General features: G+C 42.0%; 5 protein-coding genes and 1 pseudogene across 14 annotated transcripts in view; 1 reads left to right on the forward strand and 5 right to left on the reverse strand.

Annotated features, from left to right (window-relative positions):
* LOC110520323 (breast cancer anti-estrogen resistance protein 1) overlaps window positions 1–798 on the reverse strand; it is a 128,109-nt gene extending 127,311 nt beyond the window's left edge. Inside the window, exon 1 of the mRNA XM_036974957.1 lies at window positions 284–798. Coding sequence (XP_036830852.1) covers window positions 284–295 — 12 coding nt within the window. The 5' untranslated portion in view covers window positions 296–798. The remainder of the gene's footprint in view (window positions 1–283) is intronic.
* Window positions 799–6,986: 6,188 nt separating this feature from the next.
* On the reverse strand, window positions 6,987–55,683 carry cfdp1 (craniofacial development protein 1). Of its 3 annotated transcripts, XM_036974976.1 has the most exons (9): window positions 55,256–55,683; window positions 54,909–55,041; window positions 53,340–53,559; window positions 53,031–53,161; window positions 49,644–49,769; window positions 34,150–34,269; window positions 12,277–12,435; window positions 8,050–8,163; window positions 6,987–7,970 (listed from the first exon to the last, which is right to left on the reverse strand). In XM_036974976.1, exons 1-8 carry the CDS (start codon window positions 55,323–55,325, stop codon window positions 8,070–8,072), a joined length of 1,053 nt encoding a protein of 350 aa, XP_036830871.1. In that variant the 5' UTR covers window positions 55,326–55,683; the 3' UTR covers window positions 6,987–7,970; window positions 8,050–8,069. The 3 variants fall into 3 exon arrangements, with proteins under 3 accessions (XP_036830871.1, XP_036830861.1, XP_021453274.1); XM_036974966.1 differs by having other exon boundaries at window positions 6,987–8,163; XM_021597599.2 differs by lacking the exon at window positions 34,150–34,269 and having other exon boundaries at window positions 6,987–8,163.
* A 161-nt stretch (window positions 55,684–55,844) lies between these two features.
* Window positions 55,845–59,429, forward strand: LOC110520354 (transmembrane protein 170A). Its single transcript, XM_021597619.2, has 3 exons — window positions 55,845–56,137; window positions 56,807–56,977; window positions 57,116–59,429. Exons 1-3 carry the CDS (start codon window positions 55,996–55,998, stop codon window positions 57,244–57,246), a joined length of 444 nt encoding a protein of 147 aa, XP_021453294.1. The 5' UTR covers window positions 55,845–55,995; the 3' UTR covers window positions 57,247–59,429.
* A 1,630-nt stretch (window positions 59,430–61,059) lies between these two features.
* LOC110532142 lies at window positions 61,060–112,472 on the reverse strand (annotated as a pseudogene).
* An 8,541-nt stretch (window positions 112,473–121,013) lies between these two features.
* On the reverse strand, window positions 121,014–128,155 carry ctcf (CCCTC-binding factor (zinc finger protein)). Of its 5 annotated transcripts, XM_021597685.2 has the most exons (12): window positions 127,545–127,926; window positions 126,543–126,633; window positions 125,823–126,326; window positions 125,313–125,673; window positions 125,027–125,197; window positions 124,685–124,939; window positions 124,438–124,587; window positions 124,116–124,276; window positions 123,668–123,850; window positions 123,424–123,559; window positions 123,036–123,278; window positions 121,014–122,939 (listed from the first exon to the last, which is right to left on the reverse strand). In XM_021597685.2, exons 2-12 carry the CDS (start codon window positions 126,564–126,566, stop codon window positions 122,722–122,724), a joined length of 2,406 nt encoding a protein of 801 aa, XP_021453360.2. In that variant the 5' UTR covers window positions 126,567–126,633; window positions 127,545–127,926; the 3' UTR covers window positions 121,014–122,721. The 5 variants fall into 5 exon arrangements, with proteins under 5 accessions (XP_021453360.2, XP_036830918.1, XP_021453377.2 ...); XM_036975023.1 differs by lacking the exons at window positions 126,543–126,633; window positions 127,545–127,926 and adding an exon at window positions 127,954–128,155; XM_021597702.2 differs by lacking the exons at window positions 126,543–126,633; window positions 127,545–127,926 and adding an exon at window positions 127,959–128,152.
* A 368-nt stretch (window positions 128,156–128,523) lies between these two features.
* ripor1 (RHO family interacting cell polarization regulator 1) lies at window positions 128,524–242,967 on the reverse strand. 4 transcript variants are annotated; one of them, XM_021597646.2, is made up of 23 exons: window positions 242,825–242,967; window positions 154,670–154,793; window positions 152,745–152,894; window positions 152,569–152,647; window positions 152,435–152,458; window positions 152,189–152,242; window positions 143,088–143,237; window positions 142,764–142,827; window positions 142,564–142,607; window positions 141,924–142,049; window positions 140,381–140,529; window positions 140,101–140,230; window positions 139,094–139,252; window positions 137,492–138,451; window positions 136,725–136,864; window positions 136,186–136,354; window positions 135,776–135,911; window positions 135,433–135,594; window positions 134,958–135,116; window positions 134,451–134,647; window positions 134,218–134,301; window positions 134,004–134,094; window positions 128,524–129,996 (listed from the first exon to the last, which is right to left on the reverse strand). In XM_021597646.2, exons 2-23 carry the CDS (start codon window positions 154,765–154,767, stop codon window positions 129,896–129,898), a joined length of 3,426 nt encoding a protein of 1,141 aa, XP_021453321.2. In that variant the 5' UTR covers window positions 154,768–154,793; window positions 242,825–242,967; the 3' UTR covers window positions 128,524–129,895. The 4 variants fall into 4 exon arrangements, with proteins under 4 accessions (XP_021453321.2, XP_021453313.2, XP_021453305.2 ...); XM_021597638.2 differs by lacking the exon at window positions 242,825–242,967 and adding an exon at window positions 205,480–205,935; XM_021597630.2 differs by lacking the exon at window positions 242,825–242,967 and adding an exon at window positions 167,771–167,959.
* Between the last annotated feature and the right edge of the window lie 826 nt (window positions 242,968–243,793).

Consider the following 243,793-nt stretch of genomic DNA (forward strand, 5'->3'; position numbering starts at 1 on the left):
GCCAGACCAGCAAGCAGTGTGTGTTAGGCCTTGCACGCCTAGTGTGTACATTTTTACAAATGATAAAAAAGTGAAAATAAATATGTTCTATCATTATAACAGTGGAAGTGCAATGATAACACAAAGTAACTGCCTTAGCAGCAAAAGAAAATGACACTTGGCAATGGAATATTGTATTGCTGACATCTCTTTGTATGCAACGAAAGTTCATGCCAGATGTAACATCATTACATGGTTGTCTTGCAATAGAGGATTTAAATAGTAACCTTTAAATAACACTTACCGGAACAGACATCTTGTGATGTGTTGTTAGAGTAGGCAATGCCTCTATTTGACTACAAAATTTTTTTATAGGTTATTTAATTAAGAAGCTGTTGGCTACTTTTTCAACAACAGCAAAAAAGCTATTTTCTTCAGGACGCCTTCGATGTCAGCCTTTATTCCATGTTTTTCCTTTAAAATGCATCTACATCAGTGTCAGTTCTCCGTTCCGGTTGAGTTGGGAATAAATGTCAGGGATATGGTGGGATTTTCCGAGCTAGGAGCAGCCCACCAAATGCGGCGCAGCCCAGCTCATTTACGTCCAGAGCTCCCGTCTCCAACACACCGTAAACACTCTCCTCTTGTTCTTCTATGTCACACGTTTGTTAATTTTCCCAATAATCCAATGTAAAATATATTTTTTTAAATCGCAACTTTGCGTTCAGTGTCAAACAGAATGAAAAAAAGATTGTCTCCAGTCTTTCGCCTGCTGCGTGTATCACTGCTGCGTGTATCACTGCTGCTGCACGAAAGACCGCTGCGCTCTATACGGTTCTAATGGAACAGTCAAGTTTTGTTTAAAGGGATGGTCTCCCGTTTTCCACCATCAAAAAGAAGAGGCAGCAATAAGATTAAGGTTTTTGTCGTGATAAGGCCTGCCCTGCCTTATCATGTTAAACTCATGCTCTCCTAAATAAATCTATTGAAATATATGCAGAATAATTTCTGAGCTCCCCAAGGTTGCCACTTAAAGGGAATGTCTACATTGTCGTCGGCTATCGTGGGTGAATTGTCCAATAGGCCAAGATACACTTATGGTCATGTATCCACATCTGAAGGTTAGGATGTTGTCAAAAGTATTGCACCAATTAATGAGAAGTTTAATAAATGGAAAATATACCTATACAATAAAGTGGCCTAGGTTGAAGTGTAGGTGTCTTTTGAAGTGATTTTGGGACACATTTTGCACAAATCACCTTATGCACTACTCTATGCTCAGCCTCTCTCCAAATGCATAAATTACCACCATGGACCATAAAAAGCACTTTCATGGTAGGAGATACGTTGTGCTAAGAAACAATGACAGTGTACAGGCAACACCTCAGAGAAGGTTTTAGTAAAAATGCATTGTTTGACTTTTTATGAAGATGTATGACCCCTTTAATTATCTGGACTAAATAACAGTCAGTTTGATGCATTGGGAGACATAACATTATAAGCCTTGTTATAAGACATAATGGCTCAAATATGCTTATAACAACTTATAAAGAAGTGTTACCAAAGCCTCTGGCTGGTGTTACCAAAGCCTCTACCAGAGCTTTTAGAGTTTGGATAGCAGGGAGGGGAAGGCATCCGGACCATTTGCTCCTGCTGTTATTTGAGATTCTTGTGTCAGTGATTATAATTATCCTCCCAAAGGTGTTGGCTTTTTAAAATCAACTTCTCGGTTTGAAACGATGGTATTTGGTGACAGACACATGCCTAGAGGTGAAGACGGGAAATGTGTGTCAGATATATCAGGCATTCCTAGCGGCAACCTAAGGCTCAGCCAACCACCTATAAGTGGAAAACCACTGGGGGCCTCTTTTAGGGGTTAAATTGGGATTTTATAGGAGTTTAAGCCAGGGTCAGAGTGTGGGTAAAAATGTGCGTTTCAAGTTAATGTAAGGTTTGAAATTAGGGTTAAAGGTTACAGTTGGTTTTGTCACACTATAATAAGACTTCCTTCCCTTGACAAAAGCACAGCAACTGTATATAATCTAAATCGTTGTTTCCCAGCCAACTCTCTCTTCCATACTCCTTTAACCTGTTCTTTCTCCATCCTCTTTGCCTTTCTTCCAATCTATTTTCACATCACGGTCAAGCACAGGTTGTGCAGATGAGAAAAGTTCACCTACCACCTACATACAAGGGAGGTGAGAGGTGAACAGTGGTCAAGTTAAACTGAGCATAAGAAACGGTGACACAGTGAGTGAGTTTAAAAGGCATTTGCAGGGTAACAGCATGGTGGAAGTGAGCAGTCCGTGTAGGAAAGAGACAAGCTGGGAGAATTACTTGGGGCTCCCAAAGTCGCTTAACCCTCCAAGAGAAGTAACAGAAAAGAAATAAGGGCAGAAGGTGTATTTGACTAAAAATGAGGATGACTTGCTCTCTACAGCTCTGGAGAGTGCACTGGTATCTCTCTTGGAGTGTGTGTGGGTGGGTGCGGGAGCAATTGAATAAAGATGAGGATGACTGCTCATCTGCTTAGTCTGTCAGAAAGAGAAAGGAGAGAGAGAGAGGAGCAAGGGAGACAGAGGTGTGTGTAACAGCAGTGTAGAATAAATCATGCAGGCCACTGCAGGCCTAGTTTCGGCTGTGGTGGGTGCTGGTGTTGGTGTAGGAGCCTGTACAGAAATGTCAAATCAAATTTTATTAATCACATGCTTCGTAAACAGGTGTAGACTAACAGTGAAATGCTTACTTACGGGCCTTCCCTACAATGCAGAGAGAGAAAATAGAGAAATAATAGAAAGGTAATAATACTGTAAATACACAATGAGTAACAATAACTTGGCTATATACACAAAATCAAATAAAATCTAATTTTATTTGTCACATACACATGGTTAGCAGATGTTAATGCGAGTGTAGCGAAATGCTTGTGCTTCTAGTTCCGACAATGCAGTAATAACCAACGTGTAATCTAGCTAACAATTCCAAAACTACTACCTTCTACACACAAGTGTAAAGGGATAAAGAATATGTACATAAAGATATATGAATGAGTGATGGTACAGAGCGGCATAGGCAAGATGCAGTAGATGGTATCGAGTACAGTATATACATATGAGATGAGTATGTAAACAAAGTGGCATAGTTTAAAGTGGCTAGTGATACATGTATTACATAAAGATGCAGTAGATGATATAGGGTACAGTATATACGTATACATATGAGATAAATAATGTAGGGTATGTAAACATTATATTAAGTAGCATTGTTTAAAGTGGGTAGTGATATATTTTACATCAATTCCCGTTATTAAAGTGGCTGGAGTTGAGTCAGTGTGTTGGCAGCAGCCACTCAATGTTAGTGGTGGCTGTTTAACAGTCTGATGGCCTTGAGATAGAAGCTGTTTTTCAGTCTCTCGGTCCCAGCTTTGATGCACCTGTACTGACCTCGCCTTCTGGATGATAGCGGGGTGAACAGGCAGTGGCTCGGGTGGTTGTTGTCCTTGATGATCTTTATGGCCTTCCTGTGACATCGGGTGGTGTAGGTGTCCTGGAGGGCAGGTAGTTTGCCCCCGGTGATGCGTTGTGCAGACCTCACTACCATCTGGAGAGCCTTACGGTTGTGGGCGGAGCAGTTGCCGTACCAGGCGGTGATACAGCCCGACAGGACGCTCTCGATTGTGCATCTGTAGAAGTTTGTGAGTGCTTTTGGTGACAAGCCAAATTTCTTCAGCCTCCTGAGGTTGAAGAGGCGCTGCTGCGCCTTCTTCACGATGCTGTCTGTGTGGGTGGACCAATTCAGTTTGTCTGTGATGTGTACGCCGAGGAATCTTAAAACTTGCTACCCTCTCCACTACTGTTCTGTCGATGTGGATAGGGGGGTGTTCCCTCTGCTGTTTCCTGAAGTCCACGATCATCTCCTTAGTTTTGTTGATGTTGAGTGTGAGGTTATTTTCCTGACACCACACTCCGAGGGACCTCACCTCCTCCCTGTAGGCCGCCTCGTCGTTGTTGGTAATCAAGCCTACCACTGTTGTGTCGTCCGCAAACTTGATGATTGAGTTGGAGGCGTGCATGGCCATGCAGTCGTGGGTGAACAGGGAGTACAGGAGAGGGCTCAGAACGCACCCTTGTGGGGCCCCAGTGTTGAGGATCAGCGGGGTGGAGATGTTGTTACCTACCCTCATCACCTGGGGGCGGCCCGTCAGGAAGTCCAGTACCCAGTTGCACAGGGCGGGGTCGAGACCCAGGGTCTCAAGCTTGATGACGAGTTTGGAGGGTACTATGGTGTTAAATGCTGAGCTGTAGTCGATGAACAGCATTCTCACATAGGTATTCCTCTTGTCCAGATGGGTTAGGGCAGTGTGCAGTGTGGTTGAGATTGCATCGTCTGTGGACCTATTTGGGCGGTAAGCAAATTGGAGTGGGTCTAGGGTGTCAGGTAGGGTGGAGGTGATATGGTCCTTGACTAGTTTCTCAAAGCACTTCATGATGACGGAAGTGAGTGCTACGGGGCGGTAGTCGTTTAGCTCAGTTATCTTAGCTTTCTTGGGAACAGGAACAATGGTGGCCCTCTTGAAGCATGTGGGAACAGCAAACTGGGATAAGGATTGATTGAATATGTCCGTAAACACACCAGCCAGCTCGTCTGCGCATGCTCTGAGGGCGCGGCTGGGGATGCCGTCTGGGCCTGCAGCCTTGCTAGGGTTAACACGTTTAAATGTTTTACTCACCTCGGCTGCAGTGAAGGAGAGTCCGCATGTTTTGGTTGCGGGCCGTGTCAGTGGCACTGTATTGTCCTCAAAGCGGGCAAAAAAGTTATTTTTTGTGTCTGAGCCGTTGAATTGCGATTCTACTTTGTCTCTATACTGACGCTTAGCTTGTTTGATTGCCTTGCGGAGGGAATAGTTACACTGTTTGTATTCGGTCTTGTTTCCGGTCACCGTGCCCTGATTAAAAGCAGTGGTTCTGGCTTTCAGTTTCACACGAATGCTGCCATCAATCCACGGTTTCTGGTTTGGGAATGTTTTATTCGTTGCTATGGGAACGACATCTTCAACGCACGTTCTAATGAACAAGGTACCAGTTCCGAGTCAATGTGCGGAGGAATAAGGTAATTGAGGAAGATAATGTACGTACATATAACTAGGACTAAAGTGACTAGGCAACAGGATAGATAATAAACAGAGGCAGCAGCGTATGTGATGAGTCAAAAAAGTTCAATGCATATAGTCCGGGTAGCCATTTGGTTAACTATACTGAACAGAAATATAAAACAGAACATGTAACTGTTGGCCCATGTTTCATGAGCTGAACTAAAAAATCCCCAAAATCGTATTTCTCTCAGATTTGGTGTACACATTTGTTTACATACCTTTTAGTGAGCATTTCTCATTTTCCAAGATAATCCAGCCATTTGACAGGTGTGGCATATCCCAGGACCTCACATTCGGCTTCTTCACCTGCGGGATCGTCTGAGACCAGCCACCCAGACAGCTGATGAAACTGAGGAGTATTTCTGTCTGTAATTAAGCACTTTTATGGGGGGGAAATAATTCTGATTGCCTGGGACTTGCTCCCAAGTGGGTGGGCCTATGCCCTCCCAGACCCACCCATAGCTGCACCCCTGCCCAGTCATGTGAACTCCATAGATTAGGTCGTAATTTATTTATTTCAATTGACTGGTTTCCTTATATAAACTGTACCTCAGTAAAGTTGTTGGGTTTATATTTAACTAACTATTTAGCAGTCTTATGGCTTGTGGGTAGAAGCTGCTCAGGGTACTCTTGGTTCCAGACTTGCAACAAAATCAAATCAAATCTTATTGGTCACATACACGTGTTTAGCAGATGTTATTGCTGGTGTATCGAAATGCTTGGCATCGGTACCACTTGCCGTACAGTAGCAGAGAGAACAGTCTATGATTTGGGTGGCTGTAGTCTTTTACAATTTGTGGGGCCTCCCTCTGGGCCGTACGCACTACCCTCTGTAGCGCCTTGCGGTTGGAGGCCATGCCATACCAAGTTGCCATAACAAGTCAAGATGCTCTCAATGGTACAGCAGTATAACTTTTTGAGGATCTCAGGGCCCATGACAAATCTTTTCAGCCTCCTGAGGGGGAAGAGGCCCTATTCATGAATGTGTTTGTGGACCATGATCGATCCTTAGGGATGTGGACAGCGAGGAACTTGAAGCTCTCAACCTACCCCGTCAATGTGAAATGTGCCAGTGATGAAGCAGAAATGTAATGCAGGAAGCACATACGCACTGGGGAGTCTGCTGCCTGCCTCCTACATCGGCCTACATAGCCTATAGGACAGAATAACCTGCATCCAATATGCAACCGTTTGTGTACTGTACGTGAGTGTGTTTCTGCATGTCTCTGCAGGCTTTTCATGTGTACTCTCCCTGCTATAGTACAGTACACAGGATCTCTTTATCTAAACCGGCTTATATAAAATATAGAGTTAGCTTTCGTCTGGTTACATGAAGCAAAATCAGAACAAACAAACAAATGTACTGAGTGAGTGAGTACCCATGGGGATGCAGGGTGGATCCCTATAACTATAGTAATGTAAACAAGTCAATTCCCCTCTTATGAAGGATGCACAGGCTTCTCCTCCTTTCCCCTCCAAACACTCAGGCAGGAAACACAGAAGCAGTGAGTGGAGGGGGCCTGGATACAGAGGAAATGAGGTTGAGAGAAACTGTGTGAGTGGTGGAGTCCTCTGACCTCCTTATTTAAGGCATAGCAGAGTGGGTAAGATGGGAGGGAAGGGGGATGGGGTTAGGGGTGTAGGACCTAGGGGGGTGAGGGAGAGGGCAACAGTTGCATTAGGTGAAGAGGGGGCAGGGAGGAACAGGTTATGGTGTAATTGTAGTGTTTCTGGAGACAGTTGTCTAGAGAAGGGAAAAGCCTTGGAATGGGGAAGAGGAAGGCTGGAATATAAGGCCTTGGGGAGGTCAGGGGTACAAATGAGCAAAACAATACCATCTGTACTAAAACAACAATTTCAAACCAAATAGCGTGCTTTATTCAATGTTATACAGTTGACACAGTACAGTACCAGGATAACAACATAACACAAGTCCAAATTCTGACATAATAATACGAGACGTTATTATTCAGACACACTTGAAGCCCATTCATTTAACAACCTGTAACTAAAAATAAAGTCCCTGAATTAGCCTGTCTGTGTGAGTGTCTGTTACTGAACAACCATAAAATTACCTTGTAATAGGAGCTGTGTCATTACGTTGGGAGAACAGTAGCTGAGGAAACGCTCAGTGATCCTCTCCCCTCTTAGCTCAGGTTTAAGAAGCAGCTAAGCTGACATGTTCATGAAACATAGATCTTTCATCTTGCATCATGTCAGAAACTGTGATAGTTATTGGTATAACTAAGGTACATCAGAGTGAGACACATCTTTCTCCTCAGATTAGCTGGAACTTATCCAGAGAAGTGCAGTCCGCACAACAGGGAGGTGAAATGCAACTTTAACTCTTCCAATGAACAGCATACCAACCCGAATCACTGCAGGAGATGTGGAGCGATGGCACAAATATCTGAGCAGTGTGTGGATTCCTCATCTCTTTCCCTCTCGAGTCAATGCCAATAACGACTGATACAGAGTTCAGGGTGTGGAATCATGACTGTGCTGCTCATTCTCCTCTTCTCACTCCTGGAATGCTTTCCTTTCTTTTCTTCATCCTGGTGATGATGTTGACAAATGTTCAGTACAGGAACACCCACACAGCCATGTGCTGAGGTAAGCAGGTTAACACTGCCAACACACCTCTCATAGAGGTAGGAAGACACAGTCAGGGGTCTGAGTCTAGGTGATTCGGGTCACACGCAGGTCCAGGAACAGATGGAGGTGTAATGAGAGTGCTGTGTGTAGATTGGGAGTGTGAAATCTGACGCAGGTCCAAAAACAGCAGGTAGCAGGTACTGTCGGGCCATTCCAAACACATGGGCAGTCCAGAGGCCAAGTACTGGGAAGAGAAAACACGAGAGGGAACTGGGCAGGCATGTTCAGAGTGGTGCGCGCATGTGTCACAATTGTTAGCGTACCTCTCCTCTATTATTCCTTGTCATCGCTTCATGATGTTGCCGAGACGTACTTTCTTTTCCTGCTCAAACTGCCGGTGGTCAACTCTCTGCAGGAAATTCTTTCTCTCCACATACCTAAAGCCCAACAAACACAGAAAATAGAATTACTAACACACATAAACATCCAGCAGGAGATATTACAAAGCAGGCACGCAAACACACTGCTCCTATAAACAGCCGTTCTGGGACAAGCATGTTACGCAAGGTCCTGGCTCATTGTTATAGTGAACACCTGATAGCATGTTAGCACTAAGTGCGCACACAAAAGTAAATTAGTTGATTAACAACTCTCTGGCTTATGACAAGCATCTTTGTCACACAAATGCAAATTTAGTTATCAATACCTCAACTATTCAAGTGTCAACTACAACAGTGTGATGAAGATGAGTGTAATGAAGGTGGTAAGACAGAGGGGCTGTAGGTTTCCCCAATGGCTGTTTAACTCTTCTTACCCAGCAGGAGCTAGGAAAGTAGCTCTTCCCATATTTTTTTCCTTTTCCTTCTCTCTCTAAGCACTGCCTCTGCCTAGCACACTAGGATCCATATCTCTACACACAAGGGACAGTTTGAATGAAATACACCACTGTACCCACAGTTATCCTCTAAACCCAAACCCGTTCCCAGAGATAGGAAGAAGCCAGCTCACACCCACCACTGGTTGTTCACTGGCCCTAGATCAGAGAGAGGGAGGCCTCATCACTGGCCCCCCAGTCTGTGTGTGACCCCCGTGGGAGAGCCGGCCCAGGGCGTATCCCGACTATGGGGCTGTCTGGAGCTCCAAGAACAGTTCTGCGGCCTCCAGCGTGGCCCAGTGGACCGCCTACTGCAGTCTCTTGCTCAGGCCCCTGGCCTCCGAACCCTATAGACTGACTCCCTCCACACAACCACATCCCTCCCAAAGAGATGGAAAAACACGGGAGAAATTGAGGTACTCGGAGAAAGCAGCAATTTAGCTGTCGGACGGGTTGTATTTCTGAACCTTCTAAACTACGGTCTTTACTTCATCTCACCACTGTCTAGAGAGGCTGAATATAGAGTGAGACGGTCTCCTCTCTCATATCTTATACTGTAACACAGACACAGTGGTGGGTAGTGTGACATCTCTGCCTGCATGGTTATGAGCCTCCTCTACTCTCAGCAGGCAGTGACGGAGTTAATCATCCCAATGTTACTAGGGCTGCTCTTAGCAACGGGCAATGATGTCATGCTAGATTAGCATCCCCAGGGGAGTATGAACCCCCCAAGTGCCTAGCTCTAGTGTAGACAAAAACATGGGATTGGAGAAATTAGAGAGCCAGCCATGGAGACAGTTGCAGGCTGGGTAATTATAATGACTGTGTAATTATGATACCCCCAAGACATGCTAATCTCCCCTGCTATTGGTAATGGTGAGAGGTTAGCATGTCTTGGAAGTATGATCTTTGACCCTCTGTAACTTTCTCACCATAATTATTAACAATTCATTCATAATTATCCGTAACCATGGTAGCATCCATATTAAATGAATGTAGAAGTGTTTAGGAACATATAATATTCTTATTTATAATATAAAGTGAAAAGACCATCATTTTTATTGGGCATAAAATAATCTGAAACAATCGAAATGAGCTGCAAATGCATCCATCAAGTTTGTAGTGTGACAAACTTAATGTAATCTTTGCGTGCTAAGAATATAGGACAAAATACTAAACTTTTGACTACTTTATTTATAAAAATCTTTAATCATTTTGACCCCTAGCTTTTCAAAAAAGTATTACTTGTTAAAATAAATCTCTTTCTCTGACCAATTGTATTAGTATAAAATAATATACACTGAGTGTACAAAACATTAGGAACACCTTCCTAATATTGAGTTGCACCTCCTTTTGCCCTCAGAACAGCTTCAATTTGTCAGTTATGGACTCTAAAAAGGTGTCAAAAGCGTTCTACAGGGATGATGGCCCATGCTGACGCCAATGCTTCCCACAGTTGTGTCAAGTTAGCTGGATGTCCTTTGGATGGTGGACCATTCTTGATACACACGGGAAACTAATGTGAGTGAAAAACACAGCAGCGCTGAAGTTCTTGACACACTCAAACCAGTGTGCCTGGCAGCTACTACCATACCCCGTTCAAAGGCACTTAAATGTTTTGTATCGCCCTCTTTGTATTCACCTTCTGAATGGCACACATACACAATCCATGTCTCAATTGTCTCAAGGCTTAAAAATCCTTCTATAACCTGTCTCCTCCCCTTCATCTACACTGATTGAAGTGGATTTAACAGGAGACATCAATAAGGGATCATAGCTTTCACCTGGTCAGTCTATGTCATGTTCCGAATGTTTTCTACACTCAGTGTAATTTAACTTTTTTTTTTTGCAAACAATATAGCTCTGTATTTGAATTATTTTATACAATCTTTATCAACGATGTCAATCATTTCAGACCCCACTGTATATCACCTGACACCTCACAGTCACCACTCAGCAAAATATGGAGACCCTGTTGATGATGTCATGACTTCCCCGTTGGCCTATCTGACAGAATTAGGTCATCTGATTCTGCGCCCATTTTTTCCACCCAATCTACATATGACCACTTTGTTATAATTTGGTATCTTTCATTTCTCCGTCATATGTTCTGCACAAAGCAGGTCACCTTCCTATGGGGGAACACTTGGCCTAAATGTGTCATACGCCTCAAGGTGACTTCAGTTTACAGTGGTAGATGAGACAGATATATAGCGTGCTGATTAGTTGTTGTCTACACACATGACTTTTGAGTGCAACACTCCAGAGTTCCCCTCAGGTCTCACTGTCAGTGATGTCGGGCACTGATGTTGGGCCATTAAGCCTGGATCGTAGTCAGCGTTCCAATTCATTCCAAAGGTGTTCGATGGAGTTAAGGTCAGGGCTCTGTGCAGGCCAGTCACGTTCTTCCACACCGATCTCGACAAACCATTTCTGTATGGACCTCACTTTGTGCACGGGGGCATTGTCATGCTGAAAGAGGAAAGGGCCTTCCCCAAACTGTTGCCACAAAGTTGGAAGCACAGAATAGTCTAGAATGCTGCATGCTGTAGCGTTAAGATTTCCCTTCACTGGAACTAAGGGGCCTAGCACGAACCATGAAAAACACCCCCAGACCATTATTCATTCCATAACCACCTCTTCCACATACTTTTGGTCATGTTTTTATTTGTATTTTTTTTAATTTAACTAGGCAAGTCAGTTAAGAACAAATTCTTCTTTACAATGACGGCCTACCCAGGCCAAACCCGGACGACGCTGGGCCAATTGTGTGCCGCCCTATGGGACTCCTGAATAACGGCCGGATGTTATATAGCCTGGATGGAGTGTATCCGTTCATATCCAAGATGGGCAGTGAATATGTATCACTTTAGTGTACAGTAGGTGTCTGCCAATAGTCCTGTGGTTGGCTGCCCTGAAACACTCACATGTACAGCAAACACTCCAAACACTCACTGCATACTAAAGGAACATAGGGCAAACGCTTCTGTGTATGTGAGTGGTTTCAATAATGTGTCCAAAAAAAGATTTACAACCTGCTCTAGACTGTGTTTTGCCATCTCTGCTCATTAGCTTTCCTGTGACGCAGGAGGAGAAGGAACCAGCAGCCAGGCTGCACAGCTCATCAGTCAGACAAAGATGAGGATGGAGATAAGAGGGGGAGAGAAAGATGGAGGGGGGACTGTTAAATGACTCATCTGTTCAATAGTAACCTTTAGGAAAGAATAATGCTACTGCAGGGCCTCTGACAGCAGAGGGAAAATCCTGCCTGTGCTGGGAGATGGACGCCAGTGGAAGCCATGGGTGTCAGGTGCTGCTGGTATTCTGAGCAGGCATGCAGACAGACTGCTTCATAGCTACAGGTCAGGCAGGGGATAAGGCTGGACTGCTGCAGAGCTCAGTCAGGAACAACCTGCCTATCATCACAAAGGACTTATATCATATCAGAGATGATTTTTCTGTCTATCCAGAGTCCAACCTGCTGGTGACTACTGTAGATAGATAGAGGCTACTGGTATCAAAGATAGACGTGTGCTGTTGCTCAGAATTAGTAGTAGGCTGGTGGGTAGAGAAAGAATACTTTTTAACTGATCTATCAGTTTCCCTGCCTCTCTATGGTGGAGTGGTGTTGCAGAACACTATATGGCTTCGCTGGTAGTATTAGAGAGAGACTCACCCTTCTTTGCCTCGGTTGTGGATGGCCAGCTCGTCCCCGATGCCCTCCTCATCCTTGAAGGCGTCCCAGTCCATCTTGGACTTCTCCAACGTGCTCATCTTCTGTTTCTTCCCCCCGAGGCGGTTCAGGATGCTGCCCATCCCTGCAGGCCTCTTCACACTGAGGAGGACACATATGGACATTACACACTGACAGAGAATACAGACACAGGGCTGATGAAGCTGGCAATTTTCGCAAGCCTCCTCTTCAGAAAATGGGAGAGAAAAGGGATATTTGGAAGTTTCAAGGGAGAGAAATAAATGAAATCGCCACAAGCTCTAATGCTCACAATGAAGATAATGGAATAATGGGGCATGGGAGTGAATGAGCAGAGAGAGATGAGAAAAAAAGGAATTGGGGCAGTAGGTAGGAAATAGGGATAGATTTCAGATTATAAAACCTAACAAAATAAAATTGCAGTTATTCTTCTAGCAGAGCATTTCAGCCCATCAGCTTGTTTCTTTGTGCAGCTGTTTGAACAAAGACATCAGTTCATTTTGAATCAGAAGAAAGTCATCCTGACACTGAGGTTTCGCTTGGCTGCAGTAATGAAATGTTAAACGATGTGTGCTTAGAAATAGCTGAAGACATTAGACTGGCTCTCCTCTCTCTCCACCATATGGGAGCCTAGCGGGAGGAAGAGGGCCATCAGACCTTGGAGGGGGGGACTAGAGGGTGTCAAGGTTCCAAGAATTAGCACTTTCACACTCAGGTGAGTCATAGTGCAGGTCCCTTCAAGAGGAACAGACTCTAAATGTTTTACTATTGCTTTCCTCTCTGTGTGTGCGTCTGTGTGTGTGCGTCTGTGTGTGTGCGTCTGTGTGTGTGCGTCTGTGTGTGTGCGCGTGTCAGTAAAGACAGGGTGTGTTTAACAAGGGCTTCTCCTTTCTCAAGGTTTTTGTGGATCACCAGGAAAGGGAAGTGACACTGAAACGAAGGTCAAGAAAAGATGACATGTAAGCATACACCCTTGCACACACACACACACACACACACACACACACACACACACACACACGAACAGCCTCCCGCTCTGAACATGTTGATAACAACCCTGTTAATATAGAGTTCCAGCTCATTGGAAGTGTGTTGCAACAAGCTGCTCGTAATGTAATCGGCAGTAACAGGCTGCTATAAAATGACAAGGCAACGTGAGGATAAACACACTGGAAAACACATACTAATCAATCCAGCTGGAGGTAGGGCCAACGACAAGCCTGAATCACTAACACACACTCCAATATTGTCAGTCATACAGTGTTACTATAGTATATTGCTATTTAAAGGGTGGTGGTGAATTTACAGGTACAGAGATAAGGAGGAATGAGAGGAGAAAGAGACATTTCTCTAATCCACACACAGGCAGATACTTTTCTCTCTTTCCATAAAAAGGGTAAGGATTATTTGAAGAGAAGCAAGGCTAAAGTCTGCCTGACAGAATGCATTTGCCATCTGTGTCGGCGCTGTCAGCATCGTTCAGAGAGAGGAGGACGGCGTGCACCAGAAACGCGAGGGGGAATTGGACTTTTCTTCTACAATGTTTTGTTTGTCTGTCTTGCTGTGATTCCCTTCAGGAACAGATCCATTTCCTCCAGAATAGCAGAACACCACACATACACGTCTTATCCTACCAACACGCAACACACCCAAACTCCCCTCCAGAATACACACTCCCTTAGTAATGTACTCACACACACATATTGCCACACACAGACACACACCTGCTGACTGAACATGTCACATAAGCCCATGATTACAGACATCTTTCTGCCAGCTGTGTCCACTGAGCACTGTTCCCACAGCAGCCTAACATTGGCCAGACTAAACATCCAAACAGCCTAGTAGCCTACACATGCATGCAGCCATGCACATGTACGTAGACACACATAAGTGCATGCATGCACATGCGCTCACACACATACAGATGTAGGATCTTCATTTGACCTATATTGTCACAGCAAAACAATCCTGCAGCAACAGGATTAATCTGCAATGTTGCTTGGTAGGTAGTTAGGCTATTAGCTGGCCAATAGTAAGCTATATGAAAAGTGCAATACTGTTGATTTAACTGTGTGTTAGTGTGGGTTTTCCTGCAGCGCAGGAAAATTCGCAGCAACAAAAGGGTGATGAAATGAAGATCCTACATTTGTACTTGGCACACATGGACGGAAGCACGCACACCTACACATGCACACACCGTTCTATACGTACAAAAACAATAACATCCATTTAGAATACAGTGTACGTTGAGGAAAATGACATGGAGCTAAACAAAACAAACAGCTAAATGAATTAAGGTCACAGATCTAATATTGTTTTTCTTTTTTTTGCTCCAATTCAATCCTGGCTCAGCACCCAAGACAGGCACTGCCAGCGTCCCAATAACTGCACTGCATCATTGGCCTCTGCTAAACACTGGGCTGCTGCTGCCCAGTCATGTGCAAGCAGCCAGCCTCAATGCAGCAAATTGAGCCTCAGCCTCTACAGCAGACTGCTAAAGCACATAGAGGTCAGATACACTACACAACTCCAGTGTTGAGATTTCAACATCTGTGTGATTGTGTCAAGGTTTGTGAGCCTCATTTGGGATGGAGAGAGTTATGAAGAAGGATGGAGAGTGAAGGGAAGGAGGGAGAAAGGCAGAGGGATACAGAGCAGTGAAGCAGTTCCTTAGTGAAGAGGCAGGGTAAACCGTGCAGCAATAGGTATACCTGCTCACAAACACACACGACTGTAATCCAGGCTCCAAACTGCTGTGACAGGGGATAAATAGACAATCAGAGCTCAACTGATAGTCATTCCAGCCTGTCCCCGTCCCTATGTGGTGGGCTGGGGAGGGTCTGGGCAGTGTGCCAGGCTGCAGCACTTAGCTCTCTCTATGAGCCTGGAGAGAATGTTAAACGCATGGACAAGGTTACAGCACAGCCCTCCAGCAGAGAGATAACCCATTGCCCAGGCTGCACGACCTGTTCTAGGAACATACACAAATGGATACATGGACACACACACACACACACACACACAAACACAGACAGTACACACACACATGCACACAATACACATGCACACGCACACACACAAACACAGTACACACACAAACACAGACAGTACACACACACATGCACACAATACACATGCACACACACACACACAAACACAGTACACACACAAACACAGACAGTACACACACACACATAGTACAGACACACACACAATAGACATGCACACACACACACACACACAGACAGTACCCACACACACACATATAGTACAGACACACACGCACACACACACAATACACATGCACACAGCACACACACAAACACAGTACACACACAAACACAGACAGTACACACACATAGTACAGACACACACACAATACACACACACACACACACACACACACACAGCTCTGCAACCTTAGTGGAGGAAGGAGGAGAAGAGAAAAAAGGTGAAGTGAGGAGCGGGGTGCTAAGAGCCCCTGCAAACAGACAGGACTGTCATGGCCATCTCATTGAAGACCTCTCTGTCAGGAAACAGCTGTCATAAAGGCTCCTAACAACAAACCCGCTCTCTATTCTTCTACTGTTGCCTCAAAAGGAAATACATTCCTCCCCTCGGCCTCCCCACCACATTCCATTGTGCTGCACAAGGAATGTGTCCCCTTCTCAGGGAGGGCTGCTAGAGTGGGACTGACCCCAAGCTTTACCCATAATAACAAACAAATGGACCACTAAGATGGATTCTTGATGTACTGTCAACAATGGGTGCTGATATTTAGTTAGTCGAACGGCTGCTATGCTCTGTTACACTACAGACCAGGGAAAATCCTTTTCTCTGTGGACCTCAACCTTCCCTTCTCTGTCCCCTGTTCGTGTCCCGTCTCTGTTCCGTCTGTCTTGTATGCACTGTGAGGTCTGTCTGAGCAACGGGACAGGGAGATGCTTGGCTGACCAAGATAGATCAGGGTATAAACATGGAGGAATTTCACTTTAAATTATACTCCATTTGGTTGGACTTTGTGTGCACATGCGTTGGCTACATGGAGAAGCATGGCTAGAGTCCAACCAAACGGAACATAACATTGCGGATAAAGTTCGGAATGACACAATTTCATGTGTACAACATCCAAAACCTGTATGACTATACTGAGAGCCTTCACAAAGGACGTACAGAGCCTTCACAAAGGACGTACAGAGCCTTCACAAAGTATTCACACCCCTTGACTTTTTTCACATTTTGATGCGTTACAGCTTGAATTAAAACATGTATTACATTGAGATGTGTTTGTGTGAGTGTGTCACTGGCCTACACACAATATCGCATGATGTCAAAGTGGAATTATGTTAATTTTTTACAAATTAATTACAAATTCAGATCTGAAATGTCTTGAGTCAATAAGTATTCAACTCCTTTGTTTAACAAGTCACATGATAAGTTGCATGGACTCACTCTGTGTGCAATAATAGTGTTTAACATGATTTTTGAATGACTACCTCATCTCTGTACCCCACACACACAATTATCTGTAAAGTCCCTCAGTCGAGCAGTGAATTTCAAACACGGATTCAACCACAAAGACCAGGGAGGTTTTCTAATGGCTCGCAAAAAAGACAACTTATTGGTAGATGGGTCAAATAAAATAAAAAGCAGACATTGAATATCCCGTTGGGTATGGTGAAGTTATTAAACCCATGTTGGCTGATGTATCAATATAACCAGTCTCTACAAAGATAAAGGTGTCCTTCCTAACTCAATTGTCAAAGAGGAAGAAAACTGCTCAGGGTTTTCACCATGGGGTTAATAGTGACTTTAAAACAGTTCCAGAGTTTAATGGTTGTGGTAGGAGAAAACTGCTCAGGGTTTTCACCATGGGGCTAATAGTGACTTTAAAACAGTTCCAGTTTAATGGTTGTGGTAGGAGAAAACTGCTCAGGGTTTTCACCATGGGGTTAATAGTGACTTTAAAACAGTTCCAGAGTTTAATGGTTGTGGTAGGAGAAAACTGCTCAGAGTTATCACCATGGGGTTAATAGTGACTTTAAAACAGTTCCAGTTTAATGGTTGTGGTAGGAGAAAACTGCTCAGAGTTTTCACCATGGGGTTAATAGTGACTTTAAAACAGTTCCAGTTTAATGGTTGTGGTAGGAGAAAACTGCTCAGAGTTTTCACCATGGGGCTAATAGTGACTTTAAAACAGTTCCAGAGTTTAATGGTTGTGGTAGGAGAAAACTGCTCAGAGTTATCACCATGGGGCTAATAGTGACTTTAAAACAGTTCCAGTTTAATGGTTGTGGTAGGAGAAAACTGCTCAGAGTTTTCACCATGGGGTTAATAGTGACTTTAAAACAGTTCCAGTTTAATGGTTGTGGTAGGAGAAAACTGCTCAGAGTTATCACCATGGGGCTAATAGTGACTTTAAAACAGTTCCAGTTTAATGGTTGTGGTAGGAGAAAACTGCTCAGAGTTTTCACCATGGGGCTAATAGTGACTTTAAAACAGTTCCAGTTTAATGGTTGTGGTAGGAGAAAACTGCTCAGGGTTTTCACCATGGGGTTAATAGTGACTTTAAAACAGTTCCAGTTTAATGGTTGTGGTAGGAGAAAACTGCTCAGAGTTATCACCATGGGGCTAATAGTGACTTTAAAACAGTTCCAGTTTAATGGTTGTGGTAGGAGAAAACTGCTCAGGGTTTTCACAATGGGGCTAATAGTGACTTTAAAACAGTTCCAGTTTAATGGTTGTGGTAGGAGAAAACTGCTCAGGGTTTTCACCATGGGGCTAATAGTGACTTTAAAACAGTTCCAGTTTAATGGTTGTGGTAGGAGTAAACTGCTCAGGGTTTTCACCATGGGGCTAATAGTGACTTTAAAACAGTTCTAGAGTTTAATGGTTGTGGTAGGAGAAAACTGCTCAGGGTTTTCACCATGGGGCTAATAGTGACTTTAAAACAGTTCCAGTTTAATGGTTGTGGTAGGAGAAAACTGCTCAGGGTTTTCACCATGGGGTTAATAGTGACTTTGAAACAGTTCCAGTTTAATGGTTGTGTTAGGAGAAAACTGCTCAGGGTTTTCACCATGGGGCTAATAGTGACTTTAAAACAGTTCCAGTTTAATGGTTGTGGTAGGAGAAAACTGCTCAGGGTTTTCACCATGGGGCTAATAGTGACTTTAAAACAGTTCCAGAGTTTAATGGTTGTGGTAGGAGAAAACTGCTCAGGGTTTTCACCTTGGGGCTAATAGTGACTTTAAAACAGTCCCAGTTTAATGGTTGTGGTAGGAGAAAACTGAGGATGGAGCAACAAAATGTACACATGACCAAAAGTATGTGAACACCTGCTAGTCAAACATCTTATTTGAAAATCATGGGCATTAATATGGAGTCGGTCCCCCCTTTGCTGCTATAACAGCCTCCGCATTTATGGGAAGGCTTTCCACTAGATGTTAGAACATTACTGCAGGAACTTGCTTCTATTCAGCCACAATAGCATTAGTGAGGTCGGGCACTGATGTTGGGCAATTAGGCCCGCAGTCGGCGTTTCAATTCATCCCAAGGTGTCCGATGGGGTTAAGGTCAGGGCTCTGTGCAGGCCAGTCAAGTTCTTCCACACTGAACACGGCAAGTCATTTCCATCTGGACCTTGCTTTGTGCAAGGGGGCATTGCCATGATAAAACAGGAAAGTGCCTTCCCCAAACTGTTACCACAAAGCACAGAACCATCTAGAATGTAATTGTATGCTGTAGCATTAAGATTTTCCTTCACTGGAACTAAGGGGCCTAGCTGGAACCATGAAAAGCAGCCCCAGACCATTATTCCTCCTCCACCAACTTTACAGTTGGCACTATGCATTGGGGCAGGTAACATTCTCCTGGCATCCGTCAAACCCAGATTAGTCCGAGGGACTGCCAGATGGTGAAGCGTGATTCATCACTCCAGAGAACGTGTTTCCACTGCTCCAGAGCCCAATGGTGGCAAGCTTTAACCTACTCTAGCCGACGCTTGGCATTGCGCATGGTGATCTTAGGCTTGTGTGCGGCTGCTCTGCCATGGAAACCCGTTTCATGAAGCTCCTGATGAACAGTTCTTGTGCTGAAGTTGCTTCCAGAGGCAGTTTGGAACTCGGTAGTGAGTATTGCAACCGAGGACAGATGATTTTAACGCACTACGAGCTTCAGCAATCTCTTGTTGCTCCTCGACGTTTCTACTTCACAATAACAGCACTTACAGTTGACAGGGGCAGCTCTAGCAGGGCAGAAATTTGACAAACTGACTGGAAAGGGGGCATCCTATGACGATGTTGCGTTGAAAGTCACTGAGCTCTTCAGAAAGGCCATTCTACTGCCCATGTTTGTCTACGGAGATTGCATGACTGTGTGCTCGATGTTATATACCAGTCAGCAATGGGTGTGGCTGAAATAGCCTAATCCACTAATTTGAAGTGATATCCACATACTTTTGTATATATAGTGTAGTTACTCCACAATCCTAACCTAAATGACAGAGTGAAAAGAAGGAAGCCTGTACAGAATAAAACTATGACAAAAGATGCACCCTGTTTGCATTAAGGCACTAAAGTAAAACTGCCCAAAATGTGGCACATAATTCAACTTAATGTCCTGAATACAAAGCGTTATGTTTGGGGCAAATCCAGAGGAGCAAGTCAGAGGAAAGAGCAGTTCCATTATGCATCACAATGGTCCAACATAATCCAATCATAATAAATGTATAACAAGAGCAAACCATTAGCTAGTGTCCAGTGATAGGCTATGCATTATGTGATTATGAGTGTGTTTGGGCACCAGAGAGTGACAATAGAGTATGTTTAATCATATTTGCTAAAGGCTTTATTCAAACGCAGGCTTGACAGTTTGAATAGAGACCTTTAAAAGGAGGCCAATTGGCTCACCCATCCTGACTAAAACAAGTAAACAAGCCCATACAATCCAACTATCGAGCAAACAACAGCAGTAGCAGTACCTCGAGCCCCACTCGGTCTTCCAACTGGCCTACAGTACAGTCCCTCTCTGTGGCGCAAGACTCGGGTGACTGAAGTGATGCCAAGATGGACTACGCCGCGTGAGTGTGCATTCTGACATGCCCATCTGAACTTTCCTCAGAAGATTCCCTCTCTTCCTCCATCTTTCCCTCTCTCTCGCTCTCCACACCTCCTTTGCTCTCCTCATTGCTCTGTGATCACGCTTGCATTATTTACCATAAAGTACTGTGAAAGTACTATACAGCCACACTCTTTTATCCATTTTGTTGGTCTCTTGTATTTATACAGAACAAAAACATAAACACAACATGTAAACATGTTTCATGAACTGAAATAAAAGATCCCAGAAATGTTCCATACGCACAAAAATTACTCTAAATTGCTGTGTACAAATTTGCTTACATCCATGTTAGTGAGCATTTCTCCTTTGCCAAGATAATCCATTCACCTGAATCACAGGTGGCTTGTTTCAGCTCGTTGTACCTAGTTATTGATACCATGACTTGATACCATGATACCATGACATGACCATACCATGTTTTGACTCATGTCACGTCTATGCTAATAAGGTAACAATTCACTAGCTAGCTAACCAACAACTGTAACAACAAGTGCTAATTGTGCAAAATTCCTTATGTTTTCAATAAACATTTGGAGAATAAATATATTTTACATGTTGTTAAAATCTTTTGATTCCAAGCCAAACCCCCGTTTGTTTTGCCCCAAAGATGTGAACGCATTGGTTTTGCTGCTAAACAAGCGACTTCAATTACACATTTAATAAAATCAATAAAAAATAAACGTACCTAGATTCCTACATAGAGAACTGATACTGTATACTGATTGTTGGGATGGGATTGGCGTGGGTTGTGGGGGTCTGGGGGCATAAAGTTTGGTGCAAATCAGATGATGGGTACTATATTTAATGAATATGATCTGAATCCTTTAAATACAATTTGGGTGCAATCAATTAGCTTAATTCGCAGAGATACAATTACATTTCAACAAAATAATCTTTCAGGAATGCCAATATTACCTGTTTCTAACTAGAGACGCAATTTCAGAACTATCAGATGGTGGGTGTCATGGCTTGTTGAAATGACATGGAACGACTCTCTGGCACCCCTTCGGTCCCCTAACAGGAGCAGCCATAGCGTACCTGCAGCAGTAGCTCTCTGCTTTCTGCTCTGCTCTGCCTGGCTGTGTTGTGTTGTGTTCTAAGTGAATACATAAGCAGCATGTTGGTTAATATTTGCTCTCCCCTGATGGGTTTCTCCACAGGTGCCTCGCTCCACACTTACACACACTCACCAGCCCTCTAGCTCGCTGCCACACAGGCTATTTATACATGACAGTATGCATCTCTCTCTCACACTCACAATATGTGAGTGCTTCCTCTTCAGATTTTTCTTTCCATTTTCATCCTCTATGCTCATGCGTCTCTCTCTCCCTCCTCCCTATGAGTCCCACTCAATATATCCCCTCTCAGTTTCTCTATCCCTCTTTCTCTTAAAATCCAGATGGTTTAAACAAACACGGGTAGAGTGCAAACTAGCCCAGAATTCTCCAGAAGACTAAAAACTATGTGATTCAGAAATACATCTCAGGCCAATTTAGTCTGAGGAACTGACATAAAAGCAGAGACACAAAGAACACCAGAGGTTAGGCTGGGCTGCAGCTAAAAAGAGAAATTAACTTCCGAGTGGTGGGCCTCCGTGTGCTGCTGCGTCTCCTCTTTCACCAGGCACTAACACAGACTAGTCCTGACAGAGTAACAGAGTTTAAACTCCTCACTCATAATCCCTATGATGGGTAAAACACACGTGTTCCTCTGCTGTGGTTACCAGGGAGACTGTCAAACACACCGACTCAACAGGAAAGAGGGAGGTCAGGGGAAATGTGGCTCAGGCTGTGGGTGTCTCAGGTGTGTGTGTAGACATTGTCTGCCACACATTGGAAATACACATTTGGGATTACAGGATTGCACATTGGTTTATGGATGCTCTGCGATACTACAGACACACTCATATTGACACAATTACTGACACGGCAACATCACAGCAACACATCTCCTGTAAACTACATGGAGAATGCTTGTCATATTTCTTATTCATACAACACTAAAACACTGGCTGCTTCTAACCCAGTGGTCAGCAACCATTTCTGAGTCAACATCACTTTGAGTCAAAAAGCAAGCAGAGAACGACCGCTCAGATATTTTTTAAACGTGACTTAAAAAACATAAGCCAATGAAATATTAACCAATTAAAAACAGTTCTGAAGAAATAAGGATTGTGCAGTAAGCTATAGGGCCAAAACATTATTGTTAGACACATTCTCATTCAAGGGTTTTTCTTTATTTTTTACTATTTTCCACATTGTAGGATAAGAGTGAATACATCAAAACTATGAAATAACACATATGGAATCATGTAGTAACAAAACAAGTGTTAAACAAATCAAAATATATCTCATATTGGAGATACTTCAAATAGTCACCCTTTGCTTTGATGACAGCTTGCACACTCTTTTGACCGGTAACATACAGTTGAAATCAGAAGTTTACATACACCGTAGCCAAATACATTTAAACTCTGTTTTACACAATTCCTGACATTTAATCCTAGTAACAATTCCCTGTCTTAGGTCAGTTAGGATCAACACTTTGTTTTAAGTATGTGAAATGTCAGAATAATAGTAGAGAGAATTATTTATTTCGGCTTTTATTTCTTTCATCACATTCCCAGTGGGTCAGAAGTTTACATACACTCAATTAGTGTTTGGTAGCATTGTCTTTAAATGGTTTAACTTGGGTCAAATATTTTGGGTAGCCTTTCACAAGCTTCCCACAATACGTTGGGTGAATTTTGGCCCATTCCTCCTGACAGAGCTGGTGTAACTGAGTCAGGTTTGTAGGCCTCCTTGCTCGCACACACTTTTTCAGTTCTGCCCACACATTTTCTATAGGATTGAGATCAGGGCTTTGTGATGGCCACTCTAATACCTTGAATTTGTTGTCCTTAAGCCATTTTGCCACAACTTTGGAAGTATGCTTGGGGTCATTGTCCATTTGGAAGACCCATTTGCGACCAAGCTTTAACTTCCTGACTGATGTCTTGCTTCAATACATCCACATAATTTCCTCCCTCATGATGACATCTATTTTGTGAAGTGCACCAGTCCCTCCTGCAGCAAAGCACCCCCACAACATGATGCTGCCACCCCCGTGCTTCACGGTTGTGATGGTGTTCTCCGGCTTGCAAGCCTCCCCATTTTTCCTCCAAACGTAACTAGGGTCATTATGGCCAAACAGTTCTATTTTTGTTTCATCAGACCAGAGGACATTTCTCCAAAAAGTACGATCTTTGTCCCCATGTGCAGTTGCAAACCGTAGTCTGGCTTTTTTAATGGGAGTTTTGGAGCAGTGGCTTCTTCCTTGCTGAGCGGCTTTTCAGTTTATGTCAATATAGGACTCGTTTTACTGTGGGTATAGACACTTTGCACTTTTTCACAAGGTCCTTTGCTGTTGTTCTGGGATTGATTTGCACTTTTTGCACCAAAGTACGTTCATCTCTAGGAGACAGAACGCGTCTCCTTCCTGAGCGGTATGACGGCTGCGTGGTCCCATGGTGATTTTACTTGCGTGCTATTGTTTGTACAGAGGAACATGGTACCTTCTGGCGTTTGGAAATTGCTCCCAAGGATGAACCAAACTTCTGGAGGTCTACATTTTTTCTCTGATGTCTTGGTCTATTCTTTTGATTTTCCCATGAGGTCAAGCAAAGAGGCACTGAGCTTGAAGGTAAGTGTCGAAATGCATCCACAGGTACACCTCCAATTGACTCAAATTATGTCAATTAACCTATCAGAAGATTCTAAAGCCATGACATCATTTTATGGAATTTTCCAAGCCGTTTAAAGGCCCAGTCAACTTAGTGTATGTAAACTTCTGACCCACAGGAATTGTGATACAGTGAATTATAAGTGAAATAATCTGTCTGTAAACAATTGTTGGAAAAATGACTTGTGTCATGCACAAAGTAGATAAATTCATTAAAAAATAAATTCATAAAAAATCCTACAATATGATTTTCTGGATTTTTTTCCCTCATTTTGTCTGTCATAGTTGAAGTGTACCTATTATGAAAATTACAGGCCTCTCTCATCTTTTTAAGTGGGAGAACTTACACAATTGGTGGCTGACTAAATACTTTTTTGCCCCACTGTAGCTGTACCATGACACTTGCATTGCTGCCGGAAAATGGCGCAGGAGGAGATGGCCGCCGTTTTACGGTCACCTAACCAATTGTGCGATTATGTGTTTTTTTTTGCGATATTTGTAAATTATTATAATAAATTATTTTGTACATAATGTTTCTGCAACCGTATCTTACGGAAGAAAAGAGCTTCTGGATATCAGGACAGCGATCACTCACCTCGGATTAGACAAAGATTTCTCCAACAACAACAACAACAACAAGCAGGACTCACACGATATTCTCCAAACACCCCACAAGTCAGACATACCAATTATTCGCAAAAGGAAGCGACGCAGAGGATGAAGAGCCGGATGCCTCATCCGGACCCGCAGAAGACAACGAGGAAAGCTGCCGTTACCGTCAATATTACTCGTCAACGTGCAATCATTTGACAATAAACTGGGACATCAAAAACTGTAATATCCTATGCTTCACGGAATCATGGCTGAATGACGACATGGATATTCAGCTAGCGGGATACACTCTGCACCGGCAGGATAGAACAGCACACTCCGGTAAGACAAGGGGGGGGAGTTCTCAGCTATACTTTTCGTGGCTGTTTATTTACCACCACAGACAGATGCTGGCACTAAGACCACACTCAGTCAGCTGTATAAGGAAATAAGCAAACAGGAAACCACTCACCCAGAGGCGGCACTCCTAGTGGCCAGAGACTTTAATGCAGGGAAACTTAAATCAGTTCTACCAAATCTCTATCAACATGTTAAATGTGCAACCAGAGGGAAAAAAATTCTAGATCACCTGTACTCCACACACAGAGACGCGTACAAAGCTCTCCCTCGCCCTCCATTTGGTAAATCCGACCACAAATCTATCCTCCTGATTCCTGCTTACAAGCAAAATTTAAAGCAGGAAGCACCAGTGACTCGGTCTATAAAAAATGGTCAGATGAAGAAGATGCTAAAGTACAAGACTGCTTTGCTATCACAGACTGGAACATGTTCCGGGATTCTTCCGATGACATTGAGGAGTACACCACATCAGTCACTGGCTTTATCAATAAGTGCATTGAGGACGTCGTCCCCACAGTGACTGTACGTATGTATATACCCCAACCAGAAGCCATGGATTACAGGAGCTTCAAATTCCTTGGTGTCCACATCAACAACAAACTAGATTGGTCCAAACACACCAAGATAGTCGTGAAGAGGGCACGACAAAGCCTATTCCCCCTCAGGAAACAAAAAATATTTGGCAGGGGTCCTGAGATCCTCAAAAGGTTCTACAGCTGTAACATCGAGAGCATCCTGACCGGTTGCATCACTGCCTGGTATGGCAATTGCTCGGCCTCCGACCGCAAGGCACACAGAGGTTAGTGCGTACGGCCCAGTACATCACTGGGGCAAAGCTGCCTGCCATCCAGGACCTCTACACCAGGTGGTGTCAGAGGAAGGCCCTACAAATTATCAAAGACCCCAACCAGCCACCCCAGTCATAGACTGATCTCTCTACTACCATATGGCAAGCAGTACCGGAGTGCCAAGTCTAGGACAAAAAAGGCTTCTCAACAGTTTTTACCCCCAAGCCATAAGACTCCTGAAAAGGTAACCAAATGGTTACCCGGACTATTTGCATTGTGTGCCCCCACCAACCCGTCTTTTAGGCTGATGCTATTCTCTGTTTATCTTATATGCATAGTCACTTTAACTATACATTCATGTACATACTACCTAAATTGGCCCGACCAACCAGTGCTCCCGCACATTGGCTAACCGGGCTATCTGCTTTGTGTCCCACCACCTGCCAACCCCTCTTTTTACGCTTCTGCTACTCTCTGTTCATCATATATGCATAGTCACTTTAACGATACCTACATGTACATACTACCTCAATAAGCCTGACTAACAGGTGTCTGTATATAGCCTTGCTACTCTTTTTTCAAATGTATTTTTACTGTTGTTTTATTTCTTTCCTTACCCACACACACACACACACACACACACACACACACACACACACACACACACCTTTTTCCCCCGCACCATTGGTTAGAGCCTGTAAGTAAGCATTTCACTGTAAGGTGATACCTGTTGTATTCGGCGCACATGACAAATAAACTTTGATTTGAAGTAACCCTCCAATTGTTCTCCACTATTCCACCCACCCAATACATTATCACTGCATATTGGCTATACTTGAATTGCCCTGCCAATGTTCTTCTCATAGCATTTTTAAAATGATATTTAAAACAATGTAAGCATATGATCACACTGGTAATAGATCATTTGTTGTATTACTTGTGAGGCACAGCTGAGTGAGCATAATAAAACCTTGTTTTTTTACTGCATCTGATGGTCAGTCTGAGGGGAGGGAGGGAGCAACAGTGAGGCTACCGCTCACCCGACTCACTGTCCCCTCTGCTCTGCCTCCCTCTGCTGAGAAAAGGGGACACAGTTTTTCAGCTGATGGCGTAACTCACTGCATTATTTCTGCCTCATGCACCAATTCATGTTGTTACTGCTATGTTCAGAGAAAGTGAAATATTCCTTGATATTATTAAAAAAGACACAATCCACTAATGATAACTACGCAAGCCTATAGGAACACTTTGCTACACTCATTCATTGCAGCTGCAGTGCTTGTTGTAGCGTGAGTGGAAGTAGGGAGAATGTTCAACACTTTTATAAGCCATAATATGCACAAAGAAACACAAGGGTTTATAGTTGTTTTTTTTTACCTAAATGTTTGGTGATTGACGATCAACTGGTTGGTGACTACTGCCCTAACCAATACAAAACATTAAAAAAATCACACAAAGGAGCACAAAAAGGATGCCTCTTCAGCACAAACTTAACCACCATCTGAAAGAATTTCCACACATGCACACACCCTACAGGCAGGCAGATGTGATGCCTCAGGTCATGTGAACCAACCTGTGACATTTTTAACACCCTCACATTTCTCCACACCTTAAAATGGCTGCTAAAAAGCTGTGTGTGTGTGTGTTTGTGTGTGTGTGCATCAATCACTGTGTGTGCACACTGGTTGCTATTGTGCACACAGAGACTGTCAACTCTCTCCGGTCACAGCTCCCCACACAAATCACTGTCACAATGTATTCACTTTCCAGTGTCCCAGTTACAGCCTGTCCTCAGCCCTGCCAGATACAGTTAGACCTGTGTGATCTCGCTCTCCTTAGCCAATGTGAGTAAGATATTTTAACAGGTTAAAATTCACAAGGCCGCAGGACCAGATGGATTACCAGGACGCACAATCAGAGCATGCGCTGATCAGCTGGCAACTATCTTCATGAGACATTTTCAAACTCTCCTTAATCCGGTCTGTAATACCTACATGTTTCAAGCATACCACCACAGTCCCTGTGCCCAAGAACGCCAAGGTAACCTGTCTAAATGACTATCACCCAATGGCACTCAAATCTGTAGTTATGAAATGGTTTGAAAGGATAGTCATGGCTCATATCATCCAAGACACTGTGGACCCACTCCAATTCGCATAGCACCCCAACAGATCCACAGACGACGCAATCTTTAATGCACTCCACATTGCCATCTCCCATCTGGATAAGAGGAACACCTACAGTTGAAGTCGGAAGTTTACAAACACTAGGTTGGAGTCATTAAAACTCATTTTTCAACCACTCCACAAATGTATTGTTAACAAACTATAGTTTTGGCAAGTCGGTTAGGACATCTACTTTGTGCATGACACAAGTAATTTGTCCAACAATTGTTTACAGACAGATTATTTCACTTATAATTCACTGTATTACAATTCCAGTGGGTCAGATGTTTACATACATTAAGTTGACTGTACCTTTAATCAGCTTGGAAAATTCCAGAACATGATGTCATGCCTTTAGAAGCTTCTGATAGGCTAATTGAATCATTTGAGTCAATTGGAGGTGCACCTGTAGATGCATTTCAAGGCCTACCTTCAAACTCAGTGCCTCTTTGCTTGACATCATGAGAAAATCAAAAGAAATCAGCCAAGACCTCAGAGAAAGAAATTGTAGACCTCCACAAGTCTGGTTCATCCTTGGGAGCAATTTCCAAACGCCTGAAGGTACCACGGTCATCTGTACAAACAATAGTACGCAAGTATAAATACCATGGGACCACACAGCCATCATACCGCTCAGGAAGGAGATGCGTTCGTACTTTGGTGCGAAAAGTGCAAATCAATCACAGAACAACAGCAAAGAACCCTGTGAAGATGCTGGAGGCAACAAGTACAAAAGTATCTATATCTAATGCTTGCATCAGTTACCTGATGTGGAATAGAGCTCTGTGTAGTCATGACTCTATGTAGTACTGTGCGTCTCCCATAGTCTTTTGTGGACATGGGGACTGTGAAGAGACCTCTGGTGGCATGACTAGAGCCTGTAGGACCCGCCTTGTTGAAAGTGCTGAGAAGGTAGAGCAGCGCAATATTATGGACAGACTACTCCCCATCTTAGCTACTGATATATCAATATGTTTTGACCATGACCGTTTACAATCCAGGATTACGCCAAGCAGTTTAGTCACCTCTGTACCTATTTGTTTAGCGTTGCAGTAATTTCGGTCACTGTAGTAGCTGACGTGCATAGTGTTGAGTCTTCCGCATACATAGACACACTGGCTTTACTCAGTCAGCTGCCCTGGGGAATTCCTGATTCTACCTGCATTATGTTGGAGAAGCTTCCATTTGGTATACTGATATTTTATTAGGATCCCCATTAGCTGTTGTAAAAACAGTAGCTACTCTTCCTGGGGTCCACACAAAACACGAAACATGACATAATACAGAACATTAATAGACAACAGCTCAAGGACAGAATGACATAAATATTTTTTTTTCTCCAAAAGGCACACGTAGCCTACATATCAATAAAAACACACATATCTAGCTCAAATAGAGGAGAGGCGGCTGTGCCGTGAGGCTGTTTTTTGAAACCAGGTTTGCTGTTCAATTGAGCAATATGAGATGGAACGGAGTTTGGCTCTATATAATGACTATATAATACCGTATGCTTTATTGAATTTGTTCTGGATTTGGGGACTGTGAAAGGACCCCTGGTGGCATGTCTGGTGTGGTAAGTGTGTGTGTCAGAGCTGTGTGTAAGTTGACTATGCAAACAATTTGGGATTGTAAAGACATTCATGTTTCTTATAAAAATAAGAAGTGATGCAGTCAGTCTCTCAACTCAACTCTTAACCAAGAGAGACTGGCATGCTTAGTACTTAAATCAGCCCTCGGATTACAATGAATAGCAAGACATGCTGCTCTGTTCTGGGCCAGCTGGAGCTTAACTAGGTCTTTCCTTGCAGTACTCGACCATACGACTGGACAATAACCAAGATAAGACCAAACTTGAGCCTGCGGGACTTGCTTCTTGGAATGTGGTGTCAAAAAAGCAGATAATCTCTTTATTACAGACAGACCTCTCCACATCTTTACAACCATTGCATCTATATGTTTTGACCATGACAGTTTACAATTTAAGGTCATGACAAGTAATTTAGTCTCCTCAACTTGTTTAAGAGCCATACCATTCATTACCAGATTCAGCTGAGGTCAAATACAATGCTCTTCATTTTAGAAATGTTCAGGACCAGTTTATTACTGGCCACCAATTCCAAAACAGGCTGCAACTCTTTGTTAAGGGTTTCAGTGACTTCAATAGCTGTGGTTAATGATGCGTATATGGTTGAATCATCAGCATACATGGACACATATGCTTTGTTTATTGCCAATGGCAGGTCATTGGTAAAAATAGAAAAGAGTAGAGGGCCTAGAGAGCTGTCCTGCGGTACACCACACTTTACATGTTTGACATTAGAGAAGCTTCCATTAAAGAAAACCTATTGAGTTCTATTAGATACAGTGCCTTGCAAAAGTATTCATCCCCCTCTGTGTTTTTCCTATTTTGTTGCATTACAACCTGTAATTTAAATGTACTTTTATTTGGATTTCATATAATGGACATACACAAAATATTCCAAATTGGTGAAGTAAAATGAAAAAGATTACTTGTTAAAAAAAAAAAAAATAATAATGAAAAGTGGTGCGTGCATGTGTATTCACCCCCTTTGCTATGAAGCCCCTAAATAAGATCTGGTGCAACCAATTACGTTCAGAAGTCACATAATTAATTAAATAAAGCACACCTGTGTGCAATCTAAGTGTCACATGATCTCAGTATATATACACCTGTTCTGAAAGGCCCCAGAGTCTGCAACACCACTAAGCAAGGGGCACCACCAAGCAAGCAGCACTTTGAAGACCAAGGAATTCTCCAAACCAGTCAGGGACAAAGTTGTGGAGAAGTACAGATCAGGGTTGAGTTATAAAAAAAATATCCGAAACGTTGAACATCCCACAGAGCACCATTAAATACATTATTAAAACATTTAAAGAATATGGCACCACAACAAACCTGCCAAGAGAGGGCCGCCCACCACAGTGAAGCATGGAGGTGGCATTATCATACTGTGGGGATGTTTTTTGTAATCGGCAGGGACTGGGAAACTCGTCAGAATTGAAGGAATGATGAATGGGAAATTCTTGTCTTCCAGAGATTTGAGACTGTGACAGAGGTTGACCTTCCAGTAGGACAATGAACCAAAGCATACTGCTAAAGCAATACTCCAGTGGTTTAAGGGGAAGCATTTACATGTCTTGGAAGGGCCTAGTCAAAGCACAGACCTAAATCCAATTGAGAATCTGTGGTATGACTTAAAGATTACTGTACACCAGCGGAACCCATCAGCGGAGCCAGAGCAGTTTTGCCTTGAAGAATAGGCAAAAATCCCAGTGGTAGATGTGCCAAGCTTATAGAGACATACCCCAAGAACCTGTAGCCATATTACTTCAACAGTGTTTAACATGAGATCCTCTCTAATCTTTACAGGAATATGGTTCTGAATATAAACAGCAACACCACCACTGGCATTTCTGTATCTTCTGTAAATGTTATAACCTTGTATTGCTGTCTCATCAAAGGTATTGTTTAACTGAGTTTCAGAGATATTATCATGTTATTTATGTTAGTGCAGGGGGGGCTGCACACAGTGGACTTCCTACTAGGGCACATGGCCTCAGGGCTAACAGCATAAATCTGGTTCATGATTGCTACATGCTGTAGGATCAGCAGAGGCATTCAGGGCAGTTAGAGGGACATACATTAAGTTACTTAAATTGCGTCTACCAATGCCCCATGGTATAATGTACATTTGCTAAAGCATTATGATAACTCAGCGACACAATGGTAGGGATTAGCTGAGCTGGGCTTGAGGCATTGATAAGTCATTGTCTCAACGCAGCCTTATAATATATGTGAAAGGATCCAGGAACCCAAATGATTTGGGTGGATACCAACCCCCTTATAAAATGTGTTTTGTTTCCAAAAGGTATCAAAATTGTCAACAAAAGTTACACCCATTAAGCAGCAATAATCACATAGCCAGTTGTGAAGAGAAAGAATCCTGCTAAAGCCTTCAATGCCACGATTCAGAGAGGGCCCAGGGCCAGATATGATAGGTATTTTATTAGTGTCTAGCAGAGAGTCAATCAGCTCTTTGAAATCCAGTTTCAACTGTTCAGAGCTGCCCTTCATAATGTCATTAAAACCGACATTGACTACGATTACAATCAATGTCCATGTGCTGGCATAGTACATTCGGTAGCAGCGTAGTAATGTCATTTACTTTACATTTACTCGAGCTCTGAGATAGGACATTGTTTGTGCACCATGTAGCTGCCCAAAATCACGGCTGGCGAGAAGGATGAGGAAATCCACCCACTCCCACGCTTCACAGGATGGTGCCTACAACAGTTGGAGAAGCCCCGCTCAATCCAGAGCAGGGATGGAAGGTTACCGACGTCGACTTCCAAAACGTAGGGGAAGAAGTAGGAGTAGTTACAGCGGCCGCAGACACAGGTACCCCCAGCGACAAAGGTGCCGGAAGATCAGGCTCCAGGGCGGTAAAACTATTCGTTGTTTGTATCAGCGCCGGCTTTGCGGGAGGCCGCTGTCTTCGGCTTTCACGGCTCGTGACATGCGACCATCGTTGATTGCCATTCTCCTCTTGCTGTGCTCCTTCCACTCCGCTATCAGATGGTGGAGGAGAGGCAGGAGATTGCTCCCCTGGCGAAGGAACTCCGGGCAACACCGGTTACTCGGATAACGACAGGACGGAGATGCATCCAACAAGCGCAAACGCCGTCCAGCCACAGGCGTAGAAAAGGTAAACATTCCACTCTGTGTTTTCTCCCGTTTCTTACGTAGGCTGGCGACCTGCATGATCAAGATACCTCAAGCCTATAATCCTAGGCAAGCAAACAATTACTGCATTGGAACTCTGAGTGATCCAGTATGACACAAAACAAAGCATAGTAGATACAGCTTTTTATGTATTTATTTAACCTTTATTTAACCAGGAAGGGCTCATTGAGATTAAAATCTCTTTTTCAAGAGCGCCCTGGCCAAGATAGGCAGCACCAAGTCATTACAAAAATTACAGACAGACAACATGAAAAACTACAAGTAATCTAATAAAAACCATTGAACTCACAAGAGTATAACAAAATCAAAAACAGCATATTAAAAACATTGACAGGTCAGGGAATCAGCCTAAAAATCCTTAATCAGTGATGTAAAAACACCAATCGGGACAAGTTCTTCCAGTTTAAAAGTATTTTGTAAGATGTTCCAAGACGATGGCGCAGAGTACATTAAAGCCCTTTTACCAAATTCAGTTCGGACATTTGGAACAGTTAGCAGGATAAAGTCCAGCGACCGAAGAGAGTACCCACCACATTTCTGAACAATAAAAATGCTCAAATAAAAAGGTAGTAAACCCAAAATGGCTTTGTAAATAAAAGTATACCAGTGACTGAGCCTACGAGTGACTAGAGAAGGCCAATTTCTTGTCCCGGAATCCTGCTTAACTGACAGGTTAAAGTCTGCTTGAAAGAGCTGCTAACCTAGCAGCTTCTACAGAGCTGGAACCGTTCATTTACTTCTCCAGACAAAGAGGGTTCCATAGGAACACTTATCTGGGACTAATTTCATTAGCTTGATGGCTAGCGTTAGCAGCTTAGCTAGGTTAGCAGCTCTTTCAAGCAGACTTTAACCTGTCAGTTAAGCAGGATTCCGGGTAAATGAGTTACATGTTGACCAAACCGGCTCCGCTCGTGCGTCCACATGTTGATTTTGTCTATTTCTACCAGACATGTTCATGACACGCAGACTAACATACCAAAACCAACTACTGTATATTATTTTGGGACAGGTCAAAACAACACAAATATTCCTGGACATTTAGTTAGCTTGCTGTTGCTAGCTAATTTGTCCTGGGTATTTTTTGTGCTGGATCTTTGTAGATGGGAGAGGCAGGACTTGCAGCACTTCAAGCGTCTAAAATTTAACCAAGTTCTATTTTTGCGCCTGGCTACAAAGACAGTTATTGATATGCGCGAGCAGTTAGGATAAAATTATTGATTCACATGTGTACATTCATTTTGCAACATGCACGCAATGCGGTCGGTTTAGTCAGCATGTTAGTGTTCCTGTTTAAACCCAGTGTAACTGATAGGAGTGAGTTACTCACTGGGAACCATTTTGTGCCTCGCAGAGGCGCTTCAACTTTAAGAATGTTCTCACAGTATCCCCGGGGAGAGTAGATAGCTCCTCCAGATGTCTGTGGCCATGAGGAGAGCATGCTGGACCCCTAAAACACACATGCACAAAGACTCCCTGTTAGGGGTTCACCCAGCTGCTCCTCACCCTCTCCAGCAGACCCAGGCCAGGAGGAAGTCCTTGAAAGGATAATACACTTCCTGCCCATTTAAAGGCCATTGGCAGACCTCGTCTCACAGCTCAAGACTAATAGAAAAACCATGCAATTTCCCCAAATCTGACTTAATATGGATAACCTCTTGACCTTTTACGGTGGAAATTTGTGCAGAGAGGTGAAAAAGAGAGGTGATGACAAGGTAAATCACAATTAGGGATGAAGAGGGGGACTCGTTGAGTCCCACGGTCACCCTGGGGTGATTTAGTGCTTCCAACCCCTACTAAACATTGTGTTTGAGCTACAGACTTCTGGGTTATTGTATTTGTCTATTTCTTCTGTATACATGGATACCAACCATTAGCTTGTGAGATTAATAGGGGGTGAGCTAGAGTGGTGTTAGTGAGACAAGGGCGGATCCCGAAATGAGATCTCACAAAAACGTCTGTTAACGATTTGAGCTACAAACTGTTATGACCCCACTATGAAAAGCTGAGACTCTCACGAACACACAAATGAAGCACACAAGCCACACAAGAGTCAATAGAAGGTAATGGGTTCTTCTACTTTGAAGATGATAGGAAATCCCAGGACATAGTATAATACTGTAATAAGCTCACATAGTTGCTGTCACAATCTCCAAATCTCCCACTGAGCAAAACATTTTATAAGGTGGTGTAACCATGAGGTTAAAGGCTATACAATGGACATGTAATGAGAGACTGGAGTGAAGGTTTTAAAGGGATTTTGTTGACCGATTCATGTCCATCTGTGGAATCTTTAGGTGAAGAACATGCAAGAGCATCTCAGTTTGTTTCCCTTCACAAATATCTACCAAGAAGCATAACAGAATACTCCCTATGCTGTCAGTTTTTGATGTTTTTAGGTCATCATGGTACACTCTTAGAAGCCTCTTGGCTCTAGACTACAAAACACCCTGTGCTGTCATATTGGTGTGTCAGATAACAGGGGGGGGGGGGGGGGGGGGTGAAACTGTGTGTTTAGTGAAACTGTGTGTTTAGTGAAACTGTGTGTTTAGTGTTCCCCAACACAGAATCAATATTACCTCACTGGTCACCCGACTGGGCAGAGTGTACACACACCAAACAGAGGGCTGCTTCTCTATGGGTGCCTACGTCAAGCTCCTCAACAGTTACTAGGACACCACAGAACTCTACCTAAACCTAAACATAGAGACCTCAAAATAAGATATGGCACTCAGCTTTATAGATGGTGGTGCTTGTACAGAAGGGCTCTATAAAGAGTTCTCATTAGTATGTGTGGATGCTCTTTGTTCTGCAGCTTAAAGACGGTAGTAGGCCTTTTAGCACACTCTCATTACAAACATAGCAATGTGTACCACTCATACATAACCTATGGTGGAGAGATGCATCTGATAGCCCTGCTGAAGCATTACACCATGACTGGTCCTTCACTTGGGTGTTCATGTTCCTAAATCCACTCATCTTTCCCACCTCTCTCCCTCTTCACTGACAACTCCTCAGACTCATCATCCATAATCTCTGCTCTATTATTACTCCTTCACTCCCTCAGTCACACGCCTCCTCTCTCCCTGGTCACTACTGCTGCTGCCTCTGACCCCACTTACCCCCCTGACCCCTCACCCCTGGAGGCTTCTCTCAGAGCTCTAAGGGAGGTGGGAAACATAAGCGAGCTACAGAGTACCAGAGGATGGTCAGCAGCATGCAATCCAATGAGAAGGGGGAGACCGACTGTTCAGAAAAGCTGTGAATCCCTTTGTGCCAAAATTGACTACAAAGTGTAAATAGGATCATTTTGGTGGTAAAGTCAGTCCTCTCTAAAATGGAGTTTGGAACATCTGTACATCACACTGGGTAAAAGAAAGTTGGGTTTTGATTTGATGATGTCCATTTGCCCACTAACATGGAGTGAACAGCTGTAATGATTGCTCTCTATCCAACAGCATAGTGAGACAGACCTTCCCAGCAGCTCCGACTGTTTACATAAGGCAATACGTTGCACGTTTAACTTGAGAAATGCTGCACTAAACACCTTAGTTAGATGTCAAATAGTGCAACTAGAACATCCTCGTCCAAAATATAAAAATTCATCAGATTTCTTGAGTTATCTTAGATTTCTTCTGGGGATTTTGAGGAAGTGAAATAGGCTTCCGCGTCTACAGTGTCTCATGGGGGACACAAATCATTAATCAAATGTGGAATCGATCAGGAAACACACCACGAAGACTAAAATCGTATTTTTCTAACGAACAACAGAAAAACACACGTGCTAATCGGCATGTTCAGTGGCTCTTTAAAAGGGCAATTACGCCACTTATCAACCTCATACTCATAATCTCCAGCACCAAACCAGTGTCTACATATGTGAAAACAGAGCATTTCTATAATCTGTGGTTAAAATGATATGAAACGTCCTAAAAGAATTATCCCCCTTGACATTACAGGGTAGGATTAAAAATACATTTTCAAAATCTGGAACGAGTTTCTAGCCAAAGGGAGGGTATTTGATGATGTCATCATTGTTTTTACTTTTTATAATAAATGTGCTTTTTTTTCAAATATGTTGACAGTATTATGCTGGAAATAACGAACAGGAGGCTGAAAAGTGGTGGAGTTGGCCTTTCAGATCAAACAGAGACGAGCAAAGAGTGTAAAAAAAAAAGAATTAAGAATTCATAAGAATGTTCTGATCTGGGAGCAAAGAGTTCCAGTCAGGTTCAAACTCACACACACAGGGAAAAACATGTGAGCGCACACACAAAATTGAGAAGTGTGTATAGACAGACATGTCCATCTGCCCTGGGTGTAGAGTCAGGCCAGACGTAAGTGTATGATAGCTTTCCTCACCATCTCTGTAATAACAATGAGCAGGTTTATTTTTAGGCCCCTGAGATTTCCCTCTACAATTAGAAAAGCAGGCCTCTAAGTTGAGAATATATTGCAGACATAATTGCTATCGCTCACACAAATGTGTGCGTGCGCACCTTCACTCGCACTAATACAATCGCACAGCGAACATAGGTGATACACACAAATATACAGGAAAAGATCAACAAAGGCAACTGCCCTGTTTTCCCAGCTCTGCTGGCCTCTTAACTTACACACCATAACACAGGCTTATTCATAGACAGCTACAGTCAGCAGGTATGATTTTAATTAGCGATCTTTTTTCATTCTCTTTCCTCCAGTCTTATTTTTTAGTACTTATATTTTATTATGTGAAGCACTTTGTTACTTGTATCGGAAAGCGCTATATACATAAAGTTATTATTACTACTGTGGCCCATAGAGAACAATGGTTCATTATTAATGTCATTGTTAACACACTCTCTCTCTGTGTTAATGACATTGAAATCATACATTGAAAGCATCTTTATAAAAGTATGTCTTCAGCAGGGATTAAAAAGAGGCACTGAATTTGCAAGCCTGGAAGACTATTCCAAAGCCTAGGGGCCCGGTCAATGTTCGTTTTCAGCCTAGACTTTGGAATCGTCAACAGTGTCCTGACAGGGATCTCAGGCTTCGTCCTGGTATATAGGGAGACAAAATATCAGAGATATTGGATGGGGCTAAACTTAGCCTTAAACGTGATTAATACCATTTTAAAATGTTTTCTAAAAGTGACTAAAATATGTGTGATATGGTAGAAATGTCTGGTGCCTGTTAAAATCAGAGCTGCGGCATTTTGAACTAACTGTAGACAATGGGAGTGATTTTTTTACTGAGACATATACAAAAAGTTACAGTCATCTAGACGTGAGGAAATGAAAGCATCTATATAGTTTATATACCGCTGTGTATAGTGTGTGCAGAGCTGTCATCAAGGCAAAGGATGGCTATTTGAAGAATCTTTTTTGGTTACTACAGGATTCCATGTGTGTTATTTCATAGTTTTGATATTGTCACTATTATTCTACAATGTAGAAAATAGTAAAAAATAAAAAATAAAAATGAGTAGGAGTTCTAAAACTTTTGGTAGTGTAATGAGTGGATTCGGCTATTTCAGCATCACCCGTTCTTGACAGGTGTATAAAATTGAGCACACAGCCATGCAATCTCCACAAACACACGTTGGCAGTAGAATGGCTTTACTGAAGAGCTTAATGACTTTCAACGTGGCACCGTCATAGGATGCCACCTTTCCAACTAGTCAGTTCGTCAAATTTCTGCCCAGCTAGAGCTGCCCCGGTCAACTCTAAGTGCTGTTATTGTGAAGTGGAAACATCAAGGATCAATAATGGCTCAGCTGCGAAGTGGTAGGCCACACAAACTCACAGAACGGGTCCGCCTAGTGCTGAAGCGCATAGCACAGAAAAATAGTCTGTCCAAGGTTGCAACACTCACTACTGAGTTCCAAACGTCCTCTGGAAGCAACGTCAGCACAAGAACTGTTCGTCTGGAGCTTCATTAAATGGGTTTCCATGGCCGAGGAGCCACACATAAGCCTTAAGATCACCATGAGCAATGCCAAGCATCAGCTAGAGTGGTGTAAAACTCACCACCATTGGACTCTGGAGCAGTGAAAATGCATTATCTGTAGTGATGAATCACGTTTCACCATCTGGCAGTCTGACAGACGAATCTGGGTTTGGTGGATGCCAGAAGAACTCAAACTACCCCAATGCATAGTGCTAACTGTAAAGTGTGATGGTATGGGGCTGTTTTTCATGGTTCGGGCTAGACTCTTTAGTTCCAATGAAGGGAAATCTTAACGCTACAGCATACAATGACATTCAAAGTTGTGCTTCCTACTTTGTGGTGATAGTTTGAGGAAGGCCCTTTCCTGCTTCAGCATGACAATACCCCCATGCACAAAGCGAAGTCCTTATATAAATAGGTTGTTGACATCAGTGTGGAAAAACTGGACTGTCCTGCACAGAGCCCTGACTTCAACCCCATCAAACACCTTTGGGATGAATTGGAACGCTGACTGAGAGCCAGGCTTAATCTCCCAACATCAGTGCCTGACCTCACTAATGCTCTTGTGGCTGAAGAGAAGCAAGTCTGCGGTGGAAAGCCTTCCTAGAAGAGTGGAGGCTTTTATAGCAGCAAAGGGGAGACCAACTCCATATGAATGCCCATGATTCAATTCAGGAAAACTTTCTTTACATGCAGCTCAAAGTTTAGGTCAGGGTCAAAGAAGACACCAAGGTTTCTGGAAGAACTTTTTTGTCAGACATCCAACATTTGATGTCGGCAAAACACTTGTGAAGGGTAGCTACGCTAGCTTGGTCACTGGGTCTGATTGGTAAATAAAGCTGTGCGTCATCAGCATAGCAGTGAAACTGAATGTTATGATTGCAGATGATGTCAAGCACGTACAGAGAAAAAAGGATGGGGCCCAGAATTGACCCGAGGGACACCATAGTGAATAGGTGCTGGGGACTCTACTGAGCCACCCATACTCACTGAGAAACGTCTGCCACATAAATATGACCGGAATCAGTTGAGGGCAACACCAGAGATTCCCACCCACCTCTCCAGCCGATGAACTAGGATGTTATGATCAATACAAGGTTTTCGTTTGCCGGTAATAGCTGGCTTTTGTCTGTATTTGTTTTTGAAAAGCAGATAACTCAAATCCCATTTTGCAATAATGTTGTTGTTTTTTTGCCTATTGATGGAAATACCAGTTGAAGTAAATGCATTTGATTGGTCATGGTTATCATTCTACTCTATAGGATAATTCACATCATTTAGTGGAATTAAATTGGCGTGTGTGTAAAGTACATTCATTAAGCATCTTATTTATCACAGTCAGAGCTCTGGATAGTGGCCCGAGTTGGATGACCATTCAAAACAATTTTTCCCAGTCAGAGCTAGTTTTTTGTTGAACACACTGAAGTCAGAGATTTCCAAGCTCCCAGTTGTTTTGAACGCGGCATCAAACGGAAGGCAGGCTTCATCAGCGCGTCGCACACCACTTTGTAACATGTACTTAATTGTCTGAAACCTGAATGTTTTAATACATATTATGATGCATGTCTCTTTCCAAATTTATAACTGATATTTTCATCTGGGTCACATGAAACCGCTTGCATGTGCAGTGCCCTTTTGACAACTGTGTTTACCGCTAATTACATTATGGATGGAACATGTGCGTGTAGCTAACTGCCTGGTGCGTATTGCTGCGCTTCTAATGTGAGGAAATAATAGTTATCAACATTTTGAGCTAAACATTCTGTTGTATCAGACACATTGCTTTTTAACCTTTTTTTATGTAGCCTAGGCTACATGAATTTAGGATCTATCGTCCCACAACTGTTCCAGAGTCTGTTTGGAATAGGCTGTTTTTTCTTGACAGGTTGATCAATAGAATAGGTAGCCTAAACCTTTCTACTATAGTAGATTGGCTGAGGAAAAGTACATGTGGACAGTTACTCTAACATGTTCAAAGTGCACGTCAGAATCCGGTAAGAAGGACCAGACATCATTGCATCCTCGACTTGCATGTTCTGTTAATATGAATTGAAAAAGAAAATGAGAGCTGCACACTCTAGGAGCTCAGATGCAATAATTTAATTACTAACGTTTATGACAAACACTGCGGGTCACTAGTTTGTATAGTTTCAAAGGACACACAGGTGTCTGTAACCATGGTCAGGTGTGGCTTGATTTCATTGATTCATTTACAGATATAAATACAACATATAAAAAAGCATCGATGGATAACATACGATCATTTTGGCTACACAGGCCAAACAATTACAATGAATAGCAAAAATCACAATAATCACAGGAATGGCTTCAGATCAAAGTCTACGTTGAGACTGAAGGGAGCAATGGTCTTTAAATTATAGATCCAGGCAGCCTCTCAGTTTGACAATAAATTGTCAAGGTCACCCCCTAGGGACGGTGACGTGTTCAATACCGACATAACGAAGGGACGGAATATAGTGGTTTGTTTCCAAAAAGTGGGCCGCAACTGGGTACGTCGAGTTTTTGCACCCAATGGTGCTACGAAATCCCTACTTTTAATTTGCGCTTCTTTATACCCACATAATTTTTTACCACAAGGACAAGTTATTAAATAACTGCCTTAGTGGAGCCAGGGGCGGAGCCAGAGGGGTGTCCAGGGTGGCACTGGACACCCCTGACATCTGATTGGCCACCCCGGGTGCCATCCCAAAATTTCATTCCCTACTGGCAGTTTGACGCTGATTGACAGCTCATTTCACCTCTTGTTGAAAGAAGCATTATTTTGACGTTCGGTGGCGCATTTTTCAAATCAATGACGAGAGAATATTAACGTTGGTTGTGAGATACAGAAGAATAAGAAGAACAAACAGAATGAGAGAATATTTCCACAGCTCCACGGGGTCTTTTCGAGATTGGCGAAAGCATCATATTTGAAGTAAGTTTTAAGGTTTAGCATCGGGTTTAGGTTTCCTGAACAACTTTTACAACAGTAGAGTCGCTGTGTAAGTTAATGTTAGACCTTTGGCTCCATTAACAGACAGTTAATCAGATAAGAGAGACCGGTCCCAATTTAGCCTAACATTATGTTTACATCTGTGTTATTAATACACGCATATAAAGTGCAGTGTCGTAAGTTACAGTATACGAATGCTTAACTAATGTGGGGTAACTAGTAGGCTACAGCTGTCAGTGTTCAGCAAGTTACAATCCATTAACTCAAGTTAGATTTTCGTACTTGAACACAAATCGAACAATTGTTATTATCAATCTGTTAACGTTACTCAAAAGATTACCACAATTTGCAGATAGCCTGTTTGCTATCGTAAAGGTGTAAGACATTATAGCTAGCTAAGTTACTTACTGCCGAGTAGGGCTAGCCATGATCTAACTAGTAACTTAGGCTGGTAGTTGATTTTAAGTTATAGTTATGATAATGGGGATTTATAATTAAGATTGAACTAAAATGTGGGTAATTGGATGCTTAGATGTAACCATAGACTGACCCTATGCAAAAATATGACAATTAAACATGAAAAGAAAGGGAGAGATATCAGACTTCTGTTCCAAAAGGACCCAATGGCAGGCCAGGCCTATACTTTAAACTACACATTTTAGTTAGCAGTTGTTAACCACACTATCTGCCATGTTGAAGTCTAGTGAAGTAACCCTTTTGGACCTCACTATCTGCCATGTTGAATTCTAGTGAAGTAACCCTTTTGGACCTCACTATCTGCCATGTTGAATTCTAGTGAAGTAACCCTTTTGGACCTCACTATCTGCCATGTTGAATTCTAGTGAAGTAACCCTTTTGGACCTCACTATCTGCCATGTTTAATTCTAGTGAAGTAACCCTTTTGTACCTAACTATCTGCCATGTTGAATTCCATTGAAGTAACCCTTTTGGACCTCACTATCTGCCACATTGAATAACTTCAGGTTAAGTGAATTATCACTTCTACCTCTAATCAGCAATCATAGGATTCATTCATGCTCCTTAGATGCCAGGTTAGGGTTACACACTCATTTTCTGTCATGGTCCATGGACCCCCTGAAGTAGCCTTGGCCACCCCACGTATAAAACTCTTGTTCCGCCACTGAGTGGAGCACGTCGCCTAAACAGGTGTGCGTTTCTTTCGCCTCCAGGTGAACCTGTTAATATAAATGACCATATTCTAAATGTGATTTCTGTCATGCTGAGCTCCGTGGGTGGAGACCCTAATCAGGTTACGTATCCAATGCATGAATTAAAATGTTGCCGGTCAAATGTCCGGCTCCACATTTTCCTAATGGAAACCTTGGACCAACAGTATCAAACGCGGGATTAAGATCCAAAATAACTAGAATAGAGAAGTCACCAGCATCAGCAGCCAACAAGGTCTTTACTCACTTTCAATAAAGCAGGTTCCATACTGTGCAGTGAGCCCTACTGGAATTCTTCAAATAAGTTCATACTCAAACAAGCCACTAATTACTTGAAAACGACTTTTTCTAAAAATCTAGGATAAAAAAAGCAAGTTTAGCGATAGGTCTACAATTACACAGTGAGGAGGGGTCTATAGACTGGTCTTTTTAAGGAGAGGTTGAACCAGAGCAGTAATAAAATAGGCTGGAAAGGAGCCAGAGGTCAGGGAGCGATTTACAATAGACAGAATGTTGGGGCCAGCAGTAGGCATTATAACCTCTTATAGTCTAGTAGGGATCACGTCCAAGGGGCAGGAGGAGGTCTTCATGTAAGCTACAGTATCATGGAGGGACTCACAGGATATTTGCTGAAAGGAGCTAAAGGAAGCAGTAGACAGCCTCAGAGTAGTTGCCTCAAGTGCCTCCTGACCAGAAAGGCTGGTATGGTGTCGACTACTGTCAATCTGGAAACTAATATTTTCTATAAAGAATCAGAAAAACTGTTTGCAGAGACAAAGGGATGTGAGCATGTCATTCTTAGTTTCTACTGGTGCCACTGAGTCTAAAGCAGCCTGACATATGTCACTGAAACTGTTCAGCAAATCATGTGATGACAAAGAACATGATCAGTAGTAGGGGATTTAAAAGCTTCAGTACATTTATTAACAGTTGTGGAGTTAATGATGCCAGAGAGTGGGGACAGACGTTTTTAAGAGGAGGAGAAAGAATTTTAAAAACAATACTGAGATGGTCAGACACACACACATCAATATTTTCCAAGTTATCAAACCATAGGACAGACAGCACGAGATCAAGAGGATGGCTTTTGTTGTGCGTAGGTCCCTGTGGCGTAGAGCACAAAGCTGATTTGATTTGATTTAAAGGGTTCTAATAGGTTAAGAAACGCCCCAGATAGCTCATGGGACTTGGGAAACACACATGAATGTTTAGAATAATAACTCTGTCATAATTAGGCACAACCAAAGAGAGCAGGTAAAGGAATTCTGCAATGAACAAACTATTACGTTTAGGAGGGTGGTACACTAAAATATACAAGGAGGCCTGTTTCTTGTTCAAGTAAAAGATAAGACTCTCAAATGAGGACATTTTTCCACATGACACCGGGCTACATATATACTTGTCTATGAATGATGGCTACTCCCCCACCACGGCCAGGATTTCTGTCGATAAGAAGAGGCTGGAGGGATAGATTCATTTAGATCAGGTATTCCCAAACTGGGATACGCGCAATGCCGTCGGAGGTACGCCAAATAAACATTTGATTAACTTTTTATTTTTTGTTATTACATAAAATATATTTTTAAATATTCACATTTTCAAACAGTACATTTATATTTTCCCAACGGGGCTATAGATGTGGGTAAGGTTTTTTTCTCACCTGAGTAGCCTCGTTTCACTGCCAAAAATAAAATTAAACCATCTAGTGTTCAGTGAAATAACAACACAATGTCAAATACAGGTAGTCTAATCAAATAATTAACATCCAATCACATTAACCATTACTCTCTCACGGGAAACCTTCACTCTTGTGCAGACATTTAGAAATGAAACATGACAATTTGAAAAATAAGCCACAGGATTTTTTTGAGCGAGAATAAAGTTGACTTTCGAGTAGTAAGACATGTATAAAAGCAACACATACCATTAATAAGAAGGGGCTAGAAGCGTCTTGTATGGTGAGCTACCGAGTGGCTAGGACAGGCAAGCCCCATACTATTGTGGAGGACTTAATTCTTCCTGCTGCCGCAAATATGGCTGGGACAATGTTGGGGGAAAAGGCCAAAAAAACTATACAGACAATGTCTCCACCAAACAAAACCGTTTCACGACGCATCAGTGACATGGCAGGAGATGTTTTGAAACAATTACTGCTTTGCATTCAAGCCAGTGAATTCTATGCATTACAGCTGGATGAGTTTAAAGTGTTCTTTACTGACCAGAATTTTCCCTTGTCTGACCGCTTGCATGATGACGAGTTTCTCCCATGACTGGCCTATCTACGTGATGTTTTTTCTCGCCTGAATGATCTGAATCTAGGATTACAGGGACTCTCTGCAACTATATTCAATGTGCGGGACAAAATTGAAGCTATGATTAAGAAGTTGGAGATCTTCTCTGTCTGCATTAACAAGGACAACACACAGGTCTTTCAATCATTGTTTGATTTGGTGAACTCAAACTTACGGACAATGTCAAATGTGATATAGCGAAGCGCCTGAGTGAGTTGAGTGCGCAATTACTCTCCCGAAACAGATGACACAAACAACTGGATTCGTTATCCCTTTCAACCACGTACCTATGTGAGAGTGGATTCTCGGCCCTCACTAGCATGAAAACTAAATACAGGCACAGACTGTGTGTTGAAAATGATTGAAGACTGAGACTCTCTCCAATACAACACAACATTTGCAGAGTTATGTGCATCCTTTCAAGCACACCCTTCTCATTAACCTGTGGTGAGTTATTCACTATTTTTGGTTTTAAGGTTTTATATGTAAAATATGTTAAATAAAGAGCAAAATCATTGATTATTATATTATTATTTGTGCCTTGGTCCTATAAGAGCTCTTTGTCACTTCCCACGAGGCGGGTTGTGACAAAAACTCACACTCGTTCTTATGTTTAATAAATGTATTGTATAGTGTGTGTGTGACAGGCTTACAATGATGGCAAAAAAACATTTGAGAGTTCGCTGACCCTGGTGCTAGAGGAGGTACGCAGCTGGAGGTTGAATGTTTGAAGGGGTACGGGACTATAACAAGTTTGGGAACCACTGATTTAGAGAACTGAAGTCCTTGGTTTAAGCCAAGTTTCAGTAAGTATGAAAATATCAATGTAAAATCAAATAACAAAATCATTGCATATGAATGACGTATTTAGAGATGGATTGCTGCCGGATTGACAGAGGTATTCAGGGGATAGAGGAACATAAACGAGGTTACTTACAGTAACTGTACTACGGGGGATAATACGCTGTCCATGTCCTCTGTGTCACGTTGGTAAAAAATAATTATTCGGGACACAGGAGCAGGAATGCGTAATAGTTTTTTTTACTGTACCCAAATTACGGCGTGCCGTGTAAAGGCACGGGGATGAAGACCAAACAAAAGAGCGAGGAGTACCTTGAATATTTAACACACGTGCACAATGATTAACACACGGGACGAGACCAGGAATCATCTGCGCAATTCACAATGGCACGAAAGCCAAAACACACAGCACAGGTACTCACACGCACATTGTAACAATAATGGACAGCACCATGGTATACAAATACTAATTAGTGGGAAGAGGGGACAGGTGTGCGTGATGAAAGTTCTGGAGGAATCGGTGACACTCTGGTGCTAATTATGACAGGGAGGACAGGAGAACTAACAGACCCAGGCCGTCAGTCTCTAAAACAGTTCACTACGTTGCTGGAAATAATCCTGGAACCCGTGCGGTTAGGGTGAATCCAGTCTCTTTTAAAAGAGTGCTGGCTGCTCCCAAAGCAAGTCAAAATTGTCAAAGAAAGTAGCCCAGAAGCTGAACTGGTACACTCACCCGTTCCCTCATTGAGAACACAACAATAATACATCTGGTGAATGAATCAAGATGAGCTGACATATAGTAGGGAAAGAGAGGGCTGTGTTGAGACAGATGATGTGCTGCTCTCTGGTCCATTCTAAACTCCCAGCCCAGACTCCCAGACTGACAATCACAGAACCTCTATCTGACCCTGCCAGCAGGAAATAAACTCTCCCATGATAAGCCCTATCTTCTTCACAAGCAGACCAGACTATATGTGTGTGTATATACAAGACTACAGTAGGTGCAGTAGAAGATATTCTTACTGTTGTGATACAGTAGCGATGATGATGTGTGCGCACTCGCGCACAAATGTGTGTGTGTGTGTTGTTTGTATGCCCTAATGTGTTCAGACTCAATGTTACCCGGCGTTGAGTGGTGAGGTAACACCACGGAGACAGAGAGCAATCAATCAACCAATCATTAGAATTCCCAACAAGCGGCTCTAAATCTCTGTGGCATGCTAATCGATAGCACTTAGCCTGCACCCCCAGTATTATGCAATGCCACTGTAGTCCACTGCTCTGGCAGACTATCGCCCTGCAACACACACACACACACACACACACACACACACACACACAAGGACTACCCACAGAGCATGACAGCAGGTCAATCAAATCTATCAACACAATTGCTCTCAATTAGATCAGGGATTGATGAAAAGTTGGCTGGTGTTTTTAGGTGTGAGTGCACAACTATGACGCCTTATGCAACAACAGAGGGCTTTTATATGGCCCAATACTGTAACCTTGATATTGGCTCCCTGGAAGAGATCTATAAAAGGAGGAATGATAGCAAATTGAGAGTGAGAAAGAGTGTGTGAGAAAAAGACAGATGGAGGGAGATGGGGAGTGACTGGGAAAGCAGACGAGTAATTTTCTGTTTGCTGTAAGGGCAGTCAGCAGGGCCAAATTGGGGTGCAGTGGCTACTAGCTAGGTGCAGTAGGAGCTCAGACAGACAGATAGACAGAGCTGAACAGTATGGCACAGATGTACATGTTCCTTTAAGAGAGGCTGCACTCAATGGAGATCACATGTCTGGGGCCTGTCCTGCTGACTCAGGCCTTCCACTCCACTGCTAACCTCAAATCACACAGGAGGGAGGGGGAGAGAGAGAGACAGAGACAGAGAGGAAGGCTTAACTCAACTTAACAGGACTCAGGAGGCAGAGACAGAGAGTGGGGGTGGAGAGGGAGGGAGAGAGGGAGAGTGAGAGAGAGTGCAAGAGAGGATGGGGTGCAGACAGGAAGGTAGAGGGAGAGCCGAAGATGGAGTAAATAATGAAGGGACAAAAGGCGGGAAAATGCAACAACACAGTCCGTACAGCCAACACTTCTCTGCCTCTCGTTTCAGGCGGGAAACTAGTGGTTGTAACATGGGATAGAGAGAGCCCCATGTGACCTCCGTAACAACATAGCACCCGCCACCCTTATGTAACAAATGTTATCTCAACATCCTGAGAGTGTTACGAGCTGATAAAAAACAACAACAAAGTTGGTCCTGTCCCTGCAGCAGGCTGTGATATGATGTGGTTCAAAGGCGAGGTAATTAACTTAATGGGTCTGGTCTACAGGGATGATGAGGGAGGGCTTCTGACTGACTGATGGCTCCTTCCTGTTGTCGTACTATAGGTAAGCCCTCCCTCTCCCCTCATCTACAACAGGAAATGGCTCTGGACACACTGTACATTCTGTAAGGGAAAGATCACTACCTGTCTGGACACAAGCCACCGCCTCAGAGGAAAGACGTGTAAGGCAATTAAACACCATGGAAACGGAGGGAAGTAATGCCATGCAGGGGAGCGGGATAGAGGAGAGCAGCTGGAGCTGTCATAGCAAGACAATGATACAGACAATTACAGTACACTGAGTGTACAAAACATTAGGAACACCTTCCTAATATTGAGTTGCACCCCGCCCCGTTTGCCAAACACAACAGCCTGTTTGGTCAGGGCATGGACTCTACAAGGTGTCGAAAGCGTTCCACAGGAATGCTGGCCCATGTTGACTCCAATGCTTCCTACAGTTGTGTCGGTTGGATGTCCTTTAGGTGGTGGACCATTCTTGATACACACAGGAAACTGTTGAGCGTGAAAACCCCAGCAGTGTTGCAATTCACACTCAAACCGGTGCACCTGGCACCTACTACCATACCCTGTTCAAAGGCACAAATCGTTTGTCTTCCCCATTCACCCTCAATGGCACACATACACAATCCATGTCTCAATTGTCTCAAAGCTTCAAAATCCTTCTTTAACCTGTCTCCTCCCCTTCATTTACACTGATTGAAGTGGAGTTAACAAGTGACATCAATAAGGGATCATAGTTTTCACCTGGATTCCCCTGGTCAGTCTATGTCATGGAAACAGCAGGTGTTCCTAATGTTTTGTACACTCAGTGTATATGCACAAACACAACACACACTGATATTAGAGAAGTGTGAAAGGCGAGTTGTAATCCCACTCCCTGGCTTCTCAGTAGCAGACAGAGTGGATGACAGGATCAAAGGCTTGCTGTAGGAGCTGTCAGAAATCAATGGAGAGAAACCTGGGAGGATTACTCTCATGTCCTACACACAAGCCTTTTACAGCCTATTCAAACATGTCTGTGAAAACACAATTGGAACCACTGCATGCACACACACACACATGCACATATAAATTAGTCATAGGAAGTTGAGTGATGGGAAAATGGAAATCTGACTGGGTTCACTACCTATTTAAAAAGGAACGCTGGTGAAAGTAGATGAAGCAGTATTTCACATTATACTGTAATTTAAGCAGTGGCAGTACTTCTGTTCATATACATCTAAGTGATATTTAACTTCTATACTAGTCAGATACTTAGAGAAGGACGGGTGATGTAAGGTAGTGACTGTGGAGGCGGGTGGGGGGTGTACCTGGGTCCAGGGGCGAGGGAGGAGGGCTCTGGTCTGCTGGGTATAGTCCACACATCTGGTGTCTCCTCCTTGGACTTCAGAAAGCACTTGGCCTCCTTGGAGTCAGCATCTACCTCTTTGGTTACTCTGAAGACAGTAACAGGCAGACACTTAAACACAGGACTGTATTAGTGGCCTCAGTCTAATGAGCATAAGTAGAGATCAAATTACATAACACTGTACATTTCTCAAGAAAAGGACACACACACACACACACACACACAACAAGCTGATAAACACACAACAAGCCTTGGATTGCTAAGGCAGAAACAAATTGCCAACCTCTCTCTAATGCCACTTAATATAGTGTTTCAATACCCTACATTACTCATCTCATATGTATACAGTGCCTTGCGAAAGTATTCGGCCCCCTTGAACTTTGCGACCTTTTGCCACATTTCAGGCTTCAAACATAAAGATATAAAACTGTATTTTTTTGTGAAGAATCAACAACAAGTGGGACACAGTCATGAAGTGGAACGACATTTATTGGATATTTCAAACCTTTTTAACAAATCAAAAACTGAAAAATTGGGCGTGCAAATTTATTCAGCCCCTTTACTTTCAGTGCAGCAAACTCTCTCCAGAAGTTCAGTGAGGATCTCTGAATGATCCAATGTTGACCTAAATGACTAATGATGATAAATACAATCCACCTGTGTGTAATCAAGTCTCCGTATAAATGCACCTGCACTGTGATAGTCTCAGAGGTCCGTTAAAAGCGCAGAGAGCATCATGAAGAACAAGGAACACACCAGGCAGGTCCAAGATACTGTTGTGAAGAAGGTTAAAGCCGGATTTGGATACAAAAAGATTTCCCAAGCTTTAAACATCCCAAGGAGCACTGTGCAAGCGATAATATGGAAATGGAAGGAGTATCAGACCACTGCAAATCTACCAAGACCTGGCCGTCCCTCTAAACTTTCAGCTCATACAAGGAGAAGACTGATCAGAGATGCAGCCAAGATGCGGCCCATGATCACTCTGGATGAACTGCAGAGATCTACAGCTGAGGTGGAAGACTCTGTCCATTGGACAACAATCAGTCGTATATTGCACAAATCTGGCCTTTATGGAAGAGTGGCAAGAAGAAAGCCATTTCTTAAAGATATCCATAAAAAGTGTCATTTAAAGTTTGCCACAAGCCACCTGGGAGACACACCAAACATGTGGAAGAAGGTGCTCTGGTCAGATGAAACCAAAATTTAACTTTTTGGCAACAATGCAAAACGTTATGTTTGGCGTAAAAGCAACACAGCTCATCACCCTCAACACACCATCCCCACTGTCAAACATGGTGGTGGCAGCATCATGGTTTGGTTTGGTTTGCTTTTCTTCAGCAGGGACAGGGAAGATGGTTAAAATTGATGGGAAGATGGATGGAGCCAAATACAGGACCATTCTGGAAGAAAACCTGATGGAGTCTGCAAAAGACCTGAGACTGGGACGGAGATTTTTCTTCCAACAAGACAATGATCCAAAACATAAAGCAAAATCTACAATGGAATGGTTCAAAAATAAACATATCCAGGTGTTAGAATGGCCAAGTCAAAGTCCAGACCTGAATCCAATCGAGAATCTGTGGAAAGAACTGAAAACTGCTGTTCACAAATGCTCTCCATCCAACCTCACTGAGCTCGAGCTGTTTTGCAAGGAGGAATGGGAAAAAATGTCAGTCTCTCGATGTGCAAAACTGATAGAGACATACCCCAAGCGACTTACAGCTGTAATCGCAGCAAAAGGTGGCGCTACAAAGTATTAACTTAAGGGGGCTGAATAATTTTGCACGCCCAATTTTTCAGTTTTTGATTTGTTAAAAAAGTTTGAAATATCCAATAAATGTCGTTCCACTTCATGATTGTGTCCCACTTGTTGTTGATTCTTCACAAACAAATACAGTTTTATATCTTTATGTTTGAAGCCTGAAATGTGGCAAAAGGTCGCAAAGTTCAAGGGGGCCGAATACTTTCGCAAGGCACTGTATACTGTACTCATTTAAACTGCTGCATCTACTGCATCTTGCCATCTTTATGTAATACATGTATCACTAGACACTTTAAACTATGCCACTTTATGTTTATATACCCTACATTACTCATCTCATATGTATATACTGTACTCTATACCATCTACTGCATCTTGCCTATGCCGTTCTGTACCATCACTCATTCATATATCTTTATGTACATATTCTTCATTCCTTTACACTTGCGTGTATAAGGTAGTAGTTGTGGAATTGTTAGGTTAGATTACTCGTTGGTTATTACTGCATTGTCGGAACTAGAAGCACAAGCATTTCGCTACACTCGCATTAACATCTGCTAACCATGTGTATGTGAAAAATACAATTTGATTTGATTTAATTCTCTCACATACACACACACACACATAAAAACATAACCCCAGTAAAAAAATATATTTATTTTTTTAAACCAAAACCCGACATGGCTGATGTTTCATTAACCCTTTAGGTTGGTCACTGTTTACAAGCCAATAAAACCAACAAATATGTTTTATGCTTTTGGTTGAGTCCCTCCCTGGTAGTAGGTTTGGCCGGGGTAGGCCGTCATGTGAATACGAATTTGTTATTCACTGACTTGCCTAGTTAAAAAAAAATTAAATAGAAAATTGTACAAGAAACCCCTCCCACACATGTGCACTTACACACACATGAATCAACACTTTGTAATAATGAGAGGACAATCCTTTCCTTCCATCTCCTGCCAAGTGGACATTTTTTATGCATTTTTTATGTCTCTGCCTCTCGCTCTTCTGTTTCTTCTCCCTTTCCTCCTTAAACCCTGCAATCATTTCTAGTTCTGCCTTTACACAACCAGGCTCTACTGGATCATAGTCTTCTAAATTCCTCAAAAGAAACACTGCACCCCATCAGATATAATAGACAGTCCTCTCTTCTTCAATAGGACATAATGACAGGGATAGGAAGAGACCAGTCCAACATTAAGGTCAACCAGTACATCCTCTGGGAATACATTCTTTAAGAAGATTGCATCCATTAGGGTGATAATGATAATCATATGTTGCAATGATTTCAGGCTTTCATAGAAAATAAGCAACGTCCTTTAATGTGTTTCATATTACATATATAATACTACTGGTGAGACCCTGACTAATCTAAAACCACTTTCCCAGGACAATTATTTGGCCTGTAAACTGACATGTGTTGTTGTAACTCAGAAATGTAATTGCGCCAGTATGCTGTGGAATGCAGACACTTTCTCAGGATCATTATGTGAAGGGTTCAAATGTAAGGTTGCACTGTCACCTGGTGGTCAAAGAATGTACTGCTACCGGTATGTGCGCAGTGCACCAGTGGTCTAAACTTACCGGACCTCTTCCCCAGCAAAGTCAAAGACCTTAGTGATGGTGACTTTAGAGGGCTCTTTAGAGTTATGCTCTAAATGATGACGTTCTGATGGGGCCTCAGTGGACTTCTTCGGTCTGTCTGTGGGTGCAGCCTGGTGAAGATTGAAAAACAAAAACAAATGTTAGACATCATAGTGTTCCAAAGAGTAAAAACTTGACTCCAATGCAAACAACATACACAACCAGCAAGCTGTAACAGGAACCCAGGTTCCAACTATCATATGCCTGGATGTCTCTATGGGCAAGATGTCTGTAGATTTGGTACAATACCTGCTGTTTAGTGGTAGACTGTGGTGATGGAATAGATGGCTTGGATTTGGGACCAACATCACTCAGAAAACTGGCCCACAAATCATCTGCTTTCTTCTTCTTTTTTTCTTCGTCCACCTCCTTCTTGGGCCTGGAATCAGAAAACTCTCCTTCTTCCTGCTCCTCCACACTGCCATCCTGCTCTGTCTCCTCTAACTTCAGTCCTCCTTTCTTTCTTTTCCTATGAGGATCGCCAAAGAGTGGTAGGAAAATAACGTAAAAAGATGGCCATCAACCGATTTCAGCAGACTAGCTTGGAAATTACAATAAAAACTGAGCAAAACAAAGCAATCGATGCACAACTTCACCCTCAACACTGGGGCCCCACAAGGGTGTGTGCTCAGCCCCTCCTGTACCCCCTGTTCACCGACGACTGCGTGGCCATGCATGCCTCCAACTCAATCATCAAGTTTGCAGACGACACAACAGTAGTGGGCTTGATTACCAACAACGACGAGACAGCCTATAGGGAGGAGGTGAGGGCACTCGTGTGGTGTCAGGAAAACAACCTCTCACTCAACGTCAATAAAACAAAGGAGATGATCGTGGACTTCAGGAAACAGCAGAGGGAGCACCCCCCTATCCACATTGAAGGGACAGCAGTGGAGAAGGTGGAAAGTTTTAAGTTCCTCGGCATACATATATCACGGACAAACTGAATTGGTCCACCCACACAGACAGCATGGTGAAGAAGGCGCAACAGCGCCTCTTCAACCTCAGGAGGCTGAAGAAATTTGGCTTGTCACCCAAAACCCTGACAAAGTTTTAGAGATGCACAATCGAGAGCATCCTGTCAGGCTGTATCACCGCCTGGTACGGCAACTGCACCGCCCTCAACTGCAAGGCTCTCCAGAGGGTGGTGTGGTCTGCACAACACATCACCAGGGGCAAACTACCTGCCCTCCATGACACCTACACCACCCGATGTCACAGGCCAAAAAGATCATCAAGGACATCAACCACCCGAGCCACTGCCTGTTCACACCGCTACAATCCAGAAGGCGAGGTCAGTACAGGTGCATCAAAGCTGGGACCGAGAGACTGAAAAACAGCTTCTATCTCAAGGCCATCAGACTGCTAAACAGCAATCACTAACTCAGAGAGGCTGCTGCCTACATTAAAACCCAATCACTGGCCACTTTAATAAATGGATCACTAGTCACTTTATACAATGCTCTCTAAATAATGCAACTTTAATAATGTTTACATATCTTACATTACTCATATTACATGTATATACTGTATTTTATACCATATATTGCCACTTGCCTATGCCACTCAGCCATCGCTCATCCATATACTTACATGTACATATTCTCATTCACCCCTTTAGATTTGTGTGTATTAGGTAGTTGTTGGGGAATTGTTAGATTACTTGTTAGATATTACTGCACTGTCGGAACTAGAAGCACAAGCATTTCGCTACACTCACATTAACATCTGCTAACCATGTGTATGTGACAAATACAATTTGATTTGACACCATTGGTCTAAAAATGGAGCCAAATACAAACGTGTTGAATCACTCACCTCATGCCAATGTCTTGGCCTTTCTTCTTTTTCTTCTTGGTGACATTATCAGACTGTTGTCCATGCTGGTCATCCCCTTCCAGACCATCTTCTTTCACACATTCATTCATGTCATCTTCACTGAGGTTGTCATCTGTCAACCACACAACAATCATGGTAAGACTTGAACTGAATGACAAACACAGTAGCTAGTTATCATCAAGCTACATACATGAAGAATGACACATACAGTGGAATTATTGCATAACTACTGTATAAGCTTATGATTCTCTGTCATGCGTGTAACGTTAATAAAATATCTGCTCAACTTGCATTGCATTTCTATCTGTTTGTGGAAGTAACTTTACCAGATGGGACATAGTCTTGATCTTCATTTGAAGAATAGCCATCGGAATCATAATCTGAGTAATTCATCATTTCCCCTCCAGAAAGAGCCTACACTTTCTGTCAATAGTAAACACAGCAGTAAAGGTATGATGGATAACTGGCTAGCTAGCAAATTACAAAGCACCGGATATCTGACGAACCCTGTCTGTAGCTATCACGCGGTTACTAAATAACCGTTAAAGTTAACAAATGTTTCTAGCTGTATAGTTTATTATAGCTACAATTACAATAACAAACAAATACACAAGTATTCACAAATATGAAAACGTGTGGCTTTGTTGACAAGCTACAGAAAGGAGCGCGGATCTATATTGATCATTGTGTAATTCTATGGTAGCTTGCTTATCTGACTTCCTGATTTACTACGGCACGTCCACAGGATCAATCGATCGTTAGGAAAGACGCGTTATCGCTTCTTTATTGTTGGAAAATGAATACCGTATTCATAATCGATTGCATTATTATATATTTATATGTTAATACGGTTTGGAAATTGTATTCAACAATTTATAAAAATTGTGAAATCCTTTTTGTGACCCCGCCTCTGATGAGTCTGGTACCGGCATGACGTCAAATCAAGTTGTGTTGACATCAAGCTAACGGCTATATACAGGAGATCAACCAACCCTTGACGACTTGCTAGCTAGATCCAACATTAATGTTCTGATGGTGTTATTCGGATATTCGTGGTCTCGCACACATGCTCGTTGTGTTCTGTGCATTAGACATGCAGAACGGATATAACGAGATTGGGTTTGTGCAGCAAATTCTTAGCTTGAATTTGGTCCCTAGGAAAAATGGAACCAATCGAGGCAACGACACATCGCTTAGCGACTTCTCAGGTGAGATTCATTCCACAGCTCCTCTGTTCTACGTTAGCCAGTTGAACAACATTATTATAAACTTTGTAACGTACATTTTTCGTTAACTATTATCCAGGTAACCGATTTAACGTAGCTAGTAATACTACTTAGTGAGCTACCACAGTCAAATAGACGTAAATCGTAACGTTTGGGTCTTACGTTAGTCCATTATTATTGAGCTACTTTAGCTAGCTAGATAGCTACTAGCTAGATAAGTTAACATGGCTTCTACTGTAGCTAGCTATTGTGAATGCTAAACAAGTAGCTAGCTAGCTAGCTAACTTTAGCTGGCTAGCTAATCAAGTGCTAGCTAGCCAGCTGGCAATAACAACAAATATTATTGTACAAAACGGACAGCTTTTAAATTACCCATAACGTTAGGTAATCCACTAGAGTATTCTAATGGATTACCTAACGTTATGTATATATTACCTAACGTTATATATATTATTGTGAGAGAGATTTTATATATATATGTGTAATCGTTAGCAGCTTGGATTATTTTGCAGGGTGATTAAGGGGTCAGATTAACATAATGGGCACTAGGTAAGGTAGTATTTATTTCAGAAGACATGTCAGGCCACAGGCATGTGTAAAGTCTGTAAACATTGCAAGGCTATATGTTACTGCTTACTTCCTTTGTCTCAGAGATGTGGTATGGAGTCTTCTTGTGGGCTGCTGTCTCTTCACTGGTGTTCCACCTACCTGCTGCTCTCCTGGCCCTCGCCACCCTGCGACAACACAAAATAGCCCGCTTCATGCCCATTGCCATCATACTGATGAGTATCGTGGGCCCTGTGTGTGGTGGTGTCCTTACCAGTGAGTTACTCACCTCATGTTCTGATAAGCCATCAACATATTATACATTATTGTACGCGTAGACATAAACTACTCATTGAGTCAGTGTAAAAATTATTTTCTACTTTTCAAAAACCAAAAATGTCTTTGTGCATGTAGGTGCCGCCATTGCTGGGGTGTACAAAGCAGCAGGGAAGAGGATGATCTCCTTGGAGGCCTTGGTGTTTGGAGTGGGCCAGTCCTTCTGTGTCCTCATTATCTCCTTCTTAAGAATCCTAGCTACACTCTAGCACTGGGACACAGGAACTCAAGGAGGGAGAGGGGGGGGGGCATGCAATCAGCAGGACGGCATATGCAAGACAGCTGTTCCTTCAGAGGCCTTATTTTCTATATCTGTTATCGGATGACTTTGTTTGATACATGATTAGTTGCCAAAGTGGTATATTTCAGGGCTGGCCAGGGGCTCTGTTTTTCTATGTGTGTTATTTTTCATTCAGATTGTTGTGTGTTGCACTATACTCAGAACAAGCCTTCTCATTCTGCGTGTTATAGATGTATCATACACATAGCTGAGAATGAAACATTCCAGCATGCAGGAAATTTGTGCTCTACAATTTGGATGAGTACACTCCATTTACTGTCTCAATAGTTCCACAAGCTGATAAAGACTACAAGTCTGATGTGCATGCCATCAGACAAACACTAAAGGAGAGCATTCTCTGCTCTGTTCCACCACAGACCAATCAGCTTAAATACAATGTCTTGACTGAGGTGTGATGTATTCACAATGAGGCACAGTGCTCGATGATATTGAAATATAAATATCTAAGTCAGAAATAGCTACAACTTAAGCTTTTATTTCCACGTATATAGTTCTCTTTCTTTCTCTCTCCATATTCCAACTTGGGGTGTGTCTAATTATAATTAAAATATATATATATATTTAAGTCCATTCCAGCTTCTTCTGTAAGCAGAGGCAATAGAGAGAAGTGGAGACAATGAAGAGAAGGAAAGTTGTAAGTTCCCAATCTCTTTGTATATTGCTGAGCAAATCATAGGGAATAGTGTTGACTAATCTCATATTTATTTTATTTTCCTTAAATATAATTTTTTTCAATATTGTTAGGGTATTTTTAGATATTTGATCCGTGGGTTATATCAGTGTATATACAAAATACTTTTTCTGAGTGAAATCTTTACACAAAACAGTTGCAGACTGTTCTAAGTTCTCTGGTGGCGTCAGTGTTCTTATATAATTTAATATCTCTTGAGAACCTTTTCAGCATTGCTCTTTTTTTGTTCATGTTCTATTGGCCTTAATGATGTTAAAGGTGTACAGTATGTAGGAATAGTGTAATATATTGTTACTTTGGCATTGATAATGCTAAACTAATAAGAGGCAACCTCACTCTAAACCATGAATGTGAATCAGATTTCCTTAAAATTCCTTGTGGAATTTCTTAAATCTTTTTACCAAAGAGAACCTAAAACATATGTACACCTGATTTTAGTTTGAACTGATAGCCCCCTTGTCCCAAAATCTTGCTTTAATTAAGGGCTCTATTCAATCTGTATCGCTGAAGCATTACAGATTTCGGGGTGTAAAGGTCATTTCCGATTGAGCCGACATATGCAGTGTTTACTGTGAATGCAGTCTCTGCTAATGCTGAAACACTGCCTTTAAATGTGATTTGCGCTGTAACGCTGAACTTCCGTAATGCGGATTGAATAGAGCCCTAAAGGTTTCGGTATTGTGTCCAGACTTATAAATCATGAGCCGTGTGTAAGAACAAGGTAAAAGTCCAACTCCGCGAGAGAAAAGTCCCAATCCACCATAGAAAAGCACAGCTTTGCAGATGTCTCTATTCTAAGCCAAGAGTAGCAGACTAGTGAAATCAAGCATTACAGTCCAACAAAAAGCTTTTTGTGTTTTGTTATTCAGCATGGCTACATGCATATTGTTCAAAACTATCAGCGGTGTAGTGGTCATTAGTGCAGTAACAAAACCACATCCTTTTCAAAACACTAGTGTGGTGGACTGGTTAGAGGAACACATGAGGATGGTTGGCCATCACACTATTTGGTAGTGGTTCATTATTGTAATGTAGACAGATTTGTGGTGATTAAAGTTTCTTAGCTGCAGGCTAGAGCTGTTCTGTCTGGCAGTGATATCATGAGGGGTGACATGTTGAAAGCCATGCTCTGCTTGTCTGGGCCTTGAACACCTCAATTCCACAGAATGTTTATTTTTCTAAAGTTCTTTAACTTTCCTTATTGTAGCATGACTGCACACTACTGTTTGTTATATAGCTAGTTGGTTTGTCTTGCTTTAAATAAATGAATGCTCTTTATTTCCCATGTGATTTTAATCCATGGATTGATTTTGGTTTTACAAGACAAGGTTGATTTTATTACATTAAATTAAAGTGCCAATTGTTAATATTTTCATGTAATAAAATATTTCACGTTATAATTATGAGTGGTGTATTGATTTCAACTCATTTTGACTACTGCATTACACCTTGGTAGTGTGTATAGACCTCCCCACAGATGGATTATTAATCTCCTGCTCCATCTCTCTGCCTCTCCATACACACACACAGATGGATTATTTATCTCCTGCTCCATCTCTCTGCCTCTCCATACACACACACAGATGGATTATTTATCTCCTGCTCCATCTCTCTGCCTCTCCATACACACACACAGATGGATTATTTATCTCCTGCTCCATCTCTCTGCCTCTCCATACACACACACAGATGGATTATTTATCTCCTGCTCCATCTCTCTGCCTCTCCATACACACAAAGATGGATTATTTATCTCCTGCTCCATCTCTCTGCCTCTCCATACACACACACAGATGGATTATTTATCTCCTGCTCCATCTCTCTGCCTCTCCATACACACACAGATGGATTATTTATCTCCTGCTCCATCTCTCTGCCTCTCCATACACACACACAGATGGATTATTTATCTCCTGCTCCATCTCTCTGCCTCTCCATACACACACACAGATGGATTATTTATCTCCTGCTCCATCTCTCTGCCTCTCCATACACACACACAGATGGATTATTTATCTCCTGCTCCATCTCTCTGCCTCTCCATACATACACACACAGATGGATTATTTATCTCCTGCTCCATCTCTCTGCCTCTCCATACACACACACAGATGGCACTCCTGTGCTTTTACTACCTCCACCAGCCAAGTCCCAGTAGCAGCACGGCTCGGTGGCGGTCGGACGGAATAATGTGGTGTTACCAGGGAGAAACTACACACAGATCACTCATGGTGAGGGGGCCACTCTGTCTAGGCTGTACTCCATGTATTCCTGGCAGGCAACATGAGACAGCCTGGTGCTTTTTCATCATCATGAAGCATCACAGAAGTGAGCTAATATCGGTCTTCCTGGCTATTACATGTTTTCCATACACTGCACAGGCAAAACACTGCTGCTTATTTGAATAATGATTAAATCAAGGTTTTGTCAATAGTTTTTGTGTAGTATTTTGTAGCTTCATACATCAAGTGAGGGTTGTTAATATAAAAAAGTAATCTTGCTCTAGTTCCCCCTACCAACAGTCATGTTGCTCTAGTTCCCCCTACCAAGTCGTGTTGCTCTAGTTCCCCCTTACTAACAGTCATGTTGCTCTAGTTCCCCCTACCAACTGTCATGTTGCTCTAGTTCCCCTTACCAACAGTCATGTTGCTCTAGTTCCCCCTACCAAGTCATGTTGCTCTAGTTCCCCCTACCAACAGTCGTGTTGCTCTAGTTCCCCCTACCAACAGTCGTGTTGCTCTAGTTCCCCCTACCAAGTCGTGTTGCTCTAGTTCCCCCTTACTAACAGTCATGTTGCTCTAGTTCCCCCTACCAACTGTCATGTTGCTCTAGTTCCCCTTACCAACAGTCATGTTGCTCTAGTTCCCCCTACCAAGTCGTGTTGCTCTAGTTCCCCCTACCAACAGTCATGTTGCTCTAGTTCCCCCTACCAACAATCGTGTTGCTCTAGTTCCCCCTACCAACAGTCATGTTGCTCTAGTTCCCCCTATCAACAGTCATGCATACCAGCAGTGATGACAGTGCTCTTGATGACACTTCAGAATCAACTTTTTAATAATTATTAACAAGTATAGGTATGGATTTACGCTCTTTAAAACATTTGTTCATAATTTGTTTATTTTTTTACATAATCTGGCGTGCAAGGCAAAGGTAGACATGATAGAAAATAGACTCTTGCCAGGTCAGTCCATGTGTTTCTCCATTAAGGGGGGTTCAGTTCTTTGGTCTGATGTTTCTGCCTGCGCTGTGTGCTGCTGTGAGACCGTCTCACCCCTCTTCTCTGCTGTGCTCTTTCCCTCTACCTGACTGGCCCCCACTGGTCTTGGCCCTGGCTTGTCCTCTGTTACCGGCCGGCTGTCCGTCCCCTCACCCTCTCCAGTCCTCTTTTTCCCTGCTTCACCTGCTGTTTGGATGATTAGACAAGGCAGAGATGAGATTTTTAATCACAAAGACAACACAGAACAAGATGGAACCTGCCTTTTTACAGGCAGAAAGATAAACCTAACAAAGTTTGAAAGAAAAGAAAAGCAATTGTTTCTTGATTAGATTAGTATTATTCAAGCAATCATTTCTGTTTAATCCAAAAGAAGGTACTTCTAGACTTTAATATCTGGCACTTTATAGCATGCTGTGATGTAGATATTGACTGAGGGCTGCATGAGGGTTGTGGGCATAATGATGAAGCATGGCTTTAATAAATCTTTCACATTAATTATACCATAGGGGACCTGATATCCAGTCCTCTTCCAGCCCTGTAATTGAAGCTGATATGAGATGTAATAGGATGGTAATGTCTCTAAAGTGCATGTGGTGCTGAAGGCCTGGTGGGTGAGTTATTATTATTTTTACAGACAAATAGAGGTGGACAAAGCAGAGGGAGGAGGAGCAAGATGGCATTTGACCATTAAGCCAAGGCTCATAGGCCCCAAACTAAATATTTGTACATTTGGCACAGTGCATCAAGAAGTGCATCCATTTTACAACCATACACTCATCTTCAAAATATCTTGACTCAATCTACCTTTCAAACCATATGTTCAGTCAGCAACTGTTCTTATTTTTCTTATTTCCCCCGCCGAGGCCTGCACCTTACACCCTGCACCCCTGCCCCCATACTCACCCTCCTCTCCCTCTAGCTGGATCTCACTACAGGTAGGGAGCTCCCCCAGGTTGGTACGTTTCTGGACTGGTGACCTCTGCAACCATGGCAACGCTGCCTTCAGCTCTGATGGGAGGGAGGAAGAGTAAAGATGAACAACCTGCCTCAAATACATAATGTAACAGGGCATCAATGAACACATTTAGGCTTTTCGATGTATTTGTACACAGTGACGCATATATGTTTTTAGTGAAGTGCTACCATAGGGGAAGGTGGAAAGGATGATAGACTATTTATGTATTTGGATCCCCATGAGCTTTTTCTGTAGCAGCAGCTACTCTTCCTGGGTTACACAACAAACACAGAACATGACAACTAAAAAAAACACTGATAGACAAGGACAGTCACACAAATTTGAAAAACAACGACATACAAACAAAACAACAAAATATTATCCAAACAATATAGCTAAGAAATTATGTGTGTTTGTTTGTGTGTGTCCCCTCACACTCCCTGCTGTTCCATGAGATTCCATTAAATCATTTTTATAAGGTCATTTTGCTGTTTGCTTGAGTAATTTGGGATGGAAGGGAGTTCCATGCCATCATGGCTCTGTATAATACTGTGCCTTGCCGTGAATTATTTTTGGACTTGGGACTGTGAAGAGACTCCTGACTTTGTCAATATGACTTGACCATGATAATTGACCACCCAGTGTTATACCCAGGAGTCCCACCCTTTATGCACAACTCCTGTTGACGTTTTATAGAATGCTTTAAACAAAATGTATTTAGATGTATTTAACACCAGTTTATTATTTATCACCCATTCTGATACTGACTGCAACTCCTCATTTAGAATTTCAGTGAGCTCACTGACTTACGTTCCTGTAGTGTGGAATCATCCGCATACATAGTCATTATAGCTTTGTGTAAGACCAGTGGCAAATCATTTGTAAAAATAAAATAAAAATAGAGAAGAGTAACGGCCAAAGGCAACTGCCCAGAGGGACACCACACTGCACATATCTCATGTTTGAGAAGCTTCCATTGAAGAACAAACATGTGATGGCATGTGATGTAAAGCCATAGCAAGTGGGTTTCTTCAATAACAACTGATGATCAATAACATCAAAGGCTGCACTGAAATATAACAATACAGCTCCAACTATCATCTTATTATCCTGGGTAACATCATTTCTAGAGCCATATACAGTACAGTATATACACACAGTATAGTCTTTGTATATGGCTTTGATCATCTGCAGTAACCAGTGTTATACAGCAGGAGGTGTTCTCTCCCTCTCTGCTGACGAGCTCACCTTCGGGGTCCAGCTGAGCAGCATGTCCCTGGAGGAGCGAGTCCTCGTAGACGGACACAGCTCTCCGCTGGGGAGAGAGCTTCATGCGGGACTGGGGTTTAGGAAGGCTCTCTAGGGGATGACCAAGACACACAGGAGTTAGATACACAATTACACACACAGTGACACCAACACACAACTCGCGGTGGATTTAGGCTTGACACTTAAGTCACAGTGACATGTCCAAAAAGACCAGAGCAGGCATACCCAACACATGTTTGGATGCCATCCTCTGCTATAATGTGGACCCAAATAACATCAGGGTGCTACATATTGGTGGTGGACTGTGCAATACACTGTACATTAATGTCATTCAGTCATTCAGCTAGTGCACTCTTGAGTCAAAACCAATACAGTCCGACTTCTGGCAAATGGACTCCCAGGAGTGATATCAGCTCACTTTGATTATGTAAAATAATCTTTCTAATACAGACAAGTGCATTAGGTGCTGCCATGCACAAAATATGTTACAGTATATGAAAACAAAGAGAGATACCAAAGTAATTATTATGCTCTGAGCAGTCACTGTGATTGCATTATTTCATAGTAAGCTTATAATGAAAGACAAAGCATCAGAGAGAGTGGGAGAGACAAAGCATCAGAGAGAGTGGGAGAGACAAAGCATCAGAGAGAGTGGGAGAGACAAAGCATCAGAGAGAGTGGGAGAGAAAGCATCAGAGAGAGTGGGAGAGATAAAGCATCAGAGAGAGTGGGAGAAACAAAGCATCAGAGAGAGTGGGAGAGACAAAGCATCAGAGAGAGTGGGAGAGACAAAGCATCAGTGAAAGTGGGAGAGACAAAGCATCAGAGAGAGTGGGAGAGACAAAGCATCAGAGAGAGTGGGAGAGATAAAGCATCAGAGAGAGTGGGAGAGATAAAGCATCAGAGAGAGTGGGAGAGACAAAGCATCAGAGAGAGTGGGAGAGACAAAGCATCAGAGAGAGTGGGAGAGACAAAGCATCAGAGAGAGTGGGAGAGAAAGCATCAGAGAGAGTGGGAGAGATAAAGCATCAGAGAGAGTGGGAGAAACAAAGCATCAGAGAGAGTGGGAGAGACAAAGCATCAGTGAAAGTGGGAGAGAGAAAGCATCAGAGAGAGTGGGAGAGACAAAGCATCAGAGAGAGTGGGAGAGACAAAGCATCAGAGAGAGTGGGAGAGACAAAGCATCAGAGAGAGTGGGAGAGAAAGCATCAGAGAGAGTGGGAGAGATAAAGCATCAGAGAGAGTGGGAGAGACAAAGCATCAGAGAGAGTGGGAGAGACAAAGCATCAGAGAGAGTGGGAGAGATAAAGCATCAGAGAGAGTGGGAGAGACAAAGGGAACAGATACAGAACATAAAACTAGCCTGGTATTTTTCTGCACAGACAGAAAAAACATTATAGTTAGTCAAGCATTTTTTCACAAATGAAAAACTGTGGTCAGACCTGGAAAGAAGAGAGGCGAGTGATACTGTATGTACAGTGCATTTGGAAAGTATTCAGACCCCCTCTTTTTTCTACATTTTGTTATGCTATGCATTATTCTAAAATCATTAATCTACACATAATACCCCATAATAGCAAAGTGAAAACTTATTTAGTTCATCTCTGGAGCTCTGTCAGAGTGACCATCAGGTTCTGTGGAGATAGGATAACCTTCCAGAAAGACAACCATCTCTGCAGCACTTCACCAATCAGGCCTTTATGGTAGTGTGGACAGACGGAAGCCCCTTCTCAATAAAAGGCACATGACAGCCTGCTTGGAGTTTGCCAAAAGGCACGCACCTGAAGGACTCTCAGACCATGACAAACAAGATTCTCTGGTCTGATGAAACCAAGATTGAACTCTTTGGCCTGAATGCCAAGTGTCACATCTGGAGGAAACCTGGCACCATCCCTATGGTGAAGCATGGTGGTGGCAGCATAATTCTGTGGGGATGTTTTCAGCAGCAAGGACTGGGAGACTAATCAGGATCGAGGGAAAGATGAAGGGAGCAAAGTACAAAGAGATCCTTGATGAAAACCTGCTCCAGAGTGCTCAGGACTGGGGCAAAGGTTTACTTTCCAACAGGACAACAACCCTAAACACACAGCCAAGACAACGCAGGAGTGACTTCAGGACAAGTCTCTGAATGTGCTTGAGTGGCCCAGCGAGACCCCGGACTTGAACCTGATCGAACATCTCTGGAGAGACCTGAAAATAACTGTAGAGCAACACTTCCCATCCACCCTGACAGAGCTTGAGAGGATATGCAGAGAAGAATGGGAGAAACTCCCCAAATACAGGTGTGCCAAGCTTGTACCCAAGAAGACTGAAGGCTGTAATCGCTGCCAAAGGTTTTTTCAACAACATACTGAGTAAATGGTCTGAAGACTTACGAAAATGTGATATCTGTTTTTTTATTTAGAATAAATGTGCAAAAATGTATAACCTGTTTTTGCTTTGTCATTATGGGCTATTGTGTGTAGATTTATGAGGGGGGAAACGATTTAGACAATTTTAGAATGAGGCTTCAACATAACAAAATGTGGAAAAAGTAAAGGGGTCTGAATACTTTCCAAATGCACTGTATGTATACCTTCTGTGACTGATTGTGCTCTCTCGGTACGCTCCCTGCTCTCCAGAGAGCTGGGGCCCCTGTGTGGCGATGGGGCAGGGGGAGTCTCCTTGCGGGAGGAAGGACTGGGCGGCTCACTCTGCTGGGGCTGGGTCTGGCTCTGGGAGGGCTCTGGTTCTGCTGGCTGGGTCTGGGTCTCCGTGGCTGTGTTGGGCTTCTGGGGGAACCCCGGGGATGTCCTAGCGGCAGCAGGGTGCTGCTGGGGGGCTGGGAGAGGGGGTTTGGCTGCCACTGTGGGTTTAGGAGGGAGGGGGCCGATGGGACGTTCTGGGAGGAGGGGCTTGTCTGTTCTGAGAGCCTCCACGCCTGCTCTGATTGGCCGCCTGGTGTCTGAGGGGAGAAGGGAGGTTGCACTGAAGTCATTACTTCAACATTATATTTACATAAAGGCTTGGAGCAGGGGTGGGAAAACTTTTTGGCTCAAGGGCCACATCGGGATTTTGGAATTCAACGGAGGGACGCATTTTTTGGGGGGCCTCCCAAGTGACGCAGCGGTCTAAGGCTTGAGTGATTGAGGCGTCACTACAGACCCGGGCTCGATCCCAGGCTGTGTCACAGCTGGCCGTGACTGGGAGACTTATGAGGCGGCACACAATTGCCCAGCGTCGTCCGGGTTAGGAAGGGGTTTGGCAGGCCGAGATTTACTTGACCCATCGCGCTCTAGCGACTCCTGTGGAAGGCCGGGTGCATGCACTTTGACACGGTCGCCAGGTGCACGTTGTTTCCTCCGACACATTGGTGCGGCTGGCTTCCGGATTAAGTGGGCATTATGTCAAGAAGCAGTGCGGCTTGGCTGGGTTGTGTTTCTCGACCTTCGCCTGAGTCCGTACGGGAGTTGTAGCGATGGGACAAGACTGTAACTACCAATAGGATACCATGAAATTGGGGAGAAAAAAGGAATAAAAGAAAATACAAATAAAAAATGTATTTGTATTTTATTTATGTTTTGTCTCACGGGCCGGATTGAAGGCCTCGGCCTAGGATACGGCCCAACGGCCGTACTTTGCCCCCCCCTGGCTTGGAGTAAAGATGGATATATTACATGGACATCCATTCACCAGCTTTAAGTGTCAGAATTACCTGACGCTGATGTGGACATAGTGCGAGGCTTCATGGACGTGGGTGGTGGTTCAGGTTTTTTGTCAAGAATTGCACCTGAGAAAGAGTAGAGGATTATAGCAAAATGGGAGGTTCACCTACACATATTATGAGCCCCTCCATACTTGAAACAGTCTGACACACAAAATAAACAAGAAATCCACACAAAAAACAGCTAAGGGAGCTTTCACTGTTATCTTTAGAGCACAAGCCATTGGCTGATAGTGCTGAGTTCCCCTCTGAGTGAATATGTGAACTGAACCCTGACCTCCAGCACTGAGTGACAAAGGGCAGTAATGACTCCCAGGCTAGCCGGTCTGCGTTGCTTGGACTTCCCATGAACGTCTCTGGCCTCCTCTAACCTCAGGGTCAACGCCAGTCACCACCCAGCTAGCACATAACGTTCTGAGAACCCTATGTTTCTTAGAGCTTGGTGAGAGCGTGGTTGTGCTATGGTTATTTTGCATACAACCTTCCCACAACATTCTGGAAATGGTGCAGGATAGTTGCTTGGCTTTGGAACATTCTCAGCACAGATAAGGAACTTGACAAAATAACGTTATTTTCTTGGTATTTAATTGGTTTAACAGAACGTTTCCTAAAAGTATCAAACATTTTTGGTAATGTTCTAGGAATGTTCTCCAACTGGTTTGACATTGGGAATGTTTTCAAATAGTTCAGAGAACATTTAGAAACAACCCACTGGGCACAAACGGGTTGAATCAATGTTGATTCCATGTCATTTCAATTAAATATGTTGAACCAACGTGGAATAGATGTTGAATTGATGTCTGAGCCCATTGTGAACGTTCTTCTTTGGGAATTTCAGTACTTCAGCATAACGTTTCCTCATGGTGCTATTTAAAGTCATGTTCTTCGAACATTAAGAAAACTTTCCAGAAAAACCACAAGAAAACATTAGTAACGTTCAAAGAACGTTATAAGCATGTTATTGAAAAACATATACATTCCGTTCTCAGCGTCAACAAAACTCTCTCTATCCTTTATCTTGTTAAGTGTGTTCAGGTGTATTGGCTGTGCCCACTAATTGGCCACACTTGACCTTAATGAGTGCTTGTTTCCTTTGAAATTGAGTCTGTTTGAATAGACTAAACTGAACGAGTTAAAACATGGCACACAAGCTCCATCCTGGTGGTGCTGTGGACTAATTCCATGGATAGAAAACAGAAGATCATAGGTTAATCTCACTGATGTTGTGTCACAATAAAAAAATAAATGTTAATGTCTAAGCAAATTAATTTCCATGTCTCCTATCTGTGCATGGAGTTCTAAACAGTTAACCTAAGCTAGCAGTGTTATTAAAAGTCTTATTGAAAACAAACGTTTTTAAAGTTATTCAAAAACCTCAAAATAACCGTTAATAAAACCTCACAGGAAAACTTTCAGGGAACCATAGTAAAACATTCTGAGAACCTCCCTGCAATCTAAAAATATACATTCCCAGAACAAGTGAAATGTTCAGTTCCGTTCTCAGAACGTTTAAAAAAACATTCTGTTTTACCAGTCAGGAAATATATGGCTTCGTTACGAGAACCAATAGGAAACCAAAAACATACCTTCCCACAACTTCCAAGGAACCAAATGTGCTAGCTGAACACTTTATTTATTTATACATGCAAGATTGATTTCTCTGATGGCCTTTACCTCACTGGGCTTCATACTGGCCTTTACCAGAAATAAGCACAGTTTCTACATTTCTATCAAATTGATCTAGATTCCTTCTTCTTTTCAAGGGGTACACAAGAGGCCAACAACAGCAGTTTACATTTGACAAGCATCTACCGTCAAATCGCATCCCTCGTGCCTCAGCAACACTTTCACTTGACAGTCTACAATTCTACAGTTCTAAGAGGAGATATCTACATGTAACACAACCACCCGACTCTAAGTTGACAAAGACTGCACATCTACAGCAAACCTGAGATGCTGTCAAGCTCCCGTCGGCAGCAGGGGATTTGTACATACAGTGTGATGAGTCACACAAGGAGTCCCAGACACACAGCTGAGGAGGTGTGCGGAGTGGCTTACCTTCGGAGTTGGTTTTCCTCAGCTCCTCTTCTTTGTTCTAAAGGAAGATATAAGAGAATGTTATTCATGCGTTATCCTCCCATGTGCTCCTACCTGGACTAATAAGGCACGCTGCAGTGGATAAGCTGCAATATCACAGTCTCAGGATTAGGTACTATACTGAGATATTCACTGCCATGGCACATTACATGAATGTCACAAAGGTGCTGTAATCCTAAGTGAATCCCAGCTGGGCGCTCGGAACATAAATAGAGGAAATAGGGAGGAAGAGAACAGAAAGGGTGGTCCACAATCATCAATATCACACACAAACACACACCTGGCTGTTTTTTGTGTCTGCAGGAGGTGTCTTGGCCACCCCCATGCGGTGGAGCATGACGTGGAGGCGCTGTTCAAAGCTGGATGTGCATTCAGATGCGTGTTTCTGAAAGTGGATGACCAAAAGCATTTTTAGAAATGATGTGCATTTTCTTTAGAACTCACTCCATGTGTTTTCTGATCACTAGTGCAGAGTGGTACCTACCTTTCCGTGTGCGGCAGCGCCATCCTCCAGGCCTGTCAGCAGGATGAGGGACTGGGACTTGCCCTCCCTGAGCGAGCGCCGTGTGGCCTTCAGCCTCCTCTCTCCATCTGGGGTCTTGCTCTTTTCCAGGGTCCGGCTCTTCTCCCTCTCTGCCAGGAACCCGCCGACAGGGCTGATGATGGGGCTTGGGGTCAGAGCGCTGGGGGACACAGATGACACCTCCTCCTGGACGGGGGCACTGGTGGGCAGGGTTGTGGGGATGCTGGGGACATCAGAGGGTGCGGTGGGGGCCATGGTGTTGTCCTCTGCTGCTCTTACTGTTTTGGTGGCATCAGAATCATTAACACCGGTCGCCTTAGCACCACTCTCTTCTTCTAACTTCCCCTTCTCTCTCTCCCGCTCTTTCTCTCTCTCCCTCTCTTTTGCCTCCCTGAGCGGTCTGATTAGATCTGCGATGGAGGTCTTTTTGACCTTGCCCTCCGGCCCACCCTCACCCTTTGCCCCCCGGCCAGCACGGACTTTCTTGAAGGCGAAGAAGTCCCCAAACTTCTTCTTGATGTTTTTGGAGGGGGCAGTGGAAGGGGTGGTGGTTGTGGTAGTAGTATTGGAGGTTGTTATGATGGAGGAGGAGGAAGAGGAGGTGATAGAGGTGGTAGAGGAGGGTGGGGCCAGGACAGACGTGCTGGGAGGGGCAGGGGTGGTGGAGGTCGACGATGTGGGTTGTGCTTTGTAAGGGACCTCCTCCCTCTGCGCTTTTCTGCAAGTGAGGTGAGGCACAAAACAGCAACAACACTACTGAGTCTCCATTCAGTGGTGGTGCTTGTTCAGTGTTCATACTCTATCTAGTGCTGGGATCAGTGGGATGCTGTGTATTTGGGATACAGTGTTTTTAACCACAGTAGACAAACATTAGTCTAATACATTCTGTTATCTTTCTGTTGCTACAGTATGTATGCATGGTGTGTGTAGCGATGTTTGTCTACACGGGCGTGTGTGAACATGCATGTGCAGAGGGTGTAGGTGTAGAAAGCTAGTATGAGTGGGTTTGTTTAGTGTGGGTGCATGCAGTATATCTATTCTGTACGTGTCAGTATGGAGGTATACGGATACTTACAGCGGGTCATCAGGGATGATCTTCTTAGTGAAGAACTCCTCTACTCCCTCATCCACCCTGCCCATGGTCTCATTGGCTTCATTCTCTTCACGCTCAGCTGCTTGCTCCTGCACACACACACACACATGTACAAAAACACAAACAAAAGATAATTGCGACTCAGTATATGCAAAAGTGAAGGCACTGTGGTTCATCTGCCACTGTCAAATCCCCCTGTAGTATTGCCAAAAAATAAATGTTTGCTTATTGGCCAAGCCAGCATCGCATAACCAATAAGATAAGTGGCTTGGAGAATGCTTATGGTAAAACCATTGTATGGCTGATCAGTGTAGGCTGAGTACACTCTCACACTCACCGTACACATAGGGATTAATATGTTTGACAACAGATATGCAATAGATAAAAATATATGTTTATGAACAAACACAGACAAATACACCCACACAATCACACACACAATAGATCATCCTCTCTATTCTATAGAACACTGTGTGGCTGTGGCAGAAGCAGTGTGTGCAGGCACATCTGTGCTTCAGGTACCTGGAGAGAACACAACCCCTCAGCCCTGATCCCCTCCATGTGACTGGACCTCTTAGACACACCCTTTCCCCACCATGTGACTGGACCTCTTAGACACACCCTTTCTCCACCATGTGACTGGACTTCTTAGACACACACTTTCCCCACCTTGTGACTGGACCTCTTAGACACACCCTTTCCCCACCATGTGACTGGACCTCTTAGACACACCCTTTCCCCACCATGTGACTGGACCTCTTAGACACACCCTTTCCCCACCATGTGACTGGACCTCTTAGACACACCCTTTCCCCACTACCACTTTCTCCTCTCGCTCTGTTCCAGTCTGAAGAGTAGCTGTTTAGTTTGGATCAAAATATGATCATTTAAAATTCTGAATTATTCACTGTTATTTAGCAGGCTGGGAAGAGCAGTTCACACTAACTCTTTTCCTGGCTGTCTGTCACTTACTCAGATACAAACAAGCAGTCCACAACATTTTGACCGGTAGTATTGGCTGACAATTTTCAGCAGTGGGAAGAGACAGAGTGAAGGCAAGGACTGTTTTCTCAGTGTCTCTTGCGCGCACGCATGCACATACAAACACACACACACACACACACACACACACACACACACACACACACACACACACACACACACACACACACACACACACACACACACACACACACACACACACACACACGGTAGGCTAGTGTTTGAGACGTTGTTCTGTATTTAACCAGTCTATGAGGGTAGCTGCTGCTGAACAGACTGTGAGAGAGGAGTCTAAGGCGCGGTGGTTACAGTGAGCAGGAGAACCTACACCCTGCAGAACAGAGCTATAGCAACAATATACAAATGGAGCTCCATGCTGCATGACAAACGGATTATAAATCATTTAGCACTTCTCAGCCAATCAGAGAGCACCGATCCCCATCACTCCACTCCATCTTCAGGAAGAGAAAAAGACGTGCCATAAGACACAAAGATGGTGTTTCCACTGATGACTAACAACACACACTAACCCTATCATACATATACCCTGTCTATACATCTAGTACAGCAACACTTTCTTACTGATAGACTGGTAGGTAGAAGGGGGGTGTCTATTGGTTTCTCCCTAATGAAGAAGGGGGCAGGACTTTACTGTCTTTGCAGTGCATTGTCTATTGTGGTAAATAGGACATCAATAGGTGGACTTTTCGCAACTACAGTTCATGTCTATGTAGGTATAGGGCTCTGGTCATCCAATAATGTCTCGCACTAATTCTATAATTAAGCAATAAGGTCAGAGGCGGTGTGGTATATGGCCAATATACCACGGTTAAGGGCTGTTCTTACGCACGACGCAGCCCTTAGCCGGGGTATATTGGCCATATATCACAAATCCCTGAGGTGCCTTATTGCTATTATAAACTGGTTACCAATGTAATTAGAGCAGTAAAAATACATGTTTTGTCATACCTGTGGTATGTGGTCTGATATACCATGGCTGTCAGCCAATCAGCATTCAGGGCTCAAAACACCCAGTTAATAATAGTTAATTAACCGTATAAAAAGCAGAAAATGGAAGACAAATCTCTGACATATGGTCTGACATGTCCTGTCTGATAATATGAGGTCTTGGATTTCAAAGAATCATCTCCCACACATTCCCAGGGAATCATTCAGTAGGAGTTCCCACCATTTGCAGAATTCAACTGCCAGGCTCTGTCCAATTTCTCATATACCACTAGACTCGCTGTGTTTTGGCTTTAACATAGCACTGAGTGATGGCAAGCGAATGGTTTATGACCAAACCCCAATGACTCTTTATTTATATAGCTTCCAGTTTATTTCCAGTTTGTCAGCACCTCTACACTAAATCATTTTATCTGGGTGTGCTCCAGCTCCAGCTTTTTATTAAACCTCAGATGACGACATCAGTTAGTAGCCTCTGCAACATGGAGGCAAGATGTTTTAGGGGGAGGTAGCTATGCCGTTATAAAAAATCAAATGCAGATGACCTTACATTTCTCTACAGATGTAATAAAATCAAATGCTATGGACCCAGCAGAATGTGCAGTGCCACCACCACCAATCACAGTGAGTGTTACAGCAGTGTGACAGTAGACCCTGTAGACCCTTCCTTCTCCACCGTCAACACAGCCAGCAGCCCTCCAACAACCGCCCCATATTTCACCAGGCCAACTACCTACATTATCACACATTAGAAACATTCACATAGCATAAACCTGCTTGCGATACACATGCACAAATAATAATAAAAGCAAACACAAAAAAGAAAGAATTCTGCCTCATAACACACTTCTTCCATTCCATAGATGGGTAAAGCAGTTCTTTCTGCCTCTCATCCTGCCGAAGCTATCTCTGTGGAGTTGTCCTCTCCAGAAAATCTCTGATCAGAGCTGGTCGCCCGTCCTGCCTGAATGTACACTGACCCCAGAGACCCAGATAAAAACACAGGGTTTAACACACTAACAATTACTATACAGGAGCACAGGTAACCATGGACAACAGCAATGGATATGCTGTTTCAATTGCGTTACAGACACACAGGTAACCAGGGACAAGAGCACAGGAAATATAGAAATACACAATTGGGGGCACCTTGAATACAGTCTATATAACAATGTGATGGCACTGTGTGCCAGTAAATACAACACAGTGGATACAGACACCTGGTTAATGTGGTATTAACCCAATTGTACAGTGTTACCTGCAATAGCAAGAATGAATCACGCTACAACACCAGTGTAGCACCACTAATGACAATGGCAGGAGGCAAACAGACAGACACATATAATGTTACAAAGAACACCTTATATCAGCCATTTATATTGAACTAGTTCTGCTTATAAGATGGCTGCAGCATTGTTTTTCACACATAACAGAGAGATAGCTGTCTGATCAGTTGGCAGAACAGACAGTGTCAGGGGAAAACACATACACACCCACACACAGACACACACACACACACACACACACACACACACACACACACACACACACACACACACACACACAGACCACTAGACTGCCACCAATCAGCACGGAGCACCCGCTGCTCCTTGTGGGACATTTTAATCAAACACGACAATGAATACATACATGCAAACACAGACACATGACCAGTTCCCATTGACAATCCTTAACAATATTCCACCGTAAAAGAGTGATTGTCCTAAAGGCATTGACGGGAGAGTGATCGTGGAGGGGGGGAGGGGCGGAGAGCCGGTGAGCCCACCTTGATGTAAAAACATGAATGATAAAAATGATACGGCAGTCACACAGAGCAGAACAGAGCCGTCCAGAATCAGCATGGAAAGACATTGCCCTGTTCTGACAGCTCCCACCCCAACTACTGAGAACCACAGGGACCATCGTTAATGCAGGGGAAAATATGGAAAAAACACACAGAAATGGCTCCTCAACACATCAACAGCTAAAGCAGCAGCACTGACAAGACGGTGAAATAGAACCAGATCGACAGAGAGAGGGAAAGAGGCTGGAGATGGAGATGAGAGAGAATGTCTAGCGCTGCAAGCCACTGACACTGCCTCTGCTGCTGTGGCTGCAATAATCTGAGAACCACCATCAGAACACTGCTTCCTTCCCCTATTCCCTCTCCCTCGCTTTCTCTCGCTCTACCTCCAACATTCTCTCGCTCTACCTCCAACATTCTCTCTGCTCTACCTCCAACATTCGCTCTGCTCTGCTCTGCTTTTTTTTCTCCCCTCATCTCTCTATTTCTCTCCATCCCTTCTCATCTATTCCTCTCTCAGAAAGCAGCTCTGTTGCTACAATTATCCTCTCCCTGCATCCCCCCTCTCTTCCTCTCTCTGTGCATCCCTCCCTTTCTTCCCTCCATCCCCATCCTCCTAGGGCTGTGATCGTCGTGTTGCCTCTTACCTGGGGCTTGCTGGGCGGCTTGCTGTTCCGGCGGTTGGGTCTGGGCCTGGAGCGGGTGTAGTGCCTCAGTGTGTGGCCTTCGATGGGCAGGTCCATAGGGGGCTGAGGAGGTGCAGGCTCAGGGCGCCGGGGATCACTGTCGCTAAGAGCCGCGGCAGCAGCAAGAGCAGCGGCAGCATCCGCCTCCCTCCCTGTGTGGGAGGGGCCTTCAGGTTTCAGCTGGCCTGCCACTGTGACTGACAATAACGTTGTCGACGACAGCGCCCACCCACCCACTCCCTCCTACCCCTGAGACCTCCCCTCCTACTTCCTGCTGATAATAAATGCTCTCTCTCGCCTGCTGCTCCGTGTCTACATCCAGGAGACCTGCAGAGAGAGACAGAGAGAGGGAATGGTACCAACCTACACAGGCCCCGGGTGTGTGATAGAATGCATGGAAAAACAGGACAACTAACTATAATGTGGTGTTATCACACTAAGAAGGGATGTGAGATAGAATGGGAGAGAGAGAAGGATGGTGGGTGAGAGAGCGTTGATGAAGAAAGGGAGAGGAAAAGAGGACAAAGAAAAAAAGCAGAGAGCAAAGCGACAGAAAATATGGATGGAAGAGGAATCAGATGGATGCCTTTAACACTGAATCTAAACAATGGAAGCGAGAGGGAGGGAGCAAGAAAGAGACGGAGAGAGAGGGAGCAAGAGAGAGCAAAATAAAAATACAAGGAGAGAGATGGTAGTGAAAGAGAGCGCAGGTAGCGTCAAAACAGGGAGAGAGAGCCAAAGGAGGGGGAGGGGTTGTGTAATGATTGTACACAACCCCTCCATCCCCGTCCCCCCAGTGAGACTCAGTGGTCTGAAAGTAACCCGGCCATGCTCCAGTTAGCCACAGCCCTTTTTATTGGACAGGCAGAGCACCGCACTGCTGATTATCTTTTGTTGAGGGTAGAGTAGTAACCCCCTCCCACACACACACACCCCCCTCCCCTTCAATGGGGTCCTTTAACCTTCAGCACCATGACACAGCACTGTCACAAGGAGGGGAACTCCTAAGACACACTGAGGGACAGCACCTCACTGCATCCCAGACTGTATCAATGACACACAAACACAAAAACATATGCACAGTAAAACATACAAACACAAAAACATACAAACACAAAAACATATGCACAGTAAAACATACAAACACAAAAACATACAAACACAAAAACATATGCACAGTAAAACATACAAACACAAAAACATACAAACACAAAAACATATGCACAGTAAAACATACAAACACAAAAACATACAAACACAAAAACATATGCACAGTAAAACATACAAACACAAAAACATATGCACAGTAAAACATATGCACAGTAAAACATACAAACACAAAAACATACAAACACAAAAACATACAAACACAAAAACATACAAACACAAAAACATATGCACAATAAAACATGCAAACACAAAAACATACAAACACAAAAACATATGCACAGTAAAACATACAAACACAAAAACATATGCACAGTAAAACATACAAACACAAAAACATATGCACAGTAAAACATATGCACAGAAAAACATATGCACAGTAAAACATATGCACAGTAAAACATATGCACAGTAAAACATACAAACACAAAAACATATGCACAGTAAAACATATGCACAGTAAAACATATGCACAGTAAAACATATGCACAGTAAAACATATGCACAGTAAAACATATGCACAGTAAAACATATGCACAGTAAAACATATGCACAGTAAAACATACAAACACAAGAACATACGAACACAAAAACATAAAAACACAAAAACATATGCACAGTAAAACATATGCACAGTAAAACATATGCACAGTAAAACATACAAACACAAAAACATACAAACACAAAAACATACAAACACAAAAACATATGCACAGTAAAACATACAAACACAAAAACATACAAACACAAAAACATACAAACACAAAAACATATGCACAGTAAAACATATGCACAGTAAAACATACAAACACAAAAACATACAAACACAAAAACATACAAACACAAAAACATATGCACAGTAAAACATACAAACACAAAAACATACAAACACAAAAACATACAAACACAAAAACATATGCACAGTAAAACATACAAACACAAAAACATATGCACAGTAAAACATACAAACACAAAAACATACAAACACAAAAACATATGCACAGTAAAACATACAAACACAAAAACATACAAACACAAAAACATATGCACAGTAAAACATACAAACACAAAAACATACAAACACAAAAACATATGCACAGTAAAACATACAAACACAAAAACATATGCACAGTAAAACATATGCACAGTAAAACATACAAACACAAAAACATACAAACACAAAAACATACAAACACAAAAACATACAAACACAAAAACATATGCACAGTAAAACATATGCACAGTAAAACATATGCACAGTAAAACATATGCACAGTAAAACATATGCACAGTAAAACATATGCACAGTAAAACATACAAACACAAGAACATACAAACACAAAAACATAAAAACACAAAAACATATGCACAGTAAAACATATGCACAGTAAAACATATGCACAGTAAAACATACAAACACAAAAACATACAAACACAAAAACATACAAACACAAAAACATATGCACAGTAAAACATACAAACACAAAAACATACAAACACAAAAACATACAAACACAAAAACATACAAACACAAAAACATATGCACAGTAAAACATATGCACAGTAAAACATATGCACAGTAAAACATACAAACACAAAAACATACAAACACAAAAACATATGCACAGTAAAACAAACAAACACAAAAACATACAAACACAAAAACATACAAACACAAAAACATATGCACAGTAAAACATACAAACACAAAAACATATGCACAGTAAAACATACAAACACAAAAACATACAAACACAAAAACATATGCACAGTAAAACATACAAACACAAAAACATACAAACACAAAAACATATGCACAGTAAAACATACAAACACAAAAACATACGAACACAAAAACATACAAACACAAAAACATATGCACAGTAAAACATATGCACAGTAAAACATACAAACACAAAAACATATGCACAGTAAAACATATGCACAGTAAAACATATGCACAGTAAAACATATGCACAGTAAAACATACAAACACAAAAACATATGCACAGTAAAACATATGCACAGTAAAACATACAAACACAAAAACATATGCACAGTAAAACATATGCACAGTAAAACATATGCACAGTAAAACATATGCACAGTAAAACATATGCACAGTAAAACATATGCACAGTAAAACATATGCACAGTAAAACATATGCACAGTAAAACATACAAACACAAGAACATACGAACACAAAAACATAAAAACACAAAAACATATGCACAGTAAAACATATGCACAGTAAAACATATGCACAGTAAAACATACAAACACAAAAACATACAAACACAAAAACATACAAACACAAAAACATATGCACAGTAAAACATACAAACACAAAAACATACAAACACAAAAACATACAAACACAAAAACATATGCACAGTAAAACATATGCACAGTAAAACATACAAACACAAAAACATACAAACACAAAAACATACAAACACAAAAACATATGCACAGTAAAACATACAAACACAAAAACATACAAACACAAAAACATACAAACACAAAAACATATGCACAGTAAAACATACAAACACAAAAACATATGCACAGTAAAACATACAAACACAAAAACATACAAACACAAAAACATATGCACAGTAAAACATACAAACACAAAAACATACAAACACAAAAACATATGCACAGTAAAACATACAAACACAAAAACATACAAACACAAAAACATATGCACAGTAAAACATACAAACACAAAAACATATGCACAGTAAAACATATGCACAGTAAAACATACAAACACAAAAACATACAAACACAAAAACATACAAACACAAAAACATACAAACACAAAAACATATGCACAGTAAAACATATGCACAGTAAAACATATGCACAGTAAAACATATGCACAGTAAAACATATGCACAGTAAAACATATGCACAGTAAAACATACAAACACAAGAACATACAAACACAAAAACATAAAAACACAAAAACATATGCACAGTAAAACATATGCACAGTAAAACATATGCACAGTAAAACATACAAACACAAAAACATACAAACACAAAAACATACAAACACAAAAACATATGCACAGTAAAACATACAAACACAAAAACATACAAACACAAAAACATACAAACACAAAAACATACAAACACAAAAACATATGCACAGTAAAACATATGCACAGTAAAACATATGCACAGTAAAACATACAAACACAAAAACATACAAACACAAAAACATACAAACACAAAAACATATGCACAGTAAAACATACAAACACAAAAACATATGCACAGTAAAACATACAAACACAAAAACATACAAACACAAAAACATATGCACAGTAAAACATACAAACACAAAAACATACGAACACAAAAACATACAAACACAAAAACATATGCACAGTAAAACATATGCACAGTAAAACATACAAACACAAAAACATATGCACAGTAAAACATATGCACAGTAAAACATATGCACAGTAAAACATACAAACACAAAAACATATGCACAGTAAAACATATGCACAGTAAAACATATGCACAGTAAAACATATGCACAGTAAAACATACAAACACAAAAACATATGCACAGTAAAACATATGCACAGTAAAACATATGCACAGTAAAACATATGCACAGTAAAACATATGCACAGTAAAACATACAAACACAAAAACAAACAAACACAAAAACATACAAACACAAAAACACACAAACACAAAAACATATGCACAGTAAAACATACAAACACAAAAACATACAAACACAAAAACATACAAACACAAAAACATATGCACAGTAAAACATACAAACACAAAAACATATGCACAGTAAAACATACAAACACAAAAACATACAAACACAAAAACATATGCACAGTAAAACATACAAACACAAAAACATACAAACACAAAAACATATGCACAGTAAAACATACAAACACAAAAACATACGAACACAAAAACATACAAACACAAAAACATATGCACAGTAAAACATATGCACAGTAAAACATACAAACACAAAAACATATGCACAGTAAAACATATGCACAGTAAAACATATGCACAGTAAAACATATGCACAGTAAAACATACAAACACAAAAACATATGCACAGTAAAACATATGCACAGTAAAACATACAAACACAAAAACATATGCACAGTAAAACATATGCACAGTAAAACATATGCACAGTAAAACATATGCACAGTAAAACATATGCACAGTAAAACATATGCACAGTAAAACATACAAACACAAGAACATACGAACACAAAAACATAAAAACACAAAAACATATGCACAGTAAAACATATGCACAGTAAAACATATGCACAGTAAAACATACAAACACAAAAACATACAAACACAAAAACATACAAACACAAAAACATATGCACAGTAAAACATACAAACACAAAAACATACAAACACAAAAACATACAAACACAAAAACATATGCACAGTAAAACATATGCACAGTAAAACATACAAACACAAAAACATACAAACACAAAAACATACAAACACAAAAACATATGCACAGTAAAACATACAAACACAAAAATATACAAACACAAAAACATACAAACACAAAAACATATGCACAGTAAAACATACAAACACAAAAACATATGCACAGTAAAACATACAAACACAAAAACATACAAACACAAAAACATATGCACAGTAAAACATACAAACACAAAAACATACAAACACAAAAACATATGCACAGTAAAACATACAAACACAAAAACATACAAACACAAAAACATATGCACAGTAAAACATACAAACACAAAAACATATGCACAGTAAAACATATGCACAGTAAAACATACAAACACAAAAACATACAAACACAAAAACATACAAACACAAAAACATACAAACACAAAAACATATGCACAGTAAAACATATGCACAGTAAAACATATGCACAGTAAAACATATGCACAGTAAAACATATGCACAGTAAAACATATGCACAGTAAAACATACAAACACAAGAACATACAAACACAAAAACATAAAAACACAAAAACATATGCACAGTAAAACATATGCACAGTAAAACATATGCACAGTAAAACATACAAACACAAAAACATACAAACACAAAAACATACAAACACAAAAACATATGCACAGTAAAACATACAAACACAAAAACATACAAACACAAAAACATACAAACACAAAAACATACAAACACAAAAACATATGCACAGTAAAACATATGCACAGTAAAACATATGCACAGTAAAACATACAAACACAAAAACATACAAACACAAAAACATATGCACAGTAAAACAAACAAACACAAAAACATACAAACACAAAAACATACAAACACAAAAACATATGCACAGTAAAACATACAAACACAAAAACATATGCACAGTAAAACATACAAACACAAAAACATACAAACACAAAAACATATGCACAGTAAAACATACAAACACAAAAACATACGAACACAAAAACATACAAACACAAAAACATATGCACAGTAAAACATATGCACAGTAAAACATACAAACACAAAAACATATGCACAGTAAAACATATGCACAGTAAAACATATGCACAGTAAAACATACAAACACAAAAACATATGCACAGTAAAACATATGCACAGTAAAACATATGCACAGTAAAACATATGCACAGTAAAACATACAAACACAAAAACATATGCACAGTAAAACATATGCACAGTAAAACATATGCACAGTAAAACATATGCACAGTAAAACATATGCACAGTAAAACATACAAACACAAAAACAAACAAACACAAAAACATACAAACACAAAAACACACAAACACAAAAACATATGCACAGTAAAACATACAAACACAAAAACATATGCACAGTAAAACATATGCACAGTAAAACATATGCACAGTAAAACATACAAACACAAAAACATACAAACACAAAAACATATGCACAGTAAAACATATGCACAGTAAAACATACAAACACAAAAACATACAAACACAAAAACATATGCACAGTAAAACATACAAACACAAAAACATACAAACACAAAAACATATGCACAGTAAAACATACAAACACAAAAACATACAAACACAAAAACATACAAACACAAAAACATATGCACAGTAAAACATACAAACACAAAAACATACAAACACAAAAACATATGCACAGTAAAACATACAAACACAAAAACATACAAACACAAAAACATACAAACACAAAAACATATGCACAGTAAAACATACAAACACAAAAACATATGCACAGTAAAACATACAAACACAAAAACATACAAACACAAAAACATATGCACAGTAAAACATACAAACACAAAAACATACAAACACAAAAACATATGCACAGTAAAACATACAAACACAAAAACATACAAACACAAAAACATATGCACAGTAAAACATACAAACACAAAAACATATGCACAGTAAAACATATGCACAGTAAAACATACAAACACAAAAACATACAAACACAAAAACATACAAACACAAAAACATACAAACACAAAAACATATGCACAGTAAAACATGCAAACACAAAAACATACAAACACAAAAACATATGCACAGTAAAACATACAAACACAAAAACATACGAACACAAAAACATACAAACACAAAAACATATGCACAGTAAAACATATGCACAGTAAAACATACAAACACAAAAACATATGCACAGTAAAACATATGCACAGTAAAACATATGCACAGTAAAACATACAAACACAAAAACATATGCACAGTAAAACATATGCACAGTAAAACATATGCACAGTAAAACATATGCACAGTAAAACATACAAACACAAAAACATATGCACAGTAAAACATATGCACAGTAAAACATATGCACAGTAAAACATATGCACAGTAAAACATATGCACAGTAAAACATACAAACACAAAAACATACAAACACAAAAACATACAAACACAAAAACACACAAACACAAAAACATATGCACAGTAAAACATACAAACACAAAAACATATGCACAGTAAAACATACAAACACAAAAACATATGCACAGTAAAACATATGCACAGTAAAACATATGCACAGTAAAACATACAAACACAAAAACATACAAACACAAAAACATATGCACAGTAAAACATATGCACAGTAAAACATACAAACACAAAAACATACAAACACAAAAACATATGCACAGTAAAACATACAAACACAAAAACATACAAACACAAAAACATATGCACAGTAAAACATATGCACAGTAAAACATACAAACACAAAAACATACAAACACAAAAGCATATGCACAGTAAAACATACAAACACAAAAACATACAAACACAAAAACATACGAACACAAAAACATACAAACACAAAAACATATGCACAGTAAAACATATGCACAGTAAAACATATGCACAGTAAAACATACAAACACAAAAACATACAAACACAAAAACATATGCACAGTAAAACATATGCACAGTAAAACATACAAACACAAAAACATACAAACACAAAAACATATGCACAGTAAAACATACAAACACAAAAACATACAAACACAAAAACATATGCACAGTAAAACATACAAACACAAAAACATATGCACAGTAAAACATACAAACACAAAAACATACAAACACAAAAACATACAAACACAAAAACATATGCACAGTAAAACATACAAACACAAAAACATACAAACACAAAAACATATGCACAGTAAAACATACAAACACAAAAACATATGCACAGTAAAACATATGCACAGTAAAACATACAAACACAAAAACATACAAACACAAAAACATACAAACACAAAAACATACAAACACAAAAACATATGCACAGTAAAACATGCAAACACAAAAACATACAAACACAAAAACATATGCACAGTAAAACATACAAACACAAAAACATACGAACACAAAAACATACAAACACAAAAACATATGCACAGTAAAACATATGCACAGTAAAACATACAAACACAAAAACATATGCACAGTAAAACATATGCACAGTAAAACATATGCACAGTAAAACATACAAACACAAAAACATATGCACAGTAAAACATATGCACAGTAAAACATATGCACAGTAAAACATATGCACAGTAAAACATACAAACACAAAAACATATGCACAGTAAAACATATGCACAGTAAAACATATGCACAGTAAAACATATGCACAGTAAAACATATGCACAGTAAAACATACAAACACAAAAACATACAAACACAAAAACATACAAACACAAAAACACACAAACACAAAAACATATGCACAGTAAAACATACAAACACAAAAACATATGCACAGTAAAACATACAAACACAAAAACATATGCACAGTAAAACATATGCACAGTAAAACATATGCACAGTAAAACATACAAACACAAAAACATACAAACACAAAAACATATGCACAGTAAAACATATGCACAGTAAAACATACAAACACAAAAACATACAAACACAAAAACATATGCACAGTAAAACATACAAACACAAAAACATACAAACACAAAAACATATGCACAGTAAAACATATGCACAGTAAAACATACAAACACAAAAACATACAAACACAAAAACATATGCACAGTAAAACATACAAACACAAAAACATACAAACACAAAAATATACGAACACAAAAACATACAAACACAAAAACATATGCACAGTAAAACATATGCACAGTAAAACATATGCACAGTAAAACATACAAACACAAAAACATACAAACACAAAAACATATGCACAGTAAAACATATGCACAGTAAAACATACAAACACAAAAACATACAAACACAAAAACATATGCACAGTAAAACATACAAACACAAAAACATACAAACACAAAAACATATGCACAGTAAAACATACAAACACAAAAACATAAGCACAGTAAAACATACAAACACAAAAACATACAAACACAAAAACATACAAACACAAAAACATATGCACAGTAAAACATACAAACACAAAAACATATGCACAGTAAAACATATGCACAGTAAAACATATGCACAGTAAAACATACAAACACAAAAACATACAAACACAAAAACATACAAACACAAAAACATATGCACAGTAAAACATACAAACACAAAAACATATGCACAGTAAAACATACAAACACAAAAACATATGCACAGTAAAACATACAAACACAAGAACATATGCACAGTAAAACATACAAAAACAAAAACATACAAACAAAAAAACATATGCACAGTAAAACATACAAACACAAAAACATACAAACACAAAAACATATGCACAGTAAAACATACAAACACAAAAACATACAAACACAAAAACATATGCACAGTAAAACATACAAACACAAAAACATACAAACACAAAAACATATGCACAGTAAACATACAAACACAAAAACATATGCACAGTAAAACATACAAACACAAAAACATACAAACACAAAAACATACAAACACAAAAACATATGCACAGTAAAACATACAAACACAAAAACATATGCACAGTAAAACATACAAACACAAAAACATACAAACACAAAAACATACAAACACAAAAACATATGCACAGTAAAACATACAAACACAAAAACATATGCACAGTAAAACATACAAACACAAAAACATACAAACACAAAAACATATGCACAGTAAAACATACAAACACAAAAACATATGCACAGTAAAACATATGCACAGTAAAACATATGCACAGTAAAACATACAAACACAAAAACATATGCACAGTAAAACATATGCACAGTAAAACATATGCACAGTAAAACATATGCACAGTAAAACATACAAACACAAAAACATATGCACAGTAAAACATATGCACAGAAAACATATGCACAGTAAAACATATGCACAGTAAAACATACAAACACAAAAACATATGCACAGTAAAACATATGCACAGTAAAACATACAAACACAAAAACATATGCACAGTAAAACATACAAACACAAAAACATATGCACAGTAAAACATACAAACACAAAAACAAACAAACACAAAAACATATGCACAGTAAAACATACAAACACAAAAACATACAAACACAAAAACATATGCACAGTAAAACATATGCACAGTAAAACATACAAACACAAAAACATACAAACACAAAAACATATGCACAGTAAAACATATGCACAGTAAAACATATGCACAGTAAAACATATGCACAGTAAAACATATGCACAGTAAAACATATGCACAGTAAAACATACAAACACAAAAACATATGCACAGTAAAACATATGCACAGTAAAACATACAAACACAAAAACATGTGCACAGTAAAACATATGCACAGTAAAACATATGCACAGTAAAACATATGCACAGTAAAACATACAAACACAAAAACATATGCACAGTAAAACATACAAACACAAAAACATACAAACACAAAAACATACAAACACAAAAACATATGCACAGTAAAACATATGCACAGTAAAACATACAAACACAAAAACATACAAACACAAAAACATATGCACAGTAAAACATACAAACACAAAAACATACAAACACAAAAACATATGCACAGTAAAACATACAAACACAAAAACATATGCACAGTAAAACATACAAACACAAAAACATACAAACACAAAAACATACAAACACAAAAACATATGCACAGTAAAACATACAAACACAAAAACATATGCACAGTAAAACATATGCACAGTAAAACATATGCACAGTAAAACATACAAACACAAAAACATACAAACACAAAAACATACAAACACAAAAACATATGCACAGTAAAACATACAAACACAAAAACATATGCACAGTAAAAAATACAAACACAAAAACATATGCACAGTAAAACATACAAACACAAGAACATATGCACAGTAAAACATACAAAAACAAAAACATACAAACACAAAAACATATGCACAGTAAAACATACAAACACAAAAACATACAAACACAAAAACATATGCACAGTAAAACATACAAACACAAAAACATACAAACACAAAAACATATGCACAGTAAAACATACAAACACAAAAACATACAAACACAAAAACATATGCACAGTAAAACATACAAACACAAAAACATATGCACAGTAAAACATACAAACACAAAAACATACAAACACAAAAACATACAAACACAAAAACATATGCACAGTAAAACATACAAACACAAAAACATATGCACAGTAAAACATACAAACACAAAAACATACAAACACAAAAACATACAAACACAAAAACATATGCACAGTAAAACATACAAACACAAAAACATATGCACAGTAAAACATACAAACACAAAAACATACAAACACAAAAACATATGCACAGTAAAACATACAAACACAAAAACATATGCACAGTAAAACATATGCACAGTAAAACATACAAACACAAAAACATATGCACAGTAAAACATATGCACAGTAAAACATATGCACAGTAAAACATATGCACAGTAAAACATACAAACACAAAAACATATGCACAGTAAAACATACAAACACAAAAACATACAAACACAAAAACATACAAACACAAAAACATATGCACAGTAAAACATATGCACAGTAAAACATACAAACACAAAAACATACAAACACAAAAACATATGCACAGTAAAACATACAAACACAAAAACATACAAACACAAAAACATATGCACAGTAAAACATACAAACACAAAAACATATGCACAGTAAAACATACAAACACAAAAACATACAAACACAAAAACATACAAACACAAAAAAAAAGCACAGTAAAACATACAAACACAAAAACATATGCACAGTAAAACATATGCACAGTAAAACATATGCACAGTAAAACATACAAACACAAAAACATACAAACACAAAAACATACAAACACAAAAACATATGCACAGTAAAACATACAAACACAAAAACATATGCACAGTAAAAAATACAAACACAAAAACATATGCACAGTAAAACATACAAACACAAGAACATATGCACAGTAAAACATACAAAAACAAAAACATACAAACACAAAAACATATGCACAGTAAAACATACAAACACAAAAACATACAAACACAAAAACATATGCACAGTAAAACATACAAACACAAAAACATACAAACACAAAAACATATGCACAGTAAAACATACAAACACAAAAACATACAAACACAAAAACATATGCACAGTAAAACATACAAACACAAAAACATATGCACAGTAAAACATACAAACACAAAAACATACAAACACAAAAACATACAAACACAAAAACATATGCACAGTAAAACATACAAACACAAAAACATATGCACAGTAAAACATACAAACACAAAAACATACAAACACAAAAACATACAAACACAAAAACATATGCACAGTAAAACATACAAACACAAAAACATATGCACAGTAAAACATACAAACACAAAAACATACAAACACAAAAACATATGCACAGTAAAACATACAAACACAAAAACATATGCACAGTAAAACATGTGCACAGTAAAACATATGCACAGTAAAACATACAAACACAAAAACACATGCACAGTAAAACATATGCACAGTAAAACATATGCACAGTAAAACATATGCACAGTAAAACATACAAACACAAAAACATATGCACAGTAAAACATATGCACAGTAAAACATATGCACAGTAAAACATATGCACAGTAAAACATACAAACACAAAAACATATGCACAGTAAAACATATGCACAGTAAAACATACAAACACAAAAACATATGCACAGTAAAACATACAAACACAAAAACATATGCACAGTAAAACATACAAACACAAAAACAAACAAACACAAAAACATATGCACAGTAAAACATACAAACACAAAAACATACAAACACAAAAACATATGCACAGTAAGACATATGCACAGTAAAACATACAAACACAAAAACATACAAACACAAAAACATATGCACAGTAAAACATACAAACACAAAAACATACAAACACAAAAACATATGCACAGTAAAACATACAAACACAAAAACATATGCACAGTAAAACATATGCACAGTAAAACATACAAACACAAAAACATACAAACACAAAAACATACAAACACAAAAACATACAAACACAAAAACATATGCACAGTAAAACATGCAAACACAAAAACATACAAACACAAAAACATATGCACAGTAAAACATACAAACACAAAAACATACGAACACAAAAACATACAAACACAAAAACATATGCACAGTAAAACATATGCACAGTAAAACATACAAACACAAAAACATATGCACAGTAAAACATATGCACAGTAAAACATATGCACAGTAAAACATACAAACACAAAAACATATGCACAGTAAAACATATGCACAGTAAAACATATGCACAGTAAAACATATGCACAGTAAAACATACAAACACAAAAACATATGCACAGTAAAACATATGCACAGTAAAACATATGCACAGTAAAACATATGCACAGTAAAACATATGCACAGTAAAACATACAAACACAAAAACATACAAACACAAAAACATACAAACACAAAAACACACAAACACAAAAACATATGCACAGTAAAACATACAAACACAAAAACATATGCACAGTAAAACATACAAACACAAAAACATATGCACAGTAAAACATATGCACAGTAAAACATATGCACAGTAAAACATACAAACACAAAAACATACAAACACAAAAACATATGCACAGTAAAACATATGCACAGTAAAACATACAAACACAAAAACATACAAACACAAAAACATATGCACAGTAAAACATACAAACACAAAAACATACAAACACAAAAACATATGCACAGTAAAACATACAAACACAAAAACATACAAACACAAAAACATACGAACACAAAAACATACAAACACAAAAACATATGCACAGTAAAACATATGCACAGTAAAACATATGCACAGTAAAACATACAAACACAAAAACATACAAACACAAAAACATATGCACAGTAAAACATATGCACAGTAAAACATACAAACACAAAAACATACAAACACAAAAACATATGCACAGTAAAACATACAAACACAAAAACATACAAACACAAAAACATATGCACAGTAAAACATACAAACACAAAAACATATGCACAGTAAAACATACAAACACAAAAACATACAAACACAAAAACATACAAACACAAAAACATATGCACAGTAAAACATACAAACACAAAAACATATGCACAGTAAAACATATGCACAGTAAAACATATGCACAGTAAAACATACAAACACAAAAACATACAAACACAAAAACATACAAACACAAAAACATATGCACAGTAAAACATACAAACACAAAAACATATGCACAGTAAAACATACAAACACAAAAACATATGCACAGTAAAACATACAAACACAAGAACATATGCACAGTAAAACATACAAAAACAAAAACATACAAACAAAAAAACATATGCACAGTAAAACATACAAACACAAAAACATACAAACACAAAAACATATGCACAGTAAAACATACAAACACAAAAACATACAAACACAAAAACATATGCACAGTAAAACATACAAACACAAAAACATACAAACACAAAAACATATGCACAGTAAACATACAAACACAAAAACATATGCACAGTAAAACATACAAACACAAAAACATACAAACACAAAAACATACAAACACAAAAACATATGCACAGTAAAACATACAAACACAAAAACATATGCACAGTAAAACATACAAACACAAAAACATACAAACACAAAAACATACAAACACAAAAACATATGCACAGTAAAACATACAAACACAAAAACATATGCACAGTAAAACATACAAACACAAAAACATACAAACACAAAAACATATGCACAGTAAAACATACAAACACAAAAACATATGCACAGTAAAACATATGCACAGTAAAACATATGCACAGTAAAACATACAAACACAAAAACATATGCACAGTAAAACATATGCACAGTAAAACATATGCACAGTAAAACATATGCACAGTAAAACATACAAACACAAAAACATATGCACAGTAAAACATATGCACAGTAAAACATATGCACAGTAAAACATATGCACAGTAAAACATACAAACACAAAAACATATGCACAGTAAAACATATGCACAGTAAAACATACAAACACAAAAACATATGCACAGTAAAACATACAAACACAAAAACATATGCACAGTAAAACATACAAACACAAAAACAAACAAACACAAAAACATATGCACAGTAAAACATACAAACACAAAAACATACAAACACAAAAACATATGCACAGTAAAACATATGCACAGTAAAACATACAAACACAAAAACATACAAACACAAAAACATATGCACAGTAAAACATACAAACACAAAAACATACAAACACAAAAACATATGCACAGTAAAACATATGCACAGTAAAACATATGCACAGTAAAACATATGCACAGTAAAACATATGCACAGTAAAACATATGCACAGTAAAACATACAAACACAAAAACATATGCACAGTAAAACATATGCACAGTAAAACATACAAACACAAAAACATATGCACAGTAAAACATATGCACAGTAAAACATATGCACAGTAAAACATACAAACACAAAAACATATGCACAGTAAAACATACAAACACAAAAACATACAAACACAAAAACATACAAACACAAAAACATATGCACAGTAAAACATATGCACAGTAAAACATATGCACAGTAAAACATACAAACACAAAAACATACAAACACAAAAACATACAAACACAAAAACATATGCACAGTAAAACATACAAACACAAAAACATACAAACACAAAAACATATGCACAGTAAAACATACAAACACAAAAACATATGCACAGTAAAACATACAAACACAAAAACATACAAACACAAAAACATACAAACACAAAAACATATGCACAGTAAAACATACAAACACAAAAACATATGCACAGTAAAACATATGCACAGTAAAACATATGCACAGTAAAACATACAAACACAAAAACATACAAACACAAAAACATACAAACACAAAAACATATGCACAGTAAAACATACAAACACAAAAACATATGCACAGTAAAAAATACAAACACAAAAACATATGCACAGTAAAACATACAAACACAAGAACATATGCACAGTAAAACATACAAAAACAAAAACATACAAACACAAAAACATATGCACAGTAAAACATACAAACACAAAAACATACAAACACAAAAACATATGCACAGTAAAACATACAAACACAAAAACATACAAACACAAAAACATATGCACAGTAAAACATACAAACACAAAAACATACAAACACAAAAACATATGCACAGTAAAACATACAAACACAAAAACATATGCACAGTAAAACATACAAACACAAAAACATACAAACACAAAAACATACAAACACAAAAACATATGCACAGTAAAACATACAAACACAAAAACATATGCACAGTAAAACATACAAACACAAAAACATACAAACACAAAAACATACAAACACAAAAACATATGCACAGTAAAACATACAAACACAAAAACATATGCACAGTAAAACATACAAACACAAAAACATACAAACACAAAAACATATGCACAGTAAAACATACAAACACAAAAACATATGCACAGTAAAACATGTGCACAGTAAAACATATGCACAGTAAAACATACAAACACAAAAACATATGCACAGTAAAACATATGCACAGTAAAACATATGCACAGTAAAACATATGCACAGTAAAACATACAAACACAAAAACATATGCACAGTAAAACATATGCACAGTAAAACATATGCACAGTAAAACATATGCACAGTAAAACATACAAACACAAAAACATATGCACAGTAAAACATATGCACAGTAAAACATACAAACACAAAAACATATGCACAGTAAAACATACAAACACAAAAACATATGCACAGTAAAACATACAAACACAAAAACAAACAAACACAAAAACATATGCACAGTAAAACATACAAACACAAAAACATACAAACACAAAAACATATGCACAGTAAGACATATGCACAGTAAAACATACAAACACAAAAACATACAAACACAAAAACATATGCACAGTAAAACATACAAACACAAAAACATACAAACACAAAAACATATGCACAGTAAAACATATGCACAGTAAAACATATGCACAGTAAAACATATGCACAGTAAAACATATGCACAGTAAAACATATGCACAGTAAAACATATGCACAGTAAAACATACAAACACAAAAACATATGCACAGTAAAACATATGCACAGTAAAACATATGCACAGTAAAACATATGCACAGTAAAACATACAAACACAAAAACATATGCACAGTAAAACATAAGTGCCTTTTTTGAACATGTTTTTCAGCAGACAAGGGGTTAAAAATTTTAGCGTAATTTTTTTCATGTAGCACACTGACACAAATTTGGACTGATTCTAAATCGGATTTAAAATGCACTTATGAGGACATTGCACTAGGGGGATTTGAGCAGAACAATCCAGAACCATATGGCTCTAGACAATATCTCCCTCTTTGTTGTGACTGCTCCATTATTTTCATATTACTGCCCTTCTGACCCTCTTTTGTTAGAGCTCACTCCTAACTGGATAGTGCAATGGTTCAGACACGACCTCTGACCTTTCAACTGTGAACTCTGGGTGAAACCTTTTTCTAAGCTAATCACAGTGGCAGAAGATTGTAGCTACTGACATCACAGGTCGAGGCAATTTTTATGGAGCAGACTGCAGCCAATCATCAAACCTACATTGTTGATCTTCCTAGTTTCATCCCAGACTCCCAGCTTTCCAACTAAATAGTCTGTTACAATAAATCTTAATTACACTTATGACAAGCCTGGTTCTTACTTTTCACTGAGGTTGCTTGACGGATAGCTGTTCCTCCAAATGACATGAGCATACTGTGGAGGAGAATAAGAGAATAGGAGAAACAAGAACTAATGCAGGTCATGTAGGTACTGTGTAGACTGGTAGAATGGTTCGGCATGTACAGTATAGTATGGTGGGATATGTGTGTTTTATATTAGTCAGAACTTTTACATCATCCAGTGGGCAGTCATGGTCTACTACTTTTAGCTGAGGGAGCTGGGCACAGATTCACAAAACCTATTTAAAACGTAAAAAAATAAAATAATTAACGGCCATTTCTTCTGGTCTGCTCCCTCATATGACGGTTCTGAGGTGGGGGAGGGTGGTGATCAGTCATACTACACAAACACACACAACTCACACAAAAAACAAACTCTCACCAATTGCCGCTGAGCCACAAACAAGTTCTGCAGAACCTCATCAATGATACTTTCCACCAAGGAGACACTAACTGACAGTTTGAGTTCACTGAAAGAGGAGTGAAAGCAGAAATAAATAAGGGAGGGGAGAAGTCAAATCAAATCAAATCAAATCAAATTTTATTTGTCACATACACGTGGTTAGCAGATGTTAATGCGAGTGTAGCGAAATGCTTGTGCTTCAAGTTCCGACAATGCAGTAATAACCAACAAGTAATCTAACTAACAATTCCAAAACTACTGTCTTGTACACAGTGTAAGGGGATAAAGAATATGTACATAAGGATATATGAATGAGTGATGGTACAGAGCAGCATAGGCAAGATACAGTAGATGGTATTGAGTACAGTATATACATATGAGATGAGTATGTAAACAAAGTGGCATAGTTAAAGTGGCTAGTGATACATGTATTACATAAGGATACAGTCGATGATATAGAGTACAGTATATACGTATGCATATGAGATGAATAATGTAGGGTAAGTAACATTATATAAGGTAGCATTGTTTAAAGTGGCTAGTGATATATTTACATCATTTCCCATCAATTCCCATTATTAAAGTGGCTGGAGTTGAGTCAGTGTCAGTGTGTTGGCAGCAGCCACTCAATGTTAGTGGTGGCTGTTTAACAGTCTGATGGCCTTGAGATGGAAGCTGTTTTTCAGTCTCTCGGTCCCAGCTTTGATGCACCTGTACTGACCTCGCCTTCTGGATGATAGCGGGGTGAACAGGCAGTGGCTCGGGTGGTTGATGTCCTTGATGATCTTTATGGCCTTCCTGTGACATCGGGTGGTGTAGGTGTCCTGGAGGGCAGGTAGTTTGCCCCCGGTGATGCGTTGTGCAGACCTCACTACCCTCTGGAGAGCCTTACGGTTGAGGGCGGAGCAGTTGCCGTACCAGGTGGTGATACAGCCCGCCAGGATGCTCTTGATTGTGCATCTGTAGAAGTTTGTGAGTGCTTTTGGTGACAAGCCGAATTTCTTCAGCCTCCTGAGGTTGAAGAGGCGCTGCTGCGCCTTCTTCACAATGCTGTCTGTGTCTGTGTCTGGACCAATTCAGTTTGTCTGTGATGTGTATGCCGAGGAACTTAAAACTTGCTGCCCTCTCCACTACTGTTCCATTGATGTGGATAGGGGGGTGTTCCCTCTGCTGTTTCCATTTGCAACTACAGTAAGCTTTATGAGATATGTGTGAGGCCCCTAGGTGGGGAAAATTAACAGTATTGAGTATGACATGATTGTGACACAAAACAACAAAGATCGTGTATGATGTAACCGTTTGTGTTCTACATAAGCTGTGTTTTTGTGTCAGGGTGGATGTGTGTATATTCAGCTGTTTACCTGAGCTCTCCTGTGTGCTGTATGAGGGTGTCCCGGATGAAGAGGTCTGTCTGTCTGGACATCTTAGCCACATAGTCAGCCAGCTTGACCTGTGTGTGACCCTGGGACAGAGAGTCTGGGCTGCCTGTAGCAAGGCCTGGGCCAGCTTCTGGAACACACAGGGCATATAGATAAAATGGCGCCCGAAGAGGATGGCTGACGTTTTACATGCCCATAATCAATTTAGCTATTTCATTCGTTTTTTTACTTATTTGTACATAATGTCGCTGCTACCGTCTCTTATGACCAAAAATAACTTCTGGACATCAGAACTGGGATTACTCACCACGAACTGGAAGAAGGTTTTTCCTTTAACGAGTCCGACGAGATAGATATACTGCTCTTCCGGGAACAGGACGCAGATCAGGCTGCCTTTTGAGAATCCGTAGGTGAGCGAGTAAACTCCCATTGCCATCAATTCTACTTGCTAACATGCAATCATTGGAAAATAAAATGGATGACCTACGATCACTATTATCCTACCAACGGGACGTTAAGAACTGAAATATCCTACGTCTGGTAAGATGAGGGGTGGGGGTGTGTGTCTTTTTGTCAATAACAGCTGATGCGTGATGTCTAATATTAAAGAAGTCACGAGGTATTGCTCGCCTGAGGAAGAGTACCTTATGATAAGCTGTAGACTACACTATCTACCAAGAGAGTTCTCATCTATATTATTCGTAGCTGTCTATTTACCACCACAGACCGATGCAGGCACTAAGAGCGCACTCAACCAACTTTATAAGGCAATAAGCAAGGAAGAAAATGCTCATCCAGAAGCAGTGCTTCTATTGTCCGGGGACATGCAGGCAAACTTAAATCAGTTTTACCAAATTTTTACCAACATGTGCAACCAGAGGAATAACAACTCTAGATGACTGTTACGTTCCCCAGTTTCTGTGTTATGAGTTTGTGGATATGTATGTGTGTATTTCAGGAAATGGCTTCCTGGATTCCCCCAAGCAGCTGATTGGTCGGCCCCATTGTAGATTGGAGCTCTGATCCCGCCCTCTCGTTAGGGGATACAGCTGTCGGCAATTACTGTGACAGCTTTAAAAGTCAGTGTTCCTTTGTTAGAAGAGAGGGCTTCTTGGATGTCCTGTGTTTGTTGTTGCTCAGAGACAGTTTTGTTGAAAGTATTTTGTAGCTGCTACTTCTGAGGTATGTGTGTGCCAATGGGACTCAGTGTTTTTAATTAGTGAAATTGATCACTTTAAGTTTGTATTATTCTGTGTCGTTTGTTCCCAGGGGGAAGGGGAAGGCACCTTGTGACTGCTTAGGCAAGAGGCCTGCGGGCATACATATACCCGTAGTATGTACTCCGTCTATGCACACTAGGTAAGACCTGGGCGGACCAACCCCTGTATTTTGGTTAGCGCGCCAGGTGGCATTAAGGTTAGGTAAGTAGTGGGTAGGCAGGTAAGGTAGGAGAGGGTACTCTAACTTTTACTTTCTTTGCTTTGGTTCTGTCCAGCCCCTTTTCCCCACATTACTGGGAATTTATTTCCTTAACATGGTAAGAGTTCATATTCTCTGACTCTGTCATCCTTACCCGTACCTACAATCACATCTCTTTCACTCTATGGGGAGTTGAGTGCAGCAGGGTGTTGCGTTCCCTCCTCCAAGAGGCATACGTAACAACTACCTTTACTCCACACACAGAGATGCATGCAAAGTTCTCCTCCGCCCTCCATTTGGAATATCCGACCATAAATCGATCCTCCTGATTCCTGCTGACAAGCAACAACTAAAGCAGGAAGCACGAGTGACTCACTCAATGTGGAAGTGGTAAGATGACGCGGATGCTACACTACAGGACTGTTTGCCAACACAGACCGGAATATGTTCCGGGATTCATCCAATGACATTGAGTACAACACCTCAGTCATTGGCTTCATCAATAAGTGATTCGACGAGGTCGTCCCCACAGTGACCGTACGTACATATCCCAACCAGAAGCCATGGATTACAGGCAACATCCGCATTGAGCTAAAGGCTAGAGCTGGCGCTTTCAAGGAGCGGGACACTTATCCGGACGCCTATAAGAAATCCCGCTATGCCCACAGACGAACCATCAAACATGCAAAGTGTCAATACAGGATTAAGATTGAATCCTACTACACCAGCTCTGATGCTCGTCAGATGTGGCAGGGCTTGAAAACTATTACGGACCACAAAGGGAAACCCAGACGTGAGCTGCCAAGTGACGCGAGCCTACCAGACAAGCTAAATGCCTTTTATGCTCGCTTCGAGGCAAGCAACACTGAAGCATACAGGAGAGCACCAGCTGTTCTGGATGACTGTGTTATATGACTGTGACGATGTGAGCAAGACTTTTTAAACAGGTCAACATTCACAAAGCCGCAGGGCCAGATGGATTACCAGGACGTGTACTAAAAGCATGCGCGGACCAACTGGCAAGTGTCTTCACTGACATTTTCAACCTCTCCCTGACTGAGTCTGTAATACCTACATATTTCAAGCAGACCCCCATAGTCCCTGTGCCCAAGGAAGTGAAGGCAATGGTCATGGCTCACATCAACAGCATCCTCCCGGATTCCTAGACCCACTCCAATTCGCATACTGCCCCAACAAATCCACAGATGACGCAATCTCAATCGCACTCCATACTACCCTTTCCAACCTGGACAAAAGGAACACCTATGTGTGAATGCTGTTCATTGACTACAGCTCAGCATTCAACACCATACTGCCCTCAAAGCTCATCACTAAGCTAAGGACCCTGAGACTAAACACCTCCCTCTGCAAATGGATCTTGGACTTCCTGACGGGCCGCCCCCAGGTGGTAAGGGTAGGCAACAGACGTCTGCCATGCTGATCCTCAACACTGGAGCCCCTCAGGGGTGTGTAATTAGTCCCCTCCTGTACTCCCTGTTCACCTACAACTGCATGGCCAAACACAACTCCAACACCATCATTAAGTTTGCTGACGACACAACAGTGGTAGGCCTGATCACCGACAACGATGAGCCTATAGGGAGGAGGTCAGAGAACTGGCATCTGCATCTGACCATAAGGCACTACAGAGGGTAGTGCGTATGGCCCAGTACATCACTGGGGTCAAGCTTCCTTCAACCCAAGTCATAGACTGTTTTCTCTGCTACCGCACGGCAAGCGGTACCGGAGCGCCAAGTCTAGGACCAAAAGGCTCCTTAACAGCTTCTACCTCCAAGCCATAAGACTGCTGAACAATTGATCAAATGGCCACTGGACTATTACATTGACCCCCCCCCCCCCCCCCATTTGTTTTGTATATTGCTGCTACTCGCTGTTAATTATCTATGCATAATCACTTCACCCCTGCCTGCATGTACAAATTACCTCGACTAACCTGCACCCCCCCACGTTGACTCCCCCTGTATATAGCCTCATTATCGTTATGTTATTGTGTTACTTTTTATCATTTTTATTTTAGTTTATTTGGTAAATATTTTCTGAACTCTTCTTGAACTGCACTGTTGGTTAAGGGCTTGTAAGTAAGCATTTCACGGTAAGGTCTACATTTGTTATATTCGGCGCATGTGACAACGTTTTATTTGATTTGACACTAGTCACCTGGGAGACTCACCTGGATGACCTCTCATGAGTCTTTTCCTATCATGTGTTGCAGCAATAGTTTTAGGCATGTCTCTTCTAATTGGCTGAATGGTGATAGTCATCTGTGTGATTGGTGACTGATGCATATTGATGCTACTCATAAACACTGTACACAAACAATAACAGACTTAGAAATAGCAGTAATTGTTTTGGCAGTCATTCAGTAAATGCTGCAGCATTACACCTCTAGAGGGTGTCCTGAACAGCTCATGAAGTGAAGGCAATAGCTAGAGGATGATGCTAAAAAAATGAGAGGCTACAAGAACAAAACTCTTGATGCTGCAATGATGAAAATATCTCAAAAACCAAGAGAGGAATTACTAAAAACTAATTACTAAAAACTCAACCAAAGAAGAAAAACAACGCAACAGTCTTTTGCATCAAGTACACCAAGTGTTCAGAGAAAATTAAAGCAATCCTGAAAAGCACTGGCATATTTTGCAAATAAACAACAACAAAAAATTGCACACCTCTTCAAGAAACCCCCACTGGTGGTCTACAAACGTGGTTTCACTATTGGAGATAGCTTGGCGAGATCTGACATGCCCCCTGAGCTCACTCAGACACTCTTGACACCCATTCCAAATGGGAACTACAAATGTGGCTCATGCGCAGAGTGCAACAGCATTATAAAAACATTCTTCTTCAGACACCTGCATACAGGTTGAAAAATCCCAGTTAGGGGTATCATCTCATGCAAGACCAAGAGAGTAATCAATCTCATCACCTGTTCATGTGAGAAAGTATACGTAGGACAAACAATAAGATAATTAAAACAACGCATAGCTGAACACCACGGCTCAATCACATGTAAGAACATTGATTATCCATTAGCAGCTCACTTTGTTGAAGCTAACCATCCTATCGCCTCCCTAAAATAAATAGGCATTGAGCATGTTGCTCTATCAAGGAGAGGTAACATGGAGATCCTACTACTACAAAGGGAGGCTTACTGGATATCCTGTCTAAAAACATTGTCCCCTTGTGGTCTGAATATTGACTTTGATCTCAGGTCCTTCTTATGAACAATTTTCTCTTTAATGAACCAGTCTTATAAATGTATATATTCTTTCTACAGTTTATCAGCATACACCTAATATGTTCCCCCTGTTGATGACGCTTATTATGCATTATGGTTGAACCAAAAAATTACATGTAACAAAATGTTTTAATGAAATAGGAAACAATTAAATATATATGTGAAATTGAATTAAACAATGTATGCTGGTGCTAATATTATGTACAATATTTAATTATTATCCATATGATAATAGCCTAATATATTCTATATGCTATAACCTATTCATGACTTTACCTGAAGAAGGCACCTTGAAGAAGTCACACGGAAACGTTGGTGTTTTACCCAATAAATTACTGGGAGTTTATATATGGAGTGTGCAACTCTAAGTCGAGTTTATTCACCGTTAGTCTGCACCTCTGCATAAAATAATTATGTGTGTGCGCCAGATCATGTTTTTAATAGGTAGAGGGCGAACACCAATCTATTATGTTTCACCATCCTCAAATGAGTTCCTCATTAGGCCTATGTTACACAGATATACATTGTCAATCTAGCCAACAATCACAAATCTGTTATATGAGACTCAAGGATCAAGGAAACCTTACCGTGATGGAGGTCTTAGCATTACAAAGCACTTCCTCTGCAGCCAATATGTCTGACTGCACTTTCTGTACTGTACATTGCAGGGGTTTAAATGTAGGACACTCTCCCGTAACCTCTGTCAGAGACCCTGAACCAGCTGGGACAGGATGAGTCAGACAGAGACGCAGGAGGACTTTTACTGTCCCTGTCATAAGAATAATTACACTTCTCATACACAAACAGCTTGAACCTAACACTACTTTCAGTCTCTAAGGAAATATAAAAACAATTCAATCATACTTAGAGGGTAAAATGCAATAAAAACAGTAAAGATATGAACAGCAATTTATAATATATCACCTGTCAAAGGCAAATGTACCAGAAAGTAAGGAATATGGGAAAGGAAAAGATCCTCATACATACAGATTATACACATACATGAAGTCGGACGTTTACATACACCTTAGCCAAATACATTTAAACTCAGTTTTTCACAATTCCTGACATTTAATCCTAGTAAAAAAATCCCTGTCTTAGGTCAGTTAGGATCACCACTTTATTTCAGCTTTTATTTATTTTATCAAGTGTACACTCACTTAGTATTTGGTAGCATTGCCTTTAAATTGTTTAACTTGGGTTAAACGTTTCAGGTAGCCTTCCACAAGCTTCCCACAATAAGTTGGGTGAATTTTGTCCCATTCTTCCTGACAGAGCTGGTGTAACTGAGTCAGGTTTGTAGGCCTCCTTGCTCGCACATGCTTTTTCAGTTCTGCCCACAAAGCACCCCCACAACATGATGCTGCCACCCCCGTGCTTCACGGTTGGGATGGTGTTCTTTGGCTTGCAAGCCTCCCCATTTTTCCTCCAAATGTAACAATTGTCATTATGGCCAAACAGTTCTATTTTTGTTTCATCAGACCGGTGGACATTTCTCCAAAAAGTACGATCTTTGTCCCCATTTGCAGTTGCATAGTCTGGCTTTTATATGGCGGTTTTGGAGCAGTGGCTCCTTCCTTGCTGAAAGGCCTTTCAGGTTATGTCGATATAGGACTTGTTTTACTGTGCTAAGTCTAGGTCCAAGAGGTCTCTAAACAGCTTCTACCCCCAAACCATAAGACTCCTGAACATCTAGTCACATGGCTGCCCAGACTATTTGCCCCCCCCCCCCCCCCCCTCTTTACACCACTGCTACTCACTCTATGCATAGTCACTTTAATAACTATACCTACATGTACTGTACATACTACCTCAGCTAACCGATGCCCCCGCACATTGACTCTGTATCGGTAACCCCCTGCATATAGTCTCACTGTTGTTATTTCACTGCTGCTCTTTAATTACTTGTTACTTTTATCTCTTATTCTTATCTGCATTGTTGGTTAGGAGCTCGTAAGTAAGCATTTCGGCGCATGTGACTAATAAAATTTGATTTGATCTGAGCCAGAGCTCCATCCAATAAGAGCCCAGAGCCTAGGCCTGAAAGAACTTCAGTTGGTTTACATGAACTTCACCCTGACATCTCCATCTCAGATATAAGAGGGCTCTTTGATATTCTGAGAGAAAATGTCTGCCTGTTTTAATGAGCCTTGTATACTGTAAGAGTTTAAGCTGCTCAGTGTGTAATTACTGAGGCAGGCCGCGTCTCGCTGGAGAAGGATTCTGGGTAATTAAAAGTATTGCTTTCACTCAGGGCGACGTCCCTGAGGACTGTGCCTCCACAGAGCCTCCAACTATTACAGAGAATGGGACACCACTGGAGAAAAGGCCGGGGCAGTGGTAGAGCCAGGGTCAAAATATAAGAGGAGCAGGGATATCTACTGAGGAGAGGGTAAAGGAGACTGGGATATACTGTTGTTGTCAGAGGCTAGGAGATGAATGTGATGTAAGTGAGGCCTTTGCAGAGCTAAGCTGATGTTTAAGTCAATGGTTGTTTACGACAGCTTATTAGAACAGGTTTATAACAGGTAGATGGGGAGGCAGGTAGCCTTGATGTTTGGTCAGTAACAGAAGGGTTGCTGGTTCGAATACCGGAGCCGACAAGGTAAAATAATGTATCTGTCGCCGTGCCCTTGAGCAAGACACTTAACCCTAATTGCTCCAGGGGCGCTGTATAATGGCGACCCTGGCCGTAATCCCACTCCCTGATGGTGTCTCAGAAGGAGTTGGGATATGCAACAACAACATTTCCATTACACACATGTGGAACAGGACAAATATAAGCACCCCACAAATGATTATAATTACACATGGTACACAGGAAAGTTAAGTGTTTGAGATATGACACATGAAAGAATGTAAATAAGTGAGTTTGTCACTCAAAGGACAAGATTGAACACTCACACACTCCTCCTCCTGCATGAGCTGGACGATACACTGTAGGACGTTTGTTATTAGAGCTCTGTGGAGAGAGAGAGAAGGCAGAGAGAGAGAGAGAGAGAGAGAGAAGGCAGAGAGAGAGAGAGAGAGAGAGAAGGCAGAGAGAGAGAGAGAGAGAGAGAGAAGGGGACAGTTGATGGATATACAGTAGATAGATGGATAGAAAACACAGTGGGCGTGACAGAACAATCTATTCACCTGGACTTCATGGCAAAGTTGAGTCCCAAAGCCGGATCGCGGCTGTCCGATGGACAGCACCATGGTTACCATGTCACTCTAAAAAACCTGAGGATAGATAGATGTATATTTGTTACTCTCTCTGTCTGTCTTTCTATATGCTTTGAGGAAGCTATCTTTTCAAGTCAGCTCAATTCAATCATGTTGAGCCTATTTTGTCATAAATACACAAATTAGGATTCCCTGGAGCTTTTTGACAGCTGCATTCCCCATGAAAACGAATGGTCTCTATATATGAGCCACTGGCTGGTGTAGAAGGAAGCAGGGAGCCATTATAGTCTTTGTTCCAGTCAGTGTGACGTCAGTGGTACGATCCACAGAAGTGAGGGACGAGGAAGTGGGTTTTCAGACAGGCAGGTGCTGGATGTTAGAGTATCAGTGTCCCAGCAGTGCTGTGTCTATTCTGACTGACACTGACATGTCTGGCCTTGCTGCTCAGTGCTGCATGGAGGACTGTCTGTGGGAAGCTAGGAACCCTGCCTGCACTTGTCTACCTGATCCAGAAATAACATGGCCTGATTTGAGGTCCTGTCAGCGGTCAAGCATTTTATTGGCTCTGCTGTATTTCCAGAACAAGGGTTGAGAGAGGTCATAGTAGGAGAAGAAAAAACATATTTTTCATTTTCTATTGGTAGATCCAAAAATAATGGTAAGTTATAATGATGCGGAAAAAGGGTTATTCATCGAAAACAACTGTTTTCTTATCCCCTGAATATACATTTCCTCAGCATTCGGTTGCCCTCTGAGATTCCTAGAAAGAAATATATGGAAAATACTCTATTCAATTGGAGTTTTCTTTCTCTTAATGATGCCCCCAATGGCCCCCTATGGAGACTCCCTGGACAGTTCCCAGAACAGCCAATCTAACCACCTCCCCTCATCCATGGGCTGATTCCTGAGATCTCCCCATTGTGCTAGAGAGCAGGGGATCACCCCACGAGGAACACATTGTCTCCCTCTCTGTTACGTGATCTGAATGGTGCGTGATTTATCACCTGCTGGTTGGCACCACCACCTAGCCCACAGACACCACCCGCCTGTGCGCTCTCCATCTCTCTCCATCTAACCCACACCTCTCCAGAGAGAGAGATAAGGGGTGGGTTTGGTATCGTACCATTGTCAGAGAGGTCCAGAATGCTGATGGCCTTGGCTTCAAAGATGTGCACCTGAATCATCTGGGCTCCAGCAGACCTCAGCTGGACACATAATACACATCACGTTTGACATTTGAGCCATTTAGCAGACGCTCTTATCCAGAGCGACTTACAGTAAGTGGTGAGTGCATACATTGTCGTACATATGATTATCAACCAGCCAAAAAATGGCTCAACTCACTGATAAAAAAAAAGTGAGGTATGTGTGTGTGTGTGTATGTCTATTAATTTAAATGTTTGATTTGACCCTTATTTTACCAGGTAAGTTGACTGAGAACACATTCTCATTTACAGCAACAAACTGGGGAATAGTTACAGGGGAGAGACGGGGGGATGAATGAGTCATTGGGAAGCTGGGGATGATTAGGTGGCCATGATGGTATGAGGGACAGATTGGGAAATTAGCCAGGACACCGGGGTTAATACCCCTACTCTTGTGATAAATTCTATGGGATCTTTAGTGACCACAGAGAGTCAGGACACCTGTTTAACGGCCCATCTGAAACATGGCACCCTACACACGGCAATGTCCCCAGTCAATGCCCAAAATGCAAACACATACTGTGTGTGTGTGTGCGTGTGTGTGCGTGTGCGTGTGTGTGTGTGTACGTGTGTGTCTACCTCACAGCCGCTCAGGTTTAGCTCCTTCCCACACAGATGAGTACTTACTTCTGGCCAGACCCTGCAACAACAATCTGCATAAAAGACAGAAAATGTATGTATCAAACAGCTGTATACATGTGTAAATCAAAATGCAAACACATACAGTATTATACACTATCATCCAGTGCTATAAGTAGGCTTCACATTCTGTTTGACATGTATCATGTAGACATTTCCTGGTATAGCATTCCGTCAGTGTTCACCTGAGAGCCACTCTGGGGGTAGTCTGGTTCCTAGCAGTCCCACAGCTCAGAGCTCTTACTCCATTACAGTCATTGTCACCTCCCTCAACTTCATGGGGACAGAAAGAGGTTAGCGATGGGTCTGACAACACCGGTCAAGATATATAATGGAAAGCAGGGTTCTCACCTGTGTGAGAAGGGGTCCCTGGACAGGTTGAGGTGAGCCAGGTTGGAGAAGAAGCATGCTGACAGAGTTACAAACAGCTAGGGGGAGAAGTAAGTTGGGGACGTAAAGTGCATTATTTCACATTGGCACAAACATGCATATCAGGCTATTCATTTTCAAATGAACAAAGATTACAGAGACTGATTATGTTTATTGTCATGACCAGAAGTAAAATGTTAAAGGTCACTTACAGCATCCAGAGGGCAGTCATTTCCACTCAAGTCCAGGTTAGACACAGCATTTGTCCCTGAGAGGAACTTAAACAGGTTCTGACAGGAAGAGATATGAAGCTATTAGTGCTATGGCCCTCAAGAGCCAAAACCATCTACTGAACAACTCAATTCAATACTGTACTATGGAGTAATTATATTACTCTGACTGAGATTCCTCCTGCATCATTAAGTCATATCAGTATTAATTAGCATGCATATCCTGACACGTGGGACTGCATTGTCAAAACAAACTCCCTTTAACTTTACAGCAAATAATATTTCATAGACAACCCATTACTGAATATAACCAAGGCAGTTCATGTTCCATAGTATCCACCATGGACATTATACAAAAAATGCATTTAGCTGAAACTCACAGCACCTACAGTATAGACCTTTATTCAAGTATGGAGCAAAGAAGTCTAAACCGTGAACTGAAAACAAGTGTTGCCCCCGCCCTCACCACAGCCTCCTCTGTAGCCAGACTGCCTGTATTCCCTGACAAGTCCAGGTGACACAGAGAGCTGGCGAATGTAACGGATGTGAAACGGCTAGCTTAGTTAGCGGTACGCGCTAAATAGCGTTTCAATCGGTGACGTCACTTGCTCTGAGACCTTGAAGTAGTAGTTCCCCTCTGCTTTTGTGGAGCGATGGGTAACGATGCTTTGTGGGTGACTGTTGTTGATGTGTGCAGAGGGTCCCTGGTTCGCACCCGGGTATGGGCGAGGGGACGGTCTAAAGTTATACTGTTACACGAAGGCCTTGTTCTGAGAGAACCCCTGAGTCAGATTAGCCAACCCAGGAGAGATGGAAGGGGCAAGAAAGAGGAATGAGAAAGAGAAATGCAATACTCTACGTGAAAACTATCACAAGATAAGTATCAACACAAAGACATAGTTTCTTTTTTTTAAATGAACAAAAAGGATGAAGCAGACAGAAGAGTTTGGGAGAGACAACAATCCTGGAGACGGACAGCTGGGTGAGACCATTAGGTTCTCCAGTTCCTGACTGAGAGCTTTCACACCCGACGACAGGCAACACAGGTAACACACATGAGCAGATGAGTAGTCACTAGCCAGTCCAGGCAAGTTGGAATTGGGAACCTCAGCAATGGACATTAACAAACCCCAAAAGGTATTTATGATAGGAAAAGGCTCACCTTTGTCCTCTATATAATTAGCTGACAGGTTGATGGTGTGGATGGCGGAGCAGGTGTGATCTCGCAGGCCCGCAGGCCATCTTCAATGCAAAATTCCAACAAGAGGAAGGGCTAGGAGAGAGACAGAGGAACAGAAATGAGTTATTAATGTTGAACTGAAATGAAAAATAAAGTGAATCAATCACATAAATCAAATGTCATCCAAACATTTCCCATTTCCTCAGTGCCTCAGACACCAGGTAGAATGATTTAGGGAGGGAGGGATGTTTTAGAAAGGTGAGGAGGATCACGTGGAGTAGGCTACTCACAGTGAGCCCACCTCCTTCCAGACACACCTCCTCCAGGGTTGAGGATCTGTTGATCATGAAGAGAACCTGCTCCTGGACTTCGGAGCTCTGGGGAGAGCTACAGAGGGGGAAGAATCATTCCTCTACTATGTTTTGAATCATTAGCCATCCCATCTTCATAAACTGGCAGCAAATCTAATCTCCATGAGAATTTCCATCTAATCTCCATGAGAATCTCAATCTAATCTCCATGAGAATCTCCATCTAATCTCCATGAGAATCTTCATCTAATGTCCATGAGAATCTTAATCTAATCTCCATGAGAATCTCCATCTAATCTCCATGAGAATCTCCATCTAATCTCCATGAGAATCTTTATCTAATCTCCATGAGAATCTCCATCTAATCTCCATGAGAATCTCCATCTAATCTCCATCTAATCTTCATGAGAATCTTCAACTAATCTCCATGAGAATCTCCATCCAATATCCATGAGAATCTCCATCTAATCTCCATGAGAAACTCCATCTAATCTCCATGAGAATCTCAATTTTATCTCCATGAGAATCTCCATCTAATCTCTATGAGAATCTCCATTTTATCTCCATGAGAATCTCCATTTTATCTCCATGAGAATCTCCATCTAATCTCCATGAGAATCTCTATTTTATCTCCATGAGAATCTCCATCTAATCTCCATGAGAATCTCTATTTTATCTCCATGAGAATCTCCATTAGAATCATCTCCATCTAATCTCCATGAGAATCTCCATCTAATCTCCATGAGAATCTCCATCTAATCTCCATGAGAATCTCCATTTTATCTCCATGAGAATCTCCATTTTATCTCCATGAGAATCTTCGGTGTCAGAAATTTCTATGGTAATTTCTATTTATTCATTTCTAAGAAATTCCGTTAGCCTATAGAAAATGAGTGCCTTTTGCGTCCCTTTGATATTTTAAGTAGAAATTGTGCACCAATTTCAAAAACCTGTTCAGATTTTTGATATATATAAAGCCTTGCTAAAGTGCCAAAATTCTGCATTTTGACATGTCCCTCAGTCAACCCTGTGTCACTTCTAGGAAGATTTCAACCCACTTAATCGCAAAGTGTATTCAAGTTTTCCCCATCATTGTAAAGCCCTAGTTATTTTGTTGCTTTGACAACTCAAAAAATTCAGAAGATTATATATTTTTTCATTTGATTAGTGATTAATCAAATCAAATCACATGCGCTGAATACAACCGGTGTAGACCTTACCGTGAAATGCTTACTTACAAGCCCTTAACCAACAGTGCCGTTCAAGAATTAGAGTTGAGAAAATATTTACTAAATCAAATAAAGTAAAAATAAAAAGTAACACAGTAGAATTACAGTACATAACAATAACGAGGCTATATACAGGGGGCACCGGTACCGAGTGAATGTGCGGGGGTACAATCTTTCCCTCATTTTCAGATCAATCCTTTTACATGAACTCAACTCTTGTTTCAATATGGTGAACCTATTTCTTTTAAAATATTTTTTTGAAAAAAAACATTGAACAAATAACAGTCGAATCATAGAGCAGGTGAGCTGGTTCTACTCTTTTTGGCTATTTGCTGGTATTTTGTGGTGGAAAACTGAGCTGGTTACAAACAATAAGCTTCCATTACCCCTGTCACATTGTCAACCCTTTCATATCGTCAACCATGTTACGGTCAACCCTGTTACGGTCAACCCTGTTACAGTCAACCCTGATACAGTCAACCCTGACACGGTCAACCCTGATATGGTCAACCCTGATACGGTCAACCCTGATACGGTCAACCCTGATACGGTCAACCCTGATACAGTCAACCCTGACACGGTCAACCCTGATATGGTCAACCCTGATACGGTCAACCCTGTTACGGTCAACCCTGATACGGTCAACCCTGTTACGGTCAACCCTGATACGGTCAACCCTGACACGGTCAACCCTGACACGGTCAACCCTGTTACGGGCAACCCTGTTACGGTCAACCCTGATACGGTCAACCCTGATACGGTCAACCCTGTTACGGTCAACCCTGATACGGTCAACCCTGATACGGTCAACCCCGTTACAGTCAACCCTGATACGGTCACCCTGATACGGTCAACCCTGTTACGGGCAACCCTGTTACGGTCAACCCTGATACGGTCAACCCTGTTACGGGCAACCCTGTTACGGTCAACCCTGATACGGTCAACTCTGATACGGTCAACCCTGATACGGTCACCCTGATACGGTCAACCCTGATACGGTCAACCCTGATACGGTCACCCTGATACGGTCAACCCTGATACGGTCAACCCTGATACGGTCAACCCTGATACGGTCAACCCTGTTACGGGCAACCCTGTTACGGTCAACCCTGATATGGTCAACCCTGATACGGTCAACCCTGATACGGTCAACCCCGTTACGGTCAACCCTGATACGGTCACCCTGATACGGTCAACCCTGTTACGGTCAACCCTGATACGGTCAACCCTGACACGGTCAACCCTGATACGGTCAACCCTGTTACTTTACTTGACACTTACGATAGTCATTTTATTATTTAACTTCTTGAGATGGGAAATATGTTTTTTATGAAATTGAACATGTGCTCTTTATGACAGAATGTACAAATTTGGGGAACTCAAACGGCACCGAATTGGTGGATCGACCCAAAAGAATATCATACACACAAATTCTCTTTCCTCATGAAGGTCATTTCTCTGACCTCCATCATAGCCAGGTGATTGTCTAAAAGCACTGCAGTACCAGTAACACAGCAGCAGCTAGATTAGGAAGTCAGTATGGCGCCCTGCCTCCAGGGCACAGTGCTCTGTGTGCACATGTGAGGACTGTTGATAGGCCTGCTAGACCCTGCAGCGTTGACCTGGTCGGACAGTTTGGTCATCCACAAGATCCCATCCTCAGCTCACACTGCCAAAACTTAGGAATGTGACATCCAAGACAGAACCAGAGAGTGCAAGACTCAGAGCAAGAGAACTCAGGGAGAGAAGCATCAAGCTGTGTAATAACATGAGATAGTGTGCTCTCTAACAGGACTTGGAAAAACAAATCAGGATGTGGCTAAAAGGTTTACTAGTTTGAGGTCTTTGTTGGAGATATTGGTGAACCATTGTTTGAAGGAGAGATTCCAAACAATTCTGGGCATAGTAAATGTTGTCAACATCCTGAAAGAATATACATAATAAATATATTCACTAATATTATTCATGTATGATGACATCAGTTGATGTTTATAATAGAAAAAATGTATTTATCAGAAACATTTAATGTGGTGTCATAGGTGGATGGTAGCCTATGGACCTATTGGACCTCCCTGCAGGGGAACTCATTGAAGTCACATAGAGCAGCACTTGTCTCTGAGAAGCCTCCTATAGTGGAGAAAACCGAGGAATGACAGAGAGATCAGATACTGTAAAAATCCATGTCCACATAGTATGATACACACAAATGACGTGACACTGCTGCAGTGGTATGATTGATTCTACTGACCACAGGGTCCCAGTGTTCCAGTCAGCTGCTCCTCCACCCGGGTTGCCAGGTTCCACATCCGCTCCTGCAGATCTGGAGAGATCTTCTTCAGGATCTTCCCGAGAGCAGGAGATAGAAACACATGCACATGTAGATGTCAAACATTTTGAACCCTCAGATATTACAGATATTTGCATGAGGTATCTATTTCATTATTGGTATTGGATTGAAATATGATTCACAAGTGAGTTAGAAAACCACCATTCCTTAGATAGAAGAGGATCACTAAGGATCCCTAATCAGTTGGTTAATGGGTCGACCTCAGGGGTTTCTGCTATAAGTACATCACAAACAACCCTCACAAGGCTTGAGGAAGGGTATGTTCAACTACATGCCATGACAGAAGCTGTCACATGACTGACCATAGCCTCGAGGTCCTCAGCAGACGTCAGACTGAGAGAGCAGGTCAGTCTGTCCGACTCAATCACCACCTGAATGGTCAACAGTACATACGCAGGAATCTATCTGTCACTACTGACACCATGCAGACATACAGAGACACATTCAGACTGAAAGATTGGCAAAATAGTACAGTCGTTAGTGGCCACATAGACACAGGAACTCTGAACACATGAACTCTGTCTCTGCTTCTCCATTTGGTGTGACTAAATACCTGTAGAAAGTTGTAGTGAGTGGTGAGTAAGATATACACAAAGCTGTTGCTGTCCTACACAGTCCTATGCTTCATAACATTTCAGAGCCTCCACTTCTGTTTTTAAATCATGTCTGTGGCCCTGCAGCCTTTTCAAGTGTCAGGGTCAAGTAATATTTCCAGATGATCCCTCACTTCCTTGTCACTGTGAGTGTGACCAAACCACGACACATCACACAATCTCACCAGGGGTTCTACACTCTCACTGTCATCATGGTATCACTAAGCGACAGCCAGAGAGAGAATGACAGTATCTGCACATGCTCCCTCCCCCCTGAGGAGCTGAACCAGTGGTGGTGACGAATGTTTCCCATCCCAGGACGGACAGTGTTAACCTCTGAAGAGCTACAGAAGAGGAAACACCACAGTCTCAGAGCCCTGATTGCGTCCTGTGCATACGGACTGGGACCAGAGGTGTGCAGAGAGAGGGAATTCTTCAGATGAGTGGATGGAAATCGGAAGTTTTCCCTCATCTCCCACTGGTATAATAGTTACCATCTCCTTATGTGGTAGGTCCAATACTGACAGTAAATGGGTGCTGATGGATTGCAGGACATTAGGAATGTTTGACTGTTCACATGTAACAACATTGAGTTGGGTAATTTGCTTTGTGTTCCCAGTTTCTCTGATTCACCACCCTAATAATTTACATGATCAGTGATCAGAGCTAGCCTATGGCCAATCAGGGCTGTTCATTTTCAAATGGACATAAATATTTTAACACCCATGCAAAGGTAACCATGGTGGTAAGGATGTGCTCAGCCAGTAACACACTAACACTGCCCCCTCCCTTTACATACTGTATGTACATATGAGGTGGATTTCATCAAAATAAAGAGAAAAACGCATCCGACTGCATGGCTGCTTTCAAATATGTCAATGAAGTACTGAGAAACACAGCATTCAAATCATTCAAGTAAGGAACGACATACTACAAAATATATGTAACTTCAGATATAGAAGAAGTTCATTTGTTTTACCTGATTGAGGCTCTCAATACTGACGGCATAAATCTCTAGATACAGTAGCTGAAGGAGCTTTCCACCTGCAGGGAGCGACCAGACTGTGGTCAACAGTGAAGCACTGATACAAACACAGGAAAGGCATACTGACCTAAACAGGTTAACCCCCTAAGGTCGATGTCAGTGCCCCATGGATATCTAATTAGCATGATAAAAAAATCCCTATAAGAATCTGTCAGTTTAAAATAGTGATACACTACATGACCAAAAGTATGTGGACATGTGCTTGTCAAACATCTCATTCCCAAATTATGGGCATTAATATGGAGTTGGTCCCCCCCTTTGCTGCTATAACAGCCTCCACTCTTCTGGGAAGGCTTTCCGCTAGATGTTGAAACATTTTTGCGGGGACTTGGTTCCATTCAGCCACAAGAGCATTAGTGAAGTCGGGCCTGCCGCGCAGTTGGTGTTCCAATTCATCCCAAAGGTGTTCGATGGGGTTGAGGGCAGGGCTCTGTGCAGGCCAGTCAAGTTCTTCCACACTGATCTTGACAAACCATTTCTGTATGGACCCTCACTTGGTGCACGGGGCATTGTCATTCTAAAGCAGGTAAGGGCCTTCCCCAAACTGTTGCCACAAAGTAGGAAGCATGCTGTAGCGTTAATATTTACCTTCACTCGAACCATGAAAAACAGGCCCATACCATTATTCCTCCTCCACCAAACTTTAAAGTTGTCACTATTCATTCAGGCAGGTAGCGTTCTCCTGGCATCCACCAAACTCATATTCGTCCGTCGAACTGCCAGATGGTGAGCATTTCACTGTTGCATTTCACTGAGCATTTCACGCCAGAGAATGTGTTTCCACTGCTGCAGAGTCCAATTGCTGCAAGCTTTAAACCACTCCAGCCAACGCTTGGCTTTATGAATGGGCATCATAGGCTTGTGTGTGGCTGCTCAGCCATGGAAATCCATTTCATGAAGCTCCCAATGAACCGTTTTTGTGCTAATGTTGCTTCCAGAGGCAGTTTGGAACTCGGTAGTGAGTATTGCAACCGAGGACAGACAATTTTTACGCACTAGGTGCTTCAGCACTCAGCGATCCCATTCTGTGAGCTTATGTAGCCTACCACTTCGTGGCTGAGCCGTTGTTGCTCCTAGACATTTCCACTTCACAATAACAGCATTTGCAGTTGACCAGGGCAGCTCTAGCAGGGCAGAAAATTGATGAACTGACTTGTTTGAAAGGTGGCATCCTATGACGGTGCCACATTGAAATTCACGGAGCTCTTCAGTAAAGCCTTTCTACTGCCAAAGTTTGTCTATGGAGATCGCATGGCTGTGTGCTCATTTCATACACCTGCCAGCAACAGGTGTGGCTGAAATAGCCGAAATCACTCATTTGAAGGGGTGTCCACATACCTTTGCATATATAGTGTATCAGTAGGTGTCAACATAGAGACCCTGAGGGATGACTGCTCTGAGAGCTGAGAGCTGACGTCGCAGCTGGACTCTATTAAATTCCAGCGCTTCTAGTGTTAAAAGACTCCCCACTTCTCCTTATGTGGTTCCTTTTGAAACGCCCACTCCTTTCGACACCCCCACTATTCCTGAGCGATGCACTGCACTGAGAGATGACATATCAGTAGGTGGCAGCATGGAGACCCTGAGGGATGACTGCTCTGAGAGATGAAGTCGCAGCTGGACTCTATTCATTATTTTTGGCACTTAACATTATATATACTATATATACTGTACTTATATATATTTTCAACTGGTACAGACAGGTCCTGTGAAGCTTGTAGTGTGTAGTCCAAACTGATCGGACGCTACAGACAGAAGTTAGCAGATCGGCTGTACCGACATCAGACGAGTCCCAAGACGCTTATGGGGGCCAAACCGTTCGGACGCTACAGACGATTTTGTGAGAAGACTGATTTTCGGGATGACTCATCGTCTGACAAACAATGCTCTAGCTCTGTCACCTTTCACTGCAGATGCGGAAGTGTGTCACAGGCAGATGCGGAAGTGTGTCACAGGCAGATGCGGAAGTGTGTCACAGGCAGATGCGGAAGTGTGTCACAGGCAGATGCGGTGGATTGAGATGCATCCAATGTAAAAACAACAGATACAGTATGTCATCGCTCAGTGGAGTACATCTCTCAGTGGAGTACATCTCTCAGGAAAAGTGGGGGTGTCGAAAGGAGTGGACGTTTTGAAAGGAACCATATAATGAGAAGTGGGAATTTTCTAGCAATTTAACATCAGAAGCGCTGGAATTCCATAACTACTAGAACCTCCACAACTTGATATTTCAATTATTATTATTTTTTTATTATTTCAAATAAGTTAAGGTAGCTAAGGTTAGCTAGCATTTACATTTACGAAAAACTTTACGTTCCATACATGGCTACCTGTAGGTAACGTTCAAAGATATATATTTATGGCATAACTGAAATTCCTTACTGTCATATCTGCAGACCATGACTAATGTCTGATAACACAAATGACATCTTCAGTGGGTCCATGTAGTGAATCTGTTATTCAACGCCTTTGTATGGGCTAGCAGTAAGGCCAAAAATATGTTTTCATCAAATAATTATTGTATACTTTTTTGATACTTCAAGGGTTCTTACAATTCAAAATCAAATAGCTAAATTATCCTTGGTATGACCTTCTTAAAACAATTCCATATATCTTAGTAGACCCCCCCAACCATGTCCACTGTGTTTATAATTAGGTACACAGCTGATGTAAGCGTGAGGTCATGCCCACTGTCAGTCACATTAGATGACATTCTATCTGCCAACACACAGGTGTGTTACTTCCCTTTTGTCTGGTGAGACATTTCTGCTTTGTGAGTGTACAAACAACACAAACTGAGGCCAGCATAACTCGTGTTACTACACTTAGAAAAACAATGATTAAAATGTACTAATATAGGTACCATCCTCTCCATTTTTCTCTCCCTGGTTTCCTCCATCTCCCACCCACCCTCTCTGTCTAGCGTGCTATGCTTCCTTCCTCTGCTCTGTAAGTTAACACTTGGCACGAGCCTGAGGTTTCCATGTGTTTGCTGTGTGTGCTAGGACTCTGTTTGCACTGGCTGGGTATTTATTCTAGAGGTAGATAGATACCTGCAGTGTACCAAAAGTCTCTGTTTAAATAATTTCCTCATTCTTCTGCAAGCTATCAGGCTAGTGGTGTAGGCCCTACTGAAGTTAGTCCTGACTGATCATAACCAGGCTCAAGTAAGGCTGTATGCATATACAGTAGTTGGTTTACAGATAAACTTAGAGAAACAATATTTAAGACATGAGTAAACACACAAGCACTAACAAAATATTGGGGATATGTGACTTACCCTGACAGATTGCTTGCAGTGGACAACATAAGCTCTCCATAGAGTCATCACCTGGTGGAAAATGTAAATGAAAACAAACCTGTGTGTGTGCAGTCATGTGAAGTACTTAAGTAAAAATACCTGAAAGTACTAATTAAGTAGTTTTTGGGGGTATCTGTACTTTACCATTTATATTTTTGAAAACATTTACTTTTACTTCACTACAGTCCTAAAGAAAAGTATGTACTTTTTATTCCATCCATTTTCCCTGGTACCCGAAAGTACTCGTTACATTTTGAATGCTTAGCAGGACAGGAAAATAGTTTAATTCACACACATATCATCCCTACTGCCTCTGATCTGGTGGACACACTAAACACATGCTTTGTTTGTATATTATGTCTGAGCCCCTGGCTATTTGCAAAACAAAAAAAAACTGCTTTGCTTAATATAAGGAATTTTAAATGATTTATAGTTTTACTTTAACCTTTATTTAGCTAGGCAAGTCAGTTAAGAACAAATTCTTATTTACAATGATGGCCTCCCCCGGCCAAACCCGGATGATGCTGGGCCGATTGTGCGCTGCCCTATGAGATTCCCAGTCACGCCTGGATGTGAAGCAGCCTGGATTCAAACCAGGGACTGTAGTGACACCTCATGCACTGAGATGCAGTGCCTTAGACCGCTGCGCCACTCGGGAGCCTTTGATACTTATACATATTTTAGCAATTACACTTACTTTTGATACTTAAGTATATTTAAAGCCACATACTTTTAGACTTTTACTTAAGTAGTCCTTTACTGGCATTCCTTTCTACTTGAGTCATTTTCTATTAAGGTATCTTTACTTTTACACAAGTATGACAATTGGATACTTTTTCCACCACTGTGTGTGTGTGTGAGAGAGAAAGAGAGACCCACCCTCTTCAACATATATATATTTATTCTAGATCCTACTAGAATCCGATATCAAATGTCTACTCTTTGCTGATGACCTGGTGCTTCTGTCCCCAACCAAGGAGGGCCTACAGCAGCACCTAGATCTTCTGCACAGATTCTGTCAGACCTGGGCCCTGACAGTAAATCTCAGTAAGACAAAGATAATGACGTTCCAAAAAATGCAGTTGCCAGGACCACAAATACAAATTCCATCTAGATACCTTTGCCCTAGAGCACACAAAAAAACTATACATACCTCGGCCAAAACATCAGCGCCACAGCTAACTTCAACAAAGCTGTGAACGATCTGAGAGACAAGGCAAGAAGGGCATTCTCTGCTATCAAAAGGAATATAAAATTTGACATACCAATTAGGATCTGGCTAGATATACTTGAATCAGTAAAAGAACCCATTGCCCTTTATGGTTGTGAGGTCTGGGGTCCGCTCACCAACCAAGAATCCACAAAATGGGACAAACACCAAATTGAAAATCCGCATGCAGAATTCTGCAAAAATATCCTCTGTGTACAACGTAAAACAATATTGCATGCAGAGCATAGTTAGGCCGATATCCGCTATTTGTCAAAATCCAGAAAAGAGCCGTTAAATTCTACAACAACCTAAAAGGAAGCGATTCCCAAACCTTCCATAACAAAGCCATCAACTACAGAGAAATAAACCTAGAGAAGAGTCCCCTAAGCCTGCAGCTCCTGGGGCTCTGTTCACAAACACAACCCACAGAGCCACAGGACAGCAACACAATTAGACCCAACCAAATCATGAGAAAACAAAAAGAGAATTACTTGACACATTGGAAAGAATTTACAAAAAAACAGAGCAAACTAGAATTATATTTGGCCCGAAACTGAGAGTCCACCGTGGCAGAACACCGGAGCACGGTAACTAACCCAAAATTAAGGAAATCTTTGACTATGTGCAGACTCGGTGAGCATAGCCTTGCTATTGAGAAAGGCCGCCGAAGGCAGATCTGGCTCTCAAGAGAAGACAGGCTATGTGCACACTTCTCACAAAATGAGGTGGAAACTGCGCTGCACTTCCTAACCTCCTCCCAAATGTATGACCATATTAGAGACACATATTTCCATGAGATTACACAGGCTCACAAATCATGCGAAAAATAAATCACATTTTGATAAACTCCCATATCTATTGGGTGAAATACCACAGTGGGCCATCACAGCAGCAAGATATGTGACCTGTCACCACAAGAAAGGGGCAACCAGTGAAGAACAAACACCATTGTGAATACAACCTATATTTATGTTTATTTATCTTACCCTTTTGTACTTTAACTACTTGCACATCATTACAACACTGTTTATGGACATATTATGACAGTTGAAATGTCTTAATTATTTTGGAACTTTTATGAGTGTAATATTTACTGTTAATTTTGTATTGTTTAAACATGTTTCCCATGCCAATAAAGCCCCTTCAATTGCAATTGAATTGAGACAGAGAGAAAGAGAGAGAGAGAGCAGCTCAGACTGCCAGCTGTCAATTTGAGCTAGAATCAGCTCAAGAGCTCCACTTGCAGGTGGAACCTGGTAACTTAAGCCACATTGCAAACAGATATCACACCCCTTAACTTTTTACATGTTTTGTCTTGTTACAGCCTGAATTTAAAATGTATTAAATCCTGTTTGCAACAAGGCACTTCAGTAATACTACAAAAAAATGTGGCAAAGAAATGTACATTTTGTCCCGAATACAAAGTGTTTGGGGCAAATCCAACACAACACATCACTGAGTACCACTCTTCAAATTTTCAAGCATGGTGGTGGCTGCATCATGTTATGGGTATACTTGCCAGCGGCAAAGACTAGGGAGTTTTTTAGGATACAAATAAACGGAATAGAGCTAAGCACAGGCAAAATCCTAGAGGAAAACTTGGTCCAGTCTGCTTTCCAACAGACACTGGGAGACAAATTCACCTTTCACCATTAGCTGTTGCGAAAGCAGCAGCTACTCTTCCTGGGGTCCACACAAAACATAATGTACAAATTAATGGAGTTTGTTGTTGCTTTTTGGTCTTAATTTAAAGTTAAGAGTGTGGTTATGGTTAGGTTTAAAATCAGATTGTATGACTTTTTGGCTGTGCCAGCTAGTGACCACTCTGAAAATCAAAACAAATTTGATGCTCTGTATACAACAGGTGTCTTACCGTGAAATGCTTACATAGAAGCTCTTAACCAACAATGCAGTTCAAGAAAGAGTTAAGAAAACATTTACTTGAGTAAAAATAGTCAACTAAAAAGTAACACAAAATAAACAATAACGAGGCTATATGAGTATAGGTTAGTTAAGTTATTTTGTACATGTAGGTAGGGGTAAAGTGACTATGCATAGATAAACAGCGAGTAGCAGCAGTGTAAAAACAAAGGGGGGGGGGGGGGGGGGGGGGTGGCAATGTAAATATTCTGGGTGGCCACTTGATTCATTGTTCAGCAGTCTTAAAGCTTCGGGGTAGACACTGTTAAGGAGCATTTTGGTCCTAGACTTGGCGCTCCGGTACCACTTGTCCTGCGGTAGCCGAGAGAACAGTCTGACTTGGTTGACTGGAGTCTTTTATAATTCTTTGGACCTTCCTCTGACCACCTAGTATAGAGGTCCTGGATGGTAGGAAGCTCGGCCCCAGTGATGTACTGGGCCGTACGTACTACCCTCTGCAGTGCCTACGGTCAAATGCCGAGCAGTTGCCATACCAGGAGGTGATGCAACCTGTCAGGATGCTCTCGATGGTGCAGTTGTGGAACTTTGAGGATCTGGAGAAATGTACCAAATATTTTGTCACCTGAGGGGGAAAGGCGTTGTCGTGCCCTCTTCAAGACTGTCTTGGTGTGTTTGGACCATGATAGTTTGTTGGTGATGTGGACACCAAGGAACTGGAAACCCTCGACCTGCTCTACTACAGGCCCGTCAATGTTAATGGGGGCCTGTTCGGCCCACCTTTTCCTGTAGTCCACGATCAGCTCCTGTCCTGCTCACATTGAGAGGTTGTTGTCATGGTACCACACTGACAGGTCTCCCTATAGGCTGCCGTCTCATCATCGTCGGTGATCGGGCCTAACACCGCTGTCATCAGAAAACGTAATGGTGTTGGGAGTCGTGTTTGAACAGGGAGTACGAGGGGGAGTAAGCACGCACCCAAGGGGCCCCAGAACAAGATTTATGACAGAAAACAGTAACCTGCTTAAATACAGGTGAACAACCCTGTCTGAAGACCCTTCTGAAGCACTTTGTTCCAGCCATAAAATAGGCTGACACACCAGGTTCCAGATAACCAGCTGCTGCTCTTCTGCACACTAACACACAGCTCATATAGTAGCCTCTGCGGTCAACAACAAACAAATGCAAAGATAAACAAGCCCCAGCCAATGCCATGTAGCAGGGTTTGCAAACCTGTCAGTCACACGAGTGAACCAGCAGCAAGCTTCAAGCCCAGAGACAAGATATAGTAATGTCAAGATAAACATTTGAACAAAAACACTGTAGGCCAATATCTTTTTATTAGCTGTACATTCCTCATACATGCCCTCTCAGCCCAACCCAGCCATAATACATGTATTTATGTTGGTTTTCAGATCGTTGCTAAATTCACACAGTACAGCCAGGTACAAAAATGATCAACCCAGAATTTAAGCGCTTGACAAAAAGCAATTTAAACGCAATTACATATAGGAGGAAAAGTCAGGTTGTATCAGCATTAAAAATGTTCTGTGAAAGAAAGTAAATAGTCATCTTAAACAAGTAACAAACTTTATACAAAATATCCTTCCCTCAGTTCTCTCCTCCCCTTTTTGAACGTCATTATCAGAATTTCTCAAGGCTCTCTCCTGTACACATCCCACAATAAAACTATGCAGTTATGACAAAATGGTCTGAGAAATTAACAGTGAACTGGGAGAAATTTTGCTTCACAAGATTACCAAAGCCTCAATAATCATATTTAATTTACAGCTAAGACCTGAAGCTAGTCCAATTGGACACCTTCTACAGCCGTCAAATTCAACTCTGAACCCCGGAGCCAGTATCACTGATTTGTTGTTCCACTCCAAATCAGAGACTGATTTAGACCTGGGACACCAGGTGGGTGCAATTCATTATCAGGTACAACAGAAAACCAGCAGGCTCCGGACCTCATAGTGGAAGAATTGAATACCCCTGCTCAACAATTTCACAGATCTTTACTAAAGCTTTTAAGAATATGAATGCCTTTACCTCATCTTGAAATGCAAAACAAGGTCATCTTTCAAAAACTAGAGCATTAGTGGACTGTGGTTTGGGATGAACAGTGGGATAAGAGTGAGTAATGTACCTCCCATAAATGCGCTACAAATACTCAGGCTAAAAAGCTCAAAACATGGAAGGTCATATAGCCAACATGATTCTTAAAGTAGGCAAAGCCTCCCACATTAGAGATAAGAAAGCCATTTACAGCCTGTGTTCAAAACAGCTACGGTTGACTTCCTTTCCTCCAGCATTAAAGGGCTTTAAATCACTAGAAAAAGATTCAAATGCTGGTAATAAAACTAAAATAAAAAGTATTTACAAGCAAAACGAGCCCAGACTACCTTTTGTACAAACATATCAACCGCAGTCTTAAACTTTGGATGGACGATCTCATTGTCCCTGGCCTGATGTTGATCGAAGCCTCTACAAACTTCAGAATCTGTGACAAGTATAATAATAAGTCATATGGAATATGCAGTAAATAAAACGTTTTTTAAAAGAAAGCCATTCCTATCAACATGCCGAGCTAAAGTTAATTTTAGTCTACAGCAGATATAAGGTTCTAGATTACAAGGCTCACTTGGCACTCACTGTTGCCATGTCAAGGTCACAAACAGGTTACGAAAATAGTTGTTAGATTGGGGGGGGGGGGGGGGGGGGTGTGCAACTGACCACTGCATTAAGTCCCAATGTCCACCATGTGTCAAACCTCAGCTACCACCCCCCTCCATGCACCAATAGATTACAGTAGAGAATGGAGCCATTATTTCACCAAATCTACATTTCTACAGACCAAAGCAACTTTAACTGTTACAGTGAATGCATGGAAGGATGTGGGTTTGAGTGAAAAGAAACAGATGTTAAAAACAAATGATAAAAATAAAGTGTAAGCGGAGTGGTTTGTAATATGGCAGATTGTATGAAGAGGGTGGACAAGGGGACGTCTTCGAGCTGTCTGGGCTAGATCACCGGTCCATCATGCTGAGGATCATCTCAGGGGTGAGATCTCCATTGGGGGCAGCCTCTGCTACAGGCAGCTCCACTGTCTCCACCCCTGCCTCTGCCTCCTCCGACTGCTCCACCACCACCTCTATGGCAGCCTGCTCAGCCTCTGGCTCATTCTTCACTATGATGTTCTCTATGACACCTGTATTCTCATCCTCCACCTGGATGATGGCTGCTGCTGAGGAGACAGAGGTAACACCAGGCATTATAACGCAGCATTACATGGCATTTATTTAGACATTCCATGACATAGGACCAGTGAGGTGTAACTCACCTGCAGCAGCCTTGCCCTTAGGGGCAGCCTTGCTAGCTTTGGCAGGTGAGGCAGGTTTGGGCGCATTCTTGGGGGGTCTACCCCGTTTCCTCTTGACGGGCGGCTCCACAGGGGCGGGGATAGGCTTGGTGGGTGGAGCCTGCTCCAACTCCATCTCCTCCTCCTCCTCTTCCTCCAGCAGTGCCTCTTCGGCATCCTCATCCTCTTCATCAATGTCATCCAGCTCAGGATCAGCATTGTCCTCTGGAGAAGGGAACAGTTAAAGAGTAACACTGATCTCATTACATTCAACGAGAAATAGCAAGTAGAGGTTTGGACTGAAAGAGCTTATTATAGCAAAGTCAATATGACACTACAAATAGATACGTTTCTGTAAAACAGGCCTCACCACTATCGTCGTCATCATCGTCCTTCCTTGAGCGCATCTTCCTCTTCCTCCCACCCCGTCCTCTCTTGGGTGGGGTTCCGTTCTCTCCTTCAGTAGGATCCCCATTACAGTTCTCTGCATGTCTGGCCATGGTGTTCTAAGGAGAGGAACACAAAATATTTAAACAAATTAAATGAAGGGCTATGTCCAAAACATGGCCGTATTCTTCCACTCAGTTGATTTGTGTTTGAGTAAGTGTCCATACCCTGCGGGTGAAGGTCTTGCCACACTTGGTGCACACAAAGGCAGTAGGCACAAAGTTGGGGTCATGGTAGCGCCGGAAGTGCATGTCCAGGAGCTGCTTCTGACGGAAGGTCTTCTCACACTGGCTACAGGCGTACGGCTTCTCTCCTGTGTGCGTGCGCCTGTGCATCAGCATGTGACGCTCCTAGTCAATGTTAAGACAGCAAGAAACACACACATAAGGACAGAGAAACTGCTGGAAATTGTACCAGCTCCATCTCAAAACAATCAGCATTGAACCAGTTTCCATAAACTCTTGCCTTCCTGCCATTGGCCTTGGATAGGATATTTACTGACAAAAGGAGCTAACTCCATCACCATAGCATCACACACTATGCATTTACTCCCATCTAGATCCATCAATCATCCAAGGTTAGAGACAACAGGTTACAGACAGCAGGCCCTCTTACTTGTCTGCAGCAGTAGTCACACTGGTCACACTTGAAGCGTTTCTCATTCTTGTGGGACTTCTGGTGCTGGATGAGAGCATAGCGCTCGTGGAACACAGCATCACAGTAACGGCATTTCCGTCCCTGCTCAATGAACGAGTGCTGCTTACGCAGATGGACGCCTGGAGGAGAGAGGGGGTGTTAAAACCAGCTTATTGAGAGACATGTCATCTGTATACACATTAGGCAAGTTCAAGCACGATGAAGTTTACAGTGGAGATGTCCAAATCATGCTGTCATCATATTGGGATGATCAGGCCAAGTCAACGTCTAGGTATCTAACCCAGGTCACTCTTGCGGGCGATGACTGTGTCACAGTGGGGGCAGTGGAACTTGGCCACGTTCTCTGTGTGCTTCTGCAGGATGTGCATCTTCATGGTTCCACTCTGGGTGAAACGGGCGTGGCAGATGTAGCATTCATACGGCTTCTCTCCTGGAAAACAAAAAAGGAAAACACGAGTGAGCAAGTTCACAACAATCAGGTCAATCACTAATTGTGTTTACACAGTATCCTTGTGGCTGTGCCTCACCTGAGTGTGTCCTCATGTGTCTCTTCAGCTTGTAGGTGTCTCTGCTGGCATAGCTGCACAGACTGCACTGGAACGGACGCTCCCCAGTGTGGGAACGGATGTGCCGCTTTAGCTTGCTCACCTCTACACTGGCATAGTCACACATGGAGCACTTGAAGGGTTTCTCATGAGTGTGTTTGTAGCGACGATGTCGGACCAGCTCTCCACTGGTCACGAAGGCCATGTCACAATCTTGACACTTGTGTGGTCTGGTACCTGTAGACAGAGACCGATAAATGGTATCCAACATGGACAGGACTAACAATATAGGACTGTCCTTTAATGTGACTGATGACACCATACCTGTGTGTGTGTTGAGGTGGTTCCTCAGCAGGGTAACAGTCCTGAAGGCCCTTCCACACAGATGGCACTTGTGTGGCCTCTCGTCCGTGTGGCTCTTCATGTGTCGGTCCAGGTTGGAGCGGCGGGGACAGGTGTAGCTACACAGCTCACACTGGAATGTTTTCTTCACACCTGGAGCATACAAATGCCTAAAGTCAGCACTTGCAGAGGCAAACAGCACCACAACTTGAGTTACAACATTCACTATAAACAAAGGACACAGCAACAGTGGTGCTAGTAATCTCACCCTTCTTCTTGATCTTGGTGGGTTTGGGGGGCTTCATGTTGCCCACCACCTTCTCTGCATTGACCTCAGAGAGCATCCCCTCCTGCTGCTCCTCCTCAAAGTCATAGACAGACACGTCCATGTTGTCTTTGTCCCCCTCAGTGTTGTAGCGCAGCTTGCTCTTCTTTGCTTTCTTGGCAGTCTTCTTGGCCGGGGGTTGGTAGTCTGGGTCTGTGGTCCACTGTGGGTCGTCAGGCTGGGTCTCGCAGTGCAGCTCCTCCTCCTCCTCCTCCTCCTCAGGCTGGACCTGCTGCTCCTCCTGGTGCTGGAGCTCATCCTGCTCCACCGTCTCCACCTCACCATTCGCACCCACCTTCACCACCTGAAGAAGGAGTAGTGTTTTAAGTTTCTTTAGAAGTAGTACATCTAGATATGTACCAGTAGCACAAACCACTGATATAAACCCCTGGGAAAAGATGCTTCCATTAGCTCTGAATGATGTAATATCTAGTCTTGAAGTGCAGTTCTTACCTGGAAGCCCTCTGGCAGGGGCAGGGTGTGGCAGATCATAGGGTTTCCATCTTTGGGCATGGCCGTGGCGTCCACGAAGGTGCCCTGTAGCTCCTCTACAGTGGCCTGCGTTACAGGCACAGCAGAGACAGGCACCTGGACCAGCTGTAGCTCCCCAAGGCCTCCAAGCTGCTGCTCCTCCAAATTGACAACCTGCAGAGTGATGATCTGGGTCTCATCCACTGTGGTGACCGTGGCCTCGTGGGCTGTGATCACAGGGGCGTCCATCACCTCAGTCTTCATCTGCAGCAGGGCAGGGTCCAGGGAATCCATTACCATCATCTCCACATTGACTCCATCCACCAGCTCCTGGGGATCCAGGCCCCCCTCTCCCACAGGCTGCTGGTCCATTACCCCCTCTGCTGCTTGCTGGAGCAGGTCTGCCACCACCTCCTCCCCCTCATAGGTGATGCTGTCCTTGGCCTCAACCACAACATCGGTTGGTCCGCCGTCCATCGGTAATACCTAAGAGAGCCAACCCAAAACCAATCTAGCAATGTAATGTGAACTCATAAATGTTGAAACTGTTTTTTCAATTTGTTGTGAATTTAAATCCCTTTTCAGTACCTGGACATATGATCAACTTAGCTAGGCTTATCAGACAGAAAATGGCATACTGTTCAGCTCACTCAAGATCTCAGACAAAGTTGATGCAACTTCCTCAGCATCCTAAATTGTTACCTGCACCAGAAAGGAATACTTCATCTTTCTAGACCTGCTTGGCTTCCTCAATTTCTGACTCAACTCCCCTGACTGTTACCTGACACTGAACCTGTGGGGAAGACAAACAAGTTGACATTTCTACATAAACCTACTGCATGAATTGAAAGCACAGACACATTCGTAGCTAGTTGGGCCATTCTACGAAGGGTGCAATTGCGGGCCGCAATTTTGATAGCGTACATGAAGTCATATAGCTAGCTAACGTCAGCTAGTCATGTTTATGTACCGCTACCAGCTGGGTTGTAGAGGGAGCTCTACCCTGTTTTGATAAATTCTATCTAGCTAGTGTCGTTGTAGCTCAAGGTAGGCTTTGAAACAGACAACGGACACTGGGTGGAAAATGAACTGCAGTAAGCTTGGAGAAGACATTTCGTTAAACAAAAATCTAGACTACGTGCTCATTAAATGTAGGGCGAAGGGGGACGTCGTTTTACTGGAAACGCTAGTGAAAATGGCTATCGTGGTCATTTGCTGGTTATGCATCTTAATTGTTTGAATTCGGCATGCGCTAGAAGCCAATTTGTCAACCTAACGTTTATGTTGCTAGCTAGCTACTGTAACGTAACCTAACGTTAGCTAGTAAGATGCTGGCGCCTGCTAAAATTTGTTATCGTCTTTGCATCGTGACTTAGACCTTGTTTTAATTGCCAGCTTTTAATATATGATAATTAGTTAGCTAAACTATAACGTAACAGATCAAACTAACGGTTAGCTAATTATCCAAGTTAGCTAGGCCAATGGTAGGGGTTTGCTAACGTTAGCTTTTGCGAAGGCCATTGTGGGCGAAAACACTTAGTTTTGTTACTATTGTTTCGATAATTTATAGCTTTAATAGTTCGTTAACAATACTAGTTAATGGCGTGGAAAGTGACATTACATAGCTAACTTAGCGGTCTAGCTAACCAGTTATACGTTGAATGGCTAGTTAGCTAACTGTATGTAGCTAGCTATGATAGTTACTGTAGCAAGATTATGCATGTGCGATTTAGAAAATTCGTTGTTCTGTGCTGCAATCTGGCGCGTGCTGAGTTGATACACAGCCGCGAGTTTCCATCTCGACTCTGTAAAAAGGCAGGAAACAAAGACGAAGAAAAAGAAAATGGACGCCTGGCCTTAAAACTAAACCAACACGTTGAAGTCTTTAATGATCGATCCTTGCCGAAATGCAAACTAATATAGCTCCAAAAACAGTCGTTATTGCAAAATTGTTGAACTTCTGGGTTATAAATGTTTTTTGCTAAATTTTCAATAACGATAGAGGGAGACAAACACCCCCCGTCTGCCGCCTGGACCGGGAGCCCCATCGTGACACCTAGAGGCCGATTAAAGCTCCTGCAAAGCTCCCCCCTTTTCTGGAAAGTACTCTTACTTTACCTGCTCTTCGTCTTTTATTTCCTCGCTGAATTTGACAGAAAGCCCAGAGTATGTTCTTCAATCTGACCGAGATGGCTGAGAATTACGCACTTCTACTCCGGGGGTTTTAATCCTCTCCCGCTTTTTCAGAAAAGGCTCCGCACAAAATGGCGGCCTTGTGAAGTTTGTGCGCCTGTGCAGAGTGAAGGGGGGCGGTGGCGAAAGGGTGGGTGTAAACCAGTGTAGACATTGAATTATGGGGATTGGCCATGTGGGGCGCTACTTTTGAAATACTGTACACCGTCATGAATAGATCATTTTAGGTTATTTATCATAAATCTAATCGTATTTCATATGAATGTCAAGTTAAAATCTGTTGTACTCTATATTTATTTAACAGGCCTATAATAAACCCAATCTGAATGTGTCTGCCTCTAGTGTATTTGTACCAAAATGAAAACCTGTAATCAGTTTGAACAATTTGTGTCTGCCCCTCATTGCTGTGCCAAAGGCCATGGCTACAGTATCATTAGCTATGGGTCTGTTTATTTTACAATGGCCAAACGTAATTAACATAGGGAAATTATACATTCTCAAACACATTTTTATTAATAATTCATGTACATTTATTGCCAGGCAAGATATGTCAGACTATACTTTTATAGAAAGAAAATCTAAAGAAAATCATTTATTTTAATGCTGCACAATTTGAGTCATATGGAAAATATACTTTGCTGCAGTGTTTATTAGCACTGGATCTCTTCATTCGTAGTCTCATCTCACCACTAACTTGAGGCACTTAGACAACTTAAAAAGCTCCTTCAGTGTATATTGTTATTTTGAAGTCCTATATAAAAAAAAACTGATGAATCTGCTAAGTAAATAATATACAGTGAATGCAGGTTCTCATCACACCCTGATTCCACACTATAATGGCCAGCAGGTGGCCAGTCCTAGCAGTGTGGTTGTCTGTTTAAGTGAGAAGTTGTCTGCTCCAAAAAGGCAAAGTCCAGTCCAGCACAGTTTTAAGTTTTCAATAATAAAAAATACAAAAGAACTCCACCACCAATACAGCAGAAATAATCTTCAGTTATATCGCCAGTGGCGTGAGTCTCAGGAAGTGCATGGTGACTTGAGGCATCAGCACTCAAACCAAATATGAATTTACTCCAATTGTCTCAACAATGCCAACCAAATTACACTACAATTATATAACATATACACTTCCAGTGGGAATATATATTTCCACAAAGCATATAATGATAGTATGGAATGATGGCACTGTAATAACTTTCTTCAAGCATCCTTTCCCGACTGGCATGGCAACAAGCTCCTCATAAGACTGTGGTCCTAGAATTTGGAACTGTTTCACCACCATTATTTCCTGAGGAACAACCCAATCCCTTCCATCCCCATGACTTACTTCAGTACTCCTACCAAACACTCAAAGTCATTCTCCACACAGACCAACGCCAACCTGCTTCCTCACAAATTAAGCAAATAAGTGCATTTCCCCAGAAAAGTAATCATGTCACTTTTCTACTTTGTTCTATCCATGTCTTGATCTGACACAATGATTGCAGTGTCCTTCCATCCATTCATCATCCCAGCTATAATTACATGACTCAGAAGGCAACACCACCAGACCAAAACATACTGTAAGGCAGTAAAATACTTCTACCACTCTTCATCACTTCTACAATTCCACCGTTTTCATGAGTAGTTATCACTTATTTACACACAGGTTGGTAATATGCGAGTTTAGTTCACTGACTTTGCGTCAAGCTGTAGATGTCATCCCAGTGTTAGTGAGTGCATGTGCAAAAGTCAGCATCCTCTTTGCATCTGGGTATATTGCACCCTGTTTGACAGTGTATATTTTAATGTGTGTATGGCATAATGGCTGTAACAGTGTGTTGACATGGGCATGACAGTATCAGTATTCCGTTCTAGTGGCATTAGAAGGCGGTGCTGGCCATGCTGCCAGGGGAGAAGAGGCGTGGCACTCCCTCCTGCAGTGATATCTCAATGTGTCTGTGGGCCAACTTCCCCTCCTCACCTGGACGGGAACACAGAGAAAGTCAATCTCTCACACACACACACACACACACACACACACACACACACCTCTCTTTCCCCGCAAACATCTTATCCCATTATTCCCTCATTCACTAGATCCCTCCCACAGAAAACCCACCCTCTGTGCCCTTGTACCCCTTGATCAAATCAAAGTTTATTGGTTGCATACACAGATTTGCAGGTGCTGGTGTTTCTCGCTCCAACAGTGCAGCAATACCAAGCAATAAAACATTTTAAAACAATATATACATAATCCGGAAAGTATGAGTAATGTCAGAGACCGGAATATACTGTGTGTGTGTGTGTGTGTGTGTGTGTGTGTGTGTGTGTGTGTGTGTGTGTGTGTGTGTGTGTGTGTGTGTGTGTGTGTGTGTGTATAAATATATAATAGCTGTGCCACTAGAGATTCTGGGTTCGAGACCAGGTGCTGTCGCAGCCAGCAGCGACCGAGAGAACCATGGAGCGGCGCACGATTGCCCCAGCATCGTCCGGGTTAGGCCGGCAGGGATGTCCTTGTCCCATTGCGCTCTAGGGACTCCTGTGGCGGGCCGGGCGCAGTGCACGCTGACACGGTCGCCAGGTGTATGGTGTTTCCTCTGACACATTGGTGCGGCTGGCTTCTAGGTTAAGTGGGCATTTTGGCAAGGAGCAGTGCGGCTTGGTTGGGTAGAGTTTCGGAGGACGCACGGCTCTCATCCTTTGCCGATCCCGAGTCTGTACGGGAGTTGCAGCGATGAGACAAGACTAACTACCAATTGGATACCATGAAATGGGGGAGAAAAAGGGGTAAAAAATAATAAATCAATGAAATAAATAAACACACACACACACACACACACACACGTGGACACCTGCTCGTCGAACATCTCATTCCAAAATCATGGGCATTAATATGGAGTTGGTCCCCCCTTTGTTGCTATAACAGGCTCCACAGTTCTGGGAAGGCTTTCAACTAGATGTTGGAACATTGCTGCGGGAACGTGCTTCCATTCAAGCCACAACACATGAGTGAGGTAGGGCAATGATGTTGGGAGATTAGGCCTGGCTCGCAGTCTGCGTTCCAATTCATCCCAAAGGTGTTAAATGGGGTTGAGATCAGGGCTCTGTGCAGGCCAGTCAAGTTCACTTTGTGTACAGGAGCATTGTCATGCTGAAATAGGAAAGGTCCTTCCCTAAACTGTTGCTACAAAGTTGGAAGCACAGAATCATCTTGAAAGTCATTGTATGCTGTAGCGGTAAGATTTTCCTTCACTGGAACTAAGGGGCCTAGCCCGAACCATAAAAACACCCCCAGACCATTATTCCTCCTCCATCAAACTTTACAGTTGGCATTAGGGCAGGAAGTGTTCTCCTGGCATCTGCCAAACCCAGATTTGTTCGTCGGACTGCCAGATGGTAAAGCGTGACAACACTCTGGAATGCGTTTCCACTGCTCCAGAGTCCAATGGCGGCGAGCTTTACACCACCCCAGCAGATGCTTGGCATTGCACATGGTGATTTTAGGCTTGCGTGCGGCTGCTAGTCCATGGAAACCCATATCATAAAGCTCCCGACGAACAGTTCTTGGGCTGACATTGCTCTAGAGACAGTTTAGAACTCTGTAGTGAGTATTGCAACCGAGGAAAGACGATTTGTATGAGCTATGCACTTCAGCACTCAGCAATCCCATTCTGTGAGCTTGTGTGTCCTACCACTTCGCAGCTGAGCCGTTGTTGCTCCTAAACATTTCCACTTCACAATAACAGCACTAACAATTGACCGGAGCAGCTTTAGCTGGGTAGAAATTTGACAAAATGACTTGGGAAGGTGGCATCCTTTGACAGTGCCACGTTGAAAGTCACTGAGCTCTTCAGTGAGGCCATTCCACTGCCAATATTTGTCTATGAAGATTGCAAGGCCGTGTGATCGATTTTATATACCTGTCAGCAAATCTGTCGTTCTGCCCCTGAACAGGCAGTTAAACCCACTGTTCCTAGGCCGTCATTGAAAATAAGAATTTGTTCTTAACTGACTTGCCTAGTTAAATAAAGGTAAAAACAAAATACTTTTGTATATATAGTGTACATACATACATACATACATACATACATACATACAGTGCATTCGGAAAGCATTCAGACACCTCGACTTTTACCACATTTTGTTACGTTACAACCTTATTCATCAATCTAAACACAATACCGCATAATGACAAAGCAATAACAGGTTTAGACATTTTTGCAAATTTACTACAAATAAAAAACAGAAATACCTTATTTTACATAAGTATTCAGACCCTTTGCTATGAGACTCGAAATTGAGCTCAGGTACGTCCTGTTTCCATTGATCATCCTTGAGATGTTTCTACAACTTGGAGTTCACCTGTGGTCAATTCAATTGATTGGACATGATTTGGAAAGGCACACACCTGTTAACAGTGCATGTCAGAGCAAAAACCAAGCCATGAGGTTGATGGAATTGTCCGTGGAGCTCCGAAACTGGATTGTGTCGAGGCACAGATCTGGTGAAGGGAACCAAAAAATGTCTGCAGCATTGAAGGTCCCCAAAAACACAGTGGCCTCCATCATTCTTAAATTGAAGAACTTTAGAACCACCAAGACTCATCCTAGAGCTGGCCGCACGGCCAAACTGAGCAATCGGGGGATTAGGGCCTTGGTCAGGGAGGTGACAAAGAACCCAATGGTCACTCTGACAGAGCTCCAGAGTTCCTGTGTAGAGATGGGAGAACCTTCCAGAAGGACAATCATTTCTGCAGCACTCCACCAATCAAGCCTTTATGATAGAGTGGCCAGACAGAAGTCACTCCTCAGTAAAAAGGCACACAACAGCCCGCTTGGAGTTTGCCAAAACGCACCTAAAGGACTAAAGGGTGACTCTGGTCTGATGAAACCAAGATTGAACTCTTTAGCCTGAATGCCAAGTGTCACGTCTGGAGGAAACCTGGCACCATCCCTACGGTGAGGCATGACGGTGGCAGCATCATGCTGTGGGGATGTTTTTCAGTGGCAGGGATTGGGAGACTAGTCAGGATCGAGGGAAAGATATGATAAAAACCTGCTCCAGAGAGCTCAGGACCTCAGACTGGAGCAAAGGTTCACTTTCCAACAGAACAACGGCCTTAAGCACACAGCCAAGACAACGCAAGAGTGGCTTTGGGACAAGTCTCAATGTCCTTCAGTGGCCCAGCCAGAGCCCGGACTTGAACCCGATCGAACATCTCTGGAGAGACCTGAAAATAGCTGTGCAGCAACACTCCCCATCCAACCTGAGCGCTTGAAAGGATCTTCAGAAGAGAATATGAGAAATTACCCAAATATAGGCGTGCAAAGCATGTAGCGTCATACCCAAGAAGGCCCAAGGCTGTAAACGCATCTCCTTCCTGAGTGGTATGACGGTTGCGTGGTCCCATGGTGTTTATACTTGCGTACTATTGTTTGTACAGATGAACGTGGTACCATCAGGCGTTTGGAAATTGCTCCCAAGGATGAACCAGACTTGTGGAGGTCTACATTTTTTTTCCTGAGGTCTTGGTTGATTTCTTTTGATTTTCTCATGATATCAAGCAAAGAGGCACTGAGTTTGAATGTAGGCCTTGAAGTACATCCACAGATACACCTCCAATTGACTCAAGAAATGTCAATTAGCCTATCAGAAGCTTCTAAAGACATGACATAATTTGGGGGAATTTTCCAAGCTGTTCAAAGGCACAGTCAACTTAGTGTATGTAAACTTCTGACTCACTGGTATTGTGATACAGTGAATTATAAGTGAAATTATCTGTCTGTAAACAATTGTTGGAAAAATTACTTGTGTCATGCACAAGTTAGATGTCCTAACCGACTAGCCAAAACTATAGTTCGTTAGCAAGAAATTTGTGCAGTGGTTGAAAAACGAGTTTTAATGACTCCAACCTAAATGTATGTAAACTTCTGACTTCAACTGGAAGATCTCCCTTATCAAACATGTATTTTTTATCTTTCTACTCACCAAGCACCAGCAGCGCTTGTTTGGCAGCATCCCTCACATCCTCCTTGTCTGATCGACAGAGATAGACCAGCTGGTCGATGCTCTCTTTGGCCTGCAGAACATAAAAACAGAGTGGACTCAACAGTCTGAATCCAGACACTAGGGTAGGTAGAGGTAAAAAACAGAGAGCATAGAGATTGTTGAAGAGATGTGACTAATAAGTGGTGAGACTGACCTTCAGACATGCAAGTGCTTTACAGCCACACACTCGCGTCTCCACACTCTCATTCTCCAGAAGCTCCAGACAGCTTACTAGGGCCTGGGGTAAATTGCCAAAATACACTATAACTTACCCAAACAAACATAAATCCACACTGGTGATCCTAGCAACAAGATAACACTTTTTAAGAAGTGCATTTTAAAAGTGCTACAGTGAATAGGGCCTGAATTAATGCATCTCGGTCTCACCCTCTCTCGATGGCGTGGCTGGTCGGCGAGGCTCCGGAGCAGTGAGCTGGCAGAGGCAGACACCTTCCCCCGTGGGTCCCTGAGCAGCAGGCTGACAGCATGCAGGCCGTCCCTCTTCAGGCTGCTCTCTGGAGGCCTCTTCAGGGCCTTCACCAGTACCTCCTGGTCCCCTGACTGCAGGCTCTGAACCAGCCACACTGAGGGGGGGAAATGGGTGGAGGTGGAGGACAGGGAAGAAGAAAAAGAAACAGGGTAGACAGTGTGTTGTGGAAGGAAGAAGGTAGTAAAAAAGAGAGTGAATGAGGAAGGATGGAATGGCGATAGAAAGAAGAGAATAGAAGGAGGTGAGTATGTTATAATGGGTTTGGTGAAACAACAACGAGAGCAATCAGCCTTTTAAATGCACCATGACTGACCATAGAGCCAAGTGGCTGTCTGTAACCTAGTACACATTAACTTATTAATTCAAACTAACTCCACGCAATTGTCAATCTCCCAGACACTAACCCTCCTCCGCTAGTTCAATGATGTGTGTGTCCAAATCGCTCACTCCCTCGGCTTCTAGGTAGCTCCAGAACTGGAAGAGGGTCAGCATGTCTCTGGCCACCACACCCCCACGCTTGGGCAGCCTCCTCTCCAGAATTCTCTCCACCAGACGCAAGAACACTAGATACAGCACAGAGAGATGGGTTAGACGTGACAAGATGGCACATCACAGGCCACTGGAACCAAAGCCAGGAGCATTGCTGATCCAAACTCCTTAGGGAGAGTGTTTTAGACCATGTATCACTATGTTTAAATATTATATATGCCATTTAGCAGACACTTTTATTCAAAGTGACTTACATACATTTTATGTATGGTGGGCCCGGGAATCGAACGTTACAAGCGCCATGCTCTACCAACTGAGCTACAAAGGAACATATTATAAATCATATAATGCATGATAGACACACACAGAGACACAACAACCGTATCACACCTGTGTCTGCCAGGCTAACTCCTCTCTCGGGCAGTCTGTTGGTGTAAGCAGCGGCCAGAGTTGTGAGGAAAGCGTCTGTGGAGGTGCTGTACACACTGCCATCATCCGTACACTGCTGCCATAGCAATGTTGCCCCTTGGCACTGTTCTAACTGGGGAACCACTACTCCAGGACAGAGAGGCAGTAGAAGGCAGGCAGACGGAAAAGAAAACAAGTTAGAGATGGTAGTAATTGAATCATTTACAATTACAGTAGTTAACCTTTGTCATTATTGCCTTAGCTCTGTCAGTGACTAAGCTAATATGCTGTTTTATTGTCCTCCTTACAGCAATAATGAACTCACCCTCATCTGGCTGAGTGGCTCCTCCAGGGGTCTCCTTGGCAACACGTCTGATGAGCTCGAGGACGCGGGCCTCCCTGAGCAGGCGGTCCAGCGCATACATCTCCCCACAGCGCAGAGGCCCAAAGGTCCCCAGCCTCTGCACAGCATCAGCCATTAGGAGTCATAGGTACCACATAGCCAAAATCAGGACATTTGGTAAGACCACATATGTCAATTTGAAATTGTTTTATTACATTACAACTGGGAGCTGTTGCTCTGCTTATCGATCATGTTGACAGCGCAACACAAACGCAAGATCCAAGTAGAACTTATGTTTGAGATTTGAATTCTTAAACTCATTTGGTTTAGTCTCATACATAAGGGGACCATGGGGTGATTTGTTACTCATATGAGTATGTCATGTTCCTCACCAGAAGTTGTGCACTGCAGTTTTTCAGATGGACCAGTAGTGTATGGTCTAGAGCCTGGCAGCCTGTGCTCACAGGTCCAGAGGAGTGGGACTCCCAGCATCTCTCCTCACAGCACTCATCCTCCCCTGCACTCTCCTCTGGTGGCCTGCCGGGGGCGCTGTGGTGCTCACTAAACCACAATCACACAGGAGCCCAGGTATTAGCACATCAGGAGTGTTGTTTATTTGTACTTAACAAAAAAAAAACGTTATTTAACTAGGCAAGTCAGTGCAAGTTGTTACCCTAGAGTGGTACCCCGTAGAGCCATGGCTCTACATATCATGCCACCTTTAGACCAGATGAGGGCATTATCATTCAGAATACCAATGAACTTTTCTTATCCTTACTAACATCCAGCATATTTAAATGTGTGTTGCGCCACTAGATGGTAGTAAGTAACCACACAGAAATCCAACTAGCTCCTCCACCAGCAAAACTTCTCATCTTTAAAACTGACTGTGAAGGAACATAGAGAGGGAGGCCATTTTATGGACCCTGACCCGTCTGTCACACTCTTTTTCTCCCCATCCTCCTCCGCCTCTTCATCCTCCAGGTCTGAGGTATTGAGGAAGTCAAAGCTGCCGAGAGCCGTCTCCACCGCCAGACTCTGGACACTGGACGAACAACTGCATGTATGGCCCTTCAGAACACACACGTACACATGTTATAGAGAGACAGACAGACAGACATGCACACACGTACTCAAACATACAGCACACATACAGTAACAAAAGCATACATTTTTCAGCAAACCATATCACTGCCAAAAGTCCTGATTGTAATTTGGAAAAGGATCATCTGAGGAAAGTATCTGGGAACAAAACAGTGTGTTCTAAAATTATGCCGTGATGAAATGAAGAATAATAGAGAAACTCAAATGCATCTGTGTTTCCTATCGCCTTGTCAGAGGGTTTGGCTCAGTGAGCTCTGATGCTTATCTGTGTCTCAGTTGGGAAGAAGGTGGGTGTGTGTACGTGTAAGAGGCTGACGACCGCCCAGCGACAGTACACACACATCTCCCGCTGCAGCATTGTGAGATGGAAACATTTAGACTGAGCTGAAGGGCAGGAAGTTCCGCACCCTGATCTCAATCCCACAGGGGACTGTGGGATTATGGAACTCTGAAATCTACTCAACCCCCACCAACGTCCCCCTCACTCTTATGAAGTGGTCATTTCCATTGTCAGGTACAACATAAAACACAAGAGACAGAGCCATATATGTACACACTACACAGACACACTTCACACACACAGCTATAACTTACCGTTAATGTCTCCTCCAGTAGTCTGAGCTCCTGCTCCAGGACCTGTAACTCAGGAAACTGTCCTCTGTAGTCATCCAGAGAGGCGATGACTGCACTCAGGGCTTCCTCAACTTCACTGTCCACAGCCTGCTGCTTCTCACCCTCTGTGGGGTTGGCCACTACTACAGGCCCAGGCTTCTCGGCCTCCTCCACCACTGCCCTGTGGGCAGTATATGATATTTCCTCTGTGCTCTGGGTCTGTGCTTGTGAGTCTGCCCTGAGATCCAGCGAGGTACCTTGCTGAGACACAGCATCAGTCCTAGCGGGGGCAGAGCTCTGGAGTTCTGGCTTTACCTCTGAAACAGCCCCTGAAACAACCTCTAACCCCATGTCTGACTCTATAGACCCTGCAGAATACCTGCTCTCTGGCCTGCTCTCCTCCACAGTGACAGTAGCTGGGGCGAGTGGCTCAGATGGTTCCCCGACCACCACAGTCTCAGCTGGGACAGGGGCTGACTCCGCCCTGGCAGGCATCTCCATCTCAATATCGTTTATAGAGATCCCAGACTGCAGGGAGGTGGCCTCAGAGGGCTCCACTGATTCGCAAGTTGACCTGTCCATCAGTACGCCATCGGCACTGTTCTCACTGATATGGCTGAGGGAGCGTGAATAACGTGTTTGGCCGTTAGGCACAGCCTGTTTCCCAGAATCTTCCACTTTCCCTGCTGCTCCAGTGTCTGGCTCCTCCTTCTGCACATCCTCCGGTTTGGCTAAGCGGGTAGGGGTGGAGGTGGCAGAGTCTCTGGGAGCAAAGGAGATCTCAATGGAGGGCGCGGCGGCCTGAACCTCTAGCTGGACCAGATTCTTGTTGGCATGACGCAGCCCCAGGGACAGCTGGGGGCTGGACGAGTCATCTGACGACTCCGAGGAGTTAGACCAGGCTGTGCCATTCTCCATCTCCTCCTGCCTCCTCAGCATGTTCTACAGTGAGAGGGAGAGAAAAAATAGAGAGAAAGCGAGACAGAGGGAGGGAGGAAGAGCACAAGGGTGACAAAGTCAAATGGAGACACTACCATCAAGTTTTGAAGATGGGACTAGTCCAGCAGACATTCAGTATAACTGAAAGTCAGATAGACAAAGGGCTGAGGGCCCCTGTAAACCCATGCCAAACATTATAAACCAGAGCATAGCTGCCTGGCCTCTGGCCCAGAAAGCAAACAAACTCCCTGCTCCCTTTAATTAACATCTCATTTATCAGGCCTCTGCTTTCGCTGGGCATCCAGGCAACACCTCAATGGAACAATAAGAACAAATACACGCTTCATATTGAGAGCTGGAGGCTGCGTCTGTTTCCCAGCGCTCTCGGTCATTGAGAATACTACTAAAGACTATTTTAAAACCCAACAAGGAACATAACATCTAAACATAAACACAGAGATTCTTTGTGGCCAACCCTACAGAGGTTCTAAACAATTGACAGCACAACACAACACAATCTACAAAGACCTACTGTGAGTTCCTCTACGGAGGTTCTATTACCATGCTCTCCCACAAATACCACACCTTTAACTAGTAACTACTGAGGGATTTAGTGGGATGTCTGTAGTGGCCAGCAGCACTTACGTCAGTCTGCATGTTAGCAGAGCCCAGATGGACTGAGGAGACATCACTGCAGGAGCAGCTCTGAGACAGTCTCTCAGCCAGAGTGTCACGGAACACATCCAGCAGGGACCAGCGGTGTTTGGGGGACATCATGCTCCTCGACAGACTCCTCGGAGCCGTCTTTACACCACCAGGTAAAGCAGGAGAGGGCCGTGAGAAAGGTCCACTAGTGGACCAATGCAACTACACATCACAGCTAGACTACACAGTCGTTCTCGTCACCCTAACTCAATCAAGTTATTGAATTAAGACAAATAGGTGCTGGAGTATTTAGCTGGCCCATTGACAAAACAGACCAATACATCCTGCTAGCTTTGTGAACCAGCACACGTGTACAGAAAACCTCCTGATGCAGCACAACAACCACCACTGACAGACTACATGTTGCATTACAGAACATGTCCTGGATACTTGGCAGCAGATTAACCTTGCGGCAGGCTATCAGTGAGTCACCAGGGAGGAAAAGGATAAGGCTCAGTACAGCTGGTAGAACGGTAGCAAGCTTTGTGCGCCATTATGAACATAGTTAACTATAGCTGAGACACCCCTTTAAAGGAAAACTTCACCCAATAACTATTTTGGTATTTGTTTCATTAGTCCATTATTGATATAGTCCCAAAATGTTTTGCCTGTCAGCAATCAAGCTTAAGATATATAACTTTCAAAATACAGAAATACAGTCGGCACAATGCCTTTTGCATCATATGATGCTGCGTTTTGAATCATGTGACAGTTACTGTCTCAGATGGAAAAATCATTCATCAAAGAGTGCCTCTGAGGTAGAATGGATGAGATGACAGCAGGAGACTTCCGGTGCCATGGATGGAAATTAAATGGGTTAAGAGGGCTATCACTTAGATTCATTCGAAGAACCATTCCTCAATTACAGCTCATTACTCCATGGATTATGGACCATATTAAGAAAGAGGACACTGTTTAGAGCACAGGGTTAGAGTCAGGGTACTCACATAGAAGGCCTGTTCTCGTAAGGAGGGGGTATCAGGAGGACTCTGGTTGTAGGTGGAGAAGCGTTTGTTCACCGTGGGGGGTTTGTTGACAGTGCTGGCGGCCGAGGCTTGGTCATCCTTGTCGAAAGGGCTGACAGAGAGATAAAAAGGGCACAGAAACTTAATACTAGACCCATACACAAATATATGCACACCACACATACATGTCCGTGCACTAGTGGTGGTATCCAGGTCACCACACTGATGTGGTGGTCACCACACTGATGTGATAGCCACTCACTTCCAGGTAACCTCCAGGCTCAGTTTGATTGTCCCCAGGTCATTGATGTCCACAGCCACCGTCCGGGGTAGAGCAGCAAAGAGGTCTTTGGTCTCACATGACACGTTCCCCACTACCACATGATTGGCCAGGCTCTTCAGCTCTGTCACCTAGGAAAACATAGTAAGACATCACAATTAGTGATTCTGGTATGATCTAAATCTCTCCAAACCCCATCCCAGATACCTGCTCTCCAAACCCCATCCCAGCTCTCCAAACCCCATCCCAGATGCCTGCTCTCCAAACCCCATCCCAGCTCTCCAAACCCCATCTCGATGCCTGCTCTCCAAACCCCATCCCAGCTCTCCAAACCCCATCCCGATGCCTGCTCTCCAAACCCCATCCCGATGCATGCTCTCCAAACCCCATCCCGATGCCTGCTCTCCAAACCCCATCCCGATGCCAGCTCTCCAAACCCCAACCCGATGCCTGCTCTCCAAACCCCAACCCAGCTCTCCAAACCCCATCCCAGCTCTCCAAACCCCATCCCAGCTCTCCAAACCCCATCCCAGCTCTCCAAACCCCATCCCAGCTCTCCAAACCCCATCCCAGCTCTCCAAACCCCATCCCAGAAGCCTGCTCTCCAAACCCCATCCCAGATGCCTGCTCTCCAAACCCCATCCCAGATGCCTGCTCTCCAAACCCCATCCCAGATGCCTGCTCTCCAAACCCCATCCCAGATGCCTGCTCTCCAAACCCCATCCCAGATGCCTGCTCTCCAAACCCCATCCCAGATGCCTGCTCTCCAAACCCCATCCCAGATGCCTGCTCTCCAAACCCCATCCCAGATGCCTGCTCTCCAAACCCCATCCCAGATGCCTGCTCTCCAAACCCCATCCCAGATGCCTGCTCTCCAAACCCCATCCCAGATGCCTGCTCTCCAAACCCCATCCCAGATGCCTGCTCTCCAAACCCCATCCCAGATGCCTGCTCTCCATACCCCATCCCAGATGCCTGCTCTCCATACCCCATCCCAGATGCCTGCTCTCCAAACCCCATCCCAGATGCCTGCTCTCCAAACCCCATCCCAGATGCCTGCTCTCCAAACCCCATCCCAGATGCCTGCTCTCCAAACCCCATCCCAGATGCCTGCTCTCCAAACCCCATCCCAGATGCCTGCTCTCCAAACCCCATCCCAGATGCCTGCTCTCCAAACCCCATCCAGATGCCTGCTCTCCAAACCCCATCCCAGATGCCTGCTCTCCAAACCCCCCTTGTTCATTCATTCTGTGTCTCCTGACTTTCCGATCCCTTGACATGATTAGGGAAAGTAATGAAATCAGTGAGGGAGAAAAACAAGCACATATCCAGCTGCTCTCCTCTCACTGAGCTGTTATATCCATTACCTCTGAGCCTTCGCTTCACACACAGATGTGACAAAGTGAATGTGAGTGAGAGTGACGATCTCTCTCTCTGTGTGTGTGTGTGTGTGTGTGTGTGTGTGTGTGTGTGTGTGTGTGTTCATCTGTATACTAGTTTTAGGGCAGGATTTGCTGCTTCATACCTTTATTGATAGGAACTCTGTGATGAGAGGCAGAAAGACCATGTCCTCGCTGTCCCACACCTGCTTGCCATTGATCTCCATCCTTCCCCTCAGCTTCCAGCGCTGCCGCCCATACTTCATAAAGATCTGAAAGGTCAGGGGTCAGGTTTAGGTTCAATATGGAATAACAGAAACACACAATGAGCCAGTCACTGTCACATTTATCTTAGTCTTCACACATTTGCTCATTCTTAAGCCTTCGCTGAGTCATTTGTGTTTGTGCTGAATGCAGAGTAAAGCTATGGAGGTTCTGTTTAAAGGTGCCTTCTCCCTGCGAGGGAATGGAGTGTGACACTGACTCACATTGATTATGCTGTCAATCATCACTAAATCTATGCATGTTAAACAGACGGAGGCAGTGCTGACCCATGAACGCCTTTCCTTTTCCAATTACCCTCCTCCTGCAGTCTGCAGATAGCCCAGCTCTGAGAGGCCATGTTACTGTGGCATATACACTCCCTCACTCCCTCCACCAGCACTAACGCTTAGAATAGTGACGCTGTGGCAGCCATGCAGAAACTACTCCTGCAAGGACAGCAAAAGTGGAGGGAACAGAGAGAGGGAGAGAGCGCGATAAAAGGAGAGAGAAAGAAAAACTCACCTCATACGTGTCCCCAGCACAAAGCCGTGCGAACCCTGCTAGACCTGCAACAAACAACAAATGTTTCAAGACCACATACAAGGAAACAAACAATCTTACAATGCAACCGTTTGATTGGAATAGACCAACAGGAAGAGAAGATACACTGGGGTCCAGAGTCACAACAGACAAAGAAGATGGACACACTGACATGAACGTACCCTTCATCTTAACATGGAATTCCCCCAGCTGGTTTTCCAGCTCGCTCTCCAGCATGCACATGTTCTGCAAAAAGCAGGAGAGAGAGAATGTTATGGAAAAGCCTTCAAAGCAAAAACATTAGGCAGTCAACACTACAATCATTGTACTAATATCATAGAGCACAGCTCTGGGGGAACGAGAGCACCTGTTCTTAGTCCGGTTACCCTACAGTCTTTGAACTCCGTCTCAGGACAATGACTCTGTCCTCGGCTTCCTGTACATCTGATCCTGGCACTCCCTCCCTTCTTTCCCTCACTGATCAACTCTCCTCTCTCACCCCTCACCTCTGTGTACTCTTTGTAGCCTTTGTTGGCCTCAGAGAGGCTCTCTCTGGCCTCGCGGCTGCCCTGGGAGACTGTGTAGGCCTTCACCATCTTATTGGCCCCATCCCTCAGCCGGTGCTGCATACAGTAGGCCTCATACAGCTCGTCAATCTGAAGAGGACAAAACACATGGATGGTTACTTTCATTTGACTTTTACAGTGGTTATACAATTGTATATCACAATTATATATATATTTTTTTAAATGTTTTATTCACCAAACATTAAAACACACTGCACACCCTAAAACTCTTCATGAATCTTTTTCAATAATAGTAATCCATTTAGTGGTGACATAGAGTTCCATTATCATGGAACCATAAAGCATGTAATTGCACCATAATCCTTCCTTTGGTTTTTGACAGTTTAACGACTTCTGGAAAAAAAAGTGTGTCTGGAAAATTAAGATGGGACTGCAATACAGTGGAACTCCAGATGGTGACATTCCACTGGCCCCACACACACACACACACACACACACACACAAAGTAATAACCTTTGCTTCCTGTTGTTGGCTTTCTTATTGGTCTACGACCTCCTCCTGCACCTCATTTTCCCACATATACACTATATGTACAAAAGTATGTGGACACCCCCTTCAATTTAGTGGATTCGGCCATTCCATTTCACTCACTACAGAGTTCCTAACTGCCTCTGGAAGCAACTTCAGCACAAGAACTGTTCATCGGGAGCTTCATGATATGGGTTTCCATGGATAAGCAGCGTCGGCTGGAGTAGTGTAAAGCCATTGGACTCTGTAAAGCCAGAACTTCTTCATCACAGTTGGAAAAGCATTCCAGGTGAAGCTAGTTGAGAGAATGTCAAGAGTGTGCAAAACTGTTATCAAGGCAAAAGGTGGCTATTTGAAGAATCTCAAATATAAAATATATTTTGATTTGTTTAACACATTTTTGGTTACTACATGATTCCATATGTGTTATTTCATAGTTTTGATGTCTTCACTATTATTCTACAATGTAGAAAATAGTAACAAATTAAAGATAACCCCTTGAATGAGTAGGTGTTCTAAAACTTTTGACCGGTAGTGTACATGTCTGTCTGAGCATGACATCCAGACAGTGCAGTGTATCCTGGATAGGTCCCACTCGAAGACCTTTCCTACTCCTCAGCCTGGTCGTCGTGCCACTGCCTGGTCACCGTGTTGACAATCTCCGACTGCCTGGCCAGGGCTGCCCTGCAGAGAGCCCTCCCTATTGAAATCACCTCTCCCCTCCCATTTCACCCCCCTTCCCATCGTACCCGCCGCCACACCCCCCTTGGAGAATAAAGAAGCAACGACTCTTTATGAGGAGTCATAACCTTGAATACCCCCTCGGTTTTCAAATCAAGTAGAGGGCTTGGGCTGTTGCACGATAGCAACCAAAGCCCATGTAAGTCAGTTTATAACATTCTATCATTGGTTACTCAGAGTTGCCCATATTGACATTGGCTGCGGCCTCAGGCCCTATGGTGCTAACCGTGGAAAAGTAATAGCTCGTTTGAATTGGAGACTCCATGTGGCTTTAAAAATTGTAAAAAGGACTTGGGGTGAACATTAGGAGCTTACTTCCTAAACTGGATTACATCAAGATCTGCGCCTAGCAGACTAATCCAGACATTCTGGTATTGACTGAAACTTGGATCTCTGGGGACATTCTGGACTCTGATATACATATTGAGGGCTATAATGTGTTCAGAGCTGACATACAGGGTAGAGGTGGTGGAGTGGCCATTCTTATTAAAACATCTGTCTCTTTACTCAAATATATGTCCCTTGCCCAAAAACATTAGAGCTATTATCTTCGAGCCTTGTCTAGGGAAAATGTATCCATAACCGTTATAGGGGTGTACCGTCCTCCCTCGGCTAACCTTGGTGCACTCGAGGAGTTAACTAGTTTGTTGTCTTCTTTTACTAAATCAGAAGTTACTATACAGGGTGACCTAAATTATGATTGGGAAATGCAGGCTTCAGACAATCTAAAAGACATGTGTAATGATCTAAACCTGACCCAGCTGGTGACTAAGCCTACATGGCCCAACCCTAAAGATCCATCAGTCCTCCACTACCTCAACCCTAATTTTAACAAATACACAAGAGAAATTGTGTTTCTACTGGTGTCTTCGCCCAAGACATTAGTGACAATTCCCCAGTTGTTTGTGTTAGAAATGTGAGAACACAAAAATATCAGCCTCGTGTCATCACAAAGAGGAACTTTAAAACCTTCAGTCAACAGCTTTTTTACAGGATCTTTATTTTAGTGACCTTGACTGTAGTTCAGCTATCCCTGAACCTGATTTATATTTGAGCCTTTTTGCAGAAGTCTTCAAATCTTTGTGGGCAATCATGCTCTCTTCAAAAAATGAAGGGTTAAAGGCAGATGGAATGTCTGGAACACTCCGGAATTATCAGAAGTCATTCGTAAAAGAGATGATGCTTGGATCAAGGCCAGGAATACAGGCTTAGTCCCGGACTGGCAAGCTTTAAAGCAACTGAGGAATCATTGTGTAAGACAAAATCAGAAAGGATAAATCTGATTCTTATGTAACTGCTCTTTCAGATCGTAATAGGAACCCTGCTAAATTCTGGAAAAATGTGCTATCTTCCTTTCTGCCACATCAAATGAATTCAGACACTGCCCTCATTATGGAAAAAAACGCCATCATTGATGTATTTAATCACCAATTTATTTCAGAGGGCTCTCTCTTTGAAATAACTTCTAAGCCTATTCACAATGACATTGAGCTGGATGCTGATAGGGGAAACTTGACAAATGATCAGATAAATTAGTCAAAGCTTTTCTTTTAAGCTATTTACAGAAAAATAAGTCCTGGATGCTTTGCTAGCAGTAGACAAGAAATCCACAAGGGCCAACCAATTGCATTCCGGTCTGCTTAAGTGTGAAGCGACCATCACTGCTGGCTCAATAACCTATAAAAAACGTTTTTTTTGTTGACATTATCAGGAAATATTCCAAAAGTATGGAAATCAAGTCTTGTGCTGCCACTCCATAAGGACAGGGATAATAGTGATCTTCATCATTATCAACCCATTTCAATGGCTTCCTTGTCTAGCTAATACTCTTGAATCCTTGGTAAATGTACAACTCTGTTCTTTTTTATCTGAGAAATATATTTTGAATGTAAACCAATCAGGGTTTAGGTCTGGTTTAGGCACTATTACACTTTAGTTGTTAATAATCTTGTCAAAGCATGAGTTTACATGTTCCCTCATTCAATGGATCTTCAATCAATGTGTTCCCGCATATAAATACTTAGGCATTTGGATTTATATGGATTTGATGTTTAAAAAACATATAAACTCAGCATAAAAAGAAACATCCCTTTTTCAGGACCCTGTCTTTCAAAGATAATTCGTAAAAATCCAAATAACTGCACAGTTCTTCATTGTATGCTTGTTCAATGAACCATAAACAATTGATGAACATGCATCTGTGGAACGGTCATTAAGACACTTACAGACGGTAGGCAATTAAGGTCACAGTTATGAAAACATAGGACACTAGAGGCCTTTCTACTGACTCTGAAAAACACCAAAAGAAAGACACCCAGGGTCCCTGCTCATCTGCGTGAACGTGCCTTAGGCATGCTGCAAGGAGGCATGAGGACTGCAGATGTGACCAGGGCAATAAATTGCAATGTCTGTACTGTGAGACGCCTAAGACAGCGCTACAGGGAGACAGGACGGACAGCTGATCGTCCTCGCAGTGGCAGACCACGTGTAACACCTGCACAGGATTAGTACATCCAAACATCACACCTGCGGGACAGGTACAGGATGGCAACAACAACTGCCCGAGTTACACCAGGAACGCACAACCCCTCCATCAGTGCTCAGACTGTCCGCAATAGGCTGAGCGAGGCTTGTAGGGCTTGTAGGCCTGTTGTAAGGCAGGTCCTCAACAGACATCACCGGCAACAACGTCACCTATGGGCACAAACCCACCGTCGCTGGACCAGACAGGACTGCCAAAAGTGCTCTTCACAGACGAGTCGTGGTTTTGTCTCACCAGGGGTGATGGTCGGATTTGCGTTTATCGTCGAAGGAATGAGCCTTACACCGAGGCCTGTACTCTGGAGCGAGATTGATTTGGAGGTGGAGGGTCCGTTATGGTCTGGGGCGGTGTGTCACATTATCATCAGACGGAGCTTGTTGTCATTGCAGGCAATCTCAATGCTGTGCGTTACAGGAAGTCATCCTCCTCCCTCATGTGGTATCCTTCCTGCAGGCTCATCCTGACATGACCCTCCAGCATGACAATGCCACCAGCCATACTGCTCGTTCTGTGTGTGATTTCCTGCAAGACAGGAATGTCAGTGCGCTCGCCATGACCAGCGAAGAGCCCGGATCTCAATCCCATTGAGCACGTCTGGGACCTGTTCCCGTCTGGGAAGAGTGGGGTAACGTCTCACAGCAAGAACTGTCAAATCTGGTGCAGTCCATGAGGAGGAGATGCACTGCAGTACTTAATGCAGCTGGTGGCCACACCAGATACTGACTGTTACTTTTGACCCCCCCTTTGTTCAGGGACACATTATTCAATTTCTGTTAGTCACATGTCTGTGGAACTTGTTCAGTTTGTCTCAGTTGTTGAATATTGTTATGTTCATACAAATATTTACACGTTAAGTTTGCTGAAAACAAACAGTTGACAGTGAGAGGATGTTTCTGAGTTTAGATAAACTGGTTAACAAGCTAAGATTTAAAGTTGGCCTTTTCTACAGAAACAGATCGCGCCTTTCTCTAAACAGCAGGAAGCAGATTATCCAGTTAACCTTTTTATCATTTTTTTATTATGGCGATATTATTTATAAAACTGCAGCTGCTACGACTCTTAAACCTTTGGATGCCATCTAACATAGTGTCCTATATTTTGTTACTGGTGACAGTTTTTGTAATCATCACTGCATCCTGTATCAAAGGGTTGCCTAGACTTCACTAAAGACCTGTAGATCTCTACATTACTCCCTTTTAGTTTACAAGGCCCTACTTCATAAATTTGTCTTATCTAACTTGCGTTTTTTTTATTTTACCTTTATTTAACCAGGTAGACTAGTTGAGAACAAGTTCTCATTTACAACTGCGACCTGGCCAAGATTAAGCAAAGCAGTGCGACTAAAACAACACAGTTACACATGGGAAAAACAAAGGTACAGTCAATAACACAATAGAAAAATCTGTATACAGTGTGTGCAATTGAAGTAAGGAGGTAAGGCAATAAATAGGCCAATAGTGGCAAAGTAATTACAATTTAGCAATTAACACTGGAGTGATATATGTGCAGATGAGGATGAGCAAGTAGAAATTCTGGTGTGCAAAAGAGCAGAAAAACAAAAACAAATATGGGGATGAGGTAGGTAGTTTGTTGGATGGGCTATTTACAAATTGGCTGTGTACGGCTGCAGCGATCGGTAAGCTGCTCTGACAGCTGACGCTTAAAGTTAGTGAGAGAGATATAAGTCTCCAACTTCAGTGCAGTTTTTTTTTTGCAATATTTTTTTTTGCAATTCGTTCAGTCATTGGCAGCAGAGAACTGGAAGGAAAGGCGGCCAAAGGAGGTGTTGGCTTTGGGGATGCAAAGACTTATAGATGACCTGGAGCCAGTAGGTTTGGCAACAAAAATATGTAGCGAGGACCAGCCAACGAGAGCATACAGGTCGCAGGGGTGGGTAGTAATTGGGGCTTGTGTTGGAGGCTATTTTGTAAATGACATCACCGAAGTCAAGGATCGGTAGGATAGTCAATTTTACGAGGGTGTTTTGCAGCATGAGTGAAGGAAGCTTTGTTTTGAAATAGGAAGCCGATTCTAGATTTAATTTTGGAATGGAGATACTTAATGTGAGTCTGGAAGGAGAGTTTACAGTCTAACCAGACACCTAGGTATTTGTAGTTGTCCACATATTCTAAGTCAGAACCGTCCAGAGTAGTGATGCTAGTCGGGCGGGTGGGTCCAGGCAGCGATTGGTTGAAGAGTATAGATGCCTGAGTTGCCTAACCCATTCACAGGATTGGTTAACTCTTGAGTTCCTAGGGTATCCACTGAGCTTGGTAAATCTGCATTTAGTTTTAATGCACCATAAATTAAAAATTCATTTCAATGTTCTGGTGCAGTTTGGGCAATTTAAAGTACTGATTGGGGACTTATTTGTGGAGGAATGTAACAGTTTTTCTGGGTGATTCATGATGTTTTCTTTGTGCTTTAATGTATATTAAAACACAAAAGATTAAAACAATGATGTTGTATTAACAGGGAGCATTTGTAAAAGAGACCTAGGTCTTCCCTGTTCAAATAAAGGTTAAATAAAATGCATACTAACTCCCAGTGACACAAAAGCTGACAACATACAACCTCAAAAAATACAAAACATACAACCTCTGACACACACAAAAACAACACTGTCTGCATGCCCCATCAAATAACATTGTAGCAGACTCTTACAGATTAAACTTTTATTCACCTTGTCCAGAACATCACAAATTGTTTTCAGGTCACGGGATAAGTGTGTTTTCCCAGATTTTCTGAATCAGTGCACATCGCTTCCAGCACGGAGCCTCATTCACTAAATGACACCCCACTATCTCCCCACTTTCAGACACCCTGAATCATCACAGTGAGTGATCCAGAATGTCAGGCCCACACTGTGTCTGTGTGGATACATACACTGAGCTGCTGCTCACACATCAGCCTGAATGAATTAGTAAACAGACAAACACCATGAGAGCTCCATTCACTAAAGCTGACTCCATGGGAGATGTGTTTTATGAGTATGTGAAAGGGTGCATCAATCCTTTCATTCTGATAGCATTGAGAGCACCTTCTACACACTTCTGTCACATTCCCTCCATTTCCTGATGATCACAGAGCGCTAGCTCCACCTGACTGGTCTGGTCCACTTAGCCACGACTCCACACAACAGCACTCTGTAACTACATTCCTGATGACCCACTCATACGGTCTCAACATGTTGCTTTGATGACTATCCTCTTTGTTACATAAAACTACCCTCCATGTGTGTTTACGATGGAACACTAGCTGATGTGTGTTTAAGATTAAACAACAGATTTCTGGAGTGAGTAATGGTGTGTCTCTCCTCTAACTTCACTCACAGCAGCCAAAAACAAAGCCACCTGCTAGACTCCCAGCTACTGAAACACAGTTCTGAACAGCCTGCATAACCCATAAGCTTTGGGAGAGAGAGGTTAACCTGGAATACAGCTACACTAAGTAGGCAATAGGCATAGGTCACTGTGTGTGTAGAGGTCAAACAGGACCAAAGGTCAGACTAGCGGAAAATCACCATATTTAACAGGACAGGTCTGCAGACGTCCAGCATGGCCATTTGGCCAATGCTTCTCCATTGAGATGTGATGATTAAAGCCAAAGTGTTCCCCCGTGGAGCTGACTGGGACACTGAGCAGAGAGGGAGAGGGGGAGCCACCAAATCCTCTGCATTGCAGAAGCACTGAGCAGAGCAGACTGAAGAATTACAAACAATAAATGACTGTACTCTGGCACAGAACTTTACATACGTAGGCTCTCGTATTGCACTTTCAAACACACACTCACATAGTATTAAACATGAGCACATAAATGTAAACATACACACGTCGGGCTGGCCACAGAGACGCCATTGCTTCACGGTGGGGGGGGGGGGGGGGGGGGGGTTAAAAAGAAGAAAAAAAGAAAAAAGCAGCTCTTTAAATTTGAATGTACAGGGAGAGGCCGAGCCAGGCAGAGCTGGAGTGAAGGAGAGCCAGATTGATTCCTCTGTCATCCCAATCAGCCCCCTCTATCCATCTGGAGGTGGTTACTGATGGTTACTGTAAGGCTGAGGCAGACTCAGCCGGGCAGCCTTCATCGCTCACCAACTGCTCCAGCTCAAGACTCTCCCTCCCTCCCACTCTCTCTTTCTCCCTCCCTCCCGCTCTCTCTCCCTCCCTCCCGCTCTCTCTTTCTCCCAGAGGAACTACGTGCCCCACAAGGGAGGCCCTGTTCAGGAACATCTCAACTATGACACATCTGTTGTAGTCTAATCGGTCGATTAAAAGCAGTCATCACTGTTATTTTACCAGAAACATTTTAATATCTTGCACATCCTCACTCGACCCAACCCCCCCCCCCCCCCCCCCCTCCAACCAGCCCTGAGACAGACCGCTCAAGGACCCTTCAGAATGATAACCAATCACTGCTGTTTCCTTCTGGAGGGGAAATCAGCCTAACTGTCACCAGGAAAGGGAAGGGCAGGTCAACAAGTGGTTAAGTTTACTTTCAAATTCAAAATAAACCCTCTGTTCTCCTTACCTAGGTGATGGGCCATGACATTTGACCCCTAGGAGGTGAGGCTCCCCCTGCTTGTAAAACAAAAACTAATCATACATCAATAAGGTAGGAGGAGGAAGACGAGGAGGAAGACAAGGAGAAGGAAGACGAGGAGGAGGATGTGTTCCTGTGCTGCTGCAGCTGTGTCAGGTTAACAGCCGGTTCAGTATACTGCTCTCCCAGGATAGGGTTAAAACTCTCAGAAAATAAACCAAGAATGTGAGACTAGCATGAGTCTGCCCCCTGCTAGTGAACCATGTCCAGGCATACCGTGTGTGTGTGTGTGTGTGTGTGTGTGTGTGTGTGTGTGTGTACAAACACAGGGCTTGTTTTAAAAGCTAAAGGGCAGCACTCTCAATGGTCACTAATTCATACGCACAGTAAACAAGCCAAGAGCTGCTGGACCTTACCCCTAGACTGAAGCCTGCCAGTTACACCCACACAATCAGTGTTAGAGGCCCATTCTGTCTGAGGCCTGCTGTAGTGTGTGGGTACTCAGTCGTAATAAAATGAAAACCTACATAATGTATGTAGCTTACATCATTTTTATTAACACGCCGTCCCACATCTATTTCTATCCGACACATCAAAGATAAATACACTTTGCACTTGTTCAAGTTAATCGATCACACAATGATTTTCTGTTCTCTCACACACACACACACACACACACACACACACACACACACACACACACACACACACACACACACACACGGCTTACCTTGCTTAGATGGAACTCAAGCCGTCGCATAAACCTCTCAACCACCTTCACTTGCTGTTGGAAGAAACACAAGGACTCCTCTTTCAAAATGATGCTCAAATAATGGATATAATGTCATCTGGGAAAAATGGATTGCTGTCTGATTATTTTACAAGACCTAAACTTTTGGATTTAAGCTCATATGATTACTGTGTGATACTGTACAATAGATTGGGTGAATAATATAGAAGACAGGGTCAAACTCACCTTATCCAGCTCATAGAGAAACCCCTGAAAAAGAACAAGAAAATCACATGACTATACAGTCCAGTAAAAACCATTACAAGGTCAAGTGAGCGTAGAGCCATTTTATGGCAGATTCAAGATATGGTGGTACCTACCAGACGAGAGTTCCTCTTGGATTCCCTCATTTGTCGGCTCAGGCTGTCCAGCTCTATCTGGTGCACCTGCAGGTAAGACCTGAGACAGACACATGGTAGATACATTTCCTGTTTGTCTGAACAGGCATGCATGACAATAATGTTTTGTGCAAAAGCGTATGTGTATGTGTACTCACTGCAGGCCTCTCTTCAGAGCTTCGTAGACCTCATCCAGCCTCTCTGGCTGGGGCACCTTGGGCGGTGGGGATTTGGCGGAGAGGGTGAACATCCTACTGGCTCTGGAGGGCTTCCTGGTGACCCTCGGGGTGCTGAACACCGACAGGTTCCTAAAACACAACACACAAAGCCTTTTACGAACTGTGCTGCTGAAACTGTAGCGCTTCAATCACTGTGACGGTTGGTGAGTTGATGGAATCAAGTAAGAGGGATTTTAACATGCTTTTCAAATGCCATGGAGATAAGTCTCATTCATACAGAACAGGCCAAAGACATGTTTGGAGTGTACCATCTCCAACCCACCCTACCAGAGCAGTGAAGCATGGATGTGCACAGTCAGGGGCGATGATAACATTCTGAGTTGATGAATAAAATGATCAATATCACTTTATAAAATGCAACAGGTAATCGATTTGAGGCAAGACTCCCCTTTCACAGATGACAGGCCATTCAATGGGCTACGGAAGAGAGATGTGTGTCTAGGCTGCTCATATTCTCTTCAGCAAGATACTGCCTGATGAGTCAACACACCTTTCCTACAGACATATAACTCTAGTAAGTGCTTTATATTAATGCATTTCTTATATGTAGGTTGCAGAAGGAATATTAGTATTTTTTCTGCAATGTGCCAAATGTAAGCGATGGATTTCCTCTCTTCCTCTATCTCCTGATGCTCTCTCTTTACTGTCTCTCTTTAGTACAAACTCATGCTCCTGTTACTCCTCTAGCATACACACTCTATTCTCCTCTCTCTGTTCTTCCTTTAATATTCTGACTCCATTCTCCTCTCTCTGTCCTTCCTTTAATATTCTGACTCCATTCTCCTCTCTGTTCTTCCTTTAATATTCTGACTCCATTCTCCTCTCTCTGTTCTTCCTTTAATATTCTGACTCCATTCTCCTCTCTCTGTCCTTCCTTTAATATTCTGACTCCATTCTCCTCTCTCTGTTCTTCCTTTAATATTCTGACTCCATTCTCCTCTCTCTGTCCTTCCTTTAATATTCTGACTCCATTCTCCTCTCTCTGTCCTTCCTTTAATATTCTGACTCCATTCTCCTCTCTGTCCTTCCTTTAATATTCTGACTCCATTCTCCTCTCTCTGTCCTTCCTTTAATATTCTGACTCCATTCTCCTCTCTCTGTTCTTCCTTTAATATTCTGACTCCATTCTCCTCTCTGTTCTTCCTTTAATATTCTGACTCCATTCTCCTCTCTCTGTCCTTCCTTTAATATTATGACTCCATTCTCCTCTCTCTGTTCTTCCTTTAATATTCTGACTCCATTCTCCTCTCTGTTCTTCCTTTAATATTCTGACTCCATTCTCCTCTCTCTGTCCTTCCTTTAATATTCTGACTCCATTCTCCTCTCTGTCCTTCCTTTAATATTCTGACTCCATTCTGTCCTGTTTTCTGGCAGATGGACCTTCATTAATAAATAACTCGAGGCCTTCATTTTCCTCCATTCTACCAGAAAATAGGGAATACTTTGATGATCACTTTGTTGATAGACCAAAGCTCCCCCACACAGATACGTGTATGTAGACCATATGCTGCTATTAAAAAAACTGCTTTGAAGGCAGAAAAATTACAATGAACAATAAATATTTTTCCCTCGTCATGAAAGGAGAGGCCTCCAGTGCCGCTGCCTCAGGAAGTGTGGGCTTTACAGGACGTCCTGTCAGGTGGGGCTTGAAAGTAGACACACAGTCTATGGTGTGTGTGTGTGTGTGTCAAATAGATGAGTGTGTATCACAAATCTTCCAATGTCGAGAACAGTAGCCTAGAGCTGCATTGTTGAATGTGTAGAAAGTCAACGCAGAAGTGTACTCACCATTAAGGTTTATAACAGTAATGTACACGTGACCTTATCAGAGGGAGTGTCCTCACCTGTAGGGCTTATCGTAGGAGTTGACCCCGGCAAAGGACTGGCTCCTAGTGATGGATCTGGAGATGACTCGGCGCGATGGGCGCACGGAAAGGGACATGGTGGAGACAGCTCTGGAGGGACTCCCTGCAGAGGCAAAGGAAGGGGTTAGGCTTTAGAGGTTGCACAACGACACACAAAAGGGGGACAGTTTGGCTACTCTGTCCGGGAACTGCAGGAAAACACCACAACAAAATGAGCAGAGCAGAATTTGTATAATTGAACCCCGTTTCTACTGGCATTGTTCTTTCACAAGAACTCTTATGCAATGTTTTTTTCTCAAATACAAGTTCCTGAAATCTTGTTAGGTCCATGCACTCTTGGTTCGGTACACCTTGAGCCTTGTGAATCAAACTGGCTTTTCCTAAACATGTTACCTAATAAGCTGCAGGGGCTGCACCCTCCTGGGCCAAAATACCAGTTCTTCACATCAAAGCATTTTATTATCAATCTACCCCTAAGAGCTCTTGAAGAGATTATGTAAGAAAAATCTAATCTAATGCCTTGCATAGATGTTGCTCTGTGCATCTCTCTATTGCATGAACAGTGATGTCCAAAAACCACTCTAGCATAAGACACAGAAGTGCATTATTTTCAGATTAAAAAAGTACCAGCAAGTTTTGGTTTGTAGCAAATCTGCAGATTCAAATGATCTTACAATTCAACATTCATTTGATTATCTAACATTCAACATGCCATAATTTGCCTTAATGCATCCGCCATAATGCATTAAGCAACTAAAATGTTAAATGTCAAAGGCAGTTGAAGTGTTTCTGTATTGTCGGCCTGCCCTCCCACTGCCCTACCTCTCCTCTGTCCCCTTTGCTCTGTGCACCTTCATATTCCCTCCCACTGCCCTACCTCTCCCCTGTCCCCTTTGCTCTGTGCACCCTCATATTCCCTCCCACTGCCCTACCTCTCCCCTGTCCCCTTTGCTCTGTGCACCTTCATATTCCCTCCCACTGCCCTACCTCTCCTCTGTCCCCTTTGCTCTGTGCACCTTCATATTCCCTCCCACTGCCCTACCTCTTCCCTGTCCCCTTTGCTCTGTGCACCTTCATATTCCCTCCTACTGCCCTACCTCTCCCCTGTCCCCTTTGCTCTGTGCACCTTCATATTCCCTCCCACTGCCCTACCTCTCCTCTGTCCCCTTTGCTCTGTGCACCTTCATATTCCCTCCCACTGCCCTACCTCTCCCCTGTCCCCTTTGCTCTGTGCACCTTCATATTCCCTCCTACTGCCCTACCTCTCCCCTGTCCCCTTTGCTCTGTGCACCTTCATATTCCCTCCCACTGCCCTACCTCTCCTCTGTCCCCTTTGCTCTGTGCACCTTCATATTCCCTCCCTCTTCCTGTGGTGAAGCAGTGAGGGTACTATGTGTCACTGCTTCCACACTGGAAACAAAGGCCAGTGGAGATCCAGGGATAACAGTGACACAGTGCAGACTGCAAACACATTACTGCTGCCTGCCCACTATCTCTGTTCTCTACCACACACACCCTTCCTCTAGAGCTGCCTGCCCACTCTCTCTGTTCTCTACCACACACAATCTTCCTCTAGAGCTGCCTGCCCACTCTCTATGTTCTCTACCACACACACTCTTCCTCTAGAGCTGCCTGCCCACCATCTCTCTGTTCTCTACCACCCACACTCTTCATCTAGAGCAGCCTGCCCACCATCTCTGTTCTCTACCACACACACTCTTCCTCTAGAGCTGCCTGCCCACCATCTCTCTGTTCTCTACCACCCACACTCTTCATCTAGAGCAGCCTGCCCACCATCTGTTCTCTACCACCCACACTCTTCCTCTAGAGCTGCCTTGACACAGCACAAAGTATTGACCACGTGATCTGCACTTGTATCGAGGATAGTAGTGCAGGGGATGACAGAGAGAAAAATAAACATAAGTGAGAAGAGTGGGCTTTCCTAGATAAACTTCCAGTGTGTGAGTGTCTCTCTGAGTTCATTGTGAGTATTCAGCAGTGGCGTTCCAGGCCCTGACACTAGGGACTTTGTCGCCGCATTAGTGACATCTCCATCACACAGGGCCCAAAACAAGGTCCTCTTTGATAGAAGAAGAAAAAAGGGAGTGATTGAGACTAGATTAAACACACACCAATCACCAGGGACTCAGCCAGGACAAGAGCCCAACACAGAGAGCCAGGCCCTGTGAGGTTAGGCAGCCTCGGGTGAGCCAACTATTGGCAGGCCTCAGGCACAGATATTCTAGCTTCAAGACACAGGATCAGCCCGGCTGTTACCCACACATTAAATGGAATTCTAAAGTGTAGTTTTAGTCTGTGGCAGCTACAGTTCTACTGAGCAGTGTGGTTTTGGTCAGACCCTTTAGTTTTATCAGTGTTGTCGTGTTTGGTCAGCAGCACTGACATCAGTTCCTTAGATACAGAGATGCATCCCGGCCCTAAGGAAGGAAGCCAAGGTTCATTTTGGACTTGCAGGAATAATGTAGTCAGGATTCAGCAGTCACAGCTGGTCATTTCCATCTATGAGCACCAACATGTGAAGTTCATATGAGCATGTCAAATTGGGTATCAAATGAAAGCTAAGAGTCTATATTTTTGAGAAATAAAGGCACATATACAGTACATTTTCAACCATTCTAAAAATGTGGAATAAGGAAAGACTTCTACCTTCTTTCTACCAAAGAACTCTTAAGGTATTTGAAATACATCAAAACAAAATAATGTGGAAGCAAAGACCCCTGCCAACTAATAGCAACACATTTATTTTGGGAGACATCTCTCTGCCTTCTGTAAGTTTAAGATATTTCCTCATTTCTCTCCCTAATGACGAGTGACAATAATGAAAGTTCACAGAAGTAAAAGGCAGACCTAGCAATTAGTTAGTGTTCTTACTGATACCAATTTTGTTTGTTAATTATTAAGTGATTCAAACTCAAAATTGCTTTACATAATCAATAACAGAATTTCTGCAATTGAATTGGCTACAATGGGAAATCATAGTAGTCAAAGCACAGTTGGTTTCACAAGTTTGGACAGAACAGTACAGTAGAGTATAGTTCAGTAGAGTTCATTAGAGTTGGGTACACTATAATGTACTGCATTCTACTGTACTAAACTCTACTGTAATCTACTCTACTCTACTGTGCTGTACTTTGATGTTCAAACTTGGTCCGGACTAGGGCATTGTGGTGACCGTATTACCCCCACACCGGCTGTCACGAGTCATGAAGGCAGTCAAATTCCACATGACCGTTTAGTCACGGTAATTTAGTCACGGCTTCGCAAACCTCTGATGCTGGTCATTAATAGCCTACCAAACTTGCTAACTGCCTGGTACTCAGCACTCTATTGTCCCTCTATCACTCTGACATCAATGCAAATGTATTCTAAAATCTAATCAAACACTTTATGAGAGCCCATGAGTTCATGTCGCACAACATTTCTATAGGCTATGCAAATGCACAAGAAAAAAAAAAAAAGAGTGATGTCCGCTAATAAAAAGAGGAGGATCCCATCAGCTTTCTACAGGCCTATGATATTTATTTCTCAACTTTCCTAATATTAAGCACATTTTATCTTTACAACAGGAGTATAGCCTACCTGGCTGGTCGGAAATAAACCACGGGGAAAAGCGTCCACCATTGGCTATTTAAGTGCATAGATGACATATTCTTTCCCCGCTGCCCGTTTCAATACAGGTGCATGATAATGGTCCATTCCAAATCAAAATGTCATACATGTAAAAACAAGATTAAATCATGAATAGTCTGATGGGTGACAATATTAGCCTATCACCTGTGAATTATATATTATGACTTATATTATGATGCCCAGCATAAGAAACAATGCCTTTATTTTGCGACTTGTTCGAATCATAGTCACACAACTAAAGTAGCCTAGCCCATAGGCCTATATGTTTTAATGAGGTTTGTATCACAACTCATGTAGCCTAGCCCATAGGCCTATATGTTTTAATGAGGTTTGTATCACAACTAAAGTAGCCTAGCCCATAGGCCTATATGTTTTAATGAGGTTTGTATCACAACTAAAGTAGCCTAGCCCATAGGCCTATATGTTTTAATGAGGTTTGTATCACAACTAAAGTAGCCTAGCCCATAGGCCTATATGTTTTAATGAGGTTTGTATCACAACTCATGTAGCCTAGCCCATAGGCCTATATGTTTTAATGAGGTTTGTATCACAACTAAAGTAGCCTAGCCCATAGGCCTATATGTTTTAATGAGGTTTGTATCACAACTAAAGTAGCCTAGCCCATAGGCCTATATGTTTTAATGAGGTTTGTATCACAACTAAAGTAGCCTAGCCCATAGGCCTATATGTTTTAATGAGGTTTGTATCACAACTAAAGTAGCCTAGCCCATAGGCCTATATGTTTTAATGAGGTTTGTATCACAACTAAAGTAGCCTAGCCCATTGGCCTATATGTTTTAATGAGGTTTGTATCACAACTAAAGTAGCCTAGCCCATAGGCCTATATGTTTTAATGAGGTTTGTATCACAACTCAAGTAGCCTAGCCCATAGGCCTATATGTTTTAATGAGGTTTGTATCACAACTAAAGTAGCCTAGCCCATAGGCCTATATGTTTTAATGAGGTTTGTATCACAACTAAACATAACTTAATATAATTAAGCACATTAATCCGCTTTACAAGAGCCTAACTGGCATTTTTAAGCAGTATGTGAGTTTCAAGTTTGGGGAAGATATTAAAAGCATTACATGCATAATTGCATTTGCAGTCACTTTTGATAATTGTGTTTTCTGCTAATGGAACATTCACGCTTATAGCCTACTACCATGTGCACATTGCTGTGCTTATAATGTCAAGAAATTGCCTAATAGTTTATCAACATTTTAAGCTAAAACGTTTTGACCTGTTGTGTCAGCCACATTGCATATTGTTTTTAACCTTTATTTAAGTAAGCAAGTCAGATAAGAACAAATTCTTATTTACAATGACGGCCTATTGCATAAAAAAGGGGTTTTGATTTGATGCTCGTGGTTGTATTGATTTGGGATCTATCGCATCCCACAACTGTCCCAGACTATGTTTGGAATATTTATTTCCTGGCACAGAACAGGTCGACCTTTGTACTATGGGGGATAGTAGATTGACATAGGCTAGTGCTTTTGCTGTTTGTTAGGCGTACTCATCTTGTTGGCTAATGAAAAGTAAATGTGGACAGTTCTTCCAACATCTTCAATATGCACCTCGGAATTAGATAAGGAGGCGCCCAGTTGTGTCCCCGATGTGTCTGTCTTCACTCAGGGAGAAGGACACAACTCAGCACTCAGGGCCGCAAAAGGCATGGATTTTTTTAGGGGGCATTACGGCCACAAAGGGGATGCTGCTGTGAAATTCGAGACATTATCAAGTGCTTGTCAAATTGTGAATGAGAGAATGATGTAGTGTGTACAGCCTGCACAAAAAACAAAGCAGAGCTCATGTCTTTCAAGCAACTTCTCAAATCATCATTAGTCTCTCATCATGCAATTACGGTGAGACCGACAATTATTTGCTTGACAATCACTGGCTGAGGAAATTTCGAGACCGCTAGTTCGGACTAACCAAATTGATGAAGCACTACTTGAGTTTCTGTGCCATGTGCAGTACATTTTATAGTAATAACTACGATTTCATATACACAAATCATATACTGTGTCAAAACTTAAGTATAAGTGGTATTACACAACACTATTCGCAAAAGTATTCCACATACACAGACCTTCAAGAGGATCCTTCTCATCATGGGCATCATGCAGTAAACAGGAAACAGGTAAGCGACACATTACCCTTCCTTTAGTCTAGTGTTCAGCCTCGGATGGTTACCCTGCTACACCCCCCACCCACACACAGATCAGCGCAGTGAGGACCCAGTCAGCCAATCTAACACTACCTCCAGTCTGTAATGCCTGGTTCCTACCTGTCCCAGAAGAGATGGGTCAGCCTGGGAATAAATACAGTGAGGTCACACGATGTGGAAATCTATTGAGAGTGGCATAAACATAAAACCATGCGAGCTGTACGCCACATAACTACAGGCTTCCATTGGTTTCCATGATGAGTGTGGTTATGGCTGGACAGGGTCCGAAGCCCATAGACACGATCACGCTCATTGTTCTGCTGCCTGGCTGGTCTCGTTCCAGGACAGTTCTAGAAAACAAAAGCACACAGGGGCCAGCCACTCCACTATCCCCCACCACACCCTGACATCACTGCATCTTTCACACACACACTCTGATCATGCTCAGCATTGTTCTCAACATCTCAATGTGCATATCACACCTGCATGTCAAAGGAAAGTCTCATGCATGGGTGTTTATAAACATGGTGTTTGTTTACATGGTGTCTGTCTGTGAATGAGTGTGAGAGAAAAAAAAAACACACTGGCTGTTTTGTGATCAGCCACAGAGAGGGTATCTGGGGTAACAAAAGCCCTAATGACATTGCCAATGGAGATGAAGCTAGGCTTCGGATACAGGCTGCACCCCTCATCAACCAGCCCGTCTCCCACTCCGCTCTGACATTCCAAACATGGTGGAGATAAGCAGGGTCTACTGTCTCCTAACCAAGGGGCACACAGGCCCTGATGAACACAGGACCTGTACACTGATCAGAGGGGGAAGCCGCCTGTGTTGCAGAACTGAACAGCAGTGGGGGTAGGGTGACGGGGTGGAAGGGCATGCCAGTTCCCTAATACAACACTGAGCTGATGGACAGGGAAAGGGCTAGTCGGCTCTAAAAACAACACTGGGGACAGACAGCGGAGCAACAAGCACAAGAGTAGAGCGGCACTTAGCACCTCAAAACACACCCAGTAGACAGTTTTGGGTCATCCACTAACTCCACATGCAGTATAAACATAACTTACTGACCTTATCATAACCAGTAAACTTCTAGATTATAGGAAATGGACTGGAACTACAGTACCAGTCAAAAGTTAGGACACACCTACTCATTCCAGAGTTTTTCTTTATTTTTACAATTTTAAACATTGTAGAATAACAGTGAAGACATCAACACTGAAATACCACATATTGAATCATGTTGTAACCAAAAAAGTGTGAAAGTCAAATTGCTGCAAAGAAACCACTACTAAAGGACACCAATAAGAAGAAGAGACTTGCTTGGGCCAAGAAACATGAGCATTGGACATTAGACCAGTGGAAATATGTCATTTGGTCTGATGAGCGCAAAATCCAACCACAGTGTCTGTGAGATGTAGAGTATGGATGATCTCTGCATGTGTGGTTCCCACCGTGAAGCATGGAGGAGGTGCTGTGATGGTGTGGGGGTGCTTTGCTGGCGACACAGTCAGTGCTTTATTTAGAATTCAAGGCACATTTAACCAGCATGGCTACCATAACATTCTGCAGCAATATGAATCTAAATTCAATCAGTACATTGATTATAATGCAGGCAATACACTGCTACTCTATCGTCCGGGATGCATACAAGCCGCACCCCCTTCATTCCGTCGGCAAATCCGATCACGACTCCATTTTGCGCCTACCATCCTATAGGCAGAAACTCAAACATGATGTACCCGTGACAAGAACCATTCAACGCTGGTCTGACCAATTGGAATCCACGCTTCAAGATTGTTTTGATCACGTGGACTGGGAAATGTTCTGGGCAGCCTCAGAGAGTAACATCGATTTATACACTGGTTCGGTGAGTGAGTTTATAAGGAAGTGCATTAGAGATGTTGTACCCACTGTGACTATTAAAACCTACCCTAACCAGAAACCTCGGATAAACGGCGGCATTAGCGCAAAACTGAAAGCGAGAACCACCGCATTTGACCATGGAAAGATGACGGGGAATATGGATGAAATAAAACAGCGTAGTTATTCCCTCCACAAGGCAATAAAACAAGCAAAATGTCAGTATAGGGACAAAGTGGAATCGCAATTCAACGGCTCAGACACGAGACGTACGTGGCAAGGTCTACAGGCAATTACGGACTACAAAAAGAAAATCAGCCACGTTACTGAGGTCTTGCTTCCAGACAAACTAAACAACTTCTTTGCCCGCTTTAGGGATAATACAGGTGACACTGACGCGTCGCGCTATCAAGGACTGTAGGCCTCCCCCTGCTCCTTCTCCGAGGCCAACGCGAGTAAGATATTTAAGCGTGTTAACCCTCGCAAGGTTGCTGGCCCAGACGGTATCCCTAGTCGCATCCTCAGAGCATGAGCAGACCAGCTGGCTGGTGTGTTTACGGACATATTCAATGACTCCCTGTCCCACTCTGCTGTGCCCACATGCTTCAAGATGGCCACCATTGTTCTGGTACCCAAGAAGGCAAAGATAACTGAACTAAATGACTATCGCCCCTTAGCATTCACTTCTGTTATCATGAAGTGCTTTGAGAGACTAGTCAACAACCATATCACCTCCACCTTACCGGCCACCCTAGACCCATTTCAGTTTGTATACCGCCCAAACAGGTCCACAGACTATGCAATCGCCACCACACTGCCCTATCCCATCTGGACAAGAAGAATACCTATGTAAGAATGCTGTTCATTGACTACAGCTCAGCATTCAACACCATAGTACCCTCCAAATTCATCATTAAGCTTAAGGTCCTGGGTCTCAACCCCGCCCTGTGCAATTGGGTCCTGGACTTTGACGGGCCGCCCCCAGGTGGTGAGGGTAGGAAACAACAGCTCCACTTCGCTGATCCACAACACTGGGGCCCCACAAGTAGCCCCTTCCTGTACTCCCTGTTCACCCATGACTGCGTGGCGATGCACGCCTCCAACTCAATCATCAAGTTTGCAGAAGACACAACAGTAGTGGGATTGATTACTAACGACGAGACAGCCTAGAGGGACGAGGTTTGGGCACTCGGAGTGTGGGGCCAGGAAAACAACCTCAACGTCACAAAACAAAAAGGAGATGATCGTGGACTTCAGGAAACAGCAGAGGGAGCACCCACCTATCCACATCGACGGGACAGCAGTGGAGAAGCTGGAAAGTTTTAAGTTCCTGACATCCTGTCAGGCTGTATCACAGCCTGATACAGCAACTGCACTGCCCTCAACCGCAAGGCTCTCCAGAGGGTGGTGCGGTCTGCACAACGCATCACCAGGGGCAAACTACCTGCCCTCCAGGACACCTACACCAACCGATGTCACAAGAAGGCCAAAAAGATCATAAAGGACATCAACCACCCGAGCCACTGCCTGTACATCCAGAAGGCGAGGTCAGTACAGGTGCATCAAAGCTAGGACAGAGAAACAGCTTCTATCTCAAGGCCATCAGACCGTTAAAAAGCCATCACTAACACAGAGCCATCACTAACACAGAGCTACTGCCTACATACAGACTCAAATCATTGGCCACCTTAATAAATGGATCACTAGTCACTTTAAATAATGCCACTTTAATCATTTTCACATATCTTACATTACTTATCTCATATGGATATACCGTATTTTATACAATCTATTGCATCTTGCCTATGTTGCTCAGTCATCGCTCATCCACTATTTATATGTATATATTCTTATTCAATCCCTTTAGACTTGTGTGTATTAGAGAGTTGTTGTGGGATTGTTAGATTACTAGTTAGATATTACTGCACTGTCAGAACTAGAAGTACAAGCATTTCACTACACGCTCATTAACATCTGCTTAAAATGTGTATGTGACAAATAAAATGTAATTTGCGCTCAGTGGGTCTATCATTTGCTTTTCAACAGGACAATGACCCAAAACACAGCTCCAGGCTGTGTAAGGGCTATTTGGCCAATAAGGAGAGTGATGCAGTGCTGTATCAGATGACCTGGCCTCCACAATCCTCAGACCTCAACCCAAATGAGATGGTATGGGATGAGTTGGACCGCAGAGTGAAGGAAAAGCAGCCAACAAGTGCTCAGCATATGTGGGAACTCCTTTAAGACAGCTGGAAAAGCATTCCAGGGGACTACATCATGAAGCTGGTTGAGAGAATGGCAAGAGTGTGCAAAGCTGTCATCAAGGCAAAGGGTGGTGACTTTGAAAAATCTACAATAGAAATATATTTTGATTTGTTTAACACTTTTGGTTACTACATGATTCCAAATGTGTTATTTCGTAGTTTTGATGTCTTCAATATTATTCTACAATGTAGAAAACCGTAATGAAGAAAATGAATGAGTAGGTGTGTTTAACTTTTGGCTGGTATTGTATAGAACACAATATAATGGCCCAGCAGTAGGGCTAAAGCATCAGATTTCTCTAAAAACAAGAAAGCATAACAAACTAATGAGGAACCTAATGATGTGTATATTGAAATGACTGGGTTTATGAGAGGCTGCTTGTTGCCCTCTCCCTCCCCCGATCGAGGATATTATCTGCAGGTTGGTTCCTGATCCTGATGGCCCCCAGCCAGGCATTATGTGTCTGTTTTATCTGAGAAAGCCCCTAAACACATACGGTTGAAGTCAGAAGTTTACATACACCTTAGCCAAATACATTTAAAAACTCAGCTTTTCACAATTCCTGACATTTAAATCAGACTAAAAATTCCCTGTCTTAGGTCAGTTAGGATCACCACTTTATTTTAAGAATGTGAAATGTCAGAATAATAGTAGGAGAGGATGATTTATTTCAGCTTTTATTTATTTCACCACATTCCCAGTGGGTCAGAAGTTTACATACACTCACTTAGTATTTGGTAGCATTGCCTTTAAATTGTTTAACTTGTGTCAAATGTTTCAGGTAGCCTTCCACAAGCTTCCCACAATAAGTTGAGTGAATCTTGGCCCATTCCTCCTAACAGAGCTGGTGTAACCGAGTCAGGTTTGTAGGCATCCTTGCTCAAACACGCTTTTTCAGTTCAGCCCACAAATCTTCTATAGGATTGAGGTCAGGGCATTGTGATGGCCACTCCAATACCTTGAATTTGTTGTCCTTAAGCCATTTTGCCACAACTTTGGAAGTATGCTTGGGGTCATTGTCCATTTGGAAGACCCATTTGCGACCAAGCTTTAACTTCCTGACGGATGTCTTGAGTTGCTTCAATATATTGTTGCTTCAATATATCCATATAATTTTCCATCCTCATGATGCCATCTATTTTGTGAAGTGCACCAGTCCCTCCTGCAGCAAAGCACCCCCACAACATGGTGCTGCCACCCCCGTGCTTCACGGTTGGGATGGTGTTCTTCGGCTTGCAAGCCTCCCCCTTTTTCCTCCAAACATAACTATGGTCATTATGGCCAAAGCAGAGCAGAGGACATTTTTGTCCCCATGTGCAGTTGCAAACCGTAGTCTGACTTTTTTATGGTGATTTTGGAGCAGTGGCTTCTTCCTTGCTGAGCAGCCTTTCAGGTTATGTCGATATAGGACTCATTTTTGTTTGTACAGATGAACGTGGTACCTTCAGACGTTTGGAAATTGCTCCCAAGGATTAACCAGACTTGTGGAGGTTTACAATTATTTTTCTGAAGTCTTGGCTGATTTCTTTTGATTTTCCCATGATGTCAAGCAAAGAGGTACTGAGTTTGAAGGTAGGCCTTGAAATACATCCACCAGGTACACCGCCAACTGACTCAAATGATGTCAATTAGCCTATCAGAAGCTTCTAAAGCCATGACATAATTTTCTGGAATTTTCCAAGCTGTTTAAAAAGGCACAGTCAACTTAGTGTATGTAAACTTCTGATCCACTGGAATTGTGATACAGTGAATTATAAGTGAAGTAATCTTTCTGTAAACAATTGTTGGAAAAATTACTTGTGTCATGCACAAAGTAGATGTCCTAACCGACTTGCCAAAACTATAGTTTGAAATTCAAAGAAATTTGTGGAGTGGTTGAAAAACTAGTTTTAATGACTCCAACCTAAGTGTATGTAAACTTACGACTTCAACTGTGCACACGTGTCCCCTTCCTTCCCTTCCATTCTCTCTGCCAGCGCCTAAACAAAGACCCACTACATCCCTTACCGCCATTCCCTTCTCCAGCCCTCCACGTCTGCTTGACTCTTATCTAACACTTCCACTAAATGAAGAGATTTGTAATTATAACCCAACTGTTTACAACTCATCTCAGTACTGACTCAGTCAAGCCCCCTAGTCATTGTTCATTGTCTCAAAGTCCATGGGTATGTTTACAACACTGGCCATGAGGGACTGGTTTGGAAAACTGAAATCATGTTCTTCAAATCTCCACAGCAACAGGACCTGACTAGAGTGTGACCACACCTAAAGTGAGGGGAAATCACACAACAGACACTTATGGACGTCCCCTAGCCACAGCACTGAACACTGAGGTGTCCGTGTCCACACACCACCCCTGGGAACAGCTGGTCTACCTCAACACCACCAAAGATGGAACTGTGGGGCCAGCGTTTTTTTCCCTCCCCACAGACCGAATTAAACCACATTAATTTGGACATGTTGTGGTAGACCACCTGAATGATAAACTGCAGTCATCCCCCTCGTCCACAAACCATAGGCCTATATAGACCAACACCAGGGACATAGACAGACAATGTGGCCATAGCTATGAGGAGGAGGAACACTATCATTCTCCAACTCCAGGGCTTTCAGTTTCATAATGGACTCCACGAGAAGGAAATGGAGGAACGTTTTCTTCCCCCTGTTTTCAGGGCAGTGTAAGGCACATCCAACTTCAGCCCTGACAAAAAGGACAATGTGAAGCCAAAGCAAAGGAATTTAGCCTCAAACAGAGAGATAGAGAGGGACCATATATTGAGGGTGTAAGAAATAACACAGGCTGATAAAACACACCCACAAAATGAAAACTAAACATTCACAATCAATGGGAACACACACTGGTGATGGTTAAATGAGAAGTAAAATTTTACAAAATGCTTCACACGGTGTGAAATACTACAAAACCCAATACAAGCAGCGAGTGACTGACGTTTGACTCACCACAATCCCCACCATTCCAAAACAAGAGTAACAACACTATAGACAAAACTAACATCCTGTACTTCAAAATTCCATCGTAGCCTAGAACAAAATAGAACTATAATATTTGTATAAATTGTCAAGTCCACAAGCCCCACTTTAAATCAGATTAAAGGGGAAAAGGTACCTCCATATCCACTGTACATCTTTTTATCGATATGTGGCTTCCTCTCAGTGTTGACCACCCAGACCAGGAGATGGTTCTCCTTGGGTTTAATGAGAACCACCTTAAAGAGATAGACATAGAGAGATAGATCCACGGAAGGAGATCCAGCAGCGTCTACTCGTCTGAAGTTTAATCTCTGGCCCCTCTCTCAAACTCAGAGGAGAGCGAGCGAGAGCAGAGCAGAGGCGCTGCCGCCAGGAAATGGGAAGGCGGTCAACCTCCCTGCCAGCAGCCCTCTCCTCCTCCTTCTCCGGCTTCCTCTACTCTTCCCTGACTGACATCACACTCTTCCTGCCTCTCCCTCTTCCAGCAAGACCAGCACATTGTTTCCAACTCGTAAATTGCATGTACAGTACCAGTCAAAATTTGACAAAAACCTACTCATTCAAGGGATTTTTTATTTTTATTTTTTTACATTGTAGAATAACAGTGAATACAGCTAAACTATGAAATAACACATATGTGTTATTACGCATGTAGTAACAAAACAAAATACATTTTATATTTGAGATCCTTCAAAGTAGGAACCCTTTGCCTTGACAGCTTTGCACACACTTGGCATTCTCTCATCCAGCTTCATGAGGTAGTCATCTTGAATGCATTTCAATTAACAGGTTTGCCTTGTTAAAAGTTCCTTTGTGGAATTTCTTTCCTTCTTAATGCGTTCGAGCCAATCAGTTGCATTGTGACGAGGTAGGGAGGGTATACAGAAGATAGCCCTATTTGGTAAAAGACCAAAAGTCCATATTATGTCCATCATTACTTTAAGACATGAAGGTCAGTCAATATTGAACATTTCAAGAATTTTGAAAGTTTCTTCAAGTGCAGTCGCTAAAATCATCAAGCGCTATGATGACACTGGCACTCATGAAGATCGCCACAGGAAAGGAAGACCCAGAGTTACCTCTGCTGCAGAGGATAAGTTCATTAGAGTTACCAGCCTCAGAAATTGCAGCCCAAATAAATGCTTCAGAGTTCAAGTAACAGACACATCCCAACATCAACTGTTCAGAGGAGACTGTGTGAATCAGGCCTTCATGGTCGAATTGCTGTAAAGAAACACTACTAAAGGACACCAATAAGAAGAAGAGACTTGCTTGGGCCAAGAAACATGAGCATTGGACATTAGGCCGGTGGAAATCTGTCCTTTGGTCTGATGAGTCCAAATGTGAGATTTTTGGTTCCAACCGCTGTGTCTTTATGAGACATAGAGTAGGTGAACGAATGATCTCTGCATGTGTGGTTCACACCGTGAAGCATATAGGGGGAGGTGCGATGGTGTGGGGGTGCTTTGCTGGTGACACTGTCAGTGATTTATTTAGAATTCAAGGCACACTTAACCAGCATGGCTACTACAGCATTCTGCAGTGATACGCCATCCCATCTGGTTTGCGCTTAATGGGACTTTCGTTTGTTTTTCAACAGGACAATGACCCAAAACACACCTCCAGACTGTGTAAGAGCTATTTGACCAAGAAGGAGAGTGATGGGTTGCTGCATCAGATGACCTGGCCTCCACAATCCTCAGACCTCAAGACAATTGAGATGGTTTGGGATGAGTTGGACCGGAGAGTGAAAGAAAAGCAGCCAACAAGTGCTCAGCATATGTGGGAATGCCTTCAAGACTGCTGGAAAAGCATTCCTCATGAAGCTGGTTGATAGAATGCCAGAGTCTGCAAAGCTTTCATCAAGGCAAAGAATTTCAAATATATTTTGATTTGTTTAACACTTGTTTGGTTACTACATGATTCCATATTTGTTATTTCATAGTTTGTCTTCACTATTATTCTACAGTGTAGAAAAAAGTTTAAATAAATAAAATCCCATGAATGAGTCGGTGTGTCCAAACTTTTGGCTGGTACTGTATGCAATTATAACATTTGTGTTCTCTACTACTGCCATTACATATCATGAATAGGACCCCAAAATAGCTTTGAGTAATAAACTGTGGAAACTCAAGAGACCCTAAGAAAAGAAAAATGTTAACTTCAACTCTTCCCTTAATATTTTTCCTCATAATCACAACTGAAGTCTGAAATAACACAACGAGAGATGATCCTTATCAGCCTTGAGTCATTCATCCATGACAAACCCCTACCGGTCTTAGCATGCCAGACTGTCTATCAATGTTGTAAACGGTTTACAAGAAGTACCCAGACACCCCAGAGCATGATGCACCAAACGGGAAATGAACGCTCATAACCCCCTCAGAAACACTGTTCTTACTCTATATCGTCATCATAGATTCTGAGGCTCGTGCGTGCATAGTCTCACTCCGCAAGACAAAAACATCCAGTGGAACTGCTTTTTGTCAGCTCAAGCCTCTAACTAAAATGAGTCACTCCGTGAACCTTGTGATCAAGTCAAACTTGTGTGATGACCCCAAGTCTCATTCTTAACAGAGCACCTTGAAAATGTTTAACAGAGGACAGGACTGGCAAAAGGGACTTGAGAACCTAGCTGCAAGCTTATGACCACGCTCAAGGTGACACTGCTCTAGTTCAGGTACTTAACCTGATTAGGTATATGGCTGCACTTTACGCTGAGGAATGAAAGTTGTCAATAATAACCTACAAGGGACAGCCGTCACTGTCAGCAGTATGCCATCAGAAAAACAGCAGGTTGTTAGTCAAACAGTTGCAACAACATGCTGAAAATCAGTGACTAATAAATCAGTAGAGCACAGAGTCTGATGAAGGGGAGTGAGAATAGATGGGTATATGCAAATACAAATAGCTTGTAAGACTGGTTTACGCAACGATGTTTCTCATTGGGCTTTTCCCCATAACCCAGGCCTGTGCCTTTCTCCTGGAGGCAGACTTGTTTTTAATGTCTTCGACATCACGCACACGCAGGATATTAGTCAAACAGTTGCAACAACACACACACCTCCTTCCGTATGCGCTGCACATTTACAGGGAGAGGAAAGCCTTAATCGACATGTTAATCCAGCAGCTTCTCTCGCTGCGCACTCAGATTTCACTCAGATTAAACTCAAATGACTTTCATGTGTTCCACTTAGATCCAAAATGTACCACTTCATGACACACATGGGGAGACTTGTGTTTAGTTCAAAATATAAAAAGATGTGCACAAATATGCACACAAATCTAGATTTCATAAAACACACCCACACCACAAAGAATGAAGTAAACAAACAAAGACACTGTCAATAAACGTGTTCACCCCCCCCATTCACCACCGCGACTGTCACCAAGGGTTTCTAACAGGTCCTGACATGATCAACCTCTGCAGAATCCCATTCTGCACGCTAGAATGTGCAGGAGGACTAGCTGACATTGATACTTGATGACAGTGATTGGCTGAGTAGCTTCTTTGGCGATTAGTAGTTGGTCAGATCCAGTAAATGGAGTAAGCGAGGCAGTCGAGGTGAATCAAATCAAGGTCTGTTAACCACATCAGATCAGCTCATTAGCATCAAGGGGAAACCCCACACCGAGTCTCAGCCTGGCTGACCAGGAATCAACATACACCAAATAAACATTGGTCTACACAATGAAACGGAGTGTAACAAGATATCATTGCTCGTCAAACATCTCATTCCAAAGTCATGGGCATTAATATGAAGTTGGTCCCCCTTTTGCTGCTATAACAGCCGCTTTTGCATTGCTCATCCAAATATTTATATATTCTTATTTCCATTCCTTTAGATTGTGTGTATTGTTAGATATTACTGCACTGTTGGAACTAGAAACAAGCATTTTGCTACATCTGCTAAACACATGTATGTGACAAATACAATTTTATTTAACAGCCTCCACTCTTCTGGGCAGGCTTTCCACTAGACGTTGGAACATTACTACGGGGACTTGCTGCCATTCAGCCACAAGAGCATTACAATTTATCCCAAAGGTGTTCAATGGCATTAAGGTCAGGGCTCTGTGCAGGCCAGTCAATTTCTTCCACATCGATCTCGACAAACCATTTCTGTCTAGACCTCACTTTGTGCACGAGGGCATTGTCATGCTGAAACAGGAAAGGGCCTTCCCCAAACTGTTGGCACAGAGTTCTATGCACAAAATAGTCTGGAATGTTTTTGTATGTTGTAGCATTAAGATTTGTTTAACACTTTTCTGTTTACTACATGATTCCATATGTGTTCTTTCATAGTTTTGATGTCTTCACTATTATTCTACAATTTAGAAAATAGTAAAAATAAAGAAAAACCATTGAATGAGTAGGTGTGTCCAAACTTTTGACTGGTACTGTACATGTAGGTAGGGGTAAAGGGGCAAAGCAGACTGCACCATTTTCTTGTTTTTAAAATCTATGGCTAGCCAGGGGCACACTCAAACACTCAGACATTATTTACAAAAGATGCATGTGTTTACTGAGTCCACCAGAGGCAGTAGGGATGACCACTAGTTCTCTTGATAAGTGCATGAATTGGACTATATTCCTGTCCTGCTAAGCATTCAAAATGTAACGAGTACTTTTGGCTGTCAAGGAAAATGTACGGAATAAAAAGTACAATATTTATTTTAGGAATGTAGTGAAGTAACAGACAAAAATATAAATAGAAAAGTACAGATACTCCAAAAAAACGACTTAAGTAGTACTTTAAAGTATTTTTTACCTAAGTACATTACACCACTGCCCAGAGGCTTCTGTTCCTTGGCGTGTTATAGAAAAGTCAAAGGTGTCATCAAATAGATTACAATATTAATTATTTACTGGAATGACTACTACATTTTTTTGCATTGGTGTTTGGACAAACTATAGCAGGCCTGGGCAAATATTTTCCATGGAGGGCCACACTAAAATATATTTTTGCCATCGCAGGCCAGAATCATATTGCTGGATTATACATCATGTGTATGACTGTGCTGACAGATATAACTACTGTAAATCACGTCCAGATATCCTACAAATTTTACCATGCAGAGAAATAAACCATATCCATGTTCTCCTTTTGGTAGGTATTTTCATTATTAAACATGCAACAAACTACACAGAGGGAAAAGTACACAAAGTGCATTCAGCACCACGGACAGAACTCTCGTTAGCGGGTATGCACAAAAACACAAGAAAGAGAGAGCTCAACATTACATTTAAATTACTCAATCAGCGTGAGTAGTGAAGTATCTGATGGGCATTGACTAGAGCAGTGAAGTCAGGTATAGTTTCTGGTGTCGCTATGCGTAGGATTGCTGAGAGGTGAGAGTCAGTAAGAGATGATTTGTGCCTTGACTTGTTATATTTCATCACTGACAATGTCTGGGTCAACATATGTACAGTTGAAGTCGGAAGTTTACATACACCTTAGCCAAATACATTTGAACTCAGTTTTTCACAATTCCTGACATTTAATCCTAGTAAACATTCCCTGTTTTAGGAGACCACTTTATTTTAAGAATGTGAAACATCAGAATAATAGTAGAGGATGATTTAATTCAAATTTAATTTATTTCATCACATTCCCAGTGGGTCAGAAGTTTACATGCACTCAATCATTATTTGGTAGCATTGCCTTTAAATTGTTTAACTTGGGTCAATGTTTCAGGTAGCCTTCCACAAGCTTCCAACAATGAGTTGGGTGAATCTTGGCCCATTCCTCATGACAGAGCTGGTGTAAGTCAGGTTTGTAGGCCTCCTTGCTCGCACACGCTTTTTCAGGGCTTTGTGATGGACAACAAAGTCAATGTATTGGAGTGGCCTTAAGCCATTTTGCCACAACTTTGGAAGTATGCTTGGGGTCATTGTCCATTTGGAAGACCCATTTGCAACCAAGCTTTAACTTCCTGACTGATGTTTTGAGATGTTGTGGATATATTAAAGCAACATTTTCCTCCCTCATGATGCCATCTATTTTGTGAAGTGCACCAGTCCCTCTTGCAGCAAAGCACCCCCACAGCATGCTGCTGCCACCCCTGTGCTTCATGGTTGGGATGGTGTTCTTCAGCTTGCAAGCCTCCCCCTTTTCCTCCAAACATAACAATGGTCATTATGGCCAAACAGTTATATTTTTGTTTCATCAGACTAGAGGACATTTCTCCGAAAAGTAGTCTGGCTTTTTTTTTTTATAGCGAGTTTGGAGCAGTGGCTTCTTCCTTGCTGTGCGGCCTTTCAGGTTATGTTAATAGAGGACTTGTTTACTATGGATATAGATACTTTTGTACCCGTTTCCTCCAGCATCTTCACAAGGTCCTTTGCTGTTCTGGGATTGATTTGCACTTTTCGCATCAAAGTACGTTCATCTCTAGGAGACAGAACACGTCTCCTTCCTGAGTGGTATGACGGCTGCGTGATCCCATGGTGTTTATACTTGCGTACTATTATTGGTACAGATGAACGTGGTACGTTTGGAAATTGCTCCCAAGGATGAATCAGACTTGTGGAAGTCTACATTTTTTTTCTGAGGTCTTGGCTGATTTATTTTGATTTTCCCATGATGTTAAGCAAAGTTTGAAGGTAGGCCTTGAAATACATCCACAGGTACACCACCAACTGACTCAAATGATGTCAATTAGCCTATCAGAAGCTTCTAAAGCCATGACATCATTTTCTGGAATTTTCCAAGCTGTTTAAAAAAGGCACAGTCAACTTAGTGTATGTACACTTCTGACCCACTAGAATTGTGGTAGTGAATTATAAGTGAAATAATCCGTCTGTAAACAATTGTTGGAAAAATTACTTGTGTCATGCACAAAGTAACGTCCTAACCAACTTGCAAAAAAAAACAATAGTTTAACAAGAAATTTGTGGAGTGGTTGAAAAACAAGTTTTAATGACTCCAACCTTAGTGTATGTAAACTTCTGACTTCAACTGTATGTGAACAAACAGCAGAAACATATTCTGAGCATGACTCCTAATCTTTGGAAAGTTTTGTTCATCGAGAGATGCATAGAACCTCGTCAGTGACATTGTTTTGAATAGTTCTCCAATCACTGCATCAGACTGAAGATCGATAGGCTCAAGTTGCAGGTTAGTGGGATTGTAATCCACATTGAAGGTGAAAGGAGAGGAAACCAACAGTATATCATTTTACAACACTTTGAAAATGACAAGAAAACTCACTGTTCAAAGCATGCAGCAGCGATGTATACTTCTCCCGCTGGTCATCTGATAGGGAACAGACTAGTAGTGTCGGAAGGTGGGTGAGATTGTTGTCATCTGATAGGGAACAGACTAGTAGTGTCGGAAGGTGGGTGAGATTGTTGTCATCTGATAGGGAACAGACTAGTAGTGTTGGAAGGTGGGTGAGATTGTTGTCATCTGATAGGGAACAGACTAGTAGTGTCGGAAGGTGGGTGAGATTGTTGTCATCTGATAGGGAACAGACTAGTAGTGTCGGAAGGTGGGTGAGATTGTTGTCATCTGATAGGGAACAGACTAGTAGTGTCGGAAGGTGGGTGAGATTGTTGTCATCTGATAGGGAACAGACTAGCAGTGTCGGAAGGTGGGTGAGATTGTTGTCATCTGATAGGGAACAGACTAGTAGTGTCGGAAGGTGGGTGAGATTGTTGGCGGGTCAGGAGTCATTTTCCCTTGAAAGCTTTGTCAAGGCTGTACACTGAATTGCAAAAAGGCCCTTCCCTTGTAGTTTGGAATTCAGATCACTCATGACGGCCATGACGGTGAAGGCAAAAACAGTCAACCATTCTTTATCTTGCAGTTGAGAGAAATCCACATATTTTCCTTTCCTTTGCAAAAACTCACTAATCTCAGATATCAGGTCCCACCTTTTAAGCTCCTTCCCGAAACACAGCCATCTCACGTTTGTGTGGTAGGGGAGATCTGCATGACCCTACTCGGTATCCTTCAACAGTGAGACAAACTGCCTGTGGTTTAAGGATTTTGCTCTTATGAAGTTTACCACTGTAGTGACTGTATCCACAACATGGCTCATTTTTAGAACACATTTACAGAGCACCTCCTGATGAATAATGCAATACAGGAAAATAATTATCTGATCTGGGTTCAGCTCAGCTACTTGATCTTGTATCCTTTTCAAAAGGCCAAAGTCTTTTCCTGTCAAGTTTGGGCACCCATCAGTGGTCACACTGGATAACTTTTCATTAACCTCCTCCAATAAATCTTTCCCTGTGGTTGTGCTCTTCAATGACTGCACTGAAGCAAGCTCCTCTGTAATTTCCTAGTCTGGGGTTATGCCTCGTAAGAATATCAACAACTGCATTGTGTCACGTGCATCACCGCCCTCATCCAGGGCCAAGGAGAAATAGGTGAAATCCTTTACCTTGTCTTTCAACTGTTGTTCCATTTCTCTGCGATGTCCTCAACACGCAGTGTCACTGTTCGTCTTGACAGGGAGACATTTTCAAACAGCTCTTTCTTGTCGGAGCAAAGTATTGCTGCAGAGTCAATTAAAAACATTATTTAATGAATTCGCCCTCAGCGAATGGCTTGCTATGTTTAGCAATTTTGTGGGACAGTACGCAGCTAGCTCTCGCAATTCCGTCGTTTGCTGATTACAGTTTTGTGAGAAGTCCTTGCTGCTTTTTTTCAACTGAGAAAGCAACTCTTTCGATGCACTTGCCCTCTGCTCAGAAGACATATTCCTGTATTTCTCTGCATGCTTCGTCTGGAAGTGTCGGGACAAGTTGTAGTCTTTTCTCTTTTTTTGCTCTTCACACACAGCTTTCCCTGATACCTCAACAAATAAATATTTCGATGTCCACTCTTACTGGAACACCCTAAATTCACTATCTACTTTCCTTTTCTTTGAAAAACTGATTTTTGTGCAATTTCTAGCTAGCTACTATTTCTAACTAACGTGTGTTTCAGCCTGTCTGTCACTGTCTGTCCTCGTGCAGTTGTTATTTATACGTGCCTTCAAAAATAAATGTCCCACAAGCGTTGGGAGTTAAATCATTACACAGGTGAGAATTCATTGGGCTTTTAATTTGAATAATAAAAGACATTTTCAAAACTTTACTATCGCAAATTCTTTGATCTGAGCATGATTCCCCCGCGCCGTATTGAAATCAGGTCCCGGGCCCCATACCCAAACCTGCGTTATAGCATACTCAGTAAATGTGTGGAAAGATACAGAAAGGCATGAGAGCTAATCCTAAATAGCATTCATACTCTCCAATATGGCATAATAAATGATTCTTAGTGTGTAAGAAACCATTTATATCAGATCCTTGGTCTAAGAAGGGTTTTTATACTTTGAAAGACATCTTCAATGTGAATGTACTCCTCAGTTTCCAGGAAATCAGCCAGAGTTTTAATGTCCCAGGGGGTGGTTGAATTCGTAATGTGGAAAAAGTCAAGGGGTCTGAATACTTTCCGAAGGTACTGTAACTATCCCAGGACAATGTAACACAGGGTTATCAGACGCACACAGGCCTGACAACTGGATCCTGGATATCGGTGCATATCCCAGGGGATTTACCCAACTAGCTGTATTTGTTAAGTCTACCATTAATCATTACACCAAACTCACATACACAGTTCAAAGAGTAGGGGGTTTGAAAAACCAAATATAGCAGTACTTCCTTGCATTTCCACCTGGGTAATTCTGGAATTGCGCTGAAACTATATTTCACTTAAAATGTATGCCAAACAAAAACATTGTTTTCAAAGTTTAACAAACCATAAAACTTCACATTGGTGCTCATGGGTCCTTTTACATTGGGTCCTTTTAAATTGAAATGACCACCTTAGCACAGCTCAATCTAAGGTGGAGACCCCCACCCCTCCATAGCTTCACTCAACAACAAGCACTTTACTCCCCAAAACCACCCCAGAGGACACGTTCTTTCCATTCTTAACATGCAACTAGGCTTCTATTTGTCTCAAACACAGCAGGCATGCTTGTTTTCCACACCCCCTCCCCTGATTCTTAAATCAAAATGAGCTTTACTTATTTAATCTGCTGTTTGAGCAGGTGCCAGGGAATTTCATATGCACAGAGAAAACGATAGGTATAACAGAGGAGCTATACTGGGATTACGTGTGTGCAAACCGTGAACAGGACGTCAGTGCAATATTACCTGCTACCCCAGAGACGTAAACAGATGCACGCGTGGAAGAAGAATTAGCCCTTGGTCTCTTCTGCAAGGAATCTATTGAGTTTGTGTCCAATATGGATAAACATATTTCTCATTAAATAAAAAATACAATTCTACAACCATCTGCAGTCAATTAATTAACCTTGTACAAGGGACACTAAACCAGACAAAATAAAGCGTGCCTATCTATATAATGAATATGAATTGGGTGGGTTGAGATTATTAAATATAAAAGCACTAAACCTCTCCCTAAAAGCTTCACTTATTCAAAAGTTTTACTTGAACACTAAATGGTTCTCAAGTAGATTACTAAGAAAAGCTCATCCATTGTTTAAAAATGGCCTTTTTGCCATTGTGCAGATTCCCATGTCTCATTCGATTAATTGGAAAAAAAATACTTTGCTACAATTTGGCTACAATTTCAATTTCAGCCGCCTGAAAAGATATAACAAATATTACAATGCCGATGACACAACAGTTGTAGGTCTGATAACCAACAACGATGAGACAACCTATAGGGAGGAAGTCAGAGATCTGGCCTTGTGGCGCCAGGACAATAACCTCTCCCTCAACGTGATCAAGAAAAAGGAGATGATTGTGGACAAAAGGAAAAGGAGTACCGAGCACACCCCCATTCTCACTGACGGGGTTGCAGGTTGAGAGCATTAAGTTCCTTGGTGTCCACATCACCAACAAACTAACATGGTCCAAACATACCAAGACAGTCGTGAAGAGGGCACAACAAAACATTGGGTCCTCAGATCCTCAAAAGGTTCTACAGCTGCAACATCGGGAACATCCTGACTGGTTGCATCACTGCCTGGTATGGCAACTGCTCGGCCTCCGATCGCAAGGCACTACAGATGGTAGTGCGTACGGCCCAGTAAATCACTGGTGCCAAGCTTCCTGCCATCCAGGACCTCTATACCAGGCCGTGTCAGAGGATGTCCCTAAAAATAGTCAAAGACTCCAGCCACCCAAGTCATAGACTGGTCTCTCTGCTACCGCACGGAAAACCAAGTCTAGGTCCAAGAGGCTTCTAAAACAGCTTCTACCCCCAAGGCGTAAGACTCGTGAACATCTAATCAAATGGCTACCCAGACTATTTGCATTGCCCCCGCTCCCCCTCTTTTACACCACTTCTACACTGTTATTATCTATGCATAGTCACTTTAATAACTCTACCTACATGTACATATTACCTCAATTTCCTCAACTAACCTTTACCCCCGCGCATTGACTCTGTACCGGTACCCCTTGTATACTGCTGCTATACTGCTGTAAACTGCTACAGACCTATATCTATCCTACCCCGCCTTTCTAAGGTCTTTGAAAGCCAAGTCAACAAACAGATCACCAACCATTTTGAATCCCACCGTACCTTCTCCACTATGCAATCTGGTGCAATCTGGTGCACCTCAACCACGCTCAAGGTCCTAAATGATATCATAACCGCCATCGATAAGAGACATTACTGTGCAGCCGTATTCATCGACCTGGCCAAGGCTTTCGACTCTGTCAATCACCACATTTTATTGGCAGACTCAACAGCCTTGGTTTCTCAAATGATTGCCTCGCCTGGTTCACCAGCTACTTCTCTGATAGGAGTTAATTTGCACTCACTGTATATAGACTTTGTGTTCTTTTTTTCTACTGTATTTATTTATTTATTTATTTTTCTTTCACCTTTATTTAAATACTTAGGGATATGGTTGGATGATAAACTGTCTTTTAAAATGCATATTGATGAACTATGTAAACGGCCTAAAATCAAGCTAGGCTTCCTCTATAGAAACAGGACATGCTTGTCCTCTACAAATAGAAGACAAATTGTGCAAGCTACTTTTATGTCTGTTATAGATTATGGGGATATTATTTACATGCATGCTAAGGCATCAACACTTAAATCGCTGGATGCTACTTATCATTGCGCACTTAGGTTTATTACGGGTGTTAGCTACAGAACTCACCACTGTGTTTTTATCATAATGTGGGTTGGACTTCGCTGTCCGTGTGACGAGAACAACATGCTCTCGTGTTTGTCTATAAAGCACTTCTGAATAAGCTATCTTCTTATTTATCATCACTCATCAATATTAGAAGTAGAATTCCTAAAACCAGGTCTCAAGCAAGGATTACACTTGAGGCCCATCCGATTTCCACAGAGTTGGGTATGGCTGCCTTTTCCTGTTACGCTCCTTGCCTCTGGAATAGCCTGCAGACTAAACTTAAACTTTAGACTCCTGTCCCCCTTGCTAATTTTAAATATTTATTGGAGCATTTTTATTTTTGTATTGCTTGTAACTGTTTCGGGAAATGCAAGTTATTGTGCTGTTTGTAGAATAACCTGTGTGTAAATGAAATATATTATCTGTGATTGTTATGTGTGTCTTGTTTAGTTTTTTAAATCATTGTACCTAAACTGTATGTGTAAACATGTATACGCAGGGCCCTGTCGGTGTTCCTTGTTGAAATAAAAGGTATAATAATATACAGCATGTGCAAATGAGGTAGGATAAGAGAGGTAAGGCAATAAATAGGCCACGGTGGCGAAGTAATATACAGCAATTAAACACTGGAATGGTAGAATGTGCAGAAGATGAATGTGCAAGTAGAGATACTGGGGTGCAAAGGAGCAAGATAAATAAATAAATGGGGATGAGGTAGATTGGGTGGGCTATTTACAGATGAGATATGTACAGGTGCAGTGATCTGTGAGCTGCTCTGACACCTGGTGCTTAAAGCTAGTGAGGGATGTAAGTCTTCAAGCTTTAGTGATTTTTGCAGTTCATTCCAGTCATTGGCCGCAGAGAACTGGAAGGAGAGGCGGCCGAAGGAACAATTGGCTTTGGGGGTGACCAGTGAGATATAGCTGCTGGAACGCATGCTACGGGTGGGTGATGCTATGGTCACCAGTGAGCTGAGATAAGGCAGGGCTTTACCAAGATGACCTGGAGCCAGTGGGTTTGGCAACGAACATGAAGCGAGGGCCAGCCATGAATTATTGTATTATTATTAGTATTATTGACTGTATGTTTTGTTTATTCCATGTGTAACTGTGTTGTTGTATGTGTCGAACTACTATGCTTTATCTTGGCCAGGTCACAGTTGCAAATTACAACTTGTTCTCAACTAGCAAACCTGGTTAAATAAAGGTGGAATATTTTTTTTTTTTTTTAAATACAGTGGCAAGAAAAGGTATGTGAACCCTTTGGAATTACCTGGATTTCTGCATAAATTAGTCATAACATTTGATCTGATCTTCATCTTAGTCACAACAATAGACAAGCACAGTGTGATTAAACTAATAACACAAATTATTGTGTTTTTCTTGTCTATATTGAATACATAATTTAAACATTCACAGTGTAGGTTGGAAAAAGTATGTGAACCACTAGGCTAATGTCTTTTCCAAAAGTTAATTGGAGTCAGGAGTCAGCTAACCTGGAGTCCAATCAATGAGAAGAGATTGGAGATGTTGGTTAAAGCTACCATGCTTCGGACAAAATTGATCTCAGAAGACCAAAGATTAAGAATTGTTGACTTGCATAAAGCTGGAAAGGGTTACAAAAGTATCTCTAAAAGCCTTGATGTTCATCGGTCCACGGTAAGACAAATTGTCTATAAATGGAGAAAGTTCAGCACTGTTGCTACTCTACGTAGGAGTGGCCGTCCTGCAAAGATGACTGCAAGAGCACAGCGCACAATGCTCAATGAGGTTAAGAAGACTCCTAGAGTGTCAGCTAAAGACTTACAGAAATCTCTGGAGCATGCTAACATGTCTGTGGACAAGTCTACGATACGTAAAACTCTTAACAAGAGTGGTGTTCATGGGAGTCCTGACCTCAACCTGATTTAAAATGCTGTGTCATGACCTCGAGCTGTTCTCAAAAGACATCCTAAGAATATTGTTGAACTGAAACAGTTCTGTAAAGAGGAATGGTCCCTAATTCCTCCTGACTGTTGTGTAGGTCTGATCCGCAACTACAGAAAACGTTTGGTTGAGATTATTGTTGCCAAAGGAGGGTCAACCAGTTATTAAATCCAATGGTTCACATACTTTTCCCACCCTGTACTGTGAATGTTTACCGGTACAAACCGGTACAAATGTATCTAAATCCACAGCAAACGATTCCTATATCGACATAACCATGAAAGGCTGCTCAGCAAGGAAGAAGCCACTGCTCCAAAACCACCATAAAAAAGCCAGACTACGGTTTGCAACTTAACATGGGGACAAAGATCGTACCTTTTGGAGAAATGTCCTCTGGTCTAATGAGAAAAATAGAACTGTTTGGCCATAACAACCATCTTTATGTATGGAGGAAAAAGGGGGAGGCTTGCAAGCAGAACACCATCATCCCAACCGTGAAGCACAGGGGTGGCAGAATCATGTTGTGGGGGTGCTTTGCTGCAAGAAGGACTGGTGCACTTCACAAAATAGATGGCATCATGAGGATGGAAAAAGTTGTTGCCTCAATATATCCACATCTCAAGACATCAGTCAGGAAGTTAAAACTTGGTCGCAAATGGGTCTTCCAAATGGACAATGACCCCAAGCATACTTCCAAAGTTGTGGCAAAATGGCTTAAGGACAACAAAGTCAAGGTATTGGAGTGGCCATCACAAAGCCCTGACCTCAATCCTATAGAAAATATGTAGGCAGAACTGAAAAAGCATGTGCGAGCAAGGAGGCCTACAAACCTAACTCAGTTACACCAGCTCAGTCAGGAGGAATGGGCCAAAATTCACCCAACTTATTGTGGGAAGCTTGTGGAAGGCTACCCAAAACCTTTGACCCAAGTTAAACAATTTAAAGGCAATGCTACCAAAAACAAATTGAGTGTATGTAAACTTCTGACCCACTGGGAATGTGATGAATGAAATCAAATCTGAAATAAATCATTCGCTCTACTATTATTCTTACATTTCACATTCTTAAAATAAAGTGGTGATCCTAACGGTCCTAAAACAGGGAATGTTTACTAGGATTAAATGTTAGGAATTGTGAAAAACTGAGTTTAAATGTACTTGGCTAAGGTGTATATGTAAACTTCCGACTTCAACTGTATGTTTTAAACGTTCAATAAATTATAAAAAATAAAAACCTTGTTCATTAATTAACAATAGAACGGCAGCTGGCTGGCAGTATTTTGCAGGCCAGAACAAATGCACATCAAGTTATTTTTGTTGACAAGAACATTGAGGAAGGTTCCACATAGAGTGTCCACATATTTGTATGTTAGGCCAGCATCCCAGAGTCGCCTCTTCACTGTTGACGTTGAGCCTGGAGTTTTGCAGGTACTATTTAATGAAGCTGCCAGTTTCTCAAACTAGACACTAATGTACTTGTCCTCTTGCTCAGTTGTGCACCGGGGCCTCCCACTCTTGCTATTCTGGTTAGGGCCAGTTTGCTCTGTTCTGTGAAGGGAGTAGTACACAGTGTTATGCGAGATCTTCAGTTTCTTGGCAATTTCTCGCATGGAATAGTCTTCCTTTCTCAGAACAAGAATAGACTGATGAGTTTCAGAAGAAAGTCTTTGTTTCTGGCCATTTTGGGCCTGTAATCGAACCCACAAATGCTGATGCTCCAGATACTCAACTAGTCGAAAAGAAGGCCAGTTTAATTGCTTTTTTCAAATCAGAACAACAGTTTTCAGCTGTGCTAACATAATTGCAAAAGGGTTTTCTAAATAATAATTTAGCCTTTTAAAATGATTTTAAAATGGACAAAAAATAGCTTTTCTTTAAAAACAAGGACATTTCTAAGTGACCCCAAACTTTTGAATGGTAGAGTAGGTGTTACAGACTCGGTCAGGGAGAGGTTGAAAATGGCAGTGAAGACACTTGCCAGTTGGTCAGCGCATGCTCGGAGTACGCATCCTAGTAATCAGTGAATGTTGACCTTTTTTAAACTTTTACTCACATAGGCTGCGGAGAGTGTGATCACAGTGATCACCGGAACAGCTGGTGCTCTCATGGCTCTGTGTTGCTTGCCTAAGCATTGAAGGCATTTAGCTCGTCTGGTAGGCTCGCGTCACTGGGCAGCTTGCGGCTGGGTTTCCCTTTGTAATCCGTAATAGTTCTGTATTGACGCTTTGCATGGTTTTTAATTTTTTATAGTGTCCGGATTAGTGTGACGTTCCTTGAAAGTGGCAGCTGTAGCCTTTAGCTCAGTGCGGATGTTGCCTATAATCCATAGCTTTGATTGGCATATGTACGTACATTCACTTTGGGGACAATATCGTCAATGCACTTGTTGACTGATGTGGTATACTCCTCAATGCCATTGGATGAATCCCATAACAAATTCCAGTCTGTGCTAGCAAAACAGTCCTGAAGATTAGCATCCACGTCACCTGACCACCTCCGTACTGAGCGAGTCTCCCTGCTTGAGTTTTTGCTTGTAAACAGGAATCAGGAGGATAGAATTGTGGTCAGATTGGCCAAATGGAGGGCGAGGGAGAGCATCTCTGTATGTGGAGTAAAGGTGGTTTAGAGTTTTTCCCCCCTCTGGTTGCAAGTGAAATGCTGGAGGAAATTAGGTAGAAACAGATTGAAGTTTTCCTGCATTAAAGTCCCAGGCTACTAGGAGCACCGTTTCTGGGTGAGCATTCGCTTGTTTGTTCATGGCCTTATACAGCTCGTTGAGTGCGGTCTTAGTGCCTGCATAGGTTTGTGGTGGTAAATAGACAGCCTCAAAAACTATGAAACTCTTGGTAAATAGTGTGGTCTACAGCCTATCATGAGGTAGTCTACATCTGGCCCCCTCCCTAACTGGCCCCCTCCCAGTTAGGGGGGAGTGATGAGATCTACAGCAGAGTCTCACAACTCAATCGCTGATTAAAAACTGTTTTCTGCCCATCCCAAAAGATAGAATTTGTAGATAATTGGCCCTCTTTCTGGGACTCACCCACAAACAGGACCAAGCCTGGCCTGCTGAGGAGTGACGGACTCCATCCTAGCTCTCATCTTATCTACCAACATAGACAGCGCTCTAACTCCTCTAGCTCCACAATGAAATAGGGTGCAGGCCAGGCAGCAGGCTGTTAGCCATCCTGCCAGCTTAGTGGAATCTGCCACTAGCACAGTCAGTGTAGTCAGCTCAGCGATACCCATTGTCTGTGCCTCGACCTGGGTTGGGCAAAACTAAACATGGCGGTGTTCGCCTTAGCAATCTCACTAGGATAAAGACCTCCTCCATTCCTGTCATTATTGAAAGAGATCGTGATACCTCACATCTCAAAATAGGGCTACTTAATGTTAGGTTCCTTACTTCAAAGGCAATTATAGTCAATGAACTAATCACTGATCATAATCTTGATGTGATTGGCCTGACTGAAACATGACTTAAGCCTGATGATTTACTGTGTTAAATGAGGCCTTCTGGTTACACTAGTGACCATATCCCCCGTGCATAAATGTTGTGGATCTTAATGTTTTTCCTCAAAATCCTGGATAATTGGACCACCATTTTATTATGTTTGCAACTGCAACAAATAATCTGCTCAGACCCCAACCAAGGAGCATCAAAGGTCGTGCTATAAATTCACAGACAACACAAAGATTCCTTGATGCCCTTCCAGACTCCCTCTGCCTACCCAAGGACGTCAGAGGACAAAAATCAGTTAACCACCTAACTGAGGAACTCAATTTAACCTTGCGCTATACCCTAGATGCAGTTGCACCCCTAAAAACATTTCTCATAAGAAACTAGCTCCCTGGTATACAGAAAATACCCGAGCTCTGAAGCAGCTTCCAGAAAATTGGAAAGGAAATGGCGCCACACCAAACTGGAAGTCTTCCGACTAGCTTGAAAAGACTGTGCAGTATCGAAGAGCCCTTACTGCTGCTCGATCATCCTATTTTTCCAACTTAATTGAGGAAAATAAGAACAATCCAACATTTATTTTTGATACTGTCGCAAAGCTAACTAAAAAGCAGCATTCCCCAAGTGACGATGGCTTTCACTTCAGCAGTAATAAATTCATGAACTTCTTTGAGGAAAAGATCATGATTATTAGAAAGCAAATTACAGACTCCTCTATAAATATGCGTATTCCTTCAAAGCTCAGTTGTCCTGAGTCTGCACAACTCTGCCAGGACCTAGGATCAAGAGAGACACTCAAGTGTTTCAGTACTATATCTCTTGATACAATGATGAAAATAATCATGGCCTCTAAACCTTCAAGCTGCATACTGGACCCTATTCCAACTAACCTACTGAAAGAGCTACTTCCTGTGTTTGCCCCTCCTATGTTGAACATAATAAACGGCTCTTTATCCACTGGATGTGTACCAAACTCACTAAAAGTGGCAGTAATAAAGCCTCTCTTGAAAAAGCCAAACCTTGACCCAGAAAATATAAAAAAACTATCGAATCTTCCATTCCTCTCAAAAAATTTAGAAAAGGCTGTTGCGCAGCAACTCACTGCCTTCCTGAAGACAATGTATACGAAATGCTTCAGTCTGGTTTTAGACCCCATCATAGCACTCAGACTGCACTTGTGAAGGTGGTAAATGACCTTTTAATGGCATCAGACCGGGGCTCTGCATCTGTCCTCGTGCTCCTAGACCTTAGTGCTGCTTTTGATACCATTGATCACCACATTCTTTTGGAGAGATTGGAAACCCAAATTGGTCTACACGGACAAGTTCTGGCCTGGTTTAGATCTTATCTGTCAGAAAGATATCAGTTTGTCTCTGTGAATGGTTTGTACTCTGACAAATCAACTGTAAATTTCGGTGTTCCTCAAGTTTCCGTTTTAGGACCACTATTGTTTTCACTATATATTTTACCTCTTGGGGATGTCATTCGAAAACATAATGTTAACTTTCACTGCAAAGCGGATGACACACAGCTGTACATTTCCATGAAACATGGTGAAGCCCCCAAATTGCCCTCGCTAGAAGCCTGTGTTTCAGACATAAGGAAGTGGATGGCTTTCTACTTTTAAACTCGGACAAAACAGAGATGCTTGTTCTAGGTCCCAAGAAACAAAGATCTTCTGTTGAATCTGACAATTACTCTTAATGGTTGTACAGTCGTCTCAAATAAAACTGTGAAGGACCTCGGCGTTACTCTGGACCCTGATCTCTCTTTTGACGAACATATCAAGACTGTTTAACGTCTACGTAACATTGCAAAAATCAGAAAATATCTGTCTAAAAATTATGCAGAAAAATTCATCCATGCTTTTGTTACTTCTAGGTTAGACTACTGCAATGCTCTACTTTCCAGCACCCGGAAAAAGCACTAAATTAACTTCAGTTTGTGCTAAATACTGCTGCTATAATCCTGACTAGAACCCCCCAAAATTATCATATTACTCCAGTGCTAGCCTCCCTACACTGGCTTCCTGTCAAGGCAAGGGCTGATTTCAAGGTTTTACTGCTAACCTACAAAGCATTACATGGGCTTGCTCCTACCTCTCTCTCTGATTTGGTCCTGCTGTACATACCTACACGTACGCTACGGTCACAATACACAGTACACACACAATTTCTAAGCAAACAGCTGGAGGCAGGGCTTTTCTCCTATAGAGCTCCATTTTTATGGAATGGTCTGCCTACCCATGTGAGAGACGCAAACTCGGTCTCAACCTTTAAGTCTTTACTGAAGACTAATCTCTTCAGTGGGTCATATGATTGAGTGTAGTCTGGCCCAGGAGTGTGAAGGTGAACGGAAAGGCTCTGGAGCAACAAACCGCCCTTGCTGTCTCTGCCTGGCCGGTTCCCCTCTTTACACTGGGATTCTCTGCCTCTAACGCTATTACAGGTGCTGAGTCACTGGCTTACTGGTGCTCTTTCATGCCGTCCCTAGGAGGGGTGCGTCACTTGAGTGGGTTGAGTCACTGATGTGATCTTCCTGTCTGGGTTGGCGCCCCCCTTGGGTTGTGCCGTGGCGGAGATCTTTGTGGGCTATACTCGGCCTTGTCTCAGGATGGTAAGTTGGTGGTTGAAGATATCCCTCTAGTGGTGTGGGGGCTGTGCTTTGGCAAAGTGGGTGGGGTTATATCCTTCCTGTTTAGCCCTGTCCGGGGGTATCATTGGATGGGGCCACAGTGTCTCCTGACCCCTCCGGTCTCAGCCTTCAGTATTTATGCTGCAGTAGTTTATGTGTCGGTGGGCTAGAGTCAGTTTGTTATATCTGGAGTACTTCTCCTGTCTTATCTGGTGTCCTGTGTGAATTTAAGTATGCTCGCTCTAATTCTCTCTTTCGTTCTCTCTCAGAGGACCTGAGCCGTAGGACCATGCCTCAGGACTACCTGGCATGATGACTCCTTGCTGTCCCCAGTCCACCTGGCCGTGCTGCTGCTCCAGTTTCAACTGTTCTGCCTGCGGCTATGGAATCCTAACCCGTTCACCGGACGTGCTACCTGTCCTAGACCTATTATTTGACCATGCTGGTCATTTATGAACATTTGAACATCTTGGCCATGTTCTGTTATAATCTCCACCTGGCACAGCCAGAAGAGAACTGGCCACCCCTCATAGTCTGGTTCCTCTCTAGGTTTTGGCCTTTCTAGGGAGTTTTTCCTAGCCAACGTGCTTCAACACATGCATTGCTTGCTGTTTGGGGTTTTAGGCTGGGTTTCTGTACAGCACTTTGAGACATCAGCTGATGTACGAAGGGCTTTATAAATAATTTTGATTTGACCAAGCAAGCAAAACCTTCAAACGTCCTTCATATTAGAGATCGTGCACCAGCCGTTGTTGACAAATAGACACAAACCACCACCCCTCGTCTTACCGGAGGTTGCTGTTCCGTCTTGCCGATGCACGTAAAACCCAGCCAACTGTATATTATCCATGCATGGACGGATGCTAAAGGCGGATTATCCATTCGCCGACGAATTCTGAGAGAAGTGGCCCTTGTATATGCAGCTCCTCTTCATGCGAATGATAGGGATTTGGGCCAGGTCCGGGAGGAGTCGTTCTGATGTCCAGGGGCTATTTTCGGTCATAAGAGTTGGTGGCAGAAACCAGGGGCGCAACTTTCACTGGGGACGGAGGGTCATGTTCCCCCACATTCTGAAATTGCATTTTTTTGTCCCCACCCCCATTTTAGCATTGGAATGTGATACAACGCGGCAACTGTGTGCTTTAGGACCATACGGATGCCTCCGAGTGGTCGGTAGGCTGTTTGGAGTGTTTATTTAACTGGATTTAGGACCGCGTGGACACCACAGAGCGGGCTGACAGGCTGTGCGAAAGCAAAGCTTCTGGAAGGCTGGCTGGACAAGCACGGGAGAGTTGAGCATGGTACAGTGTGTGCGTGTTGGGCTCTTTCACCGAGTTGCAAAACATAGCAGAACAGAAACTGGCTCCTCTTTAGTTGACTGTTGTGGCAGACAAGGTAACTGCTGTTTAACTTAACAGAAAAATAAATAAGGTGTTTATTCACAGGGCTGAATTAGTATTGTTACTGACATGTTTCATCCCCTCTCAACTGAGGTGAATGAATAAGCTACGCTAGTGAGTAGCTACCACAGCCAGGTCAGCTCTTGCCTCTAGTTATCTGTCAGATAGTAATAATAGCCACCTCAGATGACAGCTGTTTTTTGTATGGAAATGTTGTGGCCTTTGTTTTGTCCCATTTCAGAAGTAAATGATCGTGGCAAGCTTTCACCGGTTAATATACCATTAGAGAGAGACAGCCAAAATTGGCTTATATTAGCTATTATCTTTCCTCAATCAAACTAGACCGGAATCAAACGATCGGCCAAATGATTGAAGATTGATATTCTGACGTTTTTTTCAGTGCAATGCGAGTTGTATTAGTCAGTCTGACAATGTAACTGTATTGATCTGTCAGTCTCCCTAGATAATTCCCTCATTTTTACAGTGACACAGTCAATAATAAACAGCTTTAACGTTAAAGGCTTCACTGTCATGGTGCACAGTAGAGGTTTGCGCTCCCGCCAACTGGCTTTTCGTCCTACTCCCACCCGTTACCACAAGAACTGGTCCCAAACCCAACCGCGGTCGGGCAATGTTATTTTAGGCGTATGTGACGCAGCGCACTTGCCAGCCATGGTCCCAGCAATTTGACACCCTATAGGCAATATAAAATGCGCAAAAACACTCTTAAATAGGTTAAATTACCGGAGATTCTCACATGGCCCTTACATTGTATTACTGGGCTATATGAGCTAATATGCTAGATTGAAGAGAGCATAGTTGGAGAGACCTGCACTTTCTCTTGAGCTATTTTTATAGCCTACCTTTTAGGAGTGGGAAGTACAAAGTTCCATCTTGAATTGATGGGTAGACTGACATGACAGCAGCCTAAGCTTAAAGCTACAGTCTGAGATCTGGGAATAATGGTTATTTCAATTATTGAAACATCTATTATTTGATAATAACATTTATAAATGCTCAAAGTAAATTCTTTGTCATGACTCATTTTAGGAGGATCAGATGGTGACAAGGGTCTCAGCAGGGTCCGGCAGGCCAGGGAAGACCAGTCTGACAGAGGTGAGGTGAATCTTTTCAGATACATTTCATTCTCTCTGTCCAGCAAACACTGGATAAGCCAGATGCGATTTTAAAGGCAGTCTGACAAACCTCCAAAGTTGATTTCCAAACTGTATCAAGGGTTGATAGGCTTTTCCAGAAACATGTATAACAAACATATGAGGAAGTCCTGCGAGACGCTATTAATAATGAAAGGATAAAGATATGTTAGAATAGCCAGTCATGTTCATATGATCTCAGACACAAATTACTGCTGTTTAAGACCATCCATAGAACATACTATATGCCAGTGAATCTGAATATCATGCACTCAGACATGTAATTCCTCTGCTGCAGGTGTAAAACACAGAAGGGGACACATTTGCATATGTTATGGTCTTGTGAAGGCTGGTTGAATTCTGGCAAAGAGTATGTTATTTTATCTCAGTATGTCTACAGATTCTACCTTCTCCCTGTTTCTGTTTGCTTGGAAATGTTGACACTGGAGATTATTATCAGAAGAAACTGTGTAACCTAGCATTTATAGTGGATAATAAATGCATTGTCATTAATTGGAAGGATGATTATCCTCCAACAGTGTATGGAAGAAATGTCAAGTTATATACAGTATCACTAGATTTGTTTTAAGATTAAGGGTATACAGTGCAACTTCATATGGTCTGGATGCCTTGTATGGAATACTGCTTGACATGCCCACGTCAGGGGAGATACCAACTTGGCAATCCCTAGTTGCTGGACAGCTCAGTCCTGGCTCTGGGGGTCTGCTGTACTGTTGTCACTCTGGCCTTAGCCTAACACACCTGAAACCAATAATGAATGTTTCACTAAAATCCTAAATATGAGTGGGGTGTGTTGGGTTGGGGTGCCACAGAGCCATGGACGCCTAGTGGCACGGCCATGTGTGCAAGTAAAAAGTGTGCAAGTAACAAGAGCTCTACAGTACTATTAGGCCTATGATATGAATTATATGGAGGGTGTATATTCAACTTTTGTTTTCAATCAACATTCAACTTGTTCCAAACCTTTCCTTTGAGACATAAAAAAAAGATGGGAAGGAAGTTGTGTTGGGGAGAAAGTTAAGTTGGATGGGTCGGGCGTGTAGGTGGCTCGGGTTAGCTGGGCAGTCTGGCTGAAATTTGATAGAGAGAATGTCTTAACCTTTTGTCTTTAAGTCTGTACTTTTTTCTCTAAGTTGTTCATTTGTTAAGCTATTTGTTAAAGGTGCAACACAATATTGATTATTGCATTATCGTGGATCTAGTTCAATCTTATCAATCACAAACAAATTCAATACTCTTACCTAGCTTGATGGCTGTAGGGATAATAAAGAAAAATATATACAAGTAACCCCCACTTATATAAGTAACCCCCCCCCCCCCCCCCCCCCACTTCTAAAACCAAAGTTGTGCCCATGGCAGAAACATTATTTACAAAAAAAGTTAAACAACGTGACAAAACCCACACAATAGCACAATTGGTTAGGAGCCCGTAAAACGGCAGCGATCTCCTCCGGTGCCATTCACAGAGACATCTCTGAGGACGGATGATACAGCATTCCATGCTTTTTATTTGGTCAAACCGTACTTGTATTGGAGGTTGCTAGGGTCACACAGCATAGTGAGCTTTTTAGTTCAAAGATCAAATGGGTGTCATCCATTTTGCCAACTTTGTCCTGTCAAATCGGAATATCTTCCAAGGAGGGTAAGGGGTCGACTCTATAGAATCCTCAAAAACATTAATACAAGCTAAACGATCATCTGCAACTGCCTGTCCTTTCATCAGCGAAGACGTATCTAACAAGCATTGATACTATAGATATAATAACCTACCTTGAATTATGAACCAGGAAGACTACAGTTCCGTTTATATATTTGTTTCATACAGGTAGGCCTACTGCTATTTTATTGATTAAGTGTCAAAAATGGGTTTATACCAATTATTTCAGGCATTTTGAATGAATGAGTGGATCTGAGAAAAACAGACTCCAAACCTAGTTTTACGTTGCTGCTACAGCAGCCGGCGCACGATCTACGCTTTACACACGTGACGATGTAGCAGGTTGACATTCACTACAGTAGGACTCTATCAACTCCATTTCACTCAGTCTCACGGACATGGATTTCACATGCGTGGTGTAGCTGGGCCGTATTACTTCATGTGTGTAGTAGACCTGAACCTGCACACACACACACCTAGAGAGAGTGTGGCTAACCTTGTCTCCAGGCTATTTTGGCAGGAATTGTCTAGTGAACGAGGCTAGAGAACACTGTTTCAGTTCATTTTTTGCCCAGACATTATGCTGATATGATGTGAATGGACAATGCATAATTAATATAGTACATGTTACTCTCCCTATCCAGCAGAAACGTGTGTAGGCGGCATTGAGGAATTAGCAGCCAATTTGGCCCTGAGAGCTCATCGTCACACAGCTATCATGGTGGAGAGGTTGGGAGTGACTGGGCTAAATTTACCTTGGGGATGATTCACTAGCCATTATAGTGTGAAGGGCCAGGATTAGAATTTAGTCAGGACACTGAGGTCAACTCCTGACAAAAAGTGCAATGACTACATCATTATGACCTTGGTCATCCAAGCCCAACCCAGCTTATCTTCAGCTATAAACTAGCAGGATGCAGGTAGGTAGGGCTGCTAGCCGAAGAGTTGTAAATTCCATTTCTCCAACCTGGCTTGAAAAGTATCATCCAATGCATTTACGGTATGTATTTAAATACAAATATATTTAATATTACGTTGAAGATACAATAGGGTCTCTCACTTTGAGATTTAGGATCCAGCCATTCGACTGATCCCTCTTAACGAGGCCATTAAAGTCCCTGAATAAACGATCTGCCAACAGAACATACTTTTCCCCAAGCCTGCTCCCAGACTGATAAGGGCGAGAGGGAGCAGGAAAGTGGGGCCAACACATCAATACTGCTCTAATTTACTGACCCTTTAAAAATGTGTTGAGTGGCAAAAGCTTACCGTGCTTTGCAATTGTATTCATTTGCTAAGGTCTTTTCTCCCTTGTTACTGCTGAGCTAAGTTGGGATCAACTACTTCAAAAGCATTTCATAGTTGACAACAAAATCCACTCAAATCCAATGACATAACAGTGTCTTATTTGTATTAGCTCACTCAACTCCAGGTACTGTTAGTAACTTTAGCAAAATAAATCTGGCGCAGACCAACTGACAGAACTAGCCACTGGTCTTCCCCTCTTCTAATTGACTCAGTACCAGTACCTTTTGCATATAGCCTCGTTATTGTTTTTATTTTATTTTTTTAATTGTGTTACTATTTTTCCCTTTAGTTTAGTTAGCAAATTTTTCTTTCTTAAAAAAATTTAAAAACTCTGTTGGTTAAGGGCTCGTAAGTAAGCATTTCACAATAAGGTCTACACCTGCTGTAATCAGCATGTGATAAATAAAAATGTGATAATTGGGCTGATACCTGAAATGACCGGCTTTAAGACGTCAGCATACTTCTGTTCGGCTGGTGTCTAGCCGAGAAGAGGCAATAGTACTGTTTGTCCATTTTGAGACGCCATAGCCAGTATACACTTCTTCAAAATAGTCATAATTGAACTAAAGATAATTTAGAAATTTGTCATTCGTTTTGATGATTTTACCAAGGAGAACTTAGTCGCAGAATTGTACATCTAACTAAGATGTTTGGTGCAGTATTTCTTAATACATTTTTTTTGCATGATAACGAGTCGTCTCTTGTTGAAGACTTTATTGATGAACCCCTACTGTTGGCCAATCACCGACGAAGGGGCGTAGACTTCGGCTCTGAATTTCAGCTTGCCTCCAGAAAAAATGTGCCCGAACCGCTGAAAAAACCCTCACCAAAGTCCAAAATATTAAAAAATATCATAATATATGCACAAACTCTTCCAAACTGTTTTAGGCTGGGATGCATGAGGACACCTTAACAGAGCTATAGACATGCTCATGAAAGGGGGATGGGACTGTATGGGACCAGTGAGACTGTAGAATGTCAAGTGACAATTTCCATCGTCCAGTGACCGTGGTAGAGCAGCGCAGCTGACCGTTGCACAGTGAGAGACTTGGACCTCCCTGAACCCCAGACCTGTTTAATCCCGAGCTGGCCACTAAGAGGCTTATGTGTCACTCGATGCTGTAGCACTACAGTCCTGCTACCCTATGTGCAGCCTGGACATACAAAACCCTGCACATTGACTCTGTACCAGTACCCCCTGTATATAGCCTCACCATTGTTATTTTACTGCTGCTCTTTAATTGTTACTTTTATTTCTTATTCGTTGATTTTTTTTAGACTGCACTGTTGGTTAGGGCTTGTAAGTAAGCATTTCACTATAAGACCTACACCTGTTGTATTCAGCGCATGTGACAAATGCAATTTGATTAATTTCCCAATTACTAAGTATATCAACACACCATTCTCTAACTCTACACCTGTTCATGTTCTTTTCTTGAACTCTTTACTATGTCAATTAGAAATCAAATGGAAAACACTGCCCATTTACGATTCCCAGACAGAGACACTTAACCCATACAACCCTTTTAGTTGTAATTTTTTACCATAATATTACTTGGCTATGCCTTTAACTGGCTTCAACCTATGCATATAAACCTGGACATCACTGCTCATCACGTCAGTAAAGGTTTACACAAGAAGAATCTGGAGGAGGCTGCTGGTGGTGTAAGGCATTTCTCCAACAATACATTCACATTGTTAGATTGTTAGATTCAACTGATGTGTCAATCTAATAAGTAATATGAAATATGGCAGCAGAATTTGACAAAAAATTCCATGATATAAAATAATCAGTTTTTTTCCACAGAAACATTTACAAAAACAAATTTAGTGAAAGAACTGTGCAAATGCACACTTTGGTGACAGGAATACAGTAAAAATCTCCCTCAGTTTTTTTGTGTCCACGTTTTCCAAAAACTCTTAAAATATCTGCTCTGAATAAAGATTAAACAATTTCTGCAAAAATAATGGTGGTGTCAGCTATGACATGACACCTTGAGTTTTTGAACTTACGGTAACATAATTAAATCATGGGTCCCTGATCTGTACTACACAGAAATGCATAATTATGGATATGAATGTCATTCTCCTCATGTTTTACAAGTTTGGACAGCGCAGCACAGAGTACAATACAGCACAGAGTACAATACAGCACAGAAGAGCAGAGCAGAGTCCAGTACAGTTCAGTACATAATACTATTCAGATTTGTCCAGTCTGGTCCGTCTGTGGATGTTAACATCAAGGCAAGGTTGCACTTTTCAATGTCTATGGACGTCAGGTGCTCAGTCGGTGCTGGTTACAGGGGCGGCAGGTAGCCTAGTGGTTAGAGCATCGGGCCAGTAACCGAAAGGTTGATCAAATCCCCGAGCTGACAAGGTAAAAATCTGTTGTTCTGCCCTGAACAAAGCAGTTATCCCACTGTTCCCCGGTACCGTCATTGTAAATATGAATGTGTTCTTAACAGACTTGCCTAGTTAAATACAGTAAATGGAAGGAGAGGTAGGTGTCAGTAAGAGCTGGGAGAGGTGACATTAAGTGTAGAGAGAAAGGGAGGGGTTTGTCCAGACGCAGACTGTTTGACGACCAGACAACAGAAAGACAAAGAAAACAGTTATGAGCTGAACATAATAATAGTATGCCAGTGGTTTGTGACTATATCAGTAAAATCACTATAACTAATTAGTACTTGTTACTTCAGTGAATGAGTGAGAGAAATTAGAAAATGTGTGTTTTTGATCATGGAAAAGGTACAAGGCAATGCTTCTTAAACTTACAGAAGGTAAACAATTTCTCCAATTTCCCCAAACCTAAATAAGAGTTGGCAACATGATTGTGTGACTGATACCTTAAGACTTTTTCTGGTAAATGTTTTAAAAAAAGAGCCCTTTTCCATTTGTTTATCCAGAAAACTAAGCCTTTACTTATGTTATGATAGTCATGTTCCAATCAACAACCTCTAATTTTGTTGACCCTGACATGTGACCTGAAACACTAACCTTAAATCTATAAGAACATTACAGGATGGGCGTGGTCAAGGGGTTTTGACCTAGTCCACTGCTGCCACACCCCAAGATGAACTACAGAATGTGCAGAGTACACAGCAAGAACTAAGCTAGTGGCTGAGGAAAACAGAATACTTTTTTTAGCAAAGTAATGAACTAATCAAAATTGTGGTCGAAGCCTGCACTTAGGCTGGTAAAATTACAGACTACTGTGTGCCTTCACGCTCTACATTGACTGATCACTTAAATAATGGAACAGCAGTCACTTTATAATGTTTACATACTGCTCTACTCATTTCATATGCATATACTGTATTCTAATCTACTGCATTTTAGTTAATGCCACTCTGACATTGCTCATCCTAATATTTATATATTTCGTAACTCCATTCTTTTACTTTTAGATACTACTGCACTGTTGGAGCTAGGAACACAAGCATTTTACTACACCCGCAATAACATCTGCATGTGACTAATAAAATGTGATTTCAGTCAGTGAGGATGAGGGTGACTTGGACACCTTCCTCTTCACTCAACAGTCAAACTATTCGCTACACAGAGACTGTAAGCTGATTACCCAACCTTGCCTGATGCTGCCTGCGAGAGAGAACCTGCCAAGACATGCAGGCAGGTTTCTGTTTTATAGAATAATAAAATATACACAGAGTGTACAAAACATTATGAACACCTGCTCTTTCCATGAGACACTGGCCACCACAAAGGACAACTTTGGGAAGCATTGGAGTCAAAATGGGCCAGGATCCCTGTGGAACGCAGGCAGCTTCATTAAATAGTACCCGCAAAAGACCAGTCTCAACATCCAAAGTGAAGAGGCGACTCCAGGATGCTGGCCTTCTAGCCAGAGTTGCAAAGAAAAAGCCATATCTCAGACTGGCCAATAAAAAGAAAAGATTAAGATGGGGAAAAGAACACAGACACTGGACAGAGGAACTCTGCCTAGAAGGCCAGCATCCGGACAACGCTGGGCCAATTGTGCACCGTCTCACGGGTCTCCCAGTCACTGCCTGCTGTGAAACAGCCTGGGATCAAACCCAGGTCTCTAGTGACACCTCAAGCATTGCGATGCTGTGCCACTCGGGAGGCCGGTCGGAATTTTTAAACATGTATTTTTCCATATATAGACACACCCAATGTGTTAAAATCAAATCAAATATATGCATTGAGCTTGTCTGATGCTTTAAGCTTATGGTTTGATGAAATAAGAAAAATGCCTCAAGGAGGGCACCAGAGAAATAGATAACCAGAAGAATAAAATCTTAACCTGACCCAACTTTTCTCATCTCGCTCCTGCTGGCTTTCACATATTCTGCCATTACTCTCTTGAAGTTGCTGGTAATAGGCTACACGAGGAGTCGGCAACCTTCCTCATGTGGAATGCCAATTTATCTTACCATTTCTATCGAGCTGTGTGCCAGTTATGGTTTTTATATACACATTTTCATATCTCAAAGTCAATGTCATGTGGTTAATCCAAATTCTATCAAAATCTAAATGAAATTGATAAACCTAAAAAGTAACTTCTATTGCCATTGCCAACAATGTAAAAATAGCCTAAATAAATCCAAAAAATAAAAACATTCCAGCCTGCAGGTAGAAAATATCATGATAAAAACAAATATCCGATAAATCACATTGGCGACACAAGTTCGTCTGCAACGAACTTTAAACATTGTATAAACCATTAACTTGGGTCTGGCCCAAAGCTTGATTGAGCTAGCGAACTTGCAACATTGTATGTAATATTCTGGGCCCTCAGAGTACCTGCACCAGTGAGCTCGAGGCAGACGCTGCTGTATGTTTTTTGCTCAAGGAATTAGAAGCAGTGCTTGATTTGGGCAGGAGCTCACCGGAGCTGAGTACCAGCACCTCAAATGTTCTACGGCTTGATCTCCTATTCCTCTTGTAGAATATTAACTCAAAAGTATTGTGGAGATCCTGCACCTAAATATAAAAAACAGTACCAGCACCCAAAATGAATACCGGAACCTATTTCAGTCCAAGTCAAGCACTGATAAGAAGTAAATCAGGTAGACCTATTTTAATGACATTTCCACTGGATCAGAGCATGACATTTTTCCCTTTCACACTTAGTAGTTATCGAAAGGGAGAGATCTGGAAAGATGTCTCAAATACATTGAGGAACTGTTGTAATTCTCAATGGATGTAAAAACAGACCATTTGCTTGGTGAAGAAAACGCACCACCACTAATGACCTGTGGAGTTAAGCCAATCAGAAATACTATGAGGTCCGCAAATGGGCACATTTACATGCCTACATTTGCGCACAGGCCTGGTAGCCTATAGGCCTACTTCTATGCATGCACATGCTTACTCAACATTGGCAGGAGCGCTCCAAACAAAAGGCAATGACTAAATTAACAAAACTCATGTAATGAAATAAACCAAAACTTGATTCTCACAAGTATAGCATTGCTTGCAAAGTGCACAACCTGTGTCCACTCCGACAATGATAACTGGAAAAGTGGAATAATAATACTGCATGAATAAACAGAAATTACCATAACCAAAGTAACAAACACTAGATTAGAAATTATAGTATTTAACAGTAAATGTACTACTGGTGATATATGTAAGGGGGAATTGATATACACTAACAATCCAAACGTAAACAATTCACACAAATGAAGTTATGAATGAATGTGCAAATTGGAAGGGAGAGAGCGCATTCTGGAGAGAGAAGTGCATTGTGCATCTGGGCACATGGTCAATCCGACTTCTGCATTGAACATGCAGCATTTATGGTGATATGGACTCAGAAGTCAGGGCATTCATACTTCTTGCGCTTCACGGAGCAGTGCAGAGCGGTAGTCAAGGAAGTGAGTTTGTTTTCTACAGGATGTAACACCCCCACACAGCCCTCCACATAGTTACAAAATAAGGGAGGTGCATGGCGATGCAGTACGGAGCTCGATTTGTATCTACAGTTAAATTCAGAAGTTAACATACACCAGAGCCAAACATATTTAAACTCAGTTTTTCACAATTCCTGACATTTAGTCAGAGTAACAATTCCCTGTCTTAGGTCAGTTAGGATCACCACTTTATTTTAAGAATGTGAAATGTCAGAATAATAGTAGAGAGAGTGATTTATTTCTTTCATCACATTCCCAGCGAGTCAGAAGTTGACATACACTAACTTAGTATTTGGTAGCATTGCCTTTACATTGTTTAACTTGGGTCAAACGTTGCAGGTAGCCTTCCACAAGCTTCCCACAATAAGGTGGATGAATTTTGGCCCATTCCTCCTGACTGAGCTGGTGTAACTGAGTCAGGTTTGTAGGCCTCCTTGCTCGCTCACGCTTTTTCAGTTCTGCCCACAAATTGTCTATAGGATTGAGGTCAGGGCTTTGTGATGGCCACTCCAATACCTTGACTTTGTTGTCCTTAAGCCATTTTGACACAACTTTGGAAGTATGCTTGGGGTCATTGTCCATTTGGAAGACCCATTTGCGACCAAGCTTTAACTTCCTGATTGATGTCTTGAGATGTTGCTTCAATATATCCACAACATTTTCCTCCCTCATGATGCCATCTATTTTGTGAAGTGCACCAGTCCTTCTTGCAGCAAAACACCCCCAGAACATGATGCTGCCATCCCCGTGCTTCACGGTTGGGATGGCGTTCTCGGCTTGCAAGCCTCCCCCTTTTTCCTCCAAACGTAACTATGGTGATTATGGCCAAACAGTTCTATTTTTGTTTCATCAGACCAGAGGACATTTCTCCAAAAAGTATGTTTTTTGGAAAAACCGTAGTCTGGATTTTATATGGCGGTTTTGGAGCAGTGGCTTCTTCCTGGCTGAGCAGCCTTTCAGGTTATGTGGATATAGATACTTTTGTAACCGTTTCCTCCAGCATCTTCACAAGGTCCTTTGCTGCTGTTCTGCAATTGATTTGCACTTTTATCAAAGTACATTCATCTCAAGGAGACAGAAAGCATCTCCTTCCTGAGCGGTATGGCGGCTCCGTGGTCCCATGGTATTTATACTTGCGTACTATTGTTTGTACAGATGAAAGTTGTACCTTCAGGCGTTTGGTTCATCCTTGGGAGCAATTTCCATACTTGTGGAGGTCTATAATTTTTTTCTGAGGTCTTGGCTGATTTCTTTTGATTTTCCCATGATGTCAAGACGTGTTTATTTTACACGTGTGAATTGGAAATGTGTTCTTTGCATATCCCAACTCCCCCTGAGATACCCTCAGAGTGGGGTCACGGCCAGCCATTATCAAAGCTAGAACAATTAGCGTTAACTACCTTGCTTAAGGGCACATCAGATTATTCACCGTGTCGGCTTGGGGATTTGAACTGACGACCTTTCGGTTACTGGCCCAACGGTCTAACAACTAGGTTACCTGCCGCCCTACATAGTAGCAATTTTAAGCTAGCAGAATGATGCTGAGACTCAGATTTTTCACATTAAAATGTATGCAAAAAAAAACAACTGTTTGCAAAGTTAAACAAACTAGACAACTCCCAAGGACTACTGTTAACAATTTCCACTGAAAACCATTTTGTTACCAAACTTTGCATCTGCACTCTTCAAGTAAATGTGTTTTCGTAACAACAAATATTGGAGAATTGATAAGTAGTCCTTGTACATAGTGTTGTATGGTTTGTTTAACTTTGCAATCGTTATTTGTTTCACATACATTTTAAAGTGAAAAATCAGTCTCAGCATCATTCTGTTACTGTGGAATTGTCCATTGGCATCAGAGAACGTGGCACACTTAAAGCTGTCTGGACTCTGAATGTCAATACCTAGTTAATCTGTGTTTAAACTTACACTTGTTCTGTTGTACTTCATGAACACATCTAGCCTTCGTATGTGCAGCATAAACATGGGTGGACAAAGCATTGAATGTGATGGTCTGTATTTGTATATACAGAACAGAAATATAAATGCAACAATTTAAAAGATTTTGCTGAGTTACAGTTCATGTAAAGAAATCAATCAATTAGGCCCTAATCTAATGAATTTCACATGACTGGGCAGGGGCACAGCCGTGGGTGGGCCTGGGAGGGCATAGGCCTACCCACTTGGCAGCCAGGACCAGCCAATGAGAATGAGCTTTAAGGGCTTTATTACACATAAATTCTCCAGCAACAGCTCTGGTGGACATTCCTCACGCTCCCTCAAAACATCTGTGGCATTGTGTTGTTTGTGCACATTTTAGAGTAGCCTTTTATTGTCCTCAGCACAAGGTCCACCTATGTAATGATCATACCGTTTAATCAGCTTCTTGATATGCCACACCAGTCAGGTGGATGTATTATCTTGGCAAAGGACAGAATGCTCACTAACAAGGATGTAAACAAATGTGTGCACAAAATTTGAGAAAAATAACCACTTTGTGCATATGGAACATTTCTTGGATCTTTATTTCAGCGCATGAAACATGGGACCAGCACTTTACATGTTGTGTTTATATTTTTGTTCAGTGTATATTTGCTTGTGGTTTGCGCCTGCATCATAACTGTGCCCGGACAGAGTGAGTCACCTAGTGCAGTTGCTCTATAATAGCATGCTCTTGCCACACAGAGTAATGATACACTGGAGAAATACACAGATGAAACAGACTGCTGAATCACACAGAAAATATACACTGCAGAGAAACAGAAAACATCTCTACACACCTAATGGTACTCATCCAGTAGATACCTTGCAGTTCAGCCATATGACATAGCCTGTCATTGAACCTCTCTGCACGATCATGTCATTATCATACTGTTCAAACTTCTCAAAATAACATTTGGATTACATTGTTGATTTCCGACTCCTATTCTTTTTTTTACTGGGTTTTACTACCGGAATGAAGACAGTATTTCGAACTACACTCACAGCATAGATCATGTAAATTCATTATTGATCATTCATTTCTTTACTCCCCACAATTAGATACTGCTCATATAACATACTGCATTATCTAAACAATTAAACCCAGTAAGAGAAACACTGTAAACAACTACACCTACACACAGAACAGTAATTAGGGTATCTGAGTGCAGGTTAGCTGCACAGGCTTTTATACAGCTGTCATACTTCATAGACATCACCGCATCGCCACCACATAACGATAATTCCTGCAGCTTCTTGTTTGTACAAGCTCAGGGAGCTTGACAGCTACACTGTGGTCTCTTGTTTTTTCTGTGAGTTCTGAATAATACTATTGTCTGCCTTATTGTCGCACAGTGTTCTGAAAGACTGGGCTGGGCTACCCTGCACTCTGTCGATTCTGTGGGTTCCATGACATTCTGAGCAGAGTATTCAATGTTCCCCCCAATGTCTCAGAACTAAAGGGTTTGTGCCAATGAAATAATAATAAAGAGATTAGTGTTAAAGTAATGAATGACAGTGAACCAACACCCCCCCCCCCCAAACTCATTACACTCAACAAGAGCCAAACACATCAACAAACACTAATTGTGTCCTTAATTAAAGTGGTTGATATGACTGTGTGCACACAAGCAATTATCCTGTGGGCAAGCTTGAGTGCATTTGTGTGTGTGTGTGTGTTTACTATACTTGTGGGGACCAGAAGTCCTCACAAGGATAGTAAAACACGGTAAATTCTGACAATTAGAGATATTTTGCTGGTCCCCACAAGGAAAAAGGCTATTTTAGGCTGATGGGTTAGTGTACGGGTTTGAATTAGGGAAAATAGGATGTTGAATAGGAATCAATTGTTTGTTCTCCACAAGGATAGTAAAACAAAAGTGTGTATGTGTATGACCAAGAGAGAGCGATGACATTTAGTTGGCTGCATGTCCGACTTCAGGAACACAGCCAGGGCTATACGCTGACCTTTTTTTACAAGGTCATGGCACCTAAATTGAAAAATGTTGGCACACAAAGAAATTTAGGAGCACAATGATAAATATTTGAGATAATAAAGCTAGAATCCTTCATATTTAGGCGCATATGATTAAAATTGTCACACTGTAGAGCCCTGACAGTCACCCACAGGAAGTCATTAACAGCAGAGGTCCTGGTGGTGAGGAGAAGAATGTTAGGCCAAATGCACCCTACTAAGGTTGACAGATGGGCTGTGTATTTTATGTATGTGGATGGTCATTTGAAGGACCCTAAAGTGGTCTGGCTGGTTCCTCATTACCAACTCATACAGCAAACAGAAACCAGGTGCATGACATCATTCTTCCTCCTACACAACCTCAGATTCATCTAAGCTCTGTTAGACGGTTTCCACTTGACCCTATTAAACACGGTACATGTATACTATACCAAAATATAAGTATTGCTGAAGACATAGTTGGATTGATTTGTCCACATACAAATCTCCAACAAAACAGAAAGTCTATATACACGATCATGCAATGTTTTGTTGCATGATCAACAGTTCTCTGTTCCTAGTTGGCATCACAGATTGAAGGGAAGAAGCATAGCTGGTCTTTATTCTATCCCGGGCACAAGCATAGCTATTTTCCTGATAGATGTACAAGACAAACAACATTTCCCGAGTGTGCTCACATACTCACTTAAAAGACCTACTCCAGAAAACAAGAAAAAAAAGTGGCAATAGTAGTGTTTGCAAAACAAACAGAAACGTCACAAAAATGTCATAACATATGCACAAACTCTTGTTTGGGAAGCATGCAGACACCTTTAGAGGGAAGCAGGGTCAGACAGGGAAGGGATCCTGCAATCTCTGGACAGGGCAATGGGTGTGAGACTACCACAACAAACAAGCACATGTATGACTAGGGTGAATTACAACAGGCCATAGAGATATATGTTATGTGCATTTCAATATCTGTGCAAGACCAACACTGACGAGCACATGCACATGGTGTAGCCAGACAAGACAGAAACACAGACACATTCCTCATATCCCAACATAACACCACTCTCATTCCTCCCGGGACCCCTGTCGCTGCAAAACCACTACATGCTATCATGTTCACACACACAAAAAAAAAAAAAACTCAGGGCGTTTTTTTTTACTGCCCTACCAGCCTGGTCAGCCTCTTGTGTGTGAGTGTACAGACCACTGAGAGAAAAAGACTCCTCGTCTACTTCCTTCTGCATATCCTTTTCATCATAATTGTTTTTGTTGATCGAATCATCACCTAAATTAGGCCCCCTGATGGTGGTCGAGCCCTTGCACAAAGGGCAGATTGTGTGGCCCTGGCTGGGTACTTCCCACAAGACAGAGTTTGCAGAGAACACTAAATTGAAGGAGACCATTTATCAAGTGAATATTAGTTCTGGAAACTTCTATGTTTACAAGCAGAACCTTTACTATAAAACGGCTTCACTCCAAACTCGGAATGTGGTTGCCCATTTTATCCAGATGCTTTTTCTAGCTATTGAAAATGTCGAAATTTGCGGCCAGTGTAAGGCGGGTTTCATCGTTGACAGAGACAGGTTACATTCCCTTGCATGGATGTTAAAACAAGTCAGAAGGATTAGATTGTAGGAGATTAGCTATATAAGAGGGCTATCAGCAAGCAGCAGCAACGAATTAAAGGCAAAGAGAAAATTCGCGAAACAAAATGTTACACTGTAGCGTCAGAAGCGATGCACTTGTAGACTGACAGCGGATACATTTGAAATTTTAGCGTATTGGTGTATCCATAAACATATTAAACACATAATTGTGCACTGACATGTGTATGTCAACCTGTTTCATAAAAAAACCTTTCCCGCGGCTTGAGTAATTAATACCCGTGTTTACCAGGCATTTATCTCGCATTCATTTCAAATATCAAACAAAGCCCAGTTAACAGACAAGGCTCTCTTTGTCATCATTACGCTGAGCAACTATAAAACGCTCTCCGTATACCCTTGCACGAATCATGGGTCTATCACAGCTGCGTCACCCATGACAATCTGCTGGAAGATTCCACCAACACAAAATAGACAATTTCCTATAAAATAACATCTGACTGTAAATAGCCTGGCCTCTAGTTTATATACAGACCGTTGTGTGCTTAAATTGTCTCAAAATGGTGCTTCACATGACTTCTTGTAGCCAGGCTATGTAGAAGGCTATGCAAAAAAATCGTGTGAAAATAGAATTAAAGATACACACTTCTTAAATGCACACCGAAATGCCATACTTGGGACACAGGATTGAACTAAAAGATAAACACAAAGTCAACATACATGTCTGCCGCCAGGGTAGGTAGCCTTGTCAGTCACTCCAAATCGTGGAATCCGAATTTCAAATGAAAATGTCAAATCAATAAAAAGGAAACTAATTCCGCGAGTTCCTTCATCAGAAATAGGCAAATTATATAAATAAATTAAAAGAGACTTCTTCACGCGATGCTGTGACGCTCCCTTGTCATTTGCCCTCCAATTTCTCGATTGTCACTTTCTCCCTCTCCTGCAAGCAAAGCTGAAGACTTGCTCTTGTCCTTATCTCCGAAGGGGTGTGGACAAACCAATGAGGATGAAAAAGTCGTCCATAAGCAGACCTGGGTCCGTGACTTCTCAGGGGCTTTTTGGAAAAATGGCGAAAACAGGCAACAATATCATACAAGGCGCCACAGTTTTGCGCCTTGTAGCCTACCAACTCCTGTTAAGTGCTCGAGAGTTTATCCGTGGGTGTAACCACAAACACAGACCGATACACTCACTCAACTAAGAGGTTCTGGGTATGGCAGCAATGTGCTGGTGAAAGAAAGGAGGGAAGGACACGTGGGATTTTCAGCAGTATGCGCCTCTTGTGTCTTGTGAGCTGGAAAATAAACGTCTCCCATTTACCCCCTGCGCTTACCCAAATGGGCTTTGGCATGCAAACTGCACTTGGAAGTAGAGGTCTTCATGGGTCCACCCAATACCCGAGAACCGACCCGAGACTTAAGCTGGTCCAGGACAGGTCCAGAATTCAATTTTCCCTCAGGTCCAGGTCGGGTCCTGTTTGTTGTTATTTGATTGTTATCTGGTCTTGGGTCTATGTAACCACTGATAGACCCGAATGGACCCGACCGCGGCTCTGAATAGCCTATAGCATATTTATTTTATGCTAATAAGCTGAATTTATTGACTTAGCCAACATATAAAGACTTATTCATTAACCAGAAGCATAACTTGGCTGATAAACATTTTTTGTCACTCGGGTCCAATCAGGTCTGGTCGTACTTTAGGGTACGGGTCGGTTCGAGGTATGGTGGTCGTCGGGTCCATTTGGGTTTGGGTCTGATTGGCCTCGGGTCCGGGACCCAAGAAGACCTCTACTTGGAAATACACACAGTATATAAAGTTGTTGACAGGGAATGTGTAGTCTTTGCTCAAACTAAGGACCCAGAAACTGATGCCATATCCTAAACTGGTCACATCTCCACAACAGGACCCACAAGGTAAGGTCGGTAGATGTATTCTATTGCCCACATTTTCTTGACAGTTTATTTCTCACCATAATTTGCTCATATGCATGAATAATTATAGACTGATGAAGCTGCACAGTCCTCCGAGTTGATGTTACTAGGGAGAGAGAGTAAGCCTTTGTGATATCTGGAGGAGAACTCCACTAGGGTGATCCTTCCTATGGCATATGATAACTTTAATCTCCACCAAAAGCAGTTGCTAACAGCTACCATGATGACATTTGACATTTTAGTCATTTAGCAGACACTCTTATCCAGAGCGAATTACAGTAGTGAGTGCATACATTTTGTACATACATTCCACATTCTTATTTTGTGCAATCTGAGGACGATATTGCCCCAAGAGTCAGCTGCTTCAGTGAAGAGAACATCATGTTACTCTGATGCTGACAGTACTTCTCTTCAAACACTACGTCCTCTGAAAATGAAAAGTGTTGTGAAGGCTGTGTGATGGAACATTTTATTTTTGTGCTTTTCTAATAACCAATTTATGTGTTCATGTAAGTGACTGACTGAATGAATCCTCACTATCAGTATCTACAATTTGGCAATACACCCAGACCCTTTTTTTGAGAACCTAAAATATATCAGTTTCAAGGTCTCAGCGTAGAGAAGAAGCCTCGTGAGGTATTGGTCTGTCACATGCATGACCCAATATTGGTCGGTCAAATGAATGAAACAAACCTTAATGATTAATTAATTATGCATGATCAATGAGCTAAATCAGGCAAATATAAATTGTCGTCATTTTAAGAGATCTAACGGGACTGCCCCGTTGGAGCTCCTGATCGACATGTGTACTTGGTGCATTGAGTTGGTTGGAACCTCTCCAGCATGCTGATAGTAAAGAATGATTCATTTAAGATTGACTTTGAGTGTCCCTGTGCAAAATTTGCACAACAGCAGCCTGCTTTTCCTATCTTCTATTTTCCTTGATGCTTGCACTTATTTTCAAATCAAATATAGACTTCAAATAAAACTAGCTCCATGTGCCTTTTGATATACTTCACTGTACACCGAATAGCCTGGTTTCCAATACAGCCGTGTGCACATTAGATAGATATGTAGTTCAGTCAGGCCGGTCTGAATGAATCGTAACTTTTCATTCATCTAGTAAACTAATATAATTCACATTACTTCCTATCTCACTTATCAGCATACTGTAGCAGGTATTGATATGGTAGCATTTACAATGTTACCTCATAAGCATAGCAGGAGTCTATGGTAGTGTCTACAATGTTCCCTCGTCAGAATAGCAGTTATTTATAGAGTAGTGTTGTAATGTTAACTCATCAGTATAGCGTCACATCTCTCCTCCTCCTTTACTATTAGCAAGCGTGAAAAATGTCATTCACCTATTAACCTCAGGATATTAGTATGACAAACTAAGGCAATTCCACCACAATTGCTGATTAACCTATGGGCTCACTCATGCTTTCCTTGGCCATGCATCTATGGGAGTATTAATACAGTAACAGTCAATTTTTTAAAACTATTTTCTACATTGAAGAATAATAGTGAAGACATCAAAACCATGGAATAACACATATGGAATCATGTAGTAACTAAAAAAGTGTTTAAAAAATCTAAATATATTTGAGATTCTTCAAAGTAGCCAACCTTTGCCTTGATGACAGCTTTGCACAAACTTGGCATTCTCTCAACCAGCTTCATGCACCTTGAATGCATTTCAATTAGCAGGTGTGCCTTGTTAAAAGTTCATTTGTGGAATTTCTTTCCTTCTTAATATGTTTGAGCCAATCAGTTGTGTTGTGACAAGGTAGGAGTGGTATACAGAAGATAGCCCTATTTGGTAAAAGACCAAGTTCATATTATGGCAGCTCAATATTATGACAACTCAAATAAGCAAAGAGAAATGACAGACCATCATGACTTTAAGACATGGTCAGTCAATATTGAACATTTCAAGAATTTTGAAAGTTTCTTCAAGTGCAGTCACTAAAATCATCAAGCGCTATGATGACACTGGCACTCATGAAGATCGCCACAGGAAAGGAAGACCCAGTTACCTCTGCTGCAGAGGATAAGTTCATTAGAGTTACCAGCCTCAGAAATTGCAGCCCAAAAAAATGCTTCTCAGAGTTCAAGTAACAGACACATCCCAACATCAACTGTTCAGAGGAGACTGCGTGAATCAGGCCTTTATTGTCGAATTGCTGCAAAGAAACCACGACTAAAGGACACCAATAAGAAGAAGTGCTTGGGCCAAGAAACATGCCTGTCCTTTGGTCTGATGAGTCCAAATGTGCGATTTTTGGCTCCAACCGCCGTGTCTTTGTAAGACGCAGAGTAGGTGAACGGATGATCTCCGCATGTGTGCTTCCCACAATGAAGCATGGAGAAGGAGGTGTGATGGTGTGGGGGTGCTTTGCTGTTGACACTGTCAGTAATTTATTTAGAATTCAAGGCACACTTAATTAACCAGCATGGCTACCACAGCATTCTGCAGCGATACTCCATCCCATCTGGTTTGCGTCTAGTGGGACTATCATTTGTTTCTCAAAAGGACAATGACCCAACAAACCTCCAGTCTGTGTAAGGGTTATTTGGCCAAGGAGAGTGATGGAGTGCTGCAGCAGATGACCTGGCCTCTACAATCACCCGACCTCAACCCATTTGAGATGGTTTGGGATGAGTTGGACCGTAGAGTGAAGGAAAAGTAGCCAACAAGTGCTCAGCATATGTGAGAACTCCTTCAAGACTGTTGGAAAAGCATTCCAAGTGAAGCTGGTTGAGTGTGCAAAGCTGTCATCAAGGCAAAGGGTGGCTACTTTAAAGAATCTCAAGTATAAAATATATTTGTTTAACACTTTTTTTGTTACTACATGATTCCATATATGTTATTTCATAGGTTTGATGTCTTCAGTATTATTCTACAATGTAGAAAATAGTCAAAATAAAGAAAAATCCTTGAATGAGTATGTGTGTCCAAACCTTTGACTGAAACTGTATGTCAACTCAAACCTTGTGTCTCCCACTTTCTGTTTTGCAGCAACAGTCTTCCAACGACCTTCCACCTCCCCACCACCACTAACTGAAGGCCCGTCATCGGATCTCCATTCTCCCAGTGAGGGGGTTCGATGCCAGCTGCCCAGCATCTGAGGAGCATTCCTCTGAGACGAGGCCTACGCCTACCCCAAACTATTCAATAAAATTACATATTGTATTCTATCTCTGTTGTCATTCAATTTAGCCTGCAATCAGTTTATTCAACTGATTGCAGAACACTAGTTGAACCAAGAATCTAACAGCACACTCAGTGAAAGCATAGGAAAAGTTTGAGTGTGAAATAATTCGGTCCAGGGAAGAGATTTCTCAGAGCCGGCATCTCCTCCTACTCTTCTCTCTCTCTCACACGCGCGCACGCACACGCACAGGAACACACACACACACACACACACACACACAGAGTTGTCAGAGTAAGTGTATATGACAGTGACAAAAGCCCCCGACCCCTCAAAGACTGCGCTCTCCCAGTAGAGATGAATGACTCCTCTCACAGGCCCTGGGCAGTTGTTAACCTGGCAACCCTGGGTGATGTCATGCATTTGGAAAGTGAGTCTGCATGGTCCTCTCCGTGTGTGATATAGGCCAAGACTGGAAAGAAAGATCAATAGAGGTCTGCCATTCACCACAATGCCCTGCCACCCCTCGACACTCCCTGCACCCTCTTGAAACCCACCAGCCCATTTATAGTTATCTGAATTCTTCTGTCGCCTTCAATCACCACCACGACCCCTCCAACCCACATCACCCCCCATTTAATCCACCTCAGTGCAATCCCAGCAAACCTATTTTATGTCCAAGGGATTGGACAGCAGGACATAATGCAGTGCTGTGCTGACAATTATTCAGGCAATGTAATGAGATCATGGAGTATTCTGCTGCCTGAGCTAATCTGGTTTTAATAGCCAACCCCCTGTGTGGTTTATTTTGGGTTAAAATGTTACAAATTATTTCAAGTTAGATATAGTATGATATGAAGTTTTTTGAGTCCAAGCCAAGGAAAGTATGTTCAGTCTTAATATGAAGATTCATTTAATATAAGGATTTGTGAATTTGACATATGCTTTGGTGTGTTTTAGTTTATCCTTATCCTCAATACCGACTAAACTAATGGTGTTTTCTAATGCAATAAATAGACCTCTGAACCTTTCACCTACCTGTCAGGGCAAGGAGATTGAGGTTGTAACCTCATATAAATATCTTGGAATTTTAATTGATGACGGCCTCTCTTTTAAATTGCATATTCAACAACTTACAAAAAAAAAATATTTTTAGGAATAAGGCCTATTTTTCTTTTGACGCCTGAAGGAGGCTAGTATCAGCTACATTTATGCCTTTACTAGACTATGGGGATATTTTATATATTAATGCTTGCCCTAAGTGTTTGAGATCAATTGACACTCTTTACCATGGCACTTTGAGATGTATTTTAAACTGCAAAACCCTTACGCACCACTGCACTTTGTATACCAGGGTTGGCTGGCCTTCTCTAGTCACTCGTAGGCTCAGTCACTGGTATACTTTTATTTACAAAGCCATTTTGGGTTTACTACCTTTTTATTTGGGCATTTTTATTGTTCAGAAATCTCTCTTCGTTCGCTGGACTTTATCCTGCTAACTGTTCCAAATGTCCGAACTGAATTTGGTAAAAGGGCTTTAATGTACTCTGCGCCATCGTCTTGGAACACCTTACAAAATTATTTTAAACTGGAAGAACTTGTCTCGATTGGTGTTTTTAAATCACTGATGAAGGATTTTGAGGCTGATTCCCTGACCTGCCAATGTTTTTAATTAGCTGTTTTTGATTTTGTTATACTCTTGTGAATTCAATGGTTTTTACTAGATTACTTGTAGTTTTTCATGTTGTCTGTCTGTAATTTTTGTAATGACTTGGTGCTGCCTATCTTGGCCAGGAAGCTCTTGGAAAATAGATTTTAAATCTCAATGAGCCCTTCCTGGTTAAATAAAGATTAAATAAAAAAGCTCCAAATGACATTTTCAAATAGACATGATAAAGGTACATTGTTTTTATATTGAACATGGTGAGTAACTGAATGAATGGGTTTCTGAATGAATGATTCAAGTAAAAGGACAGGAGTATGGATGGGGAACATGAAGGAAAATGTTAATTCATAAATATCTAATATCTTTATCTCTCTCTTCCTCCCTCTTTTTGAGTGAAACCACGATGATGTGTTCATTGTGTCCTCCACAAGGGAGCAACCAAAGGACTCACTATAAAAAAAACACTGTAAAACTAGACTCTGTGACTGTCTGGGCATCATGTTGACAGGTCTTCCAAGCTCCCTTACTGCTGTCTGAACCCCTGAATGTGCAGCCCTGTCTCTGGGTCCTGTCTCTGGGTCCTGTCTCTGGATCCTGGGGGAGGTGCAGCCCACCCCGGGTTCCATGGCTAGAAGGACTCTTTGATCACCATTTTCTGCTCATCTCTGGCTCCCACCCACAGCCCCTTCTCTCTCTCTCTGGGGTGTCAGTTTAAGTGATCTGCCATGCCTCCCATGCCGCTGAGTGAAAGACGTGCCCTAGTTTCTATTCCACAGGGCCACATGCCTTTTTCTAATCTGGCTGGGCGTGTCAGAGAAAAGCCATGAATCTGAATGTATTTATAAACATGCAAGGCACTCTCTCTCCTACTATCCCACTTGTGTATTTTCTGTCTCTTTCTCTCTCTCCCTCTCATTTTCCCTCCTCCTTTCTCCTTGTTTCCTTTCCTGCCTGGAGAAACAGAGAGAGGAGAAGGAATTAGTATGGCTGGGAGAGAAGTCTGTAGATATGTTACATAAAAACTCAGCGGAGAACAAGCAGAAAGATAAATCCATGAAGTGTTCTGAGAAAGAGAGCTCATAGTTATTATGTAAGCCATCCATTTGTATACAGAGACCTTTGAAATGAAGGCCATTTGGAATAACAGAATGTCCACGCAAACGCCCACCGAAACATGGTGATACACATGAGAAAACAGGCATACTTCGCTACATGCACTACATGCCACCTGTTTGCTCCAACTGTTCATAATAAAACACACACACACACACACACAGTCCCTCTTTCTATATACCCTCTATATCCCACTGATTTGTTGGCTCAGTTGGGAGCTGTGTGTTAGGGACCCTCCCCGAGGCATGGGGCTCCCTATTTGGGCCAAGCAGTCCTAGGGCCCTTATTCCAGGACTGGAGGAGAATGTTCATGTAGTCTCAGAGAATACTCGCTCATGAGAGGACAGGAGAGGACAGGTGTCTGAAGGAATTCAAATGCACACTCTACCCCCACGTTGTCGTACTCTCCGTAGGAACCAACATTTGACCTTCTGGAAAATCTTGGAGACTCATCTGCTTCTGTTTGGCTCTGGCTGTGCGTGATTCTCTAGTGCTCACGTTACATAAGTGTACCGTAATCATATCAAGGAGAATAGACTTGCGGAGCATTAACCATCCTGAGAGTCTGCTCTGCCAATGGCAATGTCCTGACCCTAGGAGTCTAAACTGGACTGGGTGTGCAGATAGAGGAGGAGGAGAAAGACAGGAGGAAAAGGAGGACAACAACATTAAAAAGAGGAGGGGGAATAGGCTTCATCACTCTCTCACTCTCTCCTCTGTGAATAATTCAGGATGTCTAATGAATAAAGGAGCCTCACCCAACTGAAACCGGCCAGAACACCATGCAGGGCTCTACAGACCCTGTGATAAATGGCTGCTGTGGTTACAGATTATGGGTGTTTCATATATTTTATGCTGACGTAGGATCTCTCAATTATTAATCACCACACTAATATGATTAACGGACAAGTGAACTCAGTTTGTACACATAGTACAAGTCAAAAGTTTGGACACACCTACTCATTCATCAAAACTATGAAATAACACATATGGAATCATGTAGTAACCAAAAAAGTGATAAACAATCTAAATATATTTTATATTTGAGATTCTTCAAAGTAGCCACGTCCTGACTATAGAGAGCCCTTGGTTCTCTATGGTGTAGTTTGTCAGGGCGTGACTAGGGGGTGTTCTAGCTAAATATTTCTATGTTGGTGTTTATTATGGTTCCCAATTAGAAGCAGCTGGTAATCGTTGCCTCTAATTGGGGATCATATTTAGGTAGCCATTTTTCCCACCTGTGTTTGTGGGATATTGTTTGTGCATCACTACTTTCACGGTTCGTTATTGGTTTTGTTTAAAGTTTCACCGTAATAAAGATGTGGAACTTCAATCACGCTGTGCCTTGGTCCGCTCATTACGACGATCGTGACATCTGCACACTTCTGGCATTCTCAGTCAGCTTCGTGAGGTAGTCACCTGGAACACATTTCAATTAACAGGACTGTCTTGTTAAAAGTTAATTTGTGGAATTTCCTTCTTAATGCGTTTGAGCCAATCAGTTGTGTTGTGACAAGGTAGGGGGGTATACAGAAGATAGCCCTATTTGGTAAAAGACCAAGTCCATATTATGGCAACAGCTCAAATAAACAAAGATAAACGACAGTCCGTCATTACTTTAAGACATGAAGGTCAGTAAATATGGAATATTTCAAGTACTTTCAAAGTTTATTCAAGTGCAGTTGCAAAAACCATCAAGTGCTATGATGAAACTGGCTCTCATGAGGACTGCCACAGGAAAGGAAGATCCAGAGTTACCTCTGCTGCAGAGGATAAGTTCATTAGAGTTACTGTCACAGGTTCTGTTTTATTTGAGTGTGTCCTTAGGTTACCGCTGGAAGGCACCCTTTGTTTTCTAGTTTTCAGGTTACCCTGATTTATTTCTTATTGGTTTCACCTGTGTTTAATTACCTTCTCTGTTCACCAGGTGGCCTGGTTATTTAGGTTTCTCAGTTGGCCTGTATCGTTGCTTTGGTCTCATGTTTTGTTAGTGTGCTCTTGTGCTGTTTCCTCCTGGATTTACCCCTACCTCTGCTGTGTTTCTCTGCGCCTGGGTTCGAGTTCGTACAAGCAATATTGTCACAGTTACCAGCCTCAGAAATTGCAGCCCAAATAAATGCTTCTCAGAGTTTAAGGAACATACACATCTCAACATCAACTGTTCAGAGGAGATTGCTTGAATCAGGCCTTCATGGTTGAATTGCTGCAAAGAAACCACAAAAGGACACCAATAAGTAGAGACTTGCTTGGGCCAAGAAACACGAGCAATGGACACTAGACCGGTGGAAATCTGTCCTTTGGTCTGATGAGTCCAAATTTGAGATTTTTGGATCTAACTGCCGTGTCTTTGAGACGCAGAGTAGGTGAGCGGATGATCACCGCATGTGTGCTTCCCACCGTGAAGCATGAAGAGGAGGTGGGATAGTGGGTGGTGCTTTGCTGGTGACACTGTGATTTATTTAGATTTCAAGGCACACTTAACCAGCATGACTACCACAGTATTCTGCAGTGATACGCCATCCCATCTGATTTGCGCCTAGCGGGACTATCATTTGTTTTTCAACAGGACAATGACCCAACACACCTCCAGTCTGTGTAAGGGCTATTTGACCAAGAAGGAGAGTGATGGAGTGCTGCATCAGATAACCTGGCCTCCACAATCACCCAACCTCAACCCAATTGAGATGGTTTGGGATGAGTTGGACCTTAGAGTGAAGGAAAAGCAGCCAACAAGTGCTCAGCATATGTGAGAACTCCTTCAAGACTGTTGGAAAACCATTCCAGGTGAAGCTGGTTGAGAAAATTCCAAGAGTGTGCAAAGCTGTCATCAAGGCAAAGGGTGGCTACTTTGAAGAACATATTTTGATTTGTTTAACACTTTTTTGGTTACTACATGTTATTTCATAGTTTTGATATCTTCACTGTCATTCTACAATGTAGAAAATAGTAAAACTAAAGAAAAACCCTTGAATGAGGAGGTGTGTCCAAACTTATAAATGGTACTATACATGAATAGACAACGTAATTGAAAGAAATAAAACTGATAATCAGCAGATCCAATAAACTGGTCTTTCATGGTAATCATTTAGGAGTATAAGCCAATGGGTTGACCATCTCCTAAAGCAACACAGAAACACACATATAGAGAGAATTAGCTGTCCCTGAGCAGTACAGCCTAAATACATGTTTATCCACTTATAAGAACAGAAAATCAAAGACTCTCTATGACACTTTGTAAAACGGGGGTAGAATGCAGGAATTCCGAAACATTTAAAGAAACACAGAGGCAGTATTTACATGTTTGTTTACTGTGTAAAGTTTGGTTCTCTCTTCAGGGGGGCCATATTTTACCACAGAAAGACCTCACTAAAAGCCTGGAGCTGCAGATCACTTCCTGTCAGCAGGCATCTAAAACATGTGCATTGTCAATGAATTTGGTAAACACATTGGCAAAAGGAAAGTAGTATGATTGGTAGATAGGAAGGAATGGTTCCTCCCCAAACCCAGCACATCAACACTCCCTTTTCCTTTATTTTCCCTCTTGATCCTCCTGAGGCCAACTGATTGACATGTATACAGTACCTTGGGCTGACTCATAATGGAGGACGACCACTTTGTTACAAATGACTGTAGGTCATTTGTAACAATCTGTCGCTTTACATTGACATACAGCAGGGGGCTTTCTCCCCGATTTTGACAGTTGCTCTAGGGCAGCTGGCTGACATTGGCTAGTGGCAGCCTGGAGGATCTCCACAAGATGACCCTAGTCACCCTTTACACTTCCAACTCATGCTTCGGGTACAGAATCCCCCTGCCCCACTACCCTGGCAAATCTATTTCCCATACCCAAATTCCTCCGCTCTCCTGACCTGAACCCATTAGAGTAGGGTGGGACCACGTTGGTTCAGGACCGATCTCCTGATTACCACTATCCCCAAGCCATGCATCTCTGCGGTAGGAGGTGGAATAGATGGCATCTCATCTACGTTGGCCTTGATGAAGGGGTAGGCGCATGTATTCACTCTCTGAGCATATGGTCACCTCAATCCACCTCTTATGTAATTGTGGGTAAAATGCTAATGATGTATTCCTGTGTGGACCTGTCATTCTGAGGGAGTTTTTGTCAGTGTTCCACCACTGAGGGGCCTGGTCAGTGGTGCTGGGCCTGGGTACTGTTCAGTCTGACCTCTTCAATGGTGCTGGGCCTGAGAAGAGATGCATGGAGCTGCTCCAGAGCCCTGAGGTAATTAAAACGCCAGCTAAGGGCCTCTCCCGGAAGCTCCAATTTAAAGATCCCATTCAAGCAACTGAAGAGTGCTGAGTGTCAGTTACACTGAGGGGAGAGAAAGAAAGAGAGAAAGAAGAGAGAGGTAGACAGAGGAAAGATGGGGTCAAAGATGCCTAAACCAATGGAGGCTTCTGAGGGGAGGAAGGCTCATAATAAAGGCTGGAATGGAGTAAATGGAATGGCATCAACCCATGTGTTTTGATGTATTTGATACCATTCCACTAATTCCACTCCAGCCGTTACCATGTGCCCGTCCTCCCCAATTAAGGTGCCACCAACCTCCTGTGGCCTAAACATGCTCCAGGTTTCCATTCCAGCAAACACAACCAGCGATGAGATCATTGCTCAGAGTTTATTTTACCTCAGCTGACCATCTAATCAAAACACAAACCATTCAAGTGGAGACAAAGAAACCTTCATGCATTTGTAGAAAAGCATCCAATTTAATTCCACCTTCCTCCCTTTAGAGACTCACCCTGTGTCTGTCTGGCTAGTTCATCTGCACAGAGGCTGTGATATATTTTTTTATTTCTGCAGCACATGGCCCTGTGAAAGGGTCAGAAATAACTGCTGATAATGTAGTTGTGGCCAGTAAACAACTGTAAATAAGGAAGACTGCACAAAGAGGCTATTGGTGTTTTTGCTCGTTTCCTGGAGCTGTCGTTTCCTGCTCATTCTGACCCATCTAGAGCACTTATTCAGACTCATATGACAATGTTTATAATGTTGGCGGACTGCGCCAGTAAGGAAGGAAACTGTCCAAGCAAGTTATAGATACAGTGTGTTTCTTTTGTCACAAAGGCACATAGAGTAATTCCTGACTGAACAGAGTTACCACTTCCACATTTCTCAAATATACCAGGCATGGTTGGGATACTCTTCGGGGATACAATTAATGCAAATGTAGCCGTATGTTATTTGCACTGAGTGTACAAAACATTAGGAACATTTTCCTAATATTGAGTTGTTCCCCCTTTTTCCCTCAGAACTGCCTCAATTCCTCAGGGCATGGACTCTACAAGGTGTCAACCTTTCCACAGGGATGCTGGCCCATATTGGATCCAATGCTTCACATAGTTGTGTCAAGTTGGCTGGATGTCCTTTGGGTGGTAAAACCATTCTTCATACTATAGACATGGGAAGCTGTTGAGTGTGAAAAATCCAACAATGTTGCAGTTCTTGACACACTCAAACCTGTGCGCCTGGCACCTACTACCATACCCCGTTCAAAGGCACTTCAATCTTTTGTCTTGCCCATTCACCCTCTGAATGGCACATGTACACAATCCATGTCTCAATTGTCTCAAGGCTTAAAAATCCTTCTTTAACCTGTCTCCTCCCCTTCATCTACACTGATTGAAGTGGATTTAACAGGTGACATGAATAAGGGTTAACAGCTTTCACCTGGATTCACCTAGTCAGTCTATACTGGCGGAAAGAGCAGGTGTACCTAATGTTTTGTACACTCAGTATATAAGGTTTATCTTCTGTCAACCATCTGTCCGTGTCTAATTTGTTGCTGTTAATGTGTTCTTTAATGTGAGTCATGTGTATTTGTTCTACTGTAGGTACAAACAGAACGGCCCTCTCCTCTCTCGCCTCTTAAACATATAAATAATGTGTGTGATCTTTCCTCTGCTGAGAGGGCTGGAGTGGCACCCACACACAGCTCGCTGATGATGAGGCCTGATAATTACCTCCATACTCTGACGCAGGACCAGGATGGGGGAAAGAGTACAAGTAGGAAAAGAGACAGACAGCTAACATAATCTACAGCTGGAGCACAGACATAGAAAAAAAAATACTGCATACTCCTTTGAATGTGATTTAGGCGACTGTATAATTAAGAATTGGGTGAAGCGATGTACATGATTAAACATGATGTATGTAAACATGCTGTTATTACATTGGTATGTTGGAGAAAACAACAGTCGGAAAGGGAACGGGGGATACCTAGTCAGTTGCACAACAGAATGTATTCAACCTGAAATGTGTTTTGCGCATTTAACCCAAATCCTTTGAATCAGAGAGGTGCGGGGGGCGGCCTTAAACAACGTCCACATTATCGGTAGTAATCATGTACTCAACAGCTTCTTGATTGTTCCAGAAAAGGAATGTATCTGTTAATAATTTTCACCAAAACTCAAAGAGAGACAGGTCAACGCAGTTAACAGAAACTCTATCCTTGTTAAACACTGCCCTCCTATGGATGGAGAGTGGCACTGTGACACTATTCAGAGAACGCCGTGATGGTGATTTTCTGGTTTCACTGGATTTACAGGTCACCAGGGGTCTCTCTTTGGTCACAGATAGAATGGACGCTATGAAATGTAATTTTTCCAACTTTTGCTGACCCTTTATCATTGATCTAATGTATATGATTATGTCATGCCAATGAGCTTCACTTGCTCTGTGTTACAGTAAAATGTTGATAGTCAATAGTCAACACAAAACATCAATAGTCACTACAGAGTTCCCTGCAGCCTGTAAAATGGACCCATAGAAATAATGGAAGGTTGGTTTAGGCTGTTCTCTGACCCTATTCCCCCTGCTCAGTACCAGAGTAGAACAACGACACTGGGCTGCGACTTCACTGCATGTTGACACAAACTGTGGGAAAAAAATAATACAAACAATCATACTGAGGGCAAGAGAGACACACAGGCTACTAAACTGGATTCCCATAGGTTGATGACTAACCTATATTCACAACAGCGCCAATCACCAGTCATTCACTACTCGTCCACTGTAGATGTATGCACCACAAATGATCTCTGACATTACACACTATTAGCAAGGTTAGCGGAGTTCATCTTGTGCAACCCTGATATATAAGCAAACAAGGTACTGAAATAATTTTGATAATTTATAAAAAATATGTTAGTTACTTATATTAACATTCTTAGTCAGTTGTTTTGCTTCTTTAACAAAGCATTGACACATAAGTCAGTTGGCATCCTGGGCAGAGGCAGATGTTATGGTGTGCAATGATTGGTTCATATAATAAACTAGCCTACAACCCTGTTACTGAGAAAAATACTGTACATCCCTTAAATCAACTGTGAGCCTGGACAAGAGCATATCCACTGTAAATGAATAAAGAGATTTTAAAAGGGTTCCTTGTCTGCCTGAGTCTGCCTGAGTAAACTTTTTTTTTTAAAGGCCTCCCAAACAATAAATGTTACCCGGGCATAGAATTGTATCAATGTTATAATCAGTGGTTAAATTGAGCTGGAGCTATATGGAGCCAGGCTCTTGCACCTTGGGTTAATGATAGAGACAGGCAAACCCACCCCTTACAGGTCCAATGAGGAAAGTAGGATAAAAAGTGGGATAAAAGTACTATAAACCAGGGTCAGAGTTTCATCTCTAAGTGTACTGTAGTACTAATCTAGTAGTCTCAGAAACATTGGTAACATTGTGGGAGGAAAACCGTCTGTCTAGAGAGACTACCGAGTTAGGATTAGGGTTTCATGCTGTAAATGCAATGTAATCCGAATCTAGGGTTAGGGTTTCAGCTGTAACTTCAATGTATTAAAAAAAAATATTATTCATTATTAACCCATCCACCGCCACCCCTCTTCGGAGGAGAGGGGTGTTTTGTTGTTGTTTTTTTACAGCTTTTCTGCGACATATACAGTATACATTTTACACAGACATTTTACATACATATTCTGCCTACACATTTTACATACATGCTACTTTTATAAAAAAGCAATTACAAAAAAATGATTCATTACCAAACATAAGCTCTTTAATTCCACTCCTCAGCCCATCCCACCTATCACCATAGACCACCCTCGTTTGGTTACCATGTGCCATATATTTTTCAATTGTGCTGTGATGTTTTACATACATTTCTAATCATATATAGTATCCACAGATAGTGAGCTAAAGATGAAAACCTTTCCTACGAGTATTATTATATAATGCTTGATTACCAACAACGACAAGACAGCCTACAGGGAGGAGATGAGGGCACTCGGTGTGTGATGTCAGGCAAACAACCTCTCACTCAATGTCAACAAAACAAAGGAGATGATTGTGGACTTCAGGAAACAGCAGAGGGAGCACCCCCTATCCACATCGAAGGCACAGCAGTGGAGAAGGTGGAAAGTTTTAAGTTCCTCGGCATACACATCACAGACAAACTGAAATGGTCCACTCACACAGACAGCGTGGTGAAGAAGGCGCAACAGAGCCTCTTCAACCTCAGGAGGCTGAAGAAATTTGGCTTGTCACCCAAAACCCTGATAAACTTTTAAAGATGCACTATCGAGAGCATCCTGTCAGGCTGTATCGCCGCCTGGTATGGCAACTGCGCCGCCCTCAACCGCAAGGCACCTACACCACCCGGTGTCACAGGAAGGCCAAAAAGATCATCAAGGACATCAACCACCCGAGCCACTGCCTGTACAGGTCAGTACAGGTGCATATTCTCATTCACCCCATTAGATTAGGTTGTTGTTGGGGAATTGCTAGATTACTTGTTAGATATTACTGCAGTCGGAACTAGAAGCACAAGCATTTCACTTCACTCGCATTAACATCTGCTAACCATGTGTATGTGACAAATACAATTTGATTTGATATTATTTATTGACTGACTAATGATTTCCAAGTCGCCTGACATTTCTATTTATAAGGTTAATTTTAAGAGAAAGTTATGATTTTTTAACCATTCCTGAACCTGTGAGAATGTCAGAATGGTGCCGGAGGAGATCGCTGCGGTTTTACGGACTCCTAACCAATTGTGCTATTGTGTGTGTTTTTTTGCTTTATTTGTAACTTATTTTGTACATAATGTTTCTGCCACCGTCTCTTATGACTGAAAAGAGCTTCCAGATATCAGGACAGCGATTACTCACCTCGTCCTGGACAAAGATTTTTTATTAAACGAGTCGGGTGCAAAGGATTTACTTCAGACACCCGACAAGGCCCGCATCCCTGTGATTCGCATGACAAAGAGACAGAGATATCGGGGACGTAGGTCGGGGTGCCTTGTAAGGAGCCCACGGCGAGTAAGTAATCTGCCTCTACCATGAGTCCTATTAGCTAACATACAGTCATTGGATAACAAAATAGACAAGCTATGATCACGAATATCCAACCAACGGGACATTAAAAACTGTAGTATTTTATGTTTCACCTAGTCGTGCCTGAACGACGACATGAATAGCATACAGATGGCGGAGTTTACGCTGCATCTGCAAGATAGAACAGCTGCCTCCGGTAAGACAAATCAAATCAAATCAGGGGGTGGTGGTTTGTGTATGTTTGTAAACAACAGCTGGTGCACAAAATCTAATATCAAGGAAGTCTCGAGGTTTTGCTCACCTGAGGTAGAGTATCTTATGATGAGCTGTAGACCACACTATTTACCAAGAGAGTTTTCATCTATATTTTTCATAGCTGTCTAATTACCACCACAAACCAATGCTAGCACTAAAACTGGCACAATGAGCTGTATAAGGCCATAAACAAACAATACAATTCTCATCCAGAGGCGGCACTCCTAGTGGCCGAGGACTTTAATGCAGGGAAACTTAAATCCGTTTTACCTCATTTCTACCAGCATGTTAAATGTACAACCAGAGGGAAAAAAACTCTAGACCACCTTTACTCCGCACACAGAGACACATACAAAGCTCTCCCACGCCCTACATTTGGCAAATCTGACCATAATTCTATCCTCCTTATTCCTGCTTACAAGCAGACTAGAATATGTTCCAGGATTCTTCCGATGGCATTGAGGAGTACACCACATCAGTCACTGGCTTCATCAATAAGTGTATCGATGACGCCGTCCCCACAATGACTGTACATACATACCCCAACCAGAAGCCATGGATTACAGGCAACATCGGGACTGAGCTAAAGGGTAGAGCTGCCACTTTCAAGGACTGTTATTTTTTGTTTTATTTATTTCACCTTTATTTAACCAGGTAGGCTAGTTGAGAACAAGTTCTCATTTGCAACTGCAACCTGGCCAAGATAAAGCATAGCAATTCAACACATACAACAACACAGAGTTACACATGGAATAAACAAAACAGTCAACAATAATACAGTAGAAAAAAGAAAACAAAAAGTATATATACAGTGAGTGCAAATGAGGTAAGATAAGGGAGTTAAGGCAATAAATAGGCCATGGTGGCGAAGTAATTACAATATAGCAATTAAACACTGGAATGGTAGATGTGTAGAAGATGAATGTGCAAGTAGAGATACTGGGGTGCAAAGGAGCAAGATAAATAAATAAATACTGCATGGGGATGAGGTAGGTAGATGGGCTGTTTACAGATGGGCTATGTATAGGTGCAGATATCTGTGAGCTGCTCTGACAGCTGGTGCTTAAAGCTAGTGAGGGAGATATGAGTCTCCAGCTTCAGAGATTTTTGCAGTTCGTTCCAGTCATTGGCAGCAGAGAACTAGAAGGAAAGACAACCAAAGGAGGAATTGGCTTTGGGGGTGACCAGTGAGATATACCTGCTGGAGCGTGTGCTACAAGTGGGTGCTGCTATGGTGACCAGTGAGCTGAGATAAGGCGGGGCTTTACCTAGCAGACTTGTAGATAACCTGGGTTTGGCGACGAGTATGTAGCGAGGGCCAACCAACGAGAGCGTACAGATCGCAATGGTGCGTAGTGTATGGGGCTTTGGTGACAAAACGGATGGCACGGTGATAGACTGCATCCAGTTTGTTGAGTAGAGTGTTAGAGGCTATTTTATAGATGACATCACCGAAGTCGAGGATCGGTAGGATGGTCAGTTTTACGAGGGTATATTTGACAGTATGAGTGAAGGATTATAAGAAATCCTGCTTTGCCCTCCGACGAACCATCAAACAGACGACTGTGTGATCACACTCTCCGTAGCCGATGTGAGTAAGACCTTTAAACAGGTCAACATTCACAAGACGAATTACCAGGATGTGTACTCCGAGCATGCACTGAAGAACTGGCAAGTGTCTTCACTGACATTTTCAACCTGTCCCTGACTGAGTCTGTAATACTAACATGTTTCAAGCAGACGCCCATAGTCCCTGTACCCAAGAACACTAAGGTAATCTGCCCAAATGACTACCGACCCGTAGCACTCAACTTCTATAGCCATGAAGTGCTTTGCTTTGGCTGGTCATGGCTCACATCATCACCATTATCCCAGAAACCCTTGACCCACTCCAATTTGATTATGCAATCTCTATTGCAATCCACACTGCCCTTTCCCACCTGGACAAAAGGAACACCTATGTGAGAATGCTGTTCATTGACTACAGCTCAGCATTCAACACCAGTGCCCTCAAAGCTCATCACTAAGATAAGGACCCTGGGACTAAACACCTCCCTCTACAACTGGATCCTGGACTTTCTGAAGGGCCGCCACCCCCAGGTGGTATTTTTATTTATTTATTTAACCAGGTAAAACCCATTGAGGTTAAAAACCTATTTTGCGAGAGTGACCTGGCAAGAAGGCAAAACAGGGAAATAGCAGCATGTCCATAAAACAATACAGAAAAATACAGAATACACACAAAAGACAAAGTGTCACAAGTTAAATATACAATTGAAGAATAGAACCAACTGCAGTTTTCACAAGCAGTGTTGTTGATCAGAGTCTTAAAAACAGGCAAAGACACTAACTCCCCTAACTTTACAATCTTCTGAAGCATGTTCCAGGATGAAGGGGCATTATGGGAAATATGTTTTCCCATCTCAGTTCTAGCCTTGGGAACAGACAAGGACAGCAGTGACTGTGAATGAAGACTGTATTGAGTGACTGATCAGGTCAGTAAAGAACAGAGATACAAAGGGATTTGTCCCATCAATGCTTTGTACACAAAAGTGTACCCGTGCTTTAGCCTCCTGGTGGAGAGAGAGGTCCATTACACTATAGCATACAAATCACAGTGATGGGTAAGTAATCTAGCATTTGTAATGAATCTAAAAGCACCAAGACACACTGTGTCCAGAGTTTTCAAGGTACTTGCTGAGACATATAGACAATATCACCATAATCCAGCACTGATTAAAAAAAGTGCTTTGAACAAGATCTTTTCTGACTAACATTGAAAAGCAACATTTGTTCCTGTTATAGAAACCCAATTTCAACTTCAGTTTCTTGGTCAAGGTATCAATGTGCTGTTTAAAACTCGACTTTTCATCTAACCAAATCCCAAGATACTTATAGGAGGTGACCCTATGAAGTTGCTGGCCTGTTATAGTTCAAATCTGAAAGGGACTCCATCTGTTAACTTTCAGGACAGAGAAAACCATACACTTTGTTTTCCTTTCATTAAGCACACGTTTCAATTGGAAAAGCTGCCTTTGGATAACATCAAAGGCCAACTGTATGTCCTGAAAAGCCTTCTCAATATTAGACATGCTAGAATAAATAATTGTGTCATCAGCATACAGATAGAGATTTTCAGAGTCAACAGGCTTCCCTATATCATTTATATACAGTGTAAAAAGGATCGGACCTAAAATTGAGCCCTGGGGAACTCCTGTTGTAAGCCTTCGAAACTCAGATTTTATACCCTCCTGAGCTGCACACTGTGTTCTGTCAGAAAGGTAGTTTTGGAACCACTCCAATGCATCAACACCCAAACCAACCTTTTTTTAGTCTATACAACAGCAGGGTATGGTCAACAGTGTCGAAGGCCTTTGATAAGTCAATAAAAAGTGAAAGTGATTTTTCTTGTCCTGAGCATCTAGAATATCACCTACAACCTTACTTACAGCAGTAATTGTACGATGCTTGGCTCTAAAGCCCGACTGGAATTGAGATAAAACTGAGTTATTATAAAGAAAGTCTTTGACATGTGAGTTCACCAGGTTTTCCAGAACTTTTGCCAGTGCAGACCGTTTAGATATGGGCCGATAGTTATCCAACTGGGACGGATCTCCACCTTTATGTAAAGACATGACATAGGGTGCTTTCCAGACTTTTGGAATGGTATTACTCGCCAATGAAATATTTAATATATGAGTGAGAGGGGCAGCAATGATCTCTGCCCCAATGTTTTGAAAATGTGGGTTTAATTCATCCAGGCCAGTTGCTTTCTTAATATCTATAGAGTTGAGTTTCTTTACAACTTCTGAGAGCTCGACCTCTGTAAAATTAAATAAATGAACTGTAGGCCAGCGTGTGGCAGTTTCCTTCACAGCCTCATTTGAGATGTTTGGAAGGAGTTCATTATCTAATAAATGCTCAGCTTTAGCAAAATGCTCATTAAACATGTCAAGCAGTTTATTCTTGTCAGTCACATCCATTGAATTTGAGGTACATTTCTATGGAAGACCAGAGGAGTTTGTGTTAGCATTCATGGATTTAATGGTTTTCCATAATTTTGTTGGGTTATTGAGGTTTGCGTTGGTAGATACATAATAGAAGCTAGATTTGTATTTCCGTATTATCAAGGTGCACTTATTTCTCAGTGCCCTGAATACTGTAACTGGCATACCCTTTCTGGCTTTGGCCCATTGTGTATTTCGTTTATGGATCCAATCAGATAATTCCCCTGTAAACCAGGGATTGTCTCTAACTCTTACCAGGTACTTTGAGAGGGGTGTGTTTATCACAGATAGTAGAAAACATTGAATGAAAATAGGAGAATGCCTCTTCAATATCTGGAATAAGTGTGATCCTATCTCAGTTGCATGCATAAAGTTCATGCCTGAATGCCTGCTCATAGAACTGCCTAAAATTTAGTTTGACAATGAACCGAGAGGGCACCTTGGGGATTTTGGTGTCTCTAATGCAAGCAACTGTACAATGATCACTTAAATAATTTGCGAAAATCCCAATGGCCGAGTATTTATGCAGATTCTTTGTTGGATTAACATCGATGAGTGTTGATTTAGAGATATCTTTGGGATTGAGTCTTGTAACCGCATTTATAATTTGAGTAAAATGTAATATATTGCATAGTCCTCTTATGGCCTCAGGGTTTGGAGATAACCAATCCCAGTTTAAGTCGCCCATCAGGACCATTTCATTTAGCCCCCAACCACGCATCAGTTCAGCCAGAGAATCCAGGGATTCTACTTTTGCAGATAGGGGTGGAAGGTAGCCTACTGGTTAGAGCGTTGGACCAGTAACCGTAAGGTTGCAAAATCGAATCCCTGAGCTGACAAGGTAAAAATCTGTCGTTCTGCTCCTGAACAAGGCAGTTAACCCACTGTTCCTAGGCCGTCATTGAAAATAAAAATTTGTTCTTAACTGACTTGCCTAGTTAAATAAACGTTAAAAAAAATGTTCTCCCTGTATTTCAAGCATCTAGTGACAGGACCAGGTACTCTGCTTGGAGACAGATGATGAGATTTATGTTAGTGTGTGGAGAGTCCTCCAGACAAGATGTCCCGACTCTGATTAATATTTTATCAGAGTTCATCACACCATTTTACAGGGACGGGGACCAGACAGTTCCCTGGGGCAAATCTCTTCAATTCTGCAACACTCCCTAAATGGAGAGGGCAGACACCAGTGGCCAGGTGGGAAAAACACTAGCTCTGAATGGCCTTTTCACCAGGAAGTGCCAGCCAGACTCACACAGACATTCAAGAGCAGTTCAGTAAGCGGAAACACTGACCACTCGTTTCCTGTGATTGTACTGTCATCACAGCCCTTCAACCCTACCCTCTATCAACATCATACCGTAAAGGAACTCAAATGAATAGATTATCAAATACAATACGCGTATGTAAAATTAACCCAAAATGCCTGTTTTTGCTGGAGCATCGATAACATGATTATTTTTGCATTTCTCCTAAAAAATGTAGGTGTCAAAATGAATATAAAGGGCAACATTTGTCTTTATGTGTACAATATAACCTCCCCTATCTTTTCCTGTGATTGTGAGATCATGTTGTAACTCAAAGCCCCATCTGAATAGATGTGTGAGGTAAGTAGAACTACCAACAGGTTCGAATACAACAGCCTCTAATATTGACAGTCAAGTCAATGAGTTCACATTTTAAGATTTAATTTTTAAAATATAGCGACATGATTTAGATAAGCAGTGCATGGGATGCAGTACATGTTCCCTGTGCCCAAGAACACTAAGGTAACCTGCCTAAATGACTACTGACCCATAGCACTCACGTCTGTAGCCATGAAGTGTTTTGAAAGGCACATCAACACCATCATCCCAGAAACCCTAGACCCACTCCAATTTGCATACCGCCACCAACAGATCCACAGATGATGTCATCTCTATTGCACTCCACACTGCCCTTTCCCACACAATAGTGGTAGGCCTGATCACCGACAACAACGAGACAGCCTATAGGGAGGAGGTCAGAGACCCCTGGTGCCAGGACAACAACCTCTCCCTCAACGTGATCAAGACAAAGGAGATGATTGTGGACTACAGGTAAAGGAGGACCGAGCACACCCCCATTCTCATCGACGGGGCTGCACTGGAGCAGGTTGAGAGCTTCAAGTTCCTTGGTGTCCAGATTTACTATGAATTGAGCAGAAAACAGTAGAGCGGACCACACGTAAAGACTAAACACCAGAAAGGACTTATTTAACATAAAGGAGGGTGTGTGTTAATGTGTTGAGTGTCCGATGGGTAGTATTTATGACCATGGAAAGGCACCTTACCCAATAAAGGTTTTTACTTTAAACCCACCCAGAAACCTCAGTGGAATGCATGATTCATAGTCTTCCTGTAGTCTACATGGTTTCTATGGCTTCGCATGCAGCACTCAACATTCAACTCAACTCAGTATTGCATAATATGATCCCAAGATAAAGAATTTGAATTGCTTAACGTACAAGTGAGTGCACGCACGCACACACACACACACACCACACACACACACACACAAACACACATTCTGACATTTGTGAGTATGAGACACATTCAATGCCCTATGCCTCATTCTTGCCATTTGGCAACCTCTCAGATGGGAAAAGCAGCATCCCTAACACAACTTTCTCTCTCTCCATTACAGACCAAGTACATCTGTACTAATAAACACTTCCCCTTTGATAGGCATATTTGTATCTCTTTACAGACAATGGAGGGTTTTTCTGCCAACTTTCCTTGAGACTATTTTGTGTATGTGTGTTTGTGCCCAGATAGAGGGAGAGAGGAGAATAGAGCGATGTGAGTGAGTGAGTGAGTGAGTGAGTGAGTGAGGAAAAAACAGGGCAGAGTAACTATGTGTCAGAAAACAGAGAAAGGTTGGGACTGAGAGACAGAGGCCACTCAGAGATGGCAGGTTCGAAACAATGTTTTTAACAGGATGGGTGAATACTTTGTTACATAATCAATGCCGCTGGCAGCAAAAACTACTCTTCTGACCAGAGTACTTAATAGTTAAACTGGTGCACTGGGTCCCAGTCCACTGGTTCTCTTAGGAGTTTTGTACCAGATGAGCAAAGGTCTAGGGTTTTCAATTCAGAACCCATGAAAACATATTCTGTAATTGCAGTGTTTGTATGGGCTTTGAAAGCACAGATTCTGAATGAATTACCTTTCCCTATATGTTTAACTCATTGGAGCCTTGGAGGGCCCAGAGGCCCAGTACAAACACTACAGTGGGTGGAGGTGGTAAACATAAACAAAAAAAGAAACGCTAGCTTCCTATTCAGGAGAGACTATTGACTTTCTCAGTCTCAGGCAAGTTATTCATCGTCCAAGGCTGCATGGCCACAACACACACAGTTATCATTTGATCTAGGAATCAATAGACTATTTCACCTGCAAAACAACAAAAGTTCAAGGTCTTTACTCACGTGCACTAGTACAGTGAAATGCCTTTTTTGCTTGCTCTTTCCCAACAATGCAGTAATCAATATCAGTAGTACTATAAAATTAAAATAAATAAAAGTCAAGTAGAACAATAACACAGGAGAAATAGAAATAAGAAGAACATGAGAAAGTAAGTAAGCTATAGACAGGGTCAGGTCCAGGGTCAGTGCCATTACCATATTTACAATGTGCAAGGATACAGAAGTGGTAGGGCTAGATACAGTGGCAAGAAAAAGTCATGTGAACCCTTTGGAATTACCTGGATTTCTACATGAATTGGTCATAAAATTGGATCTGATCTTCTTCTAAGTCACAATAGACAAACACAGTCTGCTTAAACTAAACACACAAACAATTATACGTTTTCATGTCTTTATTGAACACACCGTGTAAACATTCACAGTGCAGGGTGGGAAAAGTATGTGAACCCTTGGATTTAATAACTGGTTGACCCTCCTTTGGCAACAATAATCTCAACCAAACGTTTTCTGTAGTTGCGGATCAGACCTACACAACAGTCAGGAGGAATTAGGGACTATTCCTCTTTACAGAACTGTTTCAGTTCAACAATATTCTTAGGATGTCTTTTGAGAACAGCTCGGGGTCATGACACAGCATTTTAAATCAGGTTGAGGTCAGGACTCCCATGAACACCACTCTTGTTAAGAGTTTTACGTATCGTAGACTTGTCCACAGACATGTTAGCATGCTCCAGAGATTTCTGTAAGTCTTTAGCTGACACTCTAGGAGTCTTCTTAAACTCATTGAGCATTCTGCGCTGTGCTCTTGCAGTCATCTTTGCAGGACGGCCACTCCTACGTAGAGTAGCAACAGTGCTGAACTTTCTCCATTTATAGACAATTTGTCTTACCGTGGACCGATGAACATCAAGGCTTTTAGAGATACTTTTGTAACCCTTTCCAGCTTTATGCAAGTCAACAATTCTTAATCTTAGGTCTTCTGAGATCGATTTTGTCCGAAGCATGGTAGCTTTAACCAACATCTCCAATCTCCTCTCATTTATTGGACTCCAGGTTTGCTGACTCCTGTCTCCAATTAACTTTTGGAAAAGACATTAGCCTAGTGGTTCACATACTTTTTCCAACCTACACTGTGAATGTTTAAATTATGTATTCAATATAGACAAGAAAAATACAATAATTTGTGTGTTATTAGTTTAATCACACTGTGCTTGTCTATTGTTGTGACTAAGATGAAGATCAGATCAAATGTTATGACTAATTTATGCAGAAATCCAGGTAATTCCAAAGGGTTCACATACTTTTTCTTGCCACTGTATGTACAGCATAGAGGTAAGGTCACTAGGCATAACAGCAGCATATATGAGTGAGTGAGTGCGTGTGGGTAGAGTCGATATGAATATGTGGTCAAATGTGTGAGTGAGCAAATTAATTGTGTGAGTGTGTGTGTGTTGGTGTGTCAGTGTGAGTGACTGTTTAGAATGTGCATAGAGTGAGTGTGTGAATGTGCATAGTGTCACGTTCTGACCTTTATTTCCTTTGTTTTGTATTTATTTAGTATGGTCAGGGCGTGAGTTGTGTGGGCAGTCTGTTTGTTTTTCTATGTTTTGGGGCATTTCTTTGTTTCGGCCTAGTATGGTTCTCAATCAGAGGCAGGTGTCATTAGTTGTCTCTGATTGAGAATCATACTTAGGTAGCCTGGGTTGCACTGTTTGTTTGTGGCTGATTGTCTATGTTGATTGCTTCTTTCAGCGCAGTTTGCATTAGCTTCACGGTTGTTAGTTTGTTTATTGTTTTGTATAGGGTTTTCAGTGTTCAGTGTTTTTCTGTAGTAAAATAAATGATGAACACATACCACGCCGCATTTTGGTCTTCCGATCCATCTCGCCTCTTCAGATGAAGAGGAGGACGACCGTGACACATAGAGACAGTGTGCAAAAATTGAAATAAAATGGAAGAGTCAATGCAAAATGTTCTCAATGGTGCAGCTGTATAACTTTTTGAGAACTCTATACTAAAGTTCCACCACAAAGCCGTAAACACGGGCACCCTCATAGATATCATCCTAACCAACATGCCCTCTAAATACACCTCTGTTTTCAACCAAGATCTCAGCAATCACTGCCTCATTGCCTGCATCAGTAATGAGTCAGCGGTCAAACGACCTCCACTCATCACTGTCAAACGCTCCCTGAAACACTTCAGCGAGCAGACCTTTCTAATTGACCTGGCCGGGGTATCCTGGAAGAACATTGATCTCATCCCGTCAGTAGAGGATGCCTGGTTATTTTTTTTTAAATGCCTTCCTCACCATATTAAATAAGCATGCCCCATTCAAGAAATGTAGAACCAGGAACAGATATGGCCCTTGGTTCTCTCCAGACCTGACTGCCCTTAACCAACACAAAAACATTATATGGCATTCTGCATTAGCATCGAACAGCCCCCGTGATATGCAACTTTTCCGGGAAGCTAGAAACCAATATACACAGGCAGTTAGAAAAGCCAAGGCTAGCTTTTTCAAGCAGAAATTTGCTTCCTGCAACACTAACTCAAAAAAGTTCTGGGACACTGTAAAGTCCATGGAGAATAAGAACACCTCCTCCCAGCTGCCTATTGCACTGAAGATAGGAAACACTGTCACCACCGATAAATCCACTATAATTGAGAATTTCAATAAGAATTTTTCTACGGCTGGCCATGCTTTCCACCTGGCTACCCCTTCCCCTGTCAACCGCAATGCACCCCCCACAGCAACTCGCCCAAGCCTTCCCCATTTCTCCTTCTCCCAAATCCAGTCAGCTGATGTTCTCTTCAAAGGGGTGGACACTCTTGACCCAAACTTCTACAGACCTATATCTATCCTACCCTGCCTTTCTAAGGTCTTCAAAAGCCAAGTCAACAAACAGATTACCGGCCATTTCGAATCCCACCATACCTTCTCCGCTATGCAATCTGGTTTCAGAGCTGGTCATCGATAAGAAACAATACTGTGCAGCCGTATTCATTGACCTGGCCAAGGCTTTTGACTCTGTCAATCACCACCTCCTTATCGACAGACTCAACAGCCTTGGTTTCTCAAATGATTGCCTCGCCTGGTTTACCAACTACTTCTCTGATAGAGTTCAGTGTGTCAAATTGGAGGGTCTGTTGTCTGGGCCTCTGGCAGTCTCTATGAGGGTGCCACAGGGTTCAATTCTTGGACCGACCCTCTTCTCTGTATACATCAATGATGTCGCTCTTGTTGCTGGTGAGTCTCTGATCCACCTCTACGCAGACGACACCATTCTGTATACATCTGGCCCTTTTTGGACACTGTGTTAACAACCCTCCAGGTGAGCTTCAATGCCACACAACTCTCCTTCTGTGGCCTCCAATTGCTCTTAAATACAAGTAAAACTAAATGCATGCTCTTCAACCGATCGCTGCCTGCACCTTCCCGCCTGTCCAACATCACTACTCTGGAAGGCTCTGACTTAGAATATGTGGACAACTACAAATACCTAGGTGTCTGGTTAGACTGTAAACTCTCCTTCCAGACTCACATCAAACATCTCCAATCCAAAGTTAAATCTAGAATTGGCTTCCTATTTCGCAACAAAGCATCCTTCACTCATGCTGCCAAACATACCCTTGTAAAACTGACTATCCTACCAATCCTCGACTTCGGCGATGTAATTTACAAAATAGCCTCCAATACCCTACTCAATCAATTGGATGCAGTCTATTACAGTGCCATGTGTTTTGTCACCAAAGCCCCATATACTATCCACCACTGCGACCTGTACGCTCTCGTTGGCTGGCCCTCGCTTCATACTCGCTTCATACTCGTAAACCCAGGTTATCTACAAGTCCCTGCTAGGTAAAGTCCCCCCTTATCTCAGCTCGCTGGTCACCATAGCAGCACCCACCTGTAGCACGTGCTCCAGCAGGTATATCTCTCTGGTCACCCCCAAAACCAATTCTTCATTTGGCCGCCTCTCCTTCCAGTTCTCTGCTGCTAATGACTGGAACGAACTACAAAAATCTCTGAAACTGGAAACACTTATCTCCCTCACTAGCTTTAAGCACCAGCTGTCAGAGCAACTTACTGTACCTGTACATAGCCCATCTATGATTTAGCCCAAACAACTACCTCTTTCCCTACTGTATTTATTTATTTATTTCCTTTGCACCCCATTATTTCTATCTCTACTTTGCACAATCTTCCACTGCAAATCAACCATTCCAGTATTTTACTTGCTATATTGTATTTACTTCGCCACCATGGCCTTTTTTTGCCTTTACCTCCCTTATCTCACCTCACTTGCTCACATTGTATATAAACTTATTGTTCTACTGTATTATTGACTGTATGTTTATTTTATTCCATGTGTAACTCTGTGTTGTTGTATGTGTCGAACGGCTTTATATTGGCCAGGTCGCAATTGTAAATGAGAACTTGTTCTCAACTTGCCTACCTGGTTAAATAAAGGTGAAATAAAATTAAAAAGTTGCTGGCTGTAACCTAAAACAAACATTCTACAGCTGACCCACTGGATGATCCAGGAAATATGATGTATTTGAACAAGGTTAATGCAGGAGACATTTTTTTTAAAGTGGAAAACCCCTAAATTAACACACGATGAAAATCATGAAATCAATCAAAAAAAATAACACGTTCATATCTGCATACAGGTTTTACCCCTAATCCTGCAGCAGGAGGATTTAAATTAATATTGAATATTTAAAATGGCCACCAGAGGGCAGCTGGGAGTGGTGTTTGTAGCAGACCCGGCGTGGATCAAATTCGACCCAAGTAATCAATTAAGCAATGCCAGCCTACCATAAACGTTTTTCCAATAAGTACAGTTCAATTAACAACCACAAATACCAATAGCCTACCAAGAAAACCATAATATCTATTTCTATGATGAAACATACAGATATGTAACTATACCCAGGGGCATCATTTGGGTTCTTGCATTGGAATTATATTGAATTATGCTTATTTTACACTATACCACAATAAACATAAAAGTTCAAATGCCGACGCCATTGAGTGCTTTTGACCAATAAGTGATAAAAACCAACCAGCTAGATTTTTATTACCTCTTCAGAAGAGTTGCAGCCTCCTTGATGCTCTGTGGAACTTCCTGAGTAATCGATCACTCCATTCTTCCTGAAATCTTATTGTAAGATACCCCTCAAATGCCAGTTGGATTAGCTGAGCTTTCCTCAGGTGTAGAATGCTTCTTTTGTGCTGACTGAACACGTTTGTCAAAGTAGAAAATAAGTTCTCGCATTTAGCTGTGGAAACCCCACCCAGCCCTATGATTTCATTTTGAATATCGTGTGACATGTATGTGGCCTTGTGGGGTATGGTGCTAAGCACCTTGGAAAGTTCCTTGTCTTTTCGGAGAGTATATTTCATAATTGACAGAAAAAATCCACTGCCTCCCTCCCCTCTTGACTCTATCGTGTCCAATGTCCCCCTCAGTGGTTACTGGTTTGAAACAAGGAATTCAGTGATGTCCACAATCGCCGACAAACATGTGATTTCTTGCCAGCACCCATCATTAACAAGTGTTGACACTGATGTTCCCATAGGACTTCAACCTTTTTTTTCTTTCCACAGTGCAGTGCATTTCAAATGCTCTTTGCTTGATGCATGCCGAGCGAATCCTTTGGTACGATCAATAAAATTCTTCCAGTTAGAGTACCCAGCTTGTGTGAAGTCCTTGTCTGCGTTAGCATTGGACCCAACTCAGAACTTTCAACATGGGAAACAAAATCTGCAGTAACCGAGTATTCCAGCTACTCTCTTCCTATGAACCAGGTGCTATTAAATGTAAAAAAAAATTGGACAGAAAACCTGCAGCTTGGGTAGGATTCTAGGCTAACCAGAGCTGGCTCCTCTGTTCCAAGATCATCAGGAACAGTCGGAGGTGTAGGGGGCTGTGGAGCCATTATCCTGGCGGCACTTATGGAAGGGTGGGTAGGCTCTGCAGGCAAAGCTATCTGAAGCTCGGCAGCATCATTGCTGCTGGGCTTGGTGGCAGCCTCTGTGGTTTGATGCTGCTGCTGCTGCTGCTGCTAGTTGCTATCATTTTCCTTTGGCTTTGTTTGGGTACCTTGGCAAAGCCAATTTCTGATATCCATCGTGGCAGTGGCAGATTAGCTGGTTCGAGCTAGCTAAATAGGCAAAGGCTAATAACACTACGCTCTTTACAGCTCGCTAAGAAGCGAACTAATCTGTGTAGTGGTGGGGCGTGAGGCAGAGTTGAGTGAAGCAGCTTCAACAGTAAACTTGACCCCACCTTATAAATCAAAATCAAATATTACAGGCGGAGGCGTATCACATTATTCACTTAGCCTACCATAGATGAGAAGCGCTTTTTCCCCACTTTTTATGGAAACCCAACCACCCCAGTGGCTTTTCCATAGCCCCCTTACACACACCGCGGCACGCTCTGTCAATTGTGTAAACTACTTAAGTAAAAATACTTTAAAGTACTACTTAAGGAGTTTTTGGGGTATCTGTACTTTACTATTTATATTTGACAACTTTTACTTCACCTCATTCCTAAAGAAAATAATGTACTTTTTACTCCATACATTTTCCCTGAGGCCCAGAAGTACTGAGCAGGACAGGAAAATGGTCCAAGCGCACACTAATTAAGCGAACATCCATGGTCATCCCTACTGCCTCTGATCTAACGGATTCACTAAACACATATGCTTCGTTTGTAAATTAAGTCTGAGTGTGTCACGAATATCACCGAAGGTGGCTCCCCTTCCCGTTCGGGCGGCGCTCGGCGGTCGTCGTCGCCGGTCTACTAGCTGCCACCGATCGCTTTTTACCCTTTTCGTTTGGTTTTGTCTAATTGGTTTCACCTGTTCCTTGTTGGGGTTTTTGGGTTGGGGTTATTTAAATTATATTAGCCCGCCTGTGTTTGTGCCGGCTTGTTTGCTGTTATGTCAAGAGGTGTTCCTGTTTTTTGTTGGGATTGTCGCTGTCCAGCGTATGTACCAGTTTGTACTCGGGAAGAGTGTTTTACGCCTGTTTTCGGAGTCACCCATTTGTGCGCTATTCCTGTACAGACATTAAAGCGTTTTCCGAGTCCTCTGCTCTCTGAGCCTGACTCCACACCCATCACTCTTCGAACGTTACAGAGTGTTGGAGTGTGCCCCTGGCTATCCATAAATTACAAAAACAAGAAAATGGTGCTGTCTAGTATAAGAAATTCGAAATTATTTATACTTTTACTTTTTAGTAATTTTAGTAATTACATTTACTATTGATACTTAAATATATTTAAAACCAAATACTTTAGACTTTTATTCAAGTAGTGTTTTACTGGGTGACTTTCACTTTTACTTTTAAGGTATATTTACTTTTACTCAAGTATGACAATTGGGTACTTTTTCCACCACTGCTGCTGACACAGTGTAGCAGAGATACTGTCACACCCTGGCCTTAGTTATCTTTGTTTTCTTTATTATTTTGGTTAGGTCAGGGTGTGACATGGGGGATTTATGTGTTTTGTCTGGTCTAGGGTTTTTTGTATGTTTATGGGGCTGTGTCCTTTCTAGGTAGTTTGTATGTCTATGGTTGCCTAGATTGGTTCTCAATTAGAGGCAACTGTCTATCGTTGTCTCTGATTGGGAACCATATTTAGGCAGCCATATTCTGTGGGTACTTCGTGGGTGGTTGTCTTCTGTCATTGCACCAGATAGGACTGTTTCGGTTTTCACATGTGTTATTTTGTAGTGTTCTCGTGTATGGACTTTATTAAACTCTAACCACACTGCATTTTGGTCCTCTCCTTCAACGGAAGAAAACCGATACAGATTTTGCGCCAACCTATTACTCAGTCATTTTAACTTTTTTGACATTTTTATATGGGATCCTAAAACTGAGGGCTCACAAGTATGGGCTGAGGGGGCTATGCCAGCTAGTTAACTTGGGCGAATCTCCTGTTTTTAGCTCCTCATATGATCTCTGCTTGTTGGCTAACTATCCACCTTGTCATTGGCATAAAGCAGTGTTCCCCAACCCTGGTGTGTGCGTGAGGGAGTGCATGTGTGCTAAGGTCTGGAGAATCAGAGCAGGTGGCCAGTCCACACTACCGCTGTTCTGCATTCTGATGGCTTGTAGATAGAAACTGTCCCTGAGCCAATTGGTATCAGATCGTCTGCCCGATGGTAATGGGGATTCGATCCAGCAACCTTTCGGTTACTGGCCCAACGCTATAACCAGTAGGCTACCTGCCACCCCACTTACCTCCTTCCTATAGGCTAACTCGTCGTTGTTGGTTATCAGGCCTACAACTCTGTTGTCATCAAATTTGATGATGGAGTTGGTGTTGTACAAAGCCAAACAGTCGTGGGTGAACAGGGAGTACAGCAGAGGGCTGAGGACACACCCCTGGGGGTCCCCTGTGTTAAGAGTCAGTGTGGAGGAGGTGTTGTTGCCAATCCCAGTTTTTCAAAAGTTATCTATCTATTTCGCTTATCAGATAGGTTTATATGCATAGAAATATAATGAATAGACCGAACATATCATTGACTTGAACGGGGACTCATGTTCTATTAATTCTATTTTTATGCATTTAATCCTATCTGATAGCCGAAATACAGATAACTTTGGAAAAACTGGGCCCTGGGTTGTGGGTTTGATTCCCACTGTGGTCACATATGAAAATGTATGGACTCACTTTGTATGGACTCACTCAGTGAAGGCTCTTCAGGGGAGGACCATCCTCAGTGAATTTTGAAAAATGTAAATAATGAAACATAAAAAAAGTTAGACTTCTTAGATAAAACTATAATATATTCACCTCACCCAATGATTGATTAAAACACAATATTTTGCAATGAAGGTCTACAGTAGCCTCAGCAGCACTCTGTAGGGTAGCACCATATTCTAACCAGAGGACAGCTAGCTTCTGTCCTCCTCTTGGCACATTGACTTTAATCCAAAATGTGGGAGGCTCACGGTTCTCACCGCCTTCCATAGACTTACACAGTCATTATGACAACTTCCGGAGGACGCCCTCCAACCTATCAGAGCTCTTGCAGAATGTACTGACATGTTGTCTATTCAATCAAAGGACCAGAGAATGAATCTAGTACTGAAAGCTAGCTAGCACTGCAGTACGTAAAATGTGGTGAATAGTTGACTCAAAGAGAGAGAAAGACAATGGTTGAACAGTTTTGAACAAATGAATTTCTTCCAAAATGAATGAGAAGCAAGAGAGAGAGAGAGAGAGAGAGAGAGAGAAAGAGAGAGAGAGTTAGCTATATTTCGTAATATATATTTATTTCACTTTCATTTTCACTTAGCTAGCATCAAATGCAGCTACCTAGTTTAGCCTACTCAAACACCCGGCTCAAACAGAGAGGAAGGGGAGGTAGCTGATTATTGCTAAGCAACACTGGAACTCTTCCAAATCAAGGTAAGCTTTTGGTTTAATTCATTTACTGCCACCAGGGCCCACTGGTGTAACTGCTAAACTGTTTGCTGCTGTACTGCATGATTGATGATTTTAGTGGGTTTTCTAACGAGTTAGTTTTAGTGGCTATGTTGACTATGATATCGCAACGATGTAGGCTGTGTGTTAGCTTGGTTTGGCTTGGATAAAAAACAATTGCCTGTTCACAGACAGCTGATGTGTTGTGCACTGAAGTCCACAAAACGAATGGAAAAGGTGAGTGGAAGAGAGTGCGTAGATGGATGCGAGAAGGAATTATATGTACAACGAGCTGTTTGTATGTGGCTGCTAGGAAAGTGAATTGTTTGTGTGTGATCGGGGGTGCATTCATTGCACTGATCCTGTTGAAAAAAAATTATTAAACGGAACAAAACAGAGATAAACACTCTCGCTTGCAACTGTTGGACTAATGATTGCACCCTAGATCAACTAGATGCAGAAAAGAGTGTGCAAAGCGCTATTGAATGTGTGACTGTCTGTCACCTTGATTACTCAAACTTCTCTCGACCTATGAACCTACGAATTAAACTTTCATTCATAGGCTAGGTTGTAGCAACCTCATAATCGGTACAGGGAAAATTCGAGTATCATGTAGTAGCCTAAACCTATTGACGTTACATTGAACTGGGTGAATGGAATATGAATGACAGTCAACTAATATGATGTAATAGAAATAAGGCCATGTTCAAAAAAAAAAAAAATCTTCCCTGATCTTTTTTTTTTTTACGCCCTGTTTTTCTTCCCAATTTCCGATCTTGTCTCATCGCTGCAACTCCCAAACGGGCTCCGGAGAGGTGAAGGTGGAGTCATGTGTCCTACGAAATATGACCCGCCTAAACACGCTCCTTAACACCCACCAGCTTAACCAGGAAGCCAGCCGCACTAATGCGTCAGAGGAAACACTGTTCAACTGGCGACCGTGATCAGCCCGCAGGCACCCGGCCCGCCACAAGGAGTCGCTAGAGATTGCGATGAGCCAAGTAAAGCCCCACTGGCCAAACCCTTCCCTAACCCAGATGACGCAAGGCCAGTTGTGCGCCGTCCTATGGGACCCCCGGCCACAGCAGTGCCTTAGACTGCTTTGGATTAAAGTGTCTGCTATGTAAATGGAATCATTTACGGAATAATTGGCCAATGCAATGAGTGAAGCAGTGTGAAAACCTAGCTGCCAAAAGACCCCAGCAACTTCATTTTGGATACATACTTACTGTATAAGGGATGCGTTTGTTACATGCAGTACATGTCTCTTCCTGTCAATATCAGATTTTATTTGTTTTTACTCTGAAGTAAAATCATAATAGTAATCATCATAATAGAACATTGTGGTATAAATCATGCTTTATATCTTTATACTTTACAAACATACATTTTCATTGTGCAGGTCTCAAAATATCTATAGTAAACAAACCAGTTTAAAATGTATAGGTTTACCAAACGGTTAAGTGATTATCAATTAAGAGAAGTTGGATTAAATAATAGTGAAATGTATTAACAAATGAGAAAACAATCTTATCAAAAGTAATGTGAGCATTACATTGTGAAAAGCAAGTACTCGATGAACATTTATTGCAATGTGAAACGTTTGGTTAAAAAGTGACTATGTGTGATGTACTCAGTCAGTTGAAAATGTGCTTAAAGTTCATTTTGACTTTTGTACTAAGAGTTGTGAAAACTGACCACATAATTGTGAAAATTGCACCAAAGCAATAAAAAAAACTGTAAGATACAGTTTTCATGGATACAACATGTATTCCCTTAGACACGGCACAGATTCCCTGGATGAAAACAACTTTCTGAATGTTATTTTATCCATGTGGGAGGCTGGAAGACAGGCTGTCACCCTTTCTCCTCCACGAAAGCCCTCCTGATATTGAGAAACCCTCCCCAAAAAGCTATCCGTTGTCTGGGCAACGAGAGTGCTTGTGTACAACAACGAAAGTCTGGGGAGGGGTGAGGTGGGCACTGTCAGTTCAGCTTCTTCCACTGGGAATGTCCCAGGCTGGCTCAGAACCAACCAATACCAATGAGCTAATGATTAAACAACAGGACTGTGGGACAGAAAAACAGTCCAATTTCTCAGTTACCACATAGTTAAAATTCCACTTAAAAATATATATTTTGCATCATACTGTGACACTTTCTGTATTTTTACATTTCTATATCTTGAAACCTTGATTGCAGACATGCAAAACATTTTGGGACTGTATCAACAATGGATTAATGAAACAAATACCAAAAGATGGAAAGCCATAAGAAAAGTGTAGGCTACTGTGTTTAGGTTGTGGAGTTTGATGTCTGAGTAGCAAAGAATACCTTTATATTTGGGATCTGGGTATCTGTTCAATGGTATTTTTGATTGTTGATATTTAGGCCTACCCATTCATTTTTGGAAGAATACAAATAAATTCCCAATTCGTTTTTTTCCTATCATAACCCCAAATATGGTTTAATTGTTTACAAACAAACAATGTAGAGTGACAGTCCTTGTATCTAGACGAGAGTACAACTGTCTGTGAATCAGCAGCTGTCAACCAACACAGAGATATTGTATGGCACTAGACATAGTGGTGTGCTTAAGTTTGGGAGCACATCACAAGCTAGGTTTCCATCCAATTGGCGATAGATTTGAACGCAAATATGCTAAAATCCACATAAAAACAATATACGGATTTTCCCACCAGATGTGTTTCCATCAAATTGATTTGTTGCAGATAAATGTCTGTGCGTGATGACCGTCGTGCACATAAAATTAACTTATTTTGCGGTGAAATTCCCATGTACCAAATACAAAATTCAAGTTAAATGGGTTTCCATCGCATTTTCAATTCTACTGATGGTTTTCTCACAAAATAAGTGTTATAAATCGAAAGAAGTCACCATTGGTCTCATGGTGAAATCGCTGATCGGTTTCCTTCCTTTCAGGCAACTGAGTTAGGGAGGATGCCTGTATCTCTGTAGCGACTCTATGTACTGGTACACCATCCAAAATGTAATTAATAACTTCACCATGCTCAAAGGGATATTCAATGTCTGTTTTTTTTTTTTTTTTACCAATTTACCAGTAGGTGCCTTTCTTTGCGAAGCAATGACAAACCTCCCTGGTCTTTGTATATATATTATATATATATATATTTTAATCGGGACCTGCTGTCTATCTTGACCCTGTTCTGGGTCCGGATCTGGTCAGCAGTCCACTGAGTATGGGGGGTGTAGAGAATCATTGTACCATCTAAACCTCTGTGAAATCTATTTTCCATAAACAAAAATGTGTTTCAACATTTTTTATATTTATTTTTGAAGCTGACGTATAAAAACGAAATTAAAAGACACAAACATTTTACTTAAGAACGGGAAGCATAGAAATAAAACACATAGAATATATCTACTGCTTCGTAGACTTGCTTTCAATGAGAATGATAGATCTATAACAAACATTTCTGTGTGAATTTGATCAGTCGCCCAAAAAGTTACATATTGCAGCTTTTTTTTTAAATCCAATGGCATCGTGACATTTTTTGTTGATTTCACCTTGAATTCACGTTAGTTGACAACTCAACTATGCAAATCAAAACTAGACATTGAACTGATGTCTGTGCACATTGGGGTACTTTACTCGCATGAAAAGGTTGAAGGGAAACCTGGTTACAGATACTGATCAAAACCCCCAAAATAGCACTGCCTTACCTTGACTTTAGTCCGAAATGTAAGCGGAAGAACAATAATGAGGAGCACCAACACAGTAGAGACAAAATAAGGCTTTCAAGTTCAAACTCCCATGCAAGTGGTACAGCAGAACTCCCCTCGAATGTCCCACCTCTTTTGCGCTTTTGATGAGCCACGTAAGTTGCATTATTGGCTACCCTTCTCGCGCTTGTTTTACAGACAGTTGAGGAGTGACGTGCCCCGATAAATGCAACTGCCCTTTTTGTCTTTGTTAATTTCAACATGTGATGGACAGTTAACCCTTCGTCTAAATCCTATACCATTTGTTGACACAATACTAAACCCTATGTGACTGCATGATATCTGCAATCCGATAAAGTGATTAAGGGTTAACAGCTGGACATTGAAACGCACTTCACTTCACTTACACACACGATTCTGTTGTCTCCAACTGCCTAGTAGATGTCCCATAGCTTTATCCATGTCAAACAAGAAGACTGTCGCACCTTTCTGTATGGACAGTGAGTGACTGCACTACAATTGGTACACACACCAAAAAGCACTGTGCCTAAACTTGTACCAGCAACACAAGGAACAACATTTCCATACTGGCAACACATGTCCCTTTGGTGTAACATTCAGCATTTCTAAAATATTCTGTGTCACCATGGAAGGGTCATCTTACACATTACTTGATCTCACCCTACAGACACTGTAATTATTAGGTTATGACAACTGGGTTATGACTATATTGGTGATGTTGAAGAAACTGATTTAATGTTGTGGTTTTTAATGTTTGCTATTGAGTGCAATATTGCAAAGCCCTTAAAATGTTAGTGCTTATAAGCCATCAGCCCCTGCCCCTTGGATTTGATCTGCCTTTAAGCTTCAGTCAGCAGTTTTACCAGTCCACACTTCCTGTTTGCTCTAACACTAGCGCTTTCTCCCCTGTCATGACCCCCAGCACGCACATCCGCTTGGCCCCTGGAG

The sequence above is a fragment of the Oncorhynchus mykiss genome, chromosome 1, assembly GCF_013265735.2.
Source record: "Oncorhynchus mykiss isolate Arlee chromosome 1, USDA_OmykA_1.1, whole genome shotgun sequence".
Classification (NCBI taxonomy): domain Eukaryota; kingdom Metazoa; phylum Chordata; class Actinopteri; order Salmoniformes; family Salmonidae; genus Oncorhynchus; species Oncorhynchus mykiss.

Coding starts and splice junctions, on each gene's coding strand:
- cfdp1 (XM_036974976.1), bottom strand. CDS start 55,325: ATGATGAATTACTCAGATTATGATTCCGATGGCTATTCTTCAAATGAA. Junction 12,436..34,149: donor GAGGCACAAAATGGTTCCCA/GTGAGTAACTCA, acceptor TGTCCTCCTCAG/TGTGAAGAGGCCTGCAGGGA. Junction 8,164..12,276: donor CACAACCGAGGCAAAGAAGG/GTGAGTCTCTCT, acceptor GTTGGGCTTTAG/GTATGTGGAGAGAAAGAATT.
- LOC110520354 (XM_021597619.2), top strand. CDS start 55,996: ATGCTCGTTGTGTTCTGTGCATTAGACATGCAGAACGGATATAACGAG. Junction 56,138..56,806: donor ATCGCTTAGCGACTTCTCAG/GTGAGATTCATT, acceptor CCTTTGTCTCAG/AGATGTGGTATGGAGTCTTC. Junction 56,978..57,115: donor GTGTGGTGGTGTCCTTACCA/GTGAGTTACTCA, acceptor TTGTGCATGTAG/GTGCCGCCATTGCTGGGGTG.
- ctcf (XM_021597685.2), bottom strand. CDS start 126,566: ATGAAGTATTCCTTTCTGGTGCAG. Junction 126,327..126,542: donor AGTATTCCTTTCTGGTGCAG/GTAACAATTTAG, acceptor TGGCTCTCTTAG/GTATTACCGATGGACGGCGG. Junction 122,940..123,035: donor TAAGGGCAAGGCTGCTGCAG/GTGAGTTACACC, acceptor CTGTCTCCTCAG/CAGCAGCCATCATCCAGGTG.
- ripor1 (XM_021597630.2), bottom strand. Junction 152,459..152,568: donor CCAAGAGGAACTCTCGTCTG/GTAGGTACCACC, acceptor GTTCTTTTTCAG/GGGTTTCTCTATGAGCTGGA. Junction 143,238..152,188: donor TTGAGTTCCATCTAAGCAAG/GTAAGCCGTGTG, acceptor TGTCCTCTTCAG/ATTGACGAGCTGTATGAGGC.